This window comes from Rhamphochromis sp. 'chilingali', assembly GCF_963969265.1.
Source record: "Rhamphochromis sp. 'chilingali' genome assembly, chromosome: 10".
Taxonomy (NCBI): Eukaryota; Metazoa; Chordata; class Actinopteri; order Cichliformes; family Cichlidae; genus Rhamphochromis; species Rhamphochromis sp. 'chilingali'.
Window position 1 is genome coordinate 10077555 of NC_137937.1, and position 288358 is coordinate 10365912.

The 288358-nt window shown below is 40.5% G+C and overlaps 15 protein-coding genes across 31 annotated transcripts in view; 6 read left to right on the top strand and 9 right to left on the bottom strand.

Annotated features, from left to right (window-relative positions):
• Positions 1-1449, top strand: part of imp4 (IMP U3 small nucleolar ribonucleoprotein 4) — an 8961-nt gene extending 7512 nt beyond the window's left edge. The window contains exons 8-9 of the mRNA XM_080894730.1: positions 81-154; positions 1084-1449. Coding sequence (XP_080750856.1) covers positions 81-154; positions 1084-1196 — 187 coding nt within the window. The 3' untranslated portion in view covers positions 1197-1449. The remainder of the gene's footprint in view (positions 1-80; positions 155-1083) is intronic.
• A 944-nt stretch (positions 1450-2393) lies between these two features.
• araf (A-Raf proto-oncogene, serine/threonine kinase) lies at positions 2394-27524 on the top strand. 2 transcript variants are annotated; one of them, XM_080892913.1, is made up of 16 exons: positions 2394-2462; positions 3958-4195; positions 15028-15131; positions 15903-16005; positions 16174-16328; positions 18630-18728; positions 18829-18979; positions 19072-19099; positions 19194-19324; positions 19448-19650; positions 19902-20078; positions 20246-20292; positions 20838-20956; positions 22512-22643; positions 22984-23118; positions 23683-27524. In XM_080892913.1, the coding sequence occupies exons 2-16, from the start codon at positions 4085-4087 to the stop codon at positions 23821-23823; spliced, it is 1836 nt and encodes a 611-aa protein (XP_080749039.1). In that variant the 5' UTR covers positions 2394-2462; positions 3958-4084; the 3' UTR covers positions 23824-27524. The 2 variants fall into 2 exon arrangements, with proteins under 2 accessions (XP_080749039.1, XP_080749040.1); XM_080892914.1 differs by lacking the exon at positions 2394-2462 and adding an exon at positions 2720-2832.
• A 525-nt stretch (positions 27525-28049) lies between these two features.
• LOC308403471 (leukocyte surface antigen CD53) lies at positions 28050-34051 on the bottom strand. The gene is made up of 8 exons (XM_080892915.1): positions 33922-34051; positions 33099-33183; positions 32213-32401; positions 31634-31708; positions 31440-31541; positions 31240-31347; positions 31042-31125; positions 28050-29040 (listed from the first exon to the last, which is right to left on the bottom strand). Exons 2-8 carry the CDS (start codon positions 33159-33161, stop codon positions 28969-28971), a joined length of 693 nt encoding a protein of 230 aa, XP_080749041.1. The 5' UTR covers positions 33162-33183; positions 33922-34051; the 3' UTR covers positions 28050-28968.
• Positions 34052-38971: 4920 nt separating this feature from the next.
• Positions 38972-62718, bottom strand: pnpla7b (patatin-like phospholipase domain containing 7b). 9 transcript variants are annotated; one of them, XM_080893025.1, is made up of 35 exons: positions 62540-62715; positions 62404-62453; positions 59239-59307; positions 57876-57963; positions 57220-57299; positions 55730-55824; positions 55502-55642; positions 55005-55164; positions 54502-54582; positions 54221-54349; positions 53959-54039; positions 52993-53113; positions 52817-52897; positions 52246-52322; positions 51922-52071; positions 51675-51752; positions 50967-51172; positions 50743-50874; positions 50188-50311; positions 49884-50073; positions 49245-49394; positions 48973-49036; positions 48694-48862; positions 48181-48363; positions 47976-48094; positions 46048-46204; positions 45752-45868; positions 45553-45622; positions 45220-45336; positions 43951-44099; positions 43687-43839; positions 43476-43598; positions 42431-42515; positions 42133-42272; positions 38972-42017 (listed from the first exon to the last, which is right to left on the bottom strand). In XM_080893025.1, exons 1-35 carry the CDS (start codon positions 62541-62543, stop codon positions 41952-41954), a joined length of 3999 nt encoding a protein of 1332 aa, XP_080749151.1. In that variant the 5' UTR covers positions 62544-62715; the 3' UTR covers positions 38972-41951. The 9 variants fall into 9 exon arrangements, 5 of the variants coding, with proteins under 5 accessions (XP_080749151.1, XP_080749152.1, XP_080749154.1 ...); XM_080893026.1 differs by having other exon boundaries at positions 43482-43598; positions 62540-62714; XM_080893027.1 differs by lacking the exon at positions 38972-42017 and having other exon boundaries at positions 42198-42320; positions 62540-62716.
• An 806-nt stretch (positions 62719-63524) lies between these two features.
• mrpl41 (mitochondrial ribosomal protein L41) lies at positions 63525-64661 on the top strand. Its single transcript, XM_080893822.1, has 2 exons — positions 63525-63599; positions 64058-64661. Exon 2 carries the CDS (start codon positions 64073-64075, stop codon positions 64478-64480), a length of 408 nt encoding a protein of 135 aa, XP_080749948.1. The 5' UTR covers positions 63525-63599; positions 64058-64072; the 3' UTR covers positions 64481-64661.
• An 888-nt stretch (positions 64662-65549) lies between these two features.
• dph7 (diphthamide biosynthesis 7) lies at positions 65550-73179 on the bottom strand. The gene is made up of 10 exons (XM_080893821.1): positions 73128-73179; positions 72647-72814; positions 70606-70739; positions 70448-70535; positions 69760-69854; positions 69503-69660; positions 67484-67556; positions 67333-67398; positions 67081-67253; positions 65550-66224 (listed from the first exon to the last, which is right to left on the bottom strand). Exons 2-10 carry the CDS (start codon positions 72776-72778, stop codon positions 65824-65826), a joined length of 1320 nt encoding a protein of 439 aa, XP_080749947.1. The 5' UTR covers positions 72779-72814; positions 73128-73179; the 3' UTR covers positions 65550-65823.
• Positions 73180-73773: 594 nt separating this feature from the next.
• Positions 73774-104134, top strand: LOC308403607 (endophilin-B2-like). Of its 4 annotated transcripts, XM_080893176.1 has the most exons (13): positions 73774-73905; positions 74480-74621; positions 75797-75808; positions 80450-80578; positions 85476-85609; positions 86909-87001; positions 87120-87131; positions 89094-89156; positions 90413-90436; positions 91956-92045; positions 95433-95533; positions 96503-96704; positions 99757-104134. In XM_080893176.1, exons 1-13 carry the CDS (start codon positions 73843-73845, stop codon positions 99862-99864), a joined length of 1173 nt encoding a protein of 390 aa, XP_080749302.1. In that variant the 5' UTR covers positions 73774-73842; the 3' UTR covers positions 99865-104134. The 4 variants fall into 4 exon arrangements, with proteins under 4 accessions (XP_080749302.1, XP_080749304.1, XP_080749303.1 ...); XM_080893178.1 differs by lacking the exon at positions 87120-87131; XM_080893177.1 differs by lacking the exon at positions 75797-75808 and having other exon boundaries at positions 99757-104132.
• An 18394-nt stretch (positions 104135-122528) lies between these two features.
• On the bottom strand, positions 122529-129186 carry LOC308404882 (lymphotoxin-alpha-like). Of its 2 annotated transcripts, XM_080895162.1 has the most exons (5): positions 128799-129186; positions 126335-126382; positions 125751-125775; positions 125602-125661; positions 122529-125361 (listed from the first exon to the last, which is right to left on the bottom strand). In XM_080895162.1, the coding sequence occupies exons 1-5, from the start codon at positions 129009-129011 to the stop codon at positions 124952-124954; spliced, it is 756 nt and encodes a 251-aa protein (XP_080751288.1). In that variant the 5' UTR covers positions 129012-129186; the 3' UTR covers positions 122529-124951. The 2 variants fall into 2 exon arrangements, with proteins under 2 accessions (XP_080751288.1, XP_080751289.1); XM_080895163.1 differs by lacking the exon at positions 126335-126382 and having other exon boundaries at positions 122530-125361; positions 128799-129165.
• Positions 129187-131517: 2331 nt separating this feature from the next.
• Positions 131518-172940, bottom strand: LOC308404718 (multiple epidermal growth factor-like domains protein 9). Its single transcript, XM_080894879.1, has 6 exons — positions 172241-172940; positions 165221-165440; positions 146442-146581; positions 141277-141426; positions 133769-134038; positions 131518-133572 (listed from the first exon to the last, which is right to left on the bottom strand). The coding sequence occupies exons 1-6, from the start codon at positions 172779-172781 to the stop codon at positions 133061-133063; spliced, it is 1833 nt and encodes a 610-aa protein (XP_080751005.1). The 5' UTR covers positions 172782-172940; the 3' UTR covers positions 131518-133060.
• A 5349-nt stretch (positions 172941-178289) lies between these two features.
• Positions 178290-193646, bottom strand: dhfr (dihydrofolate reductase). The gene is made up of 6 exons (XM_080895223.1): positions 193513-193646; positions 190973-191022; positions 181632-181737; positions 181309-181432; positions 180950-181065; positions 178290-178723 (listed from the first exon to the last, which is right to left on the bottom strand). The coding sequence occupies exons 1-6, from the start codon at positions 193602-193604 to the stop codon at positions 178642-178644; spliced, it is 570 nt and encodes a 189-aa protein (XP_080751349.1). The 5' UTR covers positions 193605-193646; the 3' UTR covers positions 178290-178641.
• Positions 193647-195603: 1957 nt separating this feature from the next.
• On the bottom strand, positions 195604-202242 carry gtf2h2 (general transcription factor IIH, polypeptide 2). 3 transcript variants are annotated; one of them, XM_080894632.1, is made up of 16 exons: positions 202112-202129; positions 201742-201856; positions 201360-201460; positions 201197-201274; positions 201058-201094; positions 200523-200609; positions 200383-200433; positions 199736-199790; positions 199430-199535; positions 199260-199350; positions 198957-199152; positions 198127-198190; positions 197933-198036; positions 197736-197838; positions 197618-197657; positions 195604-196209 (listed from the first exon to the last, which is right to left on the bottom strand). In XM_080894632.1, the coding sequence occupies exons 3-16, from the start codon at positions 201413-201415 to the stop codon at positions 196099-196101; spliced, it is 1179 nt and encodes a 392-aa protein (XP_080750758.1). In that variant the 5' UTR covers positions 201416-201460; positions 201742-201856; positions 202112-202129; the 3' UTR covers positions 195604-196098. The 3 variants fall into 3 exon arrangements, with proteins under 3 accessions (XP_080750758.1, XP_080750757.1, XP_080750756.1); XM_080894631.1 differs by lacking the exon at positions 201742-201856 and having other exon boundaries at positions 202112-202242; XM_080894630.1 differs by lacking the exon at positions 201742-201856 and having other exon boundaries at positions 201907-202140.
• Positions 202243-202850: 608 nt separating this feature from the next.
• oclnb (occludin b) lies at positions 202851-219992 on the bottom strand. 2 transcript variants are annotated; one of them, XM_080894629.1, is made up of 9 exons: positions 219608-219977; positions 218944-219008; positions 216907-217576; positions 215863-216027; positions 214429-214544; positions 213067-213171; positions 212737-212908; positions 203074-203115; positions 202851-202988 (listed from the first exon to the last, which is right to left on the bottom strand). In XM_080894629.1, the coding sequence occupies exons 2-9, from the start codon at positions 218982-218984 to the stop codon at positions 202890-202892; spliced, it is 1410 nt and encodes a 469-aa protein (XP_080750755.1). In that variant the 5' UTR covers positions 218985-219008; positions 219608-219977; the 3' UTR covers positions 202851-202889. The 2 variants fall into 2 exon arrangements, with proteins under 2 accessions (XP_080750755.1, XP_080750754.1); XM_080894628.1 differs by lacking the exons at positions 202851-202988; positions 203074-203115 and adding an exon at positions 207451-208040 and having other exon boundaries at positions 219608-219992.
• Positions 219993-220730: 738 nt separating this feature from the next.
• Positions 220731-229749, bottom strand: marveld2b (MARVEL domain containing 2b). The gene is made up of 7 exons (XM_080894627.1): positions 229612-229749; positions 226304-227530; positions 225114-225149; positions 224841-225019; positions 223155-223326; positions 223027-223077; positions 220731-221813 (listed from the first exon to the last, which is right to left on the bottom strand). The coding sequence occupies exons 2-7, from the start codon at positions 227513-227515 to the stop codon at positions 221697-221699; spliced, it is 1767 nt and encodes a 588-aa protein (XP_080750753.1). The 5' UTR covers positions 227516-227530; positions 229612-229749; the 3' UTR covers positions 220731-221696.
• A 1916-nt stretch (positions 229750-231665) lies between these two features.
• sdf2l1 (stromal cell-derived factor 2-like 1) lies at positions 231666-238789 on the top strand. Its single transcript, XM_080893180.1, has 4 exons — positions 231666-231674; positions 231792-232048; positions 237898-238094; positions 238190-238789. The coding sequence occupies exons 2-4, from the start codon at positions 231871-231873 to the stop codon at positions 238466-238468; spliced, it is 654 nt and encodes a 217-aa protein (XP_080749306.1). The 5' UTR covers positions 231666-231674; positions 231792-231870; the 3' UTR covers positions 238469-238789.
• A 43365-nt stretch (positions 238790-282154) lies between these two features.
• The window catches only part of top3b (DNA topoisomerase III beta), a 46233-nt gene continuing 40029 nt past the window's right edge, over positions 282155-288358 (top strand). The window contains exons 1-2 of the mRNA XM_080895068.1: positions 282155-282818; positions 283924-284057. The gene's annotated coding sequence lies outside the window, so the exon portion shown is untranslated. The remainder of the gene's footprint in view (positions 282819-283923; positions 284058-288358) is intronic.

Here is a 288358-nt window from a genome sequence, read left to right on the forward strand (position 1 = left end):
GAGCATCAAAAGTGAAAATTCATATAAACAAAATGCTATTTGGGTTAAAGAGTAAGATATGATGCATTTATTTTTAACAGACATCACACCTATAAGAAAACAGACCACAAGAACATACAGCTGACGGAAGTAGGGCCCAGGTTTGAAATGAAATGTAAGTATGGAAAGTTACCGCTCTTCAGAGACTGAATTAACCATTGTTGACGTGGTTATATCTTCTCTGGAAATTCTTTGTTTTTCCATCTGTCACTACTTGATCTATAGCAGAAATCTGATTTGTTTTATACATAGGAGAAAGACTTTTTTTCCTGTCTTTACCTTTCACAATAAAAACCCTAGACAATGCATGGCTGCTGTCCTTACAGTAGTAGAGGGATTTCTTGTGATCAATGAAAGGTTTACAAAATTACATCAAAGCAATTTACACCTGATTTAAGGATTAAAACAACATGGTGTGTTTTAGTCCAATTTAGTCTGGTGGAAATTGTTTCAAATTGTGATTAGTTTGACTATGATTTCTGAAAGCATTGCCGAGCATGTGCAGTCATATTCATGAGAATCATGCTGCATAATGCAGTGCAGCCTCCGGGCCCGAACATCACAGCCATCCGTGGCAGACACAGAGTTGTTCTGATTGGTTAACCTCTGCCCATTTGTACTTTTGAGAAACTCTTTTTATACCCATTCATATTACTGAGCTGTTGCCAATTCATACGGTTACCACTTTCTTTCCACCTCCCAAGTTTTTGAGGTATGTTGGTGCCATTGCTGCTTTAGTATTTTTCATGAAATTTACATTCTACAGTTTTTATGTACATGTAGTCTAAACTTTTTTGGAAGTTTAAAAATGTATAGTAAAAATATGTAGCTTCAATTTTTAATATAAATCAGTGTATTGTGTGTTGTGTAATGTATTGGATACTAATGTGCAACACCAGGAAGAAAAAAGATATTTTGATCTGATTGGAAGTAAGAGCATCAGGGGAAACTCCAGTTGTAGAAAAAATGGATTACTATCCTCTGCTCTGTACAAATTTTCTTTGGGCTCGTTAAATATTAACACCACGTCCTCTTTCTATTTAGTGTATATGATCAAACTGGGAACCCTGGAGAACGAGGTCACCGCAGATGTGGAGTGGCGTCACCACGCATATACACACACAGCGAAGAAAAGAAGATTCCTTAGCATTGAATAGGAACTGAGTCATCATCTGGAATTATAAAATAATATGTGATTTTTGTTAAAGGAGCATAACGAGGGATGACAAGTCCAAGTGTAGTCAACAGCTATGGATGTCTACAGTGATGAATAGGACAGCTGAGCTCAAGTAGATTGAGCCCTGTTTTTTATGACAACCCTATTTGTAGGGTTATATATACAGTATAAAGCATTGCATTCTATATGGTTCTAACTTTTTGATGCTGTTTTATAATAAAGAGTTTACTTGATCTGCAATGAGTCTCTTTTTAAAAAAAAAAAAAAAAAAAAAAAAAATATATATATATATATATATATATATATATATATATATATATATATATATATATATATATATACACACACACACACACACACACACACACACCAATCTGCCTTCGGGTCTTTGCCTTCTGCTCCTGGCTGACATTCTTTGTCCAACATATCTGCCGTCACTCTGTAAATGTCCAAACCATCTCAGCCTTGCTTCTCTAACTTGGTCTTCCAACCGCTCAGCCTGAGCTGCCCCTCTGATGTACTCCTTTCTAATCCTATCCACTCTGATCATTCCAGTGAAAACCTTCGCATCCTCGACTTCGCATCTGCCACCTCCAGCTGGACCTGCTGTGTCTTGCCTCTGCCTTTGCTCACTTCCTCTTTTTGATGTCTGAAGTCGTTCTGCAGACTGCTACCTTAACTACATTCTCCCCTGCCACTACAGTCTCCTGTCTCTTTCAGATTAAACCATAACATGTATTCCGCCTGTGTGTGCTTTTTTCCTCTCTTTTCTCACCCTTTGTCTCTCTCTCCTTAAAGTTATATTTCACCACAGAGATTTTCATCCTTTTTTCAGTACCAATTTGCCAAAATGACACATCCGCAAATATGTGTCAAGTGTCTGAACAGTGCACTAGTATGCATTTATACTTGTGTCAGTAACCCTAGTACAATCTTGTAACAGTTTTTTAAATTAATTAATTTACTCGTGATCAAAATATAATTAAAAAAACAGATTAACATTTGTCATTTCCACCGGTTTTAACGCTGAACAATAATCACAGGTGTCTATACTCTTGCTGTAGTATACATGTGTGTCGTTACACAGCAGCTCCCACCGTTTGGATTGCAGCTTCTGTCCAATGAAAGAACGCCCCTACAGAAGTTGACCAATGAGCACAGAGCATTTATGGAGTTTTTCCGCTTTCCCCTGAAGTTCTTGACAGATTCGCCTCCAGATTGCGAGAATTCAAGATGGCCGTTACAGGTACGAGTTTAACTTTTTATTTATCCCAACTGTTTCAGAACACTGAGACGAAAGGAGATTTTGCTGTCACCGTAAGCACTGCATAGCACAATCTGGACCGTCCTGTGTTGAGCATGTCAAGGAAATTATTCGCTGCATATCTGAAAAGAGACTCTTAAGTAGGCACCAGCCTGACGCCGTGGTAAAACCCCTAAGTTTGCTAACCTTAGCAGGCTGGGACTCGCGTTAAAGCTTTTAACTGTAAACTGCGCTAGTGACTGAAGCAGCCACATAATCTCTCCCGTTCCAACTAATGCTAATGCTTAGCTATGCTAGTTTGCTAGCTGGTTGAGCGAAGAGGAATTTCCGAAAACTCTGATTACTTTGCTTTGTAGGAATTATGTTTTTATTATATCGCTTCGCACCTCCTTACTACAAATTACCTTGAAAGGCAGTCAGCTAGTTAGCCGGAGACAATTAACTCGCGCTCCAAGAGGAACATGGCTTCCCCAAACTCGAAATGTCATTTTACAAGGCAGTCGAATCCCATGCTAGGCTACCGGGCTAATATGAGCTAGCGTTAGCATCTTTCGGCTGTTAACCAAATGTGCAACTTTGTTTGTCAGCGGTTTGTTTCAATGTTAATTCCAAGCTCGCCCGGTCTCAAATATGAGCTACAACGTTTAGAAAAAGTTAGTTCTTGCTCCTGTAGGCCACTTTGCGAACACCTTAGTTGTTGGTGCCACTGGATTACAAGCTAACCGGTATATGGGACAATTCAAAACTCAGGAAAAAGCTTTCGCGAGGTTTCAGTGTTTGGGTTAATCAAACAACTGTTATTTTCAACAACACTTTAAAGTATGTGATTTTTAAACTTTAAAGTTTTTACTAGCGTGTTGTACAGTAGTTGAGACAGAAAATAGCACTCCCTCTTACTAATTTAATTGATTTTTATCCAAAAGAAATGGTAAAAGAGGGGGAAGACGAGTGGCAGGGGAGATTCGTGACAGAAGGACAGGAGCAAGATTGAAAGGTGTTTACAAGATGGTAGTGAGAGCTGCTATGATGTATAGTTTGGAGACGTTAACATTTTCATTAGGAGTGACTATGATGGACAAAATTAGAAATGAGTGCATCCAAGAGACACCTCAGGTTGAGCGGTTTGAAGACAAAGTTGGCCAAGGCTGAGTTGATTTGGATATGTGCAGAGGAGTGATGGTGAACACAGGATGTTGAAGACTGATCTTCTAGACAAGGAGGAAAAGAGGAAGGTTTGGGGATGTTGTGAAGGAGAGGGGTACAGAGGGTTCGTGTGATAGATGAGGATGCTAGGGAAGGGTTATCGGAGGTAGATTTTCTGCTGTACAACCCCTAAAGAGAGCGACCAAAAACGTATTTGTAGTATTCTTCTAACATTAATTACCTATTAATGTTTATAAAAGTAGTTAAAGTCTGTGTGTTATCAATTTTATCATACCTATGTGCACTTTTTCATATTCTTTTTGTGTTTGTGTAGGTTCTAGGTAAAGGGCAAAACTCCTCTGGACCCCACTGTGCATGAAGCTCTCCTGAGGCTTTGGTGTCCAAGTACTGTGTCTTCCCTTCCCCCCCTGCCCTCCCCCAATTCCCTCCTGCCTCTCACCATGTCCTCCACCTCCTCCTCCTACTCCTCCTCAGGGGAGACCAGTCCAGAGGATCCACCCCGAGGTGGAGGAACCATCCGAGTCTACCTCCCCAACAAACAGAGGACAGTGGTGAGATACTTTTCTCCATGTTTGTCTTGACCAGTGACATTTTTTATATTAAACATTGTAACTATAAAAAGTGCCTTGTTTGATAGAAAACAATTGACATTTAACACTTCTGTAGGAGGGAGAAAAAATCTTCCATCACTGTTGGTTGTAACTGTAATTGCAGTTTGACATCTTTCAGAATGTGCTAATGAGTAAGCTAGTTGGACAGTTGGTATCAGGTTTCTCAGATGGTGCCTGCCACCATCGTCCTTTAATTTGACTTGTAATTCCTGTTAGATGTCAAGTTTTCATACACTGAAGCGTAGCTGTTGCATAGTCCTGTCACTATGTCAGTGTTAAATTTAGTGATATGAGTGGCAGTGTAGAGGACACTGTGTTCATGGCATTATCCAACATGAATCTCTGGGATTCATGTAGGAGCATTCTCCTTTTAAATCCTCAGTGTTTACAGGTGAGTTTTACTAGCTGTACAGATCCTTCCAAAGCACATCAAACTGAGCTTTTCCCTTCTCTGCTGGACCTTTTTTGTACAAATAATGAGCACATGTGCTAAATCTGTGTAGTATTAGCAGTAGGTAGGTAGGGCTGCCACAAACGATTATTTTGATAGTCGACTAGTCACCGATTATTTTTGCGATTAGTCGACTAATCAGATCATGCATCCATTGGATGTAAAATGTACAGCTCATTGCACCAGCATGCATCTGCTCTTATCTAACTATCATTAGATTACAGCTTTAAGTGTTTAAGTTATGTGCTAACTAAAAATAAAGACAAGATGTTAGTTTATAAAATTTTAATTAAATTTGCAGATTGTTTCGGTGGAGTTTAATAAACTCAGCCGTCTGCTCCTTGCTATCTAAAATATAACAGGACACCGGAGTATATTCTCGAGCATCTCACACTTCTGATAAGCAGTTGTCTGCTTGATGTTTATTCTGCTGTGTAAAAACTAACTTTAATCTCAGCCAAACCAATTTACTCAGGAACAAATAAAATACTGAAAAAAGCCAAACACAGTGGGTTTGAAAACGATTTTCTGGGAGTTTGGTGTTCTCACCGGCTCTAGTGAGCCTTGAACCCCGGCTAGCTGGTGGGTAACAGACATATCCGAAAACTAAGGGTGCAACGATACACAAAATTCGCCCAAAATAAATTTAAGTAGCCAGAATAAAAAAAAGAGCAATTTTTTTTTGATTGATGTTTTGTTTCCTTTACAATATTATACATTAAAGTATAATATTGTAAAGGAAACAAAACATTAATCAAAAAATTGTTGAAACACAAATTACAACATTGTATAAAAATTACAAACATCAACTCAAATACTTGGTTCTAATTGAACAGAAATTTCTATGAACTTGTAAGAACTGTGTAGGACATGAATCAGTCTGTCAGATCCTGAATTTGAAATTTCCACTGAAGTCACGGGTAAGAGGCAAGTGGAACCAAGATCTAGGCCATTTGCTTTTTGAAGTTTGCAAAGACTGCTAAATTTTGCCAGTGGTAGTTCACTCTTTGCAACATAGTACGCTGTTCTAAACAGATTTTTCAGGTTTATTTTTAGTTTGCAATTGGTGTTTTGTTCTGGGAAAGATATTGCAGACTAAGCAGTAATGCATTTCTTTCATTTCTCATGGGTTCTAATGGGGGCCTTTCTTAAAATGACTGGTGCCAGTAACAAAGGCGCTTGTCGACTCAGAAATCGAGGGAAAACCAACGACACACCCGGCAGAACATTGTTATTTACACGGGTGCACATAAGTGGTCCGCATGTGCGCATTCGCTGTCAAAATAAAAGATGCGCACCAGATTAGAAGTTGCAACGCGCGTTTGCGTCCATATAAAAGGCACTGTTTTTGTCCGCTAGAGTGGGATTTTCACGGCACATTCTGATCCACATCTCTGTGCGTTCATCATTTGTTTGAAGCCAGCTCACCTCCTGCAACCACTTTTCCGAGAATACGCGCTTCTTTTGCGGTTCGCACTCCTTCTGACATTTGTTTGGAGGTGGAGGAACACCAAAGTAATTGCTTAAAGGATTTTGTTTCTTCGACATCTTTAAGAGTTCTAAACAAATGTCTGTCCTCCTCCAGAAAATCTTATGTACGCAAACACGCGTTGCAACTTCTTATCTTGTGCGCGTTTTTTATTTTGACAGCGAATGCGCACCTGCGGACCACCTATGTGCACCCCTGGTTATTTAGCTCGTCATATTGCAGCCACAGAAATTCTTTGTCCATGAAACCATAAAGCTGCACTTTATTTTTGCCTTATAGTCTGATTTGTCATAACTTTTCAGTTTTGCGGTAAGCTTTTCTTTGGCTGTCACTTCTTCACCCTGACCTGTCTTATTTGGCTCAGCAGAACTAAAATATATATCCTGCTGCTTTTACACACGCACTCACATAACGCTCAGCGATTCTCTGCGCGATCAACCTCTCACATGTTTAAGCTTGCTGCGGGAGATTTCACTTGTCATGTTTGCATAGTAAGCTAACAAATGATAAGACGATGTCAGAGGACATATAGTGGGGCAAAAAAGTATTTAGTCAGCCACCGATTGTGCAAGTTCCCCCACCTAAAATGATGACAGAGGCCAGTAATTTGCACCAGAGGTACACTTCAACTGTGAGAGACAGAATGTGAAAAAAAATCCATGAATCCACATGGTAGGATTTGTAAAGAATTTATTCGTAAATCAGGGTGGAAAATAAGTATTTGGTCAATAACAAAAATACAACTCAATACTTTGTAACATAACCTTTGTTGGCAATAACAGAGGTCAAACGTTTACTATAGGTCTTTACCAGGTTTGCACACACAGTAGCTGGTATTTTGGCCCATTCCTCCATGCAGATCTTCTCGAGAGTAGTGATGTTTTGGGGCTGTCGCCGAGCAACACGGACTTTCAACTCCCGCCACAGATTTTCTATGGGGTTGAGGTCTGGAGACTGGCTAGGCCACTCCAGGACTTTCAAATGCTTCTTACGGAGCCACTCCTTTGTTGCCCGGGCAGTGTGTTTTGGATCATTGTCATGTTGGAAGACCCAGCCTCGTTTCATCTTCAAAGTTCTCACTGATGGAAGGAGGTTTTGGCTCAAAATCTCACGATACATGGCCCCATTCATTCTGTCCTTAACACGGATCAGTCGTCCTGTCCCCTTGGCAGAAAAACAGCCCTATAGCATGATGTTTCCACCCCCATGCTTCACAGTAGGTATGGTGTTCTTGGGATGCAACTCAGTATTCTTCTTCCTCCAAACACGGCGAGTTGAGTTTATACCAAAAAGTTCTACTTTGGTTTCATCTGACCACATGACATTCTCCCAATCCTCTGCTGTATCATCCATGTGCTCTCTGGCAAACTTCAGACGGGCCTGGACATGCACTGGCTTCAGCAGCGGAACACGTCTGGCACTGCGGGATTTGATTCCCTGCCGTTGTAGTGTGTTACTGATGGTGACCTTTGTTACTTTGGTCCCAGCTCTCTGCAGGTCATTCACCAGGTCCCCCCGTGTGGTTCTGGGATCTTTGCTCACCGTTCTCATGATCATTTTGACCCCACGGGATGAGATCTTGCGTGGAGCCCCAGATCGAGGGAGATTATCAGTGGTCTTGTATGTCTTCCATTTTCTGATGATTGCTCCCACAGTTGATTTTTTTTTCACACCAAGCTGCTTGCCTATTGTAGATTCACTCTTCCCAGTCTGGTGCAGGTCTACAATACTTTTCCTGGTGTCCTTCGAAAGCTCTTTGGTCTTGGCCATGGCGGAGTTTGGAGTCTGACTGTTTGAGGCTGTGGACAGGTGTCTTATATACAGATGATGAGTTCAAACAGGTGCCATTCATACAGGTAACGAGTGGGGGACAGAAAAGCTTCTTACAGAAGACGTTACAGGTCTGTGAGAGCCAGAGATTTTCCTTGTTTGAGGTGACCAAATACTTATTTTCCACCCTAATTTACGAATAAATTCTTTACAAATCCTACCATGTGAATTCATGGATTTTTTTTTTTTTTTTTTCACATTCTGTCTCTCACAGTTGAAGTGTACCTCTGGTGCAAATTACTGACCTCTGTCATCATTTTAAGTGGGGGAACTTGCACAATCGGTGGCTGACTAAATACTTTTTTGCCCCACTGTAGTTGGTGCGCAAATTATTATCACTCACCAATCAGTGCTGTCGCTCTCTATACACAGTTCGCGCGATTGCAAAGTGAAAGCAAAAAAACAAGCGCAAATTCAAACGCGATTTCAATAGGTCACATATTGACAGTGGCTCACCGATGCCAATGACATAATTACCCAGCTACATTTCCGAAAGAATGCAAAAGCATTGACATATATTTTTCCTTCCTATGATAGGCCGACGGGCAGGGCAGAGATAGATTTTGGTAGCCCGACTGGAAAAATCGCTAGCCCCAGGATGTCGGGCTAGTGATTTTGCGAGCCCTGTATCTGATTGAGGAATCACTCATCTTTGGAAAAGAGAGTTTATTACAGAGAAATGGCTCTTTCCAAAATAAAAGCTATACTATACGCTTCTTCTGGACTATATTCTCTGCAGCATATTAAACATATCAGGTCCCCATAAGGAGAATCATGTGCATTGTATTAAAGTATATTCTTGAATGCTAAATGTACAACCCAAATTGCGTTCCCAAAAAGCTGTGTAAAATGTAATAGAGTGCAATGTTTACTCTGGTAAAGTTTGTAGCATGCGTGCTTGTTGTTTTTTGTCTGCTTCCACTTGATTTTGCACTAGGATTATGTCGGCGTAAATGTGCAGTCATATTCGTTGTGTTCCCACTAGTGCTGTCAGCGTTAATCTCGTTGAAATGACGTTAACGCCACAACACGGCAAATCTCCGTTAACGAGCTACCGCCGATCGCCCCGTGCGTGGGGCTGGACTGCCAACACGTTAACGAGCTAACTGCGCTAACACACTAGTTCCCACCCATGTAATTGAGCATTGTGTGGCACATCCAACATACTGTTTTACTTTAGTCCATGACGCTCTTACCTTCAGGGTCATACTTCACATGAAAACCAAAATATTTCCAAACGCCAGATCTGAATGAGGGTGGGGGAGGTTCAGTTTGCCATGTTGCAAGGAGAGCTTAACTTCTGTCTGGCTAGCTTGCCCTGCGCTCAGTGAATCTGTGTTCGACTACTCCGCCTAGGCTGCACTGTCGAGCGCAGATCCACTGAGCGCTCAACACAGACAGCATCGTCAGAAGGAAAGTTGATAAAATAAATTAAAAAATGTTTATTGTTCGATACATATGCGTACCGAACCGAAAGCACTGTATCGAACAGTTCAATATCGATACGAGTATCGTTGCACCCCTACCGAAAACGTCAGAGCGCTTTTGAAAATATGTGGTGTCTTGATAAACTGAGCAGATATTTGAAGTTTACACAGCTACATTCTTGCCTGGAAAATATGTTAAACGTTTATTTTGTGCCCCAGAAAGAATAATAAGAGTAATATTAAAACTAACTAGCTGCCGCTATTGTTGGAAACTGAGCAGGGCCGTGCTATGAATTCTGGGATGGGCTGGGCCACAAAGTATACACCCGACCCATCCTTCAAATTTGGGGAAATGAAGGGCGTATTTGTCAGCTGCATTTGTCGGAGTCTTCGAGTTTGGACAGTCTTCGTCGTGTCACTGTAACGTAATCGGCCTACAAATGCGGGCACAGGAGGATGCGGTTTCTGAATTTGGACGCAGCTGCTATAACGGACACTGCTTCTTCTTTGAGGTTTAACGGCAGCTGGCATCCTTGTACATGCAGTGCTGCCATCTTCCTTTTCAGTCCATTATTACACTCTTAAATCCTACTACTTATTCCTGCGTCTTTTGGGATCTTACAAAGCTTCAAATGACGCGTCGACTATTAAATTAGTCGTCGGCGTAATCGTGACTAGTCAACATTATAAGGGAGAGACATGACACTCAGTCCCGAATAGAAATGTAGGGAAGAACTGAGTAACTGTGAAGAGGTTGGTTATTGAGTCCCTGCCTCCAAACCAGCCACAAAATGAGAGAACCTATTGGCCAATTGTGATGTGCTAACATAAGCACACAGCTGACGTTTGACAGTTCCACATGTGTGGTGGCAAGGGTATGTCACTACATATTATTGTAGCAGACAAGTAGGAAGGTGCTTTCTTACTTTTTGAGATAATATGAAGTGCTGTGTTGTTGTTATTTTTTTAAAAATGTAATTGGTTTTTCTTCATTGGGATAACCAAAGGTGTTGATTGTGTTGGCTCTGTCAACCAAGCAATTAATGCCATAATTAGGGCTGCTCGATTATGGCAAAAATGATAATCACGATTATTTTCACTGAAATTGAGATCTCGATTATTTGACGATATTTATTTAACCCTTACGACCTACTATAGAACCAAGTCCGCCAGAGCTTATATTATTTTTTTACATGTTGTAGTGCCATTTGTGGGAGCATTTCAAGTTTCTATACAACTGTTATAGCCCATATTTTAATAATATGTATGCATTAAGTCCATAGTAACTACATTAATTGCAAAAAAGTGCAATAAACTACAAAAAAATTGAAAATAGTTTTTGTTTTGTTTTTTACATATATTTCTACTTGGAGAAATTTAAGAGGTTTATCCCTCAAAACTTTAAATACAAAAAAGTTGCAAAAAATAGTTTACAACAACAGGAAATCTATTTTGAGTGTCTTCATAGTTTTATTTTGGAGATACACTGCAGGAAAAACAAAAAACAATCCTATGATGCAAATTTGCAAAGAAAACAGCATGTGCATCAAAATAAACTATTTCCAGCAGTGCAATTCGAGTTCTAAGCATCCCAGAAACTATTCAGAAAAGTCAAACATGACTTATAAAAACACCAGTATAGGCTTTTAAAGCCTACAAGTAAAAAACTACATTTTCCGCGAAAATTATGTCACTTCCGGTTTCGGGCAGGAAATGGCGGACATGCGATAGTTCGCGCTGACGTCTGTTTCAATGTGGGAAGTGTTACAAACAGCTGATCGGATCGGCAAAGCGTGTTTCTGGAATATTATGTTTTTGTTCCTGCAAGCCCTTTTTATGCAACTTTTGCAAAGCTATATGTGGAAGGAAACCGTGACCGAGGACAAGCTGATGGCATAAGATGCAAGTACAACTCCTCTGGTTTCATATGCAAAAAAAAAAAAATATATTGCGCTAGCTTACACGGTTCAGGTTCTACAGGGATTTAAAAATAGTTACACAAAACGGAGCATGCTGCTCTGACCGGCTTTAAAGGGTTAACAATAACAATGTATTGAATAATGACTTTAAATAATAATATAAAATAGTGTACAACACCACTGAAGTTTTTTTTTTTTTTTTTTTTTTTTTTTTTTTTTTTAACCTCTCTTTTCAACCAACGGCAGTCACTCTCCTCTCCAAATAACTTCTGCTTAGCTTTCCGAGCTTTTCGAGCTTCCCTCGGGTCCTCTTAATCAGCGGTCTCCAACCTTTTTTGCGCCAAGGGCCGGTTTATGCCTGACAATATTTTCACGGACCGGCCTTTAAGGTGTCGCGGATAAATGAGGGAGGGGCTAATAATCGGCTCAGTCATTTTTAATGATCGTTGAAAGCCCAGATCGTAATCGTGATTAAAATTCGATTACCGTATTTCCCGGACTACAGAGCGCACCTGAATATTAGCCGCACAAGCTAAAATCAGGGGAAAATCCTGTTTTGTACATACATTAGCCGCACCTGACTAAAAGCTGCAGGTGTTTCAATGTTGACTCATCATATGTAAGAGAATATGCACAAAGCGAATTGTCAGGAAAGAGACGGCTGTTTGGAGACATCACTTTTATTAATATTTTGAAAAACAAGTTATGGGTGCATATTTGCATAACTTTTTAGGTATATGTACAAGTAGCGGTAATTACAAGTACGAAACATGTACTGTGCTTCATAAATGAGTAACAAATGTAGTACATAATAACCTACAGCACACCAGAAAAATAGATTCGGACTACCTTTTAGGCTCAGGTGCAGTGACACTGTTTTAACAAGAAGAAAAGTCAGTCATTCACCACCATCTTTCTCTTCTTCCTGCGCACTAAAACCACCAAAGTCCTCTTCTCCAGTGTCGGATACAAACAGGCTCAGGATGGCTTCGTCATCCACTCTCCGCTTCTCTCCTTCGTTGTCACTTTCAAAACCAACCAAACAAATCCTCTTTGTCAGTTTCAGAGTCGAACACCCTCAGAAGGGCCGTGGCGGTGTCCTCCTCTCCATCATGCAACAGTCCAGCCCTTCGAAATCCGTTGGTGATCGTGGATGTTTTCACACTTTTCCACGCTGTCAGAATCCAATGGTGGAGTTGAGCATAACTTGCTTTTCGCAAGTTTATCGCCGCTTGTCATCCACACCTCCCGCTGAACGCGTAGCGCTACTTTGAAGTTTGCTTTTCGCGCTACTTCGTACGGCACTACGTTGCCTGGCGGATGGACATGTGACCAACATACCACTCTTGAACCCCGATCCTTCCGCCAGGCAACGTAGTGCCGTACAACAGCGGAACAAACAAAACAAATCCGCTCATGGACAATCCATAGAAAAGCCGCACCTGACTAAAAGCCGCAGGGTTCAAAGCTTGTGCAAAAAGTAGCGGCTTATAGCCCGACAATTACAGTAATTGAGCAGCCCTAGCCATAATGATGTGTAAATTGAAGTTATATTTATTTTTTAAAATGACATTTGGCTGGTGATTCAGTAGATATATTTTTTTTTTATTTTCAGGTGACTATTGAAATAAAAGGTTTTATGGAGAGGTTCATTTAGATGGGGTCTCAGCCTAAGTTAGCGCCCAGATGTGTAAGCGGTAGTCGGGATGTAGTTCAGTTCGTTTCATTTTGAAAAAGGTTAGTTCAGAATCGTGTTTATTGGCCAAGTATATGTGCAGACACATACAGGGAATTTGGTTCTGGTAGATGGTGGCTCTCAAGCACAGCAATGTAAATCTCACACACACACACACACATCTATATACACACATTACACATACATACACAAAGCTGTGTAAACAACTATAAATAACGAATCTAAACTTGTATACATAAAATACAGAAATGAAATGAGGTGGAATGAATACTACAGAATAGGGCTGCCACAAACGATTATTTTGATAGTCGACTAGTCACCGATTATTTTTGCGATTAGTCGACTAATCAGATCATCATCCATTGGACGTAAAACGTACAGCATATTGCACCAGCAGCATCTGCTCATATATAACTATCATTAGCTTACAGCTTTAAGTGTTTAAGGTATGTGCTAACTAAAAATAAAGACAGGATGATAGTTTATTAAATTTTAATGAATTTTACAGATTGTTTCGGTGAAGTTTAATAAACTCCTTGCTATCTAAAATATAACAGGACACCGGAGTAAATTCTCGAGCATCTCACACTTCTGATAATCAGCTGTCTGCTTGACGTTTATTCAGCTGTGTAAAAACTATAACTTTAATCTCAGCCAAACCGATTTACTCAGGAACAAATAAAATACAAAAAAAAGCCAAACAATAACATGTTTAAGTTATCTAAGTGACTTATGTATGTTTAACCTGAGTAGCGAAAGAAGGCGGTGGGTTTGAAAACGATTTGCCGGGAGTCCGGTGTTCTCACGGGCTCTAGTGAGCCTAGCTAGCTATCGAGCTAGTGGGTAACAGATGTCTCCGAAAACGTCGGCGCGCTTTTGAAAATATGTGGCGTCTTGATAAACTGAGCAAATATTTGAGGTTTACACAGCTACGTTTATTTTGTGACCCAGAAAAGAATAATAAGAGTAATTTTAAAACTAACTAGCTGCCGCCGTTGTTGGAAATTGAGCTGGGCTGCGCTATGAATTCTGGGACACAGCTTCTTCTTCTTCAGGGTTTAACGGCAGCTGGCATCCATGCAGTGCTGCCCTCTTCTGTTTCAGTCCGTTATTACACTCTTAAATCCTACTACTCATTCCTGCGTCTTTTGTGATCTTACAAAGCTTCAAACGACGCGTCGACTATTAAATCAGTCGTCGACGATTTTGATAGTCGACGTAATCGTGACTAGTCGACTAATCGTGGCAGCCCTACTACAGAATGTACATAAGGTGCAGTTGCAGTCTGGCAGTGGGAGCAGTGTGACAGGTCAACTGTTAAGAAGGGAGATGACGAGGGGAAAGAAACTGTTCCTATGTTGGGTGGTCCTGGTCTGCAGGCTTCTGTACCGTCTGCCAGAGGGCAGCAGATCAAAAAGTCTGTGTCCAGGGTGTGAGGGGTCTGTGATGATTTTCCCTGCCCGTTTCCTGATTTTTGAGAGGTACAGATCCTTCTAGTTCTGCTCAATCCACCCACTATTACTCTAAACCTTTAGGTGTGTGGTACAGAAAGAACGGTTGATTTGCTCATGGTATTTCCTCCCATCTGCAGCTCTTCAGACAAGAGACATGATGCCCCTTTTTGTCTTTCTTGTTTGTTCTCCTGTGTGCACCTCTAACTAGGGAAGGGGAGATGAGAGAGATGGCGACAGAGACTGAGGAATTTATTTCCCACTTACAGCATGAAGAAAAAGCTGGAAAGCAAAGAATCATATTCAGCCACATTTACATGTAGCTTTACATTCCACATTCCTAAACACATAATGGGAACAGTAACCTGCATCATCTAATGTAATGTTTGTTTCTTGTATGGTCAAAATTGATGCTCTTTGTTACTGCCATTTTACCCAAGTGTTACCTGTGTGATCAGAGAATGTCATGTCAAAGTCACACTTATTCAAATATGGCATTCTGTTTTCAGGTGAATGTCCGCCAAGGACAGACTGTGCATGAGATTCTAGATAAAGCGCTCAAAGTGAGAGGCCTGAGCCAAGAGTGCTGTGCTGTATTTCGCCTTCTAGGAGGGTAAGATTGCACTGCTGTTTGTGCCACGTCCTCTCACATCATATTGGAAAATGACTTTGCATTCCTTTTAGCCCACATGAAACTCTGAGAGGCAACAGTGAACAGCTGTCACAAGACTACATGTTAGACAAACACATGTATATAACAGAGGCTGAAGATGTAATGTGAAGTTGATTCAAAGGCTGAAACGGTAGAAAAGTCAATATGCATTGATAAACAACTAATATACAATTAATTATTCATTGTGTATTTTTTTTTTTTTTTTTGTTACCATAATGCATTTGAAGGGTTTCCTGTGTAACGATGGGTAACATTCCTATGCTTCATTAAATATTAAAACAGTCTTAACAAAGGGAAAGAATCACTGACCTTCTGTTCAAACTTTAGCTACGCTAGTAGAATCTCAGGATAAAAGTTGGAAATGACCATGAAAGATCCACTTTAAAGAGAAAAATGAATGAAAGTAAAAATTTTACTCTAGCTGTCTGTGAACATTCAACAGCTTAAAGGTAGACTTTGTAATTTAGCAGTTTTGATGCTTCAACATAGTTGTAAACTGTTTTCTCGCACCATAAACAGCTGTTGACATTTCTGAGAAACTCATTGATATACAAATTAAGTGCATTGGTCAATTAGGATAATGAAGACCTCTCCGTTGTTATTTTTTTGTTATCTTAGCCATTTTAAACCTTGAAAGGGGTTTCAATATTGGTGATATGTACAAAGAGTGTTTAAATTGCTTCTAAATGTTCCTTTTTTTTGCCCCTCTAGTCGAAAAAGACTGACGGACTGGGACACAGACATAACTCCTCTAGTTGGAGAGGAGCTTTTAGTTGAGGTCCTGGATGATATTCCCCTGACCATGCACAACTTTGTAAGTATCTCACATACCTGTGTATAAAATGTTCATAGCTTATGTGAAATACCTTTTGTTCATACGTTTTTGGCCTGTGATACTCTAATTGAATTGCTGCTGTTTTTAGCCTTGATGGTCTTAAATGTTATTACTGCAAAGTAAATTTCATGAACTCTATCTGTATAGGTACGCAAAACTTTCTTCAAGCTGGCTTACTGTGATTTTTGCCACAAGTTCCTTTTCAATGGCTTCAGATGTCAGACATGTGGCTACAAGTTTCACCAACACTGCAGTAGCAAGGTCCCCACCGTGTGTGTGGACATGGATACTATAAGAGAGCGGTGAGTTGGAGTAGTGTTTATCGTTGGCTGTACCAGATGCTTTGCTGGTAATATTTCACCAAGAGAAGGTGGCTAGTTGGAAAATAAGTCCTATTTTTAAGGAGGGCCACAATTCTATGGATTCAGACGATATTTTCCAGACTTTGCAACATGATGTCGACATACAGGCCATACAGTTTTTTGTTGTTTTTTAAATTTGTTAGTTGTTGTGTTTTTTATAGCTGCCATGTTGCCCTGTAATTTTGATTACAGTGGCTGAGATGAACATTGTATTCTGGTTAATCATGTTTTATGTAGAGACATACATAGTAAGCCTTTTGTGATCTTTAAAGGCTTACATAGTAAGCCTTTAAAGATCACAAAAGGCTTTTAAATGCTCTTTCCTCATTTCCACCTCATCCTCTTCACCTCAAGCCTCATCTCCTGAACTGCAGTCAAGGCTCTAGCACACAAAAACATGCAAAAACATGCTTCTTTATTCCCAATATTATTGCAATTACTTATTGTAATTAGACTCCAGACAGCTGACTGCCAACTAAACGGCTGGTTATAAGAGTTGGCCAGCTAACGTTAGACTGCAGTGTCCTAAAAATCACACTTTCCTTCTGATAAACAGTTTGAGTGTATTCTCCTTGTGTATAGGAGTTTGTCCGCTAAATGTTTAAGTTCAACAATGTTGGATCCACTTCAAAGAGAGTTTCTCTAAATGCTAACAGCAGCGTTTACAAAAGAAAAGGTCAGGATATGTGTGTGAAGGTTCTTGGTCATCCTGGTCATTGTCGTCTAAGGAGCTGTGAATTGAAGAAGCTTCTCGGATCAGAGGTGAAACGTCTTCCAAGAAACTCAAAGTTCGGACGTTTTTCTTTCCGAGCTCCTTAGTTCAGGATATCCTCAACAACTCACTCAACTCATATTGGCCTCTTTCACTGTCTTAGCTGACTAACACGTTTCTCCTAGAACAGCCAACGTAGCTAGGATTATGAACTTGAATTGGGAGGGTTAAAAAAACCAAAAAAAACCCAACAACAACATTTAGTTGACTGCAATCTGCCATCTACTAAAATCTAATGATTTTTACACACTGTAATTTTCCTTCTGCACTCTTAAAATAGTCTTTTACTTTAGTCTTTGTAAATAACTTTATTGGGACTGATTGATTAGAGCAGGGCGATATGACCAAAAATATTTATCACAATATACATTTGATAACGATATAATTGACACTAGACAAAATACTTTACAACTCCACAACTTTGATGGGGTTTTTTTTGCTCTAATAATTTATTTTCACTTAAAAAACAAAACAAAAACAAAAAAAAACAGCTGCCTGTTTATGTGCGTTCTCTAGTTAAAGTTAAAGGCAGTGGAAATTGGCTGACATATAACCATGTATAATATCCACAAAACTTAGAAAGAGGTTATACACACACAATACGGTAATATTATGTTGACGCACAGTACGTATCACTCCGAGGCTCCTACCTACGATAGCCATAATGCTCCAACAATCCATCAAGCGGTGCGGGTTCGTAGCTTTGCAAAGTCGTACTAAAACATTTGACAGATTTTTCCAGCGCCGTGTACCACATAAAATCGTTTCGAGGTCAGTAAACACAACCAGAATTCATAAGGCACAAGGGATTATAAGGGGCACTGTTGATTTTCAGAAAAATCAAAGGATTGATTTTAAGTGCCGTATTTTCCAAAAAACACGGTAATAACGACGGCCCGCTAGCATGCGCTACCAAAAATAGTGCTTTGTCGTGTATCTGACAGACAAAAGCTAAACCAGTGCCACACCACTGAAGTTGCAGCATTTTTACAAACCAATTCTGGTTCATCCGTTTTATTCAACGATCCGCTTTCGCCCTTCTCATTCTCCGTCGCCGCCATGCTTTTTCCACCATGTGCGTATGAAAACAAAGGCACAAACAAACAAAAAACAAAGTTTTACCCATATTCTATCGCGGTATTTCATTTTCTTATCGTTGCCGAACGTTATACCAGTGTTAACGTGAACGGTATGATATGGCCCAGCCCTAATGATGTTGAAAAACAATTAAAACACCTGAAGTTCTTAAAATTCAGAACAGTTTCAGGGAAAAATGGAGATATACGGACCATCTTTTTGTGATGTGCCTAGATGATCAGATTCAGACTTGACATTAAAAAAACGCTGCAAATATGCACTTACTAAATTATTTAGTACTAAATAACAGAAATGTTGCACATAATTGGAGCCTGAATAGTATGAAACTTCTGTGATATTGTTTAATTGTTTTCTTTCAATCCTATGTCCAGTTCTGATCCCAGTCCTTGCCCAGATGGATACCCACAGATAATACTGCCAGAAAATTCCCCCACGCAGAGCAACCCAGCCTTAACCCCAGAGCCTTCTGGGTAAGCTGGGCAGATGGCGTTCTATCAAAATTGCAGCATTGCTTTATTTTGTGAAATGTATATTTTAATCAAAATTTTGGCCTTCTTTCTTTTTGCTCAGAATGGGCCACCTGTCCCCATCCCCGTCCTCAACCTTTCACTTCCCCATGTCAGGCGGAGATGGTCAGTCTCTACAGAGGCATCGCTCCACATCTACTCCCAATGTTCATATGGTCAGCACATTGGACCCTGCTTCTGCCATGATTATAGAGGTCGGTGTTGGCTGCTTGTTTGCTTTTGCTTGAAGGATTGTCACCTCCACTGTGTATTCATCAAAATAACTTTGTTGCATATCTCCTCTTAGGAAGCACTAAAGTTCAACAACACAATAGGTATGCTTTCCATTTTTCCCCCTCTCTTCTGTTTTAGAATACATTTGTTATTCTATGTATGACACTTATGTTGTGCTGTCTGTTGTTGCTGCAGGTCCTGAACCCTCACCTAAGCCCTCCACCAGCCCGCCCTCTTCTTTTGGCTCTCCAGGGAAGAAGCCACCAAAGTCCCCTTCGGAACCCAGGGAGCGCAAGCCCTCGTCCTCTGATGACAAAAAGAAAGTGGTAGGGTGTCTTTAACATTGTTCACAGGCCACTGGTCACTTTACATATTCACAAGGGCAACCTTTGAATGCATTGAACTGCTATCTCTTTTTAACAAATTTAACAGTCAATCTGTTGTTTCAGCACCGAGGAGGCAACAGAGATTCAAGTTACTACTGGGAGGTCCACTCTCGAGAAGTCAACATCCAGAAGAGAATAGGTTCTGGCTCCTTTGGAACTGTCTTCAAGGGAAAGTGGCATGGAGATGTGGCAATCAAGATCCTCAAAGTCAAAGAGCCAACGCCTGAGCAGTTACAAGCCTTTAAAAATGAAATGCAGGTGTTGCGGTGAGCAGTGGTTTACATGACTTTAACTTGGTTTTATTTGCACAAATCTTTCCACAACTGCTGCTGGTGGTGGAGTTATTAATAATGATAATGATATTAGTATTTTTAACGCTGCATAAACTGGTTTTATTAACACCAGTTCACATTGTTATAGCACTTTAATTTAACTCTTAACAATGTGGTGACTATAACTTTCTGACTGCGGATGAGGTAATGGAATTTCTAAGTTTCACTATTTCTGTTCTCTACAGGAAGACCCGCCACGTCAACATCCTGCTGTTCATGGGATTCATGACTAAGCCCAACTTTGCCATCATCACACAATGGTGTGAAGGCAGCAGCCTGTACCGCCATCTGCATGTCTTAGAGAGCAAGTTTGATACTGTGCGTCGCATTGATGTGGCCAGACAGACAGCACAGGGCATGGAGTAAGACTTGCTGCAATATTCCATTTCACCATCATCACTTAGTCAGGCCAAGTAGCAGACATAAAGTCTTTTTGTAGTGCAAGAAGCTCATTCTGTATACAAATGTTTGGCACCCATGAATTTAATTTACTAGTTTTCAAATTGGGTTTTTTTGCTTTTTCTTTCAGTTATCTTCATGCAAAGAACATAATTCATCGAGATCTAAAATCAAACAGTATCCTTCTCTTGTGCATGGTGTACATAAGTGCAGTCATTGTGTGTTTCTGAGTTTAGATAGCTGTACCTTTTTAACCCGTAATCACACGTGCTAATTTGAGCCTCATGCTCTGCAGTTATTAAAGGTTTAACAACACACAAAAAGCATTTCCTTTTAATAGACAGTGATATACAGAGCAGCCAAACCATTAAAACTGTGATGTGTCAGTACTCTTAACACAAGAAACAAACTCTATGCTGACTCTTACCTTGAAGACACCTCTCCCTTGTTTTCATGAAGAGGCCAATTTTAAGATGATACGGTGCATCGCTGCTGTCAGGGACAAACATTTGAATTTGAAACTGAGGTATTAAATTTGAGTTTGTCGAGTCATTCCACACTGTCAGGTGGACATTTCTTTGTTTCCCATTGTTTACTTTGGGTAGTTTCCTCTGTCAGTCTCACTTTTTATAACTTCTTTCTTGTGAAATGTTTATGCAGTAACTGATACCATGAAAACGTCCAGCAGCTGTCTGTTGTATTTTTCTGAGATTTGCTGCCAGATATTTTTCTCCATGAGGGCTGGACTGTTAAAATCGGTGACTTTGGCTTGGCTACAGTGAAGGCTCGATGGACTGGCTCTCAGCAGGTAGAACAACCCAGCGGATCCATTCTCTGGATGGTAAGGATACTTAACATGTTTATTGTAGAGCTCAGAGTCTATATGACATTTTAAGGCCAGTAGGGGGAGCAGTTTTTGAAAAAATTTTGGGTTTTATAGAACACTAGAGCAAAATGAGCCTCTGCTCCTTTGTATGAGTACTCAATTCTGTTTCAGATGAGTTCTTGGGCTAAATTGCTAGTTTCAAGTCCTATTAAATTTGAAAATTTCAGTTTAAGTTCAGCATACAGAATCTCTTGTTTTGCCAGTCGGATCCACCTGTCCTCGTGACATTGATTTTAAAAATCCAACATGGCAGCAGCTAGAACATTTAACTTGACTCTTGATTACATGGTAAATGGACTGATTCTTATATAGCGCTTTTCTACTCTCCGGAGTACTCAAAGCGCTGTATACAACATGCCTCATTCACCCGTTCACATAAGCACTTCTAAACACAAGTGCAAACTAATCTACATTCACACTCCGATGAACGCATCCGAGGGCAACTTGGGTTTAGTATCTTGGCCCAAGGATATTTGACATATAGATTGGGGAAGCCAAGGATCGAAGCACCAACCTTCCAATCAGTTGCTGATCTGCTCTACCACCTGAGCCACAGCCACCCGTACATGAACTGTGGCTGTGTCTTCTTTCACCTTCAGTCTGACATTGCCCTTACTTAAATTGTTTTCTACGAGGGAGCTTTTTTCCCTCCTAACTAGTTACTAAAGACCAATGGCTCTGTCTGAAATCTAATGTGTTTAAGTCCCCACTGATACGTCGCTATGCCGACAGACATAACAAACTGCAGTGTCGGTCATTAGTGTTATTACTCCTCGGTTCTAGCTTGGCAACAGTGTTGATCCTGCCCGTGGCCACAATTGGCTGATTATCCAGCTTCCCACAGCACTCATTGGGCAGGTTCCTTTTTCTATTGGGACTGTTGTGTCATGTCACAGTGCCACATGGCAGTCAAGTTGGTGGAGTTGACTGAAATCATGCACCAAAGAGATGTCAGGTTCTGACTGTGCTGGGTGCCACACACCACAAAAAAACAGTTTTGGTAAAGAAATTGTTGATCTTTAGTAATACTTTTACATCATGTCATTCTTCAGCTGCTGATACTTGCAAAATGAGCGGCTGATGCATACTATTACCGATGCATGTTAATGTTGTCCTTTATAACCTGTGTACATCTTGAGTCTTGACAGGTTAAGTTATATTGTTCGTTTGACGACTTTTCTTGAAAAGTGATTACTGTAAATAACATCAAGTCACATCTGTATCATTAACTGTAAAGCAGAATAATAGAAATATGATGGTTTTTCATTGTATATTGGAACCCTGGAAGTTTTCCATCCACTTGTTTAAACACTGTAAAGGTCACACGCACATTATTTGATAGACCCTATATCCATACATGCAGTTTTTATGTACAAGGGTTTGTAGTGTATTTGCTTCTAATCTGGTTAAGTCACAACATCTTTACAAAAAGCTAAATTAGTGTAATCGGTAGTGTTAAAGTACCTCTTTGTCAGTTTTTAATTCATTTTTTCCTCTCTCCTCTCATTAGGCTCCTGAGGTGATCCGCATGCAGGACACAAACCCATACACGTTCCAGTCAGACGTATATGGCTACGGAGTAGTTCTGTTTGAGCTGATGTCAGGAACCCTGCCTTACTCCAATATCAACAACAGAGACCAGGTTCCATTACCCAGTTTATTCTAGTTTATGTTAACACACAACACTGAGTCAGTCTAAAATATCTGACTGACTCTTTCTGAAGATTTTGTTAATTACTATTAACATTAAAAATATAGCCATAGAGTAAGTCACAGTTCCAAAAAACTAACAAATATTAGTAGAGTTCAGTAGATAAACTGTTAAATGTAACTCTGAATTAAATAATTCATCTGGAACACATGAAGCAAATTTTGTGTGACTTGACTTGTGGCCCAGTTTCTTAAGCTGTCTTCAGACCTTTGATGTAATACTTACGTTTGTTCTGTAGCTCACCTTGTTCGGTCCTCTTTTTCTTTGTCAGATAATCTTCATGGTTGGACGTGGTTACCTGTCTCCAGACCTCAGTAAGCTGTATAGTACCTCACCCAAAGCAATGAAGAGGCTGATCGTCGACTGCCTGAAGTTTAAACGTGATGAAAGGCCCCTTTTTCCACAGGTCAGTCTTGTATGGTTTATCGTTTATCACTTTAATAAAAAATATCCTGCAATGTTAAAATGTCCTGTGACTCGACATTCTAAGGGCTTTCTTTAAATTTAACTTGAAACTTTTACTTTATCCAAAACTTTTGGCGACAACTGGGTTCTGTCAGAAAGATGATCATTTATTGTAGGGATCGAACCACCAACCTTCCGATTAGTAGTTGACCTACTGTACTGCCTGAGCCACAGCCACTCCTCTGTATCAATCTAAAGAGGATTTGTTTTTGGAAGAATTTAGGTGAACATAAAGACCTGGAGAAATTTTTGATGTAAAGCAAGATACAGCAGGACTGTAGGCCACCAGTGAGGAATCTTGCACAGGATGCTTTAATGAAAGTTCTGGAAAAGCAAATCGGAGTGCTCAATACAAATAATTTGCAAGACATGGACGTGTCATTGTAGTTGCCTGTAAATTCATACTATCCTTTAAATCAGGTGACTGCCAAACCATATGCAATGTAGTTGCGTAATGTTGACAAAACTAGTCTGTAATTTTCCTAATATTTCTGTCCTTCCTCAGATTCTGGTGTCCATTGAGCAGGTGCAAGATTTGCTGCCGAAAATCGAGCGGAGTCGCTCCGAGCCGTCGCTCCATCGAGCTGTCCATGCTGAGGACCTGAACCCCCTCCTGTTCCACACCACCAGGCTCATGCCCCTCTAAGCTCTCCACAGCACACAGCAAAGAGGCCGCCAACCTGTCAAGGACCACAGCATTCCAGTGCCTCAAAGAGGCCACAGCTGGCTGCTCTCCACCATTGTGGAGCTGCAGCTCTCAGCAGCAAAACTCAGTAACAGACTGTAGAAGTAACCTTAGTCTGACAGTGAATTTTTTTTTTTTTTTTTTTTTTTCCTTCAACAAATGACACGCACATGCCCATCAGGTGAAAGAAAGACCTTCTGTTTGTAGACATGTGTAAAATGTCTGCTCTTGCCAGCTGAGAAAGTCAATCGACATCTCGACTTGTATTTGGCTCTTAGACCTGCTTTGGAGTTTCAGTTGTTCTAAAGAAACTCACATGGTTGCACATACAGTGCAAAAGAGTCTAATTCAGATCTTTGAGGACTTAAATCAGTCATGGAGCTGGAGCCACTGGTTCAAGTCACATGATCCACTTACATACTCCATGCTCAGCGGGCATGTGCCCCTTTCACTGTAACACAGCATAAATGGAATGGGGACCTGAGATGTAACGCCACTCATTTGAAAGCAACTCTTTTTGAATACGTGCCTGACGTGATATGTTTTGTAAAAGGTTAGATGTTTGCCCCCAGTGTGGACTTTCAGCATTTACTGGTCTTGCAAATATCTATACAAGACCTGGCAACTTAGAACACTGAACTATGCAAAGAAGTTTATGGGAAAAAAATGTATACCAGTTGCTCATTTAACCTGTTATAGTCTTTTGCTGTACATGAAGCAAAGCAGTGAAAGGCCTGGAGGTAGATATTTTCTTTCACTAACATAAAACATAAATGTATCTTGTCAGGTAGATATTCTTCAAATAGGAACTTTGAAATTCACTAAATTCATCTGAGGATCAAGTTTCCATTGATGCTGTTTGTGGGGGGATGGAAAGTCAGTGAGAAGGGCCTGGCAGAACTGGCTGCATGTCCAAATTTAAACATTACAAATTACAGTTTGAGGGTTTGAAAGTTATCCCATTCCTTAAATCCTGTGTTTAGTCTTAAGAATGTGCTGTTTCAAACAAACTTTTAGTAAAAGCAGTTGCCCACCCCTCTACCCTTTTCAAGTCCTGAAACATCACCTAACTTGTGTCACTTACCAGGCAACACTGTGATACTTTTAATGTTCCAAGTCCACTGAACACGGGGACTAAATGGTTAGGATCAATACTTCAGCAGTGGATGTTATTCATTTCTAAACCAAAATGTTTTCCAAAGTGAGATGTTAGTCAGGTCATCAGAGGACATTGTTGTTAGAAATGTACAGATGTAGTTTCAAGGGCTCAACAGATGGCTCATTTCAATTCCAGGTGTAAACTGAGGTTTCCATGTTGAGGCACGCACCTTACAGCTCTCACACTGCAGGAACAGCAGAGTGCCAGCCTCTGCACCACATGGGCTTAAGTGGTTTGTTGTATTGCTGCTACATATTGTGAGTGTTTTGTATACCTTAAAGATTGAATTGCTTGGTACACAGCTTCAGCAGTGTTGGCTAGTTTTTCCACACTCCAGAGGTCCATTCTCCAATGCTGCAGTCCCTCGTCCATAGTTCACTCACACATGTCCGCATATTCTCAAAATATTTCTATAGGTGTGGGGCATGCCTTAAAACTGTGAGAACCTTGGTTGATTAGTTGTTCTAATTTAGGCTTGAAGAGGTGTGTACATTTTTCACAAAAGTGAGATCACATCTAAAGGCAAATGTGCAAACTCTGTTGTGATGGCCACAAATCTACTCTGAAGAAATAGCTGAATTATTAAAATCTGTAGTATTCAGAGAACAGAACAAATGTCAGGGTTGTCTAGTTTGCTCGTCCAGCCGTTTGTATGTTACCCACCAGGAGATTGCTTTAAGCTTGTATCCAGTTGATTTTTCTTTGGTGGGATGCTCACTTGTTATGAATGAAAGCCCTGCATTTTATTTTCCTGAGATTGAATTAGTTGCCGCACAGCAAGAAGGTCCTGAGTTCAATTCCACCATCAGGCCGTGTGGAGTTTGCATGTTCTCCCCATGTTTGCGTGGGTTCACTCCGGGTACTCCGGCTTCCTCCCACCGTCCAAAGACATGCAGCTTGTGGGGATGGGTTAATTGGATAATCTAAATTGCCACTAGGTTTGAATGTGAGTGCGAATGGTTGTCTGTCCCTGTGTGTTGGCCCTGTGACAGACTGGTAACCTGTCCAGGGTGTACCCCGCCTCTCGCCCTATGACAGCTGGGATAGGCTCCAGTGCCCCCCGTGACCCTGAAAATGATAAGCGGAAGTGAATGGATGGATGAATTAGTTGAATATTTACTCGCCTCTGTGCTTGTAACACACCGAGGCGGCTCGGTCCTGCTTCATGATGTCTTTCAAAGAAATACGCATGTGCTCAGGGTTCAGCTGGGCTGGTTTAAAAGCTTAGCTTAGCCTTAGCTGGTGATCAGTGATAGTGTGTGGCCTTGTTTTGGGGGTTTGTGGAGAGAGAGAGAGAGATAGATATATCTAGATAGATATCTAATTTGTTTTTTTCTTTTTGCCCCTCTTTCAGCCCCTCATTTTTGCTCATTGTAATACTGGTGGGAAATATTGTCTTAAAAAGCCTTTACTCATCTTTACTTAAAGCTTATCAGCCACAACAATTTCATTGCCATCAACAAAAAGCAGGATACTGAAGATCAGCCACTGCTCTTCTTCAGTGTAATCCTTTGTAGATTTGTAGTACTGACTAATGAAAGAAATGGAAGCGATAGTCATATCTACAGAACCTTTAGTTTCTCCTTCAGCTGGACTGTTAGCATCTTCGGGCTAGTGCTCACAGGTTGACCTGACAATGCAGTCACTCAAAGCAGATTTAATCCATAGTAAATTAAGGGCACAGACGCAACCCTCTCTGTGGTGATTTTGGTGACTTAACAGTAGGGGATCAGGAGCCATGCCTCCTGGTCTGTCCTAACAGTGCTGTATTCTGAGGCATTGACTCTTGCTGGTCGGGTCTCGCCCAAGTGAAGGCAGTAGGTGTGAGGTGATGTTTCAGGCTTCTGTGAATCCTGCAGGTGATGTGACAGACATGAAGCAAAACTCCTGTTGATGCAGATGTCTGTCACTAATGAACTGCTAATTTAATATTCTCATGTTAATCTAGGGGCTGGGTACCCTGACTGATGCTCATTCCAGTTATGTGGTGGGTGTGGGAGAGGTTTTGTGGTGGGCTTTTTTTGTTTTGCTTTCTTATTTATTGATGTTATCGCAGATGTTAATCTGCAAGTACAGCACTCTGAAATGGATCAGATGTTTACTGGGAATGTTTATCTTTGAAATGTTCATCAGCACCAGGCGCTCTCTCGCTTTCTTTTTTTTCTCTCAAACATTCTCAACATGAATGTATGTTTCGGCGCGGTACTGTTGGCTCCTCTGTTCACTCGGACTCTGTCAAATGCAGGGGCATTTCTAGCAACTTTGCTTTCACACATCCTGAGCACAAATGGGTGTCAACATTTTTTTTTTCTTTTTTTTCTTCTTCTCTAAGCAAGATGTTGTCCATGGGGTTTCACTACAATAGCAACACTTAGGGAACTGTAACTAACGGGTATTTGAATGGCCTGAAGCTGCTGAATGAAATCTTTGTTTTTCTTTTTTTCTAAATGAGCTGCTTTTTATAAACATTCAGAAAAAGCAAAACTTTTTTTTTTTTTTTAAACCACAATATAAGATCAGGAGTGCTTTGGTATAACGTCAGCAGACCAGGTTTTCTGTGCATCTGTAAAAAGTAGAGTGGGTTTGGAGAGCTTATTGAACCATTTTGTGCTCAGTTTCACATTGAGGGGATGCCTCCCGAACGTCTTCATCTGGAGGATGAGGGAACAGGTGCCACATCTCTGTTCAAGTGGACCTGAACAGCTTCAGGAAACACGAGATTCTCATCTGGAGACTCAAAGGGGCACCATAATATGGGGGAAGAGAGGCACTGCGACTGTTTCAGAGGATGAGAGCTGTGTCAGAGTAGTTTCTTATTTTATTTTATTGTCTTTTCATATCTGTAGGTGAGTTGGAGTACTTGTCTATAGTTTCTGAGGTGTCAGGGGTGTTAATTTGCAATAAATAGTGTTTTCTGCTGTGTACAGTCTGTTTCTTTTTTGTTTTCTTGTTACTGTTTTTGTGATTTCAAAGAGAACAATTATTTTAACATGTAAATCATTTTTTTTCTTAAGGGTTGTGTGTGTGTGTGTGTGTGTGTGTGTGTGTGTGTGTGTGTGTGTGTGTGTGTGTGTGTGTGTGTGTGTGTGTGTGTGTGTGTGTGTGTGTTGTGATCAGTAATGATGCAGGATTTATTCTTTAAATAAATGAATTCATCTGTAACTTGTTGTTTTTAGCTTTCAGTACAATCAGTGGAATCTTGTTTGTCTGTTTTGGGACACAGTTCATTTCATCAGCTTACCAAGTGAAACATTTAACTGGTTTTTAAACGACGACCTCTCGACCCGCTTAAGCTTAAAACGAAATCTTGTTCAGGGAAACTCGCTGAACAGGGTCAAAAGAGGAAGTGGTTATTTTTAAGGCTCCACCACAGATCAGTAAACGGCAAGCTATAAACAGGAAGTCATCTGACAGCAAGATTGTTCAGAAGTCTACAGAACACTGTTTATGCTCTTTATTTTTATAAAGTTAATTGATCTCCAAACGTTGATTGTGTTCATCTGGACGTAGCGTTTTGTGGGAGAAACGTTTTGTCACTCATCCAAGTGACTTCTTCAGTCTCAGCTGACTGCAGGTTAATTGGATGTTTCCAAATTTGTTGACAGTAAGTAGTTTATTAAAGACTAGTACAAAGGTAATATTTTACAGAAACTGTTTTAAAAAGTTGACAGACCTTAAGATAAACTTGGCACCAAGCAAGTTCTGTACAAAACTGAACTCAGCACACAGCTTCACCTGAAATGGAGTAGTGCACTAAAGGTCAAAGGTGCCAGAATTTACAGTTATACTTTATATTCAGGTACATAAACAGGTTTAAGCTTTAAGCAAGAGTTTAGAAAAATAGTTTTCTCATTTTAAGGAAGTTTTTCCAGAAACTTTCCCTCTAGTTCCTAAAGAACTTTACAGTGATATTTACTGTAAAATGGGAAGATCATGTTTGAAGGTATTCAGAACTTGTAGCCCAGTCCAGATCTGCTAATGTGGCAGAACAGTGTCATGGCAAAGCACATTCCCAAAACCTGTAAACAGAAATATAGAAATTAAACTGGAAAAGGACATAAAATGCAATGTTGTACTGTTTTTAAAAAAAAAAATAAAAAAAAAAAGTTATTCTGAGCTTCTCAAGCTGACTGAAATTTCATTGGGTTTATGCTTGTTTATATGAAGTATTTTTATTCCTTTTGCAATCTAAAGAGTGGTCTTTTCTTCCCCGATCCATTCTAGAGCTGTGTTTTTGGGTGTGGCAGTGGACATTGTCCAGCTGGAGGCCCACTTTGGTAAGTGGGAGGGGAGCAGATCTTGGGCTGTATCCCAATTCAGGGTCTGCAGCCTTAAAGTACGCAGCCTCAACGATCCTCAAGGGCCGCGCACTTAAAGACTGCTAAGGCCGGAAGTGCGAGGCTTGTGAAATGGGACGGTCTAGCCTCCGTTGCGCTGCCCAGGTTGCCTAGCAACCATGATACTAACAGCTAGAAACGTTTCATACAGCTTTGTTTGACAGAAATGAAGGAGAAAATCGTTTGTTCATTTGTTTGTTTGTTTCTACATGAGCTTTGATCATTCTCTGTAAGATTAAGGTCAGCTATTGAATGGCGTAAATTTTAAAGTAAAGGGTTTAAAACCAAGTTAGTACAAACGTCACTAATGTCACATAACTTTGCCGACATGTGGCCAACAGTAATGTTTTAATGTTCTTCGTTATTAAACATTTGCACATAAATAAGTGACATAATATTCAGCACTTAGTTTACTAAGATACTCTTCGGGCGCCCCTCATTCGCCGTTTTTTTTTCCGCCAAAATTATCCACACCCACCACCGCGCTATGCATTCTGGGATATGTTGGGCCACGAAGTCTACACCGCCACGTCCTTAAAATTCAGGGAAATGAAGGACTCATTTGAGGGCCGCATTTCGAGCAGCCTTTGAATTGGGACAGTCTTCGTCGCGTCGCTGTGACGTAATCGGCCTTAAAATGCGGCCTTTAAGGCTGCAGACCCTGAATTGGGATACAGCCTTGGTCTGCGGCAATCATAGACTGTATATGAAGGATGGCTGTAGCGGCTTTAACGTCACACATTATTTTGCCATTGCCAGATAGCGAATGTGACTGATATACAGGGATGCTGGACAGTCATTGGCTAAAGACATGTAAACCACTTTTATAACTTTAGTGGGGACTAGTCTTAACAGTAAGATGTGAAACTGGCAAAGTATAAAGTCATCAGGAAAATGTTTAGCATGAAGTGAACTGAAAGTTAATTTTTCTTACATTTCTGTACATCCTAACTTCTATTCCAAAGCAGGAGTTGGCCATTAGGACAGAAGAATGTAGGTTAAAAGTACTTGACCATTAGCTTTTTATTATTTTATTTTCAAGAGCTGCAAGCTACATTCATCTTTTATTTCCTTTTTTCTCTTCACTCCCAACCAGTTTTACCAGATGGCTCTCTGCCACTGTCACTGGCTCTTCTGGCTCTAGTAGATGTAACATGGGCTGCAAGATGGTTTCCACCAATGTGGAATTACCAAAAATAGAGAGGGCATAGCCTAACATATGAAACAGGAAAAGACCGCTGTGTAATCCATTTATTTCAACAAAGTAACTGTATTCGGAATACCATGTATTCAGTTACTCCCGCACACTGTCTGGAGATCTCTTCCTGTCAAAAAGTTCTTTCTCCCCACCATTGCCTGGTACTTGCTCATAATGGGTTATCTGATCATCAGAGTTCTCTCCATCTAATATTGAAGGATCTTTATAGTATAAAACACACTGAGGCCATGGTTGTTAACTGCTATAAATGAAACCATACAGTCAAAGGCAACAAAGTTTAGGTATATTTTAACAGGAAGATGCCACGTTTCTGAGCAGAACATTGTATTAACCAATTCATTCACTTTATAATCCAGTTGTCTTTTATACAGAAGTGAAGATGGTAATTTCTGAGACATGGTACATCTGCAGGTTCATAGATTAACTTTGCAACACCTGCGTAAAATAGTATGTTAACAGCTTACCTCAATCATACAGAGGACAATGACAGAGACCCCAATGGTTAGGAAATTCTTCTCAAAAAAATTTGTCACCTTTGACAAACAACCCTGCACACAAAACATTTTGAAATTACCTGCAGCAGTAACAATGTGACCTTTGACCTCTATGGTACATTAAAGCAAGTATGAATCTGAAAGGATCAGTGATTAGTATGAGCCTACCGTTTGCCTGTATTTATGACTTTTACAAGAGGGGTCCTCAGGAATACAGCAGGATTCTGGCACGTTGTTTCCCCAATCTGTTACATTATGGATTCCACAGCAGTCAAGCTAAAACAAATGAATTTGACAGACAAAAAAAATAAACACATTTCTAAAGTCATTTGTGTCACAACATGACATCTCCACTCTGACACACTTACGTTTTTTTGAATATTATCCCAGTCACTTTGTTTTGAATGTGTTGAATTTCCTTTTGCATCATTCAAGCCCTTTGTCAGATCGGTCTTCACTCTTTCAGTAATCTGAACAGTAACGGAGGATTTGGTGATTACATACAATGTATACATTTGCTTTAAAAACAGAACATATTGTGTATAGCATATGTGTCACACACTTCTCCCTCGTATACAAGTAGCAGACATGCTGCTGTCAGTTCCAAGAGCATCATGAGGAAGAGCATCAGGAAAAACTGTAAAAAATAAATATAAAGGTTTATGTGAATGTTACTCTGAAACACTTTACATAAACATATGAAACGGTACTGTATAGTGAAGTTTTTTTCGGCTGCTAGTTCACAGCATGTAGCTCAACATGTCTGATTTCGAGAACGTTTTAAACTTGAATGCGCATAAATGCCCATCTTTGTGTTTCCTCCTAGAAAACTAGAAAAACTAGTCCCGATTAACATCTAAATTACCTTTTTTTCCCAGAGAACTGACTCTTTAGATATTTCCGTTTGTTACATAAATGCTATTTTTGTAGCATTCAAAAATTGGAGTACACAACAGTGAAGAGGCAGTGTTAGAGAGCCCACCCCCCTTATCAAAATTATACAGGCTTAAAAAAACAAACAAATTATACCCTTTGGGGGTACCAAAACTAGAGTGTTAATTACCTAAAAATATGAAGTAATCAGAGGGAGCAGAAAACCACATAATCTGTGCTCTGCTTTGAGTATTTGTGTGTGTGTTACCGATAGGAGGAGACAGCGGTTCTCCTTGAGTGCGCCGAGAAATCCCAGGAAGGACACGCAGGTGATGATGATGCCGGTGATCAGGAGGATGTTGGCTATGTTGAAGCTGGGCAGTGAGGGGGTGAGAGCAGCATAATTTGAACTCACCATCACGATGACGCCGAAGGCCAAAACGGCCACACCGCAGATCTGACAGAAGAGAAGACAGACTGAAGCCAAGTCCACAATACACACTACACAGAGTACAGTGAGCTGCACCGGGCCCTGGTCTGCTTCAGAGCTTGCCTACAGGCAGCAGTGTCAGGCAGTACATTTTCTCAAGTGCTTCTGCTTTTTATTTATTTGTTATGCAACAGACTTCTGGCAAATGTTGACTTTTCCTTTTCTTTTGTATCCACCAAGTCTGTGGAACAAAATTAATGAAATGAAATTGAATTAAAAAATATATAATATAAATATATTAACACTTTCTCTTCATGGCCCCTGTGAGTCAGGCATATCTATCTATCTATCTATCTTCTCACATATTAGCAGACATTGGCTTTCTAAAATTAACTGCCTCCACTCTAATTGGCTCACGTAATCGTCATAGTAATAATACAATTACACAGAGTAAACAAAACTGTCAGAGCCTTTTTTGTGTTTTTTGTTTGTGTGAACTTTTGGTAAATCCTTTTAACTGATTAATTTTTAAGAATCTGACCATCTGGTAGAATATTTGAAACCCAAAGTAGACACCTGAAGCATTTATAAATACTAACTAATTTTCACACACTCATACGTCTGTCACACCTGACAGTTTAGGTTTGAAAAGTGAGTGGATGAATGTGACAGGATGTTTCACAGTGATGTGTGATGTATTGCTGGATGACTGAGACATACGTACAAAGCAAAGCAAGTTGGCGACACACATGGTGTACTTTAAACACTTGAGGCAGCTGTGAGCCATCTTGCAACTCCTCTGATCAGACCTGCAACAAGAAAAGGCCGTTATTTTTTTATTGAATATAAATATCGGAAGCAGGGCTGGATGTGGTCAAGGTTTAATGCAGCATCTCTTATTTATGTCTTGCGTTTGTGTGTGGGTGTGTAAGTGCTAAAACAGACAAAACGTCACGGTCACAAAGCGGGGAAGTGATGCTCACACATCTCACTTCCTGTGTTTCCTCTCAGTTTACAAGCAAAACCAAAATTCTTCTTCTGTACAACACGATATGAGTGCATTATACTTTGGGAGGGTTTAAAATTACATCATGAGAGGGCAGGCAGTTTAATTGTGGAAATACCAAAACTTCCTCAAAATACAAGGTGACCCGTTCTAAGTAAAAATCTCCTGTATTTGTGTTATAAATATGTGTAAAACATCAAAATTTTGCCCTCTTTCTAACTGATCTTTGTTCTGAGAATAGAAAAGAGACTTCTTCTTCTTCTTCTTCGGCCATTTAAAACTACTAAAGTACAGCTCTTATATTTTGTTTTCCACTTAAATCAGTATGTACACATGACAGACACTTTCAGTTAGATGACTGCCTATTTTGGTCTAAATTTGAAAGATTTTTGTTCACTTTTTCATCTTCGTGGGGTTTTCCTTTCTCACAAGTATTTTTTAGAGATTTGACATCAACACGTTTCTGACCGATAAAGAAACATCTTCACAATATTCTGAAGATTTAACGAGATCTCAAGACAAAATAAAGTTTAACTCTTACCTATTTGGAGAAAATGATATCTGCTATCGTCTCTGTTTTCAGGCGTGTGCTTGTCGAGCTCGTCTGCTGTTCGTACTTCCCCTTCTCATAGCTCTGTGAAGCTTGCAGAGTACATCATGGGGCTTTCAGCAGCCCTTCTCACTTCCTCTTCCTAAAGTCTAGCAACATGGAAAGAAACTGATGACTGAGAAAGTGCAGTAGGGACAGCCAATAGCGCTGCAGAGACGTCAGGTGCATGTCTGTGACACACTGCTTATATTTAGATACAAGCTGAAACTGTGGTCAGCAGCTGCAGAGGTCAAAACCCCTCACTGATGTGAAATCAATTGTTAATATTCTTATTGCACAACTAGAGATAATAAAGCCCGTATGTTCGTCACAGAGGAACACAAACTGGTTAAAACATCTAACTGGTGTCATTTCTCACCACCTCAATGTGTCACGTGCCAAGGTAGTTGTCGGCATATGCAGTCCTGGTTTCATTTAGTCGTGTTGCAGAGTGTTACTTTCTTTATCAAAGGCCGCTACTCTGCATTTAATCATTAGCTACTATTTCTCAGATGGCTGCCCTTCCCTGAGCCTGTTTCTGATGGCCATTTCTTCCTGTTTAAAAGGAGTTTTTCTTTGCCACAGTTGCCAAAGTGCTTGCCTACATGGAGTTGTCTGATTATTGAGGTTTTCTCTTTCTTCCCCACCTTCCAAACATTTACCATTTATAATAAATGCCTGCCCTCTCCTGAGCCTGATTTTGTTGGAAAATCCCTCCATGTTTAAAGGAACCCCTGCCTCCCTACCAAAGTTTTGCTCGTAGGGAATATTTACATTCATGGGTATTTCCAAGTAAAAACAATCAAATGTGAAACAGTTCTCACCTGATCCCTCAGAATCAGTTCATTCTGTTGTTATTTTATATACTCAAAATTTCATTTAAACGGTCTCCTGATACCAGGCTCCTCTTCTAGCCTTTGTTTCATTCCTAATGTTATATATAACCTGACAACTAGCCTCCCCTGACATTACGCCCTGAACCCGCTGTTCCACCCCTCCCCTGCAGCTGCGCCACAGACCACACCCTGCCACACAGTCACTTTTAACACCTGAGATTGTTGCTTGTTATGGCAACAACAGGAATGGAGAAAGAACAAAGAACATTTTCTGTATAATAGACACAAAAACACTGAAAATGTTTTTAAAATTCTTAAAATCTGAGCCCACGGCAGGATGTCCAGATGTTCTCAGGACTGCTGTCAGCCAATGAAAAACCTCGACACATCAGAGGCAAGCATTCAGTTTCTTCAACACTTGTTTTAGTAGTATCGTCATTTCCTGACTCACAATCAGATCATCCATTTTTATTTCATCTTATTACCAGTGTGCCAGGGTTGAAATAAAGACAGTTTTAATCTCTATTTCTGCTGCACATACAGCCAGTGTGCCACAGATCAATACGCACGAGCAAACTGAAGCATAGTACAAACAGAGTAAGGCTGACTGAGCACTGGTTCACTTTCAGGGTGAAACTAAACCACACCTTCCCGGTGGCCTACTGGACAAATCCCTCAACCAGGGCAGCTGTAGACTAAAATACAGCGATGCATTAATGATATAGGCCAAAGTATATGACCGCTTAGTCATTCAAAGTTTACCTTATCATTACTTGGAAGCCTGTGATGAACTTCACAGCATTGTTGTGTGGGAGCAGGAACAGTGACATTCAGGAGGGGGAGCTTAGCCATCACCATTAAGAGGAACTGTGCAACCACAAATGGGGATTTAAGAGTAAAACAACTAATGTACTTTAAAAAAGGGCCTCTTAATGCACCTGGTTTGCAGTTTTTAGCTATAGTAAAACCAAGACACCGTTTTTGTTTAGGCTGAAATGCCTTTGATCCTTTTGCTTCTCTTCAGGCACCAGCGAGGGTCTCTTCAGTAGTGCTTAGTTTTTCATTTTGAACTCTGTTGGATGAATTGTCATTCAGGTTCAGACCCCCTTTGTTCACTTCAAAATGAATTTTTCTCCACTTCTAGCAGCAGTTACTTTTGGAATAAGACTACTAATTCAATTCAGTTCAGTTTTTATATCACCAAATCACAACAGCATTCAGCTCAAAGCATTTAATATTGTAAAGTAAAGACCAACACCCTACCAAACAAGTATTTGGCGACCTTCAGTGGAAAGGGACAGTTTTAGACCACCAGATTTCATGTTCCAGTTACCTTCTTACTCAGATAAATAACATTTTCACCTTTGTTAAAATTTGTTTAGAGTGGGCTGGAGTGGGAATTAACGCCCTCATAAAAATCCAATTATAGCTATAACAATAGTGAGCATTCCTTTAGCATTAGTAAACAAAAACCAAATACTGTATTTAACTCGATCAACTGTTTAGGAATTATTTACATTGAGTCATCCCTCAGACAAAATAACAGAATTTTAAATATAAAAACTCTTTTTAATTCTTGAAAATTGCACCCAGTGTCTGCCTGAAGTCTAGGACTGCACATCACCAAATGCTTCATTTCCTCCGACGAGGAAATGAAGCATTTACTGCAGCTGCTTTCAGTTGTTTCTTGTTTGTGGGTTTGTGGGTCTATTTTCACTTACTGAAAAGCGGCTCTGCCGAGTTGAGATGACAACTGACTTGGCCAATAAAGAATAAACTGAGAAATTAAGAATTGTTTTTGCAGCATGCTTCGGGACGTTGTCGACTTGCACTCTGTTATAATGTGGTTTGTTTTGGATTATAAGCTGCTTCTTTCTGTCGCCACACTTTTCCCTGGGCAAGTTCAAGTTGCACTTTGTTTAAACTCTCTGTACCTCCATTCATCAATGCATCTCTTGATTGTATACATGAAAGTCTGAAAGTATTTTTGATTTGGTTAAATATTGTGAAGCTATTTTTCTGAACCATGGACATAATCCTGTTTTCATGCATGTATCAGATTGTTGCTGATAGATGTATTTTAGTTGTTCAACTTAACAACAGCCTCCTTCACTTCCACTGCATCTCTTTTATTCTTATATTTAAGATTACAGTGAAAAGCTATAACATACAAATCCAACACTTTGAATCAGCTGCAGATATTAGATAGCAGATATGTGACAGACGCTTCATTGGTAATGAAGTAACAAGGGAACAGGCCTCACCTGGCCATGAAACATCTCGTCACTCAATTGTCTAATTACTTTGGAGCCTCTGAGGTTCTAAATCATTTCCAGCTAAAATCGCTTTGTAAAATCACTTGAATTAAAGCTGAAGTCTGCAGTTCTATCATATCTTGATGGTTTGTTGGTGGTACGTTCAACAAATTATGGATTCAGCTGTAGCTAGCTGCTTTCAGCACTTTAATCTAAACCACATTAACCTTTGATTCCTGTTCACTCTTTTCCAAGTTTCTAATGAGGTATATTAGTATTCTTTCACAAAACAGTTTCACGTCTGAGTTTGCAAGCTGCTTGTTTTATTACTTACATCACTGCTTCCACAGGAATTTTCATGTTTACCGTTCTCAGTTCCGCTGACTTATCATCTTAGATCCAAACACAGCATGCAGCCTACTCATCATTCTGTGCAGGATGAAATGTTCTGGCTGGTGTCCTGTGTGTCCATTTATACTGTATTGTGTTGGAGAAGTCTAACTTCTCAAACTCATAAAATCAAGATAAAATGAGCTTAAAACAACATTTTTGCTCATGGATGATATCTTCATAACACCTTTGGATACACTCAAGAGAAACATATTAAAATCAAATAACAGAAAACAAGCGAGGCACTCAGTCTCTGATAAAAGTTGAAGTTAGCATTAAAAAAAGACAACTGTGTATCAACTCTGTCTTCATCAGGGTTAGGCAGAATGAAATATCAGCCGTGGGCCTTCTACCAGCACCCGAGTCAAGGTATACAACCCATAAGGAGACCTAAAATAAAACATAATCCTCAAATATGTCAAAAAGTCATAATGCACTACATAACACGAAGCTAAATTTTACATTTTCTACCTGCCTCAGTGAAGAGCATCAGAGCCATGCAGTGCTTCCATCTGTTTTTGTGACATTATTCAGATTATTAGGAAGAAATTGCCTGACATTTGTATGTTTCTCTGTGGTTGTGTTTTGCTTAGATTCCAACACAACAAACAAGTTTTGTTTTCTGATGATTTTTCTTCCTTTTGTTTTGTAGTTGAGTTCATGACTGAAAACAATGGTCAGTGCAAGCACCAGGAAGTGAGCCACTTTGTCACATCTACAAACAAGTTTAGAGCTGTTGGTGAGGCATCTTCTGCTGAAGATGCAAATCATTCACACTCCCACTTCCCTTCCCCTCTAAAGCTGAATAATCACATGGTAACTTTAGGATTTCTATATGCCCCCGTCAGCAGATTTATAGATGAGAATCTTTTCTTGCTCTTGCCAATCTTGTTGCAACTCCCATTTCTCAGTCACACTCCCCAGGCATGGAAACTTTGGCATCTATTTATAGCTTCCCCTTATCTGCAGACATTAGTTAGATCCTCAGTTTGGTGCATAAAGTGTGCTCAATGCCTACTACAAAGTTTGAAGAGTTTGTGACTTTACATGATAATATCCACTTACATTCATCTATTAAGCTATATGATGACTTTAGGATATAGGTGGATGATCTTTTTCTTCTTCTTCAATGGCTAAATTTGGGCTAAACTGAGTTTTTGTAGTTGGCCCAAAAAGTCTAATTAAATTGGCGTGTAACAGGATACTTACTCTAATCCAAAACGCCACTGTGAGAATAGCAACAGAGACTAGAGATAAAAATGTCTCTCTCATATTGGCTTCTCTTCATAGGTTCCCTGTTGAATCCAGAAATGCTTTTAAAAGCCTGTTCCTCACAAAAAAGGTTTTGAATAATCAGGCCCCATCATATCCTATACAATATCTGAGATAAATAAAAAACTGAACTGAGTTGAAACAAATTTTTCAGCTCTCTGATATGATGAAACTCTGCAAGTTGAAGGCCTACACAATTCTATAGTTTATAAGTTTGTCGTGTGAACCAATAACCATCTGAAAAAAGCATATATTTCCAGTTTTATTTTGGAGATAGTAACAACATTTTATCTGCAGACTTATGCAGTATCGCATCATTTTGGCGTTCAGACAGGCCACGGATTAAAGAAATAAACACACACAGTGTATTGATGATTTAACATTCAAAATCACTCTCCATAATTCTGTTTAAGGATGAAACATCACAACAAATGGAAAACAAAGATTTCAGTTATTCACATGCAATGTCATGGTAACTATTCCCTCTATGGAACTTTAACTTTTGTTTTCTTGTAAAACTTGGACAGTCAGTTGATATGAAATATTAATACACCACATAATAAACCACAGTGATTAAAAAACTTGGCTTTAAACTGCATAATGATCCATTATAGTGCAGAGCTAATGTTAGGTACTCATTTCCCAGACAGGGCAGGTAGTGCTGCTTGCAACTGCATGACAAATTACATAGTAAAACTCATTTACTCCAGACCTTAAAATTGAAGTTTGGTTAGTGTAAAGACAGGAGGCATAAAAAAGGTAAGGCCCTTTAATGGCACAGTTGCATTGACCTGCACAGTCATACTGAAGAACACCTGTTCTGAATAGCATCAATGTTCTCTTCATCCCATTTAACTCGGCTGTCTCATGGCCACTGTTAGTGATATTAGCTACATCTGTGTTTTCTCTGCCACAACAAGGTAAATGGTGTGCTGTATACTTGGTTAGAAAAATTAGATTCTTGTTTTTAAAATTTAGATCATTTTACCATTAGTATTTTAGTAATATTTATGTATTATGAAGCATGCAGCAGTTAGCTTGTCAGTGATGGTCAAGCTGAAATGGTCATTTCTGATAGGTGCACAATGCGCTACTTTCAATTTGAGACAATGTTAATTCTTAAAAAAAAAGAAAAAAAAATCACACACTATGCAAATAAAAACACAGTATGTATCAGCACGCATAATAAAATGTTCTCCAATGAATTGTACTAACAGAATATGAGACATAGTGCTTCTTTAAGACACCATTCTGAAATGGAAAGCACAGGAGGAATAATAATGATCCATTAGGCGTGGTTGGTGCTAGACTGGATCAGCCATGGGCATGTTCTCTTCTGCTGTGATTCAGGAACTGATGACACTCTGCAGAGTTACAAATGTTGCACCATAATTACCCAACATAAACGTGGGTGAGTTTCATACTGTCAAAATGGCTGATGTTCATATTAGGCATGTCCAAAGTTCAAATGGTTTACTGTATGTACAAGTAATTCCTAAGCCAAAAGCTCAGGATTCAGACTGCTCCAAATGCAAGCGAGAGGGGCAGCCAATCAGAAGAAAGGTGCCTAAAAGCAGGAGGAAGTAAACCAAGTTGTTTCACAGAACCAGTGCTTTCACAGCACTGATTGAACAAACAAATCTCAGTGTCTGTGCCCATTAAAAAAGAGATGGATTAATAAAACTCTGAATATAGTCTCAGAGCTCACAGTCACCACCCTCAATATATTTGCTTTTTCTAACAGATACCCGAAAGCTTTCAAAACTGCAACAGTTTTTATAAAAATAAGAAAGAATGAAAGTAATGACCTTATGCTGTCAGATAAATATCAAAAATATAGTTTTGTTACAAAAAAGTTTTTTTAAGTAATTAAAAAGTGCAGTGTTTCTCTGAAATGTGGTGGGATGGCTTTAAAAAAAACTGGAATAGTCAAACACGTTTGGTTGGCACACTAAGGGGGTTCTTTTTGAAAACTGGAACTGATAATAAACTTGATGAGAGACACACTATGTGAGAGAGAGTATAAAAAAATTCCATGTGCATATACAGTGGGAAGTTGTGATGTGAGGATTTTTCTCAATAGGATTTTACAAGCAGTGACAGTGTTACTTTGTAATCTGTCGTACACCCGTGTCACACCAGGGCTTTCTCAAGACAGCCACTCCTCCAATTTGTGCCCTCCATGTTAACTCGCATGGAGCGTGACACAAGTACATTTGTCTATCAGTCCTTGGGCATGTCTATGGGCGACACGTGTGTAGTGTAAATGTAATCAACAACGTACTTTATCAGTGATGGCAGAGCAGAGCAGCCCACAGCCTTATCCCACCTAGCACCAACCAGGGGATTCCTGTGACAGTGAATCTGTGAAAGCACCTCCCTTAAGTAGAATACAGTCATCACTAATACTTCCAACTTTAATGCCATGACATGTGAGGATATTGTTGATCAGAACCATCTATAGCTACATTAATGATATATTCAATCATCAGCTACTTTGAATTATGCATTCAAGTTAGACAGAAACTGGAACACAAGCTGAAAGGAGACATACACGTTTGTAATCCTTCATGTAAAAAAACATACATTCAACATGTGAATGATGCACACACTGTCTGAAAGAGCTTATTACAGCCACTGTTAAGAGTGCATTTGGCACATGTGTGTGTGTGCGGACTGTTCTTAAAGAGGAGAAATCCCTTTATTATTGGATGGAAACGAGGGTAACACTGTACTTGAAGTGTTCTGTAACGACATAACAGTTTTTAACTTGAATGTGTATAAAACAGAATACTGTATAGGACTGTATGGATCAGAACATCACGGCCGGAAGCAGCAAGGCGAAAGAGAACTGTCCCAGAAAGGGCTCGGTGTTTATCAAGTATTAGGTTTTGAAGACTGGTGGTGCAATTACACTGTCAGAGGCTGTGACGATAAAACAAGCTAAAACAAAACACACTGTTTCTTGTTTTTTTAAGATGTATTCATTTCATTATTAAAACTTCTATTCTGCCAAACTGCCTAACTTTACAGGTGCTCTGACAGTAGGAGAGCATCGCATCAGCCCGAAGGAGACCACGACAGCAACTTGTGACTGTCTGAAGGCAGCATCGACTGTACCTTACTGAAGTGTTCAGTAAGCGTGTTATGTCGCTGCTCACTGGACCACAGCCAACACTGCACTGGAGAGTGAGCACTGTGCTCCAGTCATAGCACACCTGACAAGAAATCACAGAGGAGCACTTTGCAGGGGGTTCTTCAATCGGCGCCGAACTCTGACTGGAACGTCTTCATCCTGTTAAAAGATTTTTTTACATGTAACTTTTTATTTTTCTAATTTTTGAGTGTTTTGGAGGTCCAAACAAGCCAAATATTGACAAAGTTCATGTAAAGCTTGATTTAATACATACAGTTTCAGCAGTATCTGCCGTCTCTTCCTCCTCCTCCTCCTCTGTGTGCTCACTACCGGGGGTGAACGCCTCATAGTCAGACAGTGCACTTTCCACCGCCTCTTCATCGTAGTCTGTCTGGTACTCATCGGAGAGTTCCTCTAGGCGGACAAAATCAGAGACGGCAGGAGAACCTTTCATTGATCAGGCTTTTAAATGAAGAGCAGATAAAAAGAAGCTAAAATAATAAATTATAGTATGGATTGTAATATGCGTTGTTCATGTAAGAAATCAGATTTCTAGTTTAGATTTTACTAACCCTCGATTAAAGCATTCTTGACGGGTTCAATTCTCGACACAATCTCTGCCAGGTCAGTGAAGGAGGCATTTGGACATGTGACCACCTGAAAGACAGAGCTCATCATTCCAGCGAAGACTTTAAGACCACCTTCACTGGATTCATACTGTCTGTGACTGAAGACTGTAGTACTCGACAGCCAAACACCAAAACAAATAATATAAGCAAATAAACATTCACTTTAGTCTATAGATACACTAAAATGTAATTATGAGCAATTTAAAAATAAATGCACATGTAAATAAATATTCACAAATAGAAAATTAAATAATAATGCTGAATAAAACACTACATAATTAATGAGCTATGAACAGTGAATAAAATAATGCAGTAGAACAATATAACAACTCAGATCCAGAGTTTTAATGATGACACGCAGCTCAGGGCTTAAAGGATTAAAGACCTTTAAAGTTTTTTTATTTTGTCCCTCTGCTGGAGCCAAACAACAAAGTGCTTCAAAAAGTGCTCAAACTGAGTTTCTAAAAGTTTCTGAAAGAGAGAAACTGTTTTACTTTAGCCGCATGAGTTGGTGATTAACAAGTAGCTTGAGTGACTGAAGGTTTGAATGTCAACATGAATGGTTGCCTCTCTCCAACGATGGACTATTGACCTGTTAGTCCAACGCAGGCTTTTTACCCTGTGACAGCTGTGACAGGCTCCAGCCCCACTCGTGACTATGAATTGGATAAAGAGTTAAAAAAAATGGATGGATGAAGGGAAAAGGATCACCATTAAACCTCTGATATCATAGGTAGGGTTTAACCGTGTCTGAAAACATACTATTAAAATTGCTTTACAGGAGAAAACATTTAACGTCTGTAAATCTGTTTGCAGTTAGTTATGATGGACTATTAAACGTTACAGTCATAAATGTGGCGAGCTGCTGTTTTATAGTAGAGGGCCCTGGTTAGGTTACCTGTGTATCTGACACAAACTTATATAACAAGAGTAAGAACAAGAGTCGAACTTGATCGCAGCTGAACAATCTATTTGTATTGTTATTTACACTCACGTGACCAGTTTTGGTCTTATGAAACTCCTCCTGATGTCGGTCCTTAAGCATACTGTCCACCACACCGCTGCGCTGCCACACATCAAACAGTGTCTTCCCATGCTGGTACCCCACCTCCTGCAGATAGTGAACCTCTCAGTGAGTTTGTGGGCCAGCAGATTAAATAGAATTAAATAAAACATGGAGGAAGAGAGGAGAAGCTCACAGCAATCTCATCGAACTTGCCAAACTCCAGTGTGCCGTAGCGGTCGATAGGCGGTCGGATGTACTCGCAGTAGTCGCTGTCTTTGACCAGCTCCAGCTGCCGCACGCAGCAGACGTAAGCAAGCCGTGTTTGGATCTCTGCCATGTTCAGGACCTGGAGGGAAAGTTTGTTCAGTCTGACAGGGCTATGATGGCAGAACAAAGAGTGTTTAGTGGCCGTCATTCTGCCCACAGTTGACGTCAGGCTGTGGTAAAATCAAAGCACCTTGACTTTCTCAGCCAGTGGATTGAACCGCTTCCACAGCAACCACCAGCCATTCAGATAATCACCGTAGTTGGTCAGATTGGTCTCATCTCGACTTCCAACATCGATTGCGATCACAACCTTGGCACCCATGGAGCGAGCCACGTCAGCTAGATATCATGAGAGACACATTCTGATAACCAGTTTCCTCTTTCAGCTAATAAATATAGTCAAAAATGTTTGTTTCTATTCTTCTTTGTGTATCTGCCAATCATATACGCCCACTGATAAGCTAATATTACTTTCTTTGGCTTTGCACATCTCTGCAGTTTGCAGATAAGCATGCTGTCTCACGACACCCCACTTTCGTCTTCTTAATATCTGTTGTTAAACGGTGGTCTGCATCTGCTTGCATCATAGCCATATTTGAATGACTGCTTATATATTCTGAATGACCATCCTCACTATGAAATAAGCACTTTTAGCTCTTCTCTCTCGAAGTCAGCTTTCTTCCAATCAGCTGTTGTTCATAAAAGGAAGACAGAAACATCAAGTGGGAGGGGCTTCTGTGCTCACAAACAGGGCTGTGTGTTTCAGATGTTAAGGCTGTCTGTGCTCAGAGGCATCATACAGAGCTAACAATATGATAAACATGTTTACAGAAATCATATGCGATCTCATTATTAGAAAGTTTGGTCATGTTTACTATGAATGTAAATTAAGTCATTCAAGATGTTGTTTTTTGGGGAGGGGGGTTTGATAAAGCTCATAGTTAAGGGTAGATCAGGTGACCTTTAATCCTTCCTTATGGATTCAAGGTTATGCTGCAACAGGTTTAGGCTGCTAGGGGCTTCCCATGATGCACAGAGGGCTTCTTCTTCTCTCACTGTTTTTCCCCTCACTATGTGTTTACACACCACTTTTCATTTAATTGTTAGTTATTAATAATCTCTGGCTCTCCCCCACAGAGTGTCTTTTGTCCTGTCTCCCTCCTCTCACCCCCAACTGGTCTGACTGATGCCCGCCCCTCCTTGAGCCTAATGTTCTGATGTGAGGTTTCTTCCTGTTAAAAAGGGAGTTTTTCCTTCCCACTGTCACCAAGTGCTTGCTCATAGAGACTGTCTGACTTTAAGGGTTTTCTCTGTTATTATTAGTGTGGATCCTTTACCTTACAAATACAGAGGACCTTGACATAACTATTCTTGTGAGTCAAACAGCGATCACCTCAGTTTACTTCAACTCGTACACAGCGCGAGTAGAAAAGCTTACTACCCTCTCAGTGTTTCTCACCAGGTAGGTTGTTGATGTAACCTCCATCCATGAGCAGATGTCCATCTTTGGGATCACAAAGCGGTGGCAGGTAACCTGACAGAGACATGCTGGCCCGGACATAACGCCACAACGAACCTAATCATGTAGGACAATCGTACAGTCACAAGTATGAAGTGTGTGAAAACACTGTCCACAAATTAATGATTAGGTTAAATACAAAACATCTCACAATTAAATTAATATTTTCCCTTCTTTTTCCTCAGCTCCTTCTTAAAGAGCTGAGGAAAGAGTGGAGCTCCTTAAATGGTCAGAGTGCTTCTAGTACTAGAGGAAAAACGAGGTTTCCCACACCGTCAGTATGAACTCTCATAGCGGAAGCTGTGATATCTGTTGTAATGTTGAAATACGGTAACCACAGGTCCTGGCAGTGGAGAGGTTGGAAACAGAAAAAAAACATAACACAGAAAGGCACGTGAGCTGTGACTTTGCAAGAAATGTGTTACATGCACATGATGCAAGCTGCTGGTGTTTGAAACGCTACTCTCCTTACCTCTATCTGTTTGTTCTTGAAGACTGAGCTAATGCTGGAGTTGAAGGAGGCTCCAGAAAACATGGAGGTAACTGGGTATGTCAGATCCAAGATCTTCTTAAAGTATGAAGTCATACCCTGAAGAAGAAAGTTTTAAAAAAGGGAAGTGAAGAAAAACACACCATGGTTGATAAAGAACAATTCAGCTTTTCACTTGGGTCTAAAGAAATCTGGAAGTGAAACTAGTGAAACTTCAGGGAGGTGAAACTCTTTAAAAATATCAGTGCAGGTGTCAGCAGAGTGTGTCATGCACACACCATGGCCCACTCGTGTGCCCGGACCCTCATTCGACTGATGCTCTTCTCCTCAGCATACAGTGCTCCCATGAACGAGCCAATGGAGGTGCCACCCACCATGTCCACAGGGATCCCCGCCTCGTTGAGTGCCCGCAGGATGCCCACCTGAGAGCAGCCTCTGAAACACATTCATTTAGACGATTTCTTTTCCTTTTCAGACATATACCAATATGTGCACAAGGAGTTCTACCCAAGTCCTGCACGCAGTGACTGAATGTAAAGTCCAAGGAGACAGTGCAGCCTTAAACAATCACGTTGCATTTAATAAAATTTATATTTAATTGGTGATGATGGGAGACTTGAGGCAGGATGTATTATGTGTCACTGCACAATTACATTATCATGTGGATGTTTTTTTACTTACTGGTTTAAATGTATCTGCAAATACAGCTTTATTATAAAAAATATTAATGAAACATTAATTGTTAGCTTCTTCTTGGCTAAAGCTAGAATAAAGAAAGTGCTAGGAAACACAATCTACTAATAAAATGTACCATAAATATTCATAATATCTTGCTCAAATAGATATTTTATTTAGTTTCATATTTAGACTTTATATAAAAATATTTACACTAATAGGCACAAAATATCGAGTTTTAGCTAATAAAGCAGAAACTGCCTATTCATGTTGGTGAAGCTACCAAAATAGGACACAGCTGGCAATTTACTGGGCATGTTTAAGTGCTGATATAAAAATATTTCAGATGATTTTAAATAGAGCCAGAAAGATAGCAGTGCTCATCAGTTTTGGCAGGAAGCAACTTGGATAGCTCATTTTTAAGTAAGCAAATGGGTTACTTTCATGCCTTTTACTTTCATCTCGCATCAGCATCAAGACCGTGTGATTATATATCACAAATGCTTGTTGGTTGTGTCCTACAAATGCTGTTCTCACAACAACTGCTATGCTTATGTTGAATTAATTTCAATATACAACATATTTGTCAGGGTGTTAGCAATACACCGGTGCAAGAATTTGCAAATCATTTCGGAAGAAAAAATAGTTCCCAGGGTTCAGTTGAACTGCCAGTACTGATGCAGTAAAAGTACTAAATGTAACCACAAGTGCTTACATAGATGACACACAGCAAATACCTATGGCTAAGACTGAATCTACAGATTCAATAATAGGTCACATGTAAAAGCATTACTGCTGTAGTCATGTGATCATCGGGTGTCTTAGGTCCCTACCTTGCCAGAGCTCCAGGATAAGCCAGAGCGGTGAAAAAAGAAACAGTCATTACACAACAAGAAAAACACACAAAAAAAGAACTGTTCTGCTGATCTAATATTTCAGTAAGAATAACTCAGGCGTCAGATGTATTCAAATCCTAATGTAGCAGTAACAGTAAGGTGTACCCAAAACTCTGGCGCAGATATTCCCAACCTGAGGAAGGCTCATATGGTAATCAACAAAATATCAATATGGTCTTATGTCCACCTGTAAAAACGTATCAGCACCTTGCTAACCAAATGTCTATATTTTCATTTACTTATCAGATGAGTTAGGGCAAAAACAATCAAACTAAGAAAGAAAAACTGAGCAAACTAAATAAATAAATCCACACGTTCGGTATACTGTGATTTTTTTTCCTCACTATCTTTCTGTATTCGCCTCTTCTGCTACATCAAACAAACATTTTGGCAGTGTGGACATACGCCATGTGTCCTTCCATGTAGCAGGTGAATTTGTGAGTGAGTGGGGTTTTCTTGTTGAAGTAAGGAGAGTGGGTAGGGGTTGTAAGCAAGAGGTTGAGACCAGCGGCTGGCACTAATTTAGACATTTATATTTTCACGGATCTAAGCGCAAAAGTGCAAAACTTCAGTTAGCTGAACAAAGCCTTTTTAAGTGGTTAATCAATAAATATGTTCCCAAGCAGCAGAACTACCTTGCGCCCCCTCCACCTAGCACCAGGGCGATACTGTTTCCGGTCAAGATCCTGGCCAGGCGGGAGAAGTCAGAATGACGATCTGGACATTTTTCAAACACACGCTGGTATAACTCCCTCTGAAAAAAGCAGTCACAGACACAGAAAAGAGATGTAGGCATTTGCTAACCAGGTCAGTGGTTAGTGAAGACTCTGTAGTCTGTACCAGCTTGGGTAGACTCCTCCTGGAGAACACCCTGCGGGGGCAACACAGATGATGGTGTCTGGAGATCCAGCTTCGCATGTTGAGCCACTCTGCCGTCCCTCTGGGCGGTGGGCCGTCCTCTCTGTGAAGCAGCACGAGTTGCTTCTGGGCTCGGACTGCACTACTCTCCAACATTCGCTCCAACTACACATGCAGAACATGAGCAGAGAGCTTTCACTCAGGTCGTTATGAATGCAATAAACACCTTTAACGCAGACTTGTATTTAAGTGTCACAAACAGATGTGGTTTCTACAACTTCTATATGGTATCTATGTACCCAGGAGATGTTTCCCAAATAAAGAATTTCCCTCTGATTTCTCTTGAAATTCAACACAAGCATTATCTAAGGAGCTTGGAAAGAAAAGCGAATGAAAAGCTGTTGTAATTGGCTGGCTGTGGAATAGTAACATCTCCTGCAGCTTTAACTCACATTCTTCTCAAACTCTACAAAATAAGGTAATATTTACACTGACCTCGCCCACTGTGGGCTCCTGCTCACCCAGTCCCACAATGATGATGCAGTCAGCCTGGCGGATGCAGCGCTGGGTCCATGGTGTGAGGCTGGGATCAGACTGGTAGAGGACGATGCGATGGATGTCTTCCTGCTGGCCAAGCCAACTGGACAGGCGGTACTCGTGGACACTTGAGGTAGAGATGAGGTAGAAGCATGTCACTGCATTAGAGTTAGATCAACCTATGAAAAACTGCAGAAGTCAATTTCAACTACAGCTGTATTTATTTCCGTGATCTACCTGTCCAGAGCAGCAGAACCCAGGCGCTGTTTTATGTTGTCACTGGTCAGGAGTAAAGTGGGACCTGTAGAAAGACTTGCATTAAGTTGTTTAAACTTAACAGTATGCCCCCCTTTTTAATAGCTAATAGCTAATAGTATCCCATATCAGTAATACTGGAATAATCAGTATTACTCCCTTCATCTGTTTTAATGGTGTGTGTGTGTGTGTGTGTGTGTGTGTGTGTGTGTGTGTGTGTGTGTGTGTGTGTGTGTGTGTGTGTGTGTGTGTACCAATGCCACAGAGCGCATGCTGTAGCTCCAGAGTGAATGCAGTGAGTGGAACCTCCTCGGACACAGGCAGGATGGCCACAGTGGACAGGTTGGAGACTGGGTTGCCAGCATCCCACTTGCTGGTAGGCGTGTGGAGACCTAAACTACGAGCTGAAGAGTTTCTGCCATTAGATATTTCACATATGCAATATAATCTTCTGTACATTGTTCATAGTGTTTCCAATATGAATTCCAGGGTTTCAAACGCTCATGCTTCTAGCATGTGACACAGGCTAGCACAATTCTCAGACACACTCACACACTATGCAAACTGATGCCACAGCAAAGAAATTTAATGGTCAAAGCCAATATTCTCCAAAAATTTATCTAAAAATTTATAATCAAGACTTAAAACTCCACCCACGACCACCTACACCACAAATTTCTGATGTTTGATAGTTGAAAGTCAAAGAGGAGAAACTACAGAAACAGTAAAAAGATCGATCAGTTCACCTCAGCACTGATTCCTTTGTAACTCTACTGTTTCACCTCTGTAGAATAAAGGGATCAGTCAGGACAACTTTGTACTGTTTTACAGTGAACCTTGTCTAAGTGGACCTAAACCACAAAACACACAAAGTAAAAACAGTAAAAGATTACCAGCCAGGGGTCCAGTGACCTGTTGCATGTTGCCCAGAATCTTCTGCCCCAGCAGATGAATCAGCCTAGTGACAACCTGGGGATATCTCCTCTTGATCGAGTTCAGAGCTCCTTCAGGGAGCTTGGCCAGCTCTGAGTCCCTAACAGCATGGACTGTGGTGGCTCGGTTCATGTGGGTCAGGGCCTCAACCTGTTCAATCATGAAAGAGATGTTATGGTACAAAATATTGTTTTTCCACGTCTTTCGTTTTTTCTAAAACTTTCTCTCAAACTTAAACAGGAGGTCACAATTCTAACAACTCACCACACCAATTAGATCTCCGCGGCCATACTCCCCGGCAAGCTCTTTTTTCCCATCATCCTTTGCAATGACAGAGCGCAGTCGGCCACTGAGGACGATGAAGGTGCTGTCTGACTTGTCTCCCTGTCTAAAAGCAAACAGGCAATCATGTAAGAAAAAAAGTCCATCAATTTAAATCACACATTTATAAGCTGTGATCATAAAGTTCCCACTTAAAGTTCCCACTTCATAGTCATCTGCTTTTAGTTCTGCTGCTATTTTCGGAGCTGTTATGACACCTTGCATGTGAGAACATCATGGAAATTCATGCTCTATTTCTCAAAATGAAATTCAACTTCATTGGCTGCTTTGTTTACACTGGATGACATTTAGCGCACACTGCAGATGGACAAGTGCAAGTGGACTGAATGGGAATGTGAAGGCAAATTTTTAGGTGTTTTGACTCCATCACAATTAATAATTAAACTTAAAAGTGTTTCCATAGATTAAGGAAGTTTTTTGAATCGAAAGTAATTGCAGTTTATGTTGCCTGCACATTAACAGTTTTAGTAAAAGTACCTGTAGACGGCACGTCCAGCCTCCACAGCCATCCAGTCCAGGGCAAAGTCGATCTGTCTAACAAATGGCGACATCCTCTTCACCACAGTGTGAGCCACATTCAGCACCACCCTGGGCTCCTCGCGCATAATCCTGCAAAGTTTAAAATTAAGATGTATTTGAAGCCTGGCTGTGACACTGAGGCAAGCAAACAGCTGACTGCTTGTGCATGTGCTCGGCCATACTCATAGAAATGGGCCTTGGAAATGGAGAGGTAGGTGCAGTCTCGGTGCGCTCGCACTGTGAAGATGAGGGGTTCCCCTGTGAGGACAGCCAGGTGACCCACCAACTCCCCGGGGTGAGTAACAAAAAGCAGGGTCTCCTCTTCGCGGTCTATCATACGCTGATAGACATGGAGCAGCCCTGAGATGACAAAGGCCACACTCACGTCCTGAAAAACATGTAGAGAAGAAAATGAGGTCTTGTGACTTTTCACCAGTCAGTGGCATGAAACCAAAAAGGTGATAGTGCTGGATTTTCCTGCAGTTTCAGCAGCCTGATGCTCATTTGTTTCTGCTGACTCTCCCATGGTTTAAAACATATCCTCTTTAAAACTGAGCAACACATTCTTAAATCAGTATCAGCTGATGTGTTTGATCAGCCCAGTTTTTAATATCCACAAGTACCCTGATTAAACGAGGAACAGTAAACGTCAAGAAAAGAAAGAAAACAGATGTGACAGAGAACCTTTAAGACCTGCATTTGTTTTATTAAACTGAGCTACTGAGACTAATAGCCAGTTAAATGTAAGAATATTACTTTGCTCCAATTACAATAATCATTGGTAATCCAAAGCAAGCAGAAGAAGAAGAAACCGAAGGAGACGAAGGAGAAGAAGCACAAGGAGGAGCAAGAGGAGGATGAGGATTCTTGTCCGTTGTCATTAAACTGACCTGGTCTCCCTGGTGGCCTACAACAGATCCAGCTTTGACCTGGCGAAGATTCACCCTCCCATCCAGCAGACTGGGGTCCTGACATGTGCAAAAAAACCACACAGAGGACAGTCTCAGAAGTAGCCAGGACTCAAATATACAACCACTGTGGGATTAATAAAGTTTATATTTTTGAATTTTACTGTTGCTAAAAACACGATCTCCTCATTTGTTTTCAGTTGACCTTTGGTTTTTCATTGTAAGCTACCTTTAATTGGATGACCTGCAGCAAATCCTTTTTAGCAGCTTGGAAAATGGCATTGACTTTATTATGGTAGACACTTCCTCCTCCTGCATCACTGTAATGGTACACAGCAGATGGAGTTTGCTGCACTGTCACACTCTTCTTTAGAATAGACTGAGGAGGTAAAGACAAAAAAAACAATGTGTGTGAGATCCACACTCATTCTAGTAACTGTGTATGTGCATATATGGTGTGATGGGTGCACAGTTAGATGCCCTGTATGCCCAATGTTCAACATAAACCAGCAATTCCCTGAAAGTGTAACAAAGATAGTTTCTATGCAGAGACCTTGACAGGACTATGAGGCACCGTCTCCTCTTTGGCACCTGGAACGTATGTACTGTTGAAGTCAGGTGACATTTCCCCTGCAAAACACAAATTGTTTAAAATTTCGATAGAACAGTAGCAGTATAATGTCTTCGTAAGTGGATATCAGGCCCTTGTAGAGCAAGAGTATTTTAGTCTAAATAACCCAAAATGTGATGTCCACATATGTGAAGGTCCTACGAGGTTAAGCCACAAGTTTGAACAGAGACTGGTTTAAACCCAAACTGACCGAAACCCAAATTAAGGAGAGCCTTAAAGTATTCTCCTGACTGTATCCTCAGTTAAAGTCAGCAGCACTGTATACAGTATATGATCATTTTGTATTTACCTGTATTTGTATTATCTATCTATCGATCAATCGATAGATATGTCTAATATTAACATTTGTTTGATGACCTGAAATGTTTAAATTTGACAAATATGCAAAACAATAAACGCTTATCATGGCACTGTCAAAAAAGCCAACAATTCCCTTACTTTTTTAGAAGTATACATATATGTGTGTGTACAGTGACACTGCATGTATGTATACCTGTAACAGTAATCGGGTTGGAGAGGGAGCGGGATCTCTTGGTTTTTGATGTGGACATGGAAGAGAGGCTGGACTTTTCTGCTACATCAAAAAACAGATAACATGAGCAGTTTTACTTGATGCACATCGCTTACGTCTCATAGTGAACATATTGAGAAAATGCTGTTATTTCTGACCCGTGTCAGCTTTTTCAGAGCCCAGATCATCAGAGTGAGACTGCTGCCTGCGGAAACCTTTGTGTGGATGAGTCTCACACAGAACGTTTGCCACAGACACCAAGGAGATCGCTTGGCTCTCCTGATAAACACAAGTTAATCAACAAAGTCACCTTTTAATGCAAGAATTTTCTTAAATGATCTGAAATCTTAAATCAATATTAGTAAGAATCAAACTTAAACTCTGACTTTGAGAAAAAACTTTTCAAAAGCCCAAAACCATGTTTCTAATACTACAGATTAGGCTACCTCTAGGAGTCTGCAGCTGACCAACCAACCTTAAAACCACCCCTATGTTTTGGATGAAGACATAGGTCTTGGGTAAAAAAATTTTTTTTTAAAAGAGTCAAAATTCAGATATTCTGATAGTATTCCCAAAATCTAAACTCTAGGTCGGTAACTTAGCAGCCTCGAAGAAAAATCAGGGGTCTCTTGAGATTATGGAGAACAATTGTTATATGCTGATATCATTAGGGTACTTGTCACTATCAATGATAACTCACACCTTGCAGGACAACTAAATATGTGCTCTGAAGAAAACACTTTGAAAAAACAAACATAGAAAGCTTTTGCAACAGAAAAGAATGGCAGAAACAAAGATAAGGCTCACATGACAAGAGCAGAAAGCACAAAGTACTTCTGTTAGCAAGATTACTTGGTTAAATGTGTCCTGTGGACTTTTGTCTTTACCAATGGTAGTACTGTACAGTACCAGTCCTACCAAACGACCTGTTTGCGGATCACCAGACAGAATTTACTCAGTGTCTTTATATGTAAGCACTACTCTCTGTTTTGAGACAGTGTTTCATAACTGGAAAAAATGATGAGTTAATAAAAGAAGGCAACAACACAAGAGTGCGAGGAGAAATTATCCAATCAAAAACAGTTTTGCACTATTCATGTCACAGGTAAATGAAAGAGCACTACCGGGTTGAAGAGCTCAGTGGTAAGGCCAAGGTAGTTGTGTAAGGCAAGAAATGTCACTCTCTGAAGCCGCACCATTATGATCTATAATGAAGGAAAGGTGACAGAGAAAATGTGTTTGTTTTTTTTAGCTGTACAGGGTGGATTCAGTTTAATCATCGCCCTGTGCTTTGCTGAATGCTATTTACTCGTGGAGAGCATACATACAGTATTTGCAGCCCAGCTAATAAATAATATGATTCATTTTTTTCTGTGGACACTTTACCTGGATGACACGAACCAGAGTTTCTGGATACTTCTCAAACACTGACTGAAAAGCTGCAGCTGGAAGACGCAGGACAGCTGAGGGAACTGCAGCTCTCGCAGATACTGTTTTATAAGGTGCTGGGTAACCCTGAAAATTAAATGATGCAGATCAGAGGAGATGTTTCGCAGTAAAATGCTTTATGAAACCAAGAAATCGCTAATACAGAAAATGCAAAAAGAATTCCTCAATTAGCAGTGCAGTGAGAGATATATGAAGAGAGAGAGGGACCGCACACATACAGTGATGATGTCCAGGATGCTGAGCAAACTGTGAACACTGTCTCCAGGTAACACCTCCTTCACTACGGCATCGGTGCCATCCTGCAGTAATAAACACAGTGAGAACAGAACATCAGAACAGAAAAACAGCACACAAGAACCGAGCCAGTCAAGACATCCTGGTGAAGCTGAGCAACAGAATGGGGAGGGAAGGTGATTTAAATAACTTTGAACATGGCATGGTTGTTGGTGATAGATGGGCTGGTCTGACGATTTCAGAAACTGCTGATCTACTGGTAGTTTCCAGCACAACCATCTCTAGGCTTTACAAAGAGAGAAAGAAAATATTCCATTCAATTGAATTCCTTTTTTTCAAGCTGGCGTGATCAATCATTTTGACCTAACAGAAAGAAGCACTGGTACTCATCTGGAGCGTTAATAATCAAAAAGAATGTGCCCCCCGAATCAATACTAGCCCTTTATATTCAGCTCATTTAACTGTATGAAGCTGCACGGGTGCTTACATTCTCGTGGACGCACAGCTCCAGGCGGCCATCTTGAACCACGTAAATGCTGTCATCAGTGTCACCGGGTCGGAAGAGTCCCTCTCCTTGGTGCAGCTGGATCAGCACCATGTGACGACACAGCTCCAAAAACAGAGGTTTCTCGAAGTGCCCGAGCACCCTGTGTGCGCACGGCATAGTTCTGTTACTGCTAGCTGGAATAATCATGCTACATATCAAAGAATGAATATGCCTAATACTGATTGCGAAACCACAGATGAATCCTTACAATGACCTAGTCATTCTTTTCTGGTTTACAGATAACACTAAGTTGCATTTGAAGGTCCCCAAGACGGAACTGCATGGACACCAGGCTCACTCATTGAAATATAAATATAAAAATTGAGTGAATTATTCAAATTATTAATTTGACATTAACACTCATTAGCACTCTGTGAATCACTTTACTTTCTGAGTTTGGTGCTGAATGAGGCCCATTATGTATCAAGAGTACTGACCTGACATTTTTCAGCATGTACAGCACTTCAGAGGGTAAATGGGAGTTCTGCACGTCAAACTCAGTGAGGTCAGCCTCCAGCAGGCAGGGAGGAGGCTCCTTGGGCTGCAGGGTCGGGGGCTCCCTACGAATGCGCAGGATCCTAAAACAGACACACTTATCACACTTTGTTGCTGTTTTGCTTTTTTTTTTACACTATGTTTCTTCTTCTGTTTATACAGGGGCTCACTTGCGAGCTATAGAAAGAACTTTAGTCCTCTTCCTCACTCGCTGCCGCACGGCTGAGTTTGAGTTGGAAGCAGGCACCGAGGAAAGTGTCTGAACCTGCAACAGCAAGAAAGAGAAACATGATGCTACACAGAAGGCATTCTGATGATAATACACGTGCCAGTATAGATAGATATAGATACTGTAAGGTATATGATTCTCTCTAGCAGCCATGCCTAATGACAAGGCTGTTAGCACCAGCTAAATTCCAGCACACTAATTTTTTCAGCATTTATAAGCCATTATTGCTTGTCAAAAAAGTTACACAAAATAGTTTCCCATCACAGGAAATTTATTTTGAGTGTCTTCATAGTTCTATTTTTGAGATACACCAATTTTTATATACTGTAAAGTATATTTTACAAAAGCTATATGTGGAAGGAAACCGTGACCTAGGGCAAGCTGATGGCATAAGATGTAAGTACAACTACTACAGTTTCATATGCCAAAAAAAAATCATTGTGCTAACTTACGTGGTTCCGGTTCTATGTGGATTTAAAAATAGTTACGCAAAACGATGCGGACACGCTCTGACCGGTTTTAAAGGGTTAAATTTCAAGACAGCAAGATGGTGACAGCAAAAACTCTTACTCCCAGGATTCAAAACTGAATATGACAAACCAATGGATGACTGGTTGACTATACTGTCTGTTCTCCTGTCTATGACTATTCCCCATAAACCCTTGTGTTAAAATGCTTTAGTAACTAGCAGAGCCTGAGTCACTAAACTGAACATCTTGACTCTGTTTGTCCTGTTGGTGCCTACAGACGACTCAGCAAGTTTGTGCTTCAGTTTTAGTGGGTGAACTTCGGGTATTTTTGGAATACACATGTTAGCTGATAAGTTAGTGCTCCACACTCTTGTACAATTACAGTCACTTTTAGCTCTGAGAAGCCTCACACTATGGTGGCCAAAACACTAATGGTGAGGCCTTGAAATGCAGAGTCCTGAATTGGGTAAGTAACATAATGGTGGCTATGTCCATCTTTTATATACAGTGTATGGTTTTGCCCAAGGTCTCTTCTGTTTCACTAAATGATTGCTTATAAGAGATTGAGGTTCTCTGTAACTTGTACAGCATATACATGACGTTGCAGACCTGCATTGAGGTTTTGTTTTTCTCTGTAAAATTTTCAGTTTTTTTAAGTATCATCAATTACTCAAAAAATGGTCAGTGCAACCTCAGCTAACATTTGTCACTCAGTAAAGACTTCTGCAAACTATTAGTGATCATGCAGTGAAGTATACAAAAATAGCATTCAAATGAGTCATCAAGATTCCTGAATAAGTTTGTTTCTTGCCATCATCTTTAGCTTGATTAATAAAAGAAAAACAAAATATGATAACAGACAACAAAGACTGTGGACACATGGTTTATAAAACACACACAACAGAAGGGCGCCTGCTGGGGGTGATGGTGCCCTCAAAGTGTGCATCAAGAAATAACTTACCTTTCTCATGATCTTTCGGCCGTAGAACATCACTTTGTCTCGCTTCCTAAAACGGTAGTGGGGGACCCCAGCCTCCTCCTCTAAAAGAACCACAAAACCTCTGTAAGATCTGTCTGTGCTCAGCACAGAGCAGGAAATCTAACTCTGCAATGTAACTGTTGATTTATAAAACACTGCTCCTTCAATAAGCACTGTCCAATAGTCTCAGGCTATCTGCTAAAGGTCACCTTACTGTCACATTTTTACTGCAACTCTGTTTAATTAAGTTATTTATGTATTTTAAATCAGGGCTGAAGACATACCATCATTGACTTGAATTACATTAACTTATGGACAGTTTGTCCACCTCTTTGTTTCAGTTGCACCTGTTTAATGTAACTAACCAAGACAGAAATAGTAGTACAAATAGTATTTAGTATCTAATAGTTTACATTCAAAACGTTTTATAAGCTATTTTTGCATTTAAACCTCACCCTGCAGTAATACTTTAACAACAAACATCAGCTAAAACAGTCATATCAATGGTAGACTAGAAAACTCTTATACTTAAACTATAAGGTTTATGACTCTGAGCTCTGCAACTTGTTCATCACTGAATATTTTTAGATACACTGAAACAGCATGGGTTTGGGGTGTGCAGCCTGCAGAGAACTGACTTGATAGTTTGTATCGTCTGTAAAGGAGGAACACAACAACTCCAACGACAGACATCACCATCACTGCTCCGATCAGTACAGCTGTCCACTGGAAGAAATAAAAAAAAAAAAAAACAGCATACCCAACATCAAAACACTTTCACTTGCACATTTGTGTACCTAAAAAAGTAAAAGCTTGCCTGTGTTGTAATGAGAAAATAAACAGCTTAAGTTAAAATAGGACCAAACCATACTTTCATGCAAGACCAACTTTTACCACAAGATGGTGCTGCTCCTTGTCAAACCCCACTGTGCCAGCGCCTGCTAGTCTGTCCTGAACTGGAAGTCCCACAGGACCTTAGCTCCACTGTTCTCAACCACCTTTAGTGGTGTCTCCCATCTGGACTTGGGGACTTCTTGTCCATATGTGGTACAGATGTTCCAGATTCTAGCCAACTGGTTGTGCCTTGGTGTTTGCGGTCTCAGCTTGCACCTTGCATCCTGCTGCTCTGTGTTGATCAGTTCCATGGCACCTTTGCAGTCTAGAACCTGTCAGCTGTAATAGAGTCCTGCCTCTATTGATCTGATGCTTAGTGCCTGTTCTTGTGCTGCCATGATAAAAAACCTCTATCCTTTTCTTTAGTCCGCCCATTTCTGGCCACTGGTAGGATTTCTTGATGTCTGCCACTTCCTCTCTCTGTCAATGGAACATCCCATTCAGAGGGATGTATTCGCAGATGCTCCGTGTTTCATCTTGGATTGTGGCTCTGACACTCCTTAACCCTCACCCTCCCTCTTTCTGTTGCTCATAGAGCCTTAGGGTGCTAGAATACATGTGAAGACCTCGGTGGCATCTATCTCCTCCTGTGACCAGCTTATTATTCCAGCTGGGTATCTCTAATGACCGACAGGGTGAATGCATTGGCTTGGATCTTTTTCTACCATTCAGCTGGCTTCTTATCACCTGATAGTTATAGATCTCTCTATCAACAGATCACTACATCAATCTACAGATGTATATATCTATGTATTGAAGGATCAATAGGTTGTAGCTTTTGTCTGTTAAACAGAATATGTGTCAGGCTAAATACTGCCTTTTCTTATTACATGGGTGGACAATTTCCACTAGCAGGAGTGGTCTTTTACCAGAAAGTAAAACACCACCCCTGCTGGTGGAAATTCTTCTAAATTTAACTTATTCTGAATACAATGAGTACCTTTAAAGGAATATAAATAATATTTAAACATACAGTAATAACAGAAAGCATTCACACTTAGTCACTATTTGCATGAATTTACTTAATTCTTTCTTTTGTTTCCTTTCAGTTTTTTGTTATATATCGTTTAGTATATAAAGGCACACAAGCCAACTTCCACTGTTTACCATATTGGCTTCTGTCCGTTCCTCCACAAAAAGTTCCATCGTGGCCTTAAGCCTATCCAGCGGAACCAGCTTATGAAACATCAGAGACAACACAAAGGAAATGAAATGACTCACAGCTGAAGGTGAGCCAGGCTGTGCATTCAGAAAAGAATCAGGTTTGGGAACAGTCAAGACAAGATTAAAATACAGTCTGTTTTCACACAAAAGATCTAACAGTCTGATAAAGCATTGCACAATATTCTATAATATATTAGTTGTAATTGAGAGCCACAGTGGAAAATATCTGTTAATTTCCAGCTCCGTGTTTTTATTCCTGGGGTCTATTAGACTTATTTTATGTACTCAAAGTTATAATCACCTCCCTGTTCATATTCGTACTGCCGAGTCTATTCAGTCTTTTAAATCACGTCTTAAAACTTATCTTTTTACTTTGGCCTTTGATTCTAACTAGTTGGCTGTTCTAGCTTATTGTGTTGTTACCTATTGTTTGTCGTCCTGTTTTATTGTTTGTTTTAACTGTCTCATGTTTTTACTGACTGTGAAGCACTATGGTCAACACTGTTGTTTTAATATGTGCTATATAAATAAATATTGATTTGAATTCTTAATTACTCTATGCTGATCCTTTGTACAGCCCTACAGTTCAACCTCTAAAACAAATTGTTTTAAGTCATCCCCCATTAACTTTCTTCAGACTGAAATTATTTTTTTATTTGCTTTCTTGTTTCCATGTAACAACCCCTTAACTTCTTCTTACTCAATGAAAGCAGACTAGGAGTAAGCCTTGAAGCTCTTTTCTGTCATATTTCAGGCCTTCTTATAGAACAAAATGACTTGGTGTGCATCAGATGTTAGTGAGGGTGATCTTTGACTATGTAGTTGCCCTTGGAAAAACTCATAAACTAACATACTGGTAGTCATCAAACCAGAACTTTATTTATATATACTGAGGTGTCAAAACTCTGTCATTAATGTTGTCTTTATGGGGGGAAAGACATAAACGGTTTCTTTTACTGATTACATGTTCTACTACTAGAGCATGTTTGCATGAATCACGGCTCAAAATCATCCTCACCTTATGGTACATCTAATATTTTCTCTTATCTTATGCCCCTTAGTTCTTTTTATCTTCTGACTCAAGTAAGCCATTTGAACACGATGCACCACAGAATGCCAAATCATTCCTACCTGTGGAAATTAAACTCTTTATGGGTCTATCTGTGGGTTTAATCTTTACAACTCCTCCGGGATTATATTCACTTGTAATATCTTGTTTACAATATCTTGTTTACTTCTTTCTTGTACATGCATCACTTACTTTGTAATATTTTATTCAACATTACTCTTTGAGGGCCTTATTATTTATATAGAAGATTTACATGCTCCATCTTTCATACTTGTATTTTAATTGAGCATCTACAACAAAACTATTTTCTCCTGGGGTTAATAAAATATTCTGATCTGACTGAGGTGAACAGCTACACTAAGTCTTTATACAGGGAGTGCAGAATTATTAGGCAAATGAGTATTTTGTCCACATCATCCTCTTCATGCATGTTGTCTTACTCCAAGCTGTATAGGCTCGAAAGCCTACTACCAATTAAGCATATTAGGTGATGTGCATCTCTGTAATGAGAAGGGGTGTGGTCTAATGACATTAACACCCTATATCAGGTGTGCATAATTATTAGGCAACGCCCTTTCCTTTGGCAAAATGGGTCAAAAGAAGGACTTGACGGGCTCAGAAAAGTCAAAAATAGTGAGATATCTTGCAGAGGGATGCAGCAGTCTCAAAATTGCAAAGCTTCTGAAGCGTGATCATCGAACAATCAAACGTTTCATTCAAAATAGTCAACAGGGTCGCAAGAAGCGTGTGGAAAAACCAAGGCGCAAAATAACTGCCCATGAACTGAGAAAAGTCAAGCGTGCAGCTGCCAAAATGCCACTTGCCACCAGTTTGGCCATATTTCAGAGCTGCAACATCACTGGAGTGCCCAAAAGCACAAGGTGTGCAATACGCAGAGACATAGCCAAGGTAAGAAAGGCTGAAAGACGACCACCACTGAACAAGACACACAAGCTGAAACGTCAAGACTGGGCCAAGAAATATCTCAAGACTGATTTTTCTAAGGTTTTATGGACTGATGAAATGAGAGTGAGTCTTGATGGGCCAGATGGATGGGCCCGTGGCTGGATTGGTAAAGGGCAGAGAGCTCCAGTCCGACTCAGACGCCAGCAAGGTGGAGGTGGAGTACTGGTTTGGGCTGGTATCATCAAAGATGAGCTTGTGGGGCCTTTTCGGGTTGAGGATGGAGTCAAGCTGAACTCCCAGTCCTACTGCCAGTTTCTGGAAGACACCTTCTTCAAGCAGTGGTACAGGAAGAAGTCTGCATCCTTCAAGAAAAATATGATTTTCATGCAGGACAATGCTCCATCACACGCGTCCAAGTACTCCACAGCGTGGCTGGCAAGAAAGGGTATAAAAGAAGAAAAACTAATGACATGGCCACCTTGTTCATCTGATCTGAACCCCATTGAGAACCTGTGGTCCATCATCAACTGTGAGATTTACAAGGAAGGAAAACAGTACACCTCTCTGAACAGTGTCTGGGAGGCTGTGGTTGCTGCTGCACGCAATGTTGATGGTGAACAGATCAAAACACTGACAGAATCCATGGATGGCAGGCTTTTGAGTGTCCTTGCAAAGAAAGGTGGCTATATTGGTCGCTGATTTGTTTTTGTTTTGTTTTTGAATGTCAGAAATGTATATTTGTGAATGTGGAGATGTTATATTGGTTTCACTGGTAAAAATAAATAATTGAAATGGGTATATATTTGTTTTTTGTTAAGTTGCCTAATAATTATGCACAGTAATAGTCACCTGCACACACAGATATCCCCCTAAAATAGCTAAAACTAAAAACTACTTCCAAAAACATTCAGCTTTCATATTAATGAGTTTTTTGGGTTCATTGAGAACATGGTTGTTGTTCAATAATAAAATTATTCCTTAAAAATACAACTTGCCTAATAATTCTGCACTCCCTGTAATGAGGTGCTGCAACTCTGCAGTGTAAATGATCATTCAATTAGCAGAGGGATTTTTTTTTTTACGTAGCTTTAAGGACATAAGACTTAGACACTGAAGTTTAACAAATGACTTACTGGATTACTGGACTTATTGCAGAGCTCCTCTTCATCATTGTCTTCCATGCCTATTTTCAAAAGAAAGAAAGAAAATGCCACCCTAAAACAATGTTTGAAAACTTTGCAAAGCCCAACCTTTCATGTGACTCTTTACTCATTAAATCTTTGTTCTCTCCAGCTGATCGAAACGAGGTCACAGAGCAGAAATCTGGGTTAAAGATCACCTCCAGCTCTCACTGACTGTTGGTAACCAGACACTCCCTCCCGCGCTGACACACTGCAACCCTGCCGCATGCGTATCTATATCTGAATTAGTACAAAGCTCGACATGGGGAAAGACAACGTTTTCACTTTGTTTACTAAACTTACTTCTCGCTTATTTGCTTGTCATCATATAAAAGATCCAAATACAACACGGATCATAACGAGGCTGATCCTGGTTGACGGGATTCCAACGTAATATGGAAACAGCGTCTACCTACAGTTCCAACCTTACCTTTAATATCACATTTAACTTTAACTGTAAAGTTGTAATTCTCATTTTTGCATGTGTGTGTAGCTCTGTTCCGTTACCCAAGAGGACAATGGAGTGGAAAAGAAACACTAAACTAGTAGGTCTGCGGTGACAGAGTCCCTCGGTGAGAAACCGCAAGATACAATCTCTAGCTTACCTTTTTAGACTAAAGTCAAGCAAAGAATGTTGCCATGTACCTTTCTTATGCCAAAGTTTTTACGTTTACGTGCTTTCCAGTTCTTTGGAAAAAGCAATCTAAATGTCCTGTCATACCTATCAAAATAAAACCTCTCTTAACAAAAGGCTACAGCAACACCGAATAGAATATACGATTTTTTTTTTAAAGATGTCGAATGAAAAACAATAGCTTTTATAATAGAAATTATACCCATAGTTCATTTGAACACGGACAATTTTTTTAAAATCTTTTTATATGCTAACATGTTTATGAAATATTTAGCTGTGTGGGTTGCATCCTTCGAAGCATGCAGCCCTTGAGCACACAGCTTTTATTTTGAAGGGCTGTTTCTCCACTCATGGGCTCTGCGTAGTTGTCTTAAATGACGTACCTCCAATCACTGGCAGCGAAACAAGCATCTCGTATTTTGATTGGTAGATGGTGCCTAATGTCGTCCAATCACCAAACAGTTTGTTAGATAGTGAAGCAGCTCGATAGCGTTGGGCTGACGGTGTGGTGAAGGTGAGTGAAGTCGAATATTTTATAGATATATAAATATGAATGTAACAATTTCTGAATCTGCAGTTCATCGAAAATTCAAATAATATCCAGAATTTTATCTGAAATTAATTATGAGCTCGAAAGCAGCATTACATTTAGCTATCATTTAAGTTGTTTGCTAGTTAGCAAGCTAACCAGTGAACAAGTTACAGAAATCAGCACTTAAGGTTTCTTACTAAACTGTAATGTAACGCATGTTGACCCTAATCCTAACCCAGAGTGCAGTCTGAACAGTAAAGCATCACTGTTACCTGACTACCAAGTGAAAAATGAAAGTAATTTTTGTGTATTGATCGTCAATATTCTAACAGGATTTTGTCCATCTTCCCTGGCAGTGTATTTGGCTATTTCATGAGGTGGTGTATACCCACTCTTTATTAAAATCAACGCTTTTGTTTTTACTCTCTTCTGTCCTGTAGGAAGGCTGTGCCAGCATGGGTGTGTTATCCACGCTGATGAGGGGGCTGGTGCGAGGTGCTGACAGGATGTCTGAGTTCACGAGCAAGCGTGGATCAAGGACTCATAATAAAGGCAGGGGCGCCAGGCCCGCTGGACGGAATCTCCCCAGCTCCAAGTTTCTAGCCATTCGGGCCATGATTCCGGAGTTTGTGGTGCCTCCTTTGGAGGGATTCAAACTCAGACCATATGTCTCATACCGTGCCCCGAAAGGAACAGAACCTCCACTCACAGCACAGAGTCTGTTCGATGAAGTTGTGGCTCCTCAGATCAAACAGGACTTGGAAGCAGGCACTTTCAGCAAAGACCAGCTAGTGAAGTATGGATTTGAGCCCACACAGGAGGGGAAGCTCTTCAAGCTCTATCCAAAGAATTATGTACGTTAATGATGGATTTCCAAAGACTCGCTGATTCACTGGGGACTGAAAGCTGCAGATCAACTGATGAGGGCCCCTTCTAGAAAATCAACTACTACATAAACTGTTCAGGAAAAAGGCCTTGTCTTACAGGTTTTGTTATTTGATGACCTGGAAAAATAAAACAAAAAGCATGATTAATACTGCACAACTGTCAGATATTCATTATAATGGTTTGAGCTCCTGTTTTTTTTAAGTTATGAGTCTTCACTGAGGGACTGGTGATCTTGTTCAAGGGTATATGCAGACTAGCTACATGTGACATATTTCAAAGTTAAACACAGTGGTAATTATTCAGTTACCACATAATAGTTTGCTTTATTTTTCAGGCCATTAAGTACCTAAAACTGCACTTACCTGTACTCTAATGTCCACTTGAGACCGGCTAAAAGTGAATCAATCCTCAGACTCATATTACAATAAACAACATTAAAAAGCATAATTATAGTCTGGTACAAATAGTTTTGTTCTGTAGGTAGGTTCATTATATCTCTACATTGAGACGAGTAACTTCTAAGGGTGGCCGCTTTAGTTCAGATGAAGGCTGCTGTAGCCGATTGCAGTGGGTTAGGGCTCACATGTGCTAACTGGAGTCACTAAACTGAACCGAACCTCTTGAACAGGTTTGTGCAGTATTATATTTATGTTCTCACTTAATATAAAATTATTACTGATTGTCGCATGTGGTGTGATCTTAACCTGAATATCACCAAAATTAAATCAACTTGATTTAAACCACCAAAATAATATCTTGAAAACTGGATGCTACACTGCTAAGTGCTAACAAACAGAATTCTCCCTTCAAGGGGAGAGTCACCTGACAAACAACATGGCCTGTTATAATTTTTATGGGTGCATTTCTGATATTTTGTCCTGCTCCTTAACATTAACAATTAGCTGCTATGTTTTTTTGATTCAACTTTAGGGATGCAGCTTGCCAAGTGGGCATCTTGACCCTATTTTAGCCCCACAACAACCACCTCACACGACCCTGCAGCTGGTCTGGGCTAAAGAAGAAAAAAACCAAACAAAGAACATGTGTAGGTGAATGGTTGTATTGCGCTTGTAGCTACAGTACACACGAGTATGAGGATTATAAACTTCTTTTTTTTTTTTTTGCTTAAATACAAGTTTATATTAAAAAAAAAATCAGTGTCACTATGAAAATAGAGGGTCTTGCTAATTGCATATAATGTGATAAGTCATTCCAAAGTATAGGAATCTTCATGATAAAAACAGTGACTGGAATAACAGCATGACATGCTCTTGCTGTAGTCAGGCTATACATTTAGATTTCAATAGTGTCAACATTGCTATGACTCCTGTAAAGCCTGGTCTGGCATCCAGTCCCAGCGCCACACGTGGAGCATGTGGTCATAGAATGAGCAGCTGGCCAGCAGGCAGGACAGTGAGGGAGCATCCTCATCAGGGTTGAGGGTGGGAACTGGAGCAGGGGAGGTCTGAGGTGCTGCAATTCCCTCTGGGATGTATCGACCAGCATCGTCCTCCAGGGAAGTGTCAAAGCTGGCAGTGGGAGATTCATATTGAATCCTTAAGTGTCCTCGGTTCTCTGCAGGGCTTTCCTTTGGTTCTGTGGCAGGCGGGGAACAGGCAGTATGGTCCTCCAGGGACAGCCTGGACCAGTCTGCTCCATATGCCAAGGAACTGTGGAGGATGTATGAGGTTACAATGGGGCATGCTCCTGCACTGCCCTCTGTAAGTAAACAAACAGTAAGTTATTAAAACCCCCCACAGATTTCTCCTGGTAAAAACAACCATTTGTACAATATGTGAGGTCTACTGATGTTTCAGGTAGAGAAGGAAGCCTTTCACCATTCAAAGCTATTTACACTGCCAGCACCATTCACAGAATCTTTCCTATCAAACACAAACACCATTTTGGCGTGTTTGGCATCCATCTGTTTCAGACAGTTTTTTTTTTGTGTGTGTTACACACCCCTTGGCAAACATGGACATGTGTCCATGTTTGATTTGAGAAATTGAGGACACAGAGAATGTCATCAGGAAAGCATTTCGTGAGGCAACAGATTTATAGAGCAGTATGCTCATTTTCCCATACATTTTTATAGAGTCAGACTTCTTTTCACGACAAGGAGTGGCTCCCTGCTGGCCATTAGAAAGAATGCAGGTTTAAAATGCTACATGGTTTGCCTTTTCAGGCCTGGACTCTAGTCCATCGTTTTTAAAGAGCCTATAAAAAAAGCAAAAAGGTATATGCTCTGTTGCTTAATTTCTTCAAATTGTGCAGTATCTATAAATAGTAATGATGAGTTCATTAAGCTACCTTTCCGCTCTGAGAAGCTAAAAAGACGGCTAAGATCAATTATAATTAGACAATTGTCAAACAATTCTCATATTTAAGAAGCTGAAACTAGACCGGTCTCTGGAGTCCAAACCAGCTAAACTAGGCAAGAGCCCACGCAGGCTGTCAGTCCAATGGGAGAGACAGAATCACCACAAAGTGTGAGGTGAAAACTGTGTTTTCACAGGCCTAAAGCTGGTCTAATTCAGAGCGACCATTTTATTGTTTATCACTTATTCAAACACACCTAGAGCCTGCTGACAGTGAAGGATGTGGAAGTCATTATGCATGCAGGCTGCCAGCAGCAGGTGCTGATGGCTGGGATGCCACTTCAGTCTCCACACTCCACCACCCAATGGAGTCTCACTCAGGGGCTGCCGCATGTTTCGGCCATCCCACAGCAAAACCTGCTCATCGTAACTGTGGAAGGAGAAGTGCGTGAGAGGAGCAACAAGTATACAACTCTTACACAACAACAGCTCAACATCAGGATATTTACCTGCCTGTAGCCAGAATGTGCTCCCGATGAGGGTTGCTGTGAATACTGCACACACCCATCGAGTGCCTTTGAAAGAAAACAACATAAATTTGTGTCTGCACACTGTCAAAATGGAATATATACATGAAAACTGATACACTATCAACCTCACCTTTTACTTATGAAAGTGGGGCTGGAGGGACCGATCCTTAAATCCCAACCTTTCAGTTTACAGTCATCACCACCTGGTGAGAAAACAACACATGACACAGCACAGGAGAATATTTAGATGGCCGATTTAGAGACAGCATCAATGTGAGCTCACAAACTACCCGTGTAAGGCACACAAATTGGTGGCACATATGTATGATTTAAAGTCATGATAAAAAAAATAAAGTACACCATATCTGAAATCTAAGGTTTTATATACAAGGACAAAAAATATCATCTGCTTCTTAGGAGAGGTTACAATAGGTAAGTACAACATCAGATAAACAACACATGGCATATTACACTGTGTCATTTATTTAACAATAAACCAAAATGCAGAAGGGATGTGTGAAAAACCAAGGACAATATGCTTCCACGGGAATTAATTGGCTGCTACTCAGGCTGTTAATTATCAGCAATCATCAGCCAGGAGCCGATAATCAAATACTGATTATCGGCTTGACAGTTTTCTGGTCCGGAGCACTCGTGTGTTAGCACAAGGCCCAGCAGGAAAGCCGTAAACAATGAACTTAGAGGAGCAATTGTTGCTATTGATTAAACTTGGAAGGGTTATAAGGCCATTTCCAAACAATTTCAAATCCATCACTCTACAGTGAGAATAATTAGTCACAAGTGGAAAACACTGAAGACAAATACGAATCTTCCAAACAGTGGCGATCCCAGCAAATTGACCCCAAAGTCAGACTGTGCAATGCCGAGTGAAACTCCGAAAATCGCTACATTTCAGAATATGTAGGCTTCACTTAGCATGTTAAATGTTAAACTTCTTGACAGTACAATCAGACTGAACAACATTGTCTCATTTGAAAGGGCAAAGAAAACCAAAAACAAATACACACCGCAATATAGCTTAGGTTTATGAAGTTGCATCTGAGGAAACCACAACACTTCAGGAACAATGACCTTTGGACATACAAGACCAAATTGGAGAGATTTTGCTATAATGCACAGTGCCATATTTGGTGAAGACCAAACATTGCATAGTAGTACAAATACCATCTCATACTGAAGCAGCTTAATAGCATTTGGTCAAGGTGAAACACCAACTCATACCATCTGTCGTGGAGCTGTGGTGGTGGAGGGATGATGATTTGAGATTATTTTGCAGGCACAGAACCTGGGAACCTTGACCATGAACTCCTCTGTATACCAAAGAACACAGAGGAGTCAAACAGCTAAAACTCTGGACCAAATGCTGTCATACAACAGACGTTGCAATTGCGCAAAGAACCTCAACCCAAAGAAACCTGGACTTTAAGACAGCCGTACCCACAAACGTCAATAAACTGCAGTAAAGCTGTAAAGCAGAATGAGGGCAAGATGCATCCACAATAATGTCAGAGACTAATGAAGTCACACAGAAAATTATTACTTCAAGCTACAGTTGCTAAAATTGGTTCTACAATCTTCTGAATCATGAGGTGCACTTAAGGTTTTACTCACTGCTTCTGGATTTTGGCTTAGTTTCAAATACATAAATAATGGCATGTGTTGCTCATCTGAGGTAATAATTTTATCATATTAGAAGCTGAAAAGGATTCATATGTGAAACCTCAGAACTGAAATAGGATGTACTTACTTTTTTTTTCACATGACAGTTGTATATCAGTTTTACTGACTGATTTCAGCAAATAAGATGCCACTCACCAATTATTAATTAAATCCTAATTAGTATTTAACTGTTATTTTGTTTGCAGAAAAAGATGGACTAAACAAAAAATGTTTTAGATCAAAGAATATTTTATTTTTAAATCACAGAGCCAATCCAAGTAAATACAAAACAGAGTTTTTAAAACAAAAAAAGCTATTCAAACCTACCTGCTATGATGGGTTTCCTGTTCTTACTGAAAAATACAGTTATTTGGATTTATGCAAATGATACGTAAGATTCTAGAATACGCTTTTCTTTGTTTGCAACAATTAACACATTAATTTTTAAGAGTGACAGGATATATGTTACCAGAGTACACAAGCTGTGTGTCCCAATAAGAGAAGGCAGAGATCCAGGCCTCAAAGTCATGGGCTTTCCACTGAGACAGTGTTGTTAAAGCACCTTCAGCCAGAGAGAGCACGCTGATGCAGCCTGCAGAGTCACTGCACACAATCCGCACGTCACTGCTGCTGACACGACAGGGTGAGGTATTAACATGAATGATATTTGCACAACATGTGACATTGGCTCTTTTATGGAGGTAGTAGCGTCTCCAATAAGCTGACCTGTCCAGTCTTCCAGTGGACCAGTCTAATGACAGAGCCAGCCGCTCTGCTCCAACCTCCAGACTACTGAGAGACTGCAGACTGTGGCTACCCTCCTACTGGATACACACATTCATGAGTGCACACCACAACATCAACACAAAACAACAAATGAATGCACAGTTAGAGGTGAGGCATAAAAACAGCAGCCTTCCTGTAGCCTGAATCTAAAATAGCTGCTGCGCTCATGCACTGCAGCTCAAGCTGTCTGTGGCCGTTACACGGCAATCAAGGCCTTAATGCGTATTTTAGTGTGCTAAACTTAGTAACTGTTAAATACAGGCAAAATTAATGAAACACCAAAATCATAAACTCGACTGATCTTGGGGCCAATAAATCAGCTGATATTAACCATAAATAATGCCATATCTACATTTATAAAAGTCAATAAATATGTAAAAAATAAAGAAAAGTTATACTGTGATTGGACAGATTTTGCTGCCCCTTTCATGTTTCTGTCGTTAGATCAGGAAAGCCTCGGTTACTTTAGTGAGCTGACAACCAGTTTTGTGTAACTTTTTATCCTGACTACCAATGATGGGGTTAAGTGAATCCAGATAATGGAAAAATGTTCTGGGTATGCTGAGATGTCTTCATAATACAGGCCCCACATGCCACTGTCTAAATCTTTTGATGCCACATTTCTCACCTGACTGCGAGACAGTGTGTACAGCTGCAGCTCCCCGGTAGCTGTTGCCATCCCCAGCACTGCTCTGTCTGACACAGGCACGTGGCACCTATGAACACGCATAACAATGAATATGAGGGAAATAACCGAAGCTACATTGACCAAATCTGCTTTCTTACCATTTCAAATCTAAAATGGCTGCGGTGTCCATGCGCTGCAGCTCTGTGAGAGGGGGGCACATCGGTCCCTCGTGCCGAAATTCAAAAAGGTAGAGACGACCGATCCTGCTCGGGGTGGCATCTTCTTCCCCTCCCTGCAACATGAGAGCAGAGTGACACAGAGCAGACATCAAAGTGGGTCCTCATTAACTCCACTGGTTGCTTCATTCGGCTACCAAGTCTTTATTAATAAAATGTATGCAGCACTCTGGGGCAGCAGTGTAATTTTTTTTTAAGTTAGATGACATAAATGTAATCAAAAATGATTTCCAGGGAGAGTTTAAATTAGCTGCTGTGATCTGGGCCAGTGTGCCTGTATAACAAAGTTAAGTCCGTGTGCTGGTAATGCCATACGCCTATACAGCATTTGTAAGCAAACCGAGCGGCTTCTGAGTGAGTCTGCTTTAATTACCAGCTAGCACTAGAGCAAGAGGAGGAAGCCAACTTTAAAAAAAAAACAAAAGAGTTAGCAGGCAATAGAGGAATACCTTGCATTACAATCCTTCTCCTTACATACTAACTAATAAGGCCCTGTCATATTTAAATACGACCCCGCCCCTCACCTTTGGAACCAGTTCCCAGTTTGGATTCAGGAGACAGACACCCTCTGCTCTAAAAACTGAACATAAAACTTTCCGTTTTGATAAAGCATATCAGGTAGGGCTGGATCGGGGGGAGCTTCCTGTGATACTCTGAGGATTTCTTCTCAACTCACTTCTTTTCAACCCGCACACGTTTTATATTCCACTGCCACATGTCATTAAATTGTATCTTCTCTCTCCCACAGTCTGCCCTCATCTTTCCTTTTTCTCTTCTGCTTCCTTTCACAGCTGCCTCTCCCTGAGGCTGCTTCTGTCAGAGGTTTCTTCCTGTTAAAAAGGTTTTTTTCTTTGCCACCATCATATAGTGCTTACTTATAGGGGATTGTTCTAGGGGGTTTTCTCTCCAATACTGTAGGGTTTTTACCTAAATTGAATAGATGTGATGTCACATGAAAACTATGAAAAAGTTGTCTGACGTAATATGAAAGCGTTTTAATTTCTTAGAGAACATGCTTAAGGTAATTAGGAAAGACTGCAACAAACATTTTATTTAAGGGGAGCAAGGGCCAATCTATTAATACCGGATTTTTTTTAAAATATCAATATCTCCTAGTTTGGAGTAAGGTTTACTGTTAGCATGTACTAACCCTTTATTCTGCTCATATTTATCTTATACTGGACCATGGTGCAGTTTAGCCCTAGTCTGAAATAAGTTCCTTAACACCTCTGCCTTTAAAACCATCCTGTTTTTAAGCTTACTTTCACACAATTCTTCTGCACTCACAGTCAGAGCTATAGCTTACAGAGCCATGACTGGAAAAAGAAAACTGACTCAAACCAAGTCCCAGTCTGAAGACTAGGATTACTTGTACATACACTGACCTCATTATTTAAAATGTTGTCCATGTTTAATATGAGAACCAAATACTGGAACTGTATACATATACAAAAAATGTAAAGATTTTAGGTCCATGTAAGTGAACAACTGGAACTTCTGCCCAGACACTGGGTAAATCTATAACCCCACCATTTAAAAAATAAATAAATCACAGCCCACATTAATATCTATTCCTGACTTGACTTAAATGGTAAAATATACTAACTACTAATGATTCAAAGTAAAACACTGAAGCTTTATATATTATACTTGTCAGCTGACATCAATTGTACAAGCCATCACTTTTTTTTTTGTTTTTTTAACAAACCAATTAACATAGTGGTCAGAGTTCTCTGGCTTCTTTACTTATTACTAATCTGGTCTAAATGCTTACAGCCAGCGCTGGAGATAAGCATTTTAGCCACAAACCTCTTTTAGCAATCCAATCCGGTGATCCAAACACCGCCAAAACAGGTGGACAATGTACACGGGACCAAATTCTCATAATTTTAAGCGAAGGAAGGGTATAAAGACATTTGTATACAATTCTATTCCCATGACAGGTAATGGGATGTAATCTCACCCCTTTCTGTAGCTGATACGTGCCGCAGGCCAGGATGCTGTGGTTGGGTGAAACAGGACACCACTCCACCGCGTCAGCGCTCAACTCCGTGTCGAACACCTGTAGACTGCGGGTCTTCGACTTCCAAGCCATGAATACCTGATGTGCATACCGTTATCCCACGGGTTGCTACAAATTCCAAAATATATCCTGTTACGACTCAGTTGTTAAAAGACAGTAAACTAGTGCACGACATCTTAAGCATTTTTAGTTAAATTTAATTAACGTAACAAAATGTTTTGGTCGCTAGCTAGCAAGCTATGAATAACTGGCTGCAGCTTCACAAGAGCCAAAATGTCACCAGTCAGAGATTTATAGCATATTCGTATACCGTATTCCTAACGTTCATATACACATTCTTTGTATATGAACATTTAAAGTAACTTTTAGTTTAGTTTAATGCCGAATAACCGCAGAGAAACACGTAACAAACAAAACTCACATGTGTGCCAGCCCTGAGACTCGACGCTTTTAGCGTCCTTACGTCATCTCTGAGCGTCACGGTGTATTTAGGTGCCAAAGTGGGGAATTGCTATTTAAGAACAAAAGATAGTTTATTTATCCTGTATTTGGATACATTCTTTTGTTAAAGGAGTTCAATCAATAATAAAGGTTAAAGAGTTAATATATTTTTTTAAAAAAGTATAAGACAGAGTTATTTCATGTGGTATGAAAACTGTATATGTCCTTTACACCAAAATGTGGAACAGAGGCAAGTAAATTAATGCCAGAGTCAGAGGAATGCAGACACATGCCGAGGCATTTTTCTTTCTTAATTTTGTTGTGAGGTTTTAGCCTTCGTTTAGAAGACTGTTGGTTCAGCGTCATTTTTGCGGCATTGTCAACAATAAAAATGGCGACATCTGCTGGTATGAAAGCTTATACCACCGGCTATGTTCAATTTCTATATCGCAGTCGTACTGAAATTTAAGATCTGATTACGATCAGATTTCAAGTTACTGTTGCTGTCTTGCCATGTTGCATTGTTGTTAAATTATAAAAATATCATACTGCTATAATTTAATGCTTTTCCTATTTCCGTAAAATGATGCGTCTGACGTAAGGTAAGGTCACGTGACTTTGGCGTGTGCCACAACATCTAGTGGATAGTGTTAAGAGAGCTCTCCCTCGAGTGTTTTAAATCATAAATAAACGAAATGGATTTCAGCGTGAAGAAATTAGCCTCGGGTGCTGGACTGTTTTTGACACGGGCTGTCCAGGTAATAAAGCGCTCGTGAGTGCCGCGAGCGGAAAAGTGTTGTGGCTTTTGCTGTCGCATCCTTTCACTTTGGCAGTCAGTTGTTACTAGCGTTAATAACAATTTGGTACAGTCGTATATGACTTTGCGGTATATCGCTATGTCTAACGTGACGCTGCATATCAGCATCTAAAGCAGGTGAAATTGATAAGATATTCAGCTGTGCCTTGCTCGTAGTTTGGGCCAGCGGCGCAGTTCAACATAGGACTGACTAAGTGCTATCTCTGGCAAGCTAGCGTAGCTAATATTAATTATTTCTCAAGTTAAAAGAGGCACAAATATAGTACAAATATAAACGGGTTTTTTTCCCATTTGGATTGAGGGTGACAGGGAAGTGACAACGATTAAGCACGAGCAGATCATTAACCGGACTCCTTCGTGACGTCACTTTTCTTAATATTACTGCTTTGTTTTATTTTTTTATTCGCATGTATGTGTGTAAAAACTGATTCCATCTCAGAGCAGACAGACGCAGATGTGTTCGAGTACCGTCGTTCACCTGTGAGATGTGTGTTGTTTGCGCTATGACGCCTCAGTTCACAGAGGAGAAGTTGGGCCAAGCAGAGAAGACCGAGTTGGACGCTCAGTTTGAGAACCTGATCAGCCGGGCAGACTGCACCAAACACTGGACCGAGAAAATCTACAGACAGACTGAGGTCCTGCTACAGCCCAACCCAAGTATGACATCAACATAGAAGTCTCGTTATTATAGGTATTATAGGTGGAAAGAATAATCAATAATCATATTACTTACTAAAGAAATTTAATTATACACTCACTGTCAATTTTATTAGGCACACATACTCCTTTTAAAGCAGTTAAACATGACAAATCTTGTCAATAATAATAATAATAATATACGTATATGTAAGGAACCATATTAATTGATGTGTTATGTAAAGCATGGTGGCACAGTGGTTAGCACTGCTGCTTCACAGTGAGATGGTAGATTTGACCCCCACCTGGCTGGGGCCTTTCTGTATGGAGTTTGCATTGGTGATTCTAAATTGTCTATATGTGTGAATATGAATGTGAATGGTTCTATAAGTGTTGTTGGCCCTGTGACAGACTAGCAACCTGTCCAGGGTGTACCTCGCCTCCCATCCTGTAACAGCGGGGTATCTCGACCCCCCCATCTCTAGTGTTGTTAACGGAGGCACCCAAAGCCACCCAAAAGGTACTTGCAGTGTGTCAAATGCACTGTAAGTAATGTTTATTTATATAGCACTTTTCAAGTTGGTGCCACTCACCAGAACAAAGTCATGTGTTTCTGCATGTGAATTTTAATGTGTAGACATTAAATGAGTGCCCACATTGGGATGGCTTTCTGCTTGGAAGTGTTAGCTGCCTGATAATATTGATGAATTGCACTTATCTAGCAAAACAGTATGTGATATAGATTACATCAGTTTAGACATCCAAACTCCCAAGACTGGTTTGACTGAGAAATGTCTAGCTTCATGTTAATTAATGTTAAGAAATAACCAACACCAGGTTTTATACAGTGTACCTAACTTACAACTAACTAGCTAGCCTTACCTTGCTAACTTGATTTATGTCCTCTGAGAGCATATATTGCTTGGGAGAACAATGTTTTGTGGATGCTTTTTGACCATGCATGAATGTGCTTTAAGCGGATTGTGTTATAATGTTCATATTGCCATATTTAGTAAGTATTTCATAAGAACAATAGCCCACCCCAGGCTAGTGGTATGCTATGATTATATTAAACGTAAGGGGACTGTCTAAGCCAAGAATCTTAACTGTGATCTAATTACAACATCCTGAGCTATTGATTAAATATATGAAAACAGGGGCTCTAACTTGTCACTGTTTTATTCTGCATGCCACAGTTGATCATACTGGTGAGTATTTTGCCTGCCTACTCTAGTGACCTGCTTTAGAAACCTATCATGTCTCTGAATTATTAGTAGAAAACGAATAATTCCTTAACAGGAATCAGTGTGAAACACAACTTTTAAATGCAAAATCTGAGGCATTTATGAGATTTGTATTGATCACTAGGTTTTACAGATTGTATTCAATTATATTGAGCCATCCACTGGATGTAGATGTATGTATGTATGTACCCTAACAAGAATTAATGTATCACAAACCATCAAAACCCTGTTAGAGGCAGAGAGATAAATGCTAAAAGTATTTCTTCTGTTAAATTAGTTCTCTAATAGAACAGTTTGTACTTCAGACAGAACATCACATCTGTGATGAGAATGATAATGACTTTAAGCTCTTAAGAGAGAATGACAAAAGAAACTCCACAGAAGATGATACTGGCGGTTGAGAGCTAGTGGAGATAATGCTAAATTTAGAGATGGCAGGGACATTTTAGATTTTAGAAAACATTTGGCTACCCTTTTTCACTGACACCCAGTTCTCCCTCATAGTAGCTATCCATACACTGGACTCCTCTAGTAACTTTTTAGCAGTTTACAATTACCTTCATTTCTACAGCTTATTTTACATTCTTTCATAGTGTGTAGTGGTGTGTGTATTTAAGGAAGATGTAAAGTCAAATTTGTGTACATACATTACCAGTCAAAAGTTTGGACACACCTTCTCATTTAATGTTTTTCTTTATTTTCATGACTACGTACATTGTAGATTCTCACTCAAGGCATCAAAACTATGAGTGAACCCATATGGAATTATCTGGGAATGCTTTGCACACTCTTGGCATTCTGTCGACGATCTTCATGTGGTAGTCACCTGAAATGGTTTTCCAACAGACCTAAACAAATCTCTTCTGCTTGCTACTTTTCCTTAGTAGTGGTTTCTTAGCAGCTATTTGACCATAAAGATTGATTCACACAGTCTCCTCTGAACAGTCGACGTAGAGATGTATCTGCTGCTGGAGCTCTGTGTGGCATTTATCTGGACTCTGATCTGAGGTGCTGTTAAGTTGTGATTTCTGAGGCTGGTGACTCAGATGTACTTATCCTCCGCAGCAGAGGTGACTGTTGGTCGTCCTTTCCTGGGGCGTTCCTCATATGAACCAGTTTCATCTGAGTTTCCGATGGTTTTTGTGACTGCACTTGGGCACACGTTTAAAGTTTTAGCAATTTTCCAGACTGACTGACCTTCAGTTCTTAAAGTAATGATGGACTGTCATTTCTCTTTAATTGCTGATTGGTTATTGCCATAGTATGAATTCTAACAGTTGTCAAATAGGGCTGTACCAGCCTGACTTCTGCACAACATAAACTGATGGTCCCAACCCCACAAAGAGGGCAAGAAATTCCACAACTGAACCCTGACTAGGCACAAATGTGAAGTGAAAACCATTTAAGGTGACTACATGATGAAGCTCATTGAGAGAAGGCAAAGGGTTTGCAGCGCTGTCAACAAAGCAAAGGGTGGTTATGTTCAGAAATCTAAAATATAAGACATATTTAGAGTTAATTATCCGTATCTGTATTCTTTTTTTGCTACGTAATTCCATATATCGTGCTTCATATATTTACTGTCTTCAGTATGTATCTACAATGTAGAAAGTAGTAAAAATAAAGAAAAACCATCCTTCAACAGTTCAAACTGTTGACTGATGGTTCAGATAGACGTTTTCTTTATTTGATTTACAGTTTTCCACAAGTAATAAAAAATACACGAAAAAAACTGAGCTAATAAGCAATGTGCTATTCAAGAAAGCTATGATCACTAACAAATGAATGAAAAAACCCACACACAACATCAATAGGAGCAAGCTACAATTTTTTTGGTCATGTTTTTCTCTCTGAGAGCTTCAGTACTTTTTCTTATTTGTACTTGTGGAAAACATGTTTACTTTAGGTATGGCCAAGTCATCCACTGGGCTTTATTTTTCCATAATATTCTATGTAACATTAGACTTTTAATAATTGTTACTGTTAATTCAAACACTGTATTTTCAGTATTTGAATTGAATTTGTTCTAAAACTGCGATTCATTTAATTTATGTTTCTGTTTGAAGCAAGCCAAAGGAGCCAGAACACACATTTGGTCCCTGCTGTGCGTAGATCACAACCTGCTGTTCTGACTTTTAATTCAATTTAATTCAAGTCACTTTTATTCACATATTCACCAATTTACAAGAGTCGCCTCAGTTTACTTTAGATACCTGGCTTCGGGAGGATCAGAAATACGCTGCGAATGGTTGGGTTTAAGGGGAACAAAGAGAGACAGGACAAAAGACAAACTATAGAAGTTACGAAGAGCTGAATAACTCTTCGTCTGAAGTTAGTTTGAAGCCTTAAACTTAAGTAGTGAGCGTGCTAAGTCCAAACTGGTAGCTAGTTCAATAGTAGAGCGGCCCGGGGGACTACAGTGGGACTTCAAGCTTTCAATTAGAAAGTATCTAGTGCCGTTAACTCTTTGTTAATGTTATGGTGACGCGCTAGTGTAAGTGATGCACTGCTAATGCTGCTAATGTTTTTTTCAGGTGTACATGCTATAGTGCAACAGTAGACTTTGACTCACTTGTAAATGTTGTGCTTCATGTAGCAAACCAAAGAGGAAATGACAAATGAAGATGAATGGCTTTTTAAGTTCTGTATTTATGTCAAAAGAATGAGTCAGCATTCAGTAGTGTGCAAAACAGTTGAGCCAACCCTACTTTATTTCTATTTTGCTAGAAAAATGGGGAACGTGTATCACAGTTTATTATAACATATGCAAACATGTATGGAGTTACAGTATATAAGGCAAAAACAAAGCTTGAAACTCAGTATTTGGCATGACCACCTTAATTCTACAACACAACCTAAACTGCTTAGCCAAACCTTTCCCATCCTTTTTGACAAGATTCCCAACACCCCAGGATGCAATGCAGTTCCTTAAAAACCAAAATGGCACACTCTGAGAATGATAAGTTATGAGGATGGGACTGAAAATGAGTGAAAAAGCAGTGAATTTCTAAAGAAAAACTCTAAAATACCCAGAGAAAAGCTGGAAAAAAGCCAATAAAAAACCAATAAAAGTGTCCTAAATCACTCAGTCACTAGTTTCAGGTCTAACTGAATAAAACAAATTATTTGAGTGAAAAAGGAGGATAAAGCCGGTTTTGCTTTGCCGTGTCATTCACAAGCCACCTGGTTTTTCAGTCGGATCCAGATTGTTTGATTCCAAAGCACCATAATGGTGAGGGCTAAAGTCCTCAGCTTGAGGCTTCATAGCGAGACCTCACTTTCTAATGGGTGATGCTGCTATGTCCTACTGCTATGTCCATCTTTTATATTTAGTTTGTGTGCACAACAGTCTGTTGGTAAAGGTTGTTAGTTTCTCTTTGGCTTTGGTTATGTAGAGCTGAGCAGCAGAATTTTAGTTTGTATGAAATGGCTGTGTGCAGGAGTTTATGAGAATCAGTGACTCAAACATATCATCGTACTGTAAGAAGAAAACAACATTTTGCTTTGGGTCATCACAGTGTCTGAGCTTTTGTACATTAATTCAGCAGTTTGGCTCCATATTTAGAGTTTCAAGCATAATAGACTACATTCAGGTAATTAAAGGCTTACATGACGTAAAATGGTTGTTCTGAGGAGCTTCTGATGTTGGGCTTGTGTCAAACAATTTCATTCTACGCTATAAGGCTGCAGTAAGTGGGTTTTATGTACTGACTACATTGCGGTGGACAAAATAACAGAAAACTTAGAATTCATTGTCAATTCAATGACCCTTATCTGGTATGTTTTGGAGGTTATTTTGTTTTTTTACCATAGTGAAAATGTGAGTAGCATCCATTCAACCTTTTCCTGTTGCAAAGTATTCATTCTATTTTGTCTCCCTGCGTTTTCCATGTGTTTCTTTTCATTTACAGTTGCTGCAGCCAGACATAGAAACATCTCATATAGAAATTAAATGAAATTAAATGAAGACTACACCCAGAAATGCTTTGTATTGTCTTGCCACACTGTGTTACCTGCAGTGCCTCATAGGGGAAATTTTCCCTGCATGCCAAGTGATGCACATTTGCACCAAAGTTTGAAGGGTTTTTCCTTCACCTATGCACCACCTCGCTACCAGATTCCATGATATTCAGAGATGTAGTTTCGCATGATTTTGAACAACAGCAGCACTTGCTTTGACAAACGAAATTTATTTTATATATATGGCTGAATACATCTTACTTAAGTACTGTTCTAAAATGAAATTATCACTATTATCACTATTATCACTCTTTGCATTTCATGCAACTTTGAAATTTTACCCTACTATGTTTCAAATAGAATTTGTTTTTAGCTACAAGGAGGCTGAGAAGTGTCAAAATGGATATTTACCAATGAGGTTACAGGTTATTAAACAGTAATAGTGGTGGCTGTTTATTTTGCTGAAAGCTGTCCACCCTGTAATTCGGTCTGTCTGTTGTGCTGAGCAGTCTGAAGGGTTTGACCACACAGGGTCATTATTTCTGAATATAGTTTTCATTTAATCAGCATGTGGGTAAGAATTTCAACTGGTTCTTTATTTCTCAGTTGTGCCATGAATAAACTCTTCTTTATTTTTCACTGCAGGTGCCAGAATCGAGGAGTTTCTTTTTGAAAAACTGGACTGGAAGGTGCCGTCCAGGGTTACTAATGCAGAGCTGCTGGGTCAGTATATGCAGGATGCAGCAAAAGAGTTTGATCTTGGAATGCCATATGGTGAGTATAAAAACTCCCAACAAACAAAGTCCTAGGAGTTAATAAAAAAAATTCTAATTAATTCTAATTAATTCTGTATCAGGAAAAACAACTGGAGGAGGCCCAGAGTTCTAATGATAAAGAAATCTATTTGTCATATTTCTCCCATACTGGATTTTCTTTATTGGCTTCCTGTTAAATCCAGAATTAAATTTGAAATTCTTCTACTCGCGAACAAAGTCTTGAATAAGCAGGTCCAGTCATATGTGAAAGACATTATAATATCGATAGAGCATGTTAGAGCTCTATTTGTACAAGCTACAGACTTGTGGTTGCTAGAGTTTTTAAAAGTGGAATGGGAGGCAGAACTTTGAGGTATGAAAAACCTGGCTTTCCTGTGGAACCAGGCCAGGTCTCTGTGTTTTGGAGACAAACACCCTCTCTAATTTTGAGATTAGACTTTAAACTTTACCTTTTGATAACTCCAAAAAGGTTGATTCTGTTCACTAGTAACATAGTGTTTTCAGTGGGAGAAAGGTTTCTTCACTCATCCAATTGACTTCTACAGTCTCAGCTGACTGCAGGTTTCCCCAACCTTATAAACAGTACATTTGCACAATGACTGAAACTAGCAGCACTGAATGAACAATGGGCTGTGAGGTCAGTTTGATCATTAATATGCAAATTCTCATGACCATAGCCCACTGATCAATGGCCATGAGTACCATTCACAGAGAGTTGGCACACAGCATTGTGAGAGCATTGCATTGTGAGATGGCGATAGATGTACCCTTGGGCCCCCTCCTTGATTCAGAGATGGTCTTTCCCTTTTCACATAAATAGCCTCCATGACTCCTTGACTTGTGTACATCCTCATCAGTGAAAGAGTGTCAACTGGCCTGTAGGTGTAAATAGGCTGCAGAGTCCTGGCCTGACAAGGTGAATCTTGTGTGTTGTGCCATCCGCTTTACCAGAGGTTGTTTGGTTTCCCCACTGTATAAATCCTAGCAATCCTCCTGGCACTTAACAGCGTACACTACATAGCTCTGTTTGTGTCGGGGGAACAGATCCTTGGGGTGGACCAATTTTTGGCGCAGCAATTTTTAAAGTTTAAAAGCCACAGAGACGCGGTGTTAAGAAAAAGTGCGTCCCAACTGTTCCGATACTCCTGACACATACGGGATCACTACGGGTTTTCATTTAGGCAGCAGTTGTCCTTCTCTCCTTGATTGGCTGGAGCTTTCTTTAGGCGCCTGCCCAGCTTTCACAGCCCATTGTTCATTCAGTGGGCTAGTTTCAGTCATTATGCAAATGTTCTCTTTATAAGGTTGGGGAAACCTGCAGTCAGCTGAGACTGAAGAAGTCACTCGGATGAGTGATGGAACCTTTCCCCCCTTTAAAACGCTACGTCGAGATGAACAGAATCAACCTTTTGGGATTTCCTTACCTGGATGATTGAGCATGAAGACACCTTTTGATAACATTTATCAAGATGTTGGTTCAGGTGACTCTGAACCTTCTGTTATCTATGACACTGTAAACTCAAGCTGTCCCCATGATGCACTGTATGTTTTCTTCTGCTTGTTTTACATTTTGTCTTGCCTCTCCCATAGTGTGTGTTCTATCCTGTCTCATTATGCTCTCTTATTGGTTTTCTCTTTCCCCTCACCCCCAACCTGTCGGGGCAGATGGCTGCCCTGCAAACCTGGTTCTGCCTTCCTGTTAAAAGCGAGTTATAACTTCCTTCTCCTGCAAAGTGCTTACTGATACTATTTCATTTGGTTCACGTTTTCAGAATACTGTAGAGTCTTTACCTTACAAGTGCCTTGAAGCGACTTTTGTTATTTGTATATGTTGGTATTAGCTTACATGGATATAGCCAACATTCTGCCAAAATGGCAAATATGCATCGGGAAGAGTTGAAGCAAGTAATTCTTGCAAGCATGATGTAACTAGAATAATTCAATACTGAGAGAGTAAGAATATAGTGCTCTGAAAAAAGTGAAACCAATAAGGAGATTGCTTTATCCGTTCTCTTGCTAACAAAAATTTGTTAATTTCCAGAAGTTTCTGTTCCGCTGGAGGTAGTTTTTTCTGAATTGTCTTTCTATGTATAGAAAGACATAGAAAGAAAATACATATTTGTCTTGCATAACTCTCTGTTCTGTCACCATGTAGGTCACTCTACTGCATAATACAGGCATATGTGTCAGATCATGATCCCTGTGATCATGTCCCTGTGTGGAAATCTAAGAATCAATACTGCTTTGAATGAGCTAGTCTGTGCACCTCATTCTGTTGCTGCATCAATAGTCAGGGCCAAATGTGACCAGTGTCACAGAGGAGGAATTCCAGGTCACAAAAAAATCAATAGGAGAATGAGATTTATGCAGGAGCACTTAACTTATCATTTAGATCTCCTTCCCAGACATTTTGAGTGAAACTCCCAAGAAGTTATTTGTTGTATCCCCTGGACAGAGCAAAGAAGACAAGGGACTTGGTATTGGAATGAAGAAGTACAGGACAGTATTAAAAGGAAGAAGTCAGCAAACAAGTGGCATGAAAATAGACAGGAATATTTGGAGGCTAGGTGTAAAGCAAAAAAAGGGCTTATAGTAAACTGTATGTGACAAAGGACTTGTATCGATTGGATAGCCAGAGAGATAAAGCACAGAGATGGAAATGTATCAAGGAGTAAAGCGTGTGTTGAGAAGATGGAACATGGAAAATGAGAGAAGGAAAGTTTGTGAATCAGGAAGCGTAAAGAATTAGTAAGAAGGGCAAGGCAGCTATTTAAATGTTGAAGCGTGGAAAGGCGATTGGTCCAGTGACATACATGTGGGGGTATGGAGATGTCTAGGAGAGAAGACAGTGGGCACCCTAAGAAATAGAAGTGTACCGATTTTCAAAAACAAGGGTGATGTGAAGAGCTATTGTAATGTCAAAGGGATAAAGCTGGTCATCTATATAATTGGGGTATGGGGAAGAGTTGTTGAAGCTAGATTAAGAAGAGAGGTGATGATCAGTGAGCAGCAGTATGGCTTCATGCCAAGAAAGAGCGCTACAGATGCAATGTTGCCTTTGAGAGTTTTGATGGAGAACTACAGAGAAGGTCAGAAGGAGTTGCACTGTGTCTATATGCAGATCAGGCAGGAGTCTCTGTGAACTATTATGTTTGCAGGACTATGATGTCTGTTTGTGATCTGTAGTGAGAGTTGGAGCAGGTGGAGGTATGAGGACAATCAGTAGAATCAGTACAGAATACATGTGTATGAATGAGAGGGAGGCAGGGGTAACAGTGAAGCTGCAAGAAGCACATAATGAATGTAGATGAGTTTAAATGCTGTCCGAAGCAATGGACAGTGTACATGAAAGGTGAAGAAGAGAGTGCAGGTAGAGTGGATGGACATACGTGTCAGGGCTGATCCGTGACAGAAAGATGGCAAGAGTGAAAAAGAAGGTTTAGAAGATGGTTTGATTGGATTTCCGGATTTCATGAGCTTTAACATGAAAAGTTTCCAAAATGTATACTGTAGGTAGAACAGCACAACATGTTTTTCACATTGTGTGATGTGTCATATATATGTGTTAAGGGAAAATTGTACTTAGTAGTCAGTATAAGCTTTTAATGATATAAGTTTACATGTGATAGAATACTGCATGATGACCTTTTCCCTGCTTAGAACTGATTGTCCTTTATGAAACGTGTTCTGATATTTGTATCTGAATCTTCCCACAGCGACAGTAAGAAGTCAAACAAGCAGTTCTGACCTCGCACACACACACACACACACACAGTGGCTTGCAAAAGTATTCGCCCCCTTGAACTTTCCCACATTTTGTCACATTACAGCCACAAACATGAATCAATTTTATTGGAATTCCATGTAAAAGACCAATATCACATACGCACATGCTCACGTCACTGAAAAAATGTATTCATTTTTCTTGTGTATAAATAAAGACAATTGCAAGAACAGAGCGCACATTTCACAGGGCCCCCACTCTGATTTGAGCGCTCTGCGAAACGCCCTTGCAAGTTAAAACTGCAGCGTCTGTGTGTGTTTTCTCCTCTTAGACTCTCAGCTGAAGAAGTGTCATTTAGAATAAATCTCTTGACAATATGAAATGGATTCTTGTATATAATATTTTTTCTGCTAAAGTTGTTAAATCAACAGATACCTTGATATATCACATAAATCTATAAAATAAATACATAAAAAACAACTACAAAATTATGCCAAGCTAAATGAAGGATGCTACTTCCGAACTCATGTAACTGCATAATGGAATATCTGATTGGTCCCAAATTGGATATGACAGTTGACACTGGCTTTAGCTGTGTGTCTGAAAAAACTTATATATATATATAATCATCACTACCCATTTGAGCATTACAGTGTACCGTAGGTAGGTCTGGCTGTGGTTTGTCCACGTGGTGTTGCTGCAGCACAGAAAAAGCTGCTGCTGCTGCGAGGGCATAATCAATGCCAAACACCATGCTGCCTCATTAATTTCAAATGGATTAAAGCAGACAAACAGAACAGAAGTATAGTAGTTAGGATTCATGAATGTTTTCCTTGAGCTGTTAACAGCACACTTATAAAATCATCGCAATAATACACACTGAAGGAAAGGCATGAAAAGGTAACATAAATGCCATCACCTCATTTTTTACTGGAACTGTAATTGTGGAAACAATAATTTCTTTGTTCTAAACTTAAATTTTATAGTTTAATCCATTTTATTCTGCTGCAACCAGATGCAAGTGTGCAAAGGCTACACTAGCATGTGCACATGGGCATGCCATGACATTCATTCAAAAAAGTTTCAATTCTCTCTTCTTTACCAATGCTATGGTGTGCTTACAGCATGGTGGGAGTCTTTTTGGTGAGTAGATCTAATGTGTTTCTTCCAGGGAACACTTTGGAGAAGGTGGGGGAGTGTGAGAAAAGATTAGGAGAAGCAGAGAAAGAGTTCCTCCAGACGTCAGCCATCAGCTTTCTTACGCCTCTCAGGAACTTTCTGGAAGGAGACTGGAGAACTATTTCAGTGAGTCTGGAATATCACATCTATTCCAATGTTGTTTGAGTCATACTTCCAATATATACAATATACCACACACTGTATCACGACAAAGTGATTCTGTGATACTCAGTATGTTGCAAGACAATAATGTACAATACATCTTGATATCAGTATAACTGAAAAAAGAAAAATCTCTATGAACATATCAAAAAACATTATGTATGCCATTGGTGTGTGTATCTGTGTATTAACTTTATTATTCAATTTATTAGCTCTTCAATGTACTTTACTTACTGTCTGCTGTGTCAGCTATGTTCACATCTGCGAGTTCTTTATTTTTCTTGTTAGTGAGCTTTTGTTCATTTGTCCCCTCACTGAGTAAGAAGGAATCATGAAGAAATTATATTTATCCAGTGAATCACTAACCTATTGCAAAAGAGAGCAAAATGATATAGACCGTATATAAAAGATGGACGAACTTCCTGAAGCCAACATGGAAGTTCCAGAAGGGATGAACTCCTCTGTATGCACTGGGGGGAAAAGACATTTCATCTCACCTGATGGGATTATGGTCTCAATCGCAAGTTTCAAGTCTTATTGAAAACATCAGTGTTTGGTTTTTTTTGGTAAATTGTGGTACTAATTCCTGTGGCGAATTTCCGTAAAGAAATGTTATGTTTTCAGAATGAGTTGGTGAAAGCTGAGTCATTAAGCTCTCAGAAGTGCTGCTGCACACCTGAGCTGTGGGTTAGAGAGATATCAGGAGAATCTGCAAACTGAGGCCACTTGCATCACAGAATATTGCACAATCATCATGACCTTGGAACGTTACTTGATTCAAAATGCAAGCTTTCTTGCCACTGTCTGTAAATGAATATGACCTTGAATGTGACTTAAAAGATACTTTTAAACATACATCAGCCAGTATGTTTAAATACTGTTTTTCACTGTTTACAAACCGCCAGTGAGCGTGAGTGTTTTCCTTGTAACATATGAGCAAACCAGCAGAGGTCAGCATTGTTGTTGTTTCTATGTTGTCTGACACCACAGCATGTATTAAATGTTACATGTCCCAGTAAGTTAGTAGCCTTATAACCTGCTTGAACTATAAACGTTGCTTTTTTTGTTAACTTTTGTGATTAGGACTAAATCAGATGAATCCCTTAGCTTTGCTGCTACAGGCTGCTGGAAGACTTCCCATGATGCATTCAGCATTTCTCATTCACTCCCTGCTTTTACTATGCATGTATTTAAATGCTACTTCTGCATGTCATTAATGTTTGCCTGCTGCTTAGTTTGTGTTTTGTCCTTTTTACGGTATAGAAAGAACGTCGCCTTCTGGAGAATCTTCGCCTGGACCTTGATGCCTGTAAAACACGAGTGAAGAAGGCAAAGGTGGCTGAAGCAAAGGCCGCGGTGAGTTCATAAGCGGCTCACAATCAAATTCCCACACGCATTACCTCAATAATTCAGATGATTAATCTTTGGCGATGCTTGGATTAACCATAACTAACTGTTTATGCATTCTTTGCAGTGCGAAGGGGAAGTGAGTATTGAGGACATGTCTTTTAAACTCTTGGATGCATGTCTTGGGTTGTTTTTCTTGTCATACTTGCTTTGGCTCGATTTAATTTTCTGCTGTTACTTCAGGTTTTACTGTTAATAAGTGAAGTTTTCACAGACAAGGCTTGACTATTACATTACGACGGAATGTGGCGATTAGTCAAATTTGGCAAACTGTGTTAATTAAAAAGCAACTCACACAGTGTCATTTACCATTTAGTATCTCACCTGGGGGCCCCTCTGCATGGATTCTATATGTGTAGTTTTTATGATTTGGTCGTTGATATTTTGGTTTTTCACAGCAGATATGTGATTGCTGTCAAGGGAAGCTACTTGGGAGCAGATTTATTTAACATAAACAAGACTTAATGACTGTCTTATTAAACTCACTGTTGACCATGACACAATTCAGGAACTGAGAACATTGCACAGTCCCTCTTTAGCATTCCCTGACTCAGTTATTGCAACCTATTAGGCAGGAAATACAGAAGGCACACCACAAGACCACAAAAACAGTGGGAATGTTCAATGAGCTGACTTTGCCGGAAATAAAGTCAGCTCTCCTGCTTCCTGGCAGCGTGGAAGGAATGCTCGCTTCCGCGATGAACAATGTATTCAGTTCATAAAGGGTAAATGTGAGGGTTTTTTTTTTTTCAATTCAGCCTGCATCCCTTTTTCTTTAAAAGAACATTAGTTGCCCTCTTTTGTATAAACTAACAAATCAGCTAAATAAATAAATAACATACCTGAATTTCTTTGTATTTTCCTTTAGTTGTTGTTCTAATGTCCTTAGTGTGCTGCTACTTTGATCATTAAGTGAATCAGTATTATCAGGATTACACGATCCTGGATCATCAAGGGACCTTGGATTTCTTAAGCAGAGTATGGAGAATGCATCCCTGTTTAATATTGCAGTGACTTTTCTTTACAAATATCTTTAACTTAGTGCTCATTTTCACTGAAGATTGAGAATATTTTCATGGATACACAGATAGATACTATGTATTGATGGAGATCTCTATTTTGTCCCTACGGCCTCTAGGGCTGTGTTCAATTTCCTAGCCAAGCATCCATACAGTACATATATATATATATATATATATATATATATATATATAGATAGATAGATAGATAGATAGATAGATAGATAGATAGATATATGTACAGGGAGATGTAGGATCTGTCACTGCCACCTTTTTCAGCACTGGGGTCTGAGCCCTATTTATGTGCCTGTGTGTATAGACCTCTGATGCCACAAACACATGCCTTAGGATGCCCAGCACTTGCTGAACAATATGGCAGCCGCAGTGATTCATAGTTCAAATGAACAACAGTAACCGTACAGCATCTGTGCATATGTCTGTCAATAGGCATCAGAAAATGTACTTGGATATTCATGAAGTCCTTAGGAGCTGATTATATATTACTGCAAATATAGGCATGTTCTTGCTGTAAAACTGTAACCTTTGTGGCACACAGAGCCACTCTGCAAAAGGAATCAGGCTGCATCCAGATGCCTCACTAAATGCCACTACTGCTCTCAGTTAAACCTAATGAATGATATGAAACAAGTACAAAAACCTCTTCTGCTACTTTCCCCTTCATAGTTAGTGGCAGACCCTTGTAGTTGATAACCTCTCTTGAAGCTTGTTTTTGTTTTTCACTGTTAAACAGGACTTTTGTTGCACTTTTATCCTTCATTTTCAGTAACTTTTGCAACCAGAATGCATGTTAGCATGCGTATGAATAAATAAAAAATATGTCAGTGTTCCGTTTAAAGAAATGTTGACAGATGTTAATCACCAGCAAACTGTCACACTTCTGCAATTATTATGAGTGCTGTGCTTTTCTGATTGTAATTTGGAGGAATTCTTTTTAGTAGCAGTGCCTTGTTTACACTGAGTAAGCAACAACAACAAAAAAAATAACTGTACTGTTTCTGTAGACAGCTCCAGATTTTCAGGAAACCAGACCTCGCAACTATGTGCTTTCTGCCAGTGCCTCTGCGGTAAGAAGACAATCTTGCTTTATTAAATACTGATGAGAAAAATAACACAAACCTATGTCATTATGCGATACTTTTTCATCTTCTGTTTGTCAAGTTGATCTTTCACTCTTATGACCAATGCATAGTTCACTGACTTTTTATGATTCATAATTAAACTTGAGGCAATTCAGAAATCGATATACTTTGTCATGCTGGCAAGTAGTTCAGGTAGCTGTGAAGCTATGCTTCATTAATGTTTGACTGGAGGTGTGTCAGTCCGGTAAGAATGTTTATTACCCGTAATCATTACTGGTGGCAGTTTGCATAGCATCCTTATGTGTCATATCACTGTATTATGTATTGTGAATGATTGTTGTCATACCATTGATAACAAACGTCCCACATCCTAGAGTGATGTTGTTCATTGGTTTAAATCTAGCAGTCTGTCACTTACTTTTGAGCAATGCCAAACCACACCTGCTGGGTGTGACTAAAAGTGTGTGTGTGTGTGTGTGTGTGTGTGTGTGTGTGTGTGTGTGTGTGTGTGTGTGTGTGTGTGTGTGTGTGTGTGTGTGTGTGTGTGTGTGTGTGTGTGTGTGTACTGGGTTGAAGGCAAGGCATTTTTCAAGCTCAAAATGTGGTTGTGTCAGGGTTGCAATTGGGTTATCGTTAGGTTTAGGGTAAGGGTCAGGGGTACACATTGATTTTTGATGATAGGGTTAGGCTAAGCGGCTAGGGAAAGCATGTCAATGAGATGTCCCGACGAGGATAGCAACACCAGACGTGTGTGTGTGTGTGTGTTTGTTATATCAGTTTCAAAATTCATAAATATGAATATTTATTCAGTGTCAAGATTTCAGAGTTTAAAAACATCTAATACAGATAATTCAGGTAACATTTTGACAATATGCACAGAATTAAATGTCTTTTTTAATATTAAAATATTTAAACTAAGATCATAGATGCGTTTTTAGTATCAGAGTGAGAATGAGTATCAGAATTTAGAATGAGATTTAGTTCTAAAAAAGCAATAACTAGAAATATTGTTTCAACATTTCTTGTTATTCTTTTTTTACTACTTTTCAATTAAATGTAGAGTTAACATTGTGTAGTTTACATTTTAAACAGTGTGTTAACCTTTGTGAAAACAGGGTGGTAGGTTTTATTTAGTAACGACCTCAGGTGCTGGTTCTAGGTGACCATGGTGAAGTTATTCTAGGATTTTCATGTTATAACTAAATTTTCTCTTCTTATGCCGCATGTTTTTGGCCCATCAGCTCTGGACCGAGGAAGTGGAGAAAGTAAGTATGATTGTGTGTGAGTTGTGTACTTTGTCAATTGTCTGTCTGGTCATTAGATTGAGATACCAGTGTGCCTTAAACAAACATGTGCTTGTTTTCAACGGGCCACGATTTAAGGTGACTCTTAAACTTAATTACCATAGACCTCCTACCAGCTTTTACTCTTTTCGGAGCACATAGTGTCAAACGCTGTACATCCCAGCAATGCAAAAGAATTAACGTCATCTGGGTGAATGAAGCTGGAGCTTTTGTCTTCTGAGGACTGTAGGATATGAAAAGTAGGGGTGGATTTTGATTATTGATTTATCAATTAAAATCGATTCTAGCTTGGATAATGTGATATCAACTCATTAAAATCCTGAATCGATTTTTTAATGTAAATTTGTTTTGCCCGAAACGCTAGAATCTCAGGTTAAACCTCTCAAAAACAACCACCAAACAGCTAAAACAGTAAATGAGAGCAGGTACACGGATTCTGCACAAAGACGCAAACACAAAGCGCGGATCCGCCGACGGATCAGAATCAGTGAGACGTCGCCTTTCTCACCTGACGGCATGGACACGGTCGGGGCTGAAAGCCAACAGCTCACTGATTCTGATGTTTCGCCGGGTCCGTGCTTTGTGTTTACTCCCTTTTTGCGCTAGATTCTGAGCTGTAGGTTTTTATCTCTCTCCAAACAATATTGACTGAACCAGCAGCAAAAGAAGATCCAAACTATGCTTCACATAAACATTGTCATGGATTCCCTCTGACTTTTGCTGTTTTGCTTCCACCACGATAAAATCACACTTCATGCACAGCTCTCCCTCTCTCTCTCTCAGTATACTTCAAGAACAGTCTCCCATCTAAAAATCTGTTTTCTGCATTATTCACTTGTGCACAAGTCTACCGTTGTTTACAGCGCTGTCGGACGCTGTTTTTTTTCCCTTTTACTTACTTCTGAAAAGAAAACCTCATTTCTGCTGTTGAATAGTCTACTGAACAAATTTAAACTTTTTAAAATTATGCAAAATTGCAAAACGTTTAGCCTGGTCTCTAATAAAACTTCTGTAAATTTGCTCTGCTTCACTTCAGCAGCATCAGGTAATGTTCATATGTTGATTAATTGTTTTCTTATGTTTTTGAGCTACTGCAAAATATTTTTATAAAATCTCTGCCGAGGAAAATCACCTTCATGTTTTTCTGTGTTTCTCAGCTACTTTGACACAAAGGCATCTGTTGTGATGCTTACACCTTTGATAAAGTCTCACAAGTGTCAGCTTTCTTTTTATAGATATAAATATATGGAAATGTACTGATGCATGATCTGAATTATAATATTTCTGACTGTCTGAGGCAAAAATTTCCCCGATTCGAATCGAATCGTGGATCGAATCGATTCAGAACCTTGTGAATCGGAATCGAATCGATTCTAGAAATCGGTGACGATACCCAGCCCTAATGAAAAGGTTTAAGACTCTTGACTTACTTAATAATTATAGAATAATCACTGTATAACTATTGTTTTTATTATTTCAGGCTGAACATGAGCTCCGAATAGCCCAAACAGAGTTTGATCGCCAAGCAGAGGTCACACGATTGCTTTTGGAGGGCATCAGTAGTACGCATGTATGTGAGTCACACCCACAGCCTCGACTTCTGTCAGCTCCAGCCACACACAACCTTGACATTGAACTTTCAAAAGAAAAAGTAACTTTGTGTAACCATAGATGGCAATAGTCAAACACTTCACTGAGCTCTTCTCTGTAAACATTAAATATTAATTACAAAGTAAATACAGTACAGGTTTTTTTTCTCTCGCCTAAGATTAGAGAATAGCTTTGCTCAGACTACATATAGATATATAGTACACACACTACCAGTCAAAAGTTTGGACACACCATCTCAATTAATGGTTTTTAGATTTTAGATTTTAGATTCTTCCAAATAGCCACCCTTTGCCTTGATTGCTGCTTTGCAAACTCTTGGCATTGTCTTAATGAGCTTCATAAGGTAGTCATCTGAAATGGTTTTCCAACGGTTCCCAGACATGCTGAGCACTTGTTGGCCCTTCACTGTGCCTTCACTCTGCGGTCTATCTCATACCAAACCATCTTGACTGGGTTTAGGTCAGGTGACTGTGGAGGCCATCTGGTGCAGCACTCCATCACTCTCCTTCTTGGTCAGATAGCCCTTACACAGCCTGGAGGTGTGTTTGGGGTTATTGTGCTGTTGAAAAATAAATGATAATCTAACGAAACGCAAACAGGATGGGGTGGCTCTCATCCTCTCAGTCCTGCAGGAAGTGCAGCGGAGGCGCCGCCCAGAGGGGAGCCATTGAAATGCGGGGTGAAGAATATGAGAGGGGTCATTGATGATTTTGGCTGCCTGTCTTATGGGCCTGTTGGCTGAAAACCTGTGCAAGAGTTCTGACTTGCAGGCCAATGATTTTAGAGCACACTGATACAGTGTGCTGCGTTCTGTTCCTGTTCTGAAAGCTGACGGAGTGGAACCAGCAGGTAATGGAGAAGATCATGATGCTTTGCAGGAAGGCATAGTAAAACGTCATCATGATGGGTGTGCTGACTCCAACGGAGTTGAGTTTCCTAAGGAGGTATAACCGTTGGTGGCACCTCCTGAGAATCTCCTCTTTGTTGGCAGAGAATTTCAGGAGGTTGTCAAAGATGGTTACCAGGTATTTGTACTCCTCAACTTCCTCCACTGGCTTCCCATGGATGGTGGTGGTGACTGAAGCAGCCAGATCCCTCTGCCTACTGGAGAAGGTCACCACCATCTCTTTGGTTTTGCTCACGTTCAGTTCAAGTTTGAAGCTGTCACACCACTCTAAAAACTCCCGAAGAGCGGGCCCATGGTGTTGTGAGGGGCCGGATGGGATGGCACGTCGCTGCAGGATGCTGTGGTAGCCATGCTGGTTCAGTGTACCTTCGGTTTTGAATAAATCCCCAATAGTGTCACCAGCAAAGCACCCCCACACCATCACACCTCCTCCTTCATGCTTCAAGGTGGGAACCATGCTTGTGGAGTCCATCCGTTCACTTTTTCTGCGTCGCACAACGACACAGCGGGTGGAACCAAAATCTTAAATTTAGACTCATCAGACCAAAGCACAGATTTCCACTGGTCTGTTGTCCATTCCTTGTGTTTCTTGGTTCAAACAAATCTCTTTTGTTTGTTGCTTTTCCTTAGTAGTGGTTTCTTAGCAGCTATTTGACCATAAAGGGTGATTCACACAGTCTCCTCTGAACAGTTGATGTAGAGATGTGTCTGCTTCTGGAACTCTGTGTGGCATTTATCTATTCTCTAATCTGAGGTGCTGTTAACTTGCGAATTCTGAGGCTGGATGAATTTAGACTCAGCAGCAGAGGTGACTGTTGGTCGTCCTTTTCTGGGGCGTTCCTCGTGTGAACCAGTTTCATCGTAGCACTTGATGGTTTTTGTAACTGTACTTGGAGACACATCCAAAGTTTTAGAAATTTTCCAGACTGACTGACCTTCAGTTCTTAAAGTAATGATGGACTGTCATTTCCCTTTGGTTAGCTGATTGGTTCATGCCATAATATCAGAATCAGAATCAGAAAGACTTTATTTATCCCCAAGGGACAATTAAGATACAACAGAGCAGCATGACGCTGAAGATAAGCACAGGCAATAAAAATTGAGATAATAAATACACAGTATATACAGTATATACACATGTATAAAATTACACAGTTTTAAAATTAAAGTCACTGAATAGGTATATAAATGACTGTAAGTGACTAAAAGTGAATTAAGTGTCAGCAGTATAAAAGAGTGTAGAGTAGTTTATGTTTCTGGAAATGGTCTTATCGGCTGGAGTTAAAAAGCAGGGTGGCTTTGGGGACAAAGGTGGCTCTCATCCTCTCAGTGCTGCACGAAATTCCACGGAGGCGCTGCCCAGAGGGGAGCCATTGAAATGTGGGGTGAAGAATGTGAGAGGGGTCATTGATGATAGGGGCGATCGTGGCTCAAGAGTTGGCAGTTCGTCCTGTAATCGGAAGTTCGAGCCCCGGCTGCGACAGTCTCGGTCGTTGTGTCCTTGGGCAACCAAGCTTGGAGCTGTCACACCACTCTACAAACTCCTGAAGAGCGGGACCGTGGTGTTGTGAGGGGCCTGACAGCAGTGACAGGAGAACTGTATCGTCAGCATATTTCATCAGGTGACAGTTAGGCTGTTTGGATCTGCAGTCATCGGTGTAGAGGATGAAGAGCAGGGGGGAGAGCACACAGCCCTAGGGGGAGCCAGTGGAGGTGGAACGGAGACCGGAAAGAGAGTTGCTGACCCAAACTTTCTGAGAACTTTCTGAATTTGAATTCTAACAGTTGTCAAATATGGCTGTACCAACCTGATTTCTCCACAACATAAACTGATGGTCCAAACCCCAATAAGAAAGCAAGAAATTCCACAACTGAACCCTGACAAGGCACAAATGTGAAGTGAAAACCATTTCTACTCATAACTGATTAAAAACTGATAACAATATAGTTCTTAAAATATGAAGCTCATTGAGAGAACCCATATGGAAAAGAAATAGTAAAAACTTATATGTGATTACTCATGAAAGTGGCCACTTTCATGAGTAAATCATATAAGGCTTACATGATTTACTCATGAAAGTGGCCACTTTCTCATTACTTTCATACATTGTTTTAGTAAGTATCCAAAACATACAAGTTTCATTATATAATTTTTCAAGGGATCTTATATCTGTTTTCACTCTTATATGCTTTTCATACAAGTTTCACACAAGACAGAAACAAACTTTATAAGATTTATATATATCTTTTCCATATGGGAAGGCCAAGGGTTTGAAGCACTGTCACCAAAGAGAAGGGTGGCTCAGGAACCATAGATAGATGGATAATTGTATATTAAATATTGTTTTCACACATTGTGGTAGAGGTTTTATCAGTGTAAAAAAAATCCAATCACATCGTTGTGATCCTTTAAGAATGACTGCTGATTCTTATTTTCAGGTGAATCATTTGCGCTGCCTGCATGAATTTGTGGAGGCCCAAGCAGCTTATTACAAGCAGTGTCACCTCCACATGCAGGAGCTACAGAAAGAGCTGGGAAGGTGAGAGTAAAATGGGGGGTGATGTGGGTGGATGGTTTGATTCATTCAGCTTCGTGCTTGGTGAGAATTGATAGCCTGTATCCTTTATACCCCAAGCCTGAAGTTGTAATGCCAAACACTTCGGTTAACACAATGACACAACGATCTACTCATAACTGATTAAAAACAGATAACAATATAGTTCTTAAAATATATAAACTAATAACTAATATAATTACACTGTAGCAGTTTCTACGAACCATGTCCAACATAGGACAACTAGGCAACTGGTATAACCCTTATCAAGCCTTATCATGCTTTTTCCCGTGGCATTGGAGAAGCACTTTTTATTTAACTTCACTAGTATGCTAAGAACCTTTATCCTGCTGCTCTTCACATAACCACCGGACTGCAGCAACTCTTTATCTTGTCATTCTTCCCTGCAATATTCTGTGTTACTCAAAATGGTAAAGATTGGCATCCTCTATGTAACATTTTATGATCCACATTTTATGATTTACAACAATGGATAAAGTAAAATTAAGAATAAAAAGTCTAAATACAATCATAGAATGGCATCATTAATCATATTTTTTTTCACCTTTCACCCTTTTGTTGCTTTGTGTTCATGTTAGACGACTCTGCAACACCACGATGATTTCTCTTGGAGTAGTTTCTGCATTCCATTGTGCATTTCTATTTTGGCTGAAAATCTACAAAAAGCTACTTATTTGGCACTGCTGAGTGCCAAAAGCCATAATTAAAAAATATTATACATTTTTCAACATGCATACAAATATTGTATTTTTTTTTCACTTTGCAGCATATAATATATTGTATGCATTGCTTCAAGTTATAACAGTGTAGATGCAGAAAAAGCTGTTTATTTAGTTTTTTAAACAAAGTTTTGCCCATTTTTTATTATTTTAGTTTATTAGTGTTCTACATGTTCTGGATATTCAGACCATCACATCTACCTCTCCCCCCCAGGCTTCCTAATGCTTTCGCACTGAACTCCACAAACGCCATTGCTACTCCCAGTATGGTGACAGAAGGCAGCAGCAGCCCAGTGGAAACTGACACCCTTAAGATCGAAGAAGTTCAAGCACCAGCTACAGGAACCCGCAAAGCCAGAGTCCTTTATGATTACGATGCAGCGGATTCCAGTGAGCTCTCCCTTCTGGCTGACGAGGTGAGGTTTCATCATCAGCCTGGAACTAGGCAGCCAGTATATGGCTGTTGGTCTCTGGCCAGAAATCTCTTCAGGGCTTGGTCTAAACAATAGGCTCGGTCATGTGGCATTTGCTGCTTGTAATTATGTAATGCACTTACACTTTCCCGGATCTTTAATCTTTTGTTTGTGTGTATTTTCTTTTCTGATGATGGAAACAAGTACAACAATCTTGCTGTTCACATGCAGAGACGTATACAAATGTACACCCGTTAAAAGTATAAAGATTAAAAAGAAAATCAGCATTCCACTGTAACATTAGTCATGGACATGCCCTATGTGTAAAAGTAATTCCCACCACTCTCCCACGATGCTTTTTTTGAAAGCTGAGTTCAGTTTCACTAGACACAATCAGGCCTGATTACTGCTGGACCTTAAGAGTCAAGTAATCTGTTACATGGAACCTGCGTGACAGTGTGAAGTTACAAAACCCTAAGGCTCTTGGACTCCAACGAACCACAGTGCGAGCCATCACTCACAACTGAAGAAACCTTGAATCTTCCTGAGAGTGACTGGCCACCAAAATTACTCCAATGTGGCAAAAGCTGTGCAGTCCACATAGAGTGTACTAATGAGTACGGGTAACTGGAAAAACAGGCAGCTGATACAGCCTAAGCAGTTGTATGTAATAAAATAAATTCAAGTAAAAAATAAATTGTGGGGTCTTTTATAGCCAACAACAGAAATATTCATGATTTATAGAACTTTGCATCACAACCTCTGTTGTCCCCTGATGAAAAGCTTTTCTCATAATTGTTTGAAAATTAAATTTAAAGGATGGGAAACATGTATTGGACCTTAATAAGGTACAGCTTATCAGTGATGTTAAGTGATCCATGTAAAAACCACATATTTTAGGTTCCTGTTTTAATTTTGATTTCAAAAACAGATAAAATATGTTCGCAGATATTGTGTTTCAAATGTAGTTCCAAGCTTCATGCAAATTAAAAAGGAGCTAGTGACAAAATCAACAAGAGATGACTTTGATCAACATTGGATAGTTTGTAGATTAATTGTAAACAAATTAGGAGTTCAGTTAAAGATGCAGAAAATTTTAACTGAACTCCTGGCATGATGTTGCTATGCTTTTATCCAGATACACTTTGTTCTTTGGAAAGACTGTGCATGACCTTTTTAGTAAACGTTTGCTGAGTTACTAGCATATTTTCATTTCTCAATATCATCATGTCATTCACAGATGATTTAAAAAATAATCTGAGAAAGCATCCATGTGTTCATTCCAACTCTACAGTGTCAGCAGACACGTAGATACACACAGCATTTAGATTTCAGTCATAACTCTGAGTCAGACAGAGCTGCGCTTTTTAATCACACTCACATATTGAAAGTTTGATCATCTAAAAAAACTGAAACAATTTATGAACACCACAAAGGGGTTTGAGAAATCTCGCCCTGCTGTGGTTTGTATGTCAGCTGTGTCCAGTGTCTCTTTTATATGCTGAATTTAAAACACTTCCTCAAATGATACGCTTGTGCGTCATCAGTTGGTTTCTCCAGTAAGGTTCCTTTTTTCCTCTTCCTTCCTGCTTCTTTCCCCTTGATAAATTTTAGGAACTGAGACATTCATTATATTGTGAGCAGATCTGGATGACCTGTGTAACAGGAATCAGAATCAGAAAGACTTTATTTATCCCCAAGGGGCAATTAACATACAACAGAGCAGCATGACGTTGAAGCTAAGGACAGGGCATAAACAGGCAATAAGAGATAGTAAATACACAGAGTATACAGTATATACACAAATAACACAAATATACACAAATGACACAGTTTTGAAATTAAAGTTGGTGAAAGGTGAATAAATGACTGTAAGTGAAAAGAGTGTAGTTTATGTTTATGGGTTTGGGAAATGGTCTTATTGGCTGAAGTTGAAAAGCAGGGTGGCTTTGGGGACATAGGTGACAAAAGAGACAAAGTAGACAAATTAGAAAAGCTTAACATACCCTGGGTTTGAGTTTCGGAGTAATTATATGAAAGAAATGAAGCCAGGAGAGCATCATGAGTAACTCTGCCTTTGTCCTCACTGGTGGGCAATTAGGAGTTAAGCCCCTTGTGAATAACAAGGGAACTGAAATGGTGTGACTTTTGTTCAATTCAGTTCAATTAAATTTTATTCATATAGAGCCAATAATAATAACCGCCACCGCAAGGCGCTTTATATTGTGAACTTGCATGTGAACAAGCATTTGGTGACCGTGGGAAGGAAAAACTCCCTTTGAACAGGAAGAAGCCTCTGGCAGAACCAGGCTCAGAGAGTAGCAGCCAGCTGCCGCAACCAGTTGGTGGGGGGTGAGCAGATTGTCATTGTCCCTGGATCTGGGACCCAGGATTTTGAGTTTTAGGGAAGTTTTTTTTAGTTTCGCTCATCACTTCATGGCTCTATATTCTTTGTTGGTGTTTAGCTTTCTGTTATTTCTCAGGGTAGGCTTGATACAACATTTCCTGCCTTTAGTTCTGAGGTTGTCTTTCAACAATCTTTATGTTTATTCTGTGTTTATGCAGGTTTATGGTCCCCTTTTGGTTTTAAGATGGAATTTATATTCAAGTGCAATAGCCTTCTGTTTATGATGTTGTGTTTTATATTCCAGATGAACTCCGAGTCCACAATCATGTGTTGTAGATTGATGGAACGGTCCTTCTTATTGACTCTTGCTAGACTAGGAGAAGCCTCTTCATTACTTGCAGATCTAAACAGTGAAGTTAGGGTTCACCTGCAACACCTGAGCATGAATAAGATCCTGGAAAGCAGCTAAATAATTTCAAGGATTGAAATACAAGCATGTGTGAGAAACATTGCTACTCAGTTACATGTGTAGAGTTACAGAAGAATGTAATCCCCATATGATGACACCATTTACCCCCAGTGTTTTCCTGTTTTCTGTTGAATAAAATATGGATAATATGGTTAATATACTATACTATAAAATGCTGATTATTTACATTTGCCTCTGTTTTGCACATTTTGAATGCTCGCCTTCTTTCTGCGTTACAGCTCATCACAGTTTACACAGTGCCTGGAATGGACTCTGACTGGCTGATTGGAGAGAAAGGAAACCATAAAGGAAAAGTGCCAGTCACATACCTGGAGCTTCTCAGTTAGACAGCGCACACACGTATGCATGTGCATGTGTGTGATTGGACACATAGTGAAGCCACAAAGAATTTCTCATTCTTACACTAACCTCTAATCCTCAATAACACCTCTCCCAAATACACAAAATGCTTCTCAGACAGCAGTGAAAATAGAAACACTCTTATAGTGACTCAAGGAAATTCCTCATTGGGGATGGTTAACATTCCTTTCAGTTTTCTGTTTGTGATGTTTTTGTGTTATGTGCATCCCAAAGTCCCAATACGTCCCAATGCTTGAATGAAATTATATTGGTGCGTTTGATGTCTTTGCTATATTTTAAAACTGCTTTCTTTGCTAAACTCTGATGAAGAATTTAATTGTAAAAGTCTAAATTATTCTCTCACAGAGATTAGAAGTGTAAGCTTTCACTGAACTGGGTCTAAACGACGAAATTTCTCAGTTTTTCTTCAAAAGGCAGCGGGGCGCGTGAAACAATTTCCTGTTCTCAATTCTTTGGGTTAAAGTGGTGATATTAGGCAACTAAAGAAGAAGTGAAAACAAACGGGACTTCTTTATGTTGTATTATTTTCCAGTCCCACTTCATATGTGAGGAGCAGGGAAACCATATAGGCCACTTTTGGTTTGTTTGAAAGATGTGACAGTTTCCTTCTTTTACTGCAAATGTGTTTGCCCCTTTCCTTTTTTTTCTCACAGTGACTCTTGTGATTACGTTAACTTATTGGTGATGAAACTGTCATATATGATGATTTCCATAGTTTACAGTTTACACTGTAGAATTGTAAACCACGGAAACTGTTTGTGAGGATTGTTTGGGGGAAAATATTTGCCTTAAGTGCTAGCTGAAGCGAATGCAATACCTATGTTATTTAAAGCAAGAATAGTCATTTGGACTTATTCTTTTTTTGTTTTTTGCTTCTCGCATTTTTCCACACCAATGCAGCTGCTCCTACGAACAATATGAACACTCTACACCTCTTTTCTAACTGCCTTAAGAGGACGGGTGGGGACTGCTGACAATGTGCTCTTCAAATATTGTACAAATGTCTGATTTAAAGTTCACCACAGCCAGCATGCAACACTGACACTCCCCTGCAATTACACAACTGCCTGTGTGCTTTAGCCGTGAGTGTTGTTTTTTTGTTTTTTTTTTGTATTTCCAGTGTTTTTCATTAAATTAAAGGATTTTCAGTCTTAGTGCTGCATGTGCTACAGCCGGTAGCCCGTCCTGTTGGACACTTATGTGTGTGTACATGAATGTAGACAAGTCTGTTTGTGTGAGATCTAAATCTATTGTGCTCCCTAATGTCCTGCATGTGTACATGCATGCACTGCCTTTATTTATTTATTTATTTTTTAAGACAGCCTGCTGATACGTTCACGTGAAATGAGCGTATGTTACCTGCAGGTCGTGTCACATGATAAGAATTCTTGGTACTCATGTGCGTTTTTGTCCTGCTCTCTTCTCTTCTGCTCATTTCACAAATTTGAAGTAACTTTCTGTTATCTGTCTGTTCCTTGCTGAATGAATGAAATGTGTCCATTAATAAAACTGATTGATTTGAATTCCTCGTTTTCAGCTATTTTTCAGTTTGACTCATAAGAACCCCAACTACACTTTTTGGGGTTTGTTTTTAAAAAAAATTTGCCTCTGATTTAAAATGCACAATCGCCCAGGTTGTGATGTGAAGTGCAGATTTTCACCTTTAATTCAAGGTATGTAACGGTCACGGTGCCTGGGTCATTGACCCTCAGTTAAGCATTTTGGGCTTTTCAAGTTCTCTTTATTAGTTATTGTCGGTCTGTTTCTTAGTTGGCATTGTGTTTTTCTGTGTTGTGCTTTTTTCCAGTTACTGTTATGCTTATGATATTCCTTCTTTCAGTTTACCTTGCCTTACTAGTGTTCCCTGTGTATTGTCTCCATCTATGATGTTCCCGTTTAGTTATTTCCTCTTTCATTTTTGTAACCTTCGTCTTGTGCGTTTAGAGTTTTTCACTTTCCCTGGTCTCATTTCCCCATGTAGTTCTAGCTGTGTTCCTTTGCATTTCACATCTCACTAATAACCTTACATCATCCCGTCAACCTTACAAGCATGCTGCCTGTTCCCTGCCTACATGCATCCTAGCCATTAAGTTTATTTGTAGTTTCTTAGCTGCCAGTCTGAGGAGCTTGGAAAGAAAAGCATCTGGACTTCTTTAAGTTGCTTGAAGATGTTTCACCTCTCATCTGAGAAGCTTTTTCAGTTGGTGGAAAGTCTCAGATTTTATGCCCTATGGGAGTGTCCCACCAAGAAGGTCATGGACCCCCTAATGATCCTCTACCTAATCACATGAGCCAAGGTTTAAAAATGAGTGTGGGTCACAATCAGCCAAGGTTTCAGGTGAAGGGTTACTTTGGGGATGTCATGGTCCTGGGCCATGTGGGCCCAGTATTCTTAGTTTCTTGTATTTTTGTATTTCGTTCCTTATTTAGGCCATGTTTCCTAAGTTGTCCTGTTGTGGTGTTCCTTATTTGACTTCCCCTTGTGACTTTTATCCCCTGTGTGCCCCTCTATGTATCTGTGAGCCCTCATCTCCCCTCCTTGTTTCATTCCATGTTTCCCCAGCCCACTATGCCCGTGCTCTCTCTCTCCTCCTGTTTGCACCTGTGTACTTCCTGTTTTACTTTGACAGTCTCCCGTCAGTGTTGTTTACTCCTGCCATGTCTTGTTATGTTTATCTGTGTCAGCTGTGTTCCCATGTGTGGCCACTTCCCCTGATCATCCCTCTTGTGTATTTAGTCTCTGTGTTTCATGTAGTCTGTGTCGCGTCGTCTGTGTTACCACCCCCTGTGTTCCGTATCTCCAGCCATAGCTTTTTCTTAGTTTATGTCCAGTTTAGGTTTTCTGTTTGAACTATTACCCTTATACTGCCCTCGCTCTGGTTTGTTCTGTTATCAGCCATAATAAAAGGCTCGCTTTTGTTTAATCCACTCCTGCATCTTCCCTTGTGTTCGCGTCTGGGTCCAACACACACATTCCCACACGGTCTATCTCCACGGACCGTGACAGGGGCAGATTGGTGGAGTAGGTAGAGGATCAATAGAGGGTCCATGACTCTCTTGGGGGACACCCCCATAGGGCTTGCTTAAAATATGGGTCGCTTTCAATAAAGAGCTGTTTCCATTTAATCCCTGCCTGCCTATGAGCCTGCACCTGAGATCTTCACTCTACAAACTTTACAACATTGCCAAAAGTATTTTCTTAACTGTTTGGGGATTACAACAATTTTTGTACTTTTTCGGGGTCTCAAAAGCAGAGAATATGAGTAGATGTTATGAAGATGTTTGTATTAACCAAGGAACAAAGTATGCAATCATACAGTGGCTGTCTATGCTCTTCCAGGCCTTTGGAAGTTGGTGAGCTGGGCAGTGCATTCCTTTCCTTCGATTTCATCTTGAATGATCAAATGATAAGCTATCAAATGCTTGAAAATCACTCCAGCTCTTGTATTTCCTTAATTTGTTGTGGAATAGTTGACCCCACCTAGTTATGAACTGGGTATCAGTCAATTAGCTAGTTATGTTTGAGTCTCTAGAAAGGCACTCTGCAAATAGTTGTGGCAAAATGATGCAAGGAATGCTCAGACCTTTACATTGGAGAGACCAAATAGCCACTTTATAAACGCATGGCACAACACAGAAGAGCCACCTCGACAGGACGAGACTCAGCAGTCCATCTGCATCTAAAGGAAAAAGGTCACTCCTTCGAGGATGCCAATGTTCACATTTTGAACAGAGAAGACAGATGGTTTGAAAGAGGAGTGAAAGAAGCCATCTATGTCCACTGTGAATGACCATCTTTGAACAGAGGCGGTGGTTTACGACACCAACTGTCTGCCATCCAGTCATGAGATCCCTTTCCAGATGCCTTAACGCCTACTCACATCCTGGGCCATTTGACCTCAGGAAATCACATGATAGGGTGGGGCTAGATTTCACAATGAGTTCAATTCAATTCAGTTTTATTTATATAGCGCCAAATCACAACATAAGTCGCCTCAAGGTGCTTCATAGATACAGAGAAAAACCCAACAATCATATGACCCCCTATGAGCAAGCACTTTAGCGACAGTGGGAAGGAAAAACTCCCTTTTAACAGGAAGAAACCTCTGAGAACCAGGCTTAGTGAGTGCAGCCATCTATCATCACCAGTTGAGTGTGAGGGGAGGAAGACCCGAACCCAGATTTTAAGCAAGCCCTATGGGAGTGTCCCCCAAGAGGGTCATGGACCCCCTATTGATCCTCCACCTAATCCACTAATCTGCCCCAAAGTAACCTTTCACTCGAAACCTTGGCTGATTGTGACCGTAGAACTGAAAAAGCTTCTCAGATGAGACGTGAAACGTCTTCAAGCAACTTAAAGAAGTCTAGATCCTTTGCTTTCCAAGCTCCTTAGATGTGTGAAAGAATTGTTACTCCTAAATGTGGGTGTTGTACTGTAATAAGATGCTGTCAATGCAAAAAGTTTGTTTATGAAATGTATTCCTTCCTAGACATCGTCCTATCAACTAAAAGTGGAAGTAGTTTGGAACAACAACAGTGTTCCTGAGTCAGGTCTCTTCTGACTCAGGCATTTGGAACCAAAAGCTCAAATTGATATTTTCTAGACTTCTTAAAAAAATATTAATTATTTATTTTAACCAGGAAGATCCCATTGAGATTAAAAACCTCTTTTTCAGGGGAGACCTGGCCAAGATAGGCAGCAGCAAGTATAAGATAAGATAAGCCTTTATTATTCCCACATGTGGGAAATTTGTTGTGTCACAGCAGAAAGTGGACAGTGCAAAGTTAAGCAGCAAAAATGAAGAAAAACAGTGGAATAGGATAAGATAAAAAATAATAAAATACAATATACAATAGAATAAAATACTTTATGCAAAAGGATAAAATACTGCATTGTCAGAAAAAAAAAAAAGTATCTCACAGTTTGACTGTATTGTGGAGTCCTACAACTCTTCAAAAATGGTTCTCTTATCTGCTTGGCTTGATAATAATCAAACTCCCTGTGATCACTCTTCCAAGTTAAAATAAACACTTTAGATATTTTGCTCTCCTTTGTTGGTTCTCCTTTTTCTGCTCTTAAAATCTAATTATATTTGAGGGTGTTTAGCGAACATTATACAAAATTCTATTCTTTTGTGGTTCATGTAGACTTTGGATTGTTCCAAGTTGGACAGACAATTGTATGTCTGTGAAAAGAGAGTCAGAACTCTGGTTTTCCCTATTCAATTCTAATATTTTCTATTCTGCTCTATCTATATAGTTCCAAATCACTACAGAATCAGAATCAGAAAGGGTTTTATTGCCAAATGTTGAGCAGGTTTACAACATTAGGACAACGCCTCAAGTTGCTTTATATTTTAAGGTATAGACCCTAAAATTATAGAGGAAACGAAGAAAACCCCGTCAATTAGATGACCCCTTTGAGAAAGCACTTTGGCAACAGTAGGAAGGAAAAATTCTCTTTTAACACGAATGAACCTCCAGCAGAACCAGGCTGAGCAAGTGCAGCCATCTATCATGACCAGTTGAGGGTGAGGGGAGGAAAACGGGACAAAAGGCGCACTGTAATTAGAAGACAATAAATTCATGGATCTACAATAACTTTATACCACACTGGAGTGAATGTAGTTAAATCTTTAAATCTACATTTATGAGTAAAACATTAAAAGATTAGTGTTAGTGAGCTACAGCCAGGAGTGTGTTTCTGTGTGTGTGTGTGTGTGTGTGTGTGAGTGTGTGTGTGTGTGTGTGTGTGTGTGTGTGTGTGTGTGTGTGTGTGTGTGTGTGTGTGTGTGTGTGTGTACATGCACGCTTCCATGAAATTGCATCCATGACAATTTAACAAATCACAAATGGCATAGCTAATTTTGAACTCTCTAAGCATTAGCCAATTTATAAGGGAGTAGGAGGGTTTGGTTCCCATTACCCTTTTAGCTTGCACTGCACTATGTTAAAATAAACTTCTCTCAACGAGATGACATACAGGCAGCTTGTGCAATCATGTCTATGCACAAGCCCTACTGGTGGTTTGCCCTTTAATATGTCAAACTTGCATAATTCACAGCATTTAGCACCTACTCAAATTAACAGAAGTCTTCTAACAGACTTTTATAGGGAATACATACTCATCTAATTCTATAAAAATAAACAATCATAAAAAAAAATTGTAAGTGGATAACTGGTAGCTGTATCTGCTGCACAAAGTTACATTTGCTGAAAAATCTGCACAAACAGCCTTACCCTTTCCAAACTGTCTGTTAGATCAAGTCCAGGCAATGTGTAAGTAGCAGGGAAAGTAACAAGAGACAGAAGACTCATCACTATATTATCCAATGAGGATTTCCAAAGAACATTTAACAGGTAATAGAAACTCAGGCACAGGTTTGGTGTCTACAGTGCCTTGAAAAAGTATTCATACCCCTTGAACTTTTACGTATTTTGTCACCTTACAACTGCAAACTTAAATGTTTTTTATTGAGATTTTCTGTGATAGACCAACACAAAGTAGCACATAATTGTGAAGTGGTATGAAAATAATACATGGTTTTCAAAATCTTAAGCAAATAAAAATTTGAAAAGCAAGGCATGCATTTGTATTCAGCCCCCCTGCTACCATTTGCTGCAATTACAGCTGCAAATCTTTTGGGGTATGTTTCTACCAGATTTGCACATTTAGAGACTGAAATTTTTGCCCATTCCTCATTGCAAAAAAACCCAGATTGGATGGAGAGAGTCTGTGAACAGCAATTTGTAAACCTTGCCACATATATCCAGTGGGATTTAGGTCTGGACTTTGACTGGGCCATTCTAACACATGAATACTCTTTGATTTAAACCATTCCATTGCAGCTTTTGCTGTAGGTTTAGGATCATTTTCTTGCTGGAAGGTGAATCTCCTTCCCAGTCCTTTGTAGCCTCCAACAGGTTTTCTTCCAGGCCTGCCCTGTATTTGCCTCTATCCATCTTCCCATCAACTCTGACCAGCTTCTCTGTCCCTGCTAAAGAAAAGCACCCCAAGAGCATGATGCTGCCACCACCACCACCAATTGCTTTGCATTTATGCCCAAAGGTTTAACTTTTGTGCCCATTTTTGCCATGTCCCCTACATGGCAAACGTCAACCTTTACGTCATTCTATACAAATGCTCGCATGTAAAAAACAAAAAGCAAAAAACAAAAAAAAAAAAAAAAACATGTATTCTTTTCTTACCACTGTGTTGGTCTTTTAAGTTTGTGGTTGTAAGGTGACAAAATGTATAAAGGTTCAAGGAATACATTTGTTAATGTAAACAGGGTATTCATCCTGTACTTAAGAATAACCCTGGAATGACTCATGTCAGGAAACTTTGTTCTTCATAGGACACAATAAGTTATGAAAGACAAAGTGCTCATAAACAGACAGATTAATGGAAGATTGCATCATGGTGTAACCTTTCGGTCACATAAATGCCACAGATCTGGCGTAGGTGGCAGTGAAAGTAATAATAGAAATCAGAAGAGCCTCAGGATTACATCATCAAAGACGACCATGGCATGCTTTCAGAGTAGATAGAAACTCACAGACACATTTCAGGTTTTGTTTTTTGGGGGGTTTTTTTGCTTCTCTTCCAGTTTGACGTTTGATGACATAAGCAGGCTGCTGAACCTGTATTTATGCTTTGTCAGGGCATTGTAAGGAATTTTTTAATCACCTAAATGTATTTCTTGCAATACAAGCTTCTGCAAATTAACAGGCCTTTATTGTTAAAATTGAACTTAACCATTACAAATGTGTATTGGAAAGCAAGCATCTGAGAGTGGATTTTCAGTTCAGACTAACAATTTTAGAACACGTATGTGATGGCCAATTCAGCCTCAAAATCCCTTTGGTTTAAAACAAGAAAATAAGAGCACGTTTTTCTTATTAACTTTCATTGAACTTAAACTTCGTAAAGTATGTGTACTGTACACAGTGCATGCCTTTGTGTGGATGCCTCAGCCCACACACAAAGGCATGCACTGTACATATTTGAAATTACACAGCCAGACTAACAAGATAAAATGTGCCAAGTGAAACCTATTCATCAGGCTCAGGAATAGGATTTGTTTTGTCTATGACAGTGGTTCTTGTAGAATAAAAAGGGGATGTTTTTTCCTCTTCTAGTTTCATTATTTTAATATGGCACTATTAGTTCATTAGAATCATATAACCAGCTTTGCATTAAATATATACTGAAGTTTTTGACCTTACATTAGCCTTTGTATTACAGTGATTGTTATAACTCTAGTTTGATCTTTTACTTATAAGTACCAGAATAATAATATGATCTTTCATTGCAGATGTGACCATGATCAACTTATACATATTGCAGTTTGTTGCTTATTCTAGAGTTGTGCTCAAGTTAATTAAGGGTTAAAAGCTACAGTCAGCGTGAATGTCTGACTGATCTATGGAGGGGAAAGGCTTCGAGCATAGAGGGCAGCACGCGCTTACATACCACTGATATCATATTATTCTTTGTGGTCTTTTATTCAATTATGTTTTTTGCTAAGTTTAAAGTGGTAGTTAATTAAACGACATTGATTAAAATATTAAATACCTGAGTCAGTTTCCGGGCTTTTTAGAGAATTAGTGAAAAGCATAAATCATCACTTTCATGTTTAATCATTAATGATTGAAATGAACTGAATAGCGTTTAGAAGATTTGTTAATTTGTTTGTCTTTTGTTCAAAAGAGTGGTTTCAATAATTTCAGACACACCTTGCAATTGTGCTTATGCTGAGTTGGCACTTGGTCTTTTGAAGGTCATAAGCTTCGTTCGGCGTGATGGTCCGGACTGATATATTGCAGGTTTTGACTTTGAGTGCAGAGGGCTAAATGCAAACATGCTTACACAGCACTTATACGATGTTATTCTTGGTGATCTTGTGCTCAGTTATGCTTTTTGTTATGTTTTAAGTAGTGGTAACTGACCAAGCATTATTCATTTAGTATTATACACTTGTTTTAGAGCAATACACACTGATCGTCTTAATCAATGTGGAAGTCCTTGTAGTTGCAATGTTGTGTCTCAGCAGGGGACGGATGGCTCCAGGAGACGGGGGCAGTCAGCGTCTGCTCTCGGGAAGGCGACAATGTTATTTTTCTGTGTTAAATAAAACTGTCAACATTGATTGTATAACACCTGTCATTACGCATGAAAGGGCGTTCTAATACCCTGATTTTTTACAAAACTATGGAGATGTGTTTTTTGGGATGAGATCTGAGGCTGTCTGCATTCAGTTTCCATCTCCCACGTGTGTGACCATTAAAATCATCGTTTGACTTGACCCGGCCGGACCAGTGTTGTTATTGTGGTTTTTCTCTTGTCTCCATCCCCAATATTTTGAACCATAACATCCTTAACCTTGTTGGAGGTACCGAACCCCACCAGTTTCATATGTGCAGTCACTGAACCCCTCTTTAGTGAAAAATAAAATATGTTTTTCAAATTCAAGACATAGATATGTTTTTTACTGGTGCACAAAATGAGCCATGCATGTCACGGCGGAGGCTCTGCCGAACCCCTGAGATCGACTCACCGAACCCCTAGGGTTCGATCGAACCTAGGTTAAGAACCACTGGTCTATGAAAAGGTGATCTTGCCCATACAATGCTAAGTCTTTTTTTTTAGATGTGCCAGCTGGTTTATCCAAGTTCAATATTTACTGTTAAAGTAAAACTGGTACCGTGATGTAATATTTCAACTCCAGAATGTTGTCAAGTGAGTTTCATTCTCTACATACTCCACTTTTATTTATTTATTCATGCAATTTATTTAAACAAAACAAAAATAATGATGAATAAAGCTATTCGCTATTAACTTTGAGGTATAAGGTGAATAATAGTTTAAGAGTTCATTCCTGCTCGAGGAACAAACCCGTACGTAGTGACTAATGTTGTGATCTTGTCTTTGTTTTTCTGCTGACATTCGGGGGCTGGGCCCTCAACAGCCAGAAACTGATTTGATTTGACAAGTTGTTGCAGTGGACCACATCGTAGGTCTGCCAAAACTCACCTGAAAGTAAAATAATGGTTTAGTCCTTAACAGCTGAGAGTATTTAAGGCTGCCAGTGGTCATTAGACAGGAGAGTGATTTTTTTGTGCTGTGAGAAGGCTCAGCAATCATGCCAGTGATTGTCTGCCATAGCCAATTGTTGGCATCATCACTGATGGGGACTACAGGGAGTACAGAGAGCTGACCCAAGGCTTTGTGGACTGGTGGTAACAGAACTACCTCCTGATTAACACTAGAAAAACCAAGGAGCTGGACTTCTGCAGGCACAAACATCCTCCACTGCAACCACTGAACATCCAAGGTATGGACCTTGAGGCTGTGGATAGCTACAGGTACCTTGGTGTTCATCTAAACAATAAACTGTACTGCACTCACAATCCAGATGGCTTCTACAGAAAAGGACAGAGCAGGCTGTACCTGCTGCAGAGGCTCAGGCCTTTTGGAGTGAAGGACCCACTCGGAAGACCTTGTATGACTCTGCGGTGGCCTCAGCCATCTTTTATGGTGTGGTCTGCTGGGGACAGGAAGAGACTGAACAAGCTGACCCGGAGGGCCACCTCTGTTCTAGGATGCCCTCTGGATCCAGTGGAGGTAGTAAGTGACAGGAGAAAGGTGGCTAAGCCGTCATCCTTGCTGGACAACATTTCCCACCATGCAGGAGACTCTGACAGCACTGAGCAGCTCCTTCAGTGGCAGGCCCACGGTGTGGGCCGGAGAGATTTCGCAGGTCTTTCCTTCCAACTGCTGTCAGACTCTACAACATGATCTCTGCAGATCACCACACACGTGCAGACACGCACGCACACACACACACACACACACACACACACACACACACACACACACACACACACACACACACACACACACACACACATCCAATAAACGATGGTAACCCACTTTCGCCCTATCTCCCTGATATGCAATATTATCTAGTGCAATTTTCCTAATATAACAAAGTATTTTATTCTATTTTGTATAGTACTTTATTCTATTGTATATAGTATTTTATTCTATTTTATCTTATCCTGTTCTATTGCTTAATTTTCTTAATTTTTTACTGCTCTTAACTTGTACTTTCTGCCATGAACAAAAACATTCCCACATGTGGGACTAATAAAGGTTTATTTTATCTTATCTTATGTTATCGTATTGGCAGGGCAAATAAACACCTCTTGCTTCCACCATACTGTGTCTCAGTCTTCCTCACTGTAAATCGAGCTGCAAAACGCTGCCTTGTCACAGTGCACATACACTAGATGGCCATTTGGTTTCACACACATATGAACTTGAGTAATAGCCCATTCTTAATCCGTAAAGTTTAACATGATGTCAAACCACCCTTTGCAACTATAACAGCTTTGACTCTTCTGTGAAGGCTTTCCACAAGGTTTAGGAATGTGTTTCTGGAAAGTTTTGATGAGAAGAACTTTTCCTGGTTTTCAAAGATATATTAAAGACATATTTACAGTGGGGCAAAAAAGTATTTAGTCAGCCACCGATTGTGCAAGTTCCCCCACCTAAAATGATGACAGAGGTCAGTAATTTGCACCAGAGGTACACTACAACTGTGAGAGACAGAATGTGAAAAAAAAAAATCCATGAATCCACATGGTAGGATTTGTAAAGAATTTATTCGTAAATCAGGGTGGAAAATAAGTATTTGGTCAATAACAAAAATACAACTCAATACTTTGTAACATAACCTTTGTTGGCAATAACAGAGGTCAAACGTTTACTATAGGTCTTTACCAGGTTTGCACACACAGTAGCTGGTATTTTGGCCCATTCCTCCATGCAGATCTTCTCGAGAGCAGTGATGTTTTGGGGCTGTCGCCGAGCAACACGGACTTTCAACTCCCGCCACAGATTTTCTATGGGGTTGAGGTCTGGAGACTGGCTAGGCCACTCCAGGACTTTCAAATGCTTCTTACGGAGCCACTCCTTTGTTGCCCGGGCGGTGTGTTTTGGATCATTGTCATGTTGGAAGACCCAGCCTCGTTTCATCTTCAAAGTTCTCACTGATGGAAGGAGGTTTTGGCTCAAAATCTCACGATACATGGCCCCATTCATTCTGTCCTTAACACGGATCAGTCGTCCTGTCCCCTTGGCAGAAAAACAGCCCCATAGCATGATGTTTCCACCCCCATGCTTCAGAGTAGGTATGGTGTTCTTGGGATGCAACTCAGTATTCTTCTTCCTCCAAACACGACGAGTTGAGTTTATACCAAAAAGTTCTACTTTGGTTTCATCTGACCAAATGACATTCTCCCAATCCTCTGCTGTATCATCCATGTGCTCTCTGGCAAACTTCAGACGGGCCTGGACATGCACTGGCTTCAGCAGCGGAACACGTCTGGCACTGCGGGATTTGATTCCCTGCCGTTGTAGTGTGTTACTGATGGTGACCTTTGTTACTTTGGTCCCAGCTCTCTGCAGGTCATTCACCAGGTCCCCCCGTGTGGTTCTGGGATCTTTGCTCACCGTTCTCATGATCATTTTGACCCCACGGGATGAGATCTTGCGTGGAGCCCCAGATCGAGGGAGATTATCAGTGGTCTTGTATGTCTTCCATTTTCTGATGATTGCTCCCACAGTTGATTTTTCCACACCAAGCTGCTTGCCTATTGTAGATTCACTCTTCCCAGTCTGGTGCAGGTCTACAATACTTTTCCTGGTGTCCTTCGAAAGCTCTTTGGTCTTGGCCATGGCGGAGTTTGGAGTCTGACTGTTTGAGGCTGTGGACAGGTGTCTTTTATACAGATGATGAGTTCAAACAGGTGCCATTCATACAGGTAACGAGTGGGGGACAGAAAAGCTTCTTACAGAAGACGTTACAGGTCTGTGAGAGCCAGAGATTTTCCTTGTTTGAGGTGACCAAATACTTATTTTCCACCCTAATTTACGAATAAATTCTTTACAAATCCTACCATGTGAATTCATGGATTTTTTTTTCACATTCTGTCTCTCACAGTTGAAGTGTACCTCTGGTGCAAATTACTGACCTCTGTCATCATTTTAGGTGGGGGAACTTGCACAATCGGTGGCTGACTAAATACTTTTTTGCCCCACTGTACCTCTAGTTCTAAAACTGTGCTAGGAAGTACATATATATAGACTGTACTGTAGAGAAGGAAACAGATTTTTATAGCACCCTTATTCCTGAGAATGCATCGATTGCTTTAATTTTTGGTTTTTTGGTTTGAAGACATTCTCTGGAAATCGATACTATTTGGTAATCAAAAGCATGTGATTTTCTAAAAATAGCCAATTACATTTTACATCCATTATCTAACAAAAAAATATGTACAAAAACAGCAATCATGCCCTTTGCATATTGAATGTGAACATTAAACTGCACATGAATTTTCTTCTTAATATGTCTTTTTGCAATAATCTACAAAGATGACGTTAATCAATTTTCATTGTTGCAACAACAACAAAAAAAGTTTGTTTGCAGTTCAGTTAATGGGCCAAGAAACTGAATTGTATTTCCAAGAAAGGGTCACATGAAAAAAATTGTAATTTGCTAACCACAGGTCTGATTAATGACGTCAAAGTCATAAGACGTATGTTTTTGATTGCGGTGTGACATAGATGTTCCACTTCCACTTTTTCTGATGAGTGCTGTGACTATTTTCTTAGCTCGGCAGTTTCTGGTTTTTTTTTTTGGTTTTTTTTACAGCTGCAAACATGTATTTCTCAATAATAAAAATGCCCCTCAAACCTTATTGCAAATTCACTAAACACTACATGGAAAACTCTGAAGAAGCCAACATCTGTAAGATGCATCTCTGCAATGCATGCATTTGGCAGCCAAGCAGATCAGCTTTGTCAGGTGTCTCCAGAGCCCGCAGGCACGTCACTGCAACCCCCTCTGGCCTCTGCTCCGTAGCTGCTGGGTGACCTCTGGGTGAGTCACTATAACTAATGAACTGATGACTGATGGCTGGATGTTTTCCTTAGATGTCCATGTCATAAACTTTGTACCTTTGTACTTATTATGTCTTTTTTATACAGGTTAGTGTTAAAGCATTTCCTTAGGAACCCTAGCCTGTAACTCCCTGAGCAATGGGAATTTAAGGTTTTGGTAGCTACTAAGTGTGTGTTTGTTGTGTTAATGCTATGTTTGATTCTAAGATTCTATGATTCACGCATTCACTTCCATTCATAGAAGCAGGGTTTTTTTTTAATGCTATTTTTTTTGTCAAAGTGCTTTCAAACATTGACACACATTCACACTAATGGAGGCACTGGACTGATGGATCCATCTGGGGCAGCAGACAAGCCAAGACCTCCCTCTCCCCAGCCACCTCCTCCAGCTTGTCTGTGGACAAACCAAGGCCATCCTGTTAAATCCAAAATTGAATTCAAAATCCTGCTCCTCACATACAAGGTCTTAAATAATCAGGCCCCATCTTATCTTAATGACCTTGTAGTACCATATCACCCTATTAGAGCACTTCGCTCTCGCTCTGCAGGCCTACTTGTTGTTCCCTGAGTATTTAAAAGTAGAATGGGAGGGAGAGCCTTCAGTTTTCAGGCCCCTCTTCTGTGGAACCAGCTTCCAGTTTGGATTCGGGAGACAGACACTATCTCTACTTTTAAGATTAGGCTTAAAACTTTCCTTTTTGCTAAAGCATATAGTTAGGGCTGGACCAGGTGACCCTGAATCCTCCCTTAGTTATGCTGCAATAGACATAGGCTGCTGGGGATTCCCATGATGCATTGAGTTTTTCCTTTCCAGTCACCTTTCTCACTCAGTATGTATTAACAGACCTCTCTGCATTGAATCATATCTTTTATTAATCTCTGTCTCTCTTCCACAGCATGTCTTTTATCCTGTCTTCCTTCTCTCACCCCAACCGGTCGCAGCAGATGGCCACCCCTCCCTGAGCCTGGTTCTGCCGGAGGTTTCTTCCTGTTCAAAGGGAGTTTTTCTCCTCCACCCCAGAGAGAAGGGTTACATTTCCTGGGTCTAGGTGGGGCTTGCCCCTCTGGGGGCGGGGGTACCTGGACCTGGGATATAGAGTATGTTTGGGGAGTGTGACTGTCTGTGCAGTGTCTATTTGTGTCTGTCTACACATTGGGTGAGTGCCGAGTATTTGGTTGTGTATATGGGGTGGGAATGCATGTTTGTGTCCGTGTGCGCCTGTTTGTCTGTGTCTATATGTCAGGTTGGGTCTTAGACTCAACCTCTCTGGGAACATCTCAGGCCCTCCAAAGTACGGAGGCCTATCTCCCCTCACCACACTCCCTGCCGGTGGCTGATGCCCTCAGACGTTGGTGTGTTGGTGGTCCTTGTCGACTGGGGCTGGGCGCTCATGTATGTACCGGCTCACTCCTGGTGGCCAATTGGTGGGGCCTGGCGGCTGTGGTCCGGCTGGGCCCCCTCCGGGGGGTGGGGTACCCTCAGGCCTCTGGGCCTGAAGCTTGGTCCTCTCTGGCACAGCTGGCTGCCGGCAGAGCCCGCAGGCACGTCACTGCAACCCCCTCTGGCCTCTGCTCCGTAGCTGCTGGGTGACCTCTCGTTTGGGGCTCTACTCAGCTCTTCCCAGGAGGGTGGCACGGTTACCCCCCTTTTGGTGGTCCTCCTCGGGTCCTCGTACTCTGGGGCCTGGATCTCCTCCATACCTGCTTCATGCCCTGGGGGACAGGGCTATGGCTCCCCACACTCCCTAGCAGATCGTTACATGGAGAAACCTTTGGAATACAAGCATGCTGATCCACACAGGTGTGCACACAGATGTTCACAGACGCAGACTACACCTTTCTTGGCTGCTGCCTCAAAGCACATTGTGCGCTGTCTATCTTGCGTGCTGCACAATATCGTTTATTATTTAGTATCTACTGTTATCTACTGCTAGCTAGTTTATTGTGATGGTGCTGTTTTTTATTATGTTGCTGTTTTTTTGTTTGTTTTCTCTTCCGTTTTTTTTTCTCCATACAGGTGATCCAGGTGTTTTGTTTGTTTTTCTTTCTTTCTTCCCCCCTTTCTCACCGTCTCTTCTCCCCTCTGGTTTTGTTTCTCTCCCTCTCTTTCTTTCATTCTTTCTCCCTGTCCTATCCCCCAGTCATGTCTGTCCCGTTTGTAGCAACCAAAAATAAAATAAATTCATAATTATAATAAAGGTCAGTCAAATGGACCAATATGGCAAGGCCATGATGATCCACTTGGTGAAATAAATCCGCTTGGCATCTTTCTTGGCCTTAAGACAACAATTCTGATGGTTAAAGATCCAAACAGGACAACAAAAAAAAAGGGGGGGGGGAGTTTTTCCTTCCCACTGTCGCCAAAGTGCTTGCTCATAGGAAGTCATATGATTGTTGGGTTTTTCTCTGTATCTATGAAGTGCCTTGAGGCGACTTTTGTTGTGATTTGGCGCTATATAAATAAAATTGAATTGAATTGAATCCGAGAGATATAATCTCTCCAACATATCCTGGGTCTGCCCCAGGGCCTCCTCATGCCTGGAACAACTTGCCCAGAAGGTATCCTTGTCAGATGCCCGAACCACCTCAACTGGCTCCTTTCGATGTAGAGGAGCGGTAGCTCTACTTACTGACCCTTCTGAGTGGCTGAACTTCTCACCCTATCTCTAAGGGAGAGGCCAGCCACCCTGCAGAGGAAGCTCATTTCTACCGCTTGTAGCCATGATCTCGTTCTTTGGTTACCACCCACAGCTCGTGACCATAGGTGAGGGTAGGGACTGAATTTCCATTCAAGCAAATTTCTAGTGCTTTTTTAGCTGTCTTCTCTAGAGTCATTGCTGTGAAATTACAGAATTTAAATTAAATCTCAGTCATATTGGAGTTTTTTTTTGTATTATTTCTGTTATCATATAGAAGAAGTGCTCTTTCCTTGTTGGAATGGAATCTTGGTTTATGCCAAAACTATCACACATATGATAATGTGTATTATAGGGTCACTACATTATAATATAAAGCGCCTTTAGGTGGCTGCTGTAGTGATTTAACACTATATAAACTGTGAGAGCGAGAGCCAGGTCTCAGCACAAGAATGTATGGTGTGACTGAGGAATGTGTGTGGAGGTTTCTAGATGTTAGAGATTATGGTAGGTGTGTGGAGGTATAAGGATATATCTGTAAAATCTAGATCTCATAGTGTTCCTAGAGATAAACGTTTGACATTAGAAGAATGTAAAAAAAAAATGTAAAAAGACATTTTTACATGAATCTATCTATTCGGAACATGATAACAGGGTTCATGTTGATCGGAGTTGGCTTAGCCCTGGTTTATCGGAGAAATAAGAGAGCGGAACCGGCTGTTCAAACCCCCCCCCCAAGGCTGCCCGCTGGAATCGAAATGGAACGAGGCGCGACCGCTCACAACGAACGTAATATGGTCAACACCTTGGAGACGCTTGCAGCTGCTGTGAAGGCTCAAAACAACACCATTGAGCGTATGAGGGGAAACATCAGAGAGAGGCCTGCTCAAAATGAGACCCTTGAGCGACAGTTGGAAAACATCGCGGACCGGATCACTGCAGTTGTGAGGTCTCAGAATCAAAAGAATGACAACACCATGGAACAGAAGTTTGATACCATCATGGGGAGGCTCGCGACTCTCCAACGGGAGATCGAGAGGCCTGAAAATTCTCCTGGGCTGCTCGCATGGAAATTAACAAAATCAACATGAACATTGCGGACCCCCATAACGCGCCAGCTGCAGGCCCAAGGCTGGAGCCGAACAATCACTCCCTGATAACGACTGTGTTACGGCTATTCTTCCCATCCCATGCAAGGACACCTGGATTGGCTGGAGGACTGTTTACTTAGCCTGATAGGCCGAAGGACACTGTCTCAGCTGAACTATGGACACGCACACACACACACTTACACTGATAGGCACTCACTCATCCCCCCTCCCCTTCCAACGCCTTCGATGCTTGTTTCCTGCGGGGGAACGCGGCGGGCTGTGTGCCGCGCTGGAATGGTAGCGCTGTGCAGGGCGGCTGCTGTGTTCGCTTCGGATTACTCCTCACCCCCCGCGGCTTGTCATGTCTTCACAATGTTGTGCTGTGGACATTTATGTGCTTTTTGTGCAAAGGAGTTTTTTTGTTTCCTGTTCTCATGCTGTCCTACCATGGAAGCACAGCATGAGTAGGGGTCTCTTTTTTCCTCTTGCACTTTCCCCACTGTAGTGTACATTTCAATGTTTTTCTCTGATTCTACCAATCTCCGACCTGTATCCCCATGTAATGTTTGTGCTATATGTGTAAGGTCGGGGGGGGGGGGGGGGGGGGGGGTCCCATTTCACTGCAGGGCAACCTGCATGTGACGAATAAAGCTGTGATTGATTGATTGATTGAATCAGATGTCATTATTAGTTAGTAATGTCTGTGAAGGTTCTTAAGCACCTGGACTTCTGTGTGTGTGTGTGTGTGTGTGTGTGTGTGTGTGTGTGTGTGTGTGTGTGTGTGTGTGTGTGTGTGTGTGTGTGTGTGTGTGACAATGAGGCCTTTTGGAGTGAAGGACCCACTTGGAAGACCTTGTATGACTCTGCGGTGGCCTCAGCCATCTTTTATGGTGTGGTCTGCTGGGGACAGGAAGAGACTGAACAGGTTGACCCGGAGGGCCACCTCTGTTCTAGGATGCCCTCTGGATCCAGTGGAGGTAGCGAGTGACAGGAGAAAGGTGGCTAAGCTGTCATCCTTGTTGGACAACATTTCCCACCATGCAGGAGACTCTGACAGCACTGAGCAGCTCCTTCAGTGGCACGAGACAATGTGATGACTTTTAAAGTTTATGATTTAGTACGGTAGGCTTCAGACAGCAGTGCCTCCTTTCCTGAGGGTTCTGAGATGGAACAGGCTACTGACTGACCTACTAATGTGTGAGAGTATGCTGGTGCATGCCATCCCTGTGTACACTGGTTGCGCAACAGCTGACAAGAAGAGGCTCCAGAGGGTCATCAGAACTGCAGAGAAGGTGATAGGCTGTTCATCCTCCCCCCCTGGACTCCATTGCCAGCTCTAGATGTCTCTCCAGAGCCAGAGGGAGCCATCTCCATCCTAACCACCACCTTTTCAACATCCTGCCCTCTGGAAAAATGTTCAGATCAATCAGGTGCAAAACCAATAGACTAAAGAACAGCTTCTACCTGTGGGCTGTCAGAATCATAAATGCAAATTAAGAGCGTGAACAGATTTCATGGTGTCGCTCACTCTGTTGCTGCCATCCCCTGTGCAATGTTTCGGTCTTTCCATTTACTGTACAATATTTTGGCCTCTGTGCAATATTCTAGCAGATGTGCAATTACCATTCCCATCCTTAACGACCAGTCATCCCTTCCACCCTTATTTATTATATTATTGCCCCTGTAACACCCCCCCCCCCCCCACAATGTTTCTGTAACTCATACACCGTCTATACAGCGTACTTATATTGTTTTCCTTTGTATGTTGTTTTCAGTACTTTTGCACCTTTTCGCTGTGCAAGCAACTGCACAATGACAATAAAAAAGTTCTAAGTTCTAAGAAGATGTATTTGGTTTAATTGTGATTATGCTAAAGTGAATGTGCTAATAAAATCTGATCTTAATGGAGACATGAAATTCAATAACCTCTGCCTTAGTTAAAAAAGGTGAAGGGTCGAGGAAGGAGAGGATAATAAGTTGGGGGTAAAGATCAGTGAATCTTATGTACACCTGATTGGTTTACTAGATATTAGAGAGTTGGGATGAGTGGGCACTTGAAGTATGAACTGGGATACCTGGAGGCATTCTGGCACCCTGCGAGTTGAGCAGTTAAAAGGATTGGATTTCAGGAGTTCACCAATTGAAATTCCAGCAGAGGTGCCAAGGGGAGATGCCCATGGTGAACTTACAGATTGGACTTGGATTGAATCTATTTCTGCTCATCGTCATTATCATCATTGCTGTGTTTAATTATAATTCTGAGAAGGATCTGGACTTTCATCATTTTCCTAGTGGATTGCAGCTTCCAAAGTTTTCCCTGTGGATTACAACTTGGAGATGATGTGGGATCTATCAAGGAATCCTTTTTTCTGGATTATTTCTATTAACACAGAGCACTGAGGTGGAACACATCGTCAGTGCTGGAAATGCCTCTCACCACCAACCTCTCTCCAGGCACGTGCGGGGGGGGGGGCTAGAGGGGCTTGAGCACCCGCCCCTTTCCTGATGGGTGCCCAAGGTGCCCTTTTGTTGAGGCAACTTTTTAAAAAATATATATATATATTATTATTTTTTAATGTGTGTGCGTGCGGAGTCTTGTCTGTGCCCCTCAACAATAATATTTAACTATTAATCACAGTTTTGCTAAATAAAAGGATCTGGCTTGCATCAGTCACATGATCACATTTAACCAATGATCGCCCTTGACGGCAGAACGCGCTGGTTACGAGCCGGGAACGAGCTCACAAAGAGCACGCGCATTTTTAGCGGTCCGGAGCTGTAGGAGAAACACAAGTTAACTCAGAGACACAGACTGATGCAACAAAACCACTAAGTAGGTGTACAGCGTACACTGTAGTGTGTAGCACACAGGAGTGTTAGCTTATTACGTACACGTTGGTAAGCTGTCTTGTTGCAACTGACGAACTGAAACAAACGAGCGTGCTGTGTGTGCAACAGCGCGACAAACATTACCTGTCCTTTTATTAACTGCTCAAGTAGTGCTGGTCATAGCTGCTAGCTACCTGTGTAAGGCTGTCATGGGTCTGTAGCTCTGTCACCGTTTTAGGGAACATATTTAGTTATAAAGTATTTAGAAACATATTTAGTTTTAAAGCAAGTTTCCGGGCTTTTCCTGCCTTTCTGGAGGGATTATATTTCACTAAAAAACGATCTAATATGCATGTCCACATAATTATGCATTATTATAATTATAATATATTAAAAACACACGCTGTATTTTAAAGAACATACATTAAGAAGCAGATTATATTAGATTTATATTTTAAATAAGACAAAATTTGGATTTTACAGCAGAAAAATTATTGTATCTCTACAGTTTAAAAATGTAATAAGCTTTGCCCCTGCACAGAGTGGATAGTGAAACAAATGGAATCATCATAAATACATTATTTCATATTTATTACTTCCCCCTCCTCATTGCTTTATTATTGTAGCTCTAGTAATAAATAATAATGTAAGGATTCTGGATCAGCACCGTGCTGCCCATAGTATATACAGTATTCTGAAGAAGGTCTAAAATGTCACTGTGTGTGCGCGTGCATGTGTGTGTTTTATTTAGATGGAATTAAAAAAAAAAAAAAATTACTCATGATATAACATTGTCCAGACATGCCTGGTAAGGACATGAGGAGGAAACAGCAGGAGCTGTGTGAGGCTACTAAAGGCAGTGCTATAACATTTTTCTGTCATCATTTTATTATAGATTAAGTGCAAGAGTTGTTAGGTGTGGATAATTAGATTATAGTTTATTGCAATAGCAAGTTGTGCCTTGTTCTCAGATAGACAGCAAGTGGAGAGTGATATATGAAATGATGGGATGGAAGGAAGAAGAGAAGCAAAGAGTGATTCACAGGCAGAGCCTAAATTGTACAAATGTTTGTATGGGATATTGTATTTGTTTTAAATGTTATATACCTATGTGGTATGTGACTTTTGTTGCTATGATGCCAGGTCTCTCTTGGAAATGAGATTTTTAATCTCAATGAGATTTTTTACCTGGATAAATAAAGGATTAATAATAATAAAAAAAATTATTTCTCACAGTTTTTGTTGCCTTATGGTTCCAAGCGCTGTCACCAATCTTTGCATTTTGTTATTATCTCATGACACTTGTTTAATCAGCTACCATCTCTCCTGTGGACTTTTTAATGTTTACAGTCTCAGATCAACACAGCCCTGCCCTCCAGCACTATCCACAGCAACCCCTCAACAGCAACATTGTACCCATCAGGTAGAACATCGGCTACGTTTGCTTTGCCTTGTTGCCCATATTAGATTCTTGGTGAATGTGTGTTGTTGTTATTCAGCCTGGTTCAATGTGCCCCTTTTTAACTTTGAGCACCCGCCCCTTTAAACCTCTCTGCACAGCCCTGCCTCTCTCTCCCCACAGATGAGAACAAAATTAGAATTTATCTTTTTTTACTTTTGCTTTGCTTCTACCAAGATGTTTTTATAAAACACTGGTCCTTGAGCTTTAATTCAAGGACCAGTCAGGGTGCCTGTGCTGAGCCCGGTCCCTCACTGAAAGGGTATAGTGGGCATGTGAGTAACATAACAGGACCTCAGAGCAATGGAAGAAGGTGACCTGGCCTGAATAACATTTTCTTTTACATCATCCATGTGGATTCTGCCACGTACCACCTACCAAGCATTGTTCCAGACTATGTAGCCCCTTTCATGCAAACATTTCCTTAATATTGAGTGCTGATGTAAATCACTTGCCAAACTGTCTGTGTGTAAAGATATTCCTGAATATCTTTAGAAAACGTTCCTGGTTGAAGGAAAGCTTTGTCTTCAGTGGAGCACAAAAACAGAAAAAGTTTCCACTTGTGATTCACTGCAATGACTAAGTGGATATGTCTTGCCAGGAATCCCCAGGAACAGTGCCTCAAGGGAGCAGTCTTACAAAAATATTCTGCTTGTAACTGGGAAAGCAAACACTATGGACAACTGCTTTAATAACATAACATTAGGTCATCTTACAGAGATGTGAGGATGCAACAAAAACACTCCCTTTTACCAAAGAAACCATCCATCAGGAGAAAAGATAAAGTGAAAACTAAAACTTTCCACCCATTGACAGATGCAGGCACAGAACCGTTATTTGTGGAGACAAATGGTTCCCACAAACTGAGCCTCTGATTTTGGACATGAAACATTTGAAATATGAGAAAATGTCTTACATATAAGGTCAGAAAGTGAAACAAATCTGTAATGATCACCAAAAAACGGGAAATCGTGTCTTGGCATAAACTTTGATTTTAGAAACTATTCCCACAACTCGCACAAAAATACAAGTTTACAAATTACGTAATTTCTTTCATTGTAGCAAATGCTGATTTATATACCACCAAGTATAGAATTCCCTGCAAGCAATGAATTAAATAATTAAATACAAACACACATTTCTAGGCTTGTTAAATAAGTGTATATGAGCACACAGCAGCAACTCGTAGGTTAAAAGTATAAAGTGAAAAGTTCCACATATATGTTTTCATCAGTTTACAATGAATCCCGTGGAAAAAACAACAAACAATAGTTACATTCTACCACATATAAATACTATGGTATACAACGTAATCCATCACTAACTCTACAACTGAGTCTTCCAGCATCCCTCAAACATTTCGAGTCACACCTGCAGGTAGTGCAGTGATTTAAGCGTTCCTCCCAAGATTGCACATGCTTCCTATTACACGTCAATAAACTGTGAGTATATGAGTCTGAGAAATTCTCTCACCGTCAGCGTTAAAACACTGGCACCAACGATGCACAGTGTTCATACCGACAAACTGCTGTGCTAAATCTTTTAAACAATCATATCAAAACACAATAAAAGTTGTCTGGCACTGAGATGCTTTTATCACCCCTTTAAAGCTTTATTACCTGATGAGAGCATCACAGGTTTAGACTACTACAAACATGTTACAATGACTACAGGACTGGACACTAAGCAACCAGTGCTGCATTTAATCAGAATACCACAGCACAACTGTATCTACAACTGTACAAAAAATTCATATTTCAGCTAATGCTTCCACTCTTTTTTTGTTTCCTGCATCATTCACCACGTGGCCAATTAACTTTCCACTGGCGTCCTTTGAGCCAATATAATCTCGTTTTTAGTTAGCTGAGATGGAACCTTACAGCTTAAAGTATCAGCCTCCAATTTAGGCAAAGTGGCCTTCAGTGTAACTTTTAAATCTCGATACAATTTAAATGAGAGCGTTATAGAAAAATTAAGAGAGGAATTAGCTACAGAGACCAAAACTATTTCAGTAAAATGCTGTAAACATAATGTTTAAATGCTGTAGAGTGTAGGACTTTGAACTAGAGATCTATGAGAACTGACTCACTTTTAAGTCCTTAGTTGTGACCGTAAATAAATACAGTCATGATGGTAACAGTATATGTGTGGCTGGAAATTATGGGCTAATGATTCACCGTCTTCCGAAAACTTCTGAGCAGTGTCTCTATTTCAACATAAAGTTCACACTTTGTCATGTCTTTGGCTCTTTTGCTTTTATAGACCTTGAGACTGCTCAACTTTGAGAAATTTAAACCGAACTTGAGAAAATATTTCAAGACACTTTAAAAGGGACCATCACCAACAATTATCACAATGGCAAAATATATAAAAATGGTAAATGGCCTGTATATGTATAGCGCTTTACTAGTCCCTAAGGACCCCAAAGCGCTTTACACAACCAGTCATCTACCCATTCACACACACATTCACACACTGGTGATGGCAAGCTACATTGTAGCCAGAGCCACCCTGGGGCGCACTGACAGAGGCGAGGCTGCCGGACACTGGCGCCTCCGGGCCCTCTGACCACCACCAGTAGGCAACGGGTGTCTTGCCCAAGGACACAACGACAGAGACTGTCCAAGCCAGGGCTCGAACCGGCAACCTTCCGATTACAAGGCGAACTCCCAACTCTTGAGCCATAATCGCCCATATATTTTAATTCCACACATATAAAATAAGAAGAAGGCTATAATTGATGAGTTTTGCAGTTATACGAGTCATGTGCTGTCAAGGACATATATATTTTATACCAGGAAACCACAGTTTAGGAGGCAGTATGTAAAGTGAGCTGTCGTTAATGAGTAAAAAACAATGCAGCTTATAACTTGCATAGGGTGAAATTAACCCACTGTCATAGCTTGTTCAATAGCTTCTCACTGCTGTTAATCAATCGGTAGCTGCATATGTTTCATGAGCAAAAAGAGTAAAGGGGAAACCATAAAATACACTGATTTTCCTGGAGAAGAGGCTAAAAACCATCCTCAAGATCGGATTCGAACAATCTTGATATATGTGATATAGATATCAGTGAGGAAAAAGCACAGCGCCAAAGAACACTTCGTATTCTGCCTTGGTAATATAATCTGGATGTGATGACATCACACGTAGTTTGTCTTTTGCTTTCAGGAAAAAGAAGCCAGCTGTATAGAGGGATTTACTCCAGACATCTTCGCTGCAGCTCATTGTGTGGATCGATGAGAGGAGAGTCATATCATTTCTGTATTCTTCTGAACTATGCAACACCTTGTTCATCAGTTTTTTATGGACAGGACACACTAAACCACTATAAGTGATCTGCAGGTAGACACTGTACAAGCCATCTCTGGGCACCACAAGATCCCCATTGGAGTAGCTGAAGCCGCCGTGACAGTAAGCATTTCCGATGTCATGTGCCCATTGAAGGTACTGCCCATTCGTGTTATTCCCTACAGGAGCTAAAGAAGAAAAAAATAAATAAAAACTAAGGTTACTCATGTTTCTACTTGTCTATAATTTATAGCTAGCTTCAAACTTAAGTAAAAGTGAATGACTTCTTGCAGAGTCATGTGTAAATAATTTAGGCACAGAACCTTTTTTTTTATGATAAGCTCCATACAAAGTGTGGTTAATGAAAAAAAAAAACTTAAATAAGCATAAGATAAAGACACACACACACACATCATTTTTAACTTTACCTGTTAGCATGGCAGCTGGATTAACCAAGTTTTGATGTCTTGAAGTTTCTAGTTTGTTGACTACAACACAGATTGAAAAAAGAGATTGTTTGAAATGTGGTGATGGCGTTTCTGTTTTAACTTCATGCTAACACAGTATTAACATTTACCTGACAGGTCGGGTGGCGTGGTTGGCTGTAAGGAAACAGACAAAGTCTTAGCATACTTTATTAGAATGACCAAAAATATGATGTAACTCGATGCCAATGAATCTACCCTACACTATTTTCACCAAAGTGTGATAGCAGAACACTGTTTATGTATATTAGAAACAATAACCACAGGAACACTTAAACTATAGGTGCCTGGTAAATGAGCTATGTTAGAACATTTAGGGAATATTCAATCAATTTCAACAGTTTCGCTTCCTGGTTAAATAATGGTTTGGGACTAAAAGATAGAGAGACACTCTCCAAATCTGAGGGTTTGTTTTTAATATACATTATACAACTGTTTTACTGCAGGAAGCAGGTTTCAAAAACAGCATTGACATGAATGTCTTTAAATGTTTTTGGACGCTTCACTGACTCTGTGGTTCAGAGTTACTGAAATATTATGACCTCGTTTGTTTGAGGACCACACAGTTTTTAGTATTGTGCCAAAAAGCGATCATCTGACAAAAAGTGATTTCCGATGTTTCTGTGTTCTATTTCAGCAATTATTTTTCTAAATAATAAATAATATCTTTACTTACCAAGCACTTTATTGGTAAAAAGACAGCAGTGAAAACAATCCAGGAAGGCTTTATGTAAAAAAAATGACCAAGTATCATTATCAGCATCTTTATGATGCTGCATTATTGTACCTGTAAACAATCTAGTCCTTTTCAGTCACATAAAATATTCTTTTAGAACTGTGATGTTATATTTGTTTCAAGTTCTGTTCGCCTCTTGGCCAGATCTCTCTTGAAATTACTTTTTTGTTCATTTTAAATAAATAAAAGATATGCAAAATCCTCTTTGCCAAAAACTGATTGTGGCTTCCACTTTGTGATAAGAATGTTCTTTCTGGCTGAAAAGGACTTGATATAATTCACGAGAAATGCGTTTGACATGTTTTTGACAGAGTATATATGTCTGTGAAGGTCCAGACGTTTTTCTTTCCAAGCTCTTTAGACAGAGTATATACCAATAGGTCACTTATAACAGTTTAAATACCCACAATCAGTTTTTTTTATAGCAAATACCGGAAATCACTTTGTGGCAAAACACCGGTCACTGTGGTCATAAAATGAACTCGCCGGCCATAATTTCCTGAATCACAGATCCCTTATTTTGGAGTTCATCCCTCTAAGGCTACGTTCACACTGCAGGTCTTAAAGCTCAATTCCGATTTTTTTTATCAAATCAGATTTTTTTTGTCTGCTTGTTCACACTACAAATAAAATGTGACAGCAAACGCGCTCTAGTGTGAACCCTCAAAGCGCCACGCATGCGCAAAAGAAGTCGTCACACACAACGCGCTCTGTTTAGACCCAGTAGTGTTTGACTGATGGCCTTGATATAAAGATTTGTTTCTGACTTTACGTTTCCCAATTTTGCTTTAAGTTATAAAGTTATTTTGTTATTTTCATATGGCCTAATAATTATCCTTGTTGCCGTTTTAGAGAGGAGCGGCGCTTCAAAGGATAGTTGCAGATTTCTGTCAGAATCTGCAGATTATACAGTACAAATAAAATGTTCACGTTTCTCCAACGTTGTCTTCCCAACAGTTTCACTGGATGGCCAGGAAGCGTTCACCATGTTTTCTCGGGCGCTTCTCCGACGCTGATAATTGGTGTCTGTCTTGTGTCAGTGACGTAAAAAGCTGGTTTAATGCGACATAACCATTCAAACAGCAGTCGCTTTCTAAAACATCAGATGTGTGTCGGATTCAGTACCACATACGAAAGCGACCCAGGTCGGATTTGAAAATATCGGATTTGTGCTGTTCACACTGTCATACCATGATCGGATATGGGTCGCATAGTCAAAAAAGTCGGATTTGATGCGCTTTCGCCTGCAGTTTGAACGTAGCCTAAAAAGCGGTTAGTGCAGTGTCCTGTGGGACCTTTTCCTAGGCAACGAAACTAACACAGATGATAGGTTGGGTTCTTCCTCGGGCTCTTTTACAGAGGCCGTTTTTAAGGTTTCAGCATTTTTAAGCAAGTACGTTTCTGCAGTGTTGCCAACTCCTCAGTAAGGAAAATCGCTATTGGCTGTCCTAGAAGTCGCTAAATGACGCCATCGCCTAATTTTGCATAATTGGTCATGCTAATCCAATTGTAACCTATGTTGTTGGAGAGAGAAATAACATCGTGGAAGAGACATAAAGTGAGTAAAAACGTGCTAAATGCATTTAGAGTTTATTTAGAACTACAAATTAAATTTCTTTTAGCAATTATTGTTTTTTTTTTGTTTTTTTTAAATGTCACAATTCCAACCCTACTCCTTTACCCGGGCTTGGACCGGTGAAAGTGACCCGAAATAGGCACTCTGGTGGAGTTACTTTGTGTGTGTGTTTATAAGTAGCTTTAAACCTTGTGATCCACAAAACAGCATAAGAGTAAAAGAAGAACTGACTGCGTTACAGCACCCGCTGCTTGTTGAGAGTAAAAGCGATACGCGCTTTCACGTCTTTTTTTTTTTTTAGCGAACTTCCCAACAGTCGCTAAGGGGTCTGAAAACTCGCTAAATATAGCGACAAAGTCGCTAAGTTGGCAACACTGCGTTTCTGTAACTAAGCACTCCAAACTACAGCTGCGCGGTAACAACATTTGGGCACGTGCGCTCTGTTTTGCTGGCCGTGTGCGTGTGTGTCGAGCTACCGCGCGTGCTTGGATTCAGTGTGCCCACGACTCACAAGTGCGAATAATTTCGTGGAAAGTACGCCGCCAACGCGCTTTGGCTAATGCTGTAGCCAAGTTTATCAAAACATTGCATGAGGGAATAAACTTTGACCCGGCTGGCTTGGAAACATAAAGAGTAGAACATATCTTGAACGCATCAGCCGAGGATTTAAAGGCGTATGAGTTGCTGCGTTTATAATAGATTACATTGTTTAATATGCGCTAAACTATTCTCCTCTCTTTTTGATTTTTTTAAAGCAGTGTTAAAATAATATTTCAGCAGCAGCAGCTCTAAACGGAAAATCTTAAGAGTGTGTCGGGTATATGTTACCTGGCTGCCCGGCGGTGCATGCCTTTGACTTCGGAGTAAAATCGTGATTAGTAAAGGCAGAACTCCTGCAAGCACCAGAACCAGCACCAAGGCTAAAAGCTTAGCCATTCGCCTGTTTCGTGTCTCGTTCGGCGACAGTAACTGAAGAGAGGTGTTCGGGCTTTGAAGTACTGCCTCCTCCCCTACTTCAAAACCCCATTTGTCTTCCTCCATGCCTCTGCTTTGCTATTCCCGGATTAGCCGCTGGCTCCCATACTCCATCTCCATTTATTAGCGTGGTGTCGCCCACGTTGTTGCAAGTCTCGCTTTAAATGAGTTTCACCGGGTATCGAGTATCAAGCACGAACTTCCTCTTTTTTGGGGCTGGCTTTTCTTAACACCGTGAAATACGTTGGCTAGTTTGGTTTTTAGTGGAACCAAAGCACGAATGCTAGGAGAGGGATTGATTATAATATAAAACCACGACCATAAAAACTCACCTCCTGTTGAACACGCTGTGAATGACAGTCCCATTAATGACCATTGGCTAGACTTTGTTTTTCAGCTGCTTGTGAGGACACTGACAGTGTTTTCGAATGAACGTCAGCACTCTGCTAGCTGTTATCTGCCCCTTTGTCCAGATGTAATTTGCAGACTAGCTGTAATCACGTCCGTGTAGTCTAGACATAATAAATAAATAATTAGTGGTATGCTGTAGTAGGTTTACACATTTTCCAAAGAACTAGAGGATGGTGTAGCTTGTGAGCGGAAAAACAACATCTAGTATAAAACACATAGTTATGAATGCATTGAATCAGTTTCTGCAAAAAAAGAAAAGAAAAAAACCTTTACAGTAAAACAAGCTGAACGATAACTACAGATAAATGGACTGATTCTTATATAGCACTTTTCTACTCTCCCGGAGTACTCAAAGCGCTGTATACAACATGCCACATTCTCCCAAACTCACAAGCACTGACACTAAACAGTGCTTTTCTAACAACATCCACACTCCGATGGATGCATCAGAGAGCAACTTGGGGTTAGTATCTTGCCCAAAGATACTTGGCATGCAGACTGGAGGAGCCAGGGATCGAACCACCAACCTTCCGATCAGTAGGTCACATCTGATAAGGTTGATTTAACCTCTGCTGGGGGTTTAAAGGCAGTCGCCTGCTGGGTTATACAACCAAAAGGAAACGGGAGCTGCTTTGCAAGCGACATTAATTTTTTCCCACTTATGCAGGGCTGGTTCATGGGGGCAGCTGCCTCAGCAGAGAAGCCTAGACCCTCTTCTCCTTGGCCATCTCCTCCAGCTTGTGCAGGGGAACACTAAGGCATGCCCAGGCCAGCTGAGAGATATAATCTTTCCAGCATGTCCTGAGTCTGCCTTAGGACCTGCTCCTATTGGGACATGCTAGTAACACCTTGCCCAGGAGGCATCCTTGTCAGATGCCCGAAACACCTCAACTCTCTCCTTTTGATGTGGAGGAGTTAAGGCTCTACCCTGAGCCCTTTATGAATGGCTGAGCTCTGTACCCTATCTATAAGGGAGACACCAGCCACTCCTGGGAGAAAGATAATTTCTTGTATTTTGCTTGTATCTGTGATCTCGTTCTTTCGGTCACTACCGAAAGCTTGTGACCATAGTTGAGGGTAGGGACCACGGCCTAAGACTTGGTGCTGATTCCCATTCCCGCAACATCATCTGTGAAAAGCGGAGATGAGATTCTAAGAGCACCCAAGTGACACACAGTCTATTACACTGCACCTCCTATCGTTCTCATTTATTTGCAGTTTGTAGTCATACTGGCATTTAATCTGTCCTCCATTATTCATGTGCCCTATGTCATGTGACATTATTCAATGTCACATGACATTACGACAAATTTCTCATAATGTTATATAAAATAAATGCTGCTGCAGCATTAGTTGCTTACATAGACAAAAAATTCAGAGTGCTATGAAAACAGAAGCTGATAATATATCAATCAATGAAGTGTTGTAGATTACTGATCTGAGTAAGTTGGCAATGTTAAGCAATTTTAAGTAGCCTGCAGTTGAAAAAGACTTTGAAAAAGAATTTAAGAGAGTATGTCAACTGGTTAGCAGCAGTCAGCCTGCAGTAATTAGGGCATTAGTTACCTAGAAACAATCTGTGAGTAAATCAAGTTCCTCTTCACTCATCTTTGTAATTGTGACTTCCTTTGATTGTTTCGGTGAACAGTAAATGTTTTGCATTCTTCGAAAGGAATGATTCCTTGCAATCACCTTCAACTTAACAAACAGGATTTTGCATCATCAGAGCCAATATGAATTCTCTCAGCTGTCCAGTAGAACTTGGAATATTTTCTTGGAATTTCCCACGTACTTTGGTTTATGCAATGTAGCAGTTTAAATAACTGAAATTAACTGAACAGAAACTGACTTTTTTTTAATCAAGGGAAAGGAATAATGTTACATTTTTCAGAATGTCACCGGATACCTTTTGATAACAATTCCCTTTTATCATATATAAACTTTTGTGTGTTGCGTACAGGATGTAAACTGAATGTTTTAATTTTTTTAATTTGCACAGTGGAAAATAAAAGGCTTAAAAAACCCTGCTTGCAGTGTAAATTGTAAACAGCTAACATGTGAGTATATTTCTGTACTTTTTAAATGAATTGAGACAAGTCTTTTTTATGTCTCAGGAGGGAATTGTTAAAATGTGATAAAGAGATGTGCAACAGACATAAACAACAGTTAAACCCGTTTTTATTTGAGAGTTGGGCTCTGACTGTGAGGTATTATTTACACTGCTCTTTTTTTAAATTCTTTGTTATGAGTTGTGGGTGCATTTGAGTTCTGTAGCTGCGTGTATGGCAAAGTCAACTGAGAATAAGAAATCAAAATACAAAAAGCCGCAGGTCGACCGCCACATCACGCTCTGGGAAGTGAAAGGTTGGGAGCTTGTTGAGTGACAGTGTCCACACGGTATTCTACCTGTACAATAATAGTGCTACTATTCACATTCATCTGTACAATAATAATATTTACAGAGATCACATTAGGGAAAGAGCCAGTACCTGAGGAGTTGGTTTCATAATTAGCTTTACTCATTCACCATGGTAAAAAGAAGCACACCCACCCAATGGTAGCTATATTCACACAGAAAACGTGGGGTCCTGTCTGGGATCAGGTGGAAATTGCATCAATATTACAGCAACTCACTGCTTGAGATGATGCAATTTGATTGTAGGTGAGAACAGGATGTGTGTGGGTTTTTTTAAACATCTGCAGGTTGGTTTCACTACACAACAGTATCAACAAGACAATACTGTTTATGTTTTTAAACTCTCTATCATCTGAGTCACAGTACTCACCCTATCTAAGAATGAGAAGCACTTATTGAAATGGTTTGTTCAACTTTTGCTGAGGAAGGCAGCAAAGAGCAGATTAGATTATAAGATTATGGCCTTTTACACAATCCGAGTATGTGTCACTGTCTCACCATACTGCCAGAAGAAAGCAGTCTGTAAATACCAGTTGCAGTTTCTTTAAACAAAACACTCCTCTTAGATGTTTTAGGTGAGCTGGCACACTTTAACAAAAGTGAGAAAGCTATGAACAAAAGATGAGGTCACTAAGACGCGTGTGCTAACAGACTTTGTTTCCTTCTACAACTCTCTCTCCCTCTCTCTCCAAAACACACCAACTATACATGAAAACATATCAGCCAGTTCAAAGTACCATTTGACAGCACATAAGATAAAACACCATGAATAAACACAGCATACATGTGCAGCATTTCTCCCAACCAATAAATAAGAACAGAATACAAATTCATTAAATAACAATCATCGTCTCAGATTGAAATCACCATACCAAGTGATTCAGTTATAACTTAAACAGTCACAAATTCATTTTAAAAATATCTGAAATGTTAAGCTCCTGGAAGTCCTCTGACTGGTTCCAGAACCATTGTTTCAGCCAACAGGTGCATACTTTCACCAGCCTCTCACCGGCCCTCATTAATCTCCCCAGCAGTGCCCTCTGCAGGCAAGACTTAAACTGGTTTCTTTGGACCCCGTTTCACTGATCACCCATTCCACCCGAAATCGCACGAAAAAGTGGAAACTCTTTACTTTGAACTCTCTATCAGGTTGCCAGGTGCTGTAAATGCTGCAGATGAGCAGTATAATGACAAACTGTCAAACATGAAGGAGCTTTGGATTTGGTGTTTTCCAGCAGCTTTATGTCATCTGTAAATCTAGGTGACTGCTTTGGAAATGGATGGAGAGCTAAGCTTTGTAGCAGTTTCCCTGCGTGGTGAGTGCCAGCTGGCCATTGGGCGCTACTTCATTAGCCTCATCCTCCAGCAGGCCTGACACGTCAGCGTTGGGGATGCTGTCGTGGTAGCTGCTGAAGCTGATGTTGTCCTCTTTCAGTTCAATGGTCCAGAAGGGGGCGTTGAGCTTGCGGTTCTGGTACTCCCTGTAGGTGTACACGCCTCCGACAAAGCCCAGCAGTAGCAGCACCACCAGGATGATGACAGCCAGAACGATGACGTTGAACTGAGTCCAGGTGACCTCTGTCAGGGCAGCTGTGGTGTTGTCAGTGGGGCTGCTTAGACTGGTCAGCAGAGCCTGGGTGGTGGAGGAGGTGCTTAGTGTGGTACTGGTGTTGCTGCTTGATGTGAAGGCTGGGATCCCTCTTGCTCTGGTAGACATCAAAGTAGTGCTGGTGGTTATTGTGGTGGAGGAGGATGTGGGGTGCTTTGCTGTAGCTTCTGGTGTGGGAATAATTCGGGGAGCTGAGGAGAAAAAGCATTTCAAGTATTTAATCATTTCAGATTTTATTTTTAAACATTTGAGACTACAGCAGACCTTTTCTTCCAAATTTTAACCCATTATTTTTATTCCTTCACTTAAGTAGCTTTGCATGGTTTGTAGTTCTATATAATGCTCATTTGTAATCATCTTCAACCCAGCAGTGTGTTTTGGACTTACTCGGATGGGTGCAGTTAAGTTTGCGGTTGTCCCCTATGAAGCCGGGAGCACAAAGCTGGCACTGCGTCCCAGTAGTGCCGTTGATGCAGCGGAGGCAGTGGCCAGTGTCAGGGTGACAGAGCTGGGGCGGGCCCAGAGGGTCTGCATTTCCATTGCAGTCACATGGAACACAAATCCTAGCTGATTTGTAGAAACCAGCACTGCACTCAACACAGTGTGGTTTGCTGTACTGGGGAAGGCACTGGTCACATACTGGAGAGCCACTTTGATCTGTACAGGAACAGAGGAAGTTGCACATCAGCTGCTGATCACTGCTATTTATGACTTTCAAGTACACAAGCATGATCTGAGCTTTGTTTGAGATTTAAGTTTACTCATGTTAAATATGAGCATTTGCTAGATTACACTTACTGCAGGGACAAAAAGAATGTTAAACACATATAAAAAAAAAACCCCCACATCAAAACACATTCTTTAGTCTCAACTTTGATCGCTATATCATTAACATACATCCATCTTATTTCTTCTGCTTTACCAGGAGTTTATCCCAGCTGCCACAGGGTGAGAAGCAGTTTGCACCCTGCCATCAGTCTGTCACATATATTACAAGCAGAGGTTCTAAAATCTAGCTGTAATGATGACTAGCAATATTATGTTGTGTTTTCTGAAGAACCCTCTGAACATGTATGATCTTGTGTTATATTATACAGCCCGAAATGAAACAGCTATTGTCGGGCCACTAGGTGGCTCAAGCTGACAGTATATGGATGTGAGAGAACCATGTTGTGTCATATCTCCAGAGGAGGGTGTGATTTTCCCTGTTTGTCCTGTGCAACTCAGTGAAAACACAGAGTGCTTATGCCTCAGCCAGGCCCACTATGAAGTACTCTGAAAAGGTTTTACATTTTTTTAGTGTTTTTTTTTTTTAAATTCTGGGTTAAAAAAAACAACAGTGATTTGTTTAAAGCTCAGTAATAGCTTGTATTCAACCAGAATTTACATGAACACTGTTCATCTGCAACAAGTGCATGTCAAATGTCAGCTTTCTCCTAGCCTTGAGCCACTGGTCACATGACATCTTCTGGCACGTCAAACAGAGACTGCAGTACTGAAGTGCACTCCCTTCAACAGCGTTGTGTCACCAAGACACCACCGTCATTGGCCTCATTCAGGATGGTGATGAGTCTGCATACCGGCAGGAAGTTGAGGTACTCTGGTGCAGTCAGCACAACCTGGAGCTGAACGCTCTTAAGACTGTAGAGATGACAGTGGACTTCAGGAGACATCCCTCAACTCTGCTCCCCCTCACCATATCAGACAGCCCTGTGTCGACAGTGAAGATCTTCAAGTTCCTGGGTACCACCATCTCCCAGGACATGAAGTGGGAGACCAACATCAACTCCATCCTCAAAAAGACCCAGCAGAGGATGTACTTCCTGAGACAACTGGGGAAGTACAGTCTTCCATAGGAGCTGCTAATCCAGTTCTACACTGCAGTCACAGTCTGGTATGGTGCAGCCACTAAACAGGACAGGAGCAGACTGCAGCAGACTGTACGGGCAGCAGAAAGGATCATCGGCGTCCCCCTGCCCTCCATCCAGGACCTGTACCTCTCAAGAACCAGAAAATGGTCAGGGAAAATCATCACAGACCCCTCACACCCTGGACACATACTTTTTGACCTGCTGCCCTCTGGCAGACGGCACAGAAGCCTGCAGACCAGGACCATCTGACATAGGAGCAGTTTCTTTCCCCTTGCCATCTCCCTTCTAAACGGTTGACCTGTCGCACTGCTCCCACTGCCAGACTGCAAATGCACTTTATGTGCATTCTGTAGTATTCATTCCACCTCATTTAATTTCTGTCATCCTGTATACTATGTATATAAGTTTAGATTGGTTATTTATAGTTGGTTTACACAGCTTTGTGTATGTATGTGTATGCATGTATAATGTATATATCGACACGTATGTGTGTGTGTGTGTGTGTGTGTGTGTGTGTGTGTGTGTGTGTGTGTGTGTGTGTGTGTGTGTGTGTGTGTGTGTGTGTGATTTACATTGCTGTGCTTGAGAGTCACCATCTACCGGAACCAAATTCCTTGATTGTGTCTGCACATATACATGGCCAATAAACACGATTCTGATTCTGAAGTAAACATGGTGGCAGCCTTGATGATTAATCAAACCAAATGATCAACGCCTTATTTGAACAAGTAAATCAAGTCTGAATTGGATAAATTTCTTATCTGCCAAATGATTAGAATTCTTATTTTGTAATAAGTATTCAGTTTTAGATTTTAATTACAAGTAATATTATTTTAAGCTAAGTATGTGTTACACTGCCCAAAGGGCTCCAATGTTTGGCTAACCAGCCTTTGCTTTTAAAGGGTTAATCTGTCTGCAGTAGGAGGATTTTTGCCATATGACTTAGAGGTGGGAATCATCCCCATGACACAAAATTATCACAATAATTCATTCAAAATGTGGTATTGTGATTTTGAACATTTAGTGATATGCTTAGTGTTGCAATTTATTACCTTTTGTCAACTACAAATTGTCAAAGTCAAACCTTTCCAGTATCTTTTTTAATTAATAAAAGTTATCTCATGTCAGTTATCTTTTTGGCTGCAAAATGACATCAAGCATATAATATGGGCAGAAATCTGTGACATTTTCAAACCATAAATTCAATTTCAAATTAGACTAATTCAAATTCAGTTTCTGATGGCACAGATTTCTGCCCATAATACAACGCTGCCAGTAAAAACCGCCATAATTGCCATAAGACAAAAATCAGTCAAGTCTGCAATCAGTCTGAAATTGAACTTGAATCCCCTCGAGTTGTGCTTATTGAGAGACTCATACAGACTGATGACAACATGTTGGCAATCTGTTTGCATTTATAAATTAAACAGCAAGTATTTGCAAACTTTCAACAATCTGTCAGAGAGTTATTTCAGTCAGTCCAAGAGAATATGAGAACAACATAGGTAACTATCACTGAAGAATTCATAGTAAGACCAGTGGTCATCCTGAGGCATCTTAATTGGCGCCATTAAAAACTAAGGAGCAGCGTTGCTCCTTCTCAGCCACTGCTTGTCCAACTCTGGAACAACTCTGGTCTAAGTTATAATTAAACTAATTTAAGTGACTGAATTGTATCACAATACATTATGCTGCTAACAAAGCTTTGTCTCTTTGAGAGCATATGCACAAGCTAATGTGTGCTAATGTAAAGCTAGCCAAGAACGGAGACTGATGCTCAAGCCCAGTGCACGCTGACCCCAGCCCTGAACTTCAACAGACAACAGGGATGTGCAGTCTTCCAGAATAGTAGTGTTTCTATTTCTATTTCTACATGTTTCTACAGTAGAACATTGAGGTGATTACCTTGGAGTCTTTTTTGGCCCATTTTCAACTTCTCTTTGTGTATCTGATGTAACTGACCAAGCCTGCAAAATTACTTTTACACACATGCGTGTGCAACAGACAAAACACAACATCAAGATGGTGGGGATTGGAGGATTGTGTTATTTACCTGGTAGAGGGGAGTTTTTAACACATCATATAGCAAACATTTACTTCAATCTAAAGGGGTTAGACAGGTTAGTAGTGAATATTCCACCAATATAGGTAAAAAGTTTTTGCAACATGAACAATATGGCAAACGGTCCCATTGTTTTCCCCTTTTCAACACAAGCTGACAAGCCTGCAGTTCCATTTTACTGGTTCCCAGATTGCTCTTCTCATCAAAACACTGTTGCTGTCCAAAGAATAACAGGTTCCAACTTTCTTATAACAAAGACTGGTTTCTGGCACAGAACCACAGAATGTGTGCTCCAAAACTAGGAGCCACTGATTTTCTTCTGACAGAACTTAGTTCTGCACTGCTCAAAGTTCTGCTCTGAAACTTGTTGAAAAGTGTGTGTGTCAACATGTTGGTGGTGGAAAATAAGTAAAGAAAAGAACCATCAGTTTGGTTCTTAAATGTTCTTTTTATTTCTTTGACGCAATCTGATTCTGCAGTGGGATAAATCTCACTGATACCTGAGCTACTAAACCTTACTGTTCGAGCTTTGATTTGATGTGTAAAACTGAACAGCAAAAACTGGGTCATTGAGCAGGGGGTGAAGGCACACAATTTGGCTATGAGAAGTTGAGAACTCGTATAAATAATGTGTGTGACACTGCAGCATAGTAGACCATTCCCTCTCCAGTCGTCAGCACAGGAGAGCTGTTGGCATTGAATGATTTAAGCACAGATAGCTGCCTTCCAGTGGCCTAGATGTTGGTCTCCATCTACTGTAGTTACACGGCTGTGTTGATTTCCAGCAAAACTAAGGAAGGCACATCTGATAAGGTTGATTTAACCTCTGCTGGGGGTTTAAAGGCAGTCGCCTGCTGGGTTATACAACCAAAAGGAAACAGGAGCTGCTTTGCAAGCGAAAAGTGCAAAGCACTCCTCTTTCCAACAGCACACACATACACACATTTGAGTGGTACTGTTAGGCAGGCAGGTCCCACATACACAATTATATAACACAAGACGATTTAAACAAATGAGTCAAAATATCTGATGAAGCTTAGAATAAACTGAAATACCCTGACTGTTCTATACCACTGGGTAAAGACACAATCATACATGGATGATTTAATATGTGTGACCCACATTCTGAACTGGTGCAATGCTCCATTTCACCTCTCCGAGTGTCAGTACAGAGGATATTCATTTACTGCAACAGGCCACATCAGCACATTTAGGAAGCATCTGCCCCTCACAGTGGAGCCATGATACTGCATTGTGGCATCTTCTCACTTGTCACTGTTGCCGGGGCAACCTATACAGGGAGGCTGATCTCTTTCCAGTTCTAGTCTTGAGTCTGTGAGATCCTCGACAGCTGTGCACCACTAACATGAGAGCACCTCACCCTGTGAACCATCCCAAGCATATTTCAAGCTGTCTAAATAGAGGACATGATGATGCCCATCCCCCTGCTCCAGTCTGCTGCTGCCTGGGTGGCGCTGAAATGGCCCAGCTGTGAACATGCCGTCCCAGCTACGCTCTGCCTGGTTCATGTCCCATCCCCTCCCTCCCACATTTTGTAACCTCTGCTATGGCCCCTGGCAGTGGCAACCCTGATCCGCCAGTCTAAGTGCATCTATACATGGCTGTTGCCATGCAGGCCACCACCAATAGTGGTGGAGGGCATATCAAGATGTAGCAAAGCTGTGTGCCCCAAAAGGGGGAAGGGCAAGGTGATAGAAGACAATAAGCAGTAGAAAGCGAGGCCAGTGATGCAATGCTGAACGCAAACCTCCAAAGGCAGTTTGCAGAAAGGGTTATGGTGCAGTTCAACAAGGATGAGCTGTGATGTCTGAAGCACACAAACTCACACCATGAGAGACTCATCACTTGCACAGCACATGTAGCAAGGTTCCTGGTCATATTTTATTTAACGCCTGGAATGAAGTTCAGGCAATTTGAAGGTAACTGCCAAATTCCCTTGTTTGGTGGACAGCACAGTATCTTATTTGAAATTAAATAACTGCATTTCAAAACTGCAGTATTCTGCAGGTTCATCACATGCAAACTGGTCTGCCTTGCATTTGCTTTAGTTTCAGCTGATTCTTAACTTAAGTATATCTAAGGAAGTATATCTATGCATGTTCTTTCATAGGATGGAGCCTATCCCAGCTGTCTTAGGGCGAGAGGCAGGCTACACCCTGTACAGGTCGCCAGTTGCAGGGCTAACACATAGACACCAACAACACTTTGCCCTCACATTCGCACCTATGGGCAATTTAGAGTTTCCAGTTAACCTATTCCCACTAACTGCATGTCTTTGGACTGTGGAAGGAAGCCAGAGTACCCGGAGAGAACCCACGCAATTAAACCTATTTACAACAATTTGAAAAGGTGTGTTTTTTAAACTTCAAAACAATAGCAATTGAAAGGCTTTCTTTACTGACATATTGATGCCAAGCTCATCTTTGGTCCATGATTTTTTCTCTATTACATATATATGTTATTTATGTTATGTGTTTCTCACTCACCAAATGTTAAATTTTGATTTTTTTTACTCAAGAAAATTGAAGGTGATTGCACATTGATATGGGACATGTGATACACCATTTTATCATTTCAAACATTGTTGTTGACCAGATGCTGATCTTCTTCTTTTTTTTTTTAAACTACTTCCTTGCGATGAAATTAAAGGAAGAATTGAGGTAGTCTGAGAATGTTATAGAGACTGTAGTTCAACTCAGATGTCAGCTCCACAGAGACCTCCAGGAGGTTGTGGAAGTAGGGCAGCAGCAGCCTGAGGTGAAAGAAGTGGGAACTAGAGTGCTGGTCTTTGTCTGGAAACGTCGAAAAGACTGTGGTTTACAGTTGAAAAGTTATCAGAAAAGCGCAAAGGAAATAATTGATACTCAATTTCCAAAAAAGTTGTTTTTGCAAGTCAGTTAAATCCCACATATAAATAAAAATAATACAAAAAGAACATATCTAATGTTGTGACTTGCAACCATGTTGGCATTTAAAAAAATACTGCATTTTAACACACATATCAGTAAAATTCAAGAAATGTTGCAATACACTTGGTGAAATATACACAAATAATAAGATCAGTTAATTACACGACTGGATATAGAAAAAAGCAGCAGATAACAATAGGGAGAGAATTATCACTTTTCATAGATGGTATGTTTCCAAACTGTTCAGCAATTTTTGAAATCATTATAATTTCAGAAAAATAAGCCATGCTAATGTAATATCTTAAAGGACTGAAAGAATCCTAAAATGACAATGTGAGTGACTCATCTTTGAGCAGTGAAGCAGCACTGTATTTAATGGTACAGTCACAGGGTGCAAAGCAGTGGCTGCACAGTGAGAAACATGCTGCTGTTATCATATTCAAAATGAGTTTATATCTGGAATAAACTTTCTCAGTTTCAATATGTTGCCTTTGAAATAATAGTTTTCTTTCAAATGTACAGTGGATTGCAAATCACTGGATTCTCTTTATACTTTACATTTTATGCGGTGTTGTGAATAGGCAGATCCAGGAACAGGACCAGACCTTGAAAGGCTCATTTTAATTTCACTCCATTCAAAATCTGCCAACAAACACAAGGTATGTATGCAGTATATGTGGTATTATATGTAGTTTGCTTTTTAGGTTATCTAACATTTGGCTGCTGGTTGCTTATCTACATAATTTCTCTGATGTCACCTTCTTTCCTTTTCATTACATCTCCCTTTGACTGCATTTCTCTTTTTAGTTTGTATAACCAGCCAACAGTAGACACCATGATGTCATTCCGAGTTATTTTCAGCAATAACAGCTTGAAGGTGGAAAATGCTTTCCAAGACATCATCACTGTCAGGTTTTTATGTCATAAATCCCAGGATTAATGGAGTATAAAGCCAGGAGGCCAGATCTGCTTAATCACTGCAACAAGCCATTGGATGAGCGCTAAATGCCTGACATGTGAACAAGTGCTCACCAGTGTGACAGGTGCCATTGGAGGTGGAGTTAGAGCAGGGGCATGGCACACAGGCTTCGGTCAGGGCAGCTCCAGGACTGCGGTAAAAACCAGGCTTGCAGTTCTCACAGTTCAATCCATGGGTGTTGCCCTCGCAGTTCAGACACACTCCTGAAAGGTAGAACAAAGGTCACAAGATTAGCTGTTATTCTTTCTTGATCTGCTTATGACAGAAAACGAAAGTAGTTGGTTATATAACAATGTAATCTGACGACATTTTAAAAATCTAAAGCAAAGTTTTTTAAGACCTTTTTAAGACACTCAACAAATGTGAGTTACACTCTCAGTCGGAGGAACTCTCATTTATACAGTTTTAAATATAAAGCAATACTCAGATTGGTGCCTTCCTATATATGTTCCCTGTTTGCAATGCAACATGCTGGTAATTTCTCCGTCCACAAGGTTACTTGTTGCTTTCTGTTGTACTTGCATGAACTGAACTTGGCAAAAAGAGCTTTTGTGCAGAATGACTGGAAAATGACAGAATTCATTTCATCAAGTGCTTTAAAGCAAAACTAAGAATCCTTCAGACCAATTCCAAAACATGAAATGGTTTCAATTTTAATTGAATATTAAATTAATTAATTAATTTGTTTGTGTGTGTTGTTATGGCGTGTGTTTTATTGTATAATTTTTGTAATTGTGAGATAGTTGCTGGTGGCATCTTGGCCAGGTATCCCTTAAAAAGAGTTCTTTAATCTCAATAAATGTTAATTACAAAAAATTAACACAGAACCATACTAAAATCTTTTATTATATTTGGGTTTTCATAAACAAGCAACTACTAGTGCAAAACAATGCAAAAAGTCTTGAAGCAGAGTGTATTTGATGTTTTTGTTAATACATAGCAGTAAAATGTCTTTGGATTCTGGACTGGTGGTCAGACAAAAAAATACATATTTTTTAATAGTTTTCACTGTTTACCATCAGGGTGAGGAGTAAGAGTCATGATTCCTATTTTTTTTAAACATACCATCAAACCATTATTCGCTCTTACAGGAACCTCATTTAATGTCTATCAGGAAATAGCCAAATAATCTATTAGAGCTTCCTTGGGTTGACATACTTAACCACATTCTAAAACATATCAAATGGCTGTGAGGACAAAGCAACAACTATGCTGAGACCGCTTAAGGTAACAGTTGCAATTTCACCAAATGTGCAGCTAATATTGCTGAATGCCAACTAGCATGCTAATATCGCTGAACTGCGAGCTACCAAACAGACAGTAAACCCTGTTTGAAGTTGATTCCATGACCTAATTCATCAAAACTCTTGGATGTGATCTGGCTATTGGAACTCACTGGCTAGCCTATTGCCATTTAGAGTTTTAAGTAATATAATGTAATAGCGAAATGGTGAATTTGGTTTAAGGTTTAAGATAATCTGGCACATTGCAAAGCAATCACCTTGCACTACATGCAGGCAGCCAGGTGGGCCAAAGAGAAATACTTTTAGAATGCTTTGAGCATGTTAACAGGAATGGATTTTTAACTTTCATGTTACTATATATACTTAATCATTCAATAAAAACCACAGCTCACTTCAGGATGAAGTATGTCGAGGTTATATTGAACTCCAAGGTAACATCCTGGCCTGTTACAACATACCAATCCTGGATTGACCAATTGCTTTAATGTAATCGCATTATATTTATTAGGCTTGCAATATATCCAAATCAGTCTAATAGATGCCAGGGTTAACAGGACACCGGTAGAAAATACAGGTACTGGGGAACTTGTTTTAGTCTTTCTTTTAGGATGCCTGGGTCGTTGACCCAGGGTTTTGAATTTATTATATTATTTATCATTTCTAATCTTGGGTTTCTTTGTTAGAGTTCTCTTTTATGGTTTATGTCTCTGTGCATCCTTAGTTGCTGTCTCCCCTGTCTGTGATATCCCCATGTCCAGTCAGTGTCTGTGTCTGTGTCTGTCCTGGTCCCACGTCTCTGTTCCCTCTGTTGTAGTGCCTGCGTGTGAGTCTGTGTCTTTAGTTCAGTCTGTGTTATGTTTCCTGTTTTATTTTGAAGGTCCATGTCTGATGTTAATGTATCTGGTTTCGCTTCCCCTTGTCTCGTTAGGCCTGATTTGCCCCAGCTGTGTTTCCCTCCTGTTACCCATTCCCTGATTGCTCCCTCTGTGTATTTAAGCCCTGTGTTTCTCTGTGTCCGTGTTGTGATCTACCCTCATTTATGCTGTGTGTTCTGGCTGCCTGCTTATGTAAGTTCATTTGGATTTTTGTTACGTTTTGCCATCCAGCATTAAAAGCTGAGTTTTGAAATACACTTTTGCCTGCCGTGAGTCTGCACTTTGGGTCCACTACTCCTGCCTGCACACAGCGACACCTGACACTTTCCAGCCTTGTAATACCTGCAAGTCTCTTTTAGGCAGCTAAATAAAATCCAGGATGCTATGCCTGAAAAGGTGGGTACAGCTTTATTGCTCACCTATAGAACTTTCTTTCCCAAATAGGAAGCATTTCAGAAGTAGATGATTTAAAAAACAAAAAATATTTCTGCACTCTGCAAAAATGTTAATAATGTTACAAAGGCTGTGCAACTGCACCTTTAACACACCAACCAAGAAACAAGTTTTATTTATTTATATATAAATAGATCAGTCATGTTGACAGATATGATTAGGACAGATATGACTGATAGGTGTGGATGTGGGATTAATACAGTTTTTAGACTACATAAAGAAAGTGCAGTTGTTTTGAATGTTCAGTGAGACCAGGGAAGGACTGCATAAATACCAGTTCATTTGCATGTTGTGTTTACCTCTTCACTGCTCTTCACATGCTCTGTCTTTCAACTTTACTCTCCTTCGTACCTTTATTTTCATTTAATGTTTATCTACAGATAACATTTAAATTTTACTGAAAACATATAAAGCAGGCTTTAAAACACTTGTTGGAAATACTTAATGTGGGTTGTTGCATTCAGGGAGATGTCCATGCTAATTCTCACTTTAGCATAACTGCATATTTTTCACCTTTTTTTTTTAAATTTAAAGAATTTTCAAAACATACTCTTTGCTTCAGTGCTTTATTTAAGAAAAAGAATCCCAGATTAAAGGCATTGTTATTCTTGTAAATATCTGTGACGGCAATCACCACTATTGTGCTGTTTGGAGTTGAGCTTCGATGTTTGTTTGAACTGTTTTGCCTCTATGAGCTCTGACAAAGGTTATGTAGATGTGACTCAGTCTGCCTACAGGCTTATGCCATATCGTTGTGTAACCAGGATTTCAGCCATCACCACACAGAGGTTAAATTACTGTTTAAAGAAGAAGACAGAAAAGTGAATATCTAAATGCAACGACAGCTTGTTTCCAGTTCAGAGACACCAATTTATAAGCAGAATTTAATATGTTAAAGTATTATGAAATTTGAATGTATGTTTTAAGGTTCAGAGAGAGAGAGATTCTAGTGAAACATCATCTTGTTTACTTATCCCTGCATTAGATACTTTTAAGGTTGAAAATAATGTGTTTATGAGACAGTGTTTGGGATACTGCCTAATTTGCATTTGTGCAAGGAGTTCCTGTGTGAGCAGCCTTAGGGAGAAGCCACAATTGCTCTTTAAAGGGAGCTGTCAAACCTGAGCTATGGCAATCCATAGCACTATGAACACTGAGCCCAAGTGAAGGCTAAAGAGCTCCATCTGCGCCTGCATTATAATGCAAAGACATATGCCGTCTAAAACTGCTACACACATGCCCCACCCACACACACTGCCCCCTGTGCAGTTCCTCCTTTTCGGGGTTGTCACTAGCCAGTGATTTCTAAGTCTCAAGGCCTGACTGCTGGGAAGCGAGCAGCAATCCTCCTTTACATTTGAAGAAGGTGCAAACTCTCAAGAACACAAACCGAACTGGAATTGCACCCTAGTGTTTAACTTGCTTCTCGGGTTGCTGAGACCACAGACTACAGCAAATATTTACTTCAAGGAAGTAAAGTGGGGGAGTTTTGTGCTGCCAAAGATTAATTAAACTCGGCATTAGACTGTTCTCTGGGTATGCGATCAAGGTGTTACTGTAACCTGGACAAATCCAACATTTGAATTTAAAGAGTTTTGAGTATTTAATCAGCAAAGACTGGACAATTTGCACTGCCTTTCTTATGCAATGCCAATGAACAAAACAGTGCATGTTGAAAACGCTGCTTCTTTCATTCCAAGCTCTAACAGATTGGTGTTGTCCATGTCAGGATTCTCAAGAAAAAGCCCAATGCAAAAGCATCCAACTGAAATTGACTGACAGTCAACTTTGGGATTTGCTTGTCTTCGCCTTGCTCAAGGACACTTTGACCCTACAACTAGTAGGTGTAGCTGATCAGTGTTTAAGCTTCAACTCTATTACCTGGAGTCTCTGAGCTGGACTTGTTCGCTGCCTTTTGGAGCGTTTCAATTGAATCATCTGACAAATAACACAAGCTGGTGTATGCTACAGACCGCCAAAGAAGTCTGCGCCTTTATTGAGTGAAATTGTAGTTGCTAGCAATAACATTGCTCCAACACAGTTTACTACTGGCTCTGAAAATCCACTCTGACAGCCAAAAACCAACGAGTGATGTCATGAATTTGGGGTTAAACCATCACAAGATTTATATACATAAATATCAGTTCCATTTACAAATACAGGTTATCTGTTGTCATTATTAGTAATAGTCAGTACTGGTATCATAAAAAAAATATATTTTGTTTTTATGATGATTATAATTTTAAGTGAAGTTTCCATGTAAAATGAAGTAGGATAAAAAGCAGAGAGTAAAAGTTGTCCTCTAAAATGAAGCTGATTGTTTTCTTGGACTTATTGAGAAAAATGATTAAAAAAAAAAAAAAAAATCAGTCTCTGATAACAAATTACTTCAAAAAGGAAAGTGCTTCCAAATAATATTTATTGGAGTCAGTTTGTCTAAACAAAAGCTCTTATTTTGGAATCAGATTGTGCGGATTTGCAGGATTTTCTGTTTACAAGGCAGATGCTTTCACTAACTAAGCTACTGTGGCTCTTCACAGCTGACTCAGACAATCCTGAATAATGAAAAATTACAAAACAAAATAGGTTTTAGTGACAATGAAAATGAGATCATTGAACTGCAGCGTTTGTCCTCAGCTGACTCACCGGACTGCGGATGGCAGTAGTTGGTGTGGTTGTTACACTGGCAAGGCCGACAGCCAGTGCTACTGAAGTCGAAGAAACCCGGGTAGCAGTCATCACACTTCGGTCCATACACTCCTGATTTGCACACACATGTCCCTGAACTGTGGGGGCAGAACAGAAGACAAAAATCAATACCCAGTGGATCAAATACAGTCGCAGAAAGCATTTCAGTGGACCATAACACCATGGCAGCATGTCAATGAGGTACTCTGTGTGTGTGTCTGTGTGTTTGGTTTTAACAAAAGGTTTCCCTCCACGCCTTGATTAATTACATGAGGTGATTTATTAGTGGCAAATGTGGTAAGAAATCATGTAAAGTAATTATATACTGGACAAAGCTATCTGGTGCTGCTGAGTAGCATATAAAGCCGGATTACAAACAAAGGTAGCTTATTAGTGGACCTCCCAGCATGCACTTTTTTGAGAGTGGTTACCTTTGATGAAAAATACACATTGTGCAAATGTATATTTATTACATACAAAGGTAGCATAAATCAAGGTTCACGGTTCTATTTCTTGAATGCTGAAAACAAGCAACTCTTAAGCAGCTCTTATGTTTAAAAATATTAACAGCAGACATTTGAGATGTTTTAAAGAATACTGTGATCTTTGTCTGTCAGGTTATGAAACGTCAGAGCATCGAGAATCAAGGCTTTTATTGGCCACATTTTCTTTACATAACTGAGAATGATTGCTTTCAGCTGAGAAAATCTCATTGTATAAAACATCTCCAAGAATCCTCCAGCAAACTTAAATCCAATTACATCTGAGTTCTTCAGCCATAACACACTCGCAACTGAGTTATTTCACATGATAATGTGTCTTTCATAGATCAGACCTTTGCTCTCATTATGCTGTGTTAAAAATAGCAAATGCTCATTAATACAGTGTGAGTGTCAAGAAGAGATTTTGTTTTTCTCTCTCATCCACCGCTCACTGGAGGTAAATTCCTTGGAAGAGAACAATGCTAAATCGAGCCCGATCAGCTCTTAAACCCAGACAATGGACTCAAAAATGTAATCTTGGGACAATGACTTCAAAACAATTGAAGCAAATCACAAGTGACTCGAAGCACTTTCCATGAATGTGTGCGTGGGTCTTCATACAAACAAGGCTTTGTTAAAACAACTGCACTTAATGCAAATGAAGAGGCCCATAGCGATGCTTAGTGAGGCGTGGGCACTGTTGAAGACGAGGCTGGGAGATCAACAGTCCTCGATCCTCTGGCTACAACACACACACAAACATCAGGCACTAACAAAAAGTATCAGCGTGATACATCATGACCCTAATACAAGCAAGTGAAAGATATAATGTCCAGCTGCCAAAGGAAAAAATAAAAACACGATACAAAAAAACAGATTTATTTAAAATTGCCATTTATTACTAAACAGAAAGATACTTTGCTCATCAAAAAATGACAGAAAATGTAAAGGGATTTGTTTTTACAATAGCCAAATTATTTGTGTTAGATTAGATTACGTTCATTGCCATTCTAAACAAAAAAAAGTTCTTTTTTTTTTTCTTTAAGTGATTATAAACGAGTGTGTGGGGCTTATAGAAACTAGACTTTTGAAAACTGATTCAACATGAATTTTGTGAACCTGGAAAACTAACTAAACTAAAACACAAATTATTGGGGCAATATTATTTGTCTGTCTTTATCTGTTAGTTTGGTCAAACTTTTAGCTTGCAACTTTCCTGATGAGTCAGCGATGTGTGTTTGTAATCGAGATTCTACTTTGGCAAAATCAGCATGTGGTCAGAGAGCGAGGATACGCCTAATATGGTCATCTTAAGAATACCCCGTGTTTACACCTTCTGTTTGTGAGAAGCAGGTAATATGAAAACTGCTTGTAAAGTTAGGGGGGTAGGAGCTAGAGTTTTGTTTTTAAATGTGCTGAAACTTCCATATTTTATTGAGAAGAAAACGACTTGTAATGTTCTATCATTCAACTCTAACATTCACTCTGCATCAGGATCTGCGGTTGAGTGTACTTGAAAGCTGACTTTTGATCAAATGTGCAGCATCCCAGTAAGGCCAGATGGTCCACTGGCTTTGATTCCTTACTTTTCCTTGTATAAAATACAACCTTTCACCTTTGGCTAATTATACATGTGTATTTCTCTAAGAGGAAAAAATAAAAGAAAGATGTCAAACAAAAAACACTATACAGCATGCAGCTGCCTGAAATGAACACTAAAACATTTTTTAAGTATGCTATAATAAATAGCCATCTGTACAGTAATAAATACTACAAGGGACATCAGCTGGAAAATCAGCTAAACTAACATGATGCATTTTTCCTTTAAAGCACCGACATGTTTCTGCTCCAGCTGCCTGGCAGTCAGTCACACACTGACCTGTGGCAATGCAATGCAATCTGTCATCAGTTTCTAGTGATCCTTCCTCTGTGTGGAGCTCTAAATAAAGACTCATTTACTAAGAGCTGTGCTGTCTTAGGTGCAGCCTGCAAATCCAACAGGCCCTGTGTTGCTTTGTCTCTCCTTTTAAAATACCTCTAATTCGGCGTTTTTCCTTTGGGGATCTTTTGTGGAATAACTACAACAGGTCTGAAAACCTCCAGGCCTTTATAAAGAGTTTTAACTTGGCTGGAAATTTAAATAAAGCTTTCAACAGACAAACTGTAATGCCAAAATATAATACTTCAATTGAAAGGTAATAGCCTATAGTCCCTGAAAATCGGTTTATAAAACATGTGGATAAAATAAAACCCAGCCTTCCCCCTAGATGGGTTCTACCAGAGGTTGATTCGTTCTGCTGTTATTTCTGCCCATTTAAAAGAAATAATTAAATTTAAATACATTCCTGGAGGGTTCTCTTGGGTGCTAAAAACTTTGATTGTGCCCACATTTTAGTATATAGGAAATGCTCTGCCCAAAAGAGTTCTGCTGGATTCAAATCATTACTTTTGGATCATGATCACACCAAAATAATCCTCTGCTACAAACTGGGAGTCTTGCCATCAGCCAGTGTTTTGGCAGACTCTCAGTGCTGCTGTTCATAAATGTCATATCCCTGCTACCTTCACATATTCAGCTCATTTCAACACACTTCCTCCTCCTTGCTTTAGTGCTGGGACTTCTCAGTTAATATGGTAGTCCTGGCCTGACTGATGTTAAACATCCTGGATCCTGTCAGAGGCAAATAAATATGTCACCAGTGACTGATTTATAATCAGAAAGCTTCTTCTTGCAAAGTTTATTCTTGTATTTCCCTCTTTTGACTGATAAAGGCCACCATTATGCAATGCCCCTTACACTGTCAGAACTGTCACATAAATTCTGATTTAACCTCAAACACTTTGCATGGTGTAACATACAGAGGACAGCAGATTTGATCTGATCTGTATTACTGTGGCTCATTCTATACTCCTACTGTTGCAACTATGTTTCCAATGATTCCTAGCAAGAGCTTTCTAATTCATATAACAATCGTCTGGTGATTAATGGTGAAAATGTGTTAGGATAACAGGATAAAACAAGTGTCAACATTTTGGTTACAGTTAACACAGAATTCTACACTGTGGTCTATATTTTGATCACAATCTTTCTGAAGTGGTTATTCTGAAGAGTTATCTTATCTTAATGCAGCTTTACTAATGACTTTACATTGACGTGGTATTGCACAGCGATGCAGCCCGTCTGTTTGTCTACTGTAGCTTCATCTAATCTATAGGAACTCATAGGTTTGAACTAGGCTTTAAATGTTTACGTTGCGTCTCAGTGGTCCTGCTTGTGAGATTATGAAGACCCTCTCTTTGTCTTCTGTGGCCAGAAGGAGGGGGTTTGTTATTGTTTTGATGTAGTTTCATGGCCCCGTGCTGGCCAAGCTGCTCTGCGTCAGATCTGTGTGTTAAGTAGGTCAGTATAACATAAGCGACAAAGCTTAACCCCATTCTGCTGCTGCTGCCACGCCAGCGCTGCCCCATTGGCTGCTCCTGTGTTGGATCAGGCCAAATGTCCTCTCTGTAACGGGGACGTTGACAGTTCAGTTAGCCACAAGGTTCAGTAAAAATAAACAAGGAAGTACACTAAGCAGGTTTAGTTGCTTTTCTGGTTGAGCAGTGAAATGCTCAAAGGGTGTGTTAACCAAAAGCAGAGCCAGATCTCCCTTTGCCGTCTTAGCCTTTCATCTGTATGAACGTGTCCAAATATTCCATGTTATAGCAGGGCTTAGCGCGTCTGGTTTTACGTTCACTTCCCACGATCATGAAAACAAAACAAAAACAAGGGGGAAGAAAAGGTTCTCTTTTTTTAATGTAACATGCTCACATTTTTCTAGCACTTGGCAAAGTCATCTAGACTACAAGTCATATTTAACCATCGTTTATTTAGCACTTAATTCAATTTTAGCACTCTACCTCAAACCAAAGCCAATTTACATTCTCCAATTAACTTAAGATGACCATGTCTTTAAACGCTTGGAGGAAGCAGGAATGCCTGAGGTACTAAAACCACAAAACAAAGATCACTAACAGGCTCTTGTTTTGTCTTGTAAATTTGGGGCACCCCATCACTTGCCTGTATAGCAGCTCCTCTCCTTACAAGCCCAAACTCACTCAGTATTTAGTTTAGTCTGTGCTAAGATCATTGAATCAGCAGGATCTACACAGGGGGAGCAGAACAGCTTTAATGATTGCAGGGTTCCTTTTTTGGGAATCTCTAATGGTTTCTCACCCCAGTCATCTTCTGCAGTGCCCTGAGGTCTCGATTGGAAGTCAGCACTCCTAAGCTTTCTGTCTAGCTAACAGACAGGTCAACACAGGCACGCAAACCTGCTGTTGCATGTGTTTTCTTATTGGCACTCAAACAACCTGCAGTAGAGCTGCCGGGTAGCAGGGACTAGCAGCTGCCCTTATGAGGGGGGATTACACTCAGAAACTATCCTGTGCCTAACTACTGACTTTACAGACGCAATATTCTGCTTTTCAGGGTTTTCCTTAAATATTTTATACACCTTTTTGTGCATTCAACAGGTCAGCAAAGTGCAAAGGGAGTTCTTCTCTCCTCCAGTAAAGCCTGCTGCTGAACTCTCTCAAATTTCATGCTGACAACCTAGGCTTTTCCCCTGCTACTTATCAAGGTCACCATGTAAAGTTAGGCATGCTCTCAAACACAGAAAAAGCAGCTGCCTCAAAGGCCACCATTTTTAATTTACTAGCTACAGTCACTTTTGCTAAGTTTAAATCTAAAAATGTGTAAAGAAAATTGAATACCCATTGGACTGAGCCAGCTTAAAACTGCAATATGTGAAGAATACTATGGTTGCAATGAAATTCATCTCTCAAATGGTAATACCATTATAGGAAAACATTATTTGTGTACCTAATTAAATTAGCTAAAGGATTCTTTAAAGACATTTTAACCAAAACTTTCAATGTGCATTACCTTTAAGCCTTTAAGCTACCTGATATAAAACACTGAATAAATGTAGTCCGGAAAAAGACTTTTGCATTTTCTGCGTCATTTCTAATAATACTGTTCGCCACTGAAATATCACAATCGGTGCAGAGTAATGCTAGATGAACAGCAAAAATGCCTCCAGTGACCTGACATAGACACAGAAACATCTGTAGCCAAAATCAATATTTCATTACAGACTGTGGTGCTTTTTGACACAGTAATGGTAAAAAAAAAAAAAAAAAAAATCCTTATAGACATTGCCCACAGGATCTGACCCACATACACTACTGATGCTTGTGTTCTGACAGATGCAAGATGATATTAAAGCTCTTTTGTCAAAGACTGGCCTGACCTAACCCAACAAACTGGGTAACAGTGTGTGTCCACTTTACATCACATGATTTGCAGACAGACAGAATGCAAGATCATGAGAGAGCAAAAGAGGGGAATCTCATTAAGGTTGTTAAGAAGACTGAGCAAGGACAGAGTTACAAATGTCACTCGGCTTTAAACAGTCGCCAGCCCTGAGAGAATTCTATTAGAGTGGGTAATAGAGAAGCTTAGTGTCCTAGGACAGGGTCAGTAATGATCACATATTTATATGTCCGCATACAACAGCTGCTGGTGAGTTATTTAGTTAATATTAACATAAACAGGTTTGACAAGTTCCTCATTCTCACACAGCAAAGCACAGACTGCTATCCAGTACCGTACAGTGCTTAAAACAGTTATTTCCTTTATTTCTTTGTGTTCAAAAGGGGAAGGAAATCTAGCTAAACAGTTATTATTTAAACTAGTATAAGTCCAAAATTTCACTATTGGTGAATAGTGAAATGCATACCGAAATACCTGTGAAACACATTTGTATTTGCTAGACTACCTAGCTAATAACTGATAAGGTAATAATATCAGCTGAAAATATTGTTTAACTGATCAGTCAGGCTCAAACTGAAATTAACATGGTCCTATTAACACTAAAGAGGACCTATTCTGCTCCATATTTAGGTTTGGTTTATTCATGGGTCAAAATAACTGCCACTGCCATAAGAGAGCAGAGAGCAGGAGGGTGGAGTATTCAGTGTGCAATGGTATTTAGGGAAGTGATAAATCAATTCACATGAACGTCACAAAGGTTTAAAAAGCAGAACACTTCCCTGAAACAAGATGCACATCATCCTCATTACTTCTTCACAGCTGTAGATTTCCAGTAAAAATAAAAATAAGGAAATACTTTCTTAAGTAAGCACTATTCTACTAAACTACTGAAGGCAACCACCTATGTTACTATAGAATAATCCCATCTTGTAGTGGGTCTTAGTTAGGGATGGGTATTGTTTAGGTTTTATCCGATACCGGTGCCAAACCGGTACTTTTGAAATGGTGCTGGTGCTTAAACGGTGCTCGAACCGGTGCTTAAAGAATGGAGAACAAACTTTGTCCAAAAACCTCTTATGTTTTTATTTTTAGCAGTCTCTTTTTTCTACAGAATGTTAATCATTAGCTTTTTCTGTTGATACAATATACCTCCTTTGGTTGGAACTGGTGCTACACTGGCAGGGCTAGGGCCAGGACTCTCCTCTTCGGGTTAATGGGGGATGTTGCTAACTCCGGGTCCGATAACAGGCATCACACCCACAGTAGATGTGCTCGGTGTGAGATCTTGCAGCAAGCTATCAAATACGGTGCATTTCTCGGCTTTTAAAAAAACGCTATGCGTCGCCAGGTGTTTCATCAGATTCGAGGTGTTACCTACTTTGCGCAGTATCACCTTAAAGCACTTGTTGCAGGCTGCTGAGTTTGCATCTTTTGCTGTGAAGTACAGCCAGACTTTTGACCGCTTCGCCTTGGGCATTTTTAATCTGTAGCTCTGCTCTAAAAGAACGTACGTGCCTGGGCCCGCTTACTATTCTTGGAAAGTTAAAATGATTGGCTAGAATCCAAAGTGTATGACATCTCAGGGGAAAGAAAAGCACCGAAATAAAGCACCGAAATGTGCGCTGCTTTTCGGTCTGGTTACCACCGTTTATGTCAGAACCGGTGCCATAATGGCGCTGGATATCGGTACCCATCCCTAGTCTTAGTGCAGGACAACAGGTTCCTGTCATTTTAGCTCCTCTGCCTATCAAGCTATCCTGTCTTTAATAAGAAAACTTTGATTGGTTACCCAATCAAACAGGTATTTGTAGCTGTCCTTGAGGTCTACAATGTTACTTTCTGGTAGTTCGATCCCCTCAGTTCTGACTACCTTCCCTCTCTTTGTTGCCATCTGACTACACTTCTCCAATCCAAATGACATTCCAATGTCATAGCTGTATATCCTGGTGGTGTGGATCAGTGAACGGATGTCTTGTTCACTCTTGGCATACAACTTGATGTCATCCATGTACAGGAGGTGTCTGACAATTGCTCCGTTCCGTAGTTGGTATCCGTAGCCAGTTTTGTCGATGATCTCACTGAGGGGGTTCAGGCATAGGCCTGGGGGGCAGTGGGGACAGAGCATCTCCTTGATAGATCCCGCAATTAATGGTGACTTGTGCTATGGGCTTGAAATTGGCCTCTAGTGTGGTATGCCACATCCCTGCTAAGTGCCTGATAAAGGTTCTAAGGGTCCTGTTGATCTTGTACAATTCTAGGCATTCCAGGATCCAGGTGAGGGGCATCTAGTCATAAGCATTCTTGTAATCAATCCAAGCAGTACAGACTGGTCAGTCTGCTCTTGCAGTCGTGGGACGACTGCTCTGTCTACCAGTAGCTGGTGTTTTGCTCCTCTTGTATTCCTGCCTATTCCTTTCTGTGACCCACTCATGTATTGAGCCATGTTCCTATTCATTTTAGCTGCTATGCTATGATGCCTGACAGGAGCGTCCATGTGGTACTGAGGCTGTGACTGAGTCTCATTGGAGTAACCATCTGGAAACCTGTGTGATTATGCAAATCTTTAAATGGCATTTCTAAAGGTTTAGACTTCTGCAGGAAATCCACCTTCTAACTTACATAGTAACCAGAAACTCCTTTACTCCCTACACCAGAACCTTCAATGCCATTCAACTGGCTGGCATTCCTCCTGGCGTGGAATTGCATTTCTAGGGAGGTGCACGTCCAGTGGCGTAACTCGTGACATAATTTACGGCATAGATTTGATGTAGAAGTACAATTCACGTGTAACAGAAACTACTTTTCATAGTTTTGTTCTCCAGTGAGGCAAAGTTTGGGGGTTTTTTCGTTGTTGTTTTTTTTTTTTTGCTTTGTTTGTTTGTTTGTTTTTACAATCTTACCCAGCCCTTAGTTTTGTTATATAGTTTTCATTCATTTGTCATCTTTTATTTTCCCAAACTGTGGCTTAATGTCTTTATATTGAGCATTCACCACACTTAACACTCCTCCTGTGAGCAGAGGTCACATCATTATCAGCAGTTCTGTTGAATGGTGAGTTAATCTACAACCCAAGGCACTAAAAAGTTTGCTTGTGCTGAAAGATTTCCGTTTCCCCATTTTGTGTGCCCACTGCAACTTAGTTAAAGAACACAGATGATCATTTCACACTGAGAACAACTAATGTCATCTCAGGGTAAAGAACAGTCCAAATGCAAAGTACTGGAAGGCACTTTGGCCTCTTTTTATCCAACCCGACTTCCTCTTCCTGACATAAGCTACTGCTGTCAATTTATAAATTCATTAGTTTGATCACATGTGACTCTGAGTTTGAGGATAGTGGCAGATATTCATTGAGCAGGGCTTGGGCATGCTTTATTTTCTCTTAGAGGCTATACAAGAAAAAACTGACCTTCCATAAAGTGGTTTCTGCCTCTGTGCAGAAAAACGAAATGAAGTAGATATTCTAGAAAGAAGGTCTTGCTTTTCAATTCTAAGGAACAAATGTGGAATTCTGGCATTTAAATTGAAGTTTTAGAGAACTGAAAATAGGCGCTTTTAAGCATCTGCCTGAGATGTCGTGTCATCTATATTTGGCTAGCCAAACAGATAAATGCACCAGCAAACAAAAACAGTGACTCAGAAATGCAGGGGACATTCTTAAAAACACTCAGCATGTGTATGCAGCATGACAGCACAACCAACAAAAATCTTCTACTTCCACCCCGGCAAATGCCCCAACAGAGGCTCACAGAAGAGCACAGCGTTGAGCACTTGCTGTGGGCTACAGGCTGTCCGGCAGTTACATAATGCTGCTTCACACAGCAAAGCTCAGACTTAGTTGCTCGCTTGGATTTAGGAAACTACAACTGTGTTATAACTAAATGCTGCCATTAAAGCCTATCAGGCTCTCGACAACCGTGCCAGACTTTCTAGACCTTTTAAAAAGTGCTCTAGAGCAATAGTTCTACAGGATTTCTGTGGGTCTTTCAAGGTCGTTTGCAGTTTCTTTTTTTTCCACATGTTTTTGGGTCCAGTATATTTTCAGAGGAATATTTTGTGTTAGTTAAGACACAACACTGACCTATAAATCATTCAATCATAAAAAAGGCAGCTAACCTAGGGGATGAAACAGTGCTGTATCTGCACTTGAAAAATAACTGAGCAAAGACCCAATTAAAGGGAACTTAATTACTAGCAACTTGTCACAAAAACACAATATGTTATCACTTCACAAGCTGAATCTATGAAAAATGCCAAAAATAACAGTTTGACAGACAGTTTTGCACCAACAATGCAATTCCCAAAAAAGCTATTAGCTAAAAACTGTACACAGACATTTTAGGAAGCAGCATTGTTAGTTTCCAACCTTCTAAATATCACATTATGCCAACAACACAGGAACAATATGTTGATGCATAATCACATGCCATGTTTTTGAAATCTTTATGTAGAGAAACAGACATACATAATCTACATAATCTATACATTTTATTCATTGTTAAGTTATGTAGAAGAAACATTAACAATTTACATCTTCCTTAGCAAGGTTTCACCATTTCCCATTTCATATTTAAAAAGAAATAGATTCCAACTCAACAAGTACAGTAAAGGTTTTGGTTTGGTTATACTGACCAATTTTTTTTCCAAACAGCCAAACTCTCTTATTCCTAAGGGTGTAACTTGCTCTGTCACTCTAGTAGAGTTGGCTTGTGAGCTTTCTGCCATTGTCATAGTTGCAAATTATTCCTGCCTGGCCTTAATTAACCCACTGTCAGTCCAAAAGTTTCAGGAAATTTGTATTTTTAACTTTTTTAGGCACAAGCATTTAAGAGTTGTAGTTGAATAGCTTCATTAGCACAGAAAAATGTTCTAATACTATTTTTTTCTTCAGCAGTTCTGGGGCTAAGAGCTTAATTCTTGTGGAAATGCGGCTGTGCATTCTGTTCAGCTCCGAAGAGCAAGCAGACAGTCCTACTTGTGTAAGAAAATTCATCCAACAATATTTTAAGCAACACTTAAAATATCAAACACTTGTTTGATATAAACAAAGTCATATAATCCGCAGTCTTAAGATGTGAAATGTTTAACTGTTTTCAGCCCATTTCCAGTCTTTATGTCAGACTATGTGAAAGAGGGCTCTTAGTGAATCTTCTGACAGAATTAAGTAAATTCTCTAAAATGTTCCAGTTTATATTCTTGCTTTGGTTGAATATGCAACGTTAATGACAGAGAGTAGGAGGAACTTTACAGGTGTGATGAGATGACTGTCAGGAGTGAAACTCATCATGTTCCATGCCTAAAGGTAACTACTCCTCCCCAGCTTCTTGACCAGGTCAGTAATTCCTGAACTAATTCTTTGAAATCTTGGTATAATTTCTGCTGTTATCACTGTGATTTCAGTGAACATGACCACAGCACAGACTGCCTTTACTTCAGCTCATTACTTAATGGGAAAGAAACCTAAAGCAGCAGGCCAGGGGGTCTGAAAGCTGGTTAATCTGGATAAGTTACAATGCTAAGCTCCTGAATGAGGCTAGGCTAGGCCGGGATGGTTATCAGAGGCCAGGCGCTGTGTGAAAGCCCAGAGCCCCAAAATAACCTTCTTGCCTCCACCTTTACCATCATTTGAAAGTGCTGTGCACGCAAAATCTCAATCAGCATGAAAAACACATCCTGTAGTTGCATCACAGGACTCCACCCAGTAGGATTTAGTTCAGGTGAGTAACATGTTTCTCGGGGCATGACAAAACAAATCCTCCACACGCTGCGGACACTGACTCAAGCTTCTAAACAGCAGCTTTCCTTTTCATGGCTAGAGGCAGAAAGTACAGCCGCTATTTTTACCGCATTCCTAACCCACACACGCAGCTTCTTTTCCCAGTCTGTTCTTGTGACTGTAGAAAGGCTGTGTACAAGAGCTGTTATGTGTTCTTTGACTGGATTTGAGAAGTAACCGGGGTGGGTAACATTTTGACATCTTCCAGGAGGCCTGCAGCAAGACAACCTGGATCAATGAGCAGAATAATGATTGCGAATGTCTGAGCACAGCTGATCCCTTGAACATCTCGGCCCTATCTTTAGAGATAACAAACACTAATTCACAGCAGGCAGTCTGTTCAAGCTTGGTGTGTCACAGCAGTTTTGGAGCTAAAGTTAAGACTCCTTTAAAATGCTGTAGCCAATTTGCAGGTACATTACAAATCAGAGCCTTTGTCCTGATAACCCACTCTATACAAAATGTGTACAGCTGGTCTACATAATAAAAATACCTGAAAGGGTTCATGGAGGCTCAAAGTAAATCTCAGTAGCCTCATAAAGAGGATTTGTTTCAGAGTTTAGATCACAGTGACACAATTAGAATCTTAGATAGTGCTTCTCTACTCAACCTCAGCAATCAAAACGCTTCATACAACATGTCTTATTCACCCATTTACACCAGTTCATACAAGCACTTTTTTCTGTCCAACATTCAGTCTGATGGATGTGTCAGAGGGCAATTTGCAATATCTTGACCAAGGATATTTGGTATGCAGGCAGGGATCAAACCAGCAACAATTCTGATTACCTTCTGATTAGTAGATATCCTGGTCTACCTCCTGAGCTACAGTCACCCTGTGTTCGACAAACTGGTGGTTAAATGCAGTCACTCTGTCGTTAACTCACGTGCAAATCAGTGCTGTCGCTAAGCCCTTTATGCAAAACATGTTCAAATTCAAGTTAAGCCAGTGACTGAGCCAGTGTTAAAGGAAAGCCCGAATGATGTCTTCGTTTTATTGATTTTACTGTTAAGTACTGACCAGTCGTAATATTTCTCTTATCCAAAATGGGTGAAACCTTTTTTTTCCCTCCAGAATTCAAACAAAAGCTTGAGGTCATTTTCAGGTGTAATCATGTCCTAAAATTTATTAGCATTAGTCCCAAATTGGCTTCCATGGTGTCAGAATTCATTTTTTGAGCAATAGTTCTCCAGTCTTTCTGAAGGTTGTTCTCAGGTTTTTCTTTGAACACTGAACATCAGTGGGAACAGGTCTTCTGGAATAATGAATCCAAATTTTACATTTTTGAAGTAGGACAGAGGTACAGCAGTGAGTGTTTGCAGCCATTTTAAAAACATGCGGAGGCTCTGCCGTGGCTTGTGGCTGCATTTCAGGCTGTAGCATTGGGAGTGGGAGAAAAACCCATTCGATTTTGATGCACCATGGAACACAATCTAGGAAAAATCTGAACAGTAACAGATTAATTTTTCATCATGACAATGATCCCACACACACCACCAATGCAGTAAAGGGATACCTGGATAGAAAAAACACACAATGAAACACTATCAGTCATCGACTGGCCTCGCCAGAGTCTAAATCTAAACATTAGAAACATTAGTAGGGGCAATCATGGCTCAAGAGTTGGGCATTCGTCTTGTAATCGGAAGGTTGCCGGTTTGAGCCCTGGCTCCGACAGTCTCGGTCGTTGTGTCCTTGGGCAAGACATTTCACCCGTTGCCTACTGGTGGTGGTGAGAGGGCCCGGTGGTGCCAGTGTCCGGCAGCCTTGCCTCTGTCAGTGCGCCCCAGGGCGGCTGTCATCACCAGTGTGTGAATGTGTGTGTGGAGAGAAGAGCTGCCCCAGCTGTGTTTCCCTCCTGTTACCCATTCCCTGATTGCTCCCTCTGTGTATTTAAGCCCTGTGTTTCTCTGTGTCAGTGTTGTGATCTACCCTCATATATGCTGTGTGGTCTGGCTGCCTGCTTGCTTATGTAAGTTTATTTGGATTTTTGTTACGTTTTGCCATCCAGCATTAAAAGCTGAGTTTTGAAATACACTTTTGCCTACCGTGAGTCTGCACTTTGGGTCCACTACTCCTGCCTGCACACAGCTGTTCATGACAATTTGTATTTTCTGTTGTACAGTTCATTTGCTGTTATGGATAAAAAGTGTCTTTTTTTTTTTGTTTCAAAATAGCTGATAACTATTTGCTGATAGCTGCCAGCATCTGCAAACAAATATAATTCTATAAAGTGGTTCTATATAGTGTGTAACTGTTAATATAGAGCGTTATTAAATTTATTGCTAATGCAATCATATGGCACACTGGCTTCTGAGGAAATTTTAGATGGCACTCATCAGAAAGGTTGCCTACCCCTGGTCTAGACTTTCACGCTTTACCTTATACACTGTATTTCCATTTATGTTTGCACGTTTTAACTGATCACTGCACCCATTTCCCAATTTTCCAGGACAATACAACGAAAAAGAAAAAAGGCTCACCCTACTTATCAAAATACAAAGTCATGCCATTGGCTAATGATCAAGTGGACTGGCCCATACAATCTGAGCGCTTAAAGAGCTTTCTACTACAATCTTCCTGCCATCCACATTCATACAATGCTTTCATTCTATGTCTTATAAGCACTTCATCCAAGAAGGACACACTTGCACTCTGATGGACACATAGGGGCAACTTCACTTTGAAACACGCTGGAAGATCCAGACACTGACCGTGGGTTAACAGTAGGTCAACCAACCACTGTACCTTCTGATCAACAGCCACTTCTGCCCTTACCTGAAAGTCTAGGCTGTGATTATGTATACAGGGAAAAAATAATAATTAACTTGCTTATCTGGCTCTGCATTTTTATGCCAAATCCACCAGAGTTGTTGCCTGTTTATACACACAACAGTCAAGAAACCATGTTTAACACCAAAACAGCTTCAGAATTGACTCTCTCTGTTTTGTCCTTCACCAGTTAACAAAATACTCAACTTTACCTGATAAATACTAGCAATGTGGTTCTGGGCAATGTAAACATCTATTTCTGCTGGTCACTGTTGGAGCAAGCAGTAAGGCTGAACCAAAACAAGCTGAAAAAATGCTAAAATACAGCCCCCCTTACATTCTATACAGAGATACAGTTGACATGTGCGTTTTATACCACAGTTAGTCAGAAAAGCAGTAAATATGTAAACAAAGCTTATCTGATTTACTAGTGAGACACAGCACAGAAATGAGTTGGGTAGGTGGATGATTGTGTATAGTGTAAAGCGCTTTGGGGTCCTTAGGACCAAGTAAAGCGTTATACAAATACAGACCATTTACCATTATTGAAGTAGTGTGGGAATATCTTGACAGAGAATGGAACAAAAGGAAGCCAACATCCAAAACAGGCTCTGGAATGACCTCCAAGAACCCAGAAAAAATATTTTACTTAACTACTAAGAGATTAAAAGACAGCTTGCCTACAACAGTCTAGACTAAGCACCCTAAGAAGGGTTAACTGATGGCACGACCATAGCTGGACTGGCCATCGGGCATACTCGGGCATGCTCGGTGGGCCGATGATTTTTTTTTCTTTTGTAAGGGTATAAAAAATGAAAGGTGGTGGATTGGCCAGATACTGGCCGGTGTGTAAAAATAACTCAGTTGTTTGGTGGTGGCTATGGCGGAGCTTCCACAGGGAAAAGGGAGGCAGGAGGAGCAGAGACCCAAGGCAGCACCGGTCCGAGTGTCAGGTGAACTGAACTTCAGGTAAGAAGTTATGACCTGCAGTCTATCTGGGTCAGATATAAATCAAGTTTAGGTGGAGTTTATTTTCGTTGTGCTGACTTTTTACAGTCAGTTACAATAACTCGTACTGCGTACTAGCTAGCATGACAGAGTTTTCATCAGCATTGTTGTAGCGAACTTTATTTTATTCATAAGGTTAGTTAGTAGAGTCGCCAACCCGCATTCGTCCCGCATTCAGAGAAAAATATTACGAGTTTCGTATTGAGCTGAAAAGGAACAGTTTGTCCCGTACTTCAGCTAGAATGGAAAAAGACACAAAGCTGGAGTTATTCTGTCGTTACGCTGCACAGCTGCCTCTTCTCTCCCCTCTCTCTCCTGTTGCTACTTCAATCATGAAACTGATCAATGATCAGCTGATTGGCTTTTCTCTCTTCTTTGTTTATCGCCCACTTTGCGCCAGAAAGAGGAAACCGCCGAATGTTGCGCTAAACAACAGCAGCACGTTTAAGCTTGATCAGCTGTTGTTAGAATTTATTTAATATTAATTTCTAGTATCAGCTGATGTTTGCTGGAGCCACAGCCGTAGAAGCTGCTGGTCATGTTATCGGTTTGGTTATCTGGTGAGAGGGAAACATGAAGATGAAACCCGGAGATGTCCTTACTGAATCATCAGAGCTGAACAGGTGATGGAGAAACAGGTTTACCTTTTAGGTGACATGAATGAGTTGAATGGAAGTTATGAACTGTTTCTGAGAGACAAATAACACCAAGTAGCTGACAGCTGGTAACTGTGCAGGGGTCTAGCAAAGTGTTGCCAGGGGGCCAGGTAGGGCATTAACAGGGAAAGGGGGGCACATAGAAATACTTTCTTATTTTCATTTAAAATGTCTGGCTGTTATTAAATAATTATCTGAAGCTTACAACCAAAGTTTTTATCTGACGTAAAATGAATAGAAATCATACATATACCAACAAGACTGTACATCACTGTCACAATCGCGTTTGTTTTCATCCAAAGGCTTTATGGCTTTAATACCTGGTGGGCCGGTCTGTAGTCAAAATGCCCGGGCCAATTTTTTGTCCCAGTCCAGCCCTGGGCACGACACGCAGTGAATTAATCTGAGAAGGCGCATTAAAAAATAAATGGCCAGGCCAGCGGTGCACATCGCAAAATAGCTCGCATAGACACATTAGTTGTGCCGCTTCTTAATGACGGTATCTTAACCAACAACCCCAACTACCAGATTCAACTTGTAATTGGCTAAAAATAACTTAGCCTACTGGTGAGAGGGATGTTGTTAGCTTTCCATATTCCGACACTTCAAAAGCTTCAGGAGCTGTCCGCTCAGCGCAGCATCAGCACCACGGAAATACACGGATACATCCGTAGACTCGAGACAGAATTCACACTGCGTTTTTGGGGCTTTCAGGTGTATGGACCAATGTTTTATTTTCTGATCAAACCAGAAATCTTTAATGAGCAGCTGGATTTGTCTCGCATTAACTGGCTGAGTTAATGCCAGTTAATGCAACATCGAAGCAGCTGGAATCCATAGCTGTGCGTGTTCATGCAGCTTGCATTTTCACCTGCTGTACATCACTACCTGACAAGTTTAACTGTCTTCAGAACATTGCAGAGGCCTTATTGACAGTATTTGGCTCTACATATCTGTGTGAGCAGATTTTCTCTCACATGACTGTCCTCAGGTAGCTGTCTGAATGCTGGACACTCGGAGACCTGTGTATCTGAGTGGGAGACCAGAGATCACATTAACATGTGTATTCCTGTATTAACAAACATGCCATATTGGCCCAGTTTATTTTACTTATCATTGTTGTGAGGAGACCATAAATAGCATTTGTGTTAGGATGCCTGGGTCGTTGACCCAGAGGTTTGAGTTTATTATATTATTTATCTTTTCTAGTCTTTGGTTTCTTTGTTAGAGTTCTTTCTTATGGTTTATGTCTCTGTGTAATCCTTAGTTGCTGTCTCCCCTGTCTGTGATATCCCCATGTCCAGTCAGTGTCTGTCTGCCCTGGTCCCACGTCTCTGTTCCCTCTGTTGTAGTGCCTGCCTGTGAGTCTGTGTCTCTAAGTTCAGTCTGTGTTATGTTTCCTGTTTTACTTTGAAGGTCCATGTCTTATGTTAATATATCTGGTTTCGCTTCCCCTTGTCTCGTTAGGCCTGATTTGCCCCAGCTGTGTTTCCCTCCTGTTACCCATTCCCTGATTGCTCCCTCTGTGTATTTAAGCCCTGTGTTTCTCTGTGTCAGTGTTGTGATCTACCCTCATATATGTTGTGTGGTCTGGCTGCCTGCTTGCTTATGTAAGTTCATTTGGACTTTTGTTACGTTTTGCCATCCAGCATTAAAAGCTGAGTTTTGAAATACACTTTTGCCTGCCGTGAGTCTGCACTTTGGGTCCACTACTCCTGCCTGCACACAGCGACACCTGACACTTTCCAGCCTTGTAATACCTGCAAGTCTCTTTTAGGCAGCTAAATAAAATCCAGGATGCTATGCCTGAAAAGGTGGGTACAGCTTTATTGCTCACCTATAGAACTTTCTTTCCCAATTTTCCAGGACAATACAAAGAAAAAGAAAAAAGGCTCACCCTACTTATCAAAATACAAAGTCATGCCATTGGCTAATGATCAAGTGGACTGGCCCATACAATCTGAGCGCTTAAAGAGCTTTCTACTACAATCTTCCTGCCATCCACATTCATACAATGCTTTCATTCTATGTCTTATAAGCACTTCATCCAAGAAGGACACACTTGCACTCTGATGGACACATAGGGGCAACTTCACTTTGAAACACGCTGGAAGATCCAGACACTGACCGTGGGTTAACAGTAGGTCAACCAACCACTGTACCTTCTGATCAACAGCCGCTTCTGCCCTTACCTGAAAGTCTAGGCTGTGACTATGTATACAGGGAAAAAATAATAATTAACTTGCTTATCTGGCTCTGCATTTTTATGCCAAATCCACCAGAGTTGTTGCCTGTTTATACACACAACAGTCAAGAAACCATGTTTAACACCAAAACAGCTTCAGAATTGACTCTCTCTGTTTTGTCCTTCACCAGTTAACAAAATACCCAACTTTACCTGATAAATACTAGCAATGTGGTTCTGGGCAATGTAAACATCTATTTCTGCTGGTCACTGTTGGAGCAAGCAGTAAGGCTGAACCAAAACAAGCTGAAAAAATGCTAAAATACAGCCCCCCTTACATTCTATACAGAGATACAGTTGACATGTGCGTTTTATACCACAGTTAGTCAGAAAAGCAGTAAATATGTAAACAAAGCTTATCTGATTTACTAGTGAGACACAGCACAGAAATGAGTTGTCTCTCTTCAGTTGTGTTGACAAAACAAACTGACTTTTTTGCCAGAGGCTGCCCTCGCGGGGAAACTGAAAAAGCAGCCTTACCTGTCACAGAGGTGATTCACTGCACCGTATGAGTCGCAGGAACAGGGCTGGCAGCCACTGGTGCCATTTGTGAAGTAATCCTCCTCGCAGTCCTCACACTGCAGACCAGTGTAGCCCTTCACACACGAACACTGACCGGTGCTCTTGTCACAGTCGTCGGGATGTGAAATCCCCTCAAAGTCACTGCTGCAGTTACAAAGGATCTCTGAGTGAGTGGTGGCTGGGGTGTGACAAAAAAACAGGAAAGACAAAAAAAATGTAAATAACGCATGAAGGACAACAGTAGTGAAAGCAGGTCAGTACTGACCACACTACACAATGATGAACATTGTTTATTTCACAAATATTATTTCACAACAAAACATTTCAAATGCAACAAGCAGTGACTTGTGTAATGTGCAAAACAGGGATTTTAAAACCTTTTTGTTGTGACCCTTAAAGATGAAAATGCATATGTTTCCTTCAAAGTCATAAACCATTCAACTTTTCATCTATAATTTTATTTTTTTTTACCCTGGTTTCACCCTGCTTGTTCAACACTTTCTCCTTTTCACTCCCTGTTTGTTTAGGTCTAGCAACAAACTACTTTGTTGGGATTAGGTAAAAAAAACAAAAAACATTGCGGTTTGGGTTAAAATACATCCTTTCACAATGTTAACCATATCTTACACAGCAAACCTCTCCCATCGGCAACAAGTGTCTTTGCCATTTCCTTGGATACCACAGTTATGTGTCCCACAACTGTGACAACCGCTAGCAGATCTATACAGTCCCGATCAAAAGGTTAAAGCGCTTGAAAAATGGCAACAACAAAAAAAATATCATATTTTGTACGGTTGGATCTTAACGAGGTTCTAACAAGCTTGGAACCAAGCTTTAACATGGAACAAGGAGAAATGGGAGTGAGACAAAACATTTGTTTGAGCATGCAATTTATTAAAAATAACACTTAAAGTGAAACTTTTTGCATTTGGAGGTCTCTAAAGTTACACCACACCCTCTCCATGACCCTAGATAGGTCACCAGTGACTTGAGCCCTACCCCACGAAGAACCTTCAACAAACTCTGAGTGTAAAAGTAAACTCTGAGTTGATTAACTCTAATCTGTAACTGAGTTCCCTGTTCCAGACCAGCTGATCAGAGCAAGTTCAGTCATTTCAGAGCATGTTCATGCGCACATTCAGCTGCACATGCATGAATGTGGAAAGGACAATCTGCATTTGTAATCCGGTGGCCTGAGAGAAATGAACACATGTCAGTACTGACTATGATATTTACCTGAAATCACAGCAAGGAAGAGGAGTAATTATAATCATCTTGAGATACTATGTCATCTTCATAATAAGTATGAATGTTTAATTTAAAAAAAAAAAAAATAGATACAAAAAAATAAATGTCTGCTGGCATCTTTTACCCAACTTGAAGTGTCATTAGATGAAGCTGGAACCCTAATTTAGGTTTGATTTGTGAATCTAATTATTCAAACTGTAGGAGTCAGAAACAGAGGATTAAAATATGAAGAAACAGATCACAGTTTACTGATAGACCTGCTGTTAATTACCCAGATAGCAAAAGATCATTTTGTTTTTTCAATATTTATTCAGTAAAAATTGAATCTACTGGAGTACTATAACAACCTCACTTTTTTTAAAAATACAATTTTTTTTATTTTTTATTTTCCCCACTACTGAATAAAAACCCCTTAATGAGATTTACAGAAAAACTCAGCTTTTATGTTCCCTTGTTAACCTGATCTAACAGCAGCTTCCCTTACAAATGATGGCTCTCTTACAGTCATAACAGAGATGCTGTACGTTACTTTCCGTGGAGCTTGCATTGAATAAAGACTTGGAAAAGTACTATTAGTAAAGCTAAACATGATTTTACTTCAATACTTCAATACAGTCTTGGGGGATCAGCCATTTTAAATAAGGAGCACAGATTGTGCCAGGGAGTAAGCCATTATGAATGGATCTAATCAGAGGAGCTAAGAAATGATGAGAACCAAAGATCCGGGCCTGACTCAGTCAGAATCCGTGATCCATATCCATTTTGGATGTCAATGTGAGGACGCCACTTGCACTTGGCCTAACCCATGCAAGTGTTTGTAAAAACCCACTGAGACATGTTCAGACTGAATTTCAGACCATGTACCTTTCAAAATGTTGTTTGACATCATTTCATGACTGAATGTCAATCTGTGAACAAATTTTTAACGCGGAATGTCAGATCGGACTTCAAAAACTCATTTAGTTGTATTATAGAGCCTTATCTCAAAGATCCCAGCTGTGACAGGCATTTTTTATGACTATTACCATTTACTATATGACAAGTTATTCATCATTGATCAGTCTTCTCTGTCTAAAGACCCTTTTCTTTAAATAGTGATTGCTACAGTAAGGCTCAATAGATGTTTGCAGTGGACAAAAACAGGCTGTCACTCTGATAGCTCCATTACTGCCTACAGAGTCAGAGTTAGCAGGATGGAGACTAAAATTTATTTAATATTCCGAGTAGATAATAACTCTGTCCTTATATACTGACAACTGAGTGAATGTCATAGCACTCATGTTAATTAAAAAAGCACACTAACATCTAAGTGTTTGTAAAATGAATTATGCTTTTACAGCAACTTTATGAATGAGGAAATGTGGCATCACACAGGTGGATCAGGTGCAGCAAGAGGGGAAGAGTGAGGAAGAAATTGAGACTTTGAAGTTTACAGAGTCTGTTACCATGGTGACTGATTCAGTTTTTCCTGGAACAGAAAACCCAGAATTTCACTCATCTCAGTTCAAACATTTGACCTAATGTTTTAAGCCTTTTTATAGCTGATCATGCTGTCACTGTCATTGCAGCATTCCACAGCTAATGGAATCGGCGTGATGCACTGTGTTTGTAAAGAGCGAAGTCTTTATGCTAGCATTTGTCATAAACCAGTTTAGCCCAACATTACACAGACACCTGCCTTACACATTTACTGAATCTGGAAACTTTGGAACTGGTAGTGGAAGAGAAATTTAATTTGAAAATGGACCAAATGTGAGCATGCCCAGAAATGAAGACACTAGGTGCTGCCCTGGCTTCCACCATCGTTCACTTTAAGCTGCACAATCGAACCACAGTCCACTAATATCATCTGTGTCTAGGAGCTGCCCACTGTGTTGTGCTAAAGAAGTGCACAAAGTTACACTTTGCTCATCCAGATTTTTCAAATGAAACCTTGTCTTTCTTTGGCTGGTTTCTGTTTTGTTGAAAGCACAATTCACTTATGCTTCAAAAAAACAAAAAACAAGATTCCCATCTCATGGAGACTCTAGACAGTCTAGAGATAAGTGTGCAACTGTGCTGCATATGGAGGATGTAATGACAGACATGTGGATGAATCCACAGAGTGCCAATCTATTATTCATCTGATCTCAGGCTAGGTGTGGCAACTGAAGGCTCGACTGTGTGTCTCCATTCTGTGCTCAGCAGTGAGACAAAGAAAACAGACAAATAAGAGAGCAGAACAGCATGTTTTTATATGTGGTGTGCACACAATATCTCAACTAACATTAAGAGAGGAAAGGACAGCTAAATTTTAATGCATTCCCGCTCAGGCGTCCTACTCAGATTATACTCGTCTGCCACTGCTGCTTGGAGTTTTATGTAACTAATAAAGGCCTGTGGTTACGCAAGCTTGTTGAATATACAGTCTGGGCCTTTGCTACAGCAATGTCCGCATAGGAACTGTCAGTTCTGATCACGCCTGAAAATGTGTGCGATCCAGTGAATGCATCACCCCTAACACACGCACAAAGTTCATTCTTAAAACCCAGCTTCCGCTAGGTGTGAGATGATTCTGTGAGGCCGCGGCAGCAAGTTTGATTTAGATTGCACTGGAACTGCGTGCAGCGAGGAAGAGAAGGTGAGGAGGAACCGAAGCAAGAGTTCATCTTTCTCCTATTTAACTTGCTGTAAAGGGTTGTGACAGCATGGCTGCTGGTATTCAGGAACAGACAGTGGCAGACTGCTCGCCATGAAAAAAGAAAAAGAAAAACAAAACAACTGCCTCCTGTCCTGCCTAATTTAGAGCTTGCTATGGTGAAAACAATCATTGTGCTTTGAGATTTGTTTGGAGAGTCAAAACGCATTATCTTCCATGAAGCACTGGGAGACTTTGCAAAGTAAAGCTGTGGAAAAACACCACATGGTATTGGTCTATGGGGCCTCTGCCCTGGAAGAGAATCTACTGAGGTAGCCGAGCGAGGCGTTATCCCGAATGATGTGATGATGTCGTGTGAGTGGCCTTCACGCTACAAGAATAGAGAGTTTGGGGGGTTTTGAAGTTACAAATCTAAACAAGGCCAGCTGAAGTTTCCATTTATGACCTGACACGTGGCCATGTGTTTCATTTTGACCTCACGGTTCACGTAACAAAGTGGATCAAATGACTTAAAAGGAGAAATGACTAAATGCCTCACTAACATGAAAAAGGATCCAGGAAGCAGTTTGGTAAATATGCTGCATTTTGACTGAACACTTCCTGCACTCTGGTAGAGTATATTTGCATGAATCGCAGTTCAAAAATCTTTATTTATCTGCTTGCGTGCAGAACCTGTTTTTCCTCTTTGGGCTAACTTTTTTTTCTTATTGGCTGTCAATTATGAACAGAAGGTCTGAACAGCAGGTGGGTGGGGCTTCTGTGATCCCAGCCAAAGTTCAACATTTTAACTTTGTTGCTCACTCATTTATTTCTAGCTCCATACTTCAATCCTTGAACTCTACTAGAGCAAGAAAACCATTCTTAGTTAACATATACTAGGCCCTGGCTCACCTCCTCAGTTCGCCTTTTGACAGAGACAAAGCTGTTTGTTTCATTCTGCTTTACTAGCGACTGTCTGTTCACTTTTGTGCTCATAGCGAGAGCTGACCATATTAGGGATATTACCTCTATATAACCAAGAGCACAAAAAACAGCCTGAAACTCAGTGTTTAGAGCTGTAGCCTGAGCTTTTAGCTGATAGGGATTACTTGTAGGTACATTAACCTCATTATTTGAACAATCATTCCTTTTTAATGTGAGCATCCACCATTGTGACAGTGTGCATATGACAGAAAATAAGGTAAACCAATTCAAAAGCTTATTTTGTCCAACCAGAATGCTTATGGCCCAAACAGACTTATATATTTATTACTTACATATTATGAAAAGAAAAATAAACTCGAAAACTGTTTTTTTGATAACGTTTAATCAGTATCAATAGAATTTTTTCTTGTTTATGTGCCATGTTATAGACTTATAGATACTCACAGCTAACTATAACAGTAAAACTACTTACATGTGAAATGGATAATGCTGATGTGGATGTTACTTTGTAAAGGGCCACTCGCGTAAACACTGTTGCAGACCAAGCAGACCCCCATGCCTCCACCCCCTGTTGAAAAAGCACTTCCTGATGGTGGCAGCCTCTTGGCTTGACGAACAAAACAAAGACTCCAGGGTGTTTATGTGGCCTCTAAGCTCCCACAGGATCCCCTGCTAACATGCAGGTACCTGACAACACAGATGAACACCTTGAGGGATTCCATTTCCATAACATAACAGGTCAGAGCTGGGGAATATTGTGCTTGTGTTCATTTCTGGAATACAGTTGTGATCCAGCACCAAGAAATAACCTCTGAGCATCCACCAGGTCAACGGTGATCCACTTGGCAGCAGAGTTAGTTTGTATTTTAGATATATGCCACTTTCAGAAACTAAAACATGTTGCCTCTCAAATTAGGCCTCTTATGTATATTTTAGCATAACGCTACTTCTGTTATAAGGTTAAGCCAAAATCAAACTCGAAACAGTCAAAATGGAAGATGTTCTTTAACAATGTTCCACTGAACATTTGTGCATCTTTAATGGCCCATCTACCAGGAGTTCAACCAGAACCCAAGCTTTACTTCTTTCCTCCCAAACCAGTCAAATCTGGAGATTTCTCAATAGCCATTTATGGCTGCAGTACACCACAACCAGCTTTCTTAATCCGCCACCATCACTAGGATTAATGCTGACAGTCAGGTAGGACACAGTGAGGAGAACAAAGGGGTCACTGTAAAAAAAACATGACTAGATTGGACCCCCTGGTGTGGGGAAGCCAATATCATTCAAATACAGTAGCCTGAATTTTACACTTAGGTTCAGGAGGTGTGCAACTGTGTGTGTACGTGTTGGTGTGTGTAGTGCTCTATAAAGCTACAAGCAGAACACAGTGTGGCCCGGGGAGATAGGGGATGAAGCTTTTACAGACAAAAAGGGAATAGACAGTGTTGAACAAGAACACATAAAAACCATTTTTATGTGGTTACAACAGGATAAGGGCAAAAGAAAGCCAAAGCACGAAGACACACCATCTGCTGAAGGTGAATTTTGGACATTTGTGCGGTATTTGTGGCAGACTGGAGAACAACACCATGGATGCTGAGATGTGTGTGAGGTGTGAGAGGAGGAGGAGGAGGGGGCAGACTCCCCCACTGTCATTGCTCATTCATGGCTTGGCCTGCCTAGCCATTTTGCTTGGATGGCCTTGTTCTGAATATGCCAAGCAAACAACAATGGAGAAGATGAAGCAGCTATATGAGCAGCGTATTCCCTGTCAGCTGCAAACATGGCTGCTCTGACTATACAGAATCAAGGCTTGGATGAATTCTCTGTGAATTGGAGAAACTGAGTGAACAACAACAGGATTACACACCCCCTCAAGCCCCCCACACCCAACCCCAACAACGTAATATATGTCACACTCGTCCTAAAATAATAATAATTAAAAAATGAAACCCTATGTTAGAACGGAGCTGTGCAGGGGAAGCATCTAGGCTCTTGCTTATTTTCAAAGGGGCACACTATGCACTCTGAGGCGTCTGCCCATTGTTGCAATCTGGTTAATTCGGTGGATGCGTCAAACCCACGGAGCCACCATCCGAGCCTACTGATGTGACTGCGCAACACAAACGTTAAATCTGCAAAGGTTCCTGCTTCACAGTACTCACCCTGGCTGCTCTCCACTGAGGTAACAGATGTGTCGATATTATCCGCAGCCCAGGCATCGTTGGCCGTGCGCTGGGAAACCATGGACACCAAGGTCTGCAGCATTTTCTCCGGAGTGAAGAGGGATGTTCGCGCGTCGGCGGACCGCTTGCGCACGCCGGTTAGCCTGGAAAACGGTGTTGTTTGTTCTTTAGTGTATGGGATTATTCCAACATCAGGGGCGTGAATTGTGCTGGTGGGGGTGGGTGTCGGGTCCGTGGTTGGCGTTTTGGAGATGGCCGTGGTGACCGGATCGGCTGAAACAATAGTCGGCAACGGTGCGAGTCCGGCTGAAGGCGAGAGAGTGAACCAGCTCTCTGGTAAACTGCGAAGCATGTCGTTGCGGAAGGTATCCCAGGCATCGGAGGCTGAGCCGCTTTTCCCGGAGATAGACGACGCATCGTAGGTACTGATGCGGGGCGCAGCTTCAGAAAACCCACTATATACATACAAAATAAATAGTAAAAGCAGAGATATGTACATCATTAAGGACGTTAACGTCATGTTCAGCCTCAGCTCTCCATGTAAGCCCCAGTAATGGTCTTCCTCAGACCGTTCCCTGAATGGACGTGTACTCCAGCATTGATGTCTCCCGGCGGCGTACACTGCTGTTTGTTGCCCTATGAACCACCGTCAACACTTCACCTGCGCTGCAACCTAGCGCGAGCCGTTCCTCAGATCGACGTACCAGTGAGCCAATGGGAGCCCAGGAAAAATGCCCACGGGGCACTCGATCGCTCGTTGATTGGATAGTCCCTTTTTCACGCCGCAGACAATAAGTTGTAAATTATCAAGTGTCTCAGCCTCCCCGAAAATTATAACCGGTTTCCATTCATGAATTTTTTGTATTGATAGGGTACTTTGTAAAAATAATGTGGCAAATATAAGTTTATTATTTTTTGTCCCATTTTACACCTCAGTATGCGCCCGCTTAGGTATGGAAATTTCCAATAATTGCTGGCCTAAAGGTCCAATTATTGCCTTGCTCTTAATAACACCACACGCATTAACTGTCATAAAATTTACTAGCATCATTAAAAAATTTCCTGGAGCTACTCTTCCTGAAACGCAATCTACAGCTTAATAAAAAGCTCTGTGTGAAATAAAGGTGACTTGGGCATAAGTTTGAGTGGATCATGGGTATTTTCTCTCCTGACGTATGTGAAAACGAACACGTTTTTGCTAAACCCTGGTTGTGAAACCGCATAATCCATATTCCATGTCCTCACCAGTGACATGGTGGCATATTTGGGCCAAGCATCAAACAGGAAGCTGACCATGGAAAGCGCAGGCTGCAAAAGATCACGGGTTAAACAGCGGGCAAGCTTAATGTACTACATGTACAACAACTAAAGCAGTAATACCATTTTTCCGTTTTTAGTTTTCTCATTTACCCAAAATGGGACAGCAAGGCTATGAGCGAATGGGACCGTGCTAAGGCTTTGCTAATAAAAACGTGTGAGTCCATCAAACATTTAAACGCAGCGTAACCATCACCTAGTCATGGTTAAAAAAAAACCCCACAATGAAAGCTGTACAAGCCTTCTACCAAGAAGATGGTTTGTCAGGTCTTCAGTGTTGTTATCCAGCAGATGTGATGTGGGGAGAGCTATAGTCAGAGCATGCTGCTCCTTTAAATGTGTTTTTATATTGCATAATAATCAAAATGAGTCCGGTTTTAATATTGTATTGTTTTAAAAAATTTATAAAAACAAATAATTATCTTTACATACCTGTTTTTCTTCATCGTGTTTTCAGCAATACCTATCTTGCATGTGGTGAAATTGTCTAGAACACACTGACAGGTTTAATGTTGCATTAAAATACTCACCCGTAAGAATTATAGGACACTTGTTATTATAAAACAACAACAAATATGTAAATTAATTATATTCAAGCAACACATTTCCATTTTTGTTCCACTAACAAAGACCAGACCACTTAGAAGATGTTTGGTTTATTAAAAATATAAAAGAGTAAAGCTGGAAAAACTCAGGGTGCAGAGTGTCCTCCTGTGAATCCTATGGTTCCTGTGCTGAGAGAGAGTTACAAGAAAGAAAAAGAAACACAGTTCTGGGATGGAGGTAAATGCATTAGGAAATGAGGTGCCGTTTTCCTTTGAGCTGAGGGTGGCCCCCGCAAACCTCTCTGCAGGATACCCAGCTACTTTAGTTCAATTTTATATAAATAAAATAGAAATGAATTCCACCAGGAATGGAATTATTGTGACACTACAAAAAAGCAAAGCTTTATATTTTATAGATTGTTATTTATGAGTCAATTTATTCATTTTACAATCAGTTTTCATTCCTAATTTTTCTAAGGAAACAACAAAAATGTGCCTTCAAAAGTAGAATGAAAAAAATTCTGCAGCATAATTGATTACTAATTGATTTAGTAATTGATTATTAAATCAGTAATAACATGCACTGCCTTAACCACCCAAATATTCCCTAAAAATATGGACATCGTGCCACTTCAAACATACAGTTAATATCTGCAGTATTACACATATGCTCACATGTTGATTTTATAGCAAGCAAGTTTTTAAAATAAAAAAAGTTAAGAAAACCCTTTATTCGTGATGTTTTCTCATATTTGTTAGCTGTTCACAGTGCCCGGTACTGGTTAGAAGAATTCTCCAAAAGTTGATTCTGTTCATTTGAACGTAACGTTTTCAGTGGGAGAAACGTTTCGTCACTTATCCAAGTGACTTCTTCAGTCACAGCCGACTACATGTTTCCCCAATCTTAAAAACAGTACATTTGCATAATGACTGAAACCAGCCCACTGAAGGAACAATGGACTGGTTTCCTTCAGTGAGGAAACCTGCAGTCAGCTGAGACTGAAGAAGTTACTTGGATGAGTGACGAAACGTTTCTCCCACTGAAAACGCTACGTCCAAATGAACAGAATCAACTTTTGGAGATTTACTTACCTGGATGATTGAGAATGCATCAAGACATTAGAAGAATTCAAATGTTCAATTACTGTATATGCTGTAGATCTGTTTGCAAAAGTAGTTTTTCCACACTTGACACTTGTTAAGTAATTTGTTGATGATACTAACGCTCTCCTTTGCAGCGCTCCTCTCCTCGCTGCTCCAGATTTCATGTGCCATCTTAAACTCGAGGTGGATGCCAGTGCTGTGTGGGCTGGAGCAGTGCTCCTGCAGGAGGATTCACTCTGTTACTTCTCAAAAAGCAACCATCAACTGCACAATAGTACAGCTGAAAAAGATATCACCCAATATGTATTTATTTATATTTACTCCTGAAATGTTTGTTGAGAGGATTTTGTAAATAATCTTTGTTAAGTAGTGAACTGTGAATATTTCACCACAGCACAGCACATTTCAGCAGAAGTGAGTCGTTTTTTGTTTTTGTGTTTACCTTTGGTTCCTCTTGTTCATTGATAGGGAGCCTAGATTAGAGAACTGTCTTTTTTAAAATTTCTGTTGTGGAAGCTCAACAGAAGTTTTTTTTTTTTTTATGTTTTGGCATTGCCTACTTCCAGAGCAAAGAAACTGATTCTAGCATCTTAAATGGTATTGTGCTGTTGCTCTTTTCTTGGGGCTGGTGAGGAGTAAGGATTGGGGAGTCACGTTATGTTTAGGTTGTGCCTACGCAAAAGTTTAGACGTTTATTTTAAGGTCACCACAGGAAGTAAGGGTATGGTCCCTTGATTTCTTGTAGTCAGTTTATGATTGGCAAGTGTTTGTTGCCCCCTAGTGGCCTCATGGGGCGATAACAAGTCAGTTTGTTAGAAAAGCTCGGAATCATATGGCTCAATTGGAAAATAAAGATTAAGTAAATTCTAATTTCAACAATTTCCCTTCATTTCACGAAGAAATAGTCTGAAAACAGAAAAGGGGATAGTTAGAAAGACTTATGTGTGTGAAGGGTTCAGATTTACATATGGGCCCCAGTTTTATACTCCATTAGACTCCACCAAAAACCTGCCAAAACAGTTATTTTTACGGTAAGTATCGCTGAAGAATCCTTAATAGCTGCACAAATAATGACATGAAGAGTTTTGTCCCATGCAGAATTCACTTCCTGCTCCTTTTGACAATGCCATAAAGGTCTGTGGTCCAGCTGGGCATGGCAAAGGTTAGCTGCTATCATCATATTTGCTCAGTATGTAACTGTTAACAGCATCAAAATGCTAAAACTATAATAAAGGCAAAGTCAAAAGATGCACCTCATCAATGTTTATAGTTCATGATTAAGAAAAAATTCAAGATTCAAAGATTCAAAGCATTGTCATGTGTACAAAGAAAATAATTTCTCTGTGCAATGAAATTCTTTCTCTGCTGTCCACACACAGATGCCGGTTAATATGTACAAATAGGACTAGAACAGATAAAATACAAATAGTATAAATAAATAGAGACAAAAATTGAAGTATTAAATAGATTTGTGTGCAAAAGAGCTATGAGCTTAATATGCTGGTTTGATATGTAAGATGACCTGATGTGAAAAAATTATTATTACTGTTAAAATAGGTCAGCTGTTCAAGAGTCTGATAGCAGTGGGGAAGAAGGAGTTGTGGAGTCGGGATGTTCTGGATTTCACACTTCTAAACCTTCGTCCCGAGGGCAGAAGTGTGAACAGTCTGTGTTGGGGGTGTGTGGGGGTCTTTGAGGATGGAGGCAGCTCTCCTCTGTTGCTGTGGCAGGGCATGGTTTGTCGCTCTGCTGCTGCGGCCCAGAGGAGAGAGCTGTGGTGTGCAGCAGGAGGTCGTTGAAAAGGTGCTGCAAAGAAGAAATAATTGTGCAAATATACAGTCATTCATCACGTGCTGAGTATCAGTAAGGTGAACAAGGTCTCACAGTTTGACGCTTATCCCATGGCCCAGGTCAGCAAGCTCCTGGACCGAGTAGGCACAGCTCATGTTTATTTATTCATCCAGGGGCTACTGGCAAATTTTCTTGGATTGGATGGATGGAGGTACAGTAACTGGTAAGTACATTCCTAAAACAAAAAAAAAAAGAGGTGAGGCTGGTCTTGGGGCTTGCCAGTTACTACCACTGGTTTGTGGTCAGACCTGACCAAAAGGTGCCAAGGATCTTGTCCAGTGAATGGAGCAGTACCAGCTGGCATTTGTACAGGTAAAGAAGGCCCTCTATGGGGAACCCTTACTCTACACTACTCAATTTTCTCTCCCTTTTATTCATGAAATGCCTTGAATAGAGGGGTGGGGGCAGTTTTGTCCCAGCAGGTACTGGAGGTCGATTGCCTGGTCGTTTGTATCAGCTGAAAGCTGTCAGAGTGGGAAACCTTGTAGACTTTACTTTGCAGCCATTTAACACTCTAATAAAAGTTTACCAAGTTAACAATCCTTGAACCAACATTCTTTTAATAGCCAGCAGAGGGTGACTCCTGTGATTTCAGAGACACTTTTGATTGTATGTAAATCTATGAGAAAAGGGGCAAAAGTACTCTAGGTCTCCAAAACATGCATCTCAAAGCTTCTCTAACTAATTTTCTATGGTAGCTATCAACATCTTTTTTCCAATGACAGCTTTATCCTACCCTTATTAGTGAACATATAGTGCTTAAGAAGCAAACTTAGCTGTTGTAGCCATCCATTTTGTAGCTTTTGTCAAAAAGGTAATATAAAATAAAACTGATGATGTAGATCAGTGAATCAATTTGTTGTTCACGCTTGGCATTCAGCTTGGTGAAAGGGATAAAAAAAAAAATCTAGAACATCTTATACAAGATTTCAAATGTATTTCATTTGAATAACTATAGAATTAGCAACAGTAAATTCCTTGAATATCAGCAACTGAAATCCATCGTACAGGAAAAATTTAATCCCAGTCAACACAATCTATAAAAAGCTACTTGGGTAACAAAATCTCTGTATCCCCCAAATGGTAATCAAAAATGTATAAGGTGTTGTTTAAAATTGACAATTGTTCTTGCAAAAGCAAAATGTGTTCGTCACCACTGTGCATTCAGATCAAAATTCTGATTGCAAAAGGAAAGAGGACAAAATAATAAATAAATTAAACAAGTGACTTTCCAGAAGCCACAGTTGCACTTTATTTTGTTTACTTTGCTGTGACACATTTATATGAGAAAAGAGATCAGAGACTACACCTTTACATACCTCTTCCTTTTCTAAGATCATTCATTACTTGAAGAAAACAAAACTGAACAAACTCAAATCAAACTAGATCTAGTCCCAGCATCACTTCCATCACACCTGTGAAGTGTGGTGGGTCAATTCCAGTACTACTTAACACAGGTTTGTTTTTGTTTTCCGCCGTCTGTTCCAAACAATAAGTCCAGCATTTACATAATGGTGATCATTTACAAATCACATCAACTTTTTTGATTTCTGCGTTGCCTCATCATTCCTGGATGCTCTCATAGACTTCAAATCGGTACTGAATCCCATTCTCCTCCTGCAGCTCATGTGGTACATCTGGAAACCTGTAGGAGAAATGATCTTTAACCTTTAATGCATCTTGATTCATCTACAAATAAAGTTTAGAGGCAAGTGCATTATTTCACATTCAAATACCCAATTTCAACATCATTCACATAACACTTTATTATATAATCAACCTTCAACATTTTCCTTACTTTGTTATGTGTGTACCAAGGAGTATTAGAGCTATTGATCATTTTGAGAAGGAGGTACAAATTTTGAGATAATTCTTGAAATAGTATTTTGACTATAAAGTTGAAATGTGTTGATTAGTTGTTTTTCCATGATGAACTGCCACGGCTGATGTGACCCTATACAAAATGCCCGGTGTAGAGGATCAAACAAATTATTTTCCATATAAAAAAAATTGTACTGCGATGATGCACTGCACTGCATTATTATTTTTTGTGTAGTGTCAGATACTCCCTCTCGACACTTGCATGGACAAAAATAGTCACACGGCTCCATTATAGAACTTGCAAAGATACAAGAATTTCATGCACTGGCCCACAATGGGACAAATGGGATTCTGGTGGAATACAGTAAAACTTCCAAATATCAGTGGCTCATGGTAGTGCCAACTCCAAGCAACAGTTACCTCAAGCTTTATATTATAAGGTAAAGACCCTACAATAATACAAAGAAAATAGAGAAAACAATCAGATGACCCCATTTGAGCAAACACTTTAGCAAGAGTGGGAAGGAAAAACTCCTTTTTAACAGGAAGAAACCTCTGGCAGAACCAGGCTCAGGGAGGGGCAGCCATCTGTTGCGACCTGTTGGGGGTGAGGGGAGGAAGACAGGACAACGACACACTGTGGAAGAGAGCCAGAGATTAATAATAACTAATCATTAAATGCAGAGTGGTGTATAAACACATAGTGAGTGAAAGGGAAACACTCTGTCCATCATGGGAATCCCCCAGCAGCCTAGACCTATTGCAGCGTAACTAAAGGAGGATTCAGGGTCACCTCATCCAATCTATATGCAAAAATATTCAAAATGAGACCTGGTTCCACAGAAGAGGGGCCTGGAAGCTGAAGTCTCTACTTCCCATTCAGTACTATATTTCAAAGATTTTCAGGGCCGAGTTCAATAACCTTAGTTTTATCTGATTTTAGAAGGAGTAAATTAGAGATCATCCATGTCTTTATTTCTTTAAGACATCACTGAAGTTTAATTAATTGGTGTGTGTTATCTGGCTTTATGGATTGAAAAAGTTGGATATCATCTGCATAGAAGTGAAAACGTTTGCTATGCCTTTTAATGATAGTGCATAAGCATAGTGTAAACAGAATTGGTCCTAGCACAGAATCCAGTAGAACTCCCAAAATTATCCTCTTTACACACAAGTAATTAAGTGTGTGAAGAGAACTCTCAATACAAACAAACAAACTGGAGACTGTTAGATAGATATGTTTCAAACAACTGCAGTGCATCACCTTACCTATCAGCATGCTCTAACCCAGGGGTGGGCAACTCCAGGCCTCGAGGGCCAGTGTCCCTGCAGGTTTTAGATGTGTCCTTGATCCAACACAGCTGATTTAAATGGCTACATTAGCTCCTCAACATGTCCTGAAGTTCTCCAGAGGGCTGGTAACGAACGAATCGGTTGATTCAGGTGTGTTGACCCAAGGTGAGATTTAAAACCTGCAGGACACCGGCCCTCGAGGCCTTGAATTGCCCACCCCTGCTCTAACCACTGTAATAAAATATAAGGATAAGCACAGAGACAAGTAAACTGACAGAGGCCATAAGAAGATCATTTTCCCTTCACTAAAGCTGTTTCTGTGCTGTGATGAGCTCTGAAACCTGACTGACTGTTTGACAACTACTCTTTCAAGAACCTTTGAGGAAAAAACAAAGGTTGGAAAATGGCCTATAATTAGCTGACAGATGGGTCAGGTGATTGCTACTGCCAGCTCGACAGCCTGTGGTACGTAGCCAATTAATAGAGATAAGTTGATCATATTAATATTAACTGAAGCATTAATTAATGGTACGACTTCTTCGAGTAAGGGCCTGGTGGACGATAAATAAGAAATAAAACAGTTTTCTGGATTTTCCAGCTAGGGTGGACAAAGCTAAGCATCAGGGAAACTCCTCGGTCTGTTCTTCGAGGATTCCCGACAATTAGTGTGACTCAGGGGTATTTTAGTTCTGTTTAATGATTTGAAATGTGTGACAAATATGCATAAACTAATGCCAAGCATGTGTGATGGTCTTACTCTGGCAGCAGACGATATTTGTCCAGACTGATCTCAGGTAAGAATGTGTCGCACTGAAACTGCTTCAGAATTTGAGTGACAAACAGTCTTCTCATTCCCGTGCTCCCCATCATCTCCTGGATGATCAAAACATAATTAAAGAGAAAGGTGTGTAGTTGCAGCTTCTCTTGAAGTGCTTCACTATATAACCATCAATAGTAGCAGTCACCAGTGTGACAGTAAAAACCACTTTGGAGTAACTATTTAGAGTCCAGCTGACTATTAATATGTAATCAGTTAGCCTGGCCTACTCTTTTTTGGTTAATTCAAAATGACCAATTTCTGACTCTAAAAAAAAGTGGAAGTGAATACAAACATACCTTGTAGAGAGAACTGCCCCCTATAACCCAGACCTGATCGGCCTGATCAGCCAGTTCTGTTTCGATTAGCCTGAGGGCTGAGCTGAAGTCTGACGCCAAGTAGTGTGCTCCTGCAGGGGGCACTCTGGACCAGAATGACCAGTTACAGCATGTCAGTTAGAACAGGGCAATACTTTGTGTAGCAAAACTCTGCACTGAGTAATAAAATATCCCCCCCACACACACACACACACTCACACAGACACGCAGGAAGTCAATGCACTGCACACTGGGCATTATGATAAAACGTGACACCGTGAAATGGCACTGTGTGTGACAAATACTTGCACTTCCTGCTGAGGACAATGTTGACTCTGTTGCTCAGAGGTCTGTTCTTCTCTGGGATGGAGTACCACGTCTTCTTGCCCATGATCACCACATTCTGCTTGCCTGCACAAAGACAGGTTTTGAATTCATTTAATCAATTATTATTATCACATGTTTTAGCGTGCAATCTCCAGTGCATGGAGTGTCAAACTCCTTTTATGTCACAGGCCACATACCGCCCATTTTGATCTTAAGTGGGACGAACAAGTGAAACTCCACTTTGTGTCTGTGTAATTAAGTTAAATATGTAACTGAAATTTGTCAGAACTCTTCAGACTTAAATTGTAAGAAATAAATGTGTAAAATTACAGAAAAAGTCCTGGTAGCTGACCACCCAGTCTTTTGTTTTGTCTTTTTTCTCCGGTCCTCTCCTCAATCAGGAGTGACATGTTTAGCTGCATGTTCTCCTTAAATTGCTGGCTGTCTGAGTGGTGTCCAAAAAAATGATGTGGGCTTTATAGTAGGGGTGCAATGATACTCGTATCGATATTGAACCGTTCGATACAGTGCTTTCGGTTCGGTACGCATATGTATCGAACAATACAAAATTTGTAATTTATTTTGAGCGCTCAGTGAATCTGCGTTCGACTACTCCGCCTAGGCTGCACTGTCGAGCGCAGATCCACTGAGCGTTCAACACAGACAGCATTGTCAGAAGGAAGAGCGCAGGGCAAGCTAGCGAGACAGAAGTTAAGCGCTCCTTGCAACATGGCAAATTGAACCTCCCCCACCCTCATTCAGATCTGGCGTTTGGAATTATTTTGGTTTTCATGTGACGTATGACCCTGAAGGTAAGCGCGTCATGGACAAAAGTAAAACAGTATGTTGGATGTGCCACGCAATGCTCAATTACATGGGTGGGAACTAGTGTGTTAGCGCAGTTAGCTCGTTAACATGTTGGCCGTCTAGCCCCACGCACGGGGCGATCCGCGGTAGCTCATTAACGGAGATTTGCCGTGTTGTGGCGTTAACGTCATTTCAACGAGATTAACGCTGACAGCACTAGTGGGAACACAACGAATATGACTGCACATTTACGCCGACATCATCCTAGTGCAAAATCAAGTGGAAGCAGACAAAAACAACAAGCATGCATGCTACAAACTTTACCAGAGTCATTTAGACAGCCGTTAGCACATGATTCTCCTTATGGGGACCTGATATGTTTAATATTGTGGCGAGCTCAGACAAGGAGGAGACGGAGGTGTCGTTTGGTCTTGCTTCCCGTGAGCTAGCCAGGGAGCACAGCCATTTATTGACATCTGCAGAAGAACACTGCCGCTAGCTAACTGCTCAGCGCGGCAACTGCACAGCAACAACAACAACACACAGGGCACCCTCTGACCCCGGAAGGACACACCGTTGCAGCGAGAGGGCGTCACCCGTCACTATGGCAACATAAACAAAACATAACTGTACAAACAGAACCCCGAACAGCCCTGACCCGCTACAATATGCTGCTGAGAATATAGCCCAGAAGAAGCGGATAGTATTGCTTTTATTTTGGAAAGAGCCATTTCTCTGTAATAAACTCTTTTCCAAAGATGAGTGATTCCTCAATCAGATACAGGGCTTGCAAAATTGCTAGCCCGACGTCCTGGGGCTAGCGATTTTTCCAGTCGGGCTACCAAAATCTATCTCTGCCCTGCCCGTCGGGCTATTGAAGGAAAAATATATGTCAATGCTTTTGCATTCTTTCGGAAATGTAGCTGGGTAATTATGTCATTGGCATCGGTGAGCCACTGTCAATATGTGACATATTGGGGGGCAGGGATAGCTCAGTAGGTAAAGTGGTCGCCCCATGATCGGAAGGTCGGCGGTTCGAATCCACTTAACGGCTACCCTGAGGTACCCCTGAGCAAGGTACCGTCCCTACACACTGCTCCCCGGGCGCCTGCTTAGTGGGCTGCCCACTGCTTCACTGAGTGAATGGGTCAAATGCAGAGAAAAACAAGTAATTTCCCCATGGGGATCAATAAAGTATCCATTATTATTATTATTATTATTATATTGAAATCGCGTTTGAATTTGCACTTGTTTTTTGCTTTCACTTTGCAATCGCGCAAACTGTGTATAGAGAGCGACAGTACTGATTGGTGAGTGATGATAATTTGCGCACCAATTCCTCTGACATCGTCTTATCAATCGTTCGCTTACTATGCAAACATGACAAGTGAAATCTCCCGCAGCTTAAACATGTGAGAGGTTGATCGCGCAGAGAATCGCTGAGCGTTATGTGAGTGCGTGTGTAAAAGCAGCAGGATATATATTTTAGTTCTGCTGAGCCAAATAAGACAGGTCAGGGTAAAGAAGTGACAGCCAAAGAAAAGCTTACCACAAAACGGAAAAGTTATGACAAATCAGACTATAAGGCAAAAAGAAAGTGCAGTTTTATGGTTTCATGGACAAAAGAATTTCTGTGGCTGCAATACGACAAGCTAAATAACCGGGGCTGCACATAAGTGGTCCGCAGGTGCGCATTCGCTGTCCAAAAAAAAACAAACAAAAAAAAAAAAACGCGTGTTTGCATACATAAGATTTTCTGGAGGAGGACAGACATTTGTTTAGAACTCTTAAAGATGTCAAAGAAACAAAATCCTTTAAGCAATTACTTTGGTGTTCCTCCACCTCCAAAATGTCAGAAGGAGTCCGAACCATAAAAACAGCACGTATTCTCGGAAAAGTGGTTGCAGGAGGTGAGCTGGCTTCAAACAAATGATGAACGCACAGAGATGTGGTGCAGAATGTGCCGTGAAAATCCCACTCTAGCGGACAAAAACAGTGCCTTTTATATGGACACAAACGCGCGTTGCAACTTCTTATCTGGTGCGCGTCTTTTATTTTGACAGCGAATGCGCACATGCGGACCACTTATGTGCACCCGTGTAAATAACATAATGTTCTGCCGAGTGTGTTGTTGGTTTTCTCTCGATTCCTGAGTCGACAAGCGCCTTTGTTACTGGGACCAGTTATTTTAAGAAAGGCCCCCATTAGAACCCATGAGAAATGCAAGAAATGCATTATTGCTCAGTCTGCAATATCTTTCCCAGAACAAACACCAATTGCAAATAACATACTAAAAATAAACCTGAAAAATCTGTTTAGAACAGCGTACTATGTTGCAAAGAGTGAACTACCACTGGCAAAATTTAGCAGTCTTTGCAAACTTCAAAAAGCAAATGGCCTAGATCTTGGTTCCACTTGCCTCTTACCCGTGACTTCAGTGGAAATTTCAAATTCAGGATCTGACACAGACTGATTCCATGTCCTACACAGTTCTTACAAGTTCATAGAAATTTCTGTTCAATTAGAACCAAGTATTTGAGTTGATGATTGTAATTTTTATACAATGTTGTAATTTGTTTTTCAACAATTTTTTGACTGATGTTTTGTTTCCTTTACAATATTATACTTTAATGTATAATATTGTAAAGGAAACAAAACATCAATCACAAAATTGCTCTCTCTTTTTATTCGGGCTACTTACATTTATTTTGGGCTACCAAAAAATGCCCGAAGGGCTACCAGAGATTTTGAAATTTTGAGAGCCCTGAGATATATTTATTTTTTTAATTACTTTTGTTTCAGCAACATTAAATTTAAAAACTGTACTTTTGAGTTAAAATATATATTTATAAGTTTAATAAATGACAAATTAAAAAGGCATGAACATTTTTTTTGTATCGAAAAAATATCGAACCGTGACACCAAAGTATCGAACCGAACCGAACCGAACCGTGAATTTTGTGTATTGTTGCACCCCTACTTTATAGATAATTGGGAAACTTTCTGGAGCCAACCTGGACTTGTTAAGAGAGATGGCATCCATCCCACTTTGGATGGAGCAGCTCTCATTTCTAGAAATCTGGCCAAATTTATTAAACCACCCCAAAATGTGATTATCCGGAGTTGGGAGGAGGAAGCAGAGATGTCTTACATGCCTCTCTGCAGCTTCTCTCCTCCCATTATCCACCCAAAACCCTGACCATAATATCCTATTAAAGCATGCAGTACACGTATTACAGGTACTGTCCAACAGTGGTTTGTATCATATCTATCTAAAAGAGTTCAATTTGTCCATGTAAATGGAGAGTCCTCTTCACACACAGGTTAACTATGGAGTTCCATAGGGTTCCGTGCTAGGACCAATTCTATTTACATTATACATGCTTCTCTTTGGCAGTATCTTCAGAAGGGATTGGATACATTTTCACTGCTATGCAGATGACACCCAACTTTATCTATCCATGAAGCAACACCAATTAGTTAAACTACAGGAATGTCTTAAAGACAAAGACCTGGATGCTTTCTAATTTTCTACTTCTAAATTCAGATATAACTGAGGTCATTGTACTCGGCCCTGAAAATCTTCAAAATATGGTATCTCACCAGATTCTTACTCTGGATGTCATTATCTCAGCATCCAGTAACACTGTGAGGAACCATTTTTTTGACCAGTATATGTCCTTCAAACACACATACTAAACATATATACGACTGCTTTTTTCCATTTGCACAAAATTCCTAAAATTAGAAATATCCTGTCTCGGAGTGATGCTGAAAAACTAGTTCATGCATTTATTACTTCTAGGCTGGACTACTGTATTTTATTATTATCAGGATGTCTTAAAAACTCCTGGAGAAGTCTTCAGTTAATCCAAAATGCTACAGCAAGAGTAAATGGTAAATGGACTGGTTCATATATAGCACTTTTCTACTCTTCTGAGCACTCAAAGCACTTTATTGACAGGGACTAAAAAAGAGAGAACATATTTCTCCTATATTGGCTTCCCTTCATATGCTCCCTGTTAAATCAAGAATTGGTATGATGGTATGGTCCCAGTCTGTCTTTTCATGTGACTGGCCACATAGTGTGCCCCATCAAAATAAAGTCCCACCCCTACCTGCATAGATTCTCAGCAGGGCTGAAGATTCAGCTCCCACATACAAGCGGGCCATTAATAATTAATAATAATAACAACCAACTTCTGACAAGCTTCTGTTTTTTCACAAAACCCAAAGTATGGGTTTGACATAATGACATAATTATGATGGGTCTGGACAGAGGTAAATCTGTGCTAAAATCCTGAGCTACATCTGTTGAATTGGAGTGTGTTATGATACACAGTGAATTACTTTTCGATATATACTACTCTCCAAAATATGTAGTTTCACAATGATAGTGTAAAACACATTACATTATTTACCATGTTGTTTAGTTTATGTGGATGTTGCAAAAAAAAAAAAAAAAAGGAATGTCACACTTTCCACAAATCTGCTTGGATCCCAGTGACGTAAACTTCGTCATTGAGCAGTGAGTGAAATAAACCATGAGGTGCAATCAAAGCATTGTAAGATGTTGAAAGTAAGATGGTAAATCTTACTTTCAACATCTTACAATGCTATGATTGCACCCATTCCCCAACTCTCTGTGAATGGTACTCAAGGTCATTGATCAGTTTTTGATCAATGGTCATGACAATATGCATATTCATGATTAAGGAATTCTCAATAAAAATTTTTGACAACAAAAACAGAGTAGCATTCAGGTAGCTGTAGGGCTGCAGCTATCAGCTATTTTAGTAATCAAGTAATTATCGATTATCCCATAGATTATTTTACTCTGATGTGCTGTGTAATCCATTAATTTAAATGTTATTAGGAAAGGATTAGACAAAAGTAGGAAAACAGTCAGGAAATACTCTTAAGTGTTCAGTTTCTATGCCATATGTGCCAGATACAAGATCCAGAACAGGAGTGTCAAATGTATGGCTCGCGGGTCACATCTGGCCCATTTTTGTTTGACACAATTATATCTGTCCCACGATTAATTTCATAAGTCAGTTATTAATTGTCCATCGGTATGTGGGAGCCGAAATCTCAGCCCTGCTCATAATTCATGCAGACAGCCGTGGGACTTTTGATGGGCACACCATGTATGTCTCCCCACACACCAAAGAAAAAGTTAAATAAATGAGCTGCAATATCTGTAACTTGGTCAATCGTTTTTATAGTCACTATCTAGATGGGTTTTTTTCTGTAATTTGAGGTTATCACGTTTATTATTTTTACGTTTCAAAACAGTATTGCCAACAACCAGAGTTTGCTCCTCAACACATGAGGGTGGCTTCGGTCGCACTGACTACAGGTACAAGTATCATTATTACTAAAGGAGGCAGAGGAGTAACTAAACTTCTGACACACTGAGCAGGAAAGTGCAGGAGGGACGGGTGGAGAGGCCATGTTGCTAGAGATCTGGCTACGAGCTAAACTAAGCTAGCAAATCCAGAAAGACACACTGAATGAATACTGCGAATATAATTAGTGGGTGAATCGAATTATGTGCTTTGGCGTGTGTGAGCTTTTTATTAAAATTATAGGCCATTGTAACAGATAAGTTATACAAAAACACCATCATTCATAGTAACAGGAGCAGGGAGTGATACTCTACCATAGACAGCACCAACACCAAGTCGTGTTCTTTCACCAACATGTAGGTAAAATAACAGGTAACTAGTAGGTGTTGGATTAGTATGATCGGAGTCTGCGCTGCGGGACTGTTTTGATCACGCGGACTGGGAAATGTTTCACGTGGCTGCTAGGGACATTGATGAATACACAGACTCAGTCTGCGGATTTATCAGGAAATGCGTGGAAGATGTCGTCCCATCCAGAACAGTTAAATCCTTCCCAAATCAAAAACCCTGGATTAACGGAGATGTTCGCGCGGCACGGAGCACCGCCTTTGCCTCCGCGAACACATCGGACTACAAACACGCACATTACCAACTCCGGAAGACGATCAAAGCAGCCAAACGTGAGTACAGGGACAGGGTGGAGCAACAGTTTGACAACCCTCGGAGTATGTGGCAGGGACTAAACACGATCACAGACTTTAGAGGGAAAACCAGCACACCGCAGACCACGGCCTCTCTGTGTGAGGATCTAAACGTATTCTATGCTAGATTCAACACAGCGAACACCATGAGACCGGACAGTGTGCGCACCGCGGATGACGTCAGTGCGCACACTGTGTCTGAGGAGGATGTGCGGAGGTGCTTCAGGAAGGTGAACGCACGCAAAGCTACTGGTCCGGACGGGATTCCCGGCCGCGTCCTCAAGTCATGCGCGGCTCAGCTGGCTGGAGTGTTCACGCACATCTTCAACCTTTCCCTCTCTCTGTCTGTAGTCCCAGCCTGCTTCAAAATGGCCACCATCGTCCCTGTACCCAAATCCTCCACCATCTCCTCATTGAACGACTGGCGACCTGTAGCCCTGACCCCCATCGTAAGCAAATGCTTCGAGAAGCTGGTCAGGGACTTCATCTGCTCTGCACTACCCGACTCACTGGACCCTCTACAGTTCGCATACCGCCACAACAGGTCCACTGATGATGCCATAGCCCTGACACTACACACTGCCCTGTCACACCTGGAGAAGAGAGACACGTATGTGAGAATGCTGTTTGTAGATTACAGCTCAGCATTCAACACCATCGTTCCCTCGAAGCTGGACAGGAAACTACAGGATCTAGGACTGAGCAGCTCCCTCTGCAGCTGGATCCTTAGCTTCCTGTCTGACATACGCCAAGTGGTCAGACTGGGCAGCATCACCTCATCCCCCATCACACTGAACACTGGTGCTCCACAGGGGTGTGTACTGAGCCCTCTCCTGTACTCACTCTACACCTACGACTGCACAGCCACTAACAACTCCAACATCATTGTGAAGTTTGCGGACGACACTACAGTGGTGGGTCTTATCACCAACAGTGATGAGACAGCTTACAGGGAGGAGGTCAGCGCCCTGACCCACTGGTGTCAAGACAACCATCTCACCCTCAACGTCGCAAAGACAAAGGAGTTGATAGTGGACTTCCGGAGGTGCAGAGAAGTACACACCCCCATCACCATCAGCGGCGCTGCTGTGGAGAGAGTGAGCAGCTTCCGGTTCCTTGGCGTACACCTGGCTGAGGATCTTACGTGGTCAGTACACACAAACAAAACAGTGAAGAAGGCGCAGCAGCGCCTCTTCTTTCTCAGGAGACTGAAAAGATTCGGCATGAGCCCCCGCATCCTCAGGACCTTCTATCACTGTGCCATTGAGAGCATCCTCACTGGATGCATCACCACCTGGTATGGCAACAGCACCGCCTACAACTGCAAAGCTCTCCAGCGAGTAGTGCGGTGCTCTGAACGGATAATTGGAGGTGAGCTTCCCTCCCTCCAAGACATCTACAGGAAGCGCTGCCTGAGGAAAGCGGGGAGGATCATCAAGGACTCCAGTCACCCCAGCCATAAACTGTTCAGACTACTTCCATCAGGAAGGAGGTTCTGCAGCATCCGGTCCCGTACCAGCAGACTGAGAGACAGCTTTTTCCATCAGGCCATCAGACTGCTGAACACTTCATAGACACCTCAGCTTCACTACTGGAACTTTAACATTATGCACTCCATACTGTACAGTAATGCCACTGTTTTGCACATGTCTCACTCTGTATATTTTATTTTATTTATTTTATATATTCTATTCATTGTTTACTCTATTTAATTTGTAAAATATGTGTACACACACACACACACACACACACACACGTAGAAAAATATTTAGTATACACATCCAGAAATGCATATACTATTATATATTGTACATATATTTATTAGTTTCAGATGTAGCCATTCTTGTATTTTGCTTGTTTACATTATTGTATTTTGCACAACTCTGTTGCTTGTGAAGCTCGCACACAAGAATTTCACTCACATGTGCTGTACCAATGTACCTGCACATGTGATGTGACAATAAAAGTGATTTGATTTGATGTTAAGCAGAGAAATCCAGAAGGACGAATCTTGGTGAATTTTGCAAAGAAAAAAGAAGAAGATTGAAATAGCTGTGGTAGACATGTAGGCCTACCTCAAGAAGAGGGAGGGACAGGGTAAGGGTGGAGTAAGGTGCAGTCTTAAAGAGATAGGACACTGTAAGTTGGTATCAGGAAAGTTTGTAGCCAAGCAGCATTGTTTGTATATGTGTTTTTCTTGCTGCTGTTACAACCAAGGTTACGTCCACACGTACCCGGGTATTTTTGAAAACGGAGATTTTCCGTTTTCAAAAATACCCGGGTACGTGTGGACGTAGCCCAAATTTCCCCTTGTGGGACAATTAAAGAATTATTCTATTCTATTCAACCCTGGCCCTTCGATACAAGCAGCACACTTGTTGCTTTATGTTCATGTTTAAGTTAGGTCACTCAGAGAACTTTGACCTGTGACTAAGCAAAGACAAGGTGGAGATGAGTTACCTTTCACTGACGGAGTTGCTGTCATCTTTCGGAAATGTGCGAATTCCTTACTGTAAAAGAACATGTATGTTTACAGATGTACATTTTAACGTCGCTACATCAGCTCGCTTGACCTTAGGTTAGACTTAGCTTGTACCAACAAATGTCCCATATTTAAACTGTTGTGAATGAATTGTTGGCCTATAATCCGCCAAACACATCTCAGACTTATTTCTCATGAATGATATTAAGTCACTTTGAGCCAGAAACAACATTTCTGTCACAGTGTAGAATAGGGTTGCCAACTCGCTGAAAAATAAATAAGGGACACCTCGTGGCCAGGGCCGGGCAACCCAGTTGTCTTCACCCTTCCCAGTGTGGTAGCTATTTTTTTTGTGTGTGAAATTATTTTTTAACCATTTGACTTGAATTTGATTTAAGCAGATGCATATTCTTTGTGATATGACCATATGGGAAACAAATGATCATTTAGCCATTTATTTTTAGCTCAAAATGACAACATTAACACAGTAAAACAGGTCTCTTTCTTAAACAGAAGCCTGTCATGCTTAACTTTTGAGAATATAAGTAAATCTTTCTTTAAAAGAACTCTGTCCTGCTTAACTTAAAATTATATAAATTAATAGAAAGCAATAGAACAAAAAATATTCCTGTAACTGTGCACATATAGTGCATATAGTACAATTGGCTTCAGTTGAGGTATTATTTCAGCTTTTCTAATGCTAATCAGCTGCTCCTGTTTGTAAACCCACTTGTTCCCATGATTACGCATCTTAACTCATCATCATTATTCATCTATGTATTACTTTTATGTATTAGTCATCTATTTGTTGTAATCATCTATCCTTGCAGTTGTTTATTACACAAAATAAATTATATTATCACACTTCTGGCCACATAGCGCTGATATTCACTGCACATGCCCATAATAACCTTAACCAGAGGGTTTAAAAAAACAAACCAATGTTTACATACCATATCTGCTTCTGCCGTGGCCTGGTGGACAAAAAAATGGTTAAGGGTTCCCTGAGCTTTCACACCCCTCATGTTCTTCTTGTGCCCACCACTAGAAGCATGCCTATGGAAAAAGTGCGCCGGCACACAGTGCAGTGCGCTTTAAAGGTGTTATCGTGCACTTTTCCAGCCAGGTGTTTTCCTTTTCCCATTCCTCTCTGTACTTTTGCAGCCTTTTTTTCTTTCTCTGAGCGAACAAACATTGCTGCTCCAATGCTGGGCTTACACTGTGCGATTTTTGGCCCATTTTGAGCCGATTTTTGAGTCGTGCGACCGATTTGGTGATCGGCCCGATTTTGGCCTTCATCGTGCATCGTGTAGTATACGTGGGGTAACGAGAAGCGATTAACACCTCACGACCAGCTCCCGATCATCAATCGCTCGTGAGGGTGTCAACACAGCCGCTCACGCGCTAACACGTAAACGTCGGTGAAAAAGATGGAGCAGCATGGCTGTGCGGCGTGTGATCTGGACCCAAGCGATGGAGGCACAACTTGTAGAACTTTGGAAAGCTCATCCGAGCCTTTTCGATGTGGCATCACAAAATTATCACGACCACAACAACCGTGAAAATAGTTTGATTTACACTGCTGCTTAATCACAGCTGCCTGATCAATGTTTTTCAATTTAGCAAAGTTGATGGTGGTGGGGTGTCTGTGTGAGTGAAAGACAGAGAGGGAGAGCGAGCGACAGAATTTCTGTTATAACCTTCATTTTATGGAGGCACAGTGTGAGCACTCAGGTCTCATCAGAGCATCGGGCGGTATAGTGTGAGACTCTGCATCGTGACCTACCAACTTCTAACCCCTGTGAGTCAATCGTGCAGTTTGAGCAGGAGCTGAATAACGTGAATGAAAAAAAATCGCACAGTGTCTGCCCAGCTTTAGGTGTACTGTCGTCCGAGACTTACACCGCAGTGTCAGCGTTTGTTTCCCTGTTGGCCATGCTTCTTGTTGTGGTCATCTGTTGTCTTCCGGTATTTTCTCCGCAAGCGACCTTTCCTCGACCAATGAGATAAGCGGTAATCTGAATTGTCATACTCGAATTGTCATAAGTGTGCTGTCAGCTCATTGGTCACAAAGCAGGAGAGGGGCTGGGAATTATGTTTTCAAACAAAGCGTTAATTCCATTAACATTTATAGACTACTTTTGATTCTCACTGTATTACGGGACAAAGTGCGTCCCTTATTAGCTCAATACGGGACGTGTACTTTTGTTTCTAAATACGGGACGATTCCGTTTTTTAAGGGACGGTTGGCAACCCTAGTGTAGAAGCTGCTGTCAGGTTTTGCCAAAGTCACTTGTACACGTCCATTACCCAGATAAGATATTAAAAATGTTTTCTTCACCAGAGATCTAGCCAAAGCATATTGATTGTCTGAAGATATGTACAGTGATTAAAAATGTAGCACAGCCGATGTACAGTGCCATACAAAACGGTTCATTTCAGAAATCCTGTCGATTAATCAATATAAACACAGATACTCGACATAAGAGATACAGAAACATCGGCCGGCGGGACTGACCTGAGCCTAATGGGGTGCCATGGCAGGTTTCCCTTGTTGCCGATTCCCCGGTCAGGGCACACGGCCACAATGGCGTTCAAAACGCGGGCCATCGTTACAGTGGACTGACACTGTACACTCCCGCCACAGAAACGCCGGAAATGACGATGATTGCTTCTCTTTTTTTTCTCCAACTTTATTTCAACAGAAACCTTTTTTAACAACAGCAAGCATAATACATGGAGAACACAATGTATTATTGTAGTGCAAAATTATAATACAGTGGAACAGTATGTATAATTAAACAAATAGGATAGAAATACAGGTTAAAAGGGGGACAAAAGCGAGGGATGCTTTGACGCCGAATAATTAAAGAGATTAAAAATATTACAAATATTTTTGGTTTTTAAAGCTTTCCTGTTGTGAGAGGAACAAATTGTAGTCAGAGATCTAATTCTTTCCTGAAAGGGGAGAAGTACGGTTTCTTGTTTGAGAACTTACATTTAATGGTGAAATACATCTTTCACTTTATTATTAGAATAGAATAGAATTTTATTTCGAACATGCAAATATAACTGAAATAACAAGAGAAAAAAGAAAAACAAAACAAAACTTAAAAATCATCAAATTTTCATGTATATATTTATGTCTATAGAATGTGTGTGCTCGAAAAGGAGTAGTTTACACTTCTACGGTTCCTACCCCCTTTACCCCCTTACTGATCAAATAAGTGATGATGATGATGATATATAGCGACAACGGTGTAAACTCTGTGCAGGAAAATACTATTGTACGCAAATTCAGCTTTTCTTCACTTCCAGTTAAAGTGGGTTTAAAGCGCACCGCCATATACTGCCCGCTTGTGGTCATCTTACAAACAATGTAGCATGCAGAAGCTGCATGTTGCATATAATGATGCAAGGAGAATCCTTCTTAGGATACCTAGAGGGTCTAGTGCCAGTCAGATGTTTGTAGCTGTGGGTATTTGGACTTTTACGGAATTTAAAGTTCACTTTTAGAGAACGACTGGACGGCTCTAGAAACAGTATAATTTTAGCACACACAGATCCGACAGTGAGCCATCCTTTTAACTATGGAAATAAAGTCTGTCAATAAAGACTGAATTGAAATTGAATTGAATTTATGGATGCGGTATTTGGCGAGGAGTAAAATCAGATTCATGAGGTAAAAAGCTCACTAGAGTCAGTATAACCAAATAAAAACGTGTTTTGATTACAATAAAAACATGGTACAAATTTTGATAAGATGCTGTAAGAGATGCAACTAGTGATATCTCTCCATAAAATCTGAGTAAATGCGAGCAGGTCTCTGGGACAATCTTACAAAAGGCGCAAAATGTGTCTATGTCACTTATATTTTTAAAGGAAGCTTTTAACAGGGTAAAATCTATGAATTAGCTTAAATTAAATCTCATTTTGTTAGTAAGGAGGATTTTTTGTTACAAAGACCAAACCTTTTTCCAGTCAGTGTCCTGACAAAATGAGTCCAGAATTAAATGGATGGAGGAACAGAGATAAGTGACTCTTGAAAAAGAGACCCAATCTTGGCATTCACACCTTTACAAGAGGAGAATCAAATCTGACCTAAAGGAGACTCTTTCAGAACAGGGTAAGACATGAACAGATGTGGGGAGACAGTGGTATTTCTAAACAACATGGATAGCTGAGATGGTATGGCATCAAAAACAATACAGAACTCCTTTGGGTGTATACCCAAAGGAGTTCTGTATTGTTTTTGAGTAATTATATAATAATCCTGCATTACTGAATACTTGACTTACAAGAAGAATCCCTTTATTAAACTCGTTTTCAAAGAATAGTGACTTATTCTTGTATAGAATGTTACAGTTGTTCCAAATATAATATCTTTGTGGAGAAAAGTTATGTTTATAGATCAAAGACCATGCCAAAAGAGCCTGTTGATGAAGGTTTGAGAGTTTAATTGGGATTTTCTGAATACTGTTAGTTGCAAAGGATAATAAAGTCCAAGCCACCCGAACATGAAAAGATACTGACGAGAGATGAAAGATGACTGCTTCTTCTTTCGGAGAGCTATACGGCTTGTCTTCTTTGTGAAATAACACAATTCTGCTGAAAACATTTGCATTTTTTTATTTAGTCAAAAAGCTGCCGTCTTAAAGTACATCAAAGTCAAAGTCAGTCCTAAGTATGAGGGTAAAATGTAAAACGCTTACAACTGACGAGTGGGTGGAACCCCCAAAATCCAAACTCAACGAAACCTGCTGAAATTTAGCTTGAAGTACAAGTGTTCAGCTATCATGCTACAGCCAGAGCTAGAGTACAAAAACATATTTTTACAATGCTTACCAAAGATATCTGACATATTTGATGACAGAAATCTTTATGTATGTGGTAATCTGATGACAGAAACCAATGCAGCAGCTCAGCAGCTGTATTTACAGGAGTCTCTCCACCTCAAATTATGGACTAAAAGCATCTCATACTCCCAGTCATCAGATCTCAAGTGTTCAGTGAGAAGCTCCATAAGAATCATCCTTGTTGGAAAAAAAAAATCACGTGACCTCATTTTCATCCTATCAGATGTGAATAAAGCTTGTGTAGAGATTCAAGGAACAGTCTGACAGTAAATACAGCAGGGACAGCAGTGCAGAGACTCGTGGATGAAGAGATCACACTCCACACAGAACACACTGTGACACGATGGACAGCTGAACATCTGGAATGTCACAGGTATGCAGACAGAGCAAATAAATAAAAGGCAGATAAAGACATTATACAGTTTTTACAAGAAAAAATCTAAATGAATCCAGCAGGGCACAAAGTGTCACAGCAACTGAAGGCGGGCCCCTGATTTCACCAAAACTTAAGCTCTGCCAGCCAGCACATGTGGGTGGAAATGTGTGCTGCTTAAATCTGTAAATAATCAAGTAGTCTGCTGACTTATCCTATCTGCATTCATTCTCAGATGGGTATAAATTTATATTTACATATACTTTAAATAATTATTTAATCTTTAAAAAAAAAAACTAAATAATATACATATAATAACAACAATAATATTGATACAAAAGGGGCAGCATGGAGACACTTATATAATTATTATTATGAACTGAAGATGATGGCACAAGTCACAGTTTTGACAATTTCACAATGAGGTACATTAAAATTGTTCAAATTTTCAAAGATGCAGTTTTGTGCAGGTTGGTGAAACTATCCATCTTCACTCCTGAGAAAGTCTGTCTCTCGCCTTATTAGCAAATACCTTTTGTGAAACAATTTGCCTCTGTTTAAACATCTTGCGTTTTTCTGAATGAAATGTGTTTGTGATTGTTGCAATGTTTTTTTTCTTTTTTTAAATCTGACAGCATCCCAGCTTTGTGGAATTGGGCTTATATCCTCCTGAGAACCGAGGAAAAAAGGAATCTTCCTGTTGAACTTGTTGTGTGATTTCCTTGCTCTTTGGAGTGAAAAGATTCCACCCAAACACATGAGATATCTATGGAAAGCCCAGCATATCCTCTATTTAGCACATCAGGACTTAGTAGGGTAGCTCAAATAAGTCAAAAGATATAGACTAAAAACACTCTACATGTCCTCCTGGTTCTTAGGAGGACATGTAGAGTGGTCATGGTTTGGGATGCAGACAAATTTCAGCAAGAGTGAGATGATGGCTATCCACTGTATAAGGAAAAAGCAAAAATCTTGCAGATTCTGCATATTCATATGCAGATGCCTGCTGTATGAGATTGTAGGTGTGTTAATATATAAAACTGGTGAACCTCATGGCAAATTTAAAAGAACGGGTAACTATACTGGCTTGTCACAGACCACATTTCCCCCAGTCTTCGACAGAGATGCTGATCTTTAGAGCAAGCCAAACAGAAGCTGGATGTTATGTTTCTGAAACATTTTGTGAATTAAAGCCAATATTAAAGTGTGTCTTGTTATTCGCATACCCGTGAGCAGAAATCACTTGTAAACCTCGACAAATGACTCAATTTACACAGCAAAGACTGAGGGCAGTTGACTGTGACAGGCAAACTGGCTTTTATGAGTAAAACTGGAAGTTCATTTCACAACAAGAATAACACTGTGCTGTGCTGCACAGATATTCAGCCACTTACACTTTTATCCTTCAGCTCTGCTTGACATGCCTGACAGAACCTGAAACCAAACCACAACAGTATAAGACATGCAGTGAAACACCATCTGCATCTCAATGTGAGAGTAGATCACAGCTACCTGTCTCCTTGGAGGTTCTCCACTGGACTCTCTACAAAAGCTTGGAGGGGGAAGAGGTGGTGAAAGGATCTGGCGAGATGGGGGGCCGACACCAGAGTCAAACCTTGGAGATAAAACAGCACATAGGCCAGTCAACACACAACAACAAAAATAAAAAAAAATTTTCCCATCTAATCCTTTAACTGAACAGTACATACCACACACTTTACACTCCACGGGAAGCTCAGTGTAAGTGGCGTGGCACTGTGGACACAAATATCCTCCCAGAGACAGACCTGGACCACTGCTGCTGTCCAGATGACTGGACAAACACAAAGACGAGCGTCAAAACAAATATTCATTTTAACCTGCAGTCTTAGCCATGCGGTTAATCGCACTGCTTTCTACTCACGACATGCTGAACGACGGCTTGGCATCCTGGTCAGTCACAGAGGCAATGGTATGCTGAGGAAAACCTGAGCAAACACAAGGTTCACATCAAGTGGATTCAGTGAGAATGACTTACTTTTTTTCTCCAAATCTTGGTTCTGTTTCAAAGGAATCATTTCAAAACGTCACCACAAGAAATAGCTATCAGAAACTCTGAAGGATTTCAACACTAATCTAACCATGAACAGCAACTTTCACAAGAGCTTAGAAGAAGCATTATACAGACACACAAAGCCACAAAAGCATACAAACACAATTCTAAAGACCTAAAGGTTCATCAGCACATAATAAGATCAACAGTTTACAGATGACACAGAAATAACCACTGCTTTATTTTGAAGGAAAACATCTCCAAAGTCTAGCAGCTGAAAGTGAGTCAGATTTGCTGATGCAGTGAGGGAATAAAACAAAGCAGAACACTACTTAAGAATCACCAGAGCAGCAGCAAGCACTGAAGCTTAACAGAACAAAGCTTCTGTGTTTAGACCTGCTGACAGCATGTACCCACACTGTACCCTGGACAGTTGGACAAGTGCATTACTTTTACTGGTGGCCTCAATATTGGACGCAACGTACACAAAGAGCTTAAGTATATGAGAAGGTGAACATGACACTTCCAGTGATTACTTGGGGTTCACCAGTGTCACTGGTTTAGTTCCATTGTTTTTATTAATAACTTTGATCCACAAGGAAATCCTACTAATTCCAAAGGCTTTTGCTGCAGCTGTAGGTAAGTGACGGGAGAGGAGCTGACTGAATACCAAGAGATGGAGACAGCGTCAGCATACTCACCCATGCGGATTAAAGAGCATTCAGAGGAGGAGCTGGCAGGAGGTGGTTTAATGTGAAGCATCAGCAGCTCTTTGAAGTGGCTCTCATCCAGGATCACGTGGTACGAGCCACCTGTCTCTCTCGTCAGCACTGTACATACCCGGACCTCTGCTGACAGACCGATGACAGACACCCGCACCTTCAGAGACTTCAGGGTCTGACGGAGGAGATGGAGCACAGAGCTGTCTCTGGACCTGAGCTAACTTGTCTATAAGATAATCAATGGACTGATGACTCTCAGCACAAAAAACAGAGTGGCTTCACCTTGATCAGCTCATAGATGTTGGCTGGGTCACATGTAGTGAGACTACTGAGGATGATCAGGATCTCCCGGCTCGTGTGTCCAGGCATGTGCCTTCACACAGAGGCAGACAGCAGCTCAATGACGTCTCACTACAGAAGCTAATCAAAAACAATGACTCTGCTAAACCTACTTGAGGGTTTGTATGGCCAGGTTGAGGGAATTGTAGAGGGACGGCTCTCCTACGCAAACAGTGTCCACAGCTTTTTTCAGAGCAGTGATGTGCTTCTTTGGATTTCCTGGTGATGCCGTGAAACAACACACACACAGTACATTTGCATTACAGAACAGATGACGTGAGGTTTAAAAAAAAACAAAAAAAACAAAAAAACTAACACTGGCACTGGCACACTGATGCTAATTTAAAAAAAAGAAAAAAAGAAAAAGGTTTAGTGGCAAATCAAAAAACATTGGTTCAAAGAGACCAAATCACAGATACCTGCCAGATCAGTCAGCTTCTCAGCCCTTTTGTTCTTTGTGGTGATAATACCAACCTACAAAACAAAACACAGCACAACTCACTTACTAGCAGTCACTCAGTCTCTGGAAGTTTGCTGAACATCCGCACACAGCCGAGTGTAACCCAGCAGCAACCTGGGGCCAATGCTGAAACTCTGGCACCTCCAGTGGACCCGTAAGACTGGCTTCGAAAGCATGTCAGGACACTCATATGTTAAACCCGACATATACAGATTAGAAAGCATGTTTACAACCCGGTCAACCTTCACGGACAGGACGTCTCTCCATTAGAACTGCATGTTGGGCCATTTCCACCAGGGTCTGTCACCCTCACTAATCTAAGACACCCAACTGTCTTTGTGCATTTTTATAAAATTATCAGGTGTTGCTTTGTGGTAGCATGAAGTCTGTGCTCCAGGTTGGCAAATCAAACTTTTTTTTGTCTGTCACAATCAGCAGGCGTATAAGCTGAGCAGCCCAGCCTTAGAGGGAGCATGAGGAATTCAGTAGTTTAGGAGGAGCTAAGAGTCAAAAGGAAACTAACTGGATTGGGCATCTGACTAAAAGTATGAAACCAGTGTGTGTTTGTATACAGTGACAAGGGGCAGAATATGACTTATGGCATACCTGGCTGATGGGATTTTGGTCAAAATATTCATCAACAAATACTTCCATGAGCTGAGGAGGAAAGAAGAGATGAGATGAGATGGTTAGCAGACAATCACACTGTGTAGCTGCTGGTGTCCAGGGAGACAGCTCTGCTTTACCTTGAGAGTAGAGGTGAGGCGGTTTGGTTTTAAGTCCTGGTCTTCCATACTACGCGAACAGTCAATCACCACATACACGTGACGCATCTGAAGTACAAAACAACCTTTAACATCTTAACTTTCTTTTTCAATTTTTTCAAAAAAATAGATGTTATGCACAATATTAACCAGCGGGTATGTTGGGCTACAAATATAGAATGTGCAGCAGATCCTATATTGACATGAGAGCTCAGAGGCCTTGGCTTTGTGCTACGACAGGAAACCTCTCATTCATTTCAGGTTTATTTATAGAGCACCAAATCACATAAACAGTCACTTCAAGGTTTTAAACTGAAAAGTAAAGATCCAGCAGCATTCTGCAAACACATGATATTATACAGATATACACACAACTACTCACATATTTAGAATAATTAGTTAACTGTGTGTAAATTTTCTATGCTTTATTTCAGAGTGCTGAAACAGCACTCCACTTCAATAACAAACCACAAAAAGTGTTACGCATGTGGGAAACACAAGGCTCTGCACAACTCACCATTCCAAGCCTCACTTGCCCATGGCTCTCTATCACCCTGTGCAGCAAAGAAAGCATGAGATGAGGAGCAGGAGAAGACACAAGCATTTTCATCATGGGATGGATAGACAGACAGACAGACAGACACAAACACGCACACCTTTTCCGTTTGGACTGATACAGAATCTCTTCCACTGTGGCTTTGAGTGAGCCTGACTCGTCCTCCTTCAGCACCTCCCTGAGGATGAAACATATTCCACAATAATCCAGGGAATGACGACACACAGCTCAAGCTGCAGATGCACATGGCTGAGCAGTCTCACCATGTCCTCTCATAGCCCCCTTCCCAGCGCTTGGCTCTCTCTGGTTCTTCATCCATTGTGTTTGGCGGCCAGAAATTCAACAGACGCTCCCAGCCAAATCACTGCCAAACCAAGTACACACATTCGGTACTACAGACTCACAATAACTCATGACACGCTGCATTAAGGATAGGACGTATGGCCACATTTCGGTTATTGCTCATTCTGCATTTAACCCATGTGCCTTGCTTAGAAGCACAGTGGCAGTTATCGATTACTGTAGATTACCTCGGTGACTAGCTACCTTCTAGGAAGTTGGCGGTAAATAAAAACATGTTAATAAAAACCCCATTATCAGACCAAACAGCACCTTTACGTACGGGTCGTTATCAGCGCCACAGACCTGCCTGTAAGTAGAGTCAAGCTAACAGATGTTGTAAGTGCAGTCCGCTGAGCCACAGCTCATAGCCCTCCATGTTCTTCCAGGACAGCGTGAGGCTGACACTGGGTTCGCTGACCTTACAGTGAGAGAAGCGACAGATGAAGTCGGGTTTTGAAATGAACTTACACTTTCCACCACCAACGAATTACTCCAGCTCGTCGACTCTATTCCGCCTGCTAGCTAGCTAGCTAAAAGTCCTGATAAATCAGTGATTTTCATGCAGTTCAAACAACAAGCATGATGCGGGACTCACATCATGCAGTTACACAGGACTGATTTTAAACACCTTATAACTTACTATACTAACTAAACAATAAATATAAACACTCACCAACTCTGACTATACTGTAACGCAAGCTGTGCAACAAGACTTTTCCTCCGGATGGAAACGGGCAAAGAAGAGAAAGGATCCGGTGACATACTATTTATTATTATCGTAGCATGATGGCCGCGGCATTATAATGAAAGTTTACACAGTGTCATATACAAACAAATAGCTTTGTGATTTTACATCATACTGCACATATCAGGGAGAGTGCAAAAATCAGTGGGAAAACTAAAAAAATGACAATGCTTAATGGTAGTTTAATGCAGTACATGGCAATTGTTAGAAGTTATTAGCGCCCAGATCCATGAACATTTATGCTATGTGCTAATAACATAAGCTCTGCGCCCATACTAAACAGAGTTTTCCTTTATATCCATCATGCCAAGGTAATAAAGTATAGAAAAGTTTACTTCAGAACAATCGAAAGAATAAAAATAAACATTTACAAGAGCACATGCACAGCTACTCCGATACCGAACAAATTTATAAGTCTCATCTTAACTGTGCCCACAATTATGCAAAACATTTCGGATCACAAGAGAAAAACAATAAAGTCTATAAACCTTACTTGTTTTTCAAAATTTTACTTGTGGAACTGAGAGGTAAAAAAGAAAGAAAAAAAATCCACATTTTATTTATCCTTTTGTTGTAGAAAAACTCTTACTTGATTGGCTTATAAAAATGCATTTCATAGGCAAGAGCATCACTATAATAATAATCATACAGGAGTTTGTCATAAACTGGACAGTTCAGTTCATAGACAGGGTCTTGGGTTGAAGGTTCAGGGTCGACGGTCATATTCACTGATCTTTCTCTTGATGTGCGACAGCTTGGATCTCAGATATTTACACCTCTTCTTCTTAATCTGGTACTCTGATGACTGTGGACAATACATAAGAAAGGTATTGTTGTTTGAATTCTTTACACACAAATTTCACTGCTGAGAATGTGAATAATAACCTTACCTTCTTGAAGTCCTTCAGCCTGTTATAGTCACTCAAGGCATCCTGAGATCAGATTACATATATTAGTTGGCTAAAGAAGTAAGCATCATCCCAAATTCTCACACAGAACTTTCTTTTATGCTAAAGTTTTCAAACCATTTCTAACACTTTATTACTGGATTTATTATTTGATTTTGAGTAGAATTATTTGAATATAAGCAAACACATAATGGATTGCATTTTTATAGTGCTTTTCTAGGCACCCAAAGTGCTTTACAATTCCACTATTCATTCACTCTCACATTCACACACTGGTGGAGGCAAGTTACAGTCTTAGCCACAGCTGCCCTGGGGCAGACTGACAGAAGCGAGGCTGCCATATCGCCCCTCTAGCCAACACCAGTAGGCGGTAGGGTAAAGTGTCTTGCCCAAGGACACAACAACCAGGACAGAGAGAACAGGGGGATCGAACCGGCAACCTTCCAGTAGATGAGCTTCCCAATTCCCCTGAGCCATGGTCGCCCCAACATATCAGTCTTATAAAGTTTCCTATAAAACCAGCCACCTCGCATCTGCTGTTAAACTGTTGACAGTTAGAAGCTAAATTGTTGCCTTGCACTGCAACTTGTACATTCACAATGAAATTGAATACAATGTAAATTTCATCAGATTTAAAATTGTAGGATTAATTGATGGCAAGACTTTTTTGAACAGTCTTTAGGAATGGAGTCTAAAACAAAACAACCCCCCCACCCCCACCCCCACCCCCCATTTTGCTGGTTCAGAAAGTAAGGACTGAAGTTAACTCAGAAGGATAAATTCCAGTACTGAATTTTATGCCTGTGGCACATATTCCAGAATATGTGAATATTCTTTTGGTTAAAACTTTATTTGTGAAAAAAATTCATGAAGTCATTACTAGTTAAGGTTAAAGAACTAGTCAGTTCAACAGAGATCTGACTTTTTGTCAGCCTGCCTAAAATAGGGGTTGTTATTTTCTTTAATCTGAGATGAATAGTAAGATATTCTAGCTTTACAGGGTTGTTTTTGTTTTGTTTTTTGTTAAATAGAGCAGCAAACTCTTTTTCCAAGCTAAATGAAGATCTTCTAAATAAGTGACATGCCATTTCCTCTGTAACTTATGGGTTATCTGCTTTAAGGTGGACATGTGTGAGTCATTAAAAGGAGTCACCACTTCTGATTTGAGGCTTTTTTTTTTTTCCAGAGGAGCTACAGTATCCAGAGTCATACGAGTAGTAATATACCTGTACTTTTTTTTGCCCCCCCCCCACCCCGAGGGCATTCCCCCCCCCCCCACCCCCCACCCCTCTCCCCCTACACCCCCCACCCGGGCATTTTCCCCCCCTCCCCTATCCCCCTCCGCGTCCATGTGCGTGTGCACGTGCGCGAGAACGGACTTTTTGCACGTGCATGTGTGTCCAGGGGTCATATGAGTTCACATGTGTTTAATAGAGTATTATTTAATGAAACCATAATGTGTTTTAATTAAACTCTTTTTAAAGGATTGTATAGGTCTCAGAGTTCTGTTATTTAGACATAGGTGATTTAATTGAACTACTTTAGGGGTATTTTAACTAGTTAGGAGCCTTTTGCATTTTCTTCAGTGCTATTTAGGAGCAAATAGTTTTAAAACAGAGGGCCGCAAATAACAGGTATCCCTTTAGAAATAAACAGTGATACTTCTAAAAACCGTGTATTCCCACACAGCATTTAATTTAGCTAGTTTAGGAAGATTTCACTTTTCTAATAGTTTCACAGGCTAATAGTTTTTAAATAGAGCACCACAAACAACATGTATCCCTTTAGAAATAAACTGTGATACTTCTAAAAGTACATATTCACACTAGCGCTGTATCAACCTCAATGTGGCTTTAATGCAACTAGTCTTATAATTATCTACTAGTCTGCAACAGTTAGACTCGCTGATTACACATAGCTGATTTAACTACTTTAGGGGCATTTCACTTTTCTAAAAGTTTCACAGGCCAATAGTTTTAAATAGAGCACCGCAAACAACATGTATTCTTTTAGAAATAAACTGTGATACTTCTAAAAAACACATATTCACACACTCTGTAACAGTTAGACAGAGGGGGGTACAGTTAGGCTCCCAACAGTCTGTAAAAAAGGTATGAAGCAACAAAAGAGGAGACCTTATCAAGAGCATCCCAGCCCAAAGGTGTTTCTTCACAAATAGTTAATTCCCACACTCTGCAACAGTTAGACTCGATGATTACACATAGCTGATCAGAGGGGGTGCAGTTAGGTGCCCAACAGTCTGCAAAAGAAGTCATGAAGCAAACAAAAGATGCTCCTTATCAAGAGCATCTCAGCCCAAAGGTGTTTCTTCACAAACAGTTAATGGCTTTAATGCAACCAGTCTTATCATGTCAGAGGCCAACAGAAACCATGTCCAACAGAGTCTCCAAAGGCCTGCCACCTTTCTTCCTTACATCATGCTCTTTTATCTCTACATCTCAGAGGTCAACTGAAAGTAGCCCCACCTATATAAAAACACCCCATCAGACACACAGTATTTTCCTCAGCACTTCACAACTGCCGCAAGGTATAGCGTTTTAACTTGTTATTTTTTCACCTGAATGTGCATTGGAGCCGACTTTGCTACCCGCACAGAGCGTTTCTGACAGTCGGACGCTGCTTATACAATAGAGAAAAGCAACAATACAGAGTGTTTCTCTGCTCCAAGAAATCCGAGGGCCTTTCACAAGGTAAGCATGTCTGTTATACCCAGGGCATAAATGTCTGTATGTCAGTGCTGATTATTCAAACATTGTTTAAAATGTGACACATATGTTGTCCGAAAACATTTCCTCTAAATTTGCAAAGTTACTGATTTAAAAAATATATATTTTCAAATTTTTAGTTGCATGTCAAACATATGATAGACTCTTGAGCATATTCGTATAGCTAAATTCACAATGGTATAACCGTGCTAAATAAAAGAGGCCCAAGCACCAATGCACTCTAATCCACTCCGCTAAACTGTATGTTGATAAGTACATGTAGCGTACCTCTACCTCTACAGCTGAAAACAGTTTGTATCCGCACTCTGAGGGTCTGCTGAATTGTTTTAATGGCACTTTTTGACGAACAGCAGATGATGAAATCCTATTTATTGTAGAAACTGTCCCTAAGCTATTGTTGCTCATACTTACTGAGGTCCCTAGCTACTTCCTTACTATGTCAGTAAACATTTTTGAAAAGGAAGCTGTTGTAGATTTAAAGAAACATCTTAATTGAAGCAAAGGCAAAAAAAAACTGGAATGAATTTTATGTGACTGTTCATATTAAAGCCAACAACAAGTGAAAATCCAAAAACGGCTCCAATCCTTTGTATTAATGATCTCCCCCCCTCTCTCTCTCTCTGTGTGTGTGTGTGTGTGTGTGAGTGTGTGTGTGTGTGTGTGTGAGTGTGTGTGTGTGTGCCCTCACAGAAGGAAGGTCACAGCAGGAGCTTTTCTCAAACGCATTACCAATCAGTTTTTTACAAGAAGTGTAGCTCATACAATGGTATAAATGTATTCTTTACGATACTTTATAAATATGAAGCTAAAGATTTTGAGTTCGTGCACATTATGAAGCAAGAATCTAAATATCTGTGTCACAATGATTTCTATAAAAGCGTGTTGTTTATGGGGATAATGTAACAAATCTTTTGTGCGTCCTATTAATGATCAATGATAATTGAAGAGGAACCCTGACTCAGGACATTTTCATGACAAGTGACAGCGCAGACAACTACTAATGAGAGAACCTGTTTTATCATCATAAACACGATGATATGAAGCATCGTTAAAGTGTCACTTCAGTAATGTTGACTCATGTTTTTAATAATGACATGTTTTTAATAATGACTTTAAAACACTAAACTCTAATTTCTGTGGTTTATTTTAAGTTTACAGAATATAACATGTTGTGATACTGGGGAAAAAGGGTAAGGTTTGATAGACTAAACCCTTACATACATAACGTGAAAAACCTAAAGAGTGTGTGAGACTGCTAGCTGTGTTGTTCAGCAATAAACTTATCTACAAATGTGTTAGTAAAGAGTGACTTGTACTTCTGTCCCATTAAGCAATGGTTTAACAAATTTCACTGCAAACTATAAAAGGAATCTGGATTTAAATAGAACACAGTAGTGCAGGAAACACTAGTATGTGTCTATGGAACAAATCTCCTTCAGCGTTCAAATGACCAAAGTGAGGCCTACAGGCGTTTCTCTCAGTTGGTTGTGTTCAGGGAAAAAGCAGCTAAATACACTGAGACTGCTCCACATTGTTAGTGAGTTAACTCTGGATATCTGTAGGTTTTGTCAAACTTGGAGTGAACAAAAGCAGAAAAACAGTAAAAGATGCAGACGGTGAAAGTCTGGTTTATTTCATGAACACAATGAAACATTTTACAGTCCACAGAGCAAAGTAGCACACATGATAAATAGATACACATAACACGGACAGTGAGAAGTAAAACTCGTCGTCTTACCACATGTTATATTCTGTAAACTTAAAATAAACCACAGAAATTAGAGTTTAGTGTTTTAAAGTCATTATTAAAAACATGAGTCAACATTACTGAAGTGACACTTTAACGATGCTTCATAACATCGTGTTTATGATGATAAAACAGGTTCTCTCATTAGTAGTTGTCTGCGCTGTCACTTGTCATGAAAATGTCCTGAGTCAGGGTTCCTCTTCAATTATCATTGATCATTAATAGGACGCACAAAAGATTTGTTACATTATTCCCATAAACAACACGCTTTTATAGAAATCATTGTGACACAGATATTTAGATTCTTGCTTCATAATGTGCACGAACTCAAAATCTTTAGCTTCATATTTATAAAGTATCGCAAAGAATACATTTATACCATTGTATGAGCTACACTTCTTGTAAAAAACTGATTGGTAATGCGTTTGAGAAAAGCTCCTGCTGTGACCTTCCTTCTGTGAGGGCACGCACACACACACACACACACACACACACACACACACACACACACACACACACACACACACACACACACACACACACACACACACACACAGAGAGAGAGAGGGGGGGGGGGGGGAGATCATTAATACAAAGGATTGGAGCCGTTTTTGGATTTTCACTTGTTGTTGGCTTTAATATGAACAGTCACATAAAATTCATTCCAGTTTTTTTTTGCCTTTGCTTCAATTAAGATGTTTCTTTAAATCTACAACAGCTTCCTTTTCAAAAATGTTTACTGACATAGTAAGGAAGTAGCTAGGGACCTCAGTAAGTATGAGCAACAATAGCTTAGGGACAGTTTCTACAATAAATAGGATTTCATCATCTGCTGTTCGTCAAAAAGTGCCATTAAAACAATTCAGCAGACCCTCAGAGTGCGGATACAAACTGTTTTCAGCTGTAGAGGTAGAGGTACGCTACATGTACTTATCAACATACAGTTTAGCGGAGTGGATTAGAGTGCATTGGTGCTTGGGCCTCTTTTATTTAGCACGGTTATACCATTGTGAATTTAGCTATACGAATATGCTCAAGAGTCTATCATATGTTTGACATGCAACTAAAAATTTGAAAATATATATTTTTTAAATCAGTAACTTTGCAAATTTAGAGGAAATGTTTTCGGACAACATATGTGTCACATTTTAAACAATGTTTGAATAATCAGCACTGACATACAGACATTTATGCCCTGGGTATAACAGACATGCTTACCTTGTGAAAGGCCCTCGGATTTCTTGGAGCAGAGAAACACTCTGTATTGTTGCTTTTCTCTATTGTATAAGCAGCGTCCGACTGTCAGAAACGCTCTGTGCGGGTAGCAAAGTCGGCTCCAATGCACATTCAGGTGAAAAAATAACAAGTTAAAACGCTATACCTTGCGGCAGTTGTGAAGTGCTGAGGAAAATACTGTGTGTCTGATGGGGTGTTTTTATATAGGTGGGGCTACTTTCAGTTGACCTCTGAGATGTAGAGATAAAAGAGCATGATGTAAGGAAGAAAGGTGGCAGGCCTTTGGAGACTCTGTTGGACATGGTTTCTGTTGGCCTCTGACATGATAAGACTGGTTGCATTAAAGCCATTAACTGTTTGTGAAGAAACACCTTTGGGCTGAGATGCTCTTGATAAGGAGCATCTTTTGTTTGCTTCATGACTTCTTTTGCAGACTGTTGGGCACCTAACTGCACCCCCTCTGATCAGCTATGTGTAATCATCGAGTCTAACTGTTGCAGAGTGTGGGAATTAACTATTTGTGAAGAAACACCTTTGGGCTGGGATGCTCTTGATAAGGTCTCCTCTTTTGTTGCTTCATACCTTTTTTACAGACTGTTGGGAGCCTAACTGTACCCCCCTCTGTCTAACTGTTACAGAGTGTGTGAATATGTGTTTTTTAGAAGTATCACAGTTTATTTCTAAAAGAATACATGTTGTTTGCGGTGCTCTATTTAAAACTATTGGCCTGTGAAACTTTTAGAAAAGTGAAATGCCCCTAAAGTAGTTAAATCAGCTATGTGTAATCAGCGAGTCTAACTGTTGCAGACTAGTAGATAATTATAAGACTAGTTGCATTAAAGCCACATTGAGGTTGATACAGCGCTAGTGTGAATATGTACTTTTAGAAGTATCACAGTTTATTTCTAAAGGGATACATGTTGTTTGTGGTGCTCTATTTAAAAACTATTAGCCTGTGAAACTATTAGAAAAGTGAAATCTTCCTAAACTAGCTAAATTAAATGCTGTGTGGGAATACACGGTTTTTAGAAGTATCACTGTTTATTTCTAAAGGGATACCTGTTATTTGCGGCCCTCTGTTTTAAAACTATTTGCTCCTAAATAGCACTGAAGAAAATGCAAAAGGCTCCTAACTAGTTAAAATACCCCTAAAGTAGTTCAATTAAATCACCTATGTCTAAATAACAGAACTCTGAGACCTATACAATCCTTTAAAAAGAGTTTAATTAAAACACATTATGGTTTCATTAAATAATACTCTATTAAACACATGTGAACTCATATGACCCCTGGACACACATGCACGTGCAAAAAGTCCGTTCTCGCGCACGTGCACACGCACATGGACGCGGAGGGGGATAGGGGAGGGGGGGAAAATGCCCGGGTGGGGGGTGTAGGGGGAGAGGGGTGGGGGGTGGGGGGGGGGGGGGGGAATGCCCTCGGGGTGGGGGGGGGGCAAAAAAAAGTACAGGTATATTACTACTCGTATGACTCTGGATACTGTAGCTCCTCTGGAAAAAAAAAAAAGCCTCAAATCAGAAGTGGTGACTCCTTTTAATGACTCACACATGTCCACCTTAAAGCAGATAACCCATAAGTTACAGAGGAAATGGCATGTCACTTATTTAGAAGATCTTCATTTAGCTTGGAAAAAGAGTTTGCTGCTCTATTTAACAAAAAACAAAACAAAAACAACCCTGTAAAGCTAGAATATCTTACTATTCATCTCAGATTAAAGAAAATAACAACCCCTATTTTAGGCAGGCTGACAAAAAGTCAGATCTCTGTTGAACTGACTAGTTCTTTAACCTTAACTAGTAATGACTTCATGAATTTTTTTCACAAATAAAGTTTTAACCAAAAGAATATTCACATATTCTGGAATATGTGCCACAGGCATAAAATTCAGTACTGGAATTTATCCTTCTGAGTTAACTTCAGTCCTTACTTTCTGAACCAGCAAAATGGGGGGTGGGGGTGGGGGTGGGGGGGTTGTTTTGTTTTAGACTCCATTCCTAAAGACTGTTCAAAAAAGTCTTGCCATCAATTAATCCTACAATTTTAAATCTGATGAAATTTACATTGTATTCAATTTCATTGTGAATGTACAAGTTGCAGTGCAAGGCAACAATTTAGCTTCTAACTGTCAACAGTTTAACAGCAGATGCGAGGTGGCTGGTTTTATAGGAAACTTTATAAGACTGATATGTTGGGGCGACCATGGCTCAGGGGAATTGGGAAGCTCATCTACTGGAAGGTTGCCGGTTCGATCCCCCTGTTCTCTCTGTCCTGGTTGTTGTGTCCTTGGGCAAGACACTTTACCCTACCGCCTACTGGTGTTGGCTAGAGGGGCGATATGGCAGCCTTGCTTCTGTCAGTCTGCCCCAGGGCAGCTGTGGCTAAGACTGTAACTTGCCTCCACCAGTGTGTGAATGTGGAGGGGGATAGGGGAGGGGGGAAAAATGCCCGGGTGGGGGGTGTGGGGGGTGTAGGGGGAGAGGGGTGGGGGGGGAATGCCCTCGGGGTGGGGGGGGGGGGGGGGCAAAAAAAAGTACAGGTATATTACTACTCATACGCAGTTAGAATGTAACACTATTAACAAGATAATCAACCTCTGTGGGAGTAGAGTTCAGGTAGCTCCTCTGCATTGTGCTGGCACATATCATTGAAGAAGATAACAGTGGAGGAATTATATCCTTTCACTAAGTTACAGCACTTTCAGAAAGACATCTACTGTGTAATATTGTAAATCTAAATATTATAAAGAAATGAACAGAAAAAAAACAGGTTTTTCTGGGAAGAATGTTATATGTCATATGTAAGAAGAAGATCCAGAGTGTGCTTCAAGTGGTGGGTGGGCTCGTTTACATTTTGAGTGAAGCCAGTTGGCTCTAATTACAGTTTAAATGCTATGTCATTTTTAGTATCTACATGGATGTTTAAAATAAATAACACACTGTAAATATTTTATCTGAACTGAAATCTAAATCACAGTCATTGTTAACTCATTTTGAGTGTTTGGTTTTTGTTAGATACTCATTAGGTCGCTTAACTGTTATTGTCTGAAAATTGTTTGTGTAGTTTTCATTGGTTTCTGTTTTAGATTTAGTTTTTTTAAATTATTATAATATGGAGAATACTTTTTAAAAAGTGCAGTTTTAATTTTTATTTCAGTTACTTGAAATGCCTTGTGCTGGTTAAGTATAAAAACCTAGGGTACGGCATACATTTATGAAATGTAAGACTGCGTTCTTCCATTTGCGCAACATCTCTAAAATTAGAAATATCCTGTCTCAGAGTGACGCTGAAAAACTAGTTCATGCATTTATTACTTCCAGGCTGGACTACTGTAATTCATTATTATCAGAATGTCCTAAAAACTCCCCGAAAAGCCTTCAGCTAATCCAAAATGCTGCAGCAAGAGTGCTGACATGTACTAGAAAGAGAGAGCATATTTCTCCTGTTTTGGCTTCCCTTCATTAGCTTCCTGTTAAATCCAGAATTGATACATTAAAATAACAGCCTGCATTCCATCGAAATCACTAATGAGATGTTATGGCACAGCAAGAACATTACTAACCAAAATAACAACGTAAATAACGTTTCAACGTCCCTCTTCTCAGCTGTTTCTCTTTCCCTCTTTCTTTCTCCCCTTCTTTCCCCCAGTCAAGTCTGTCCCGTATTCCAGTAAGTGAAAATAAAATAAACAATAAAAGGTGAATCAAATGGACCATTACGGCAAGGCTGGGATGGTCAATTTGGTAAAGTAAATCCGTTGGGCATCTTTCTTTGCCTTTAGACAATAATTCTGATGGCAAAAGAGCCAAACGGGACAGGCAAAAGAAAAAAAAAAAAAAAAAAGGGTGGACCAGCCACCTTCCCTTCAAAGAACCAGACAGATGCTGCCGCCCTTACCATGAACTCTGGACTGCCATCAGAATGTCGGTCCAGTTCTCGGTCCAGGTCGGCCAGGTCCTGGTTTATGCCGTCCAGCTCAGCCTGTAGGTTCTTGTATTCTTGGTGATCCCTATCAAACTCCTGTTTGTAGGCCAGACGCTCTTGCTCATCCAAAATGGGGGGAAACAAACTATATGCAAGAAGACAATTCAGTACATAACCAGTAAAACAAAAGAGATACGAATCAGTCAAGGTCAAAGACAAAGTTCTTTATTACCAGCTTTGATCTAGAAATAGCAGATTAATTGCAATCAGCTAATAACTGGCAATGGAATCACATGCACTCACACACTGAAATCTTCTTCCTCTAGGTCATCCCCAGATTCCACACCAGTGTCGTAGTCCCTCAGCCTGGGCTGCAGGCCTCCCACATAGCTGCTGATGTCAGAGTCTCTGCAAACAGGATTTACTGATTCATCCATTTTTGCAAAAGCCTTATAAGTATCTGCCATTAAAACAAACACACTTGAACCCTTGTAGCATGTTTACAGAGCCAACTGGTCTCAAATATGGTTAATATGGTTCCCCATTATCCTTCAGTACCTTAAACTTCAAAACTTATGGATGAGCTGACCCATCAGAGATGGATCACTGTGATCGAGTGCTACTACAGAGTTATGTGCACCTCTTCTCTTTGCACCAGACCTCATTTCAAATTTGGTACAGGGACACTGATCGTTTGTTGACCTGATTTGAACAGAAGTATCCCCGTCTGACCAGCTGGAGTTCCCTCTACACAGCACAGGAAACAGTTTCTGCAGCAGCTGAGATGTTCATCTTCGCAAAGTTGATAATGATGCACTTTTACACAACCATGAAGAACAGTTTCTTATTGACCCACACTCACAAATAAATGTATCTTCATTGTACATTTCTATTTGAAATGTTATTATTTTCTGTGTTTCAGTGAGTGTTTTTCACTACAGCACCAACAATACAATATAATACCAACAATCCCTTTTCTTGGGAATTTAGCGACGTTAAAAATATAATCAAAGAGGCTTTGGTGGTGGATTGTAAGTGTCATGGTCTGTGTGGAGTTATGTTCTCCCATGTCTGTGTGGGGCATTGTTGTGGGGCATTTTCAATTTGTCCCACAGTCCGAACACACAGATTGACCGTAGGTGTGGGTGTGAATGTGAAAGTGAATGGTTGTCTGTCTCACTGTGTTAGCCCCATCATAGACTGGTGACTGTTCAGCGTCTACCCCTCCTCACCAGCTGGGATAGCAGGTGCCCCACCCAGAAGTCTCCAAGCCGTTTTATTTTAGATGAACTTTGGTGGTTTACAGAGGAAAATTGTGTAACTAACTCCATCAGGCCACAGTCCTGATCATGTGAGCCCCCCCCCCCCCCCCCGCCTCTGCACCCCACCCCAGAACATTTAGTCCTACAAAACTTCATTTACAAAAACAGACTGACAGTGATGCTGCATGTGCAAAAGGCCAGACACCCAAGGTAAGACTCTATCATGTTTTAAGTAAACAAATTATACACTGTTCAGTCATTTCAGTAATTTATTATTCAAGAATAAAAACCCAATAGAGCTGCTAGCATCACTATATCTGTAAAAAACAAACAAAACAAAACAAAACCCCAATTCCCCCAGTGCTTAATGATACCTTTTCATAACAATGAAGAACATGCTTACCCTGGTAGGTATAGAGGCTTGTTGTAGTCCAGCTGGTCTAAATAGTCTCTAGAGGCCCCAACTTTATCGTTATGGTCATTAACAAACACCTCTGGATCACCAGACACGTTGGTCACCTGAAGCAACAAACATAGTCAGCCTCAGAGTTTCTACAATGCCAGATTGAAATTAAAGGGACTTTTCCAAATGATGAGCAGTTTAGGGGTGGAAGTGGCTCTACAAATATTTTGAGTTTAGGTTTAAGGTGAAAATACCACGATTATGTCATCAAAGATTTTTCACATTAATGAGTTTCGTCCCATATCGTTAATGAGAGTGCCTTATCATAACCTAATGAGATACTACGCTCATACTTGAGGTCATGGAAACCTGTTTCCTCCATATGAAGCAAGAAGCATCCGCAGGGACCAACCGGTTCCTCTACTTGTCCCTGTATGTCTGAATACCACAAATACCTTCACTATTGTCAACAAGAAGTCTTAGTCAGTGCCTTTAACCAGCACACCTGATGAAATCTCAGGCCTGATGGTGCTACTTGGAAAGTACACAGCTGGAATTAAAGCTACATGGACATAATACTCAGATACACATTTTCCATTTTTATCACTACCATCGGAAGACAGGGAATAAATTAATTAATCTGAACATGTGAAAGATCTAATGAGTTAATGTTTAAAAGAATAAAAATATAACAACATGCTGTTTCACTTTAGATGACATCACAGTGACACCACAGCACATCATGCTGAAACTAAGAGTGGCTAAACAGACCACACCCAGAAACTACAGGTGAAACCTCCTCTGCCCAGTGTCTCTCTCACCTGTCACGCGCACACACACACACACACACACACACACACACACACACACACACACACACACACACACACACACACACACACACACACACACCAATTCTCAGCTTTTGTAACAAACAAGTTGTGTAATTTCTGAAGTAGTAGTAGTGGTTAGAATCTGCAGCCAATTACATGAATTATGCTCCTATGCATCTTTATTGCCATTTACAGTGCTGTTAGGATGTCCCAGACTGTTTTAATGTTCTTAACAGTCTGTTTAGAGATTACACAGATCAAAACCAAGCATTCTGAATAGTGGATAAGAGCAGATAACACATTATCACCCTGCAACTGACTTTAATGTTGTGGAAATTTTAAAGCCCTCTGACACACCTTAGAGATATTGTGTGTTCCAGCTCTTGACTGCAGATCTGTGTCATGTTTACAGTATTTAAAATATTCAAAAATATTCACAGAGAGTTGGAGACTGAGTGGGGAATTTGTTGAGCTGACCTGATATATTTAGTTCAACCTTAATTTGACTGAATAAAGTTACGCTGCAGCTGATACAGGCTTTTGCTATTTAGTAAACAGGTAAATGCGATGCTGATGTCAACACAGTCACACACAGACTCACCCACTCCCCGACGCTGTTGTGGTGACCAACATTGACAACCTTGACTTCCTCCCAGAGAATGCGTTCTGGGCCCCAGCGCCTGATCTGTTGGCGAGTCTTGACCGCAAACACGAGCAGGATGATGAGGGCAACAAACACCAAAAAGCCCATAACCACAGCGATGGCCTGCAAGAAGCACAACCAAGATCATGGAGCTGAAGTAATACCCATTATCAGGGATGTAAATGACAGGCAAGTTTCACACATTTCCCTAAAAATCTCAATCTTATAACACCTGCCACCAAACAATGAGTTGGCCAAAGGACATTTGCAGGTACAAGTCTGCCATGAAACAATGATTCCAAATTCATGTAGAACAAACTGGGTTTCCAGTATCACTACATGTACTAGTTGGTTTCCAACGGCACACTTGCTCAGTTCAGCTGATTGCTGCTTTAGTGCAAAAATGTGTAGAAACACACCCAATTCCTGATCACCAACATGTATTCTGCTGCTCAAGATATCTCCTGCCCACAAGCGACAGTCAGTGACGCCGTTTCTGTCAGGGTTATGGTGATGTTTGCAGTTCTTACAGTTAACATTTAATGGCGTCAATTTAACAAAAATAAGGCAAGCAAACACTGGTGTTCAGTATTTTCCCCAATTTAAGAAATGTGAAAAGTTTGGAGCTCAATTGCACCAGTCCCTGAGTGCACCCAGAACAAGCTGATTTAGTACTGAAAGAGGGGCACACACATTTGTCAGGTTTTTGTTTCTTTTGCTTTTAATAACTTTGAAGTAGACGAACACATAAAGTTCCAATAAAATGAACATTTGCAGACTTTTCTCTTCCTGACACCACTCAGTTCTATTGCATTTTTCTTCTAGTCTTCTGAAGTCGTAATTTCATCTTCATGTGTCCATTAACTGCGAGTTTAATTCACTGCTACCTCTCTGGCTGAAACTAAACAAACTCTCAGTATACACAGAGAAAGGAACTACACAGAAACCGCACATCCTGTGCCAAAGATCCAACCACACATTATTAGAGAAAAAGTGTCTTACCTCTTGGGGCTCCACCACGCAGTAATGGTAAAGGTATTGGTTTAAGAAGAGGCCCTGGGGCTGGACCTGGTTCTGGAACTGGGCACACATCTGTACCACCTGGTTGTAGTACATAGACCCCGTGGACTGTGCTGTTGGATTTATCGCCACCAGGTACACAATAGTGGCAATAATCATCAGGAATGCCAAGATGGCGCAGATAATGATTGATGCCAGGTAGAACTTTGATGAACGGGCAGTACCTTGCCTTGACACAACCATGATGAATATAATAAGCACAGCTATGAAGGTAATTGCAGAAATGGCAATGATAAAGCCTTTGCCAGATCTGGGATCCATTTGTGTTCCTCCATAGCCGGAATAGGAACCACCATATCCACCACCATATGAGCCACCATATGAGCCACCATACGCGCCCCCATAACCGGTTCCATATCCACTGCCATATGAGCCTGGCATGAGACCAGTTCCGCCCCCCATGAGACTCATTTCGTAATCCCAGGCCAGTGTGGAGGCCACACAGGCAAACACAGCCACACACATGATGATAATGATGATGCACATTATCTTCATCACACCAGGTGGTGAATTCCAGCGATAGAAGTGAAGCACCTTATTTCCAGAATAATAGGAAAATGCTGGGTTGGACATGACTTCACTGTGCCTGTGGCTGGAACAGAGGAGAGAAGATGAGTTGTGGTCATTGTCAAGACATGGAAAAGCAAACACCAAGTACTGATATAAAAATAGCAAGGCTACCCCAAGAATAAGGTCTAATATTGTCAATGTTTTCATCACAAGGGCAACTTCTCATAATGGTGTGATCTACTTCACGTCATTGAAATGAACAGGTTATCACTTTGAAAAAGAAAATCCTCATGTCATCTAAAACCCAACTAAGCCAAAGCCTCATTGATGTCCATCACACATTTTCCAAAGGCTAAAGATGATTTAAAAAAAAAAGTTTATTAGGGATGGATGCGTTTGTCAAATAGTTAACAAGAACAACAAAAAAAACTTGGTAGAACTCAAGTTTTTTTTAATACAACAAATTGTTTATACACTAATAAGCCAAAGATCTATGGTTTGAGCCCAAAAGGTGACACTAATGCTGTTGGGCATCTGACGTAAAAATCTAATCAAACGTGAATCGGCCCACTGCAGCAATGCCTTGTGAATACTGGAGCGCTGGAAAATGGCAACTATGAAAACTATGCCAACAGTCGGGTGACAAAGAGAAATAGTGTGGGATTGAACACAGACTTTACTAACAGGAAAAGCACGCACAGCTAAAGACGTCAGAAAGTCCGGCGCGGAAGCGGTTTACCTAATAACAGAAAATATGCATTCTGTGGCCCTACAAATACAACAATCCAGTCATTTGAATTTTGGGTGGGGGCCACTCCTTAAAGAATACTGAGTTAGTTCCCAGTGAAAATGAAACTTTTTTTTGGATGCCTTAAATTGCAATGAAACATTTTTGTCATGTATTTGAAATTAATGTTAGAATAGAATAGAGTATAATAGAAAAGCCCTTTATTGCCATTGCACATGTACAATGAAATTATGGGTGCTCCATGTCAACTATGCAGAATAAAACATAAAGAGTAGGACAGCAGGAATAAATAACAAACAGGATAAATATATACAGTCAAGAGGAATATATACAAAACAAGAGAAAGCCACAAAATAGAAAGGCATAACTATTATTACCAATTGCCTGAATTTCATCACACAACCTTTTACGGTCTTCTGATGCCTATATTGAAGCTTTTTTAAACGTATTACTGGCAATTTAAAAACAAGCAAACGCTTGCTCAAAAATGATGAAATTTGTCACTTTTGTTATGTGAAAATCCTTTAAACCTTACATTAATTTAAAATCATTGAATTCTGAGGCTTTTCTTCGAACATGTCTACATTTCCAGAGGTTTATTTACCATAAACACTGCACTGAGCTTAAGTCAGCTGAGTCCATAAATGACTAGATGAAGCAGGTGTCTGTGCGTAGTGAATGATAAAGGGAATTCAGCTTACCGTTTTTTGCCACTGTGGTTGCTGTGTTTGTTGCTCGGCATACTTAAGGTCAACTTCCACTCACTCTAGTAGGACAACACACAAGAAGCAATGAGCATTCAAAAGCTTTTGTATAATGTCATGTGTCAGACTAGTTTTCCTGCTGAGGCACATACCAGCTCTCAGCCTTTTGTTACAAATGTGTGTTTGTGCAGATTTCCTAGCTCACATGATTTCTTTGTTTTTCTTGTCTAAGGTAACTGAATCAATTATGTGATACATACTTTTCAAAAGTCAACACTTCAAATTGCGTTTGATTTTCTGAAATGTGGGGCTAGGAATGATTAGAAATGATTGGCACTAATATTCATGAAGTGCCTTACTTTGACGCTTTGTTAAAAATGATATATTTTATGGTCATCTCAAACGATGAATGCGAAAATCTAACAAACTAGTGACGTATCAGGGGACCAATGTCTGGCTATGGAAAGCACTACGATGGAAAACAGCGCCTGTGTTTATGAGGAAGCCTGTTAATATGGTGGCCATTTCAGATTAAAAGCAGCTGTCTGAGCAGATAACACTGATCCATTCCATCACTTGTAAACTGACTTTAACATCAATGCTCATCTCTTCTACTTCAAACTGTCCGTAAACTCTAGTTACACCTTTAAGAGGGACCTACCTGTGTGATGATCGGCGTCCTGCTGATGAACACAATACACACTCACTGAAATACGAACGCAAACACTGTGCTCGCGACCGCCTCCATCCACAGCGCGCACTCAGGTAGCAATGAGATGGGCATATAGGCGTGTGCTCGTCACGTGATCGCCTCCTCCTTGAAACAGGACTAACCTGTCCTCAGTGCCTGCATCTTCTGGAAACAGGCAGAAGATGCGTGTACTCTTCCAGGAACTGTTTGAGCTTTATTTCCAGTGCTCTTAAAACCAGATTATAAACAAATGAACTCTCAATCTGCTCCACTTAAAATAACAAACATAATCTCTTTTGAACATCTATTTATCCCGCAATTTCGACAAAAAGCAGGGTTACTATCAAGAAATGCGAATCCCGACGTGCCAGACTTGATCTCTGTTAAAATGCATACGTGCACTAATTCGATGTACCTGAAACCTGAGCCGATGTCCCCATCCCGTCTTCCTACTGTTGTGAAACTTGGTAGGACAAACAGTAACCTGTCAAACCTGTTCAGCAGGTAGAGCTTCTGCTCAGTGCACCGCTGTGAGTCCAGCAGCCACCTTGACCCCTGCATCAGTAGACCACTTCTAGTAGCCCGCATGTTTCTTTGCTTTTTGGACAGTTTCTAGCAGACACACCTTGAGAAAATATTCTATTCCTTTACCCATTTATCAGTGTCACTGCTGTCTTTGTATTCATTTTCATTTATACAAATACTCTTACTTAACACGTGAATGCAGAGAAACTCTTTGTTCAAAGTCCATTTTAAATTTGGTGTGAGTGACAATACTGAGTTTTTCAGGAACAGCTGCTGCAGGAAAATGTCGCTGGGTCTGCTGTTTTTGGATAGCTGTTAGTTTATTCATCAGAGTAGCTGCAAAATTAAAACCCCTGGAAGCAGAACTTATTACCAATCTTTCAATGGGCACCGTTTCAGGTAGGGGTCATGGGAGTTGGCATAAGGATTTTTGGCACCAAGAGTCATATTGTGTTCCTTGAACAGAGTGGTCGGCTTTAAAGGTTTTCCCATGAAATGAACAGTGAGTAGAAAACAACAACCTGGCACTAAAGGAAGGCACTGCAGCACACATTGATAGAAACAAAAAACTTTAATGAAGGTTACAAAAGAAAGGTACCAGAAGACAGCTTGGTGTTCATGGAGCTGTGCGGTCGGAGACAGGTCAGAGTTCAAATAGTCAACTGATTCAAGGTTCTGCTGGGAAACTTTAATGTCCTGTGATGCGTTCCCTACCTCCTCATCTCGCTTTAACTTCAAGCACCTAAAAGATCTCTTGTGGAGAATCTGTTCATCATGTGGACTGACCGTACCAACCATTGCACCACCATGTCAGCCAATTTTAAACACATATTTACTATGGCAAAGTTGTACAAATCACAAAGCAGAATTTACATTATAGTTAAAAATATAAATTCAGAGCACAGGTTTCATGTTTAAATGCAAAATAAGGCAAATACACATATCTATCATATGACCCCAAACCAAAACTACAGATAAAAAAAACAGTGTCCAGTCAGAGGAAAGCAGTCAACTATCTTTATTATCTTGCCCATGAATAAAAGTAACTGTATTAAAGTTTCCATAGCAACATCCAACATGAAGATTTCATCTCTTTGCTTGTCTACCAGTGTTCTTTTGAAGTTGCTGTTGTTGCTGTTATGCTAAGCTAACATGGCCATCTTACAGTCTCTAAAACAGCAAAATCCCCAATATGTTCTTTTACAACTATCGGGGAGTGCTGTGTGCATGTTCATTTACCAACACTCTGTTGAAGTTTACGGTTTCCGTGACTTTTACTATTCCCTCTATAATGACGACACATCCCAGACGATGTTCCTTCTAGTGACAGTGAGTCTACCATCCATCATGACGGAGTGACTGCAGTGTTTTCCACCTATTTCAATGTGATAATGTCACCTCTGTTGTCAGGAATTATGGTTCAGCAGTAACGGGGAGTTTCACTTGGAAGAGACAAGCGTCTTTTTTAAATTTACACCACAGTCCCACTGTTGTGTTGTCGCAGAGCACACCTGAGCACACCTGTGTTAACTGCTTAGTTGGCATCGCTGTAGCCCACGGACTTGTTGTACTCTTGAATCTTCTGTTTGATGTGAGAGAGCTTGTTCTTTAGATACTCACACCTCTCTCTTTTTTCCAAATATGTTGGGTCCTAACAAGGAAAACATAAATCAGTAAAATTGAGTACATTTCTTCACAAAGATTTCGGTAAACCACACAAGTATTAAGAAACCAGGCAGTACATTTGAACCCTAATGGTGACACACCATTAGAGGTCTCAAGTTGGGTTTTTCAGACTTTCAGTGTTCGTTTGCTTGTCAAAATATGAAAACAGGATAGATAGTACAAGAAAGCTGCCATGATTAATCTGAGCTAGAGCTCCAAATCACTGTCATTGTTATGGCCTTCTATCCTACAAAAGCCATTACCCATCACCTGCTATACCACACAACAGTAAGGTGATTTGGCATCTGCATTTTTCTGATTCCTGTAGTAGGATTTGTATGTACAGCAGCAGAGAGACTTAGAAAACCAACTCATCTATCATCTGTGACAGTGGATGTGAAGTAAATTTAAACAATTTACTTGTGCTTTTTCACTAAAATAAAAGGGAAGAACACTTTTTAAACTTTTTTTTAATGATTTATTCATTTTAAGTGGTACTGTGCACTGGGTTTGGATATTCAGCAGGTATGACCCTTCTATGAGGAGTTTATATGTTTGCTTGTAGGTTTTATTTTTATTTTATTTGTTTTCTTGTCAGGGAGGTGAGGATGCTCCTGTAATAAAAAACCATGTTAGATTAATGCTGCGCAGTAAAGCACTAGATTATTAACCTCTGGGGTTTCAGTTCCTTGACTAAAGTCCAATTAAAAATGACTTCCCTTCTCAGACTGTTGCATTCGCAACCCAAGCCCAGTGAAGTGACAGAAAATGGATGGATAAAAATAAAACAATAATGAAACAAATACTGGAAACTACAAAAATATGAGTCTAACACAAGAACGATATATAATGGTTAGTGAGACAAGTGTGACTCAGCTGAAAAACTGCATTTATTTTCCAAACAAATTCATATGTTGTAAATAGATTCTTCTGAGGTTTGATGAGAGTTTGGAGTTATGCACTCAAACAAGTGTCTGCTAGGTTTTTTGGTTTATCCAAACCTTTCTGTAAAACATCCCCCCCCCCCCCCCCCCAAATATATGAAAGCACAACAGAGTGTTAGTGGGGCAGCTCTTTGATCTAAGTATTATTAAAAATAATAACTGTTATTAACAGAGACATGAAGGGATATCTTTTACAGAAACACCCCTTCCCTAAGACCCCAGTCTGACAGACAACAATTCATGATGTATACTCACAGCTTTCTTCCTCTGATACTCCATTAAAATACCATTTATCCGCTCCTTCTCCTGAAACAAAGCAAACGTGTTACTGGATGTAATGTTACAATGTGTGTGTCTGTCTATCTGCTCGCTAGCAAAATTACCATTTGGCTGGAGGGCCGGGATGGAAGGTTCGCCATCATTTCATCCATCTCTTCGAACTTCTTGGCCATGGCCTGGACCTCAGCATGCAGTTCTTTGTACTCAGCATACTGGTCATTGAACACAGCCTTGTACTGGTCCCTCTCCTCATCTGTGTAAATGCTGGGATACTTCCTGTAGAAACAGCAAAGGAAACAATATTTCTTGGAGCACTGGCAGCTGAATGTGTCTAACACAGGTGTTTAACTGGGATACCCTCCTTTATCTTATCTTACTTATCTTATTCTTGATCTTAAACTGCTAATAAAAATCTGATTTCTGAGGATGGTTTAGAAAATAGTTAGTTTGGTAAACTGGTAACTGAATAAACTACTTTCTAAACCATGTGTGCACCTTTAATTTTTGTCTTACTGACACCAAATCCATGAAAAGATCTAAGATCATAAAGGAACCAGTGAAGGCAGCTTAAATATGCACTCAAAAAATAATTGTTTTTGAAGGCTCAGTAATGTTCTACTAGAGCTGGTCAGAGGAGTTTTTAGCAAACTGTTATCAAGCACAAGTAATAATGTACTATTTGTAGTGTGGATTTAACCCACATTTAGAGTTGTGCTGTGTATTTAGGCCAGCAGGACACTGTGTGATGACACTTTCTGGATAACAATGGAGTTCAGTGATAAAGGAATTAAATGTGTGGCAATACTTATTTTTGATTCTCCATAGGGCATTCTTTGACAGTGTAGCACATTAAATGCCAAAGACCAGCACTTCCTAGTCCTACCCACACTGGGCCAGAAGGTCTATCTGATGTGTGTCGGTGTTGTTCCTGGATCATCATAATAATATTTGTCCAGGATCAACATCGCATCTGACCAAACATAGTTATGATGTCATAGCTTTGCGGATGTCCACTCAAGAAAAAAAAAATCCAAAATGAGGGCTGTTAGGGCCAAGGTGTGATTGTGGTGAGGGTTTGGTGTGTGATGTGATGGTGTTTCCACATCGCAAAGCTATGACATCACTACAGTATGACTAGTCACTTGCAATGATGAAACCTGGACCAACATTAAATTTGTTGATCCAGTAACTGGACCGACAGGAGGACATCAGATGGTGTAAACAGAAACACGCGCAACAAGCTACACATGAACTGTATGCCACTTTGTGTGAGATGGGCCTAACGTGAAAGTGTGACAAACAGTAGCACTGGTGAAATGGTTATTCAGCCTTTGTAGCAGTGAGTTTTCTAGAAGAGCCATAATTCACATAGTCTGTACTGGAGTGTTCACAAACTAAAAGAGGTCACACCATTCTGGGTGGTTTGGAGTTATGTATTTTTCATTTACAGACGTAAGTGTGATACTGCTTTCCCAGAATACCCATGTACAAAAACACAGTGGTCATCATTGCACTGCTGGAGGTTTTATTTCTGTTAAAACACTTTAATTTAATTCTATTTTATTTATATAGCATCATATCCAATCAGCAGTCCCCTTGAGGCACTTTATAATGTAAGGTAAAGACACTACAATAGGGAAACACTGCAACACGAGAACAAAATTGGGGACTGTGTTTAATCAGTCTGTTTGTATGTCAAATGTACATGTGACATCTGATACTACACTAGGGCCTCCCTGTTAAATGCACAATACACAGCTGGAAGACGAAACCTAGATGGTAATACTCACGCCACATAGTCGGCTATAACAACAGGTTTGGGGATGTGTCCGGCTGGTATGTGACCACGGAGGATCTCTGGCTCTGGTGCCATGAGAGGAGCAGCTTTTAAGTGGTTGGGAGCATCCATGATGTCTGGCTGAATGGTGGGGAGAGGGGTCTGCTCCGACACCATGGAGGATGGACCAAGCTGCGGCAGGTAAACATAGACACATGTTCAGATCATACATACTGTGTGCACCTTGGTGTCTGCAGGAACATTTCAAACACTTTCTCATACTTACTATAGAGAGTGGGACAGATGAGCCAATGGTTCTTATCTATTGTGTAATGAAAAAGAGAAACAGGAGTTTACTGACATTGGGTAAATACACCCTCTCTGCAAAACCTAAGCTGTGATGCTATGTTCTCTTTAGATAGAAGAGGTTTTCTACTCCCAACCCTTCCAAACAAACCACGCTTGTTCAGTCGCCTTGAGGCGACTTATGTTGTGATTTGGCGCTATATAAATAAAATTGAATTGAATTGAATTGAATTAATTCTACTGTCATGAACTCTCACGTTCACTGAGGCCTGTACAATCTGACATGAAGCTCTTGGGTTGTTTTACTGTGTCTCTGAGCAGTGCATAATCTGATCTTGGGTTGAATTTGCTTTGACATCCACTTGTGAATAATCTTTCTCCTTGTAGAATGCTGGGCTTCAGTTTGTTTCTTAGCTTAATTTCCATGGTGAAATCATCAAGGTGTGCAACACACGAATAAACAAATGGACTGGCTCTTATATAGCACTTTTCTACTCCATCTGATCACTCAATAGAACTTGCCTTATTGACCCAATCATACAAGCACTTTTTTCTATGCTTTTCTATACACAATTGAATATTAGATTAGAATAAAAACTGGAGATAAAGAGAATAACAGCTGGCTAGTTCTTTGGGGGGCATAACTATTCAAAAACACAACAGGATAAGCATCACTGCTCAGTATTACTTTTCAGTTTTATTGTAGGGTTATTACCTAACAGTGTAATGCACTTTGAAATTGCTGTGGCTGTTGTTGTCATTTGGTGCAATAGAAATAACACTGAATTACACTGAAAATAAAATTGTTGCATGTAAAAAAAGCTCATCCAGTGAAGCAGGTGATTACTTAACATTACTTACAAAGCGGTCTTACAACAGCGTCCAGGAATGCTGACTCTATTTTCTAGAGGATTGATTGGCATTAGGTTTTGGTTTTGTATGTGCTGATCTCTTATCTTGGATATAAAAGCACAGGATGGGTGCAAAAACATGATAGTTTACTTACTGGGGTACACTGTCATGTAATAGAATTAATGTTTTATTACATGACAAATTTAACCCTAAGCCCCCAAAATGTTCTCTGGAGTATCTCCAGGCCTCTGCATTAAAGGTCAGATTAGGTATTTAGCTGTGAATATTATTTTTGTGCTTTTTGTGTGTGTGTCAGACCTCCTGTGCCAGCCCCTCTTTCCTCATCCTGGCTGCTTCATGTCTCCACAGCTTCACACACACCGCTGCACTAATAAAGTAGAGCACCATGGTGATGAAGATGAAGATAATGGCTGCTGTCTGGCCGGACTCGGTGCGACAGAATGCACCGTTCACTCCATTATTGAAGACTGGCGAGTAGCACAGCCCCCCTCGAGTTGTGTCATTCACATACACCAATCCTGCGGCTAAATAGAGCACACCCAGCACCAGATTTATGGAACACTCTGTTAGAGGCCACCATGAGGAATCCAGAAGGATGGCTCTGTAGTACAGGGTCATGCCAAGAACAACCAGAATAACTGTCACTATCCATGCAAGGCCAGCCACAACCAGAACAAAAGGCGTCTTGGGTCCTGTGTATAAATAACCCCCAGACCCATATGCAGCAGCGCCTCCACCAAGCCCTCCATACAGCTGCGGCCCAGAGTACCCATACATATTGAACCACTCATTGTCCTTATGAACGTAAGCGCAGACACAGGCAAACACTGCAGCTCCAAGCAGCAGCTGCACACCGCCCAGGATCCTTAGCAAGCCAGCCCATGACTTCATGTAGGAGTAGCGCGCATGATATTCTTCCACCCGCTCCTGGTACGTCTGAACTGAGACATTGGTGGGCACTGCAGATGCAGAGTCAAATGCTTCGGCACCGAGCAGCAGTCCATCTCGCTCCTTTTGAGATGTGTAGCTGCCTCCAGAGCCACCATAGCGGTCTCGATAGGAGCCTGGAAGGGAGGGAGATGGAGGGGCAGAGTGAGGCGGTGAGCAGGGGACTCCTGATGTGGTGTGGCACTTAGCACTCTTTTTGGATGAAGGAGCAGGGGAATCAGGGCCAGACCCACCCTTGCTACCACGGTTACTGCTGTTGCCACGGAAAAAGTTCTTGACAGAGTCAGGGATGAAGCGGCGAACTGGCTTAATGTCCATAGCGTCCCGGTCTTCGTCCATTGGGTCGTCATTGCTGGGGGGATAGAAAGCTTCAGGTCCAACAGGTGGCTGTTCAGGTAGAGGGGGAGGGGGCAGGGAGTCTAAGCTTACAGCTGGCACTGTCCCATGCAGGAGTTGTGGAGGTGGAGGTATTGCAAGGTCCCCATACAGGGAATCTGCTGGGACCTGGTCATAGAGTGGCATCTCCCTCACTCGGTCAAATCTGGAGACTCCTGAAAACATCGCAGCTTTGACTTTCTGCAAAGAGAAACAGAGAGGATTACAATGGCATAGTACCAAGATCTGAACTTACAGCACCTCTAAAATAAAAACACAGGCCTTAGTTTCATTCCTCATCTTCTCGCAGCTGCTTCCTTTAGGGGGTACCAAAGGAGATCATCTGCCTCCATCTCACCCTGTCCCAGCATCCTCATCTGTCACTACATCCATGAACCTCCTCTGAGGTCTTCCTCTTTTTCTCCTGCCTGGCAGCTCCATCTTCATTATTTCATTATCCTTTGGATAAACTGGACACTCTCCCTCCACTGCATATGTCCAAACCATCTCATCCCAGACTGAGCTGTCCCTCCAATGTACCTATTGCTAATCCTGGATTGCTCATCTGAGCATTTTCAGTTTGGCCTTCTGTCTTATTGTCAGTGCCACCGTCTCCAAAGCATACATCATGGCAGGTCTCACTACCTACTTATAAACCTTCCTTTTCATTACTGTACACTGCACCCTGCCTGCACTCTCTTCTTCATTTCTCTTGGGCACTGCCATTGGAGGTATTTAAACTCATCCACCTTGAATACCTCTGCTCCTTGCAGGTTCACTGATACAGTTTCACTGCTTTCCATAAATCATGACAGCACTGTACTTTTGAATTTTTGCCAAGGTCCAAGAAAAAAATATCAGCTACAGCGAGAACTTTAATAAATGATCAGATGACACAAATTGGATGAAACAAATTCAGAATGTAATGTAATTCCATTAATTGAGTCATAAATGCAAAACGTATGCTGTAAAGCCAACTGTTCGTCTGCTGGTGGGTGACCAGTCTTTACTCAATTTGAAGAACAGTAAACTGTTTGGATTTAAATGTCTACGAATTCCAAAATTATCCCTCTAAGATAATAAAAGTACTGTGATTATCCAGTCTGCACTGCTGTGTCAGTGCTCCACACAGGAGCTCCAATAAATACTTGGTATACCGAATACCCACCAACTCTGCTGTGGAGGAATTTTGGCTTGTTTTTCCTTTTCAGAACTGCTTTATGCTGGAAACACTGACCATTCACACCTCAGCAGGTTTGGGTCCAGACTGTGCTTAGGCTATTTTAAACTTAGTTTTGGAATTTTGTGCTTGGTTTAGATGAAAGAGGAACCATGTCTTCTTAAAAGATCATACAATAATCTCTCAACACCTTGAGGCGATTTTGAAGCATGGGAAAGTATCATCCACATAAATATTTCCTAGCTTTCTTGTTTTCTTATATGTGATGTACAAGAAAATGTCCTTCATCAACCAAGTCTATTTCTCCGTCACTGGAGTCTTTAATTCAGGTCCCCACTGTAGGCTTGTCTGCCACTAAGTGTGGTGCAGCTGACTGCAATCCACTGTGTCTCACATCTCATCAGTCAGGTCAAGGTTTCAGCGCTTGTCCTTCATTTGGCTGCAGAGCAGCACTCTTGCCATAATTAAAATGGTGAATGCCTCACACCAGCAGACTTTTCAGTCAAGGCTGTCTACATGAGGCATCTTCCATTTATTAAGTTAATATAACTGTTATTTGTAAAAACTGGGAAAGCTTAAGGGAACTGTAGCAAAACAGCTAATTCCATGAGTAAAATGACGAGAAATGAGCACAAGATCAGAGATTTTGTTTTGTTTTGTTGTTTTTGTTTAAACAGAGAACATTCACAATAATTTCATTTTTACGTTATTTGTGAATATTTCTAGAATATTCTCAGTATGACATTGCACAATAGGACGTTTTTTTCTCTTGCTTCATGGCAGCACTCCTCAATAAGTAAACTAAAGGAGAGATTTGTAGTTTTACAGAGCTTAGCTCAGACTCCCCATGACTCAAGGCTCACAAAATATACACTATTTAGGACTCCTAGCTTAATCTCTTATGTTGGTCACAGGTTCTTCAAAGGGCGTCTGTACATCAGCACAAGGTACCGCCTTTACCGTCAGGTCCCAAAAGCGCACCGACACATGATGAGGGTGGCAGAGCTGGGAGTGCACGGCTTGACCACAACACACAGAGCACTTCAGACTGGAAGTCCATCTGTTCCCCTCCTATTCAAACTTCACTCATTCGCTGACTTACCTTCTCACTGGTGTCGGTGCTGGTCTGTGACACAGGCAACAGCCTCCTGTCTTTGTTTTCTCACACTTATAGGTCAGGCATCGCTATGAACAGTGGTTAAAGCGCAGTCAGGAGCCGGAAAAGCAAAGTGCTCGCACCTCCCCACCGCGGTAAAACTTACCTGACCTGTCCGGCCAGCCTCACGATGCGTTCACGGCCTCTTTTCACATCTGAATCCTCACTCTCTCATTCTTACGCCACATTGTTGTGTTCCCTTGAGTAAAGGCGACTTTCAACAACCGTTTTTATAAGTAATATTTTTAATACATTTATTTTTATTCTTTTGCAAAAAAAAGTATCACTTATTATAACTGTAAAAAATGTTGATTGGAAACGTAAGTGATATCGGTAGCTTAGCCCCTTATTTCTTGATAGATGTGAGCGCAGTTTACTCTATAGAAATGTACTTCCTCAGCATAGGGTGATCCTTATGAGTCCTAATATACCATATACCATACCGTGTACATTATAACATACCATAATAGACCCATTTCTGTAATATACTCACATATCTATATTATTGCTAATATATATTGTAATATATCTATATCACTAAAGCACTTCTGGATGGATGCAAACTGCATTTCGTTGCCCTGTACCTGTGCATGTGCAATGACAATAAAGTTGAATTCTATTCTATTCTATTCTATTCTATTCTAATTCTATTCTAATATCTGATCCTAATGAGTCAGAGACATTATGAGATGGTGATTAAAAATCTATAAAAAAAATTAAAAATACAAACAAAATACCGCACTGTTGCAGAACATGTAATTAATGCTGCAGAAAACCACCAGTCTGATAGTTTAATGCACAGAGCAGTAAAATAAACATATTAATTCCAGTGACTCGTTTTTTGAATGGCCGATGTGATGATTAACAGGCAGAGTCAATCAATCTGCAGGAAAAAACATTTATCAAATACTGAAATCCAAAGGGACGCTGAAAAATGGCACCTACATCCATATAGCTATGTTGTAGGAATTTTAGGATTTAGGATTTTAGGGTAGTTTAAATTTCACTATTGACAATTTATGAGATTACATTTGATGGTTTTATACGTCTTTTACTTTGCACGTCTTCTCCCAGACACTTTGTGAGTCGATCCAATGTAAAAGTAAACCAAAGAAGAGAGAACCTAAATTCGGATTCTATTCTTTTCTTCTAGATTTAATTATTTTCTTTTCTTTGCTATTTTGTTTATCCTTCTGTCTCACCCTCACCTGTTTCTTTCTCTCTTTGTGTGTGCATGTGTTAGAAATGAAGGATATTCCACCAGTGACCATTGCCAAGTTCTTTATAATGATCGGGTACATTACATTCAGTGTGTTTTTGGATCAAATGAAGTACTCCCCCGTGCTCAGAGGGCAACTGGATTGTATCGATACAAAGTGACAATAACTATATTATTTAAAAGTTTCAGAAAGGCCAGAAGAGAGATCAGAGGCTGACAGCTGACTATGAATGATGACAGCATAATGATTCAGTGCACTGGCATGAACATAAGTGCACTTTCGTGGTCAAGACAATACATAATTAATACATAATTTTTTCTCTGTCTTGTATGTATAGAAATACGCTTCTAAATTAGATAACATAAACACATCTAGACTAGACAGGTTACTGTGTATGTTAAATTGTACAGGTGGTGGGTGCCATGTGTCCCATCTCCTCCCGCTCTCTTCTCCCTTCCCCTCACTGCCAACTGGTAGTAGCTGATAGCTATCTGGAGGAAGAGCCTTTGCAGTCAGCGACGACCTGAAACATCACCAAATGCTATTTCGTCTTTTGAGAAGATTTTTTATTTTATTTTACTGTTCACAGTATTTGTTAAGTAGATTTGACCTGAATCCATCTGAGTGGCAAAACCACATCTTATCTTGTCTATTTCGGCTCATCTGAGTTCCCAGGACAACTAATGTTTATGCCAATGTACCACGGTTATCCAATCATCATCATCATCATCATCATCATCATCATCATCATCATCATCAGAGGGACAGGCAGTTTAAATCGGGAATAACGTGTGAGGGGCGGAGCTGCTTCTGCATGAATCCTACTACTGTTTGTCGTTAACTGTTATAACGACGCATATGCCTATTCTGACCAATCACGTGTTGACATTGTCTTCCGTATTTTAGGACTTGTCAAGTGGTGATTGGTGGAAAGCAGCATTGCGGTTCGGAAGTGAGTGCCGGTCATGACAGCAGAGACACAAAGATGGAGGTGGTTGGTACTATCCGCGGGCTCATCAGGTCGTTGCTCTTCTTGCTGCTGTGGTCCAGCTGTGAAGGACGAGACTCGGAGCTCAGTTATGTGACCTGCGGCTCCCTAGTCAAACTGTTTAACACCAGACACAACGTCCGACTGCACTCCCACGACGTTAAGTACGGCTCAGGTAAGTGTTCAGAGAGCTGCCGGTGTACGGCCACAGCAGCTCTGAGGCGTCAGCATTGCGCTTACTGTGCTAGAAGAGCTTTGTAGAAGCAAAAAATACCCGGAAATTCAACCCGAGCACAACTTCCGACTACCTTTCCCCACGCTGAAGTTAAGAAGTGGTTCGCTCCATGATTGCATGTCTTAGTTAGTCTTTGGGAGCGTGCTGCTTTTGTGCTATAAGCACAAGAATGAGAAACTGATATTCCCATCAGTGCAGTTTGGCATTATAGAGTTACCTGCTTTATAAGAGCATCCATTAAGTCAGTGAGTTTGGGGTCGTCCCCATCAAGCACCAGGGTTAGGCTGACTTTCACATCTGCCATTTGGTAGAGAGGCTTTAAGTAAGGTTTGCATACTGTAACAGTGACTCACTGAAACTATGAAACTCACTTCTTTTTCATATCATACGGTCCTAGCAGATGTTTCGGCCTTGTCCCTGAAAGTTGCTGGTTTGAAAGCGAGGTAATGCTTGTTACATGTGTAGCCAGCCTGGGACAAGTGCACATCCACTTTAGCCTCATGTGACGTCAAACTTTCTCAGATAAGTCATTTTAGAAGTGAATATAGCTGAAATCATAGAACAGCCTAGACTTTAACTGATGTCAAGTCAGCTTGCACTGACGTCTCTTTTGGGTCTCACATTTAAATGACAAAATCAACACTTTGAATTCAGATGTAGATATTATGTCTGCTTCATTTGTTATGGAATGACAGTTGAGCAGGCCTCACCCAGCTATCAAGCTACTTGTCAGTCAGTTTTCTGTTAATTTTTTGAACCATTGAAATCGGACATGTGTATAAAGATGACTGTGGATTTTGTAAAGCTGCTTAAATGAAATGTGGTGGTCTACAGGTATATTTGTCCCACAAAATATGGACCAAACTGTCCTGTAATAGTGGGAAAGGCAGGGCACACCTGGACAGGTCACTAGTCTGCACAAAGGGCAGTGGAGAACATTCAAACTCCACACTGAATCTAACTGTAGTCAGAACATTATAAGTTTGACAGGCTGCATCACAGAATAGAATATTCAATTTATTGAGCTTAACATAAAGGGTAATTGGCTCCACATATTAAGCACACAGTTACAAATCTGGGCTTTATATTGGATGGTGATTGTAAAATGGACAGACAAATGGCGTAGCATCTTTCATTTTAGAAAAACGGGTAAAGGTAAAAACCTATTCTCTGCAGGCAGCAGAGACAGTAAAACATGCCCACCCCTTCCTTATTGCGACTTTTAGTTAGGAGAAGTTGGAGATCATGCAGCATCATACAACAAAGTTGACATCCTGTCCACTGTTGCAAGCTGGCATTCCTGCAGGTCATGTACAGCTTGATTTTCGTAACCTGGCACATTGTGCCGTTACTGCTGCAGCTGGGTTGAAGACCGTATCATTTTGTCGGTTTTTACCCCTATTTTAATGACATATCAGTGCAGAAGCTCAAAGATGTACAGATAATACAGAAAGACATGTTGCAACAGTTTGAAAGGGTGAGACTTTGTGGAAAATACTTTGAAAACACGCACTGCAATGTCTTTGCTTCTAGTTTTCTTCTACTATATGAGTGCTGATGTGGCGGTATTGTCAGGTGGGAACATCTTGAGTCTCTAACCCATTCAAAACCCCAACTCACACCTTATGTCAAGTGACCTCAGTAGGTCACATGATAGGGTGGGCCAAGGTGTCACAGTGGTTTCAAGTGAAATCTCTGGGAAACGCAGCTAGCATCTCAAGCTTCAGTGATTTAGTAATGTAACATATTAGTTTTGTTTTTCTAAGCTCTAATGATGATGTTGATATTTATATAACAAAGGAATGGCCCACACCTGCCCATGAAATTCAGTTACAAAACAAATCTGGTTTCTTGCAAGTGTTGTTTGGGCAGAGCTGTAATGGCAGCTGCACTAGCTGCAGTCTTCCACGTGTATTTTTTTCCTGTGCTAGTGGTTGCTCTTTTCCTATCAGCATGTAAGGATGGACAAGAACAATTGTAAGTGTATGCTAGACTCATCTGTTCCGGAAAAACTGCAGCCTTGGTACATAAGCTCCCTACCATGCCAGTGGTACTTGACAGATAATTAAATAAATACACATTATTATAAATATTATATCAAAGGGTATCATAAGTATCAATTCTGGTGACATCCCTGATATATAACAATATAAAATATATACTTAAAGTCTGAACAGGGACGTCCACTTTTACACAAGATCTTCAACATGTGGATGTGACAGGATCTGATGTTGAATAATCTTGTGTACAGAGCGAGACTGATGGGGTAGCGAGCTATGTTGACCTTAAAGCCTTTCTTTCTATGTCAAAAAATTGGCCCTCTTTTTGCCCAGCTAAATCACCATAGCAACTTATTCACCATGGTAACCTGGTTGGGAGCAGGTTATGTGTTTTGGTTCAAAATTGTCTGCAAGAGATTCTTGAATGTTTAAGTGCATTAGACTGCTGTTCAACTTCACTGTCAGCTGTAAAGTACCAGCTGAGACTGCACTGTGTTGTCACTGGAATGTGCATGTGTTCAGCTGGTGCTGCAGAATGGCCAAATGTTTTCATACATAATTCTAATTAAGCTGCTTGTTCTCATTTATACTGCTAGAATTACAACTACTAGGACACAGGACATACACCAAGAATGAATGAATCAATGAATCTAATTAATTTCACTGTGATCTTCAGACAAAAGTGAAGTGTTTTCTACGTCTCCTATATTAGGCTGTGTGACAGTAACATTTTTACGCTATCAGTATTAATGTTAATAGTGATTTTTCTACTGCATTAAACTCTTGTCCTACTTGCAAAAGCATTACGTTTTACTGTTATATTGTCTTGATGTTCTTGTTTGGATTTTTGTCGTTGTCATCGTCATCTCTGTCATCATTAGATCGTGTCTGATTGGAGTAGCCCACACTCAATGGGATGATGCAGTCCTTTTCTCGTGAGTGCGCTCAGAACCTGAAGTAGAGAGCCTGACTTATCACAGAAACCCAATAACAATCATGGCAATATACATTTCCTCCAAATAGCATTTCAGTTTTGTTATGGTAGTCAATGTTCAAAGAAAACTCAACTGTGTTGAACTTCCTTCATCGTTCACTCCTTCTGTCAGGAAGGCTTTATATCCTATGTCCCGATGAACAGAATTAAGTTTTTAGGATTTCATTACCTGGAAGATACCATAGAATAGTTTGTAACAACGCTGCTAGTTTCCTCTCAAGTATAAACCTACAGACTGCACACAGTCTCCAGCAATTTCTAACGGAAGAGTTTTATTCTATATCAAAAACCTATTGATTGTCCCTCAGCAGCGCCTGTTGATCTACTTGTTGTTTTCAGAGAGAAGTGCATATTCAATTCAATTCAATTCAATTTTATTTATATAGCGTCAAATCACAACAACAGTCGCCTCAAGGCGTACAGTAGATCCTACAATAATAGATACAGAGAAAAAAAAAAACAATCATATGACCCCCCCCCCCCCCTTATGAGCAAGCACTTTGGTGACAGTGGGAAGAAAAAACTCCCTTTTAACAGGAAGAAACCTCCAGCAGAACCAGGCTCAGGGAGGGGCGGCCATCTGCTGCAACCGGTTGGGGTGAGAGAAGGAAAACAGGATAAACACATGCTGTTGAATAGACAGAGATGAATAACGGGTACGATTCAATGCAGAGAGGTCTATTAACACATTGTGAGTGAGAGAGGTGACTGGAAAGGAAAAGCTCAATGCATCATGGGAATCCCCCAGCAGCCTACGTCTATTGCAGCATAACTAAAGGAGGATTCAGGGTCACCTGGTCCAGCCCTAACTATATGCTTTAGCAAAAAGGAAGGTTTTAAGCCTAATCTTGAAAGTAGAGATAGTGTCTGTCTCCCGAATCCAAACTGGGCGCTGGTTCCACAGAAGAGGGGCCTGAAAACTGAAGGTGGGCCATTTATATGGATACACTGTAATAACATGGGAATGGTTGGTGATATTAAAGTCCTGTTTGTGGCACATTAGTATATGTGAGGGGGCAAACTCTTCAAGATGGATGGTGACCATGGTGGCCATTTAGAAGTCGGCCATCTTGGATACAACTTTTGTTTTTTTTCAATAGGAAGAGGGCCATGTGACACATCAAACTTATTGGTAATGTCACAAGAAAAACAATGGTGTGCTTGGTTTCAACGTAACTTTATTCTTTCATGAGTTATTTACAAGTTTCTGACCACTTATAAAATGTGTTCAATGTGCTGCCCATTGTGTTGGATTGTCAGTGCAACCCTCTTCTCCCACTCTTCATACACTGACAGCAACACCGCAGGAGAAATGCCAGCACAGGCATTCCAGTATTCGTAGTTTCAGGTGCTGCACATCTGGTATCTTCACACCATAGACAATTGCCTTCAGATGACCCCAAAGATAAAAGTCTAAGGGGGTCAGATTAGGAGACCTTGGGGGCCATTCAACTGGCCCACGGCGACCAATCCACTTTCCAGGAAACTGTTCATCTAGGAATGCTCGGACCTGGCACCCATAATGTGGTGGTGCACCATGTTGCTGGAAAAACTCAGGGAACGTGCCAGCTTCAGTGCATAAAGAGGGAAACACATCATCATGTAGCGATTTCAAATATCCAGTGGCCTTGAGGTTTCCATTGATGAAGAATGGACCCACTATTGTTTTACCCCATATACCACACCAAACCATCACTTTTGTTGGTCCAACAGTCTTGGAGGGATCCATCCAATGTGGGTTAGTGTCAGACCAATAGCGGTGGTTTTGTTTGCTAACTTCACCATTCACATAAAAGTTTGCCTCATCACTGAACAAAATCTTCTGCGTGAACTGAGGTTCCTGTTCCAGTTTTTGTTTTGCCCATTCTGCAAATTCTGTGCGCCAATTTGGGTCATCCTCGTTGAGATGCTGCAGTAGCTGAAGTTTGTAAGGGTGCCATTTGTGAGTAGCTAATATCCGCCGAAGGGAAGTTCGACTAATGCCACTCTCCAGTGACGTGCTATGCTGTGGGCTCTTGCTGAATGAAGCTAGGACAGCCACTGCTGTTTCTTCATTAGTGACAGTTTTCTTGCGTCCACATATTGGGCAAATCCAACACTGAACCAGTTTCGCGAAACTTAGCAAGCAGTTTGCTAACTGTAGCATGGGAGATGGGTGGTCTCGTAGGGTGTCTTGCATTGAAATCTGCTGCAATGACCCGGTTACTGCGTTCACCAGATATCAACACAATTGTGATCCGCTCCTCACGTGTTAACCTCTTTGACATGTCAATGGCTGTGAACAAAGAGAAACTTGTAAATAACTCATGGAATAATAAAGTTACGTTGAAACGTTATTTACGTTGTTATTTTGGTTAGTAATGTTCTTGCTGTGCCATAACATCTAATTAGTGATTTCGATGGAATGCAGACTGTTATTGAAGTAAATGGGCAGAGTTGGAGATCATCTGCAGAAGGTTTTGGTTATATTAGCAAACCTTGAGAATGAAATTGTATATAATGGGCATATAGCCTGTTCTATGAGCACAATGCTCAACAACAAGTCTTTATCTACTTGGCTGCTGAATCTTAACAGGCTTGCATGCACTGAGCACTCTGTGCTTCATTGGTGGAACAGTAATTAATAATTCAAGATCAAAAGTACTATAAATGCATGATGCCTCGATGCTGTGTGTGTGTGTGTGTGTGTGTGTGTGTGTGTGTGTGTGTGTGTGTGTGTGTGTGTGTGTGTGTGTGTGTGTGTGTGTGTGTGTGTGTGTGTGTGTGTGTGTGTGTGTGTGTGTGTGTGTGTGTAGGCAGTGGACAGCAGTCTGTAACTGGAGTGGAGAACGCAGATGATGCCAACAGCTACTGGCAGGTTCGTGGGAAGCCCAACAATCCATGTCTGCGTGGTGCTCCCATCAAATGTGGCCAGGCCATTCGCATCACACACATGAAGACTGGACGAAACCTCCACACACACCACTTCAGCTCTCCTCTGTCTAATAACCAGGTCAGACACACACAACTGTTTCTCTTGCTCTTTTAAACACATGTGGATGTTCACCAGGGTACAAATGCTTCCCTTCTCCTCTGCACCATCCACAGGAGGTGAGTGCTTTCGGAGAGAATGGCGAGGGTGACGACCTGGACGTGTGGACGGTTCAGTGTGAAGGCATTCACTGGGAGCGCGACGAGGCTGTGCGCTTCAAACACTTGGGCACAGACGTCTTCCTGAGTGTGACGGGCGAACAGTATGGCCACCCCATACGTGGACAGCGGGAGGTGCACGGCATGAGCTCCCCCAATCAGCACAACTGGTGGCGTACTATGGAGGGTGTCTTCATCCAGCCCAGCCAGGAACCGCTGCGCCACGATGAACTCTGACATCATCATCATCATCATTAGGAGACATGAGCATGGACATGCTTCTGCCTGGACCTGATGTATGACTTGACTGAGAAATCTTTTCTATGTGAAGCACTCGGTGTTTTGTGACATGAAGGGGGTTGGCAGGCATTATTTGTGTGTACGTAGTGTAGCCTCAATATGTTCTTTCAGCTTCTTCCTTGGAGAATGTGATGAGGGATAACATTGAGCCAGGGGAGATGCATGAGGATGGCTATAGCCCTGAAGAAAACTATCATTTGATTAATTTTGTCCAGAAATACATAATGACATGTACTGTATGTAATAAAGCCTTTCTTTATTTCATATTTGGTGTATATAGGTGTAATTAGAGCACACTTCACTGTCTGTCTTTTCGCCACTGTTCCTGTGTTTGCAAGGTTCTGGTATCTGGATTCTTTGCTGAGCTTATCTAAGCTTAGCAGGTTGTCTAGATGTCTCCTGCTACCTTAACTCTAGCTGCTGCATTGGGATTGGCACAACACAAGACTGGCTCCGTTATTGATCCTGTCAGCCTTTGTTTACACTGCAGTGTACAACCTGCCAGACTCACAAGGTGGCAGAATACTCCACCTCAGTGCTGAGTCCAATTACAATGCTTGGTTATTTATTGTAATGTGTAACAGTTGATTGTTTTACTGCGCTTTTGTAGAGTGTTGCAATGGAGGAAAACCCTTATCTTGTGACCCCATAGTCCCCCGTAGCACAATGTTGGAGGTCTTTCACAAAGGGACCACAAGCACTCTGCTCACTGTGAGTTTTCTACTGTGGCTCAGGAGATCGAGCAGTCTGGGCAAGATACTAACCCTACGTTGCAGTATGAAAGTGTGTGAATGTTAGAAAGCGCACTCTAGTTTTTTCATAAAGGCAAACTTTAAGAATGGCTCTGTGATGGAGATCAGGGCCCGTATCCCTAAAGAATCTTTGTGCAAAAACTGGCTCCTAGCGGCCAAATTCTAAGAAAATTCTCAGAGTCATGACGTTTTCTTAGAATTTCCCCTAAAAGTGACACGACTATCGCAGTTAATATAAAAGCTATTCCTCAAGATTCCTAGTGCTTAAAAGGGCTCCTAAGGTGAGATCTGCTAAGAGCAGGGAAGAGGACTTTTAGTGGCTTAGGAGTTCCCCTAAGTAGCTGCACAAAATGGCCAACAGAAGAGGCAGGAGAGATGTCCTGCAAACACTGGATGACAGGGAATTATTGAGACGCTACAGATTGGATCGTGCAGGAATCATGTTTGTGGTGGATCTCCTTAGAGATGCAATTACTTCACCAACTCGACGCCACAACGCTATTACACCGGAGACTAAAGTAATCACAACCCTGAGGTATTTGGCAACCGGGAAAATGCAACAATGCAGCAGTGATGACTTGGGTCTGTCCCAATCCTCCGTCAGCAGTCATCACCCAAACACTGACAGCTTTGTCACAACCTAATATTGTGAGACAATTTGTTTCATTCCTGCTGGATGCCCGCACTTTACACACACATAAAAGGGCATTTATGGACATTGCAGGATTCCCTGGCGTTGTGGGTGTAATTGATGGAACACATGTGAGAATAATTGCACCATCAGAGGACGAGGCTGTCTTTGTTAACAGGAGGAATTTCCACAGCATCAATGTGCAAATAGTATTCAATGCGGCCTGTAAGATTTTGGACATTGTGGCTAAATGGCCAGGCTCCACACATGATGCGAGAATGCTCTCCGAGAGTAGCATCAGACAGCTTTTTGAGAGACGCTATGTACCAGCTAATTACCACTTGTTAGTGGACAGTGGCTACCCATGCAAACCATGGCTCCTTACACCTTACCTCCAGCCACGCCAAGGGCCCCAACTAAACTATAACAGGTAAGCCAAACAATACAAAAATCATGGAAATGAAATGCAAGCAATATGTTGGAGCATCCAAGTAGTGCAATATTTCCATCAAATAATTAAAGGTCTCTGTATTCTATTGTAGGGCCCACAAGACAACAAGAGCAGTGGTGGAGCGTGGCATAGGCCAGTTTAAGAGGCGCTTTCATGTTCTCCACAGAGAGGTGCGGCTGAGGCCTGAAAAAGTCAGCAAAGTCATCATAGCCTGTGCAATATTACACAATATTTGCAAGGTTAGACAGATTGCAGAACCTCTGGAGGATGGTGGTGAAGAAGATATTTACATTCCACAGGGGAACCTAGCCCAGAGTGGACTGCCTTACAGGGCAAACTTCACAAATTTACATTTCAGGCAAGCTGTAGCCCCATGTCTTTTGAGAACTTGTGATGGTATTAAGAACTACCACAGTTTTACTGCACATCACCTGCAATTGTTAAATGCAAGACACAGAACACAATCTGTAAATGGTTTATTTTTTAGGTGTTCAATTTTAAGGCGGTAGTACTCCTCCTGAAGGGAAAGGACTTTTTTTTTGTTGTTCAAACACATCAATTGTGAGTTGCAATCTGCTCTCCTGCAGGGATGCTGACAGAGCAGGTGCTGCGGATGGGAATGGTGTTTGATCCGCCGGGCTATCCTGAGTAGCAGCTGCAGATAGTTCAGGCGGCAATCTCATCGGCAAACTTGATGGGCCCGGTTCTTGTGATGGCTCCATGCTACAGAAATACATAGGCCTAGTTTAATTATTGTTTTGATTAAATTAATTTAATACAATGAGCATGGATAACACATGAAATGGCTTCTGCAATGAATAAACACTGTAGATATGAATAACCCTATGTCCTACCTTTGCTGCACTTCAAGGGCCTGCATCATTGATGTGTCAATGCCTGTTGGCAGCCCGGTGACACTGACCTCAGAGTGTCCCAGGACTTGAAAGACAGTGTCAGCCACCTGGGACAGCCGCTTTGCAGGTGGTCCACCCCCTAGAAAGAAACAGTCAATGAACACAGTACTTAGGCATGTAAATTAACTTTGCCAGCAGGCGCAAGTTGCCAGATTATGTGGTAGGCTATAATATTTTGCTCACCTGTGAGTGAGGATTCCTGCTTGTGTGCTGCAATCTCATCTTTTGCCTTGGACTGCAGCACATATCACCTTATCTCACAACCGTCGCCTGTCCGCACCACCAGTGGAAAAGAGGCATTGATTATTTGGGATATTGTGTCCCAGGCGCGCCTCTTGCCTTGGCTAGTGACAGTTGGGCCAAATTTTCCTCGTAACATACCTTTATGTTCATTCACCAACTGGGCCAGCAACAAACCTTGCTCCTCAGTCCAGTTCGGCTTGCGAGTCCTTTTTTTCTCCATTTTCTGTGTTTGTAGGATATTTGTTAACAAGCCTTTATAAATAGACCAGCCAGCAATCACAGACATTGATAAAAGCTGAGCCGTGTTACCCTCATTAAGACCACACTGGACTTGTAACGTTGTGATTTCTACTTCATTAAGGACAGCCCCTTGAGATAGGCCATCTTGTTTTCAATGGGGTCCATATGGGAGTGAAAGTACAAAATATGCCAGCTAGGATATTAATATGAGCAAATAAGACACGAATCATTATTTGAACAGGGTGTAATGAGTTTAAGTTTTCACATATTTTAGATTCTAATGTTAGGCTATAACCCCTACAGCTTACTATTCATTTTCCAGATATTTTCTTGAATGTGAAATATTATTCACAATTACAGTCAGCGTAAGATTAGAGTGTATAATTATGTTTATTGATTTGAGGGTACATCCTTTGCTCATTATCACCAAAAACTCATTTCCATCAAACTTGTAGGATCAACCAATCACGGCTTTTGAAATGATGACTCATACCTAGCAACGGGGTCAACCACACCTCCTCACTAAGATAAGATTTTCCATCCATTCCTTGCTCAGAGTTCACTGAAAATGTTCTGGAATCACTTCTAAGCTAAAGCTCCTGGCAAGGAATTTTTAGGTTAAGTTAGGAGCTCTCTGAGAGGATTCTCAGAATCTTTAGGGATACGGGCCCAGGATAGCAGCCTTTGATACTCGAGTAATTACCATAATTTTAAAATGCTTTAATTAGCCATTCATCTTAAATAGTAGCCTAAGTGAGGAACACGAGTCATTATGTTGTGTATTCATTCAGCATATTTAACAAATTCAGTAATACTGAAGCTCCAGTTTTTCAGTGCTGTCAGCAGATGTACTGTGCTCCATCTGTCAACAACCACCTCTGCTATATCAAGTAAAAACACAAAAGGACCAGCAAAATGATGAATGGATTGAACAGTGGAATGACATCAGTTTTATTATTAAATGTTAAAATATGGAAGATGATGGTAAACACTACTGCTTTTCGCTCTCTCATTTGTTACGTCCCCAGGCTAGTCTAGGGGTTAGAAGGGACCAACATAAAGGTAAATAGTGAAGGAAGAGCCAAGATGGTAAGTTAAAAGGTTTATTTCTTGCTAGAAATTCTAATTCAGTTCTAGTTCAGACTGAGGGTTAACTTCAGGGAGAGGTGAGACCAACATAGCAAACAAAACATCCCTGATATGAAAATAAAAGGAACTTACCTAACACAAAGAAAACAAAATATACAACCTGTAACAAGTGCCACCTGGCAGTTTGTTGCTCTCTGCCAGGTGATTAGCTGAAGAGCTTTGAAAAGGTAGTGAGTGTGTGGGGTGAGGTCAGTGCTCTTCTGTGGAAAAAAAACAGGTGATTAATTCACTCGGGTGCGAGTGGGTATATTGTCGTGTGACTACAAGTTTTAATAGAAGAATTGATCAAGCCCTAGATTGACTGCGTGCAGGGAAACTGATCAATATTCTGTGCTGTCTCTGCTGTCCTTTTTCGTCCTTTTGATTGATTTGTAATTTTGTTTTGGTTAGTCCGTCCAGCTGTAAAGGGGGTTGTTGGTTGGGAGTGAGTTGTGTAAGGGTGGACTAACCTCCCTTTTTGTTTTTTGTTTGTGCCACTTCTCTTTATATCCCAGATTGCAGGTCATGCATTCCCAGCTGTGCTGAGACCTGAATTGTTTGCAGTGCGTGCCACAGATAAATCGATTGCAGTGTCGCTAAACGGGGTGTGACAGTTTGCAGTGTTGTTATTTTTTGCACTGTTTGTGTGGTAAGTCTCATGTGCTGCTGGGATATCAGCAGGACGTGTTTTAAGTTCTGTCTGAAAATAACTGGGAAATTGTATGTTTAATTAATGTAATAAATAAATTATCAATTTATTTCCTTGCCCCTTTTACTCGTACCTTGTCCTCTGTTACAAACCTATAACCTACCTAACATCACATAAACAGGAGGAAACAGGGAATCAAAACAAAAGGCAGCTCTCCCCTACAAGCAGTCTGAACTCAGAAACACAAAATGCACATACAAGTCAAAAAGGCATGCAATCCTGCACAGGTACAGCAATCAAAATGGCCAGGGGGCCCAGAAAAACAGCTCCACAGGCATTAAGTAGTGCTCTGCTGATTGGCAATTAGGTGGATTCTGTGAGCAGCATCCAATCAGGACAGAGGAGGTGGAACCTAGACAGAACATAGGGCATTAGTTCATAAAGGAAAACCAACATCCTCCTGAACACATTTTAAATGGAATCTCATTGAAGTTTGGCCTTTAACAGTGTAGGGTATACCCTAACAGCTGTAGACTAAGAGCTGATTTAGGCTTCTGCAGGGACTCTGTAGAGACTCCCACATAACCTATATGATGTACAGCAATTGTTGCTTTTTGTTTACTTTGTATGGAAAAAGGTTTGCAACTTGTACAGAAGTTCTCTTGTGCAGTCCTCTGAAAATATAACACCTCAGTCTTATCAGAAGAGTTTTTGGTTATATCAAAAGTATATAGATTCTCCTTTGGCTTCCTGTCATTTATCTGAATTGCAGTGATGTTTTCAGGCTGGATTATTGATCCAGTAGTCGCATAATGTTGTTTTTTACTGCAGTGAACAAGCTGTATCTTTCTATATAAATTAAATTAAAGTACATTGCTGATAGGTCACCAAGCAACTGCAACATCACAATGATTTGAATTTAGTAAATCTATCCCATAGCACATAAAAATTAAATCAATCTTATTTTCTTATATTTTACTCTTGTGAACCAAAGTCATTTCTCATCTCATGTCCTCCTCCTTGTTAAGGATTAGGGGGAGGAAATTCCATGATCTGTGCAATTTTATTATACAGATTGTTTGTATGCCAGTGATCCATTACAATAATTTATGGAACAGCGTTTTCTCCTCCTCTTTCATAAATGATGCTCCAGTGTTTCCTATGCTAATGGAAGCACTGAAGCTCCTTTATTTTGTATTTAAAGAATAGAGATAGAGAAACAGCTCTTATTATTGCTACCACACAGATACCTCTGGCTCACCTTTCTCTCAGTTAGGAACCTTCTGAAGCAAAATGGACTGTGTAAAAAAAGTAAGTGGAAATGCATATGAGGGTTTGAAGGGACTGAACAGGCCGATCCCAATAGTTGCCACTGGATCAGTGTGACATGTTACCTTTCCAGGGAGGTGTCCGTTGGGATATGCAGTAGGTTATTTCAGAGGGGTTTGTGGTTGTGATGTACAAATGATGCAGATTTAACACTGAAGTATGAATGCACAATGAAATCTTCTCAAGAAGAAGGTATTCATTGTCTGCAGTTGCATTTAGTTTTTCAGCAGTTTGTCTCTATGGCCACAGTTATCAAATGGACTGGTTCCTATATTTTCTAGTCTGAGCACTCACCAAAAGTTGAGTCTCTTCATCTGGATGCAGTATTTTCAGTGGAACGTTTCGTCACTCGTCCAAGTGACTTCCTCAGTCTCCGCTGACTGCAAGTTTCCCAAACCTTATAAACAGTACATTTGCATAATGACTGACTTTGCATAATAACTAGCACCACTGAAGGAACAATGGGCTTGGAATTGAGTTCCTTGATCATTAATATGCAAATTCTTATGACATCAACAACCACTGATCAAAGACCACTGATCAATGGCCATGAGTACCATATACAGAGAGTTGGGGAATGGCTGCAATCACAGCATTGTAAGATGGTGACAGATGTACCCTTAGGCCCCCTCCTTGATTCAGAGATGGTCTTTCCCTTTTCACGTAAATGGCCTCTTTGACTCCCTTCTCAAACCAACGTTCCTCCCTGTACAGGATCTGTACATTCTTATTGCTGAAAGAGTGTCCACCGTAGGTGTAAATTGACTGAGTCCTAGCCTGACGAGTTGGCTGTTCTGTGTTCTGCCGTCCACTTTGCCAGAGGTTGTTTGGTTTACCTAATGTATGGCAGTCCTCCTGGCACTTAACAGTGTACACTATATTACTCTATTTGTGTCGGGGGACCCGATCCTTGCGGTGGACCAATTTTTGGTGCAACGTGTTTTGGGGTTTAAAAGCCACAGAAATGCAGTGTTTAGAAAAAATGCGTCTCAACTGTTCCAATACTCTTGACACATACGGGATTACTAGGTTTTTGTTTAGGCAGCAGTTGTCCTTCTCTCCTGGATCGACTGGAGCTTTCTTTAAGTGTCTTTAGGTGTCAAATAAACAATCTTGAATCTTCCCAGCTTTAACAAATGTCCGGCTGGGATAACCACATTAAATCAGGGCCTTCTTAATGTGATGTTCTTCTGATTCCCTGGCTGCTGTGTCTGTGGGGATGGTGTTCGCTCTGTGTTGTAGCATCCTCATGACACTCAATCTATGCTCCAGTAGATGATGAGAGTCAAACCTTAAATACGTATGCGTAGGTTTATGGTACACATCACCTTTTAGATGTCCCCCATTACTGATGGAAATCTCACAGTCTAAGAATGCTAACCTGTCACTTTTCATATCCTCTCTGGTGAATTTGATGTGTTGGTCCACAGAGATAATTTGATCTGTGAATTTTGGTAAGTCCTGAGACTTGATTTTCACCCAGGTGTCATCCACATACCTAAACCAATGACTTGGTGGTGTTCCAGGGTAGGATAACAAAGCCCTCTTTTCCACTTCTTTGATGGCCTGTCCCAGCAATGCAAAACCCCAGCATCCAACATCAGCACGGAGGAGACGAAGGCACTCATAAGTAGTCCTGGACTCAGCAGCTCCACAGTAGTTTTTCAGTTGCACATACAGCTAATTTTCAAATTCAGCACCTTGATCATGATGCGCTCGTGCTGGAAAGCCAAATCTTAGAGCATAGTCATGAAAGATTTTGCATGCAGCAGTTTTACCTGATTTGGAAGTTGTAGCCTGGGCAAAAAGTGTAAAATGGTCAATGACTACAATAATGTATTCATAACTGGTCTTGCACTTTTCAAGGTGTGGGAAATCAATTGATATGAGTTCAAAAGGTTGAGTATTGACAATATTAGTCAGTGGAGCTCTGATCTCATGACATGGCTTCTTCTATTCAATTCAATTAAATTTTATTTATATAGAGCCAAATCACAACAAAAGTCGCTTCAAGGCGCTTCATAGATACAGAGAAAAACCCAACAAGCAATTTGACGACAGTGGGAAAGAAAAACTCCCTTTTAACAGGAAGAAACCTCCGGCAGAACCAGGCTCAGGGAGGGGCGGCCATCTGCTGTGGCCGGTTGGGGTGAGAGAAGGAAGACAGGATAAAAGACATGCTGTGGAAGAGAGACAGAGGTTAATAACAGATATGATTCAATGCAGAGGTCTATTAACACATTGTGAGTGAGAAAGGTGACTGGAAAGGAAAAACTCAATGCATCATGGGAATCCCCCAGCAGCCTACATCTATTGCAGCATGACTAAGGGAGGGTTCAGGGTCACCTGGTCCAGCCCTAACTATATGCTTTAGCAAAAAGGAAAGTTTTAAGCCTAATCTTAAAAGTAGGTGTCTGTCTCCCAAATCCAAAAGGGAAGCTGGTTCCACAGAAGAGGGGCCTGAAAACTGAAGGTGGGCCATTTATATGGATACACTGTAATAACATGGGAATGGTTGGTGATATTAAAGTCCTGTTTGTGGCACATTAGTACTGTATATGTGAGGGGGCAAACTCTTCAAGATGGGTGGTGACCATGGTCAGTGTTGGGGAGTAACGGAATACATGTTACGTATTTAAAATACAAAATATGAGTAACTGTATTCCGTTACAGTTACCGTTTAAAAAGGTGGTATTCAGAATACAGTTTCTTTGTTGAAATAAATGGATTACACTGCGGTACTTTCCTGTTTCATATTGTCGCGGGTCAGGACTGTTTGGGTTTTCTTTGACAGCTACGTTCTTTTGTTCCAGGCGGCAGCGTTACGGTTGCCATGGTTACAGGGCGACGCTCTCTCTCTCTCTCTGCGACTGTGTGTTTCCTGGGTGAGAGAGCGCCTTTTCGTTGTTGTTGTTGTGCTAAGCTAACAGGCAGAATGCTACAAGCATAGCTCTAAAGAATGTAGCATCATGGGCAGTGTAGTCCGTGTTGCAGGGAGAATGGACTGCCATACACGTTATATGTCTGTGAGCGCGAGGAGGGAGAAAAAGGGGAGTGGAAAGGTACGAGTTGTCATCGAGCAAAAATGGGAGCTGGAAGCATGTAAATATAATAATAACCACTGCAGCCAAGAAGAGAGCGTGACGAGCCCAGTTGTAAGTAAGCTATTAAGACTCGACTGTACGCTGTGTTCGTGTTTTCCTCCGAAAACAATAAGTTCCGTTGGAGCAGCCTTTCAACGCCTCTCTCTGTCTCTCGCAAGAAAAGTTGACCCACACAACAAAGTAAAGCTATTTTTCGGCTACGAGCTGACAGGGACCCCGCCGTATTAGTCAGAGGTCCCTTTACTACAGTTCGGAGTCGCGGACCTTCAGTAATAGTAATAAATCACACAGCAATAGTACATTGACGTTGTTGTAAAAAGCATGATAATATATTAAGTAATCCAAAGTATTCAGAATACGTTACTGTCATTGAGTAACGTAACGGAATACGTTACAGAATACATTTTGGGGCATGTATTCTGTATTCTGTAATGGAATACATTTTAAAAGTAACCTTCCCAACACTGACCATGGTGGCCATTTAGAAGTCGGCCATCTTGGATACAACTTTTGTTTTTTTCAATAGGAAGAGGGCCATGTGACACATCAAACTTATTGGTAATGTCACAAGAACTTGTATTTTTATTTTTTATTTTTTATTCCTATTTATTCTATTTATCCCCTTTGTATATTTTATTTATATTTGTCTCTGTATTTATATATGTGTGTGTGTGTGTATATATATATATATAACAGTTCTGTAACTAACTTCGGTCGTTGCTGTGCTTTTTTTGGAAGTCGAATTTCCCAGAGGAACCCACCCGAGGGATTAATAAAGTTCTATCTTATCTCTCTCTCTTATCTTAAGAAAAACAATGGTGTGCTTGGTTTCAACGTAACTTTATTCTTTCATGAGTTATTTACAAGTTTCTGACCACTTATAAAATATGTTCAATGTGCTGCCCATTGTGTTGGATTGTCAGTGCAACCCTCTTCTCCCACTCTTCATACACTGACAGCAACACCGCAGGAGAAATGCCAGCACAGGCATTACAGTATTTGTAGTTTCAGGTGCTGCACATCTGGTATCTTCACACCATAGACAATTGCCTTCAGATGACCCCAAAGATAAAAGTCTAAGGGGGTCAGATCAGGAGACCTTGGGGGCTATTCAACTGGCCCACGGCGACCAATCCACTTTCCAGGAAACTGTTCATCTAGGAATGCTCGGACCTGGCACCCATAATGTGGTGGTGCACCGTGTTGCTGGAAAAACTCAGGGAACGTGCCAGCTTCAGTGCATAAAGAGGGAAACACATCATCATGTAGCGATTTCAAATATCCATTGGCCTTGAGGTTTCCATTGATGAAGAATGGACCCACTATTGTTTTACCCCATATACCACACCAAACCATCACTTTTGTTGGTCCAACAGTCTTGGAGGGATCCATCCAATGTGGGTTAGTGTCAGACCAATAGCGGTGGTTTTGTTTGCTAACTTCACCATTCACATAAAAGTTTGCCTCATCACTGAACAAAATCTTCTGCGTGAACTGAGGTTCCTGTTCCAGTTTTTGTTTTGCCCATTCTGCAAATTCTGTGCGCCAATTTGGGTCATCCTCGTTGAGATGCTGCAGTAGCTGAAGTTTGTAAGGGTGCCATTTGTGAGTAGCTAATATTCGCCGAAGGGATGTTCGACTAATGCCACTCTCCAGTGACGTGCTATGCTGTGGGCTCTTGCTGAATGAAGCTAGGACAGCCACTGCTGTTTCTTCATTAGTGACAGTTTTCTTGCGTCCACATATTGGGCAAATCCAACACTGAATCAGTTTCGCGAAACTTAGCAAGCAGTTTGCTAACTGTAGCATGGGAGATGGGTGGTCTCGTAGGGTGTCTTGCATTGAAATCTGCTGCAATGACCCGGTTACTGCGTTCACCAGATATCAACACAATTGTGATCCGCTCCTCACGTGTTAACCTCTTTGACATGTCAATGGCTGTGAACAAAGAGAAACTTGTAAATAACTCATGGAATAATAAAGTTATGTTGAAACGTTATTTACGTTGTTATTTTGGTTAGTAATGTTCTTGCTGTGCCATAACATCTCATTAGTGATTTCGATGGAATGCAGGCTGTTATTTTAATGTATCTATTCTGAATTTAACAGGAAGCCAATGAAGGGAAGCCAAAACAGGAGAAATATGCTCTCTCTTTCTAGTCCCTGCCAGTACTCTTGCTGCAGCATTTTGGATTAGCTGAAGGCTTTTCAGTGAGTTTTTAGGACATCCTGATAATAATGAATTGCAGTAGTCCAGCCTGGAAGTAATAAATGCATGAACTAGTTTTTCAGCGTCACTCTGTGACAGGATATTTCTAACTGTAAAGATTTTGCGCAAATGGAAGAAAGCATTCTTACATATTTGTTTAATATGTGCGTTGAAGGACATGTCCTGGTCAAAAATGACTCCAAGGTTCCTCACAGTGTTACTGGAGGCCAAGGTAATGCCATCCAGAGTAAGAATCTGGTTAGATACCATATTTCTAAGATTTTCAGGGCCGAGTACAATAACCTCAGTTTTATCTGAATTAAGAAGCAGAAAGTTAGCGGCCATCCAGATCTTTATGTCTTTAAGACATTCCTGCAGTTTAACTAATTGGTGTGTGTTATCTGGCTTCATAGATAGATAGAGCTGGTTGTCATCTGCATAGCAGTGAAAATTTATGCTATGTCTTCTAATGATGCTGCCTAGGGGAAGCATGTATAGTGTAAACAGAATTGGTCCTAGCACTGAACCCTGTGGAACTCCATAATTGACCTCAGTGTGTGAAGAGGACTCTCCATTTACATGTACAAATTGGAGTCTATTAGAAAGATATGATACAAACCACTGCAGCGCAGTACCTGTAATACCTACAGCATGTTCTAATCGCTCTAATAGGATATTATGGTCAACAGTATCGAATGCTGCACTAAGGTCTAGCAGGACAAGCACAGAGATGAGTCCATTGTCAGAGGCCATAAGAAGATCATTTGTAACCTTCACTAAAGCTGTTTCTGTGCTGTGATGAGCTCTGAAACCTGACTGAAACTCTTCAAATAAGCCATTCCTCTGCAGATGATCTGTTAGCTGTTTGACAACTACTCTTTCAAGGTTTTTGATATGAAAGGAAGGTTGGAGATTGGCCTATAATTAGCTAAGACTGCTGGGTCTAGAGATGGCTTTTTGAGTAAAGGTTTAACTACAGCCACCTTGAAGGCCTGTGGTACATAGCCGATTATTAGAGATAGGTTGATCATATTTAAGATCGAAGGATTAGTTAATGGCAGGACTTCTTTGAGCAATTTTGTAGGAATGGGGTCTAAAAGACACGTTGATGGTTTGGAGGAAGTAATTATTGAAGTTAACTCAGAAAGATCAATTGGAGAAAAAGAGTAACTTAACATCAACGGTACTAAGAGTAGCTGTAGATAATATTACATCTGTGGGATGATTATTGGAGTTATTATTGGATTTTATTATTATATTATTGGATGATTAAGTTCATGAAGTCATTACAAGTAAACGTTAAAGGGATGGTTGGCTCAAAAGAGCTCTGACTTTTTGTCAGCCTGGCTATAGTGCTGAAGAGAAACCTGGGGTTGTTCTTATTTTCTTCAATCAGTGACGAATAGTAAGATGTTCTGGCTTTGCGGAGGGCTATCTTATAAAGCAGCAAACTATTTCTCCAGGCTAAATGATGATCTTCTAAATTTGTGATATGCCATTTCCTCTCCAGCTTACGAGTCATCTGCTTTAGGGTACGTGTTTGAGAATTATACCACGGAGTCAGGTACTTCTGATTTGAGACCTTAGTTTTCACAGGAGCTACAGTATCCAGAGTCGTACGTAGTGAGGAGGTAAAATTATTAACAAGATAATCGACCTCTGTTGGAGTAGCATTCGGATAGCTGCTCTGCTCTATGTTGGTACAGGGCATTGAAGATGATAACCGTGGGTGGATTATATTCTTAAACTTAGTTACAGCACTTTCAGAAAGACATCTACTTTGATAAAGTCTACTCTCCACTGCTGTGTAATCAATTATTGTAAATGTAAATGTAATCAGGAAATGATCAGACAGGAGAGGGTTTTCAGGAAACACTGTTAAATGTTCAGTTTCTACGCCATATGTTAAAACAAGATCTAGAGTGTGATTAAAGTGGTGGGTGGGTTCTTTTACATTTTGAGAGAAGCCAATTGAGTCTAATAACAGATTAAATGCCATGTTGAGGCTGTCATTTTTAGCATCTACATGGATGAATCACCCACAATAATTATTTTATCTGAGCTCAGAACTAAATCAGATAAAAAGTCTGAGAAATCAGACAGAAACTCTGTGTAAGGCCCAGGTGGACGATAGATGATAACAAGTAAAACTGGTTTCTGAGTTTTACAGCTAGGGTGGACAAGGCTAAGCATCAGGCTTTCAAATGAATTAAAAGTCTGTCTCTTCTGTTTCATGCAAACATCTCATCTGTAGCACAACGTTGTGAACCTGTGTCCCACTGTGCTGTTCCCTTCACATGCCTAGGTCTATGCCCTGGGTGGTATTTCTGTGCTGCTGTAGAAGGGTGCTGGTGGTAAAACGGGCTGCTGAGATGCTGGTGTTGAGTTTGAATGTTTTTTTTTGATTTGGGTAACTTCAGCCCTCAAATCTTTTAGCAGCACCATGTCAGCATGCATTTCTTTTATATCTCTGAGAAGATCGGCGGGAAGGAGGAACTCTTTTCTGGGCTATGCTTCTCTTTCCCACTGGGGAATCATTAGACTGGACAGTATATACAGTAGCTACTCATGATGGAGCTGGATTTCCATTTCATTTGTGACTGGGATATTTAGCTTCTCTAGCAACAATTCATCTGAAGTATTTGTTTGCAGTAGCTAAGGGATCATATTTTAGATACATACATTCAACCCCCTGAGAAGCAAGCAGGATTTTCTATCTCATGTCCATTGTCCTGATCAAGAAATTGTTGGGCATCTCTCTACTACTCTGAACCTCAGAGATGAGTTGTTTCTATAACTCTGTGGCACTTTTCTCCTGGTAATGAGACCTGAGAAGATAAGTTAGGTAACTCCTTAACTGCAAGCCTGGTGTGATAGCACAAATTATAGCATCAGTTATTTCTGATTCTGGGTAGCCTTTATTGATCCCATTTTCAATTTGTCTGGTCAGACTGGAAAATGTGAGTCTGTCTTTTTGCCCAGGCTCTCCTATTTGACCTGATATCTTAAAATCTTTGCGCCACATGGAGCTGTTCGTGCTTTTGGAACAATATTTCTCACTGGGGTGCGAAGACTTAAGCCAGGTTTCATGCTATTTCTCATCAAGTCAATGGTGATTGACAAGAGGATTTCTCTTACAGGTCAGGGATGGTCCTCAAGCCAAACATTGCAGTGCCTCCAACTTTTGTGCTCTTAAACAGGGGGAAAAGTCAGGAGAGATTAATGAAGATGCTAATGTGCAGCTCTTGCTTTCACTCATCTGTGTTGAGTGTCAGTTACAAAAAAAACAACCAAAACCATATTTTCTCTGCAGACATTTGCAGACATTCTGGAATTAATTGATAAGCGATTTTCCAGCTTCGGCGCGAGGTTGTCTCTGGTCAACATTCTATATTGTGAATTCAATTTCTTGAGGGAATCTTTGGAATTCAGCCAGCAGCTGAAACACCATCCGGGTGTACATATCCGGTCGTCAAGTCTGACGTCACTAGCCGTGTCTGGGCCTAAACTCCGTTGCAGGTCCATATATCAAACGATCACTATGGCATTACTGAGAGTTGAAAAACTGTCTAAAGTCTTTCATCTTTAATAAAATGATCAGCGTTCTGCTCTACCAGGTGTAACAATTGAGTTTAACATCCAGGCATCCATGAAAACGGAATTTATGACATTTAACGGAGTTAGAAGTTAGCAGGGAGTTAGCTCGCTAGCTTCTATCTAAATACAATATAGCATGTCCTGACTGCGGGGTTTTGGAAACAAATTAAAATGTACAGCTCTGTTATCACTTCCAACATACAGACAGAAAACTAAACAGCAGTGACATTTGTAGGGTTACTGAATGTAACCGAGGACAAGGGATGAGTAAACGGGGCAAAGAAATAAATTGATCATTTATTTATTACATGAGTTAGACATGCAAATTCCCAGTCATTTCCAGACAGGACTTACAACACATCCTGCTGATATCCCAGCTGCATATGAGACTTACCACACAAACTGTGCGAAAATAACACTGCAACCCGTCACACCCTGCTTAGCGACACTGCAATCGTGGCACACACTGCAAACAATTCGGGTCTCAGCGCAGCTGGGAATCAGTGCTATGCATGGCCTGCAATCTGGGAGATAAAGGGAAGAGGCACAAACAATTAAACAAAAAACAAAAAGGGAGGTTAGTCCGCCCTTACACAACTTACTCTCAATCAATAACCCCCTTTACGGCTGGACGGACTAACCAAAACAAAATTACAAATCAATCAAAAGAACGAAAAAAGGACAGCAGAGACAGCACCGAATATTGATCAGTTTCCCTGCGCGCAGTCGATCTAGGGCTTGATCAATTCTTCTATTAAAATTCGTGGTCACATGACAGTATACCCACTCGCACCTGAGTGAATTAATTGCCTCTGGTTTTTTCCACAGAAGTGCGCTGACTTCCCCCCACACACCCACTACCTTTTCACAGCTCTTCAGCCAATCACCTGGCAGAGAGCAACAAACTGCCAGGTGACACTTGTTACATGAAGTTTGGCTAGCTGGTATATAATGATGTGCTATGTGACCGCTAGCGACACAGCTATGTTAGCATAATATAAACAAGCTAACTTTTTTCTCCACGCAAAAGTTAACGTGAGTGTTCTTGGTGGTCAGGAACAAATGTAATTGCTTGGCAGGATGCTGTAAAAGTACCAAAGTTCAGCCAGGAGAACAACTGAGATAATCCATCCACAATACGAGGTTAGTCATTCATATACTGCTGCATGGGCTGGGCTGTAGTTACATCCTAAGGTTTTAAAAACTGAGCTTAAATAAATGATTTGCGGTAATAAAAGCCGAGGGAGGTCAACAGTGATCACTGACTGTTTTAGGAGCTTTTTGAGATTAAATAGAAGAAAATACAAAACATTAAACATGTTAACAACACAAAAGCCATATTAAACGCAGGCTACTTTAGGCCCAGAAGTAGGATTCGTCACGTCATCACTTAACGACCGGATTGCACCCTTATGGAACCTCTTTTTGTTTGTTTGATTGTTTGTTTTGTTTTTTCCTCTCATTCATTTGAACATCGTTTAAAATAGTATATGATCCTGAAAGAAAAAACAACACTTTCGGGGTCTTTTACAAAGCTTTATACTCACAACAGACACCCATCTAAAAATGAAATTGATTTCCAGCAGAATTCTATAAAGAGATAACCCCCCTCATAATAAATCCTAATCAAACTGGTTTCATACATGGGAGGCATTCATCAACAAATACACGTTGATTACTTAATTTGATAGATTATTCATGCAGTAAAAACGCTGAAACTACAATGCAATTGCATCTCTAGATGCAAAAAACAAAAAAAAAAAAAAACTTATTTGCTAGAGTTAACTGGAAATTTTTATTTGTAACTTTACACAAATTTGGTTTTAGAAACTCCTTCATGAACTGGTTAAAACATTATATAGTTTCCCAACAGCTTGTGTCAGGACAAATGACCAAACATCCTCCAGCTTCTGTCTCCAGAGGGGCACCAGACAGGGATGCCCACTCTCCCTTTCACTGTTTACAATTTTTATTGTGCCATCAATTACACCGGCTATAGTGAGTGAAGAGTGTTGAACATAAAATCATACTTTATGGGAATTACATGTTGCTTTTTCACCACTATTCACAAACCACTCTGTGAGGTAATTATATTAATAAACTCTTTCTCAAGAGCTTCAGATTATTTGATAAACTGGTTCAAATCTATAGTTCTTACAATGAATTGCTCCTTCCATAATTCTTCTTCCACCCCACTGTAATCTGGAGATATTAAATATTTAGGTATTAATGTTTCTCCTAGTCATGCAGATTTAACTAAATTAAACCACATTTCACTTTTGAAGAAAGTACAAGATGATCTGACTAGATGGAAGTCTCTGCTTATATCACTCACGGATAGAGTTGCTTCAATAAAAGTGATGGTTTTGCCAAGAATCAATTATTTATTCTCAGTGATCACGAGTAAACCATTGCCTAACTCGTTTGTATCTCTGGAGTCCTTTACAAAAATAAACCACTGCATTTTAGCTTAAAAACCCTGCAAAGGACCAGGGATAAAGGAAGACTAGACCTGCCTTTCACCACTATTCCATAGCTAACAGAGTACAATACATCTCAGGATGGTTAAAACATACTCTCTCAATTCAATTCAATTCAATTCTTTATTGCCCCACAAGGGGAAATTAGTTTAGCAGCAAGGGCAGCAATAGGAATAAACAAAATGCTAATAAAAAGCCACAAGACATTTATTTGCAATTAAGGGGACGAGTTGCAGTAGGGATAAAAGAAACCTGGAGTCTTTTTGTTTTCCTCACAGGTACTCTAAAACAACGGCCAGAGGGCAACAAGTCAAACTCACCGTGAAGTGGACGGTTAAAACAATTAACAATAAAATGAGCCTTCCTCAGCTCATGCTTGTTATAAATGGCAGAAAGCCCATCTTGCCAACCCCCTGAGATTTTACTGGCAGTTTTTACAAAAAAGTCCCAACTGATTCATGTTCTTCAGAGTCATGTTACCAAACCAAGCAGCGATACAGAAAGAAATAATAGATTCAGTAAAACGTTCTTTAAAAGACCTAATTTTCCTTAAAAAGAACAGTCTTTGCTGAACTTTTTTGGTAATGGTATCAACACGAGGCTCAAAACACAGTTTGTGGTCAAGAACAACCCCTGAATACTTGTAACTCTCTACAATCTCAATATCAGCAGCTTTAATAGGAGATGAGCAGCCCTGGGGAGGAGAGGAGAGTACATCAGAAAGAACACTGTTCACTTTTACGCATTGCGACCTATTTGTCAAAAAGCCAACTGATCAAACTAGGATCAAGAAATAAAATTATTCAGTACCTTACCTGGAACAATGACAGCCTGTTTTCTAATCTTAGATACTGTCTGTAACTCTAGAGAAAGTGAAAAAATATGATGGAAAAATCCCACTCGACTGATCAGCACAAGTTTTCAGTAACTGCCCAGAAATGTTGTGAGGTCCAGGACTCTTAATCTTAGTGTGTCTAAAGAGATTAGCTGCCCCTCTCTCATCAATAAAAAATGATGGGGAAGTGGTAGTCAGAATCATAGAAGGCAGAGTAACACGACTCTTCCTCCAAGGTTTTCTTAGACGCTGACACGCACTGCCTTTCTTCCCATGTTTCCTTGAAACCTCAAGGCTTTTCAAAGTTTGTTCTTGACCAGGCATGAGAAACAAATCAGGGAAGCAATCCGTTCCCTCACAAAGTTAAAAATTTGGTTAAAAACTAAGTTAGAAAACACAAAAAAATGCCTGCTGCAGGTCGCCAGAAGAGAAGTGCCCCTAAGGTCCTAATTAATACATACACATTATTAGATACTTACATGGAGAAATCATGGAAGACAAGCACAATCCCACGCACAAATGTACAAACATACACTATCACACTCTATCTTGATTGACTGCCTCCAAACATATATTGTATTATTAGCACTGTGTGCTGTTTAATAACATTTAATATTTGTTATTTACTGTTAGCTAAATAAATTATTTACTGTTAATGCATATGTCAGTTGTTTCTGTGGTTTTTCTGCTGTGTTGGTTGTTTTTTTCCCCCCCCCAGCAGGGACTGAAGCGGTGTTTCTGTTAACTTTCTTCTCAACTTCTCTTTCTTTCTTCTTTTTTCATTTCCGTCCCATGGTCTTGTCCATTGTGATTGTTATAACTGAAAATAAAACATCCTAGTAAAGATCTAATCTAATAAAATATGGCTATAAAGTGAACCATTTTGCAAATGCTATATGGGTCCACTTGGGAAAGTAAATCTGTTGGGCATTTTTGGCCTTTAGACAACAATTCTGCTGTCCTGCTGGACAGGCAAGCAAAAACAATTGTTTTTTTTGTTTATTTTTACTTCAGTGCAGTTCAGCTGGGTTAAGTGATGGATGGAAAGAAATTTTACTGCAGCCATAGAAACAGTTCACAGGAAGGCGGAAAGGAGTTTCACTGGATCATAACAGTAAAATATAAGAAAGTACCAATTCTATTCATCACAGATTCAATAGAAAGAATTTGCCCACTGTGTGCACACTGCTGAGGCAAAAACAAAGCTAATTTCAAGTAATTTCTGCTCTGTTTCAATAAAATACCTGTTTTATTGAGGAACAATAACTGGGGCTTACCTCTAAACACTCAACATGAGGACTGAATGAAGAGTTTTAGGACAGCCAAAGTTTTGGCGCTTAACTCACAGCTTTGAGCATCCATGCAAAGTGTCGATTCTAAAAATAAACTCCAAATACCAGCTATAACAACCATAATGGGCAGGATTTTTTTTCAGCATTAGATGTGTGCTGAAAAAGACTTTAATTCACATTTAAATATTCTCCTCCTGAAAGTAAAACAACTATATAAGTCAGAAGGCCAGCTGCAAATTATTCCTGTTCACAACTGTCAGCCACAAACTGACGCTGTGCCTCGTCAGTAAATCCAGCAGCATTTTAACGTTAAAAGAACTCTTTCGGCTGCTGCAAACATTAGTAAATCTGACCCTACGTTTTCCTTGTTTTTTATAATTCGAGTCGTTATAATAAAGGCTTATTTGCCACAGGCCATTCTTGTTTATATGACAAACAAGCCACTTTTAACACTGAGAGGGCAGGGAAGCTGGAGGATCTTCCTACACCCCTGTTTCTTGCACCATGTCTGGGTTAGGAGTTGGCTGCATTCCAGAGTCACTGCTGGCTCTGGGGGCATCTTTTTGTCTGCACTTCAGATGTTTGGGTGGCTGTGAATGTGTGCGCGTGCGTGCATGTATGGTTAGGCCTTGGTCTGAGGTTTGCTGAGACTTGGTCCCTTTGGGACATTGTTATTGTGGGTGGGGGTTCCCCTCCGTGCCACTCCCCACTGGTTGTTTGTCTGGGGCTGAGGTGGCTGGCCTCTCCTCTGCTGGGGTCGGCTGCCTACTGCATCTGACTCTCTGGTACTCTTGACCTTGGGTTATGGGACCGCCGTCTGGAGCTGCCCTCTTCCCTCTCTTGGGGTGGATGCACGATTGTCATTGAGATGTCGAGGAGAGAAGGTCGCTTCACAATCAGAATGCAGAGAAGGAGAAACGGATTGTCCTCATGGAAGCGGGCAGTTGCAGTCTGACACATACAGGATTAATGATGCATTGAATTGTGAAAGGACCCAGAAAACAGTGTGTCAGCTTTCTAGAAATACATTTCAAAGGAACAGTTGCAGAGGACAGCCACACCTTTTGTCCCACGGTGTATAGAGGAGTGGGAGATCTCCTCCAATCTGCCGTACAGCAAGCTTGTGTTGTAGTCTGAAGCATCGCCACCTTGGTCTGGCGCCAAATCCTGCTGCTGCGGTGCAGTTGGTCCTGGAAGCAGGATTAACCGAAACCAAACAGCAGAGCACGGATTCCAGTTGTTGGTTTGTCCTCTCAGTTTGCCCATTAGACTGCGAGTGATAGCCCAAGGAGAGGCTCACTCCCACCCCAAAGCTGTGCAAAACCCGCTTCCACACACGACACAAACTGAGGCCGTCATCAACAAGTAAGAGAGCAGTCTCAAAGGCAGAAGGGACTTTAGGCAAGGGAACAAAATGGTCAGCCTTAGAGAATCTGTCCACGATGGTAAGGATGACCAAGTGACCAGAGGAACGCGGCAGCCCCATGACAAAGTTCAAAGTGACCAAGGGCAAAAGCCTAGAAGTCGCCTGGTGACTGCTTTTAGAACGCGCACAACATACTCATGTGCATCCCCCTCCAACAAAGGCCATCAAAAGGACAGTTTCAACAAAGACACCATATGACGAATGCCAGGGTGACAGGCGAAGTGCGCAGTGTGCAGCCAATGCAGGACACACGGGCGCACGGTGGACGGAACAAATAGCTTACCCGGAGGTCCCGATCCCTGATTTCCCATACCAAGGCCCCCACCAAACAGGAGGGGGAACAATTGTGCCCACGTCCGAGGCCTCAGCTTCCGAGGAGAATTGGCGCAACAACGCATCTGCCTTCATGTTATGGGAGCCCAGACGGAAGGAAATCATAAAGTTAAAGCGGCTAAAGAACAACTGCCACCTGGTTTGCCTGGAATTAAGCCGCTTCACGCTTCGAATGTAGACGAGATTCCTATGATCGGTCCAAATCACAAACAGATGTTCTGCTCCCTCGAGCCAGTGGTGCAACTCCTCCAAGACCAACTTAAGAGCTGGAATTTTGTAGTTACCGACGCCGTAATTTCTCTTGGCAGAACTAAACCGCGGAGAGAAAGAAAGCGCATATCGTCCGGCGAAATTTGAGACAGCACAGCTCCTGCGCCCGCATCTGAAGCGTCAGCTTCAACAACAAACTGCCTGGACACATCGGGGTGGGTGAGGACGGAAGCGGAGCAAAATAGCTCCTTAAGTCGTGAAAAAGCTTGTTCGGTTTCCGGTGTCCACTGAAAACCACGAGTGGGGATGTCAAACTAGTGAGCGGAAGCACAACGCAACTGAAATTCTTAATGAACCGCTGATAAAAATTAGCGAATCCCAGAAACCTCTGTAATTGCTTGTGTGTGGAAGAGGTCGGCCAACTCACAATGGCTTGCAGGGGTCAGCTCAAAGCCACTGTCCCTTTTCTAGTATGTAACCCAAAAAGGACACTGACTCGGCATGGAAGACACATAACTCAGCTTTCACAAAGAGCTTATTTTCCAGAAACCACTGTAACACACAGCGCACCTGCTGTACGCGGTCATCTAGTGATCTGGAAAAAATTAGAATGTCGTCCAGATATGCAAAGACGAAGCGGTTCAAAAAGTCCTGCAACACATCATTGATCAGAGCCTGAAACACTGCAGGCGCATTGGTCAGTCCAAGGTCCAACTTAGTGAAAACAATCGCTTTCTGTAACGGGGCAAAGGCGGAAGAAATTAGTGGAAGGGCATATTTATTCCTTACAGTGATGTTATTAAGTCCGCGTCAGTCAACACAAGGTCTGAGGGATCCGTCCTTTTTCCCTACAAAAAAGAAACCCCCAGCCACGGGTGAAGAGGATGGCCGAATCAAGCCTGCCTCCAGTGACTCTGTAATATACGCTTCCATGGCAGCCCTCTCCGGCCCAGAGAGATTGCACAGCTCTGGCAACAGTTCAATAGAACAGTCATACGGCCGGTGAGGAGGCAGAGGCAGAGTGCAACGTTTGCTGAAAACTGGCCTCAGATCATGGTACACCTCCGGCACAGACGACAGGTCCAAATCTTCTTGTGTCAATTCGGGACCACTGGCCACCGAAGGAGGTAAAGCAGACTGTAAACAATGTGACAAACAATGGCTACTCCAACTCTCTATACGACGGGTGGCCCAGTTGATATGAGGATTGTGGCACTCGAACCAAGGATAACCCAAGACGACGGGGGAGTCAGGGGACGCGAAAACAAAAAACCGGAGAAATTTAGGATGATTGCCCAAGAGAATTAATGAGAAAGGTTCCGTTTCATGGGTGACCAACGGCAGGGTCTGACCATTGACGGCAATAACCAAAACGGGGACCTTTAGAAGCCGTGTTTCAATACCAGTGTTGTACCAGACCGTTGTTGATCAAGTTCTGTTCAGCCTCAGAGTCTAAAAGAGCTCGAGTAGAGTAGGTCTTGGTGTATTTATACAAGATAGCGGAGAGCTGCATGTGGGGAACCTGAGACCAAGAAAAGGTGCCACCCACTAGTTACTGATGGGCCTCGCCCTTTAACCGAAGCTGGTAGGTAGATACAAAGTGGCCTGACTGACCACAATACAAGCATAGCCGCAAACATAGTCTCTGACGCTCTTCGGGGGCAAGTCTCATACCACCCAACTGCATCGGTTCCTCAGCATTATTCCCAGGAGGCGACCATGCTTGGACCGGAGCGGGATGGAGTGAAGGTTGAGCAACAGTGGGCATCCCCCGTAAATGGTACTAGGGCCGGAGGAGCAGGGTCGTGAGTCGAACCGGCATTCTGGTTCGGGTGGAGGGGGCGAAGGACCGGTAGTCAAGGGAGGAATGAGTCGGGCTAGTGTTTCCTGAATAGCCATCAGGGTATCATTAACCCGACCAGCCTATTGTTCTGACTCACGGAACTGATGGGTCAAGCTCAACAGAGATTCCTCGTGTCTCTGGAGCTCGTCACTAGGAACCCGATGTGTGCGCTCTGCAGAGTCCATAGAATGGTCGGAATCTTCTGTTAGGCTGAACGAGCGGACTCTATGGCAGAACACACAGAAACGCAGGGAATGCAGAGTGCTCTTTATTTACAAGGCCCGGATTATTTACACAGGGTGAGAGGTTGTGTACAGTGACAAATAAACTGAGGGAAACCAGGGAAGGGAGCTGACACGAACTCAGAGTGAATGGGGAAATCAGCGCACGCAGGATGCAGAGGTAAAGATGAAGTTGATCTCTGTAGTGATCCCGGAAATACGGCTTCACCAGCAGCTGACAGGCAAGCAGTTGACGGCAGTCAGGGAGGCGACAATATTCCAACACCAGACGTCTGTCACACTGCTCCTAAAAAACGCTCCATCAAATGACGTCTGATGTACCGCTGGTATGCCAACATCCTACCTGTGCTGAAAAAGGAAGCAAACCCATGACACCACACCAGAGAAACACCACCTAATAATATTGCCATATTTGGAATACTGTGTGGAAGTCTTGGGAAATACATACAAAACTTCACTTCAACCAAGGGCGTAGATTTGGTTTTGGCATTGGTGAGGACGAATGATTCAACCACCAAACCCTGCCCCGTTTCTTTTTTTTTTTTTTTTTCCTTTTTGTCTTTGCTTCTTGATTAAAAAGAAAAAAGAAAAAGGGAGAAATATACTTGCCTACATATGCTTTTCTACATGTTTTTAAACCATTTAAAATTACAATTCATAGTTCTATATGTGAATTATATCATGTTAAACTACTATTAAACAAATGACTAAGTATTTTAGACTTTATTTTACTTCAGCCATATTCCATATAAATCAGGTATCATACAAAAATAGCTTCAAATACAGTAATGAACCACCAAGTCATCATCCAGTTTCACCTGTGATCTTGTATCACCATTGCTCTCTGAGCTTTGTGTTGGTTCTTCTGTCACCTGACAAATAGGACATACATGACAATAAGAATAAAATGTGTAGCTGCTTCAGTGTTTCTGTCAATTATATTTGCAAAATCATGACTACCTCATGATATTTTGTCTCAAAAACTAACCACATGAATATCAGAATCAGAATCAGAATGGGGTTTATTGCCAAATGTTGAGCAGGTTTACAACATTAGGAAATTGCTGCGGTGCTTCAGTGCAAACATGCTGTCATAAATATGTCAGTGCCGTTAGGATGAAATTATTGTGTCACCAACATTTTAATGTTGGACATATACAGGGAGTGCAGAATTATTAGGCAAGTTGTATTTTTAAGGAATAATTTTATTATTGAACAACAACCATGTTCTCAATGAACCCAAAAAACTCATTAATATCAAAGCTGAATGTTTTTGGAAGTAGTTTTTAGTTTGTTTTTAGTTTTAGCTATTTTAGGGGGATATCTGTGTGTGCAGGTGACTATTACTGTGCATAATTATTAGGCAACTTAACAAAAAACAAATATATACCCATTTCAATTATTTATTTTTACCAGTGAAACCAATATAACATCTCCACATTCACAAATATACATTTCTGACATTCAAAAACAAAACAAAAACAAATCAGCGACCAATATAGCCACCTTTCTTTGCAAGGACACTCAAAAGCCTGCCATCCATGGATTCTGTCAGTGTTTTGATCTGTTCACCATCAACATTGCGTGCAGCAGCAACCACAGCCTCCCAGACACTGTTCAGAGAGGTGTACTGTTTTCCCTCCTTGTAAATCTCACATTTGATGATGGACCACAGGTTCTCAATGGGGTTCAGATCAGGTGAACAAGGTGGCCATGTCATTAGTTTTTCTTCTTTTATACCCTTTCTTGCCAGCCACGCTGTGGAGTACTTGGACACGTGTGATGGAGCATTGTCCTGCATGAAAATCATGTTTTTCTTGAAGGATGCAGACTTCTTCCTGTACCACTGCTTGAAGAAGGTGTCTTCCAGAAACTGGCAGTAGGACTGGGAGTTCAGCTTGACTCCATCCTCAACCCGAAAAGGCCCCACAAGCTCATCTTTGATGATACCAGCCCAAACCAGTACTCCACCTCCACCTTGCTGGCGTCTGAGTCGGACTGGAGCTCTCTGTCCTTTACCAATCCAGCCACGGGCCCATCCATCTGGCCCATCAAGACTCACTCTCATTTCATCAGTCCATAAAACCTTAGAAAAACCAGTCTTGAGATATTTCTTGGCCCAGTCGTGACATTTCAGCTTGTGTGTCTTGTTCAGTGGTGGTCGTCTTTCACCCTTTCTTACCTTGGCCATGTCTCTGAGTATTGCACACCTTGTGCTTTTGGGCACTCCAGTGATGTTGCAGCTCTGAAATATGGCCAAACTGGTGGCAAGTGGCATTTTGGCAGCTGCACGCTTGACTTTTCTCAGTTCATGGGCAGTTATTTTGCACCTTGGTTTTTCCACACGCTTCTTGCGACCCTGTTGACTATTTTGAATGAAACGCTTGATTGTTCGATGATCACGCTTCAGAAGCTGTGCAATTTTGAGACTGCTGCATCCCTCTGCAAGATATCTCACTATTTTTGACTTTTCTGAGCCTGTCAAGTCCTTCTTTTGACCCATTTTGCCAAAGGAAAGGGCGTTGCCTAATAATTATGCACACCTGATATAGGGTGTTGATGTCATTAGACCACACCCCTTCTCATTACAGCGATGCACATCACCTAATATGCTTAATTGGTAGTAGGCTTTCGAGCCTATACAGCTTGGAGTAAGACAACATGCATGAAGAGGATGATGCGGACAAAATACTCATTTGCCTAATAATTCTGCACTCCCTGTAATTTTAACAGCCTCTGTAAACTAATATCCTGGCTTGTTCAAGGCTGCCGTTTTTTCTGACAGTTTCAATCAAAATTAGAAATGCTAGGAGACTGAGATAACTAATAGTGCTGCCTGATGTGCAGTTAGTTTCCAAAACACGTTATTTATGGTTACATACAATTTTAGACTGATGTGGGCCAAAGCCTAGCATTGCCTGTAACGTTATTATGACGGACACATTTTATGAGTGAACTTGACTTTAAGTGACTTACAGGTTTCTTTGAAAAATACTTTCTTATATCCAGGTTCTTCTTTTTGCTGCCATCCTCCTCTCCTCCTCCGGGTACTCTCAGCGCAGGCTTGCCGCTGCTAAAACTAAACAGAGCTCCCTGAAAGGCACAGCCAATAACATTGGCCATATTTGTCACATGAGGTAGGACTCCAGTAGAGAGCGTAACTCTTTCTGCACCGCTAGGTGAATGAGACGTTGACAGATCGTTTTTTTTTTTCTTTCTATTTTTTTTTTCTTTACTCGAAGAGATCAAATTATTGGTGGGGACAATTCAATAATCACTGGATATTGGTGGGGACATGTCAATTCCGTCCATGCCAAATCTACGCCCTTGACTTCAACCATTATGTAAAATTTTGAAAAAAGCAATCAAGATGATTACTAAAGCAGGATTTAGAGACCACACTAACATTTTTTGAACATGTTCTAGAAATTAAAAATCCTGAAGTTTATGGATCTTATAAAATATAAAACTGCAAAAATTATGTACAAAGCCAGATACAATATGTTACCAGGAAATGTACAAAGGATGTTTTTTGACAGAGAAGGGGACTATGATTTGAGGGGAAAATTAAATTTGAAGACTCTTAAGCACGGACAAGGGTTAAAATGGTAATACTAAAGGTAATACCATTTGTGGGGTACAACTGTGGAACAGTTTTCCTGTGGACCTACAGCAATGTTCAAGCATTATTCAGTTCATAAAGATCTTTCGAAAACTGCTTTTGGAAGAATATGAAGCTGATAAAGTTGATGACTGACAGTATATATAAATCTGCCCAATTGTATCTGAATTATATCTATCACTGTAGCTATGGTTATACATGTCCTTGATTCCTTGTTTATTTATTGATTGATTGATTGATTGATTGATTGGTAATTTATTTCAACATGTGAACAATATACAAGTACATTTAGAAAAGAAATGAGAGAAAAAAAATATACTATACAAATTACATACAAAAAAACATTCTGATTAATTTACATGTTGAAAGGGAGTGGGAAGAAGTATACACTTATTTAATCCCACCCCTGTCCCATAAATTATCAGTGAATATTTAGTCAGCTTCCTTACTGATATAATTTGTAATAAAAATAGTGAACAGATTTCTGATATACTATATACTATAATATCACATCATGAATTTTTTGTTTGTTTGTTTTTAAATAGAGACATTCACTTAATTTAAATATTTTCCTTTTCTTTATAGATCGAGAAGATCATATTTTTATAACTCTTTTTGAACAGTTTTATGTTTGGACATTGCTTTAATTCCATATTCAGTTTGTTCCATAGTTTCACTCCTTGAACAGAAACACAAAAGCCTTTTCTTGTAGTACGTACCTTCATTGTTTTGAAGTTACAATTGTGTGGGCTAAGTGATAAGGGGAAGTTGGTTTAACACTTTTATTTGTTTTTGTTTGAGCACATACATTTGTATTGTCGTTAACAACGTGAATACTAAAAATAAACAAAACCGTTAGCAAGAGGAAGGTACAGATGGTCTACAGCGCTCAAAGCACTCAGACCATGATTCTGCCATTGAAATAACAGGACAGGTTATTAAAAAAACAAACAAAAACGTTTACAAGTGAGATGCACGTTTTGTGGTCTATCTTCTGCACATTGTAGTTTCAACACAGCGTCATATTGGGTTTACGAGTGTCGTTCCAATTCTCAACACACGGCTCTTCTCTTTTCCTAAGTCATTAGATTTTTCTCCTACTGAATTTTAGGTGAAAAAGTCACCAAGGTCAGGAATCCGGTCGTTAAGTGATGACGTGACGAATCCTACTTCCGGGCCTAAGTAGTCTGCGTTTAATGTTTTGTATTTTCTTCTATTTAATCTCAAAAAGCTCCTAAAACACTGAAACTCTCCACATCTCTCTTGTACACTCAGGAACTGTTATCTTGTACTCCAGGGTTTACTATTCGTATTATTAGATTGGACCCTTTCTTTTTTCTTTTTGTACACCCACTGGTACTCCTATAATTATGAGGTGGGAGTGTATGTTTCATATTGTTTTATGTTCTTCAAAAAGAAAACGGCACATTGTTCAATTTGTCTTTTGTAAAAATGGATGCAGAAACTTTAATAAAAATATCTGAGGAAAGCGGGGGGGGGGGAAAAAGCTCCTAAAACAGTCAGTGATCACTGTTGACCTCCCTCGACTTTTATTACCGCTAATCATTTATTTAAGCTCAGTTTTTAAAACCTTAGGATGTAACTACAGCCCAGCCCATGCAGCAGTATAATAATAATAATGGATTGGATTTATATAGCGCTTTTCAAGGCACCCAAAGCGCTTTACAATGCCACTATTCATTCACTCTTGCATTCATACAGTGGTGGAGGCAAGCTACGGTTGTAGCCACAATTGCCCTGGGGCAGACTAACAGAAGCGAGGCTGCCATATCGCGCCATCGGCCCCTCTGGCCAACACCAGTAGGTAGTAGGGTAAGTGTCTTGCCCAAGGACACAACGACCAGGACAGAGAGCCCGGGGATCGAACCGGCGACCTTCCAGTTACAGATGCACTTCCCAACTGAGCCATACCCCGAGTATATGAATGACTAACCCCGTATTGTGGATCGATCATCTCAGTTGTTCTCCTGGCTGAAGTTTGGTCCTTTTACAGCATCCTGCCATGCGATTACATTTGTTCCTGACCACTGAGAACACTCACGTTAACTTTTATCGAGTGAAAAAAAAGTTAGCTTGTTTATATTATGCTAACATAGCTGTGTCGCTAGCGGTCACGTAGCACATCATTATATACCAGCTACCCAAACTTCAGTAACCCTACAAACGTCACTGCTGTTTAGTTTTCGGTCTTCATTTATGTTGGAAGTGATAACAGAGCTGTATGTTTTAATTTGTTTCCAAAACCCCGCAGTCAGGGCATGCTATATTGTATTTAGATAGAAGCTAGCGAGCTAACTTCCTGCTAACTTCTAACTCCGTTAAATGTGTCATAAATTCCGTTTTCATGGATGCCTGGATGTTAAACTCAATTGTTACACCTGGTAGAGCAGAACGCCGATCATTTTATTAAAGATGAAAGACTTTAGACAGTTTTTCAACTCTCAGTAATGCCATAGTGATCGTTTGATATATGGACCGGCAGCGGAGTTTAGGCCCAGACACGGCTAGTGACGTCAGACTTAACGACCGGATAGTAGGTAGGAAATGCTTTTGGAACGTACCCTGTTAGGGTTAGCTTCACCCTAATGAAAAATGGCTCTGCGCTGCCAGCTACTGCGGTTCTTTTCCGTGTCCAGCATGTGGTGCTAAAGTGCCATAAAAGGCAAAGAGGGTCTGGCTCAGCAGCATGCAGCTCGTGCCTTTGCGCCGGTATCAGAGCTCAGCATAGTTGCAGACGTCAGGAGTCATGGATATCAGCCACATAAACACACGCATTAAATCGTTCCATTTTTGTCAAAACCTCTTAGTTTTGACCCGTTAATATGGACCGTTGTCTTTAAGGAAATTCTTTAACCAGCAGGAGTGAGGACTGTTAAGAAGCACAGCGTACGTTTGAGTGGAGTGGGGATGCAGAGATTCCCAGTCTCTCCTCGCATGAATCCCAGCAGGCAGTGCAGAGGAAATACAAATGTGACCACCCACCTATGAGAAGGAAGTGCAGTGTGTTGCAGTAGCTGGCCTGTGTGCCTCCAGTGTTTCACAGAAGCATCATGGCTGAAGATAAAACAGCGTGGTTTCTACATCATGGCTTCCTTTATAACGCAGGAAACCAAATCCGGTTTTATTAAATTAAAAAAAAAAGAAAAAAAAAGAAACTCGTAAAAAAAAAAGAACAGGAAACAGAAAAAAACAATTCACAAATAAACAAGCTAATCAATTAGCAGGTGGAATGGTTAATTGGCTAGGACACAGCCCAAATAGGTTCTGGACTGAACCACTACAGATTAAAAAGGGGGAGTGGGGGGGAGGGAATTACCCACATGTCCAAAAGTAATTCATACTCAAAATTACACAGAAAAATGCAAACAGGTTGATATAACTTTTATTTAAATACAAACTGTTTGGTATTTTTGCAATAGCCTTGATGAAGGCCACAAGCCAAAATGCGTTGCTCACCTAATAAATTTGTTCCCCAATACTTTAAGTGTCACTGGAGTTTTCACATCATCAGATCTAGGAGTAGGTGAAGTTGTGCCAGAAAATTTTGTTCCCTTTTAGTTGAAGATAGTTCTTTTGTTATTAGCTCAACTCTGGAGACGCATGTAAAGCTTTTTTTCCCTTCTTCTTTTTTTAATCATAACTATACTTTAAAATCAAAAAACAAATTTAAATTAGCTTTAGCAGTAACTATTGGGTAAGCTTTCTGTGGCAGTGATCTACCATTATTTTTGTAAATTAAAAAAAAATTAAGGAGTGGGACAATGCTCTGAGGGAAAAAAAATACAGCATTTTCTGAGAGAAATGTCAAAATGTGCTAAAGTCAGACAAAACTTCCCAGAAATTATGAGGTCTAAGACGGCAGCAGTAAATGGTCACGGCCACATAAAGTTATGAGTTACTAAGGTTGTAACCAGCAAGATCCCAAACACTGGTCCTTAGATTTGTGGTTCCAAATAAATAAATAACATCACATCATGCACCAGGCTCTTGTGAACAGGCCAGATTCTCACCTATGTCTCCACAGGTGCTTCTGATACATAACTCTGGGATAAAATCACAAGTCCTTTTTAACTGAGGATTCCAATTTCAAATTAGAATTGGATTGGAGAACACTGGGTAAACAGCCGTCTTTGATATATTTTGGTTTGTCTATAACAAAAAAATAAATAAATCTGTTTTTCATTGCATTTCACAGATGTTATAATTTCAGAATGATTTTGTTTTTTCCTGTACATTTGTAGCCATGGGATATTTTAACAATCTGTCTGCTTTAGTAAAGTAATAACATTTTCTGTGGCTTAACAACAGGACTGAAACAACACAGCACATAAGTTGTATGACATGCTGTTGGATGTGTCGTTGCCAAAGTAGCCCAGTTTTCTACACACAGAACAAAACGGTTACATTTTCTCAACAGGACTTTTATTGCAATAACCAGAGAAACCTACCACATCCACGTGCCAACATGTTACACTGTTCACCAACCAATCAAATGTTTTTCTATCCCATTTCACATTCTTTCTGAATTTCATCATCAATCAGTATCATCATCGCAGCTTGGAATTAAACACAATCATTTGATTCAGCTTTTTTTTTTTTTTTTTTAGTAACGGTCCTAATGAAAGTAAGGATACACTGAGTTACTAGTGTGTTTGCCTTGCTCAGGGGCCCACCTTAGGGCAGGATGTCAGGCTCAGCTGACTGATGCCCTTTCATTATTGCACTGCTTGCTGCATCTCCCACAGTAGTGCAACAGGGAAAGAGTGTCAAGCAGAGAGCATCCTGTCGCTGCCATGCCGAAAGCCAAAGGGCAAAGTGAAGAGGAGGATTTCCTCTTCATCAGGCTGTGAGTAAATCTCCTGTGCACACATCATGAACTAACTTTAGCCTTTGTGTTGTGCTACCAGAGACCTAAACATTCACAAAATACTGCAGCAAAAAGCTGAGGACACGTGTAACTGCACATACAAGCATAACAGGGGAAATGTACTCTTGCCAAGTGAGAATCGTGTAGGAGCAGAACGCTTTCATATGTGCACTGATGAGTGTCAGCAACAAGCCTCAGAGTTTAGAATGGAGTGGCAGTGTCCACAAGACCAGCTGTCAGACATGGACTGCTTCATTTGTATCCATTTCAACCCAATCAGTGAGCACAGCAATGATTTCAGTCACTGATGAGATATTTCTTCTCTCAAGAGCCTTTTATCAGTCTGATATTTAAAGGGTCAGTTCATGCCAAAATATAAACATTCAACATATCTACAGTGTTATTTTTGTCCAGGTTTTGTAACAACCCTCTTAAAGGTTACTGCATCCACACTCACACAATGCTATGACATCTTATTTCTGTGGATTTGTCCATGGTAAGGTCTCAGATGTTGCACAATATCTTTAAAATTAGAAACATCCTGTCTCTGAGTGATGCTGAAAAACTAGTTCATGCATTTATTACTTCTAGGCTGGACTACTATAATTCGTTATTATCGGTATGTCCTAAAAACTCCCTGAAAAGCCTTCCGTTGATCCAAAATGCTGCATCTAGTATAAAGACAGGGACTAGAAAGAAAGAGCATATTTCTCTCTATTCAGTCTAAAATTTAAAATCCTCCTTACATGCAAGGTATTGAATAATCAGGTCCCATCTTATCTTAAAGACTATATAGTACCGTATCTCCCCAAGAGAACACTTCAATCTCGGACTGCAGATCCCAGATGTGATCCTGAGGCCATTGAGTATAGACTCTTCATCGATTGACTGGGTCTAGAACTACTCTGCATAAAATTTATGACTAAAGTCTTTCACATAGGAAAGCAGTGGCAAAGAACAGTTGCTGGAATTCTTTTTTTTTTTATAAATTTATACAGCACCTAATCACAACATCAGTTGTGTCAAGGCATTGAGGCAACCTATTGTAAGGTAGACCCTACAGTAATACATACAGAAAACACCCAACAATCATATGACCCCCTATGAGCAAGCTCTTTGGCGAAAGTGAGAAGCCTTATCTTAAAAGTGGAGATAGTGTCTGTCTGATTCCATAGAAGAAGGGCCTGAAAACTGAAGGCTTTGCCTCCCATTCTACTTTTAAATACTCTAGGAAAAACAAGTATGCCTGCAGTGCGAGAGCAAAATGCTCTAATGGGGTGATACGATACGATAAGGTCATTAAGATAAGATGGGCCCTTTGCTGGAAATCTATATTGTGACATAGGGAACGCAAAGAAATATAAACAGCTAAAGCTAAAACAAACTACAGACAGTTGCAGCACACAAATTTTCCTCATGCTATGCTTAGACTGGCTGTGACCAGAGCAGCAAACAGGTGTGACCTTCCTGTGTTTTTCTTAAGGATAACACCTTTTCCAAGGAGATTTTCCAACTGAGTGTTAGGCAGCTGGAGGTTTCCTCACTCCCAGGAGGGTCAGTGGTGATCCAATCGGGGCTTGCAATTTTAACGTATCACCTCTCCTTTTCATTTGTGGCATGGCCAGGACATCTGTCTGTCTCAAGTAGATCTGCTGACATTGCAACTGTTTTGATAACTTCCACTGTGGGAAGCTCCCCATGCAAGATGAGTTTTTCTTCTTTAAAAAGATTGACAAAAGTACTCTTACCCCTCTTGATATTGTATGACACTTTAATTTAGAACCCGTGACAAACAGAAACTGAATGAATAGTTCGATTTATTAACATTAAATATTGTAGGTAGAGTTGTTTTTTGAACATTCGTATATTTAAAAGCAATTAACGAAGCAGAAATAAAAAACAATGACTGGCAAAGTTTGGAATGACAAAAACAAAACAAAAAACAACACATGTGAGATATGAACAAAAAAAATAGATCAGGGGTCTGTGTGGACTCAGTCGGCTGGATGAGGGTTACGGCTCCCAGTTTACCAACAAGAGATTGACACTTTAAAACAACAAATTCACTGGAGAGCAGGCAGACTGCTCTTTCATCCAACATGCTTTGAAACACCTTCAGTAGCAGTAACGCTGACTTCCGTTACTGCAAGGCTACAATCCTGACAATCCTCAAAGCGTGCATTACACTGCATATTTAACGTAAGTGAGACCTGCAGCAGTGTAAAGGAATGGAAGGAGCAAGAGCACCAGCTGCACACTGACAGAGTAACAAACCTGAGGGCAGAGGAAGACCATCCCTCAAAGCCAAGACCCTATAAGCAATATTGCACTACTCTGTTAACTCTAGTGAAAGCAGAGGCAATACTGATAGGGGCTTGTCTGCAAGGTGACACACCATTCTTCTGTCAGTGTGAGGTGAGAGGAGCATCTGACTCTGCAGCCTAAATGCTTTCACACTCAAAGTTAGGAATACAAGGTTTAGTAAGACAACAGACCAATGCATGTGTTCACATTAACTTGAAATCTTGCAAAACAAAATCTTTGGTTTCTTTTATTCTTGCTAAAACTATCAATCTGAAGCAAAACAAAAAGTGAACAATTTAAAATCAAACCAAGTAGTAATTATCTATTTGAGATGCTACAGAGAAAAAAAAAAATGCAAATGAAAATTATTTTACAGCTCGCTCTCATATCACATAAATAGACAATGTCCCATACCTCCTGATGACTCCGTGGCCAATTCTGACTTGGTTTAATTAAAAATGGTAGAGCATCGTGGACTATTCAGATGAAAATTAAATACATTTAAAAAAACAAAACAAAAAAAAAAAACACCCCAACAACTATTGCCCGCCTGCAGTGGACGACATAATCTAATTGAACTTCACAATTACATTTAGCAACGAGGGAATGCTCGTGATTTTTGTTAGAATCACCACATTATTAGAAGCAGCCACACTAAAGAGAGACCACTGTGAATGTGTTTTTTGTTTTAGATATCTATCTTGATTGTATACCTTTCTCCTGTTATTTGTTTCTGCTGTCTACTACTTCTGAATGGTCCCATTAAAAATCAATAAATAAATAAATGTGGCTTAGGTCCTTCTTGTGCATGTCAAGTTGGCTGTGAATGCTTCTGGTTAGCACCTTTGCCTCTATGATGTTTGCTGGATTCCTCCAGTGCATCAAAACAGTGAGATTTAGAGGACTGGAGGAACTTCCAGGGAGGAGCAGAGCAGGTAATGACCAATGCACTACTAATGTTGTCAATGTGCTTTGTGCTGGCACACACAAAGAGGACACGTTACGTCCCCTAAGGAACACAAAATTTCATTCGTCTTTTTTTTTTTTCCTCGTTTTTTGAAGTGAAGTGCACTACTTACCGGATAAGAAGACCTGGCTTTGGAAACTGGACACTTAAAATGAAAACCACTGAGCCGTAGCTGGAGAACGGCAATCACGACACCAGAAAACCCCCCAGAAAAACCAGAAAAAAAAAAAAGAAAAAAAAAAAAAAAAAAAAAAAAAGCTCAACATGAATGTCAGATCAGTTTAAAAGACAAGTTTGTGTGTTTTCTATTTGAGGTCCATGGTAAAATGGCAGACGGACCAGTGGAAGCTGCCATAATCTGACTTCTAGGGAATGATTTGAAAATATCACTATGCTGAAAGTAATCCAGAAATGCATGGTTTCACAGGAGAAAATCATTTTTAATGGGCTTATTTTCAGAACACACCACTTACTGAAAACAGTTTTATGATGAACTTTTGTATTTAAGTTCATTTCTAGCCCTCACAGTTTAATATACAAATTTGCAAAAGTCAATAAAACAAAAATCAATTTGTTTCACAGGTGATCAAGAAATGTACTTTTTTTTGAAAGTCAAAAAAGGAAAAATGACATTAAGAGGTCGCAACAAGGAAAACAGAACTTTAAAAGAAGTGGCAAACAATATACTGAACTCAAACCTTGTTTTATACCCAACATAGTAGTTTTTATATTCTAATATAAGTTTTTGGTTTTTAAACTGACAATTAAAAAATATAAAGTGGAAAAATCAGTTATGTGTATGTAGTTATACAATGAAATTATTCCCATTTTCACTGTTCTATGTTTAACTCGGAAACCTTAATAAAATGATTATCATCATCATCTTATGACTTATTACATAACAAATGAGAGAACGAAAAAGTCTGTGAAGTGGCTATAAATGGTCATCCCCACATGAATACTTAAAAAAAATGTAAATCTGTTCTTTGATACAAATGTCACACACACATTTTTAAAATAATACATTTTTGCTCTAAATGATGTGTCAAAACAAGCGTTAATGGAGCGAAAGGGCTGGCTACCAAACCTCAAATCACTATTATTCACAAAGCCAACAAGTGCCAGACAGGTAGAAAAGTCTGATTTAAAATAAATAAAGCCAATTTAAAAAGTGAAGATAGTTCTTCTTTGTATCAAAAAGAGTGTTACCAAAACAACAACAACAACACTAATAATAATAATAATAATAATAATAATAATAATAGACAACACTCCTACAACTAGCTGCCACACCCATCAGTGATAAGCTGTGGGAAAATGATACAAGGATATTTTTGACAAACCACCCCTCCATGTATTACCACCTTACCATGGCCGTGTTGTTAGAGGCCTTTGCTCCTGGTAGGTTCTCCCAAAGAAAATTGGTAGATGGAAGTAGCTAAAGCCAAAAAAAAATAAAAAAATCAATACGTGTGGGAGGCATTTGGTGAGGGCATGGAACGAGACTTTTGGTTGGCCTCGAAAAGATTCTGTTAGGCAACATTCAATGCCTTTCGACTGGCAGATTAAGGTGGTTTAAGAGGAAGGACTGGAGGGTGTGCTCCAACTACAGGAAGACCACACTGCTCAGCTTCCCTGCTAATGTCCACATCAGGTTAACGGACACAAGAGCCCGTCAAACCTCAGATTCAGGAGGAACGATGCAGTTTTAGTTCTAATCATGGGATGCTGAACAAGCTCTTTGTCCTCTCCAAGATATTTATATGTGTGGGTGTGTGTGTGTGTGTGTGTGTGTGTGTGTGTATCTCATTCAGTCTCTGTACAATTTTCTGCTTCCTGTTTGCATTACGATTGTCAAATTTTTATTTTAGAAGTTGAATAAAGGTAAGTGGATGCTTGGTGTGCAGAATTGTATTGCACTCTTCATCCAAAGCGACAGACATGTTTTTTGTTGTTTTGTTTTTGTTTTTTAATCATAATTTATACAGTACTGACTACTGACAAAAGAACTCGGACCTTTCAACTTGCATTCGCATTAGGACCAGCAGTACAAGAATAACAGGCCAGGTTTCCAAAATTGTTATTTTCATAGAAGTTCAGCAACTGGTGTATACTTTTCATTTCATTTATTTTTATTTATAAACACTAGAGTTGTATGTTTTTTTGAAATGAAATTGGTGACATGAGGCTGGACAAAAGAAAAATAATTTTGGGGAACATGCACATGAGAAATGGAGTATTTCTAAACTATTTTTCTAGATTTCCAAAACTGTAAGACTGCATTGTTATATCCTAGTGTAACTGGGAGCAGACTCATGTCATCTTTCAACCGAGTAATGGCTGTAAGGGCTCCCTGTTAACTGAGGAACCTTTTTTTTTTTTCCTAAATGGAAAAAAGGAAAACAAGTGTGAAAGAATTTCAATTTAATTTCTTCAATTTATAGAACTTAGCTTACACACATTCGTTAACTTAACTCTTCTTTCACATTTTAGAAATGTTTAGAGAATTTTGAACTAGTAAAGCAATCACATTTTTTTCAGACAGACTGTATACTAATTTAAGTAAGTTGAAAGAGTTTATTTTTTCACAGGGAGTTTTCAAATGTTGGACTCTTTGCAGAAAAATTAAATTCACATCTTCTTGAAAAAGGGGTGTTGTAGTGTTTTCCAATGGCTTTATTTTCCCCGTTTTATAAATATGATTTATTCCATTTTAGGTTAGTGTGTTTAAAGGGCTTCCAGCTTATTCACTGCATGATGAATAAATATCTTTGTTGGTCCTTTCAATGACCTCTCTCTCGCTCCCTCTTTTTTTGGTAACAGAAAGCATGTTAGGCAGACTACATCATTTTCAGTGACATTCAATAAAACCAAAGACATTCGAGACAACAGATGAATTTAATTCCACTCTTCTTCTCTCCCACTTTGTGCTCAAGAAATAGTCAGGGTCCTGACCACGTCGTTGATCTACTCCATAACCCCCTTCACGCAACAACAATAATAATAATAATAATAATAATACTACCATGGTTAATTTTCTTTCACAAATGAAGCAGTTGAATAATTGATCTAATCAACTGCAAACTGCATTTAAACTGAATTTATTCACAGCATAACATATGAACAGGTTGGGGTTGATTCCCAGTCCAGCTCCATCTGTTTTATTTGCTCATCATGCTAAGTGCTTTGTTTATACACATTTGATTCATATTTGCAGCAAATAAAATGGAAACTGAGAACAACACTACCAGGATGTGTTTGTGTACAGCAACTTCCTGTGGCCTCCTTGAAGCATTTACACATTGACTTTTTAACTGGATGTCTCACCTCTGGAGGTGGTTAAGGTGCGTTTACACCTGGATCTACTTGCTGCTGTGCTTGAGGGGCTAGATATAGCTGGTCAGTCAGGAGACACATTAACAGAAGCTGCAGAATAACTCTCTCCTGCTTGAAGCGTCCCTATAGGCTGCATTTCACATGGAGCCAGTCTGCTCTGATATTTGCCTGTCATCACCATCACAGCAGCAAGCGTCTGCATGCTGGCCATCCAACCTCTCCCACTGTACTTTGGCATTTGTGACAGCACACAATTGGCTGATTGAAGCTTTTACTATTTCCATTTGGACAAAATGACAAAAGCTGCTGCTGTAACATTGTTCATTAAAAACAAGGGACTACTATGACATGCATATCCTGCTTTTTTTTTTTTTTTTAAATAATTACCTCGTCTTCACACCCATGGGCAATTTGGAGTGACCAGTTAACTTAACCCCACTCACTGCATATCTTTAGACTTTAGGAGGAAGCTCAGAGAAAACCCATGGAAACATGGGGAGAACATGCAAACTCCACACAGAAAGACCCCGGCCTGATGGTAGAATTGAACTGTGAGGCAACAGTGCTAACAACCATGCTACCCTAAACATTAGCCATATTTACATAAAACTAGAAGGGTGAATCTCCACTAATAATTACCATGATATCCACCAGTGGTACAATAACAGGCCTTCCCAACACTAATAGTTTCTCGTTTTTCAGTCTTCTCATTACATTATTAGACACAAGAGACTGAACAAGCAGCTAAAGACACGACTGCAAACAATATCTCCAGTATACACCTCACTACAACACTTCCCCCTTGAGCCAGACAACAAGCAGCAAATTCCACAGTCACTTGCAAAATTGGCTAAGTAAAGCTACAGGCAAGTGTGTCTCTCTCTCTCTCTCTCTCTCTCTCTCTCTAACCCCCTGCGCCCAACCAGAGTGGCCCTGCCCTCAACATTCCTTAACAAGGCCCACCACCCCCACCCTGACTTGCCTCAAATAGGAAACTTACCCCCCATGCCACCCACACCGTGACTTTTTCAAGCCTGCACACTTAAATTATGCTTTGAAAAGCCAATTGAAAGAGAAAGAGGGAAAAAAGAAAAAAAAAAGGGAGCACTGCACTGCACCACTCACACTCTGAGGAACTAAGAAAAAGCGTGCAGCGTTAACCTACAGACTTGCATGTTTACAGCAAAGACATACACAGTTACTCTTTTAAAAAAAAAAAAAAACCTAACATTTTCGCCAGGAAAACGTGCACATACCGTAAAGCCACACAAACTGCAGACAGTTATTTTAAAAAAACAAACAACAGCAACAACAAATAAAAAAAACATAACAACAACAAAAAAACAAAAACAAAGTACACAACCCAAAAAAGTTGGATGACTGGACATAAATCAAGACTAAGCACATTTCTTACACATTAAAATCTTTAAGGTTAATTCATACATTTTGGAAAGACCAGGTCTACAGGACTTAAGAAAAGGGTTTGTGCTAATATAAGCACACACTGCATTAGAAAAAGTTGTTGCATTTTCATTATCATCATCTCTCAATCATCTCAGTGTCATTAAATGAGCCGGACTGACTTTCACACACTGAGTTTAGAGACTGTGCTGTAAATATCATATGACTTTTACAAATAAAACAGTTTCCCCTTCTTCCGTGATTTTAGTCACTCCCTCCTGTGATTATCTGCTGACCCAGGAGGGTCTCAGTTCAGTCTGATTTCATACAATGGCGCATCATGGAAGCACAGTTCACTCCTAACAAAACGTGAGAAAAGTTGGCTCAGTTGACCTAAAAAAAAGTTACTTAGTATGAACAGCTGGTGTGAATGCAGACTGAGGCAGCCTGTGAACAAAATGTTCTCTTTTTTTTTTTTTGTAAAGAGGCGGGGTCCAGGAGAGAAGCCCTGGATGGCTCTGAAGAAATAAGGCAGCATGTTGAATAGGAAAGCCACACACTCTTCCTGTCATAATAACCTCTGAACTTCGCCACTGGCTCCCAAATTGCCCCCTGGGGACCTGCAGGGGTTCTTAAGGGACTTTCCTAAATACAACTTTTTTTTAGCTCAAGAAAAACAAAAGACTAAATTCATCGTTAAGCCAGGGGACTCTTTTATTTAAAAAAAAAAATGTGTAAAACTTAAAGTCATTACGTGCTACTTAGGAATTTAAATAAAACGCATTTCATCTCTCACTGGAAATTCACTGTATCACTAAGTGATAAAGAAAAATTGATTACAGGCTTTATTCCATTGAGCCTCACAGTTCACTGAGGGACCGAGCAAACATGGAACTACTATGCTGGAGCGTAAGTTATGGCTGCTCGCGGAAATGTTTGTTCGCTATTTTCCTCCGTTTGTCGGCATCCGTCTCCCCGCTGCTGGGAGTGGAGGGCGAAGGCCGAATGCTATGACAATACTATTGCACTGCTTCAGCGATGATACAGTAGTGCAACATCGTCAAAGCAGCTGACCTCTGCGCGCGCACGCACGCACGCACACACACAGTAAAGACGGGGCAGTTTAAACTGTGACACAGCCGTAGCTTTACAACTAGCACTCCAGTCACCTTAAAGCTAACATTATGTCCTGTTACATCTAAGATTTGGACGAACGCGAAAAGGGGACCGACAAGTGTAAGGGGGATGGGGTGTGTGCGTGCGTGTGGTGGGGGTGTCAGCCAATGCCCTTTTAATATTGCACTGCTCATCTGATTTCACAGTAGTACAACAGAAAAAGGGCTTTGGACAACACGGTCCGTGCGGTCTCCATTGAACAGCCCGCATGCAAGCCATCAGCTCCAGCCTTCCTAAACTATGGAGACAGGCCAGTGGCTCAGCGCGAGCCTCCACACGGCTATCGGGATTAACAGGTTGCAAACGCGGCCGTGCAAAAAGCAAGCAGGCTTTTTACAATAGCGTGCGGTTATACAGCGGAAAACACACAGGCCTAAGGAGGAAAGCATATAATCTATGCAAATTGGAGAGACATTGTTACGCTGGGTCCTGTGTAACACAGAACTGATGGCAGCACAGCATTTGCTGATGCTGGTTTCATGCGTGCAGCTTTCCTGTCATTTGTTCCGGTCAACATTAAAAGCTGCAAGACGCTGCAAGACGCTGCACGCGGCAGCACGCGGACTTCGCTTGGAGGAAACGAGGGTGGAGAAGATGTATATAGGGCAAAGAGCAAATTCCGCGATACAATACCACAAACCTTCATTTAATACCTACTATTCCTGGCCCTTTAGTCAAAGTGGCCATTTGAAACCCTCCTCGTTTAGGAAACAGAGGGGCGGGGCTTGTGAGTGGAGGGAGGGAAGGGGGCTTGTTATTTTCACTGTTGAAACAAGTTTACAATCAGCTGAAGAAGCTCGCTTTCCCGTCTGAACTCTCACATCGCGTCACGCGCCAACTAACGAGAGCTTCAGCAGCAGCGCGAGCTAACACACGCGGCTCTACTTCTGCTGCTGAAAAACTTAAACGCCCCCAAAGAAACGCTACATGTCAGGTTAACGGCAAAAACGCAACGACGTCTCTTAACATATTTTAACCAAAATAAGAAAACCAAAATAAAATTACACACAGGACATTCCGTCCTGTGTGTAATTTGTGTGATATACATCTATATCCATCTCACACACGTTTCTTCAGTTCCTGCATGTTGTCTGCCGCATAACCAAAGCCCAGTCATCCACAAACTTGTCTGGAAAAATTTGCGCGAAGCTTCGGTCGTTCTAAAGTTCGAGGTGTGTATTGAAGCATTCTACTACTACAACTTCAACTGGACTCGCACTAACGGTTGCTTTGCAGCCGGGCTGGGCCCCGCTGACAACCGTGGCGAACTACCGGGTGTCCCCGTAGCTCTTCTGAAGGCTGCAGACTAGCTCCAGTGATAGTAACTACTTAGTTTTCATATCTCCGTTGGCAAAGATTACTTGCACCCGCCTGTTAATCACGCTCTCTAAGACGCGTGTTCTCACTTTGCCCGCAATCTACGCCTCCCCCCTCTCATACACAAACGTACAATAAGTGCTCGACAGTTTTAAGCTAGGAGAGGCGGTGAAACCTCTCCACGGCCAATCACACCCACCGACATCCACGTCTGTTTGCGAGCTCCACGCTACCCCGCCTGCAGCAGTGGCTGGATTCTCTCCCCCCGCAGACAACGGTACCTGACGGAGGCAGGGCCGGTCCTTAACACACTGAAGAAGCACAACGGAACCAAGTTGAAGCACTTCAGTGGGAAAACCGTCCGAGCCGTCACCATCTATCTCCCACGCACACATCCGTTTCCACCGGCGTAACGGCTCCTCGGTTAAAACAAGGCTGTTTCGTCCATTGGCAACCTCACGGCCTCCCAGATCCGGACTCCATCTTTGACTAGTTGACATTCAGCTCTTGCCGAGACAAATTCCTTATTTGCATGCCAGCTTCCAATTGGTACGTTTCTGTGCCTATCTGTGTTCTTATTGGTGGAAATATTATCTCATCACTTTCGGGATTGGTCACATACCAATGGAACGTCATTGTATAGTTTAATTTTAACAATGAGCACAAATTCTCTTATTCATTCACAAATTTTTCATTACCCGCCTGTGAGGTGCTACATCGTGTTATGGTGCTTGCGAGGAATGACGACTTAGAGCCGCAGTCAGCAACTTGTTCCATCAGTGTCCCAGAAAATGGCAGCTGACGGTGGACTAGAGTATGGTGTTCGCAGCGGGACCACCCTCACTTCAAACACATGCGGGTGCAATAACAGCCGAGGAAGTGTGGAATGTGTATTCCTGCAGCGTGGACATAACTGGTTCCCAGACCCTCGGTGGGCACAGACACGTATGGCTGCACCGGTCCCGGTAGCATGTGTCGGTGTGGTGTGGGCGGGTAACGGTTGGGGTGGGAAAAGGTTAAAGGCGGCTGGGCTCACTGGAGGCGCTGTGTCGACGCTCGGAGGAGGGCAACAGCCTGTGAAATGTGCCATTCCTGACCAATGGAGCCCAAATAATGCCATTGTCCGGAGGAAAAGACCCGCCTCCGTACAGGGACCAGTGCTGGGACGGTGCTGCCTTGCGCTAAATATCACGGCGAGAACACGTGCCCGTCGATATTTTCTCATGATGAATTGCAAGCCGGTGTTTCCCACTTCCTGTCACTTTAAACCAATGTGATCCCGGACTGTGACACATAAGTCACGCATTATAAATATGACACTGCCTTTCTTTTCTGCACGGATCTGTGTGCCATGACGTGCGGTAGATGGTATGTGAGAAACGCGCACTCACTTTCGTCTCTGCTTGACAGTCTGGGAGGTGTGTGGGTTCGCAGGAAGTTCCATGCCCATATTTAGTGGTGACGACCGCCGTTCGGGTCCACACACATCTGGGCTGTGTTCAAATCAAAGTTCAAACTTGTGTTTTCTTGTTTTTCTTTGTTCCTTAGAAAAATATCCACAAACAACCTCCAGCTGTGAGCCTCACTCTCAAATTCTGGCTGCGAGTGAATTTCTTTGTGATGAATATAATGCATCGTTAAATCTGTACAGTTTCCTATTTGATGAAACACAAAGTGTATGGCCAAACCATCCTCATGGCCACAGAACTGAAATTTCACTTGTAATTAAACTGGGGGGAAAATCTAAATCTAAAAAGAAAATCTAAAAATACACAAATAACAAAGAAAGAATACCAAATAACAAACACCAGAGTGAATGTGAGAGGAATATGAAATGAGAAACATGTAAAGCATATTTTTTTAAAGATGGAATAGTGTTCTGACTGAAAAACTGAGAAGACATATGCCAGAATAGCTGTTCAGCACTAAAGTCATTAAGTGTTGAGCTGCTTGGAGTCACATTAAAAATATGGTGATAAAAATCTGAGCAGATAAGCAGCAGTTTGCTCTGGGTGCATGGCCCGTGTTTGTCAGTTTAGCTTTTACTAAACATTGTACAACAGATGGCACAAAGTTACAGATATTCCGTGTGGTAATGTGCTCTGGTTTTAGCTCAGTGAGTATTTTTCAACATTTCTGTGTAAAATAAGCACGTCAGCAGCTCAAATAGCTCCACTTCCTGAATGCATCTCTGTGAGGGGTTTCAGAGTCTTCTCAGCAGTGAAAGTAGCTGCTGGACACAAGATGACAGAAATAACAGGAGTTATGTTTCGGGAACTGTTCAGTTTTCATAGATCTGTAACAGCACAAAGAGTTTTCCAAAAACACTTTTGCAGTCACAGAAAGATTTAGGCCAAGCTTACTTTAATGAAAGGTTGCCACACTCTGAAGGGATCCCTGCCCTTCATTTTCATAGGAAATAAAAGAACTGGCAGCATCCTAAATAACAGCTCACCTTTTTCTTTGCCAACAGTGCTGCTGAAGGATAAAAGACAAGAACCATACATATCAGCCCGCTCTCATGGGACTTACCTTAAAACCAACAACAACAACAACAACAACTTGATTTCAGTGCATCCAATGGAGCCAAACGGAGCATTATCTCTTGTGAGTTGATTTTCTTTTTATAATTCATTAGTGTGGTGTAACAGAGCTGTTCATCCAGCCTGGTGTTGATAGAGTATCTTTAATCAAACTGGCTGATGTAACAACGTGTTGGAAAGCCGTTCTTTTAATCACATGTGACATTTCTTCTGAGGGCTGCAGACAAGCTTCAGTTTAGCCAAAACACACACAGCCAGATCTCCCAGACAGGGACAGGTCCTAAACTAAGACAAAAAGTTTTTATCCAACACTTTACCGGGGAAGACTTTAGCAAGAGAGCGAGAGTCGTATTTTCATGTTCAAAAAATCCGCGTCACAATTTCATAATCCTGTGTTGGTGTGGCATCAGGCTGACTGCAGTCTGGCTTCGTCTCCATACAAAGTACATGCTGTCCCACTGAGCATTTGTGCTTTTGTGGCCTTCAAGAAAAAGAAAATCCCTTAACAGTATTGACTGCCAGGCATCAATGTGTCACATTGTGACTCTGAGCCAATCACAGTTGCAAGAATTCATCAGCCCCCATGTGTGTTCTAGCTCCGCCCATGTACAGATCATGTGATCAGTCAGGGGCAGTAGCAGCAGGACACAACTCTGGCTCTGTCAGGAAAACAACGTAGGCAATGTTTGCTTAGTCATGTGGAAATGCAAGCCTGCAACATGGAAAAGGTGTGATTTCATCAACTCATGAATCCAAGCGTTTCAAAAAGTCACATCTGCATGTGAAAGCCCACAGAGGTAGTGACGGGCTGTCCTAACTCAGACTTACAGTAGCCATCTCACTGCTGCTCAGGTGACTTCGAGTAAGACACTTAGATCCTAAGAATTAAGCCTGCAGCAGAGTCAGAACAAAAAGCCATTGTGAAGGCAGTCAGACATGCTGATGTGTGGATCATTATTATTTAAAGGGATTCCATTAGAATATTTTTGCATTGCGACTTTTGTGATTTATGTCCCATGCTTTTTCCTACTTACAAATGCAATATTTAGCGGTAGTATTTATTGTATTTGTATGTGTGTATTCCATTGCACTTTACTGCTATAATACAAAAAGGAAAATTAATCCTTTTGGACTGATTAAAATAACACACTAAACCTTTTCCATAAAACAAGTTTTCTGATTTACTTTGTTGCTTTTATGCTGAAAATCTATAAATGACTCATGTCAATTGTGTCTATTACTTTAATAAAATAGATTTAATAAAATAAAAAGCTTGCATTGCAAATTGCTACTTAAGGCAAATGGAAAAATATGGCTAGTATTTGAAATCTATATAGCTGTAATTTTATAATTCTGTGTTTATAAATATGCAGCATTTTAGCTTTGCAGCTAGGTGTAATGATGCTCAGTGTAGGTACGTTATAGTGTTTGGAATCTTGAACTTTCACATAGTAGCATAAAATAAAAGCAGCATACTTTTTATGAGAGAGTAGTATAAGATTGTATTTTGTGACCAAGTGCTTAAATATGACCATAAATGCTGGCTCTGGGACTGATGTAACACAACAAGAGTATTAATGCTTGGAAAAAACAGTTAGCGAACATTTAAGAAATATCTTAAAATACTGTAAGAGAAAGTGAGAAACCAAGTATCGTTTCATGTTTATCATTACAGATATCTGGATGTGCTCTTTCATTTGGGTGTTCTGTGTGCTGGTGTTTGAGGGTTCTGCTGTTTTCTGTGTTATGATAGTCATAAGTCAATGTATATCTGCTGCCATGACATGACAATAACCCGGTTAGTTTTTGTCATCATAGGTTAGTTTGAAGACACTGGCAAGGTTGTTGTATTTGTGGTTCATTTATCTGATTTTCTGATTTCTGGGTCAACATGACCTCATTCTCTGTAACTCTTAGTGCTTTGTGTAAAGCAGTATGCTGCTATTGCAATCAGACTCATACTAGCACAATAGGATCAATACTTTGTTTATATCTTCTATGGAGCCCACTGAATTGTGTTCATTATTTAATGAAAAATGTACCTCAAACATGCACTATGAACAATGTCTGAACCTTTTGTTGTTGACTGTCACATCTATTTTATTTACAACCCAACAGAAGCTAACCCAAAGTGTTTAGAGACAGGCACATGAGCATTTCAACTCTGCAAAAATCCCAGGTGCAAAATACATGAAAAGCTGAAAATTGGGTTTTGTGGTATAAAGTAATTACTCTGGGGAAAAAAGTGTGTTTATTTATAACTTTGGTCTTATTAAACAATTAATTCATTTGAGCATGGTCTCTTACACCTTTAATTAAAGAATTTAATTATAGTGGAGAAACTTGTCTTCAGGGCCTGTAGGTTATTCAGCATGAAAATAATTTTTATGTGTGTGTTTGTGTGTAAATCAAAATGCTGAGACTGATGCATTATTGTGTAAATAGCATAAGTTGAGTAAAAAAAAAAAGCAATAGTTCCATAGTTACTGCACCTGAATTGGGTCACAAAACAACTGTAGGGGTACAGAAATAAATAAAGATTTAGGAAAGAAGATAGCAAGGTTATAATGTATAATTTAACGCATCAGTTGATTTTTTATATATAAATGTAGAAAACAATTAATTTCTAAGAGAAAAAACAGAAATTTCATTCATTTCATACTTGAGGGTACAAAATGAGTGTAACTTTACAAAGTGTCATTCATTTTGATGCTCTAGTGACGGAGCTATGACAACTTTAACCTAGGTTCTATTTAAAGAGGCAACAGTACATCATACCTGATCCTGTGTAGTTGCTGTGTTTATTATTAAATTTTTATTAATGAGAGGAGAGTGAACATCATTTGACTTCTAGACTATGCCACTGTTTGTTGTCCACAACACTGGTAAAAAAAAAAAAATTAAATAAAAAAAAAAAAAAAACCCCAACAAAATCTCTGATTATGAAAACATGTGCAGACCAGCAGACCATGTTGTTTGATATGGTTGTATGCAGAACAGGGAATCAAAAACATTCACGGGTTTTTTTTGTATGTTTTATGGGTCCTGATAATCATCCGTATACTACTACATCTGTGAATAAAATAGTTCAAACATCCTGTGCCCCAAATCCCCCCCTCCCCCCCTCCATGCAGTCGCGCAGGGGTGTGTTCTGAATAAAAAAAATTTCGCGAGGGGCGGGGTTTGGCCTCCTGGCATTCCGAGGACTGTAGCCTAATCGTGGTAAAACCATGCTGCATTCACGTTGTAACGAAAGGTAGGAAATACAGGAGCCTAGAAAAAGCAGGAGCCAGTCCATTTAATTCAGTTTTATTTATACACCGCCGAATTATAACAACAGTCGCCTCAAGGCGCTTTATATTCTACAATAATACATATAGTCTGAGTCCTGACTAATATTTCTGAACAGAGCAGAGGAGAAAATTGTGTAAGGATTTATGAGGGTTTGTGTTTTGAAAATAGATCTACAAAAACATACTGTTACTTCCAGCTTTGTACTTAGTAATTTGGTAATAGGTTAAACTTTCATTCGCTGAAGAGGAATAATCACAGGTATAATCAGACAAGCCATCAATCGGAGTTTTTAAATAGTAAAATGGCCGAATACTCGAATACATGATATCCCGCATTTGTTAATCTCTGTTCGTGACTGGCTCAGCCCTATTCTCCTGAAATAAATATCAATAAACCTTCAGCAAACCTAAACCACTCTTTGTTAATGGTGTCAATTTTCACAGTTCCTACTACAACATTTCTGCGGCGTTTTTACAATAAAAATCCTAAATTACGTGAACACAGCGTCAATTTACAAGGACCTAAATGCAACCCCACTCCCCACGCACACATATCAGTCCGCGCTGTGTACATTCTAGTTTTGTTACAGACGTATAGGAGTTCGTAACCATAGCAACATGCCAACGTGAACCGTGTACTGCTGAGGAACTATGTTTTCCGGCGGAGTGGAAAGCTAAAGCAACGTCGGGATTCGAATGCTCTTCCTACGCTTCATGGTTTCTCGAGGCACTTGGCACAGCCAGCACCGGCACCTTTAATGTCGCACAGTTATTAACCAACTGGAGTAGTTTTCGTCCGCGTGTTGTGTTAAAGCGAGAGAAAAGAAAACAGACTTCCTGACGGAGCCGCAGCACACGCCACCAGTGAAAGGGTTAAAGCGGGGAACTGCTGGACCACACATGTTGGAAGAAGCTGAGTACTGACCTAACCAGTTTAGATCAACCGGAGCTCCATTTAGTCAAGGACAGGCCAAACTAATGGAGTTGACAAGGATTAGCGCAATGAATGAAACCATAAAAGGTCAAAAATAATTCCTATGCAGCTTCCTCAGCGGGGGATTTTAGTGTCAGC

What these genes read in the sequence shown, in the direction of transcription:
- LOC308403471 (XM_080892915.1), bottom strand. Translation starts at nt 33,161, where the DNA reads ATGGCTCACAGCTGCCTCAAGTGTTTAAAGTACACCATGTGTGTCGCC. An exon ending in TCGCCAACTTGCTTTGCTTT is followed by an intron (nt 32,402 to 33,098) that starts GTACGTATGTCT and finishes CTCTTCTGTCAG; the next exon opens with ATCTGCGGTGTGGCCGTTTT. An exon ending in TACTTGTATACGAGGGAGAA is followed by an intron (nt 31,542 to 31,633) that starts GTGTGTGACACA and finishes GTTACTGTTCAG; the next exon opens with ATTACTGAAAGAGTGAAGAC.
- gtf2h2 (XM_080894631.1), bottom strand. Translation starts at nt 201,415, where the DNA reads ATGGATGAAGAACCAGAGAGAGCCAAGCGCTGGGAAGGGGGCTATGAG. An exon ending in ACATCTATGAGCTGATCAAG is followed by an intron (nt 199,153 to 199,259) that starts GTGAAGCCACTC and finishes CTCCTCCGTCAG; the next exon opens with ACCCTGAAGTCTCTGAAGGT. An exon ending in CGTGGAGTGTAAAGTGTGTG is followed by an intron (nt 197,839 to 197,932) that starts GTATGTACTGTT and finishes TTTATCTCCAAG; the next exon opens with GTTTGACTCTGGTGTCGGCC.
- pnpla7b (XM_080893025.1), bottom strand. An exon ending in GGTTCTGCTGCTCTGGACAG is followed by an intron (nt 48,863 to 48,972) that starts GTAGATCACGGA and finishes CTCTACCTCAAG; the next exon opens with TGTCCACGAGTACCGCCTGT. An exon ending in CGGCAGATACTGCTGAAACT is followed by an intron (nt 42,018 to 42,132) that starts GTATGTATTAAA and finishes ATCTTTTAACAG; the next exon opens with GATGAAGACGTTCCAGTCAG.
- dhfr (XM_080895223.1), bottom strand. Translation starts at nt 193,604, where the DNA reads ATGGCCCGCGTTTTGAACGCCATTGTGGCCGTGTGCCCTGACCGGGGA. An exon ending in TGGCACCCCATTAGGCTCAG is followed by an intron (nt 191,023 to 193,512) that starts GTCAGTCCCGCC and finishes GTTCTTTTACAG; the next exon opens with TAAGGAATTCGCACATTTCC. An exon ending in AGCAACTCCGTCAGTGAAAG is followed by an intron (nt 181,738 to 190,972) that starts GTAACTCATCTC and finishes GTCTTTGTGCAG; the next exon opens with GCAAGCAGAATGTGGTGATC.
- oclnb (XM_080894628.1), bottom strand. Translation starts at nt 218,984, where the DNA reads ATGCCGAGCAACAAACACAGCAACCACAGTGGCAAAAAACG. An exon ending in AACCACAGTGGCAAAAAACG is followed by an intron (nt 217,577 to 218,943) that starts GTAAGCTGAATT and finishes CCTCTGTTCCAG; the next exon opens with CCACAGGCACAGTGAAGTCA. An exon ending in AAGCCTCTATACCTACCAGG is followed by an intron (nt 213,172 to 214,428) that starts GTAAGCATGTTC and finishes TCCTGTTTGCAG; the next exon opens with AGACTCTGACATCAGCAGCT.
- araf (XM_080892913.1), top strand. Translation starts at nt 4,085, where the DNA reads ATGTCCTCCACCTCCTCCTCCTACTCCTCCTCAGGGGAGACCAGTCCA. An exon ending in CTTCTGCCATGATTATAGAG is followed by an intron (nt 18,980 to 19,071) that starts GTCGGTGTTGGC and finishes ATCTCCTCTTAG; the next exon opens with GAAGCACTAAAGTTCAACAA. An exon ending in GCGGATCCATTCTCTGGATG is followed by an intron (nt 20,957 to 22,511) that starts GTAAGGATACTT and finishes TCCTCTCATTAG; the next exon opens with GCTCCTGAGGTGATCCGCAT.
- LOC308404882 (XM_080895162.1), bottom strand. Translation starts at nt 129,011, where the DNA reads ATGGAGGAAGACAAATGGGGTTTTGAAGTAGGGGAGGAGGCAGTACTT. An exon ending in TTTTACCAATAAAGTGCTTG is followed by an intron (nt 125,776 to 126,334) that starts GTAAGTAAAGAT and finishes GTTTCCTTACAG; the next exon opens with CCAACCACGCCACCCGACCT. An exon ending in CACGCCACCCGACCTGTCAG is followed by an intron (nt 125,662 to 125,750) that starts GTAAATGTTAAT and finishes TCTGTGTTGTAG; the next exon opens with TCAACAAACTAGAAACTTCA.
- mrpl41 (XM_080893822.1), top strand. Translation starts at nt 64,073, where the DNA reads ATGGGTGTGTTATCCACGCTGATGAGGGGGCTGGTGCGAGGTGCTGAC.
- marveld2b (XM_080894627.1), bottom strand. Translation starts at nt 227,515, where the DNA reads ATGTTTTCAGGAGTCTCCAGATTTGACCGAGTGAGGGAGATGCCACTC. An exon ending in AAGAGGGGCTGGCACAGGAG is followed by an intron (nt 225,150 to 226,303) that starts GTCTGACACACA and finishes ATTACACAATAG; the next exon opens with ATAAGAACCATTGGCTCATC. An exon ending in AGTATCAGAGGAAGAAAGCT is followed by an intron (nt 221,814 to 223,026) that starts GTGAGTATACAT and finishes TTTCCTTGTTAG; the next exon opens with GACCCAACATATTTGGAAAA.
- LOC308403607 (XM_080893176.1), top strand. Translation starts at nt 73,843, where the DNA reads ATGGATTTCAGCGTGAAGAAATTAGCCTCGGGTGCTGGACTGTTTTTG. An exon ending in TGATCTTGGAATGCCATATG is followed by an intron (nt 80,579 to 85,475) that starts GTGAGTATAAAA and finishes TGTTTCTTCCAG; the next exon opens with GGAACACTTTGGAGAAGGTG. An exon ending in GGACCGAGGAAGTGGAGAAA is followed by an intron (nt 90,437 to 91,955) that starts GTAAGTATGATT and finishes TTATTATTTCAG; the next exon opens with GCTGAACATGAGCTCCGAAT.
- dph7 (XM_080893821.1), bottom strand. Translation starts at nt 72,778, where the DNA reads ATGGCTTGGAAGTCGAAGACCCGCAGTCTACAGGTGTTCGACACGGAG. An exon ending in GCCATTTTAGATTTGAAATG is followed by an intron (nt 70,536 to 70,605) that starts GTAAGAAAGCAG and finishes GCGTGTTCATAG; the next exon opens with GTGCCACGTGCCTGTGTCAG. An exon ending in CCCACTTTCATAAGTAAAAG is followed by an intron (nt 67,399 to 67,483) that starts GTGAGGTTGATA and finishes TTTCTTTCAAAG; the next exon opens with GCACTCGATGGGTGTGTGCA.
- LOC308404718 (XM_080894879.1), bottom strand. Translation starts at nt 172,781, where the DNA reads ATGACGTTAACGTCCTTAATGATGTACATATCTCTGCTTTTACTATTT. An exon ending in CTCAGTGGAGAGCAGCCAGG is followed by an intron (nt 165,441 to 172,240) that starts GTGAGTACTGTG and finishes GTCACACCCCAG; the next exon opens with CCACCACTCACTCAGAGATC. An exon ending in ACTTAACTGCACCCATCCGA is followed by an intron (nt 133,573 to 133,768) that starts GTAAGTCCAAAA and finishes TTTTCTCCTCAG; the next exon opens with CTCCCCGAATTATTCCCACA.
- sdf2l1 (XM_080893180.1), top strand. Translation starts at nt 231,871, where the DNA reads ATGGAGGTGGTTGGTACTATCCGCGGGCTCATCAGGTCGTTGCTCTTC. An exon ending in CGACGTTAAGTACGGCTCAG is followed by an intron (nt 232,049 to 237,897) that starts GTAAGTGTTCAG and finishes GTGTGTGTGTAG; the next exon opens with GCAGTGGACAGCAGTCTGTA. An exon ending in CTCCTCTGTCTAATAACCAG is followed by an intron (nt 238,095 to 238,189) that starts GTCAGACACACA and finishes CACCATCCACAG; the next exon opens with GAGGTGAGTGCTTTCGGAGA.